General features: G+C 43.9%; 10 protein-coding genes and 2 long non-coding RNA genes across 30 annotated transcripts in view; 5 read left to right on the top strand and 7 right to left on the bottom strand.

The window, feature by feature from the left end:
* Positions 1–43,896, top strand: part of fat1a (FAT atypical cadherin 1a) — a 69,586-nt gene extending 25,690 nt beyond the window's left edge. The window contains exons 4-32 of one of the 9 annotated variants that reach the window (XR_007966000.1): positions 1,432–1,493; positions 6,884–7,219; positions 7,453–7,669; positions 8,088–8,156; positions 8,696–8,835; positions 16,193–16,468; positions 16,664–16,874; positions 17,745–21,818; positions 21,921–22,117; positions 22,194–22,347; positions 24,504–24,737; positions 24,828–25,214; positions 26,058–26,272; positions 26,416–26,553; positions 28,501–28,644; positions 29,435–29,632; positions 30,177–30,761; positions 31,551–31,773; positions 31,853–31,987; positions 32,098–32,255; positions 33,591–34,065; positions 34,833–34,986; positions 35,069–35,179; positions 36,355–37,001; positions 38,602–38,736; positions 38,940–39,006; positions 40,413–40,472; positions 40,755–40,790; positions 41,948–41,995. Coding sequence is in view for 6 of the 9 variants with exons in the window: in XM_052083732.1 (XP_051939692.1) it covers positions 1,432–1,493; positions 6,884–7,219; positions 7,453–7,669; positions 8,088–8,156; positions 8,696–8,835; positions 16,193–16,468; positions 16,664–16,874; positions 17,745–21,818; positions 21,921–22,117; positions 22,194–22,347; positions 24,504–24,737; positions 24,828–25,214; positions 26,058–26,272; positions 26,416–26,553; positions 28,501–28,644; positions 29,435–29,632; positions 30,177–30,761; positions 31,551–31,773; positions 31,853–31,987; positions 32,098–32,255; positions 33,591–34,065; positions 34,833–34,986; positions 35,069–35,179; positions 36,355–37,001; positions 38,602–38,736; positions 40,413–40,472; positions 40,755–40,790; positions 41,948–42,519 (10,343 nt within the window). In the remaining 3 variants the exon portion in view is untranslated. Of the gene's footprint in view, positions 1–1,431; positions 1,494–6,883; positions 7,220–7,452; positions 7,670–8,087; positions 8,157–8,695; positions 8,836–16,192; positions 16,469–16,663; positions 16,875–17,744; positions 21,819–21,920; positions 22,118–22,193; positions 22,348–24,503; positions 24,738–24,827; positions 25,215–26,057; positions 26,273–26,415; positions 26,554–28,500; positions 28,645–29,434; positions 29,633–30,176; positions 30,762–31,550; positions 31,774–31,852; positions 31,988–32,097; positions 32,256–33,590; positions 34,066–34,832; positions 34,987–35,068; positions 35,180–36,354; positions 37,002–38,601; positions 38,737–38,939; positions 40,315–40,412; positions 40,473–40,754; positions 40,791–41,947 lie in introns of those variants that run through there. The other 8 variants (XR_007966002.1, XR_007966001.1, XM_052083732.1 and 5 more) reach the window with 8 other exon arrangements.
* A 1,403-nt stretch (positions 43,897–45,299) lies between these two features.
* Positions 45,300–79,058, top strand: mtnr1aa (melatonin receptor 1A a). Its single transcript, XM_052083804.1, has 2 exons — positions 45,300–45,973; positions 76,510–79,058. Exons 1-2 carry the CDS (start codon positions 45,772–45,774, stop codon positions 77,388–77,390), a joined length of 1,083 nt encoding a protein of 360 aa, XP_051939764.1. The 5' UTR covers positions 45,300–45,771; the 3' UTR covers positions 77,391–79,058.
* A 51,524-nt stretch (positions 79,059–130,582) lies between these two features.
* Positions 130,583–138,261, bottom strand: LOC127612930 (cytochrome P450 4V2). Its single transcript, XM_052083789.1, has 11 exons — positions 137,948–138,261; positions 136,851–136,963; positions 136,134–136,219; positions 134,827–135,017; positions 134,527–134,596; positions 134,318–134,444; positions 133,633–133,791; positions 132,867–132,969; positions 132,026–132,160; positions 131,475–131,654; positions 130,583–131,189 (listed from the first exon to the last, which is right to left on the bottom strand). Exons 1-11 carry the CDS (start codon positions 138,135–138,137, stop codon positions 131,005–131,007), a joined length of 1,539 nt encoding a protein of 512 aa, XP_051939749.1. The 5' UTR covers positions 138,138–138,261; the 3' UTR covers positions 130,583–131,004.
* Positions 138,262–139,562: 1,301 nt separating this feature from the next.
* dtd1 (D-aminoacyl-tRNA deacylase 1) lies at positions 139,563–144,887 on the bottom strand. Its single transcript, XM_052083817.1, has 6 exons — positions 144,721–144,887; positions 143,502–143,592; positions 142,601–142,836; positions 140,898–140,995; positions 139,991–140,164; positions 139,563–139,893 (listed from the first exon to the last, which is right to left on the bottom strand). Exons 1-5 carry the CDS (start codon positions 144,761–144,763, stop codon positions 140,009–140,011), a joined length of 624 nt encoding a protein of 207 aa, XP_051939777.1. The 5' UTR covers positions 144,764–144,887; the 3' UTR covers positions 139,563–139,893; positions 139,991–140,008.
* A 780-nt stretch (positions 144,888–145,667) lies between these two features.
* On the bottom strand, positions 145,668–147,313 carry LOC127612963 (small integral membrane protein 26-like). The gene is made up of 2 exons (XM_052083828.1): positions 147,073–147,313; positions 145,668–146,797 (listed from the first exon to the last, which is right to left on the bottom strand). The coding sequence occupies exons 1-2, from the start codon at positions 147,194–147,196 to the stop codon at positions 146,619–146,621; spliced, it is 303 nt and encodes a 100-aa protein (XP_051939788.1). The 5' UTR covers positions 147,197–147,313; the 3' UTR covers positions 145,668–146,618.
* Positions 147,314–150,043: 2,730 nt separating this feature from the next.
* On the top strand, positions 150,044–175,460 carry LOC127612962 (collagen alpha-1(XVII) chain-like). Its single transcript, XM_052083827.1, has 51 exons — positions 150,044–150,199; positions 153,495–153,840; positions 153,948–153,995; positions 154,079–154,132; positions 154,753–154,800; positions 154,905–155,210; positions 155,410–155,526; positions 156,943–157,050; positions 157,154–157,240; positions 157,396–157,449; positions 157,883–158,053; positions 158,180–158,260; positions 158,345–158,389; positions 159,713–159,841; positions 159,919–160,182; positions 160,276–160,314; positions 160,393–160,419; positions 160,505–160,531; positions 160,698–160,760; positions 161,703–161,798; positions 161,874–161,927; positions 162,414–162,467; positions 162,620–162,682; positions 162,956–163,075; positions 163,164–163,211; positions 163,306–163,341; positions 164,746–164,781; positions 164,863–164,970; positions 165,110–165,211; positions 165,317–165,397; positions 167,070–167,120; positions 167,187–167,249; positions 167,329–167,388; positions 167,853–167,879; positions 167,968–168,012; positions 168,421–168,450; positions 168,900–169,019; positions 169,112–169,234; positions 170,097–170,192; positions 170,284–170,409; positions 170,546–170,590; positions 170,667–170,786; positions 170,874–171,011; positions 171,090–171,251; positions 171,349–171,495; positions 171,581–171,730; positions 171,896–172,045; positions 172,139–172,288; positions 172,378–172,458; positions 173,410–173,445; positions 174,451–175,460. The coding sequence occupies exons 2-51, from the start codon at positions 153,636–153,638 to the stop codon at positions 174,498–174,500; spliced, it is 4,641 nt and encodes a 1,546-aa protein (XP_051939787.1). The 5' UTR covers positions 150,044–150,199; positions 153,495–153,635; the 3' UTR covers positions 174,501–175,460.
* Positions 175,461–175,847: 387 nt separating this feature from the next.
* Positions 175,848–195,707, bottom strand: slkb (STE20-like kinase b). The gene is made up of 18 exons (XM_052083766.1): positions 195,522–195,707; positions 192,750–192,914; positions 190,470–190,518; positions 190,177–190,326; positions 188,892–188,964; positions 188,551–188,745; positions 187,153–187,234; positions 185,379–185,510; positions 184,475–185,161; positions 184,218–184,348; positions 183,968–184,091; positions 182,232–182,411; positions 180,649–180,778; positions 178,478–178,602; positions 178,181–178,372; positions 177,467–177,592; positions 177,266–177,379; positions 175,848–176,492 (listed from the first exon to the last, which is right to left on the bottom strand). Exons 1-18 carry the CDS (start codon positions 195,669–195,671, stop codon positions 176,346–176,348), a joined length of 2,952 nt encoding a protein of 983 aa, XP_051939726.1. The 5' UTR covers positions 195,672–195,707; the 3' UTR covers positions 175,848–176,345.
* Positions 195,708–196,213: 506 nt separating this feature from the next.
* stn1 (STN1 subunit of CST complex) lies at positions 196,214–200,109 on the top strand. 5 transcript variants are annotated; one of them, XM_052083802.1, is made up of 10 exons: positions 196,214–196,341; positions 196,623–196,835; positions 196,944–197,039; positions 197,155–197,223; positions 198,013–198,186; positions 198,631–198,742; positions 199,264–199,414; positions 199,517–199,639; positions 199,728–199,800; positions 199,895–200,109. In XM_052083802.1, the coding sequence occupies exons 2-10, from the start codon at positions 196,691–196,693 to the stop codon at positions 200,056–200,058; spliced, it is 1,107 nt and encodes a 368-aa protein (XP_051939762.1). In that variant the 5' UTR covers positions 196,214–196,341; positions 196,623–196,690; the 3' UTR covers positions 200,059–200,109. The 5 variants fall into 5 exon arrangements, with proteins under 5 accessions (XP_051939762.1, XP_051939760.1, XP_051939761.1 ...); XM_052083800.1 differs by having other exon boundaries at positions 197,155–197,229; XM_052083801.1 differs by having other exon boundaries at positions 197,152–197,223.
* Positions 200,110–202,050: 1,941 nt separating this feature from the next.
* Positions 202,051–250,217, top strand: sh3pxd2aa (SH3 and PX domains 2Aa). Of its 6 annotated transcripts, XM_052083758.1 has the most exons (15): positions 202,052–202,565; positions 209,356–209,436; positions 213,886–213,961; positions 215,176–215,252; positions 219,678–219,769; positions 228,148–228,173; positions 233,031–233,075; positions 236,852–236,980; positions 241,295–241,408; positions 242,789–242,872; positions 243,684–243,801; positions 244,450–244,856; positions 245,201–245,250; positions 247,137–247,256; positions 247,830–250,217. In XM_052083758.1, exons 1-15 carry the CDS (start codon positions 202,470–202,472, stop codon positions 249,837–249,839), a joined length of 3,525 nt encoding a protein of 1,174 aa, XP_051939718.1. In that variant the 5' UTR covers positions 202,052–202,469; the 3' UTR covers positions 249,840–250,217. The 6 variants fall into 6 exon arrangements, with proteins under 6 accessions (XP_051939720.1, XP_051939718.1, XP_051939719.1 ...); XM_052083760.1 differs by lacking the exon at positions 242,789–242,872 and having other exon boundaries at positions 202,051–202,565; XM_052083759.1 differs by lacking the exon at positions 233,031–233,075.
* Positions 250,218–252,373: 2,156 nt separating this feature from the next.
* Positions 252,374–254,509, bottom strand: LOC127612967 (uncharacterized). Its single transcript, XR_007966022.1, has 2 exons — positions 254,355–254,509; positions 252,374–253,713 (listed from the first exon to the last, which is right to left on the bottom strand). It is a non-coding gene; the product is annotated as an uncharacterized LOC127612967 (long non-coding RNA).
* A 711-nt stretch (positions 254,510–255,220) lies between these two features.
* Positions 255,221–272,642, bottom strand: neurl1aa (neuralized E3 ubiquitin protein ligase 1Aa). Of its 2 annotated transcripts, none has more exons than XM_052083784.1 (6): positions 272,341–272,642; positions 264,300–264,550; positions 263,370–263,691; positions 257,719–258,438; positions 256,199–256,349; positions 255,221–255,796 (listed from the first exon to the last, which is right to left on the bottom strand). In XM_052083784.1, exons 1-6 carry the CDS (start codon positions 272,372–272,374, stop codon positions 255,553–255,555), a joined length of 1,722 nt encoding a protein of 573 aa, XP_051939744.1. In that variant the 5' UTR covers positions 272,375–272,642; the 3' UTR covers positions 255,221–255,552. The 2 variants fall into 2 exon arrangements, with proteins under 2 accessions (XP_051939744.1, XP_051939743.1); XM_052083783.1 differs by having other exon boundaries at positions 255,221–255,794; positions 256,236–256,349; positions 272,341–272,640.
* LOC127612971 (uncharacterized) lies at positions 267,131–270,569 on the bottom strand. Its single transcript, XR_007966026.1, has 2 exons — positions 270,213–270,569; positions 267,131–269,722 (listed from the first exon to the last, which is right to left on the bottom strand). It is a non-coding gene; the product is annotated as an uncharacterized LOC127612971 (long non-coding RNA).
* Positions 272,643–288,358: the final 15,716 nt, after the last annotated feature.

Genomic DNA, 288,358 nt, shown 5'->3' with positions numbered 1-288,358 from the left:
CGAGCACGAGATGCCGCTGAGAACGTCGCCGCTCGCTCCCCCGTTGTCTGCGTGTTTGTGAATGGGTTAAGACTAGCTGGTTTTACTTATCATTTGCCAAAAGACGCCTTAAGAAGGCAACAGACAAGGCAAAGAAGTCACGTCCTGAAATCGGCGAGTGCTCTGACAAGAATGAAGCAGTATCTGGATTGTGAAGCCACGCACAATATTTCTTCTTCTCTCTGTTAGCTAGCAGGCTATTTTCAGATGCGTGGGCGTTAAGATTCAAATAAATGAAACGGATCGTCTTTGAGGGTTCCGTGATAAATCGATGGACTAAAAATATTCGTTTTGTCATAAATTGTTTGCTTTGTCTGGAATGGTTGTTGTTTGTCTATGTCAGGGGTCTCCAACGTGGTGCCCGCGAGCACCAGGTAGCCCGTGAGGACCACACCAGTAGCCCGCCAGTGCTAGGATTGTGATTTGCTCGTAGAAATTATGATTTAAAAATACAAACATGGGCAGTATTATAGATTCTATAGCTACCTATTTAGCTATCTAACTAGCTAGCTACAGTATATATCTAGCTAGCTAATGTTCTAATATTATTAAATGTAATTTGTACAAATGTTATTTCAGACGCGTATCAATTTGGTAGCCCTTCACACAATCAGGACACATGAAGTAGCTCTCACTCTCAAAAAGTTTGGTGACCCCTGGTCTATGTGTACCCCTGCAATTAGCCGGCAACCAGTCCAGGGTGTACCCCCGCCGTCTGCTTGAAGCAGACAGCTGGGATAGGCCCCAACACGCCCGCGATCCTTGTGAAGATAAGCGATTCGGATAATGGATGGATGTCTCTCTGTAAATTAGTTAACGGGTGACATTAATTGGTGACAAAATGCGCTAGCTGGTTTCGGAGAGAATCCATTTTGAATGGGACATGTTTTGGCGGGTTAAGATAAGATAAGATATCCTTTATTTGTCCCACACTGGGGAAATTTAGAGTCTAGTCAAAAAAGAGAAACTATCTGTCGAACAAATGTGGCGCTAAAAGTGACTCTTTTTGGGTCAAATGTTTTCAAACTAGAAGAACAGCATTGTTTTGCCTGCACATTTTGAATGCTAAGAGCGCAAAAAGACTCTTGCTAAGCTAAGAGCGCAAAAAGACTCTTGCTAAATTCGTCGTGTCCCTTCTCCGTTTTAGACGGTTTGAGTGTCATGTTTGTTCAGCTTGCGTGGGAATTAAACGTTACCCAGCTGAGCTATTTGAGCTGGTCTCCGCGGGTCTTTGCGACATTTCACACGTATCTGTCTGCCAGCTGCCAAACGTTAACCGCGAGAAATCTTTTCCTTCCTACACCTGTGCATATTTTGAATTTTGGGTGGCATTTGACATTATTTTGAAATGAAGTGTAGTAATGATGATTTTTTTTTTTCTTCTCCCTACAGGCCTAGTTATGACGACGTCAAGGAAGCTGGACAGGGAGCAGCAGGATGAGCACATTCTTGAGGTAAGGCATTGGGCAATTAAGTTTCATGTTGCTCAGGGAAACTGTCTAAAGGGGTTGATTTTCCCTCCCAAATTGTAGAGGACACTACAGATTCATGGCTTTATGTTTTTTGGAGGTTCTTTGGACTTTCTTTTCCGAAGAATAAATTTTTCTTGCTGTATAAAACTGTCTTTCGGGGCCAAATAAAAAAAAATAAAATCACCAATGTTGAATTGAATGTTACCAATCCAAACTTTGCGCTTCAAATAGAAATGTCAGTTACTGGTTTTTTGCTTGTTTTTTTTTAAATGGGTTCTTGCGACGTTTCGTGTGTGTGTGTTTTAAACCAAAATGGCAGATCAGATTTCCTGTCCCTTTTCGGCATTTTTGTGTGTGTATACTCATAATGGACATGGCTGTGTGAAACTGTCTTCATTGGGTGGATTTGAAAACAGTATCGTGAGGCTGCTCCCTAAACCAACATGGCAGGCTCGCTGTTTGTTTTTATTTTTTACACCGTGGGTCCTTGAGACTTTTTTGTGAGTCAGCTCATGAGAGACATGCCTACCCAAAATCATGTGAGATTAGATGCGAGGTGAAACTGACTTGGGGCGCAGATATCTTTTGTCAATTTCTGGAGAGGCCCTAGCTAGCTAGCTAGCTAGAGTTAGCTAAGAGTTAGCTAGCTAGCTAGCTAGCTAACTCTTGTCCAAGTTATAAAGTGTAAACATTTATAATTATGTGGTGAACACCAAAGAGTCTCTCCCTCATTTTAGGTTGGTGTCTTCTTTGGGTAGAGCGGCAGGGCCATAAATCATATAATCATATGTTTTTGGGTGGAGCAGTATCAGTGGTAGTAGGTTGCAAATCCCCAAATCGAACCCCCCACTCTTGTCTTCTACACTAAAGAGTCGATGTCCTACACCAGGGGTGCCCAAACTTTTTGGACCAAAGATCTACTTTTCGATCAACTAACCTCACGGGATCAACCCTTACCGACACACACGTGTACACGCACACACACACACACACACACACACACACACGCCATGATGAGAAACAGCCTGTTAACTGTCGTAGCTCACACGTACCATTTTAAAGTGCTTCCTTGGGCCTTCTAGATTCCTATTCTTTGCCCGTGCCCTCGGAGAATTGTACACGAAGCAAACTCTGAATGAGAATAATGTCGCTAAAAGATGGAGCGCAACAGCTCTGATCACAAGCTGCAATTGCAGACTGCTGAGCGCAAACATCTTCCGGCGACGTCATCGCGCGCCACCATAAATTCAATATTTACCTGCTTTATTTTATTTTTTTAATTATTTTAAAAATATTTTAATAATTATTTATTTAATGAAAAGTACACTCATAGGATGATTATGATACACAAAAAAAGATATTACTAACATGTACAAGGACAACAAATGGTTGTTTGTTTGTTTTCTCCTCGACACTCTTCGGATCTACTTGGGACCCGTTTTAGATCTATCGGTAGATCAGGATGGACGTAATGGGGCACCCCTGTTCTACACTCTAGGCTTTTAATTGACTTTGCTCGCCGCACAAACCACAGTTGCTAATGGAGGCATTTTAATTGCCACCCCCCGCCCCCAATTTCTTCTCGTTGGGCTTTTAATTACAGTCGAGAGCAGCGGCGTTCAGCTGCTCGTACATCTGCTGCCTGAGCTGCGTTATTTGGCATCCTCAGATTGGGTTACATTTTTCAATTATAGCTCTAAATTGGAGTTCAACAGCAATTTTCACAGACAATACTAAAAAAAAAAATTTTTTTTAAAGGAGTCTGTGAAAACAAAGGTACAAGAGGCCATAAACAATGCATAAAACACGGTAGATTAGACAGAAGACCTGTAAATAGACTCATACAGCGTGTCACTCCTAACTGTGAATATACACTTTAAAATCATTAATGTGACCAAACTATTTTATCTACAGTGGAGTTTTTGTGGAACTAATCAGTTCCAGGCGGCCCGGTAGCCCAGTGGTAAGCATGTCGGCTTCACAGTGCAGAGGTACCGGGTTCGATTCCAGCTCCGGCCTCCCTGTGTGGAGTTTGCATGTTCTCCCCGGGCCTGCGTGGGTTTTCTCCGGGTGCTCCGGTTTCCTCCCACATTCCAAAAATATGCATGGCAGGCTGATTGAACACTCTAAATTGTCCCTAGGTGTGAGTGTGAGTGCGAATGGTTGTTCGTTTCTGTGTGCCCTGCGATTGGCTGGCAACCGATTCAGGGTGTCCCCCGCCTACTGCCCGGAGACAGCTGTGATAGGCTCCAGCACCCCCCGCGACCCTAGTGAGGATCAAGCGGTTAGGAAGATGAATGAATGAATGAATGAATAATCAGTTCCAGGGTCTTATGATGGCTAGATGGTGGACATCTGTATATCAATGGACAGTCCATAGGCCCCAAGTGGCGGAAGCCATAGAGCAGCCATCTTGCGTTGCCACTTTAACTGACAAGTTCTTTTGTTTTTGTGCTGAAAACACTGTTATCTGTATTTTATACTGTCCCTGTCTGGACTTATGAGAGGCTCTCAAAGAACCAATATCATTGTTTGGATCCACCATCTTACAATAAAAGTAGATGTTGTTCTCCTCCCGGAACTGTTTATCAGTGGGTATAAATACCCCGAAAAAAGGGCGCTCACAAAACTGCACTGCACTCTTACAAAGTTTAGTGCTACTTTAAAGGCTCGCATTTGCCGAGAAATTTGGGTCGAATTCCGCATTGCAGAGTTCAAAGAGATGAAAGGAACACGTGTTTAGGTTCATGTACTACCATGGCGACCTAAGGCATGTGTTTGTGCCCGCCGGTATTTGTGTGTGTGTGTGTGTTGGAATCCGGAAGCCATTTTCTCACACTGCACTTTCACGACGCTTTAGAACCATATGCACACACACACACACACACACACACACACACACACAGAGTCTGGGGCGGGTAACTCTGGCCCAGGGTTATGACGGTAGTAGGGGGGCTTCTATCGCTTTTACAACCAGAGAGGCGATTGGTGGCGCATGGGGGGGTTGGTAGGTTCGTATGTCTGGGTGTAAAAAACAGAGAGCAGATCGCCCAGCTCGTGGGTCTGGATGGGGAGAGGCTGGGGGAAGGGGGTGAAGCAAAGTAGGACATGTCGGGGCATGCTAAGGAATCAGGTCCCTGGACCGGGAAGAGTGGAAAGAAGAAACAACAGAAGGAGGGTGCGGGGGGAGAGGGGGGGTGGGGGGGGCTGAACATCTGCTGTGAACGGTGGGTTTACACAGCATGCATTTAGCACAAAGTAGATCACTACCTGGGTGCTTCACACAGACACACAGTCTTACGTGATGCAATTACCTCATATGTATGACCAAAAGTTGCATGGAGAAAAAAAAACTCAACATAATTGTGAAATTAGAACATTGTCATCAAAGGGTGTGACTGCTTCAAAGGGTCGTTCAATTCTCATTTTAAAAATTATATTCAATTAACATCTCGTTTTCAATATCACGAGCCCAGGTTAATTCCCATCATTATCAGCGAACGTGCTAACGGCTAATAGCAGCTAGTCGGCCAATCCTTCTCTCTCGAGAGAGACATCGGGATTGTATCGATGGTGCATTTTGGCGGACATCTGCGAACGTCCCGAACAGCTACATTAGCAAGCTAATTGAAATGGCGCTAGTAAATGGTGTGTGGCGGGCAGATGCTTCTCTACCGCGACGGCATTTGTTGTGCCCTTGCGGCGTCTCTTGCCAGCAGTCCTGTGACAGCGTTCAATTGTCCTAAGACAATTTTTTTTTTCATTCCCCAAGTAAAAGCCTCGTTAATGACGCATAAAGCTGCATCTGTTCTTGGTGCGAAAGTCGGAATGTTCAACACTTTGGCATACCCCCGGAGCCAAAATACAACCAGCGCTCGCTGAACCAGGAAGTTAGCATGCGACCAAGAGGCGGACGTATTATTATTATTATTTTATAAATAATAAAGAACGAGATCCCGGATACAAGCGGCTGAAATGAGTTTTCTCCGCAGGGTGTCCGGGCTCTCCCTTAGAGATAAGGTGAGAAGCTCAGTCATCCGGGAGGGGCTTAGAGTCGAGCCGCTTCTCCTCCACATCGAGAGGAGACAGATGAGGTGGCTTGGGCATCTGATTCGGATGCCCCCTGAGCGCCTCCCCGGTGAGGTGTTCCGGTCATGTTCCACCGGGAGGAGACCCCGAGGAAGACCCAGGACACGCTGGAGAGACTATGTCACCCAGCTTCCCTGGGAACGACTCGGGATCCCCCGGGGAGAGCTGGAAGAAGTAGCTAGGGAGAGGGAAGTCTGGGCTTCCCTGCTAAAGCTGTTGCCCCCGCGACCCGGCCCCGGATAAGCGGTAGATAATGGATGGATGGATGGATGGATGGATATTATTATTATTATTATTATTATTAGCGAGGAAAAACCCATGCTATTTCCCTTTACATTGACGTATTTTGCGTCCACACAAGCGTCAATATTCAGCCGTCTATCCATGGATCAAGAACCAGGAAGTAATCAGCAACAAGGATTACATGACTGATTTTGGCAAAACATCGTTACAATTTTAAAGTTATTTGTGTTAATAAGTCATGACGGTATAAATGGTACAGTCCCATCCTAGAAAAAAACAAAACCATGCGTTTATATGTCATCTTAATACAACCAGGAAGTAGCCAGCTACTTATGCTGTGCAATCCCAATTTTTGCGAAATAACAGGCGGCCCGGTAGTCCAGTGGTTAGCACGCCGGCTTCGCAGTGCAGAGGTACCGGGTTCGATTCCAGCTCCGGCCTCCCTGTGTGGAGTTTGCATGTTCTCCCCGGGCCTGCGTGGGTTTTCTCCGGGTGCTCCGGTTTCCTCCCACATTCCAAAAACATGCGTGTCAGGCTGATTGAACACTCTAAATTGTCCCTCGGTGTGAGTGTGAGTGCGAATGGTTGTTCGTCTCTGTGTGCCCTGCGATTGGCTGGCAACCGATCCAGGGTGTCCCCCGCCTACTGCCCGGGGACGGCTGGGATGGGCTCCAGCACCCCCCGCGACCCTAGTGAGGATCAAGCGGCTCGGAAGATGAATGAATGAATGAATGAATCAGAAAACGTTGGCACACATTTTATTTACTTTTCCCGATTGAAGCACAAAGGTGGCAGGGTTAGTCTATCCCAGAACTCAAAATATCAAAAACAAAACCATCCATCCATATTTCCACATTTACCAGGAAGTAGTCAGTTACCAAAAGGGGATACATCCGGGAAGCATTCCAAGTAGTAGCCCTGTTTTCCCACAAAGTTGTCCAATTCCCATTGAAAAAAAATTTTTTTTTTAACATGATGTCTTCCGAAAGCATTACAGTTCTTCAAAATGGTTTTATATTCTGATTATTTCTCCTCCCCAGGTCACCATCACTGACCACGGCGTTCCGGCCAAATCCACCACGGTGCGTGTCATCGTGCGCGTGCTGGACGAGAACGACAACCGTCCTCTATTCCTGGAGAAGATCTACAAGATCAAGCTTCCGGAGCGCGAGCGTACCCCCGAGAAGGAGCGGCCCGCCGCCCGGAGGGACCCCGTGTACCGGGTGGTGGCGTCCGACCGCGACCACGGCGCCAACGCCGAGATCTCGTACAGCGTGGAGGACGGCGACGAGCACGGGAAGTTTTTCATCGAACCCAAGACGGGAGCCGTTTCATCCAAGAAGTTCTCCACGGCGGGGGAGTACGACATTCTCACGGTGAGTTTTTGAAAGTTGCAGACGGGCGCCCTCGCCGTGAGAGTCTCTCGGGGAGTTACGGCACGAGAAAGATTGTCTGAGCTGCCAATCTGCTTGAGTCTTTGCATCAGACTAAAAATCGATATGTAGATCACTACCCTGTGTGTCGCCCATACATATGAGATACAAGACTGACTTGCGTTATGGTGTCCCTCGACGACGCTAATGCTAATCGTTACCTGACGGGGGAACAGATCAAAGCGGTGGACAACGGCCGCCCTCAGAAGTCGTCGACGTGTCGACTCCACATCGAGTGGATCCCCAAACCGGAGATACCGGAGGACGCCGCCCCGCTGGTCTTCGAGGAGTCGCCGTTCTCCTTCTCGGTGATGGAGAGCGACCCCGTGGCGCACATGGTTGGCGTCGTGGCCACCGAGTCGTCGGACGTTCCCGTGTGGTTCGAGATCACAGGTAGCCGACGCCCTCAAGTGACGTTTGTGTCGTACTTTCTTAAAAAAGGAGAGAGATATCCAGCTTTTGTGTGAAATTTATTGGTCCGTTCTCGTGACCGGTGACATCAGCAGGTTGCAGCAGAGAGACTGGAAGAGTCACAGAAAGGCATGGATGAGGGCGTCCTGGGAATTTGTTTTTTTTTTTCATTTTAGGTTTATGTCAAAGTTGCACACTCCAACTCGCATGAGTCTTCGAGTGGCATCTGCTTTTGAAATACACGAAATAACTCGTAGATTTTGTTGACGGCAACACTAACAGAGTCCATTTTCTTCCCTCATAAACAAATTGACCTTTTCCTGATACATTTTCTTCTTCTCTTCAACCGCTATCCTTTGAATTCTTTCTTTCCTTCCCGGTCCGTTGTTGTGCTTTCAAGGCGGCATGGAGGACACTGAGATGTTTTACATCCTTCAGATGGCTTGCGACCACAACTGTACAGCAGAAGGTAGCTGCTGACAAACACGGTGTACACTGTATGCTCAGTCTCGTATATCGTATCTCATCTTGGCCCACCGCTTTGATTTTCATTCAAGCGTCATTTGTCTTTTGGTGTTTCATTTTCATGCTATCATTATGCCCTTATCCCCTTTTTCTATTGAGTTGAGTGTATTCTGTTGTCTTACCTTGGGCACGTTTACATGACGACAAAAACAGGAAAAAAGCACTGTAATGTGCATGCCAGGCCCATAGGGGGCAGTGTCAGTTTGTAATGACACACAGCACCACGACAAATGAATCGGTTGACATTTTTATTTGGATGGGGGAGAAACTTTGTCAGTTTTCTTTAGTCTTTTTCTTTGGAAAATGCAACAGCAATTGTTTGTCTCTTAATTAAAACAAAAACAAAAAAAAAACACGGTTGTCATATAAATGAATGTCCCAATCAGCCCCCGCCCTTTTTTTATCAGTATTTTTTTACATCCACAAGAGTCATCGCAAGATGTTTGATTGCCCCGTTTCACGCCGTCACCGGCCTTTGTCCAGGTGGAAACTACGACAGCCGCTTCGACGTGGGCAAGGCCAGCGGAACCCTTATTGTGGCGAGGCCGCTGGACGCCGAGCAGAAGTCCAACTACAACCTGACGGTGGAGGCCACAGACGGGAACAGGACGGTTAGCACGCAGGTAACGAAACTTAGCACGGGAGAGGAAACGGATTCAAGATCTGTATTTATGCTTCTGTACGTGACTTGACCATCAACAGTCATAGTCAGCCATCTCGGGTAATTCGATTAGCCTAGCGCATAGATAATTAGGTTTGTCTAGTTCCGAGATAATAACGTTTGCCTGCCAAGTAGTGAAAGGTAGGCTGAGGAGGGGCAGTGGTTAATCAATTTTCTGTTGATTATGACGCAAATCAATTCTGTACGAGACTTGCGGTAATGACAGCTGACGTGTTTAAACTGCGCTAATTAGCGCACAGCGTCAATTAAAAAGAGAGATTTTTTGTTTGTGAAATTTGAGGGATAATGGGAATGGAATTAATCTATCCTCGCAGTTGGAATTTCATAAGACTTCAGTTGTGTCACGGTCATGTTTAGCGCAACATTTCAGCATTAGCATATAAATTAGCATTCGTTTTTGATGATACAACATGACAAAAAAGTTCCTTGTTTTTGTTGAATGATTGTCATTTTTGTTACAGACTGTGGTGATAACTTTAAAAAAAAAATTGCGGTTGTATGTTTGTCCTTTTTCACAAAATTTGTGACGCAGATCCCAAAAGCTGAACAGCGTTTTGGCAGAAATGATGGCAGTTAGCATATGCAGCCATAGATCAAAATAGGAACTACAATTGCTAATTTCATTTTCAATGTCCAGTAACAAATGAAGATACATATCTTTGGACCAATATATTCATGACAACAAAAACAACTCATAAGAATTGAATGAAGTGCTGATCCAGACGAAAATCACTTCTCATTTTTTTTTGATAGCTCAAATATTGCTACAAATAATGCTTCTAGGCATTCCGTTGTTTCTATTGTGTCAGTTAATTCCTCGATACACATTTGGTGGCACCGGACATTAAAATGAAGAAATTGAAGAGCATATGATAGTTTGTAAGCGCAAAAATAAGCGGTACTAGTAGCTAAGTAGCTGTTGGTACTAGTAGCTAAGTAGCTGTTCTTAATTCTTAAACTTGGGGGGGAGAATACAGTAAATGTGATCTTTGAGTACGACTTTCTGTGATGTCAATGAATATGCAAATGTACATCTCGTCGCTGGCAGCGACGCGTCTGCGTTTTACTTCAGTTGCCCTTCTCACGGTCACGCCTTGTCGGCCAGATTTTGCACTGTAGCTACATGCTAGTTTGGTGGTGTCTTCCACGGTCCGCCTTTGCAGCCCTTTGTCCTCGGCTGCGAAAGAATCCGTTTGTTGTCGCCGGCCATGAATGCGGCCTTTCATCATCGCGCCGCCGCCGCCGCTGCTGCTTCTTGTTCTTCTTCTTCTGCTGCCTCTGTCGAAGCAGAGCCGAGCCGCCCTCGCTCATCCGCAGCGCGTCCTTTCATTTTTCGTGCGCCGCTTCTTTTTTTCTTTTTTTTTTGCTCGCTACTTTCTTAAAAGCCCCGGCGACAGTCCTCAACTGGTACTTCAATGAGTGCCGCTCATTGGAGAACTTTAGCATGAGTTCTTGTCATCGCCTGGACGAGTAAGAGGCAAACTGGTGATGTTTTCCAGTTTTATTTTCTTTTTCTATTTAATTTTTTTTAATTGACTCACCACAAACATAATTTGCTCCAAGTATCTTTTTTCCATTGAAATTCTAAAATCATTTTGTGGAAGGAATATTGTCAAAAAGCGAAAATGTACGATTTTTTTTTTTTACCCCCCATCGTTTATTGAAGTCCTAACGAGTAAATAATTCGTTTTAATTGGTGTACTCTTAAACTGTTGTCAGTTTTAAAACTGATCATTTCCTTGACGAATTTAAGGTGAGCTGGAAAACTGTGAACATTTCTAAATGATGCTATAGAAGTGAAAACACCCCTCGGAGACGAAAACGTCACACATAAATGAGTACAGTTTGAATCTACTGTACGTCTCGAACTTTAATTCAGATTATTTCCTTAAATATTTAAAGGCAATGTGTACGTATGAGACAAATTCCCTTTTCAAGTATCCTTTTGGAGACACCAAAAAAATCAAACCCTCATCTTTAATGTCGAGCTTTTCCTTGAAGAAAAAAAAAACAGTCAAACGCAGAGATGAATACATTTTCAAGCGATTGATCATTTTCTTCGCCGTGGAGCGAATTGACTTCAACTTTAATTTGGATCGTTTCCCGCGCACATTTAGTCATTGCGTGACCAAAAAACACACAATCCGTGGATATCTGTGGGAACCCATCAGCACACCTCAAAATCCCGAGTCGGTGATGCAAACTTGATTCTGCGCCGACAACATTTACGTTTTGTTTGCCGTTTTGGTCTCGCTGAGTTTGTCTCCAAATGAGTCGGGGTGGGTAGATCACACTCATTCCTCGTGAAGGCGCTCCGGTATCTCATCCTCAAATCAGTCATGTGGAAACTTTGCGAGACTCCTTGGCCTAGTTTCACTCGCTTTCCTCACTTTTTGTAGCAATCTGCTTTCACGCGTGTGCCGAGAGATCTTTTGGTTACGTGACGGGGAAGAGAGGGTATGTTAATCCTGTTTTGGGAAACATGTGTGCATGCCCTCTGCCAGTGCTCACAACCTGCCACCTGGCGGAGGGGGGTCTCTGTCGTTCCAAAACCAGGCCAAGTTTAGGGTGGACCAGCATAAAAAAAAAAACCTTCCTATTTTCCGTCTTCCTTCCTAAGACCGCTTTGACATGTTTCACGTTGAATCGAAGGCTGTTCACAAAAGGATTTGATTCTACTTCACAGCCATAGTAGCATTTTGAATGGCAAAATAACCAAACGCTAACATGCTAACCCTGTTCCCATTCCCGTGTTGTTGTTTTTTTTTCTCAATCCCTTTGTTTTTTTTCTCAACACCTTTCAAGCATGTGTTTTTCTAAATTTGACCTTTTTTTTTTTTTCTCGCCTCCATCTCATTTCATCCTCACACCTCCTCCAACCCCTACCCGTCCTTCACCGCGGCTCCATCTGTCATATGTACACACGGTCACAGTCACGCCTCCGCACAGCAGTCCCGAGAGGAGGCGACACGCGCATTCACACGCAACGTTAGCATTTCCGTTATTGTCGGCGATGTAGTCGTTTTTGTCGCGGAAGTCCTTTTGTCGATGATGTCTGGTTTGCGGTGAGTGAAGTGGTGATTCCGTACGGTAACATATTCCAACAAAGTGGTAATTGGGTCACTTGAAGCAGGTCTATGGCTGTGTGTGTGTGTGTGTGTGTGTGTGTGTGTGTGTGTGTGTGTGTGTTTGTGTGTTGTGAGACATCAGGGATCTGCTGCTTTATGATGTCTGGCAGGACATGAGAAGACATGCCTGGAATCGCTGCTTAAAGGCGCAGCCATGCAACGCAGGCCCCATTCCTGAGTGGCTCTTTTGAGCAAGAGAATGCGATGTGAAAGGCCCCCCCGAAGGAAGAGGCTCGGTAGCCCACCGTCCAGAGGTTTCACAAAATTCAGCCCCTGGGGCCGGTTTTCCTCAACAGCAGGCAGGATGTTTGGTTGGCAATAGGTAGACACACTGTAAAGTATCAAAATGCCCCAAAATCATTTAAAGGCTGTCATTTTGTTTTGCCGTCTCCATTCGGCGTGAAACATGAAACTCCAAAAAGTGGCCTCCCGGCGACTTGTTTCAATTAGCGAAATTTAGGAGAATGTCTGTCATGAGCATAGCCACAAAAATTGCATAATTCAACTCGCAAAGCCAGATTTGGTAGACATGTTTAATACGAATTGACCCACCAAAAACATTTAAAAAAAAGATGCAGGAATTCTGCTATTTTGGTCCAAAGCCGCAAGTCGACTTGATTCCGAGTTTGAAATATACTTCAGCCCTTCAACCCAGATTTACTCAGCAACATGACATTTTACGTGGATCTCTATCAAGAATAGACCCACCGAAAACATTACAAAAAAAATTAAATGATGCAGGAATTCTGCTATTTTGGTCCAAAGCCGCAAGTCGACTAGATCCGAGTTTGAAATATATTTCAGCCCTTCAACCCAGATTTACTCAGCAATATGACATTTTACGTGGATCTCTATCAAGAATAGACCCACCAAAAACATTACAAAAAAAAATTTAATAATGCAGGAATTCTGCTATTTTGGTCCAAAGCCGCAAGTCGACTTGATCCGAGTTTGAAATATATTTCAGCCCTTCAACCCAGATTTACTCAGCAACATGACATTTTACGTGGATATCTATCAAGAATAGACCCACCAAAAACATTACAAAAAAAAATTAAATGATGCAGGAATTCTGCTATTTTGGTCCAAGGCCGCAAGTCGACTAAATCCGAGTTTGAAATATACTTCAGCCCTTCAACCCAGATTTACTCAGCAACATGACATTTTACGTGGATCTCTATCAAGAATAGACCCACCAAAAACATTACAAAAAAAATTTTTATAATGCAGGAATTCTGCTATTTTGGTCCAAAGCCGCAAGTCGACTTGATCCGAGTTTGAAATATATTTCAGCCCTTCAACCCAGATTTACTCAGCAACATGACATTTTACGTGGATATCTATGAAGAATAGACCCACCAAAAACATTACCAAAAAAAATTTAATAATGCAGGAATTCTGCTATTTTGGTCCAAAGCCGCAAGTCGACTAGATCCGAGTTTGAAATATACTTCAGCCCTTCAACCCAGATTTACTCAGCAACATGACATTTTACATGGATCTCTATCAAGAACAGACCCACAAAAAACTCTCGTGATTCCAAGCCCGAAAAGGCTCAGAAATAAAGCCAGTGTGCCTTGAAGCAGATATTTTATCACACTTCTTTTTCATTTATGAAACTCCTTTAAAGACTTCGGCCGCTTGCAATTAAATTTGGACCAGATATACTCGACAGATGGGCAGCACGAAATTGCGAGGGACTCGAATTATCTTTCCTCGAGTGTGGGCAGAGTCGGTTTGATGACTTGCCAGCTTTCGCATTGCGTGGCACTTTTGTGATTAGCAGTAGCTGCTCTTGACTCAACACTTAACATCGCCACAACGCCCGATGCCTCCGCTGCGTCGCCGGCATCGCGCCGTGCTATCGCTCTTCTCAGCTTGCGCCCAGAAGTGCGTCGTGGCGCTCGGCAAACGAGATCACAACCAATTGCGGTCTGCTTTAAGGTGGCGCGGCACAGCTTTGTCACTTTTTTTTTTTTTATTTCGTCCCTACCTCCTTAAGGGATATCAACCCCTGGTGTCTGGTATGCAGGTGTCTAATCGGGCCTGATCCCTTTGTTCCTCATGTTTGGCAACGCTCGAAGCCCCCCCCCCCCCCCCCCCCCCCATCGCCGCTCACTGGGAAGCAGAGATGGCATTCCAGCAGCTCTTCGTAATCCTCTGTCGGAAGTCCAGCAGACGAGTGGCTGGTGTTGATAAAACACTCTCCCGGTGGAATTTTACAGCTTGGTGGATGATGTTTGGAGTACACAAAAGCAGCACCCCCCTTTTTTTTTTTCCTGATGATCAAAGGCGGAGAGGCACATGTATGGACATTTGAGTCGCAGGTTTTACTTTGGAGCGGGACTTGGGAATGAGTGGAGGCCTTTTATCCATTCAGATGCATCGTTGCCTGTCCGATGAAAAGCATTTTTGTGCTTTTTTTTTTTTAACCCGAAACACATTGTGAACACATGAAAGTTTTGCTTGTTCAGTGATTCACACCCTATCCATCATTTTGACGTGGTGAAACAGTCATGGAAGGGCCACATTTTAGTTACCGTTTCCCTTGGAGCATAGAACGGTTTATTCAATTATTGTTGAAGTTATAATGTGTAATGTAATGAGGTGTCTAGCAACAAGAAAATGCTTACAATATCTCTCTTATTTATTACATATAAGAATTTGACAATCTTTGTCCATATTTTTTGCAAGCATCAGGGAAGTTGCCATGTTCGATTTGCTTTTGCGGGCCACATAAAATGATGTGGCGGGCCAGATCTGGCCCTCGGGCCTTGACTTTGACACCCGTGATTTAAAACAAGACGCTTTCAGTAAATTGAAATGTTGCTATTTGCACATTTCATTGTAATGTTACAATTAAATGCTTGGATATTGATATATTTTGAACCCATTTGACATCCAAGTGTATTTTTATGTATGTAAGTTGCATGCTTTCATTTCATGTCAAAGTTGTAATCGCGTCTATTTGGGGCCAAATTCACAAAGAAAGGCGCGGACAGAACATGTCAACAGCAATATCGGAGTGTTCGTACTTGATTTGCCAGGAATGCCTCAGCCAAACGGCTGACTTGCGTGGCCTAAAATTACTTTGTCGACGTGAGTGGGTAATTTAGGACGACATCTCTCGTACATGTTGGAGCGTCGGCTCACGTTGGGCAGATGTCGGCGCGCTACTGCTACTGCTGCCAGGATCCGTAGCAGAGCCTCTGCTTCTCTCAAAACTATTAGCGCTGGTGTTAAGTGAAGTCGACGTTATCAAGAAGGTACATTTGCTTCGAGGTGGGCAATTTCTCCACCAAATATATTGCACATGACACCATTCAAATATAACGCCGGCGCAATAAGACCCGTTCTGTTTTTTTTTTTGCAAAAATGACGCCTTATGCCATCAATGCATGCTTTGTGAATTCGACTCAATCTGTTTGGCTCCATTTTTACCGGTCGGTGGCACGCGGAAGCCACGCAATCCTTGAGTGAATTCGGCTCATTGTTTTGAAATTATAAAAACTGTGGGAGGGGGGGGGGGAGATTATTTTCAAAGCTAAATGACACAAATGACATTTTTTTGGGAACACATCACGTTTCTGTTTGCATTATAGGGTATTTCTTGAGATATTCATATTTTTTTCATGTAATTTATAATTTATGTTGTTTTTTTTCTTCTTTCTACCTACATTCTTGCTGCTGGAGGCTGTAAATTTCCCCAGTGTGGGACAAATAAAGGATATCTTATCTTATCTAATAAAAGGCTATTAGTTCTCTTAAAAATATTTTAAATGGATTATTTTATGATGTCATTTGACATCCATCCATTTTCCCGATCTGCTTTATCCTCACAAGGGTGGGGGAGGGAGGGTTGCTGCAGCCTATCCCAGCCGTCTTCGGGCAGTTGGCTGGGGGCACCCTGAACCGGTTGCCAGCCAACTGCATAATAGTTAATTTCTTTTTCATATCGGTATACTGTATCTCAAAGGCCCTTTTTGAATCTTCAAATGAGATCTTAGATTACCGTTGTCAAGAGTGTGAAAGGATCGTCATTGAAACTGTTGCTCACCACTGCTATGTAGTTACATTCATTCTGTTGCATGGAATTCTGCCCTCAAGCTTTATGATTCATCTTGCAAACCCCCCCCCCCCAAAAAAAAAATCTCTGTCGTCCCCCGGCAGGTGCTCATCCGCGTCATCGATACCAACAACCACCGGCCTCAGTTCTCCCGCGCCAAGTATGAAGTGAGCGTGCCCGAGGATGTGCCGGTGGGCACCGAAGTGCTCCACGTGGATGCCACCGACCAGGACGAGAAGAACAAGTTGACCTTCACCCTTCTGAGCAGCACGGACCCATTCAGCCTGAAGAAGTTCAAGTTGGACCCGGGGACGGGGAGGCTGTACACCGCCGAACTGCTGGATCACGAGACCATGCACAGCCACGTTCTCACGGTTATGGTAAGTGTGTACATGATGACATTTGGAGGTATAAATAGGGTTGCTGGTATTTCCTAACCCCAAATCTAGACTACAGCCTTGGATCTCGATTTAAAAAAGGAGGGCATCATAGGATGACGATATCCCAACAACCCAATAGGTCATTCGGAATTTGGGATTTCAACATCATTCATTTAATTCCATGTTCATTCGCAGGTACGCGACCAGGATATCCCCGTGAAACGCAACCTGGTGCGCGTGATCGTCAACGTGGAGGATGCCAATGACAACGCGCCGTGGTTCGTCGGCACGCCCTACTCAGGCCGCGTGTTCGAATCCGCCGCCGTCGGCTCGGCCGTGCTGCAAGTCACGGCTCTGGACAAAGACAAAGGCCGCAATGCGGAAGTCGTCTACAGCATCGAGTCAGGTATGGATTCCCCGAAAATCACTCGGACGCGTAGTGTGCTGGTTAAAGTGAACTTCAAAGTGCGGAAAATCAAGAATAGGCTTTCCACTTAAAATCATAGTCTGCCTCGGACCATTAAAGCATGCATCGAGAAACAGGCTATCCTTGGATCACTGGTGACAGGCAAACTTGGTAGATTGCTGGAGACGCTAATGTACAAGTCTATATTTGTAGTTTTTCAAACATCAAAGCCGTAAGGGTTAGGGTTAGGAAAAGCTGCTTGCGAACTAATAAAGTAAAACTACGCTAAACGGACATTGTCAAGATCAAGCTAGTTACACCGATCTGCTGACTTTCAAACCTCAGAGATGGTTTGTCGTGAAAATGATGTTGCTAAACTACAAATTGTCCAACTCGTAAGGCATTTCGACAAAATGAAAGCTTTCATTGTAATCTCCCGATAATGAAGTCATGAGTCAGCCTACTGGATGTTTTTTTTTTTCATGAATGGAATACTCAGGACCACGTCAAGGGCTTTGTCTGGAGTTTCCAAATATGTCAGCCATTTGATCGACCCCCCCAGAATTGCCCGCATTTTTTCCTAATAAGCTTCTTAACACGTAGCTTTTGTTTGACTTTTGGTGGATTCGTGTCAAGAATGACCCCTACAAGTACAACGGTCCTTGACTTGGGAGTTTGATTAGTTCCTCGACCAAGCTCGTAACTCAATTCAGTTGAATATTAATCCAATGCCATTAATATGTTCTAGCCCCCCGCCCCCTTTTGCTCACAACACAAAATCCAAGTTTGGGGTACTTGTATGTTAAGCTATCATTGCGTCCTATCCGAAAAAGGACTCGTTCAAACGATCGTTTTCTTGATTTCTGGCAGGAAATGTGGCAAACTCCTTTGCCGTGGACCCCGTTTTAGGCACCGTCACAGTGGCCAAGGAGCTCAGTCGAAGTGGCAAGACCCGCTTCGAGCTCACTATCAAGGCGTCCGACCGCGGGGCCGCCCCGCTGTCCACCACCGCCGCCGTCTCCATCGCCGTCACCGTCTCGGACAATGCCGCCCCCAGGTTCTCGGAGAAGGTGTTCTCCGCCGACATCGGCGAGTCTGCCGCCCCCGGGAGCTTCGTGAGCTCGTTGGCGGCGGTCAGCCAATCGTCTGTGTTCTACCAAATCAAAAGCGGAAACACCGACAACACCTTTGACATCAACCCTTACTCCGGTGTGGTGGTCACGCAGAAAGAGCTGGACTACGAGGTGGCCCCGCAGTACAAGCTCGTCGTCCAGGGCACCAACATGGCCGGGCTCGCCAGTAACGCAACCCTGGTGATTCATCTGAAGGATGAAAATGACAACGCCCCCATTTTCCTCCAGCGGGAGTTTGAAGGTGTGGTCAGCGAGTCGGCTGCCATCAACAGCGTCGTCCTCACCCGAGAAAACGCGCCGTTTGTCATCCGGGCCTCGGATGCCGACAGCGACCGCAACGCCATGCTGGTTTATCAGATCGTGGAACCCTTTGCCCTCAACTACTTTGCCGTCGACTCTAGCACCGGAGCCGTCAGGATCACAACCGCCTTAGATCATGAGCAAAGGAGTGTTTACCGCTTTACGGTGCAGGTCCACGATCTTGGCGTGCCGCGTCTGTTTGCAGAGATGGCGGCCAACGTGACGATCAAGGTCATTGACGTCAACGACTGTCCGCCGGTTTTCAGCCAGGATGTCTACGAGGCAACTGTGGTGCTGCCGACATACAGAGGCGTGGAGGTTGTCAACGTTAACGCCACCGACTCGGACTCCGGACCCAATGCCAGGCTTCTGTTTTCCATCTCTGAGGGCAACATCGGCGACAAGTTTAAAATGGACGCAAACACCGGGGTGATCTTCATTCAGAACGTCACCCAGCTAAGAAGCAGGTACGAGCTGAAAGTCAGGGTTTCGGATGGAAGATTTGCCAACGTCGCCGCCGTCAAGATCCACTTGAAGGAGAACAAAGCGAGCAAGGTGAAGTTCACCAGAGACTCCTACAGAGCTTCTGTCCCGGAGAACTTGTCCGAGAGGAGGACGCTGGAAGTCATTGCTGCTGTCGGTAACCATGTAAACGAGCCTCTGTTCTACAAAATCTTAAATCCTGACAAGCGCTTTGAAATCGGGAGGACATCCGGGGTGGTTTCGACCACCGGAATAGCGTTTGATCGTGAAAAGGAGGACACGTTTGATGTCGTCGTGGAGGTCACGAAGGAGGACCCGTCCGAAGACACTGCCCACGTTGTTTTGACGGTGGCGGTGGAGGACGTCAATGACAACGCGCCCGTCTTCGTGAACCTCCCCTATCGCGCCCTGGTCCAGATGGATGCAGAGGAAGGCCAAGCGGTCCGGCAGGTCACGGCAGTGGACAAGGACCGTGGTCGCAATGCAGAAATCCGTTACGAGCTGAAGGAGTCTCATGAGCATTTTGACATCAACCCCTCTGGAGAAATCACCATCAAGAAGACGCTCGAGAAAGAATCGCTTGACATGGACTTTGTCGTGATTGTCGTGGCGAAGGACGGCGGCGATCCAGTACTGTCGTCAGAAGTGGAAGTCCCAATTACAGTGGTGAACCAAGCCGTCCCCATTTTTGAGAAACCCTTTTACAACATTGAAATCCCTGAAAATATCCAAGTGCACACGCCCGTTCTCCACGTGCAGGCCAGTGACTCCGAGGGACCTCGTATTGTCTACACCATCTCTGAGGGCGACCCCTTCAAGCAGTTCTCCATTGACTTCAACACGGGGGTCCTTCACGTGGCTCAGCCCCTGGACTTTGAGACGCACCCGGCCTATAAATTGAACATCCGGGCTACCGACTCCTTGACTGGGTCGCGCTCAGATGTATTCGTGGACATCATCCTGGAAGACATCAATGACAACTCCCCAGTGTTTCTGTCAAAGTCCTACTACGCCACGATCTCGGAGGCGTCTGTTATCGGTACTTCTGTCCTGCAAGTGGAGGCCAAAGATTTCGACACGGGCCGCAATCAGGAAATCTTCTACCAGTTGGTGGAGGAGAAGGGGAAGAGCTCAAATTACTTTGCCATTGACCGCGACACGGGTCTCATCTCGACGGCGCGAGCGCTCGATCACGAGGAGACCCCGCAGCACCATCTCAGGGTCCGCGCAGTGGACGGGGGGGTCCCTGCCCTCTTCGGTGACGTCCAGGTGACGGTGGACATCACAGACCTGAATGACAACGCGCCAATGTTCGCTGAGCCGGCCTACAAGGCAACCATCAGCGAGTTGGCTTCCCGCGGGCACTTTGTCACCCAAGTCCAAGCCTCGGACGCCGACAGCTCGGACTCGGACAAGCTCGAGTTCGCTATTGTCTCTGGGAACGACGACCAAAGTTTTGCCATCGATAAGCAGACCGGAGCTATCGTTATTTCCAACCACCGTCTCCCACAAATGCAGCCGCTCTACCACCTCAACGTGTCCGTGTCGGACGGCGTGTATCGGAGCTCAGCCCTCGTGGACGTCACCGTCATCGGTGCCAACTTCCACAACCCTGCATTCTCTCAGGTGGAATACGCCGTCGAGCTGGTGGAAAACTCCCCCGCCGGTACCATGGTAGCTGAAGCCAAAGCCACAGACGACGACGACGGCATATATGGGCAAATCACATATCGCATCGTCAACGACGTAGCCAAGGACAAGTTCACGGTCAATGAAAATGGTGATGTCTTCACCTTGGAGAGCCTGGATCGAGACAGCAGCATCGAGAAGGTCATTCCTATCTCTCTAGAGGCCAAAGACGGAGGTGGCAAGGTGGGCTTTTGTACGGTAAACGTGGTCCTCACTGACGTCAATGACAACGCGCCGCAGTTTAGGGCCGGCGAGTACAAAGTCACTATCGCCTCGGATGCCCCGCGGGGTACATCAGTGGTGAAGATCGCCGCCTCCGATGTGGACGAGGGAACCAACGCCGATGTCGAGTACTCATTTGAAGCTGACGTCGAGAATGTGGCGGAGAACTTTGAAATTCACCGCACATCTGGGGTCATCTTAACAAGAGAGAGTCTCATCGGTCTCGAGGGTGAGCTCTATGCCTTTTTCGTCCGGGCGAAGGACACCGGAAACCCGCCGAAGCAGTCGGTCGTGCAAGTATACATCCAAATAGTAGCGCCCGAGACTCCCATCCCCAAGTTCGCCGAGCCTCATTACCGCTACACAGTGCCTGAAGACCTACCAATCGGCACGGAGATCGACGTGCTCCCGGCTGAGAGCGAGCAGCAACTGACTTACACCCTCGTGAACGGCAACACTCCAGAAAGCAATGAGAATGAGGTCTTCGTCGTGGACCGAGACACCGGCGCCCTGAAACTCCAGAAGAGCCTGGACCACGAGACCACCAAGTGGTACCAGCTCACCTTGCGGGCACAGGCTCAGCGAGATGACTTTGACGTCGTCGCGTCCGTCAGCGTCAACATTCAAGTGAAAGATCTCAACGACAATGAGCCGGTCTTTGAGTCTGACCCTTACCGGGCAGTGGTGGTGGAAAACCTCCCAGGCGGGGCGCAGGTGGTTCAAGTCAAAGCCACTGACCTGGACTCAGGCACCAATGGTCTCGTTCTGTACAGCTTGGACGCCAAACTCAACTCGCAGGACATTGTCGAGCTCTTTGCCATCAACGCCGAAACCGGCTGGTTGACCACCCTAAAGGAGCTGGACCGCGAAAAGCGCAACAAGTACACCATTGCCGTCATCGCCACTGATCAGGGCGACAAAGTCCAGCACGCAACGGGCACGCGAGTGGAGGTGACGGTGGCCGACGTCAACGACAACCCACCCCGCTTCACGGCGGAAGTTTACAAGGGAACCGTCAGCGAGGACGACCCGCCGCCCAGCGGCGTCATTGCCATCCTGAGTACCACCGACGAAGACTCGGAGGACATCAACAGACAAGTCAACTACTTCATTACAGGTGAGTTACTGTTCGGTTTCGCTGGGGCTATCTGCTAATGCTAATGGTGATGATGATTCATGTAGCTCGTAAGCAACAGTGCATCGTATTTTCATCCAACAGCGGGAGATCCGCTGGGGCAGTTTGCCATTGAGCACATTCAGAATGAGTGGAAAGTGTCCGTCAGGAAGCCTCTGGACCGCGAGACCACGGACTATTATCTTCTCAACATCACGGCCAGCGACGGCATCTTTACGACCAAAGCCGTGGTGGAAGTCAAAGTGCTGGACGCCAATGACAACAGCCCCGTGTGTGAAAAGGTAAGGCGACGTTAACACCAAATCCCGTCATGCTGTCGTCCGGTCTGACAGTCTTTCCTTCGGTGTCCCCCTTAAGTCGCTCTACAGCGAAAGCGTTCCGGAGAACTCGCCAGCCAGCAGACTCATCCTGCAAGTCTCGGCCACCGACGCCGATATCCGATCAAACGCGCAAATCTCCTACGAGCTCAACGGGCCTGGTTCGGAGCTCTTCTTCATTGACTCCGAGACGGGTAGGTCTTCTTTATGACGATATGTAATTAGCTCCAGAGCAGCAGGTGACAAATGGTTTTCCTTTTCGGGGGGTGCGGGGGGTCGGGGGGGGGCTTCAAAATGCTCAGACCCAATCAGCCTTGGAAAGTTCAAGAAAATTAGCTACGCTGACACCAGTTTCACCAATCAACCTCAAAATGTGTGGACATGTCTATCATACGTGGGACAACTCAAAAGGTCTCAGGCACCCAGGTTTGAAATCGGACAGGTAGTCTGCCATTTTGGTTTCAAGTAACAAATTCAATGAAAAATGACCACTTTCTCCCTTCTGGTGCAGTGAACAGATTTTGTTCCCTTCCGCAGTCTCCGCGTGCCAAGATTATTAAGTAAATGATGCCGATTTCAAAACTTCAAATGGTTGTGTCTCTGGTTATCGTAACAATCCTCGTTGACTTGCTGTCCAGTCTACTTGTTGGACAAAATGCTGATTGTTCCGTTTCATTATCGTTAAAAGTAAGCCTTTGAAATGTTGCTAACTCTGCCGTAATATCTACTTGACACTTTGATAGTATGACTCGCGTAGCGATCATTAGCTATCGTAATAACTCACGTTTTCTTTCTGTCCGGAGTTCTCAGACCCCCCCCAAAAATCATTTGGTCATGGCAGCGTCAGCCTTTGAAATGTTGCCATTCTCGAAGTGGAAATATCGATGCGTCGCTTTGATAGCCTTGTGAAAAATTAGTCGTGTTTTGTGACTCATCCTTAGCTATTGTAACTAGCCTGGTCGATATTGCGGATTCCAAAAAGTGTCAACAAACAAAATTCACCAGACTGATGTCATAACACGGATCTAATTGTTGTTTCGATGCTTCTTTTGCTAACCTGGAGCATAAAAGGCAAATCTAAACATTAGCTCAGTGTATGTTTATATTGATTTCTAATTGTTGTTTCGATGCTACTTTTGCTAACCTTGTCAGGCTGGAGCATAAAAGGCAAATCTAAACATTAGCTCAGTGTATGTTTATATTGATTTCTAATTGTTGTTTCGATGCTACTTTTGCTAACCTTGTCAGGCTGGAGCATAAAAGGAAAATCTAAACATTAGCTCAGTGTATGTTTATATTGATTTGTCACCATAAAAATGCTGTGATCTATTTTATTGAATTGAATACAACTTTATTGTCAAATGTTTCTGTACGTAAGTGTATTGCTCGAACCGCAAAAGAATATTCTTTTAACTACCGGCCTCTTGTGAACTTCAATCTGTCGAGCATGAGGCCAAATGACGTGTCAATCGAAACACTGTTGTGCCCACTTATTTATTTGTTTGTTCATTTTGTGGTTTTTAAACCAGTCAGGACTATTTCCCTTCAAGGCAACAATTGGGGATCGAGGCAGCAGTAAAATCCCAGGTTGCATACTTAGGGTGAATTTATGCCTGTGATACCTGTTGCCTGCAAATAACGCCCCCTAAATCTCCTAAATGCCCCCTAAATCACACACTTTATCTGGCTCCTCTTTTATGTGCGTGTATTCTTTTTTCTTCTTTTTTTTTCCCTCTTCAAAATAAAGTTAAAAGCATGAAAGCACATTTCGACTATAAGACATCAAGCCCTCTCTACATTCAGCTCTGCCGACCAGGAGGGTCATCATAAAGTTGCCGTTAATGTATAAATCATAGCGTACGAGGCGGAGAAAATCTGCGATAAGAGGCACTAATGTTCCCTTTTAGTGTGTCAGCGCACTCTTTGGCATTGTGTACCCATCTGGCTTAATTACATGCTTTGGGTGCTTTTTGCATAGCAAGGTGCTGGAAAATGTACATTTAATTAGGTGGTGTTTTTTTTTTTTTTTTTTTTTTTTTTCTGAATTCATGCATAGATTAGATGACCTTTGTCCATACAGCATGAATAACCGGACTAACTCTGGCTCAGTCTAGTCAAGTTTAATTAACTAAAGCTTACAAGATGCTAGCAATCCAAAATCGCTAAATTTTAATGTTTATCTCCCTTGATTTGATTGTATTTCAAAAAGTCATGAGTACATAAGATACATTATTGACGATCTTTTTGATTTGTAAAACGTTTTAACACTACTTTAAAACATCGCTGGACGCGTTCTTTTTTTTTTGAGGACCAAAAGTGCGTCCTTAACGTATCCCGTTGTCACTTTCAGGTGAACTGAAGACACTGAAGCCCCTGGACCGCGAGGAGTGCGACGAGTACCGCTTCAAAGTGCGAGCGGTGGATGGCGGCGGGCGCTTCTGCGAGGCCAACGTGCACGTGTCGGTGCGTGACGTCAACGACAACGCACCCGCGTTCGCCGCCGACCCGTACGCCATCACCGTCTTCGAGAACACCGAGACGGGAACCTTCGTGGCGAAGCTGCAGGCCGACGACGCCGACAGCGGTGAGCGATTATTCCATTAAAATGTCACATTATTGTCAAAGTTGGCGGTGTGTTGAGTATGTCTTCTTTTGGGGGGGGCGGGGCTTCCAGGTCCAAATGGCGACGTGGTCTACTCGCTGCTGGATTCCGCCGACGGCTGGTTCGGCATCGACGAGCTGAGCGGCATCATCAGCCTAGAACGGCCGCTGGACCGCGAGGCGCGCTCCCTGTACGAGCTGGAGGCCCGCGCCGCCGACCGCGGCTCGCCGCGTTTGTGGGCGACGTGCCGCGTGCTGGTCTCCGTGCTGGACATCAACGACAACCCGCCCGTGTTCGAACGGCGCGAGTACGCCGCCGCTGTGCCCGAGGACGCGGCTGTGGGCGGACAGGTGCTCAGGGTCCAGGCCGCCAGCCGAGACGTGGAGGCCGGCGGGGAGATCGCATATAGCATCGTTAGCGGAAACGAGCACGGGGCATTCAGCGTGGATCCGAGCACGGGTATGGGACCAAACAAATTCTGGAGTCGTAGTCACACAATTTTACAAAATATTTTTTTCTATGATTTACACCTCTGTTAGTTTTGCCTCCTATTTATTTTGGGTGTAATTCCACTGTCAGCCACTACATGGCGGCATGTTTGAAAACCAATAATTCCTACCATTCATTCATTCATTCATTCATTTTCCGTACCGCTTGATCCTCACTAGGGTCGCGGGGGGTGCTGGAGCCCATCCCAGCCGTCCCCGGGCAGTAGGCGGGGGACACCCTGAATCGGTTGCCAGCCAATCGCAGGGCACATATAGACGAACAACCATTCGCACTCACACTCACACCTTGGGACAATTTAGAGTGTTCAATCAGCCTGCCACGCATGTTTTTGGAATGTGGGAGGAAACCGGAGCACCCGGAGAAAACCCACGCAGGCCCGGGGAGAACATGCAAACTCCACACAGGGAGGCCGGAGCTGGAATCGAACCCGGTACCTCTGCACTGTGAAGCCTACGTGCTAACCACTGGACTACCGGGCCGCCCTAATTCCTACCATTAAAAAGGAAATGTCCCATTTCAATGCAAATCTGGGAGAGCGGGGGTGGGGGGGGGGGGGGGTACAAAATTGAGAGAACATGTAAAAATATTCAAACATATGTCTCTAGAGAAAAAAAATCTGGAAATACTTTGTGGTCTTTGAGGTTTACATGAACTTGTACGCATTGTCTCTGACCCAAAACTCATACGTTATGTTCATTGGCGACTCTAAATTGTGTGAAAATGGTTACGAGGCGTGAAGGGCTGCCGTGATTGGCAGCTGATCGTCCAAAAATGTCATCCTGCGTTCCTCAGGCGACATCTTTGTGATCGCGTCGCTGGACTACGAGTTGTCTCATGAGTTCTACATCACTGTGGAGGCCACCGACGGGGGCTCGCCGCCCCTCAGCGACATGGCCACCGTCAACATCAACGTGACCGACGTCAACGACAACGCGCCCGTCTTCAGCCAGAGCGTCTACGCCGCCGTCGTCGGCGAAGACGCCGAGCTGGGCAAGACCGTGTTGACGGTGAGACCGGCTTCAAATAATGGACGATTCCCATTTCAAGGCTATTTGACAGGAAATGTTGCGATGTACAAATCCAATCAATCCATTTAGACCGAAGCAGCGGATGCCAGATATGAACGCTGCTCTTTTGTTTTGATTCTCAGGTGATGGCCGAGGATGCAGACGGGCCGTCGTACAACCGCGTGCGCTACGCCGTCATGGACGACAACGGCGGCAGCCCCTTCATCATCGACCCCATACGAGGCGAGCTCAAAGTGGCCCGGCAGCTGGACCGGGAACAGGTGAATATGACACCAATTTGTCTTTGAGGTTAAGAAACGGAGTTATCTGTTGTCTCTGATGTTTTGGAAATTGTACTCTACCAAGGTTCTCTTTGATATATACAAAACCACAATAGCTTGGCGTCGTCAGAGAGTAAATTGTCTTTGATGTTGACAAAAACATGCTAGCATCGTTGAAGACTCGAGAGTGATTGCGTTTGTTTACTGAACTGTGTAAAGCAATCACAGGCACTCAATTGTCTCTGATGTTTTGGAAATTGTACTCTACCAAGGTTCTCTTTGATATATACAAAACCACAATAGCTTGGCGTCGTCAGAGAGTAAATTGTCTTTGATGTTGACAAAAACATGCTAGCATCGTTGAAGACTAGAGAGTGATTGCGTTTGTTTACTGAATTGTGTAAAGCAATCTCAGGCACTCGATTGTCTTTGATGTTTTGGAAATTGTACTCTACGTTCTCTTTGATATAGCTTGGCGTCGTCAGAGAGTAAATTGTCTTTGATGTTGACAAAAACATGCTAGCATCGTTGAAGACTATAGAGTGATTGCGTTTGTTTACTGAACTGTGTAAAGCAATCTCAGGCACTCGATTGTCTCTGATGTTTTGGTAATTGTACTCTACCAAGGTTCTCTTTGATATATACAAAACCACGATAGCTTGGCGTCGTCAGAGAGTAAATTGTCTTTGATGTTGACAAAAACATGCTAGCATCGTTGAAGACTAGAGTGATTGCGTTTGTTTACTGAACTGTGTAAAGCAATCTCAGGCACTCGATTGTCTTTGATGTTTTGGAAATTGTACTCTACCAAGGTTCTCTTTGATATATACAAAACCACGATAGCTTGGCGTCGTCAGAGAGTAAATTGTCTTTGATGTTGACAAAAACATGCTAGCATCGTTGAAATAATAGAGTGATTGCGTTTGTTTACTGAACTGTGTAAAGCAATTTCAGGCACTCGATTGTCTTTGATGTTTTGGAAATTGTACTCTACCAAGGTTCTCTTTGATATATACAAAACCACGATAGCTTGGCGTTGTCAGAGAGTAAATTGTCTTTGATGTTGACAAAAACATGCTAGCATCGTTGAAGACTATAGAGTGATTGCGTTTGTGTTACTGAACTGTGTAAAGCAATCTCAGGCACTCGATTGTCTTTGATGTTTTGGAAATTGTACTCTACCAAGGTTCTCTTTGATATAAAGAAAACCACAATAGCTTGGCGGCGTCATAAATTATCTTTGATGTTGACAAAAACATGCTAGCATCGTTGAAGACTATAGAGTGATTGCGTTTGTTTACTGAACTGTGTAAAGCAATCTCAGGCACTCGATTGTCTTTGCTGTTGGATTTTGGAGGTGTATAATAACCAGACGGTCTTGCGTCCTAAAAATTGTTGAAGTCTTTGTCTTTGATGTCTCGTGTTTGTCATTTAAGACACTAAATTGTCTTTCATGTTTGTGAAAATGATTTCTTTGCTTACATTTATGTGAGGCTCATTTTTCCATGATGGACTTTGATGTTGACAAAAAAGTATCTCACGATTACTGAAGAATTTAAAATGTCTATGAAGTTTAGAGAAGTACTTATTTATGTTAGACAATTTATGAATGTCTTTGATGTTTAGGAAAACATGCCAATCGCATATATTAGGGTTATTGGGACTAGCGTGTCCTTGATGTTAACAAAAACATATTTTGGGGTCTTTAAAGATTCAAGATTTGTTTTTTATGTCTACAAACGGTTTTCTTTATTGCGCTGGCGAGATATGGCCTTTAAAATAAAATTATTACAATTTTTTTTCCTTCACAAAAATATGGTTTGCGATTTTAATGTTTTACTTTCCCCACCTATAAAAAGAAAAAGCAGCATGAAAAAATGTTGGACGCGCGCATGTGCTTTTTCACGTTTGGCATTTCAATCAACGCATGACAACGCTGTTCTCCAGACGTCGGGCTACACGCTGACGGTGCTGGCCGTGGACAGCGGGACGCCGCCGCTGTCGGGCAGCGCCGTGGTCAACGTGGACATCTCCGACGTCAACGACAACCCGCCGCTCTTCTCCCAGGCCAACTACAGTCTCATCATCCAGGTAAAATATACTTGAAGCCGATGCCAACGCTGGAGGCGTGAAAGAAGGAAACAGCCGTGTCTTGAGATTGAGTTTGATTCATTCCTTGACCATATTTGAGACTAAAAATACTTGCAGTTCAAATCCTCTGACCATAACAATGAATGGAAGTTATTAAACAGTTTCAGGGCTGACGAGTCTACGTTTTAATTTCCATACATATGTTCAAAAACAGGATTTTTTTTTCTAATTGACATTGCAGAAAATGCAAAACTTTTTTTAAAAAATTAATTGCTTCCTGGTTTGGGTCCGTTACTATAATTAAATACAATTCAAAGCAACGAAACCGTTTTTGTCACACTTTCTGCTTATTGCGCTGCTCATTTCACCTCGGCCACTTGGGGGCAGTACAAGAAATACATACGTTTTTGATAACATCAAGCAGCAGTAATATTCGTCCGTTTTTGCGGAGGATAAAGAATATATCACTGTGATGCGAATGGACCATCGCACATGGATTCCCTTATTTTTATTGTTTTAGTTTGACAGCAGTCTTCAGCTGAGTGTGGCAATAAACAACTGGTAGTCTCTCTCTGGAAGAATATTGACAAACTTTGTCTGCCAAACTCGCGCTTCTTGTAACGCGAGGTGAGCCGAGTTCACCGCCTCCAAAACAGTGCTGGGAAATGGCCGGCATGTGAAAGATGAATCGTGATAATGCGGGAATTGACTATATTAGCCCAAATTCCCGCTGATCCCCGTTCCGTCATTTGATTCCGACCTCAAGATGGCGTTGTTGTCTCTGCCGCAGGAGAACCAAGCTCAGGGCACCAGCGTTCTCCAGCTCCTGGTGTCGGACCGTGACGCCTCCCACAACGGGCCGCCCTTCGCCTTCTCCATCGCCGGCGGCGATGCGGCCCACGCGTTCCGTATTGACCAGCGCGGAACGCTGATCTTGGCGGGGCCTCTTAGCAAGAGAGCCAAGGAACACTACCTGCTTCAAGCTCAGGTCAGATTCGATTGATTCTGTCTTGATGCTAAGAAAAAGGAGACAACCGAACAGAACAAAAGAATTGAACCGACTTGCGATGAGGAAAAAATGTGACATGTAGCGAGCGATCGGTTGAACACGGAACGTCCATCTGTGATCGAGTTGCGAGCGTCCGCAGTAGAAGCGAGTGACTCGAGTGCTGCGCTAAAGGGCAGAATGAGAAGATGGAATGATGAAACGGAGGTGTGATGTCTTTTCGGACGTTGCTGTTTAATCAGCAGTTTTGCTTCCAACTGTGCTGTTTGACCATCTGTGTGTGTATCATGCATACGCGTGGCAGGATTTTAATGGGGTCCAATGCTTCACGAATGCCAACAGTGCCCTCTGCTGGTTGTGGATGGGACAACACCAAACAAATTCAGGATTTCTGCTGATCTTTAAGTCTTAAGAGACATTGAATGCGTCGTATAAAAGCACAATATAGTAGGAGAATGTCAAGAAATGGACTCGTTTGATCAATTTTATTCATTGATGTCCAGTGAATGCAACGTTTGGCTTCCAGGTGTCCGACAGCGGAAAACCGGCGCTCACCTCCAGCGCCTTCATCGGCGTCCGCGTCATCGAGGAGAGCGTCTACCCGCCCGCCATCCTCCCGCTGGACATTTTCGTGTCCACCGCTGACGACGAGTACGCGGGCGGCGTCCTGGGCAAAATCCACGCCACCGACCAGGACGTCTACGACACGCTGACGTACGGCCTGGCCCCGTCCTCCGCGGCGGCTTCGGCGTCCTTCTCGGTGTCGCCGTCGGACGGGAAAGTGATCGCCCTGCGGCCGCTGGACCCCGGTCACTACCCGCTCAACGTGACGGTGACGGACGGGCGCTTCACGGCGGCCGCCGACGTCAACGTGCACGTGCGGCAGGCGGCCCGCCAGGCCCTGGACAACTCCATCGCCGTGCGCTTCGCCAGTATCGCCCCCGAGGAGTTCATCGGAGACTACTGGCGGAACTTCCAGAGGGCGCTGAGGAACATCGCCGGCGTGAGGAGGAACGACGTGCAGCTGGTCAGCCTGCAGCCATCTGAGCAGGGAGACCTCGATGTGCTGCTGGCGCTGGAAAGATCCGGAAGTCCCTACCAGTCGCAGGAGGTGAGATAGCTTTCATTTTGATCGGGTCATTTGATAAGACGGCAGAGGAGAAATGACGAAAATATTTTTTTACTTGTGCTTCTAAAATTTTAGGTTTGAGGCCTCTCTCCTCCTTTAAAAAGTTAGTCTGGAGCTCAGTTCTCAGTTTGACAAGTCAACTTTTATTTTATTTAGAAGACATTTGTCATCTTTTTAACCTTAGAATTTTACAGCGAAAACTCATTTATTAGGTTTTTTTTTTTTTAGATAGGTTGTGATTTTGATGGCATTTTTCCAATTAAAATTTCGGGGGAATATTTTTTCCCTATTTTACAATAATAGACATTTTTTATAAATCCTATGATAAGAATCATATTTGGTGGTTGGGTGGCCATAAAAAGAATTCTATTTTGACTAATTTATGATTTCATCAAATAAAATAGTCTGAAATGATTTTTTTTTTTTTACAGTTTTTGCAATCGTTTTTTTTCTTACAGGATTGGGGATTTTATTTTGTGATTTTAGAGTCAATTTTTCTAAATAAAAGTATAATTTGATCTAATAAAATAAATAATAATAAATTAAAATACAAATATACATCTTGTAAAAAAAAAGATTCTTCATTTGACTATCAGAGTAAGATTTTTACTTTTTTATTTATTTATTTTTGTGTGTGTTGTTGTTTAAAAATATTATTTTATTATTTTATAAAATATTATAATATATATTATATATATAATATATAAATATTTTTATTATAATATATATTATAATTATAAATATATATTATAATATATTTGTTCCCCCCAGGTGGTCTTCCGTAAGCTGAACTCCTCAGCGGGCGTCATCGAGGAGATGACGGGGGTGCGTATCGTGCGCGTGGCTCAGAAGCTCTGCTCGGGCATGGACTGCCCGCTGCGCTTCTGCGACGAGGTGGTCTCGCTGGACAGGACGTCCATGTCCACCTACAGCACCGCACGCCTCAGCTTCGTCACGCCCAGACACCACAGACGTGCCAGCTGCCAGTGCCAAGGTCACGCACGCGCGCAGAATGGAAAATGGCACACGGAGCGCATGTATGACATCACCATTTGTCCTGGCGCCCCCCGCAGGTGGCGATTGTCCCATACTGAACAGCGTGTGTGACAACAGCCCTTGTCCGGAGGGCTTGGACTGTGCGGCCGACGCGCACAGAGACGCCAAGTACACCTGCGTGTGTCCTCAAGGGGCCACAAGCAAATGTACCGGTACGATAACGCTCTCAAAATCCCGACCGGGAAATCTAAAGGGAGAATCAAGTTTAGCTCTTGGCTGCCCCAATTGTAACTCTAACGCCCGCTCTTGTCATTCTGTTCAGACGGCCATTCGTTGACATTCAGCGGCAGCGGCTACGTGAAGTATCACCTGATGGAGAACGACAACAAGGAGCAGATGAAGCTGTCCATGCGCCTGCGCACCTTTTCTGGACACGCCACCGTCATGTTCGCCAAGGGCACCGACTACAGCATCCTCGAGGTGCGTTGGTGGCACCGCGCTTGGGAATCGCCAGGCCAACGCGCCAACGTCGACGTCGGTGGCCATCTTGCGGCTCAAAATGCCCGTCTAAAAATGGGCCGTTCGCACGGGGAACCATGGGAACGGGCTGGTGGGTTGGAAAAATAAAAAGTTATTTTCAGGCTGAGAGGGGAAGCGCAGAGCACTTTTCCACACATTCCAGGCCAGACGCCAGAGGGAACATGTTCCTTTCATTCATTCATTCATCTTCCGAGCCGCTTGATCCTCACTGGGGTCGCGGGGGGTGCTGGAACCTATCCCAGCTGTCTTCGGGCAGTAGGCGGGGGACACCCTGAATCGGTTGCCAGCCAATCGCAGGGCACACATAGACGAACAACCATCCACACTCACACTCACACCTAGGGACAATTTAGAGTGTTCAATCAGCCTGCCATGCATATTTTTGGAATGTGTGAGGAAACCGGAGCACCCGGAGAAAACCCACGCAGGCCCGGGGAGAACATGCAAACTCCACACAGGGAGGCCGGAGCTGGAATCGAACCCGGTACCTCTGCACTGTGAAGCCCACGTGCTAACCACTGGGCTACCGGGCCGCCGGAACATGTTCCATTTCAGGAAAAGCTTTGAAAGATGTCACAATGCCCCGCCCACGTATGACACTGGTGGACAATGTCTGCAAAATTATTGAGACACCTTCAGGAAGTTGGGGAAGGGGACACAATGGATGCAATCTCTTATTCTCTGGTTGGGGACTCTGATGTGCCGCAATCCATCGGAAAAACTTATTGTTGTAAGAAAAATCATGAGCAGGGCGGCCCGGTAGTCCAGTGGTTAGCACGTGGGCTTCACAGTGCAGAGGTACCGGGTTCGATTCCAGCTGCGGCCTCCCTGTGTGGAGTTTGCATGTTCTCCCCGGGCCTGTGTGGGTTTTCTCCGGGTGCTCCGGTTTCCTCCCACATTCCAAAAACATGCGTGATGATGAATGAATGAAATCATGAAGATATGACATGACGACGTTCTGCATCAAGTCATGATTAACTAAAAAAAAAAAAGAATAGGCTCTTTTTTTTCCTCCTTGTTTTTTTAACTGCTCAATAAGTACGGTTGAGTTGATTACATCAGCATGAAAGCTTGCATGCCAGACTTCAGGCCGAAAAGATTCAATTTAAGGAAAACCCTGAGACGACGTCACAATGCAAAATGGATGTTCTCAATGGAGTCGAGATTCACGCCGGGCAGTTGATTGGCACACTGTCGGCAAAAAAATGGGGACGATTGGCCACTTAGGAAGTGGAACATTTGACCTATGACCTCCTCTTGGTTTCTGTCCTACAGATCGTGAACGGTCGCCTGCAGTACAAGTTCGACTGCGGCAGCGGCTCCGGTCTGGTGTCGGTCCACAGCGCCACGGTCAACGACGGCGAATGGCACTCGGTCTCCTTGGAGGTGGACGGCAACTACGCCAAGCTGGTACTGGACCGCGTGCACGCCGCCTGGGGGACGGCGCCGGGCACCCTGCGCACCCTCAACCTGGACAACAGCGTCTACTTCGGCGGTCACGTCCGCCAGAACGCCGCCTCGGCCGCCCGCCTCGGACGCAACCTGCCCGTGGCCAATGGCTTCCGTGGTTGCATGGAGGCCATCGCGCTCAACGGCCAGGAGCTGCCTCTCAACACCAAGGCGCGCCGGGCGCACGCCGTCATGGAGGCCATCGAGGACGTGGCGCCGGGGTGCGCGCTCACCCCGCCGGAGAGTTGCTCCAGCAATCCCTGCAGCAACGGGGGCGTGTGCACCCCCAGGCCGAGTGGAGGTATGTTGAGCTAAACTCTCCCATTGACTTTTCAACAAAACAAACCCCCCCCCCCCAAAAAAAAGCACATTTTGTCAAACGGTGGACAAAAGGAGCTACAGCTTTTATGCGCCTTTTGTCTCACTGACATAAGGGAAATGTTGATTTTCAGGAAATTCTTGACAAAATATTCTTAATAGTAGGGACTGGGTGGGGGTCGGGGGGGGGCAGTCGACTAATTCGAACACAAAAATAAGTTAACGCGATGTTTCGCCCCAAAGCTTCACTCGCACCGTGATGGCAGAGAAACATTTAGTTTTTTTTAATAGTATATGAGCACCCTCTGTTGGTGGGAAGTTGATACTGCAGGCAAACAATGAACCACAGTGACAAAATCTTTTCAAGCCAGGTAGTTGATTGGCTCACCTATGCATTATCTGAGCCGCTTATCTTCACTTGGGACATCTGGCTGCTCAAGAAGTACAAATGAAATGAATCGAAGTTTTTTTTTGGGGGGGGGGGGGGATCTTTGAAATTGTGCATACCAGCCTCTATCCACTAATAGGAGTGTGTCGGGTTAATGTGCCGGATATGCACACTCAACATTTTAAAGGGGTCGTAATCCTTCGTCGGCCGCTTGAATCATCCGATGCTTTCGCCATCGGCCTAATTAAACAAAAAGCGCAAGCTAAGCAGCAGCGAACATTTGAGTGAGTGAATCGGCGCGTTCAAAAGAAGGGGGGAAAAGAAAAAAAAACGCTGATTGCGGTCTTATCGGACTTCCTCAGGCTACTTCTGCAAGTGTCCCACTTCTTTTATGGGCGCCCACTGCGAGATGGCCATCAGCCCATGCGCCTCCAACCCGTGTTTGTACGGGGGCACTTGCGTACCCCGGGGGGACGACTTCTACTGCCAGTGCAGAGGACAGTACTCCGGACAAAGGTAAAAAAAAAAAAAGAAGTGTGATATCTGGATCATATCCTCTTTTGCTGCAGAATTCATATGCGTTACATTTGGATCGCAGGTGCCAGATGGGTCCTTTCTGCACGGACAACCCGTGTAAGAACAACGGCAAGTGTATCGACAGTCTGGACGGACCGGTGTGCGAATGCGAAGCTGGTTTCCACGGAGACCGGTATGTAAAATATTCATTCATTCATCCATTCATCTTCCGTACCGCTTGATCCTCACTAGAGTCGCGGGGGGTGCTGGTCCCAGCTGTCTTCGGGCAGTAGGCGGGGGACACCCTGAATTGGTTGCCAGCCAATCGCAGGGCACACAGAAACGAACAACCATTCGCACTCACACTCACACCTAGGGACAATTTAGAGCAGGAATGTCCAAAGTCCGGCCCGGGGGCCAAATCCGGCCCGCGGTGGAATTTCATCCGGCCCTCGGCCCCTGTCATAAAATCAGTGCCGTCTGGCCCGCAGGTTGGGCGCAATGGAACACGTGTTGCATTGACTGAGGTCTCGTAGACTGGTGAGTGATGTTTCATAGAGTACTGCTTCCCTCTAGTGGCTAAATGAGTAATGGCATTCACTAAATGAGTAATAGCATTTAGACACTAGAGGGCAGTAGCACTCTACGAGACATCACTCACGACTTAACAAGACATCACTCCGTGTTTATATTGACTGATATGTCATACTAGCTGGCCCATTGCCGGCCCATAACTCGGCCCATGGGTTATTGTTGTTCAATGTAAAGAATGTCAGCCAAGGTCGGCCCCCCGACATTTTACCACATAAAATCTGGCCCCCTTGGCAAAAAGTTTGGACACCCCTGATTTAGAGTGTTCAATCAGCCTGCCATGCATATTTTTGGAATGTGGGAGGAAACCGGAGCACCCGGAGAAAACCCACGCAGGCCCGGGGAGAACATGCAAACTCCACACAGGGAGGCCGGAGCTGGAATCGAACCCGGTACCTCTGCACTGTGAAGCCCACGTGCTAACCACTGGTCTACCGGGCCGCCCTTATGTAAAATATGACGGCCAAAAAATATCAGAACATATCTCTTTATTATGGGGAACAAAAAATTGTCAGATTTTTGCGCATTTTGTTTTTCACATTATTACAACATAAGATAATCCCATTGAAATGCCCCGCCCCTCAATTTTAGTTATTTCTTTGGTTTTTGTGAATGATAATAAATAACCTTGCTCAGGGTCGACCCAAAAGGTCGCGAACGGCCGCGAGGTAATCCGTTCAATTCAAAGTAAGACTTTGTGACATTTTGCACGCGCTCGAAACGAATACGAGCGCGTGCTGACGTCCAAATGCCGACTCAAAAGTTTTTCCGGCGCAGGTGCCTGAGCGACGTGGACGAGTGCTCGCGGAGCCCGTGCTCCAACGGCGGCCGGTGCCTCAACACGTACGGCTCCTACAAGTGCAACTGCTCGCTGGGCTTCGGCGGTCCCACGTGCGAGCTCGCCGCCGACGTCCGCAATGACTTGGTGTCCACCTCTTGGAACATCGGCCTGGAGGAGGTGGTGGGCATCGTGATCTTCGTCTCCAGCATCTTCATCCTGGTGCTCTTCTTCGTCATCCTGCGCAAAAAGGCCTGCCGCCGCGCCAAGTCCAAGGCGGAGGACGACGACGATAAGCGAGGCGCTTCCGGCGTGCCGCACTCCTTCCTCCAGAGGCCTTACTTCGACGCCAAGTTCAACAAGAACGTCTACTCGGACATCCCGCCGCAGGTGCCCGTGCGGCCCATCTCTTACACGCCCAGCATCCCCAGCGACTCGCGCAACAACTTGGACCGCAACTCCTTCGAGGGCTCGGCCATCCCGGAGCACCCCGAGTTCAGCACCTTCAACCCGGACGCGGCGCACGGCCACCGCAAGACGGTGGCCGTGTGCAGCGTGGCACCCAATCTGCCGCCGCCGCCCCCTTCCAACTCCGTGTCGGACAGCGACTCCATCCAGAAGCCCAGCTGGGATTACGACTACGACGGTGAGTTTAGAGGCCACCGTTGTCATGCTGGATGCACGCATGTGTGGTTCCGTAACCGTACATCTCATCGAAAAAGAACAATAGTTGTATGAACTGTTGTAGATACATTTTATATCTCATATATAGGCCATGAACATTATTTGCGTTTCTTATATCTGTATTCAGAGGAGAAAATTTATGTCCAGGTAAAGGAATGAAAATCAATTTAATTTGTCAATATATTTTTGATTTGTGTTTCCTATGAAAAAAAAACACCAACAAACTCCAAAATTTGGGGCAAAATTTTTATTCATTCATTCATCTTCCTAACCGCTTAATCCTCACTCGGGTCGCGGGGGGTGCTGGAGCCTATCCCAGCTGTCTCCGGGCAGTAGGCGGGGGACACCCTGAATCGGTTGCCAGCCAATCGCAGGGCACACAGAGACGAACAACCATTCGCACTCACACTCACACCTAGGGACAATTTAGAGTGTTCAATCTGTTTTTGGAATGTGGGAGGAAACCGGAGCACCCGGAGAAAACCCACGCAGGCCCGGGGAGAACATGCAAACTCCACACAGGGAGGCCGGAGCTGGAATCGAACCCGGTACCTCTGCACTGTGAAGCCCACGTGCTAACCACTGGACTACCGGGCCACCCGGCAAAATTTTTAATTTTTTTTTATGACAAGTTACAGAATGGTGATGCATCCACTGTCCCCCAAAAAATATATTTTTTAAACCAGAACAAACATAATATTTTTGTATGAGCAAAAAAAAAAAAAAGAAATAAAACAACTAAAAACAAAATCACTCAATTTTGAGCTACTCGCGCTGTTTAAAAAAATTTACTTTGCGGAAAAATAAATATCTCTCTAGTGAAATATATACACATATTTACAAATTTTTAAAAAGTACCACTGAAAAGTATAAATTCAATTTTTAAAAATTCAGATTATTTTGATAAAATAAAATAAGTCTTGAGGAGCCGACGATGAGAAGAAAGGAGCGTTGGCGCCGATGCGGATTTGGAGCTGGGAGTCGCGGCTTGGAGTTTGAAGCGGATTACGTGGGACAGGAGAAGTAAACTAATCTCTTTTCGTCAATGGATGCTACAGCTTTGTGTTTGCTTTCAAAACTTGGCTTGCAGCAGACGTGTGCACATTTTCAGCATGACGTCTCTGATCCACTGGAGAAAGGACACTTTGATCCTCTCCTCTTTCATCTAGAACTGCTTCAGACAACAAAGTGTATGCAGAAAATTGGTGAAGATTGAACGACTGTCTGTGTCCTATGTGTTGTCTTGTGTTATTTTTGTTATTTTGACTTCAAAATGGCGCCGCGAGAGTGGCTGCCTTTCCAGCAGCTCCTATATTTTGTTGTTCTACTTCCTCCATTTCATAACTTTGCTGCTGTGAATTGGGAATTTCTCCATTGTGAGACTAATAAAGGTTTTTCTTTTTCTTATCTTATCTTAAAATGTTTCTAAACTTACATTAATTTTCTAAATTCACTTATTTCTGGAAAATTTGCCAGAAATAATAGTAAATATTCTTTTTTTTCCAAGGCCTAAAATACAATCTGCGTTTGAATATGACCCTTTGCATGTCTCGGCCCTGCAGCCAAAGTGGTCGATCTGGACTGCGTGACCAAGAAGCCTGTGGAGGAGAGCGCATGTCACCCTTTCAACACCAGGGGGAGCATGTCCGAAGTGCAGTCGCTCAGCTCCTTCCAGTCGGAGTCGTGTGACGACAACGGTAAGCCCCCCTACTCGACTTTCAACTCTTATAATCCAGTCGAAACTTGTTTTTCCTTTCATGCCTCGTTGTTCTTCTTCTCTTACGCTAACTTGCTTTCTGAACTTTCCAATGGTCGTGGCTTCCTGAGTCACATGTTGTGTTTTTTTTTTGTATTTATTTATTTTTGTTCACTCTTTCCTTCTTATTGCTGCGGGGCTCAGCTCCCATATGGATCAAATCTGTCCACAGGTCCAGAACACGCTTTTAGAATAAAAAAAAAAAAGGCCTGTAAGTTCCAAAGCTGTTGGAATTCTCGTGGGATGACACAAAAAAAAAAATCCTTTGCATGATGTCTTTTTTTTTCATAACCACGGCAGCCATGTTGTGTTTGAAAGTTCTGGCACGTTGATTATTTGATTTCAGCATGCCCCCCTTTTTTGTTTGTATTTGTTAAAGCAAACCTGAAGGAACATATCACAATGGTACTCAGTGTTCCGTCCTCCCATTCTTTCATCATGACACAAGGCTCCTATCAAAAAAATGTGCATTTTAAAAATTGTTCATATTACTCACTTTTTTGGAATCGATTACCCAAATTTTAATCATGCGAGCAGTCATTTGAGGTGCTGTGCAACTGTTCAGCACCACGACGAAATCCGTTTGTGATTTTTTTATGACATTATTGATCTAAGAAGAGGTTCATTTAAATTCAACAGTGAGCATTGTTGTTTTTAAAACACAATTTTTCATGCACATGCAGTACAAGACCCCCATAAAAAAAAATCTGGGTTTTTAATGTATTCAATAAAGCTCAATTTTGAAATATTGGATGACATATGGTAGTACTCAGTAGCAGTGATGTGCAGCTCTCGTTTTGAGAGCTGCATGCTATATTTTAGGGTATTATTAAGCTACAAAAAGGCCAAAGTGGAATTTAAACATTTTGACTGTTAAAAACAGCAGATTTTTGATACTAGTCTTGTATGCTTGTCGTCGGACTGAATTGTCATTGTTCATCGTCCAAAATGAAAATGGGCCCTAAAATTGAATTTACCGGTCATTAGTGTCTCATTTCCTCACATCCTTCCTCTCCTTTTCAGGGGGGTGGGGGGTGATCCATTTAAATATCTGGGGAATTTCACTCAAAACTATCTGGCTATCATGTAGCACTAGCACCTCGTTGTGAATCACAATGTCATGACATCCAAAAACCTCATCCCCTTTTAGATGGGTCACCAATACGGGTGGGCATTTCAACCAATTTTTCAAATGAAATTGAGGTAAACCAGAAGAGAATAATAATCAAAATAATATTTGAAAAAAGGTACATTTTAAAAATAAAATTGAAAAAAGGAACCCCCCCATCAAATATTCTATCAACACTATTATCATACCAACAATGCTAAGCGCCTCCACAATGGATTAGCTCTCCCGATCTGTACTATTATTATCTTGGTTGTTTCTATTAATATGAAGTACAATTTGTGTATTTGAGTAAAACACAACAACAACAAAAAAGACATTGAATATACTGTATCTTCATGCCCACCCTTAGCGGCCATCTGTCATTGTCTCCTTGTTCGAAGCACCGATATTCTGTGTTAGCATGAGAGTCACATTCCCTCCAAGTGTATTGTTCTTCGCATTTTTTGTCAGCATTTATGCTAATGCTAGATCATCTCTCCTCTCGCAAGCTTCCATAGTGACTGTCATCCACTTTGTCAACTCTGTGCTTGACACGGTGGAAGAAGAAGGTACCATTTTTCTCTTTGTTGCTGTTGTCCTGTGCCTAGCAGAGTCGCCATTTTCTTAGCTAGCTCGCTAACACGTACGATAATAAAATAATAAAAGAAAAGAAAAGAAAAACTCAAGCACTCATTAGGAAAATGGAAACACTGCCAAATTAGCCCTCCACGTGTTTTGCCGGCTTCACATAAGCTCTTGTTTCGTTAGCTTGGTTAGCATCCATTTTTTTTAATGTGTTTTCTCTTTCTCCTCCTCCTCCTCCTCCTCTTCTTCGTGGATTCTTATTAAAGAGTCTTTTGTGGCTCGTGAGCTCAAGAACACAAGAGGTGACTTTTTCTTTGGTGTCTGTGTTTTTGTGGGTGTGACGCTGCTAATCACTAACGCGACTCTAACACCGAGAGCTTGTTATGCTTGTTTTATTGTGGTGTGGAAGCCAAAGTGTGATTTATTAGCCTTCGTGCATGGTTTTGTGACCTTCAAAGAATTCTGTTTGGTAACTAATTGTTTGTTGGTTTGATTGTTATTTTTTTCGCCGCTAAACTTTACAGTTCGGGTCTCTACAAAAAAAAAAACAATTTGAAATGCGAGCTTGGCTGTTGGCGGGATACCAGTACTATTAGTTAAGAAACTATAATACCATCAAAATAGCATGGAAAAGAAACAAATTATGAACATGGGACATTGTTTAATGTAAAAAGAAATTTGTAATTGTTTTAAAAAATTGTTTTAAAAAAAACACGCTTTGTCGATAACTAGCTTGTGTTTTTTGTTTGTTTTGGTGCTGTATGATGAAATGTCATCACAGTTGCACTTAGGATGTCATCAAGTATTATTAATACACAAGTCAATTTGTATTAATCATGTTCATCATGTTTTCCAAAGTTAGCAAAAAGTAAACAAAACAAAAAAATCGCAAACCCAATGCTTTTTGATTTATTTTTTTCCGTTGTTTGCCACGTTTCCACCACTGGGGGCAGTAGTTCACTTTCAAAACTAAACAGCTGGCTTGTCCCGGCACAAAGGAATTAGCCGGCTCACATTTCAACAAAGCAGAAATATATGTGAAGAGTTCATGAAATTGTTTCTAAATGTTGTAAATCTTTTAAGGAGGCTGAATGTGCCCAAATCGAAAGCACGCTGGTACATTGATGTCATTTATTCCGCACATTTGCATCTTCTGACAATAGAAATGTAAAAATAAAACCTAGTGCACAAAGGAAAAAAAACAAATTATTTTCATTGTAGTTTGTCATTCGACATTTAAAAAAAAGGGGGGGGCAAACTGTGCGAATTACAGAATTATCAGAATCTTGTTTTTTTTTTTTTTTTTTTTTGTGTGGTGTGACCCGATGTCTTTATACTCGTGATGTCATCAAGTATTCATCAACAAGTGGTGTGCGGTTGCATGCTTTTCAACCTGAACGAAAAGTTGGCATCAGAACGTTCACGTATGTGTTCCCCCCCCCGTCTCCCTCCCATACAGGATACCACTGGGACACATCCGACTGGATGCCGAGCGTCCAGCTCCCGGGAATCAAGGAGTTCCCGCAGTACGAGCTGGTGGAGTCACCTCCCACCACTTTGTACAGCGACCCGAGCGCCATGGACACCGACTACTACCCGGGCGGCTACGACATCGAGAGCGACTTCCCGCCGCCGCCCGATGACTTCCCGTCCAGCGACGAGCTGCCGCTGCCGCTGCCGCCGCCGCCGCCGCCCGAGTACGGCGACACGCTGCGGTCCGCCACCACCGACGGGATCCGCCGCCGTCCCGCCCTCCCGGAACTGTACAGCCTGGGCCAATACTTGGCCCCGCGGGGCGACGGCGACTCCGCCCCGCCGTCCTCCACCGCGGCCACCGCCGACTTCCATCCGGGTCGGGACTTTGACGACATGTCGCTGTCGCTGTACGCGTCCACCGCCTCCTGCTCGGACATGTCGGCGTGCTGCGAGGAGTCCGAGGCTATGATCAGCGACTACGAGAGCGGCGACGACAGCCATTTTGACTGTCTGTCCATCCCGCCGCTGGGCTCCCAACAGCACACTGAAGTCTGACACTGGATCCCCGCAAAAAGTGCCTGAAGCCGCTCTCGTGTATTTTTTTTTTTTGTTGATGTTGTTGTTTGTTTGTTTTTTTTTGCTGGTACGATCTGAGTCCACAAGGGGATATTCGGACCGATGCATACTTGCCAATCTTTGCAGATTTTACTGCGCCTCTTTTCTCTTGTTAAAAGATTGCCAAATGTTTCGCTGTATTCGCTCGCTATTTGAGACCAGGTGTTCGCGATTTACAACCCTGCCGTATTCTATGACTTCCGACAAGTTTCACATTCCTCCTGATGGTTGCGATTGTAAAAAAAAAAAAAAGATAATAATATTAATATGCAAACGGAATTTGGGACTTCTTGCGAGCTTCTGTAACCCTCCCTTTTTTTTTCTTTTTCCAGGAAAACAGATATTTTCGCTAAATTGAAGTTTTGCAAACAGCCTGTGAGTTAATACCCGCGACATTAAGGAACATTCCGTCACCCTTCCGATTTGAGCACATATTCCGCATTTTCCATTTTTTTTGCGCTGCCAAAAATTTCACCCGAGACAGGTTTAGTTAGCGAATTTAGACCAGGGGTGTCAAGCTCGTTTTTGTTGTGGGCCATATCATAGTTACGATTTCCCTGCCTGTGACCCCATGAAGAATTATGATACGCGTAATTTCTACATGATATACACAACAAATTCACGGCTAGCTAATTTTGAAATTAGAAGCCAGTAAATAGTTGTCTCTTCAACTGTTTTGCCATTTATTGTGTTATCAAAAGTGACTTTTTTGTTGTTGTTTTTTTAATGGGGAAAATTGGCAAGTATGGTTTGCAAGTGGATAAAAAAGACTTAAGACCCGACTCACAGGAAGTGTAGTGTCCGTTTCAACAGTCGGAGAGGGAATGAAAAGAAAACGAGAATAATAAAGAGAAATCCGCAACAGTTTCTATCAATAGAACATTTTCTACAAGTGGTGATTTTCAGTGTAAATGTCATTGTACAGTTTTGATTTCAAAGTAGGTTTTGTAGATATTCGGTGCTTTTATTTTGAAGTAACGGTATGACATGATCGGCCTTACTGTGTTAACGTTCATAGGGCGGGAAAAGTGTTGTTAAAAGTACAAAAACGGGGTCTTCGGTGAACGACTGCATTAGTCATGATTTCCTTTTCTTTTTTAAAAAATGTTTGTACATGTTGACGTTGGAACCTCTTTTATTTTTCCATCAAGGAAACGGTACCCGATGATATTTATGGTCGTCATGGATACAGCCCATGTCTGTGTATATGTGTGTAAGTGTGTGCGTGAGCGACGCATCGTTCTTGTTTAGGTTTTTATTGAATTACTGCCACCAGCTCACGCTTTCCTACTGGCAATAAATTATTCCTAAAAAATAGATTTTGCCGTCTGTGTCTTTTTTTTATGTACATATATATTTTTTGGTGTGTGACTATTTCTGTCTTAATGCCTGTACATATTATCAGTAGTATATAAATGGAGATAAATCTTGTATTATTTTAACATGCGTTTTTATTATATTTCTGGATGTTTCAAAGTGTAAGCATTTGTACTCAAATATTTTTAAGACAAATAAATTGAAATATTTTCTTTAAATATTTAGTTTAACATTTTGAAATAATCACAATAAATCAAAAAGCTTTCCGATCTATTTTTTTCCATTCTCGATCATACCTCAAAATGTATTTTTCATTTATGATTTGGTTCCCTTCGTAGGTGACATGGAGTTGGTGGAGGCGTGATGACACGGTGACCTCCAAAGTTGAGAATTTAAAACAAAAATGCATTTGTATTCATGAGATGCGATGTTAATGGCTTCGTCATAACTTCTGGGCCATTCCTGAAAACACAGATGAAGCATTTGTTAAGCAAAATCTTGAAAAGGGCCTCCTGTCGAGGGGGTCACTGGTTCATATGCTGATTTTATTATTTAAGGTCCTGTTAAATAACCGCTTCATCTCAGTGGCTGTAAGAATGTAGTACTGCATCTAAACCACAGGATGGCGACACAATACACGGTATAAAAAGCGCACCGTAGAAAGCTTAACGTCGCTTGATGTCCACAAGCTACGATCAATCTGCACCAAAGTTTGTCTGCTTGTGTCCACTTCAACCGCTCTTCGCAAGCTCACTACAGAAGCTATGAAGTGATCTCACCTAATGATGAAAATGTTTAACTTCCGTAAAGTCCAAAGTATTGGGATCATTGTTCAAATAACCTCAGAAGAGGAAGTGGTAAGTACAGATGTCCACATATATTCGGTGATGGCTGATTGCGGTTTTCTGACATTAAGTTTTCTTCTCTGTAGTGAGCATCAAGAAAGGAAAAGGGCTAACATCCATTACATCCAAAATTGCGCCAATGGAGAGGAGAAAGCTTAACGTACATAAAATCCAAAATATTGGGGAAATTGGGACGATCGTTTTGATATCCTCAGAGATTTACGTGGGCCCGAGGAGAGATGTCTTCAAATTTTTGTGGTGATGACTGATCACACTTTTCAGGCATGACCGGAAAGCTTTTTTCTGCATTTCAATAAAGCATTTTAGTCACAGTCTGAAGTGCGTTTTTTCACGTTTGTGTTCATTCCCCTCGGGAAATAGTGCTCCAAAAATGTAAACAAACCAAGTTTGTGAGTTCGACTAGGATTAAAGTGTTTTTCTGTAGCCATTTTACAGAGCTGGGAGAGTTGAATGAGACATAGAATGTGTACAGCGTCCCATGATGTTGTGTTGACTGTTTTCATGACAGAGAAGGGGGAAAAAACTTGAATGAAGAAGGCGCCATCGTAGAAAACATGAATGGCTGAGCGACATGAATGAGGCCTGTAGTACCTCCACTCGGCCTTAGGGTGGGAGTATTTGGCCCGCAAATCCACCGCACCCCTTCGCCCCTCCCCACACCACCGTTGGAGAACCCCAACGTGGTGCTTCTGGCTTGTGGAAGTTGTCACACACAACACGCGTGGACTCCGGAGAGGAGAGACGCGTCGCGTGTGGCGAGAGATGAATTAGAACAATTGGGGATGGTGCAGGGAGGAAACACAAGTCGACTCGCCGTCACTCAAGCCGGGAAAGGGCGAGGAAGGAGACGGTGGAGGATGAGGACCGGAGCCGCGCCAGGCGACCGAGTCCCGGCGTTGGCAGCGGGGTCCCGCCGATAGCGCGCCGTGTCCCCCCCTCCCCACCCGCCGGCCGGCCCCTCGGCACGCTCGCTCACTTACGGGACAAACAAGTTCGTCCTCCCTGTACAATGGTCACAAATGGGTCTGAGCTTAACAGTACCGCGCCGGACCCCAACGACGACGACACCGCCACCGCCGCCGTTCTCAACCGCCCGCCGTGGGTCACCACAACTTTGGGCTGCTTTCTCATCTTCACCATCGTGGTGGACATCCTGGGCAACCTGCTCGTCATCTTCTCCGTCTATCGGAACAAAAAGCTCCGGAACGCAGGTGAGGCGCATTCCGGAACACCGCGCGCAATTTGGAGCCAAACACAAAAACTTTGTTACAGTCATTTGAACCCTTTTTTTTAAATGAATCGGTTCGTTTGCAAGAAGGTGACGACTCTTGACTCGCCGTCGCTGTCGTTTGAGATCCAGTTTAGGATTGTTGGGTTAAAGCATAAGTGTCAAACTCATGTTTTCCAAGTCACCTGATTCAAATGAACAGATAATCGGCAAGCTCTGCGGAAGCCTGACATTGAACCTGTTCATTTGAATCAAGTGTGTTGTAACAGGGAGACTTGGAAAACATGCAGGACAGCGGCCCCCCAGGACCTGAGTTTGACACCTATGGGTTAAAGGCTTCTCAGATGTTACCTTCAATTTGACTCATCACCAAGTAAATTGAGCGTAAGCCGAAAGGCATCATTTTTCCAATTAATTTTTGAATGTTCTCGAAAGACAGGAAAAAAAACGAAAGTGCATTGCTGCCAATGGTCGGCCGGGGGGGGGGGGGGGGGGGTCAACATCAAGTGAGAACGTGATACATTTCTTCATTTCACGTGATAGATTTCACGTTTGTCCATTTTATTGTGATAAATTAGACGTTTTAATGTGATCATTTTTATGTTCAAATGTGATACGTTTGACCACCAGTTCAGGTCAATGACGCGGTCCTTTTTGTGTGTTATAAATTAAAATTGGTAGTACGACTGTGCTGCTCTTTTATAATTCTATAAAAAAAAATTTTTTAAAACCATTTCCAATTTAAAAAGACATATTGACCTGAACGCCGTTGCGGTGAGCAGTTACTTGTGATTTGTTGCGATTTATCGCAAGCTGTAACGTTCTTTGCCACGAAGAGAGCCGTCAAAGCTCCCTATTCTACCGTAGTGTTTTATTCTCTTTGTTTATCCCCCCTCCGCCGCTTCAATCGTCACCTTCCAGTTGGAGACGTCACTGTTGTGGATATTTGGCCTTTTTGTGGCGAGCGTCTCGCGTGGACTGGCCGAAGCCTACTTTTTCAAGCGGCGGTAATTTCGATGACCCCAAAGCGAGCGAGTGAGCGAGCGAGCGCACAGGGCCAAGCAAAGAGCAACAACTGAAGCAATTATTGGCAGTCTGAAGCCCAAAGGGGGGAAGCCTGCCGCATCCGGGCATTAACGGCATCCGGGCATTAACGCTCCCCGTGACGTTCACCACCCGCCCGGACAGATCTGAGCTTTGGGATCTGATCTCATGACGTTGTTCCACATTCGTCGTCGTATTTTTCGAGGGACTGAATTGTCTTCTGAGTTGGTTTTGAGTGTTCAGTGAACAGCAACTGTTCTTTGATGGAATTTAGTGCGTCATCGGCTTATAATGACAGAAAAGGACATTTTCCCCACCTACGGCAACTAAGTCGCAACAGTTTTCTTTGGGAAGATTTGCCCTGCACCATTCATCGTCGAATGGCTAATTCTAAGTCATCAAGTTTCTGCCCAAAAAGCTCTTTGGTTGTCTCAGTTGTTAAAGATTGGAGTCCAAATTTTTCTCTTTGGTTATTTAGCGAGGTTCTCACAGAGAAGAGCCGCCGTGATTATTTTGTGAGTGTTCTTTTCAAAGATCTAAGGAGTCGCAATGCTAAAGCTAACAAAAGAAAAAATGTCACACAGATTCAATTGAAATTTCGAAAAACACAATTTGCAATTTTTTTTTTTGCTTTGAATCCCGAGAACAGTCTATTTATTATATGTCAACAGTGTGTCGATTTCCTTCGAAGTCCACATTGCTGGTCTCACCGTGAAACAACCACCCCCATGTTCTTTTTGCGTTAGTACTGCAGCATCGCGATATATGCGCTAGTCAGTTTTGAGTTTTAACCCAGCACTAAGGCATTGAAGTGTGCCGCAAGGGGGAAGATTGGCGGAGAGGGGGGGGGGGGGTACAAGAGGTACATAGAGGGAATAGCCTCTTTGAAGTAGTACCATTAATTACGGCTAATTACATGCAAGGGGGTCATAAATGCAGCCGCCTCCTCCGCCAGAGTTCAGCGGCGCACGCAGTTAACTTGGCAATAATGAAATGCCCCAGCATGGAAAAAGTTCCATCTCTCTCCAGCAAGCGATTGAGTAATTGTTTAATCGTGTTTCGCGGCCGGCCGCCGTCCCGCCATGCCGTGCCTCCGAGGCGCCGCTCTCCAATCGCGGATCGGGTGGGCGACACGCGTGCCTAACCGACGGCGAGCCCAGTTTTGTTTGATTTCTTTATTTATTTTGTCCGTTTGGGAATGGGGGGATTTGGATGCAAATTGGCAGACGGATAGATTGACAATAGTTTTCAGCCGCGCGTGCGTCATAGGTTGTTTCAGTGGATCCGCGGCGTCTTAAAGGAAAGAATAAGCGGGTGCGTTGATCTCCTTTCCATTGCAGGTGAGGCGAGTCAGACCAATTGTGTTTGGTGGAAAATTCCAACCGAGACGGATACAAGTATTTATTTATTTCTTCATTTCTTTATTTAGTTGTACATCTCCTTCGTGATTTACACATTTTAAGCATACTTTACTCAACAAACAAGCATGCCTTAGTCCCTGTTCTCACCCTGTTCGGCTTAACGTATGACATCACTATGAGGAAATGTAAAGACTTGCTCACACACTTTGCCAAATGAGAGGCCGAGCGCGCTTGCTTCAAGTTGTTGACTTGGCACTTCCAATTGAAGTTTGCTGTTTAAGTGAGCCATAAACCAAAAAAAATTCAACATTGTACAAAAAGTTAGTTTTTTTCCCCCCCAAGTACTCACTTTTTGAGTGCTTACCGATACCTTCAGTACTTATGATGAATAAAAATTTCATTGAACACAAAGACAAAGAAAAATGTGACTGAGCAGGTGACAATTCACCAATCTGATCTGATGTGTCACCGGACAGCGCCAACTACTGCCGAGGAGGACTTAATAATCCGATTTTTTTTTTCGCTTTAAGTATCGGTGGCTGGTATAATTGCCCTCCACGAGTACCCAGTGCCTTAATAAAAGGCCATATTGGCCCGATAACGCAGCCTGGCATCTGTAATTGCCCATCGCGAAAATTAAAACTTGATATTGAACCACCAAAATGCTCAACCAAACTATATCATTAGAAAGGTGTGCTAGCTTAATGCTAACACAGAGTGCAAAACGCCATTAAATGGCTCCCATAAATTAGCATAAATGTTAGCTGAATTTGAAGCTTTCAAACAACTGCTCCTTATGTAACACAGCCTCAAACACAACAAGAGAGAATTAACCACTGTATATTTAAACACCAAAATGTTCTACAAGAACATACCGTACCAAAATTCTGATTGGCACGGTACAACTGTAAACTTTCTGTCTCTTATTGAATACTTTTGTGGGTGCCTTCCCCAGCTACCTTATTGGCTGGCTAACTATTGCCAGAACATACCAATACTCTGAAACTATTGCTACACGGGTAAGCTTTTGCAAAATGAAATCTATTCTCAGATGGGGTTCTCTTCCTGGTGTAATACTGCCAATAGTATGCGTCACATCATTGTGCAGACGCTTTCAAAAAAGAACCCCTCCCCCCACACACACATAATTAGAAAGCCTTTTCTGTCACAGTTAGCAGACAGAGATAGCATCCAAATGACTGACATCTACGTTAATGTCACCAATCTGCACACGACATTCCCGGAAATAGGCTCAGCCTCTGCATCTTTTGTAGATTTTTCTACTCCCGTTTACACTCGGATCGGCAAAGTCCTTATCTGCTGCCTGACAGGTACATTGGGGGAGATTTAGCGGCGTGGAAACAAACTGCTGGCCAGCTGTATCCCCTTAACGATGGCAAAACATCTCATTCAGACAAACTGTTCTCATTTTGAGCGCAACCACCGCCGTCGGGCGGGACTTAAAGAAATGTTGCGAGGCTTCAAATCTTTCCTGGATGTTCAGAACAAAAATGCCGGGGAATTTACAAATAGCTTCGATGGGCTACTGATGTCACCTACAGCCGGGAGGGGGGGGGGGGGGGCTAGATTGCCGTCAGGATTGAGGTGAGACGCCATGGCAGCTAGCGATAGCAAGTTCAGCAACGAGCTTCGGCTGGTTATTACTGCCGACGAAACGTGTTGCGGTTTTGCTCAGCAGCTACATCAACCCCCCCCCCCCCTACACTCCTTACAAGTATTGTTCTTACGAAGAGATTACGAGGAGTGATTAACAGAGGGAAATCCAGAGAAGCTATGCTAACTGCTAAGCTAATGTAATGTCAACATGAAAGACTGGAATCAAAGGTTCTTGGGGGGGACTGAGTACACTTCACAGGAACCGCGTCAAAGCGCTACATATCAACCATTGATCAGCAAAACAGCAGGCAATTTCACAAGTGTTTTCCGGAGAGGAAATTATTACCAAAAAAAAAAAAAACGTCATAAACAGCAAATTTAATGCTTTGTCACTTCAAAATCGGGTAATGGTGTCAGTGTATTCTACATATTTTTAAAAATAAAATACCTGAAAATATATAGTGGTATATCATGATCGTGATATCAAGTGGCCAATCTGTCTGAAATGTCCTTTGACTGAATTTAACAATCAACTCAATGTACACATTTTTATCCGTTTGCGCTAATCATTCACAAAAGCCAGCCATTCAGAAGCGAAGACACAAAAATGATGTGTTCACGTGCTCGGCTTGCGCGTAGGAAAACACACAACCTTGGAGTTAGTTGTTGTTGTTCAGGCGTCGCCTTGGACTGTTTTGGATGTGACACGCAAGTTCAACCCTCTTAGCTATTGCGTGACTTGGCGGTGTGCCGGCTGAGATGTTATTTCCGGCTGTTTCCCATTCATTAAAAAAGAAAAAAAAAACTCAGACGTTCTCGTCGCTCTCAGCGTAATGAATATTTCACACATGCATACTCACAAAAAAAAAAAATGCAGAATTATGCGGCGTTTGACGACGTCTCCTATTGAAAATGGAACGTTCCAGGGTTTTCTAAATATCCAGTGGCTTTGTTTTGGGAAGATCCTCAACGGAAATGGGATCACGAAAGCGTAAATGGATGAGTGAAAGGAAAACAACTCCTCTTGTGTCCAACGCGAGCTTCCTACTTGAGGTATTTCCAAGGATGATTTTTATCACGTCAATCCATTTTGCACGCGTGTGAGTTTCGAGGATGGAACTGATTTTTTTTTTTTTCCTTGCTGAAGGATCTGGCTTTTTTTTTTCTTATTAATGCCTCCACCAAGGAGGTCACATTTTCCAAATATTTTATTTTATTCGATTAGCAGATTACAAAAAATATATACATGTCACTGTGAAAGAACACACAATTTAGATGCGTCGTATCGTGATACTGTTGTCATACCATCACTGCATCAAGTATCGGCGCATTGCGATGCTATTGTCAAATGATCGGAAGACAATCTACAAACATCAAACTATTGCTGTAGTGTGACACTGTTGCAAAACTATCACAGTACGGTTGGGCGATCAGTAAAATATCAGTATGTATCGCACTAGACGCATAATTGATATCAATAGAAAATGCCTCCAATAAAATATTTAACTGGGAAATAAATCAGGAAGCAGACGCCTGTTTCTAAGTTCGTCCCAGTCGCATAAACCTCGTTGTGGACAATATTAATTTGTGTTTGAACAGCCTGGCAGCCATTGTTCAGCTTAGCTGCACACCGGGCATGGTGCCAGCAGTAGTGGTATCAAGAGGGATGGGCGGGGGTGGGGTAGGGGGGTGGGGTGTCAGTGTGGGGCGCTTGTGCTGTGCTGACGAGGGCTGCCTCTTTTGTCAACCTGGCCGAGCCCCCCTTCAGTTTTTCCCCTGGATGTTCAAGAAAATACTGCCAACCTCCGATTGGCACGGAAGCATTTCAGAACAGTCCGATAGACTTTCGCACATTCTGTCAGCAATATTCTCAAACGTAACGATTGATTGAGTCATTGATTGTTAATTTAACACGGAGTTGATTTCGGGAATTGGGTTGCGTGAGTGGGCTAGCTATGAGGCTAAAACTCGCATTAACTAAACTAGAGCTACATTGTGATGTTAATGTCAAACTATTGCCTGATAAAACCTTTGCCGTAAATGTCAAACTACTGGCCAGCTATCGCTGTATGCCAATATCAAACTATCACCGTATCGCGCGCGATACGACTGGCCAACTGTCAGCGTATGCCAATATCAAACTGACACCGTATCGTGATACTGTGGGGCAACTATCGCTGTACGCTAATATCAAACTGACACCGTATCGTGATACTGTTGGGCAACTATCGCTGTATGCTAATATCAAACTGGCACCGTGTCATGATACTGTTGGGCAACTATCGCTGTACGCTAATACCAAACTGATACCGTATCGTGATACTGTTGGGCAACTATCGCTGTACGCTAATATCAAACTAGCACCGTGTCATGATACTGTTGGGCAACTATCGCTGTACGCTAATATCAAACTGACACCGTATCGTGATACTGTTGGGCAACTATCGCTGTATGCTAATATCAAACTTGCACTGTGTCAAGATACTACTGGACGAATATCACTCTGGTAATATCAAACTAACACCGTATTGCGCGTGATACGACTGGCCTACTGTCACTGTGTGCTAATATCAAACTGACACCGTATCGTGATACTGTTGGGCAACTATCGCTTTATGCTAATATCAAACTGACACCGTATCGTGATACTGTTGGGCAACTATCGCTGTATGCTTATATCAAACTAGCACTGTGTCATGATACTACTGGACGAATATCACTCTGGTAATATCAAACTAACACGGTATCATGAATCACTTTGCCACATTGTGACACTGTCGCCGTATAGCGATACGATTGTGAAACGATTGCTTTATTATGATATTCTTGCTGATCTGTCAGGGTCGCCTAATTGTGATTCTGTTGTGAATCGATCACGATATTGTGATAATATAGTCAATCCACAGTCGTATAAGGAAATTATCGTTAAGCTATACTTTTGTCAAAACATCATCAAATTGTCAAACTTGCCAGATTATTTTTATTTTTTATTTTTTACAAGGTCATTCAATCGCCATCTGGTATATTGCGCTGTGCTTTCAAAATGAAGCGCCAAAAGGTCATGAAAAACGCTCCAAAAGGTCATGAAAACTAAGTCCAGTATTTCAAGTATTTCCCATCAGCAAACCAAAGTACGCAGTTTGACGCTAACATTTGGACAAGTAGGAATGTATCCGCGCTACGTTCGCAGCACATTATCATGCCAGACTGGGCAAATAAGCACAACGGCGCGGCTGCAAATCCCGCAGTATCGGTCGGGAATATGATACCGCCGCGCGTCTTTATCCGCCAGCTCTCGGTAGGATAAACAGAAGGTACGCGGGTGTTATTTAATTAAAAGTGCATATTTGGCCACTTAGACCCGCTGTTCGCGAGGCCTGCTCGCTGGGTCGGCTTCACCGCGCTGCTGAATGTCACGATAAGCATCGGCGCGACGCCTCAGACGGGAGATGGCCCAACGACTGAACCCCCCCCCCCCCCCCAAAAAAACCCCCCCGAAACTCCAGACTAATTAGGGAGCCCACAAAGAGCCGCCGGTCATGACTTGACAATTAATTTATAGTTTGCCGGCAAGTGGGAGAGCCACGATAAGGAGCTCGGTCTTTCTTTACCCCCCCGCGCCCCCTCCCCGAGGGCCTTTAATTCCAAACGACAGATCTGCGAAGAGCCCCCCCCTGGCCGCTGATGGTTCTGAATGTCTTTGGACCTGATAACCTTCCCGCGGCATTCCCAAAAAACGCGCGAGCGGTTGGTCGCTAATTACGTCCGCCCGTGCCTAGCGACACCGTCTCAAGGATTTAAAAACGTTGTCGATAAGGCAAAAGATCTAATTAGGTAGCTGATCTCTGGCGGAACGGTTCCCCCCGCGTTGCTTGATGCTATCTTTTGTTTGGACAACCGCGCGCGCTGTCAAAGCGGAGAGGAGTTCAAATCAACACGGTGCAATCGAGGGGGATATTTTTTTTGGAGGTAAGTTTAGTAAGAGACAGCCGATCGGATATCATGTCCGGCGTTTCCCAACTTTTGAGCCCAGGAGCAGATTTTGCAGATGGGGGGGGCATAAACAATCAATCAAATTCCAACAATTTCAAAATTGCCTTCTAACCAGGCGGCCCAGTAGCCCAGTGGTTAGCACGTCGGCTTCACAGTGCAGAGGTACCGGGTTCGATTCCAGCTCCGGCCTCCCTGTGTGGAGTTTGCATGTTCTCCCCGGGCCTGCGTGGGTTTTCTCCGGGTGCTCCGGTTTCCTCCCACATTCCAAAAACATGCGTGGCAGGCTGATTGAACACTCTAAATTGTCCCTTGGTGTGATTGTGAGCGTGGATGGTTGTTCGTCTCTGTGTGCCCTGCGATTGGCTGGCAACCGATTCAGGGTGTCCCCCGCCTACTGCCCGGAGACAGCTGGGATAGGCTCCAGCACCCCCCGCGACCCTCGTGAGGATTAAGCGGTTCAGAAAATGGATGGATGGATGGCCTTCTAACCAGATCGCGAGGGGGCGGCCCGGTGGCCCAGTGGTTTGTGCGGCCACCTCACTGTGCAAAAGTGCAGGGTTCAATTCCCTAACTATGTGGAGTTTGCATTTTTCTCCCCTGTGCCTGAGTGGCTTTTCTCCGGGTACTCCGGTCCGATTGAACAATCTAAAATCGTCCCTGCGGTGTGAGCGCGGATGGTCGATCGGCAACCGGTTCAGGCCGGTTTCCCCCGCCGACTTCCCCGAAGACGGCTGGGATAGGCTCCAGCAACCCCCCCCCCCCCCCCCCCCGGGGACCCTCATGAGGATAAAGTGGATCGGAAAATTGATGGATGGATTGATAGATTTGCGATGCCAAATTCCATGAATCGTCCAGCCCGAATGAAAAGTAAATAGACGTATATTGGAAACGCATTAAAATGGAAAAGAATAGCACATGCCAAAGCACACATTTTGGCTAAATAAACGCGATGCCTTGAGCCTGCAAGACAAAAAAAAAATTGAGACGTGAGCTAAAGTGAGGAAACAAAAGCTGACTTGTCCCAGTGAGTCATGCATTTGTGTTCCTTGGGTGAGTTGAAAGCGAGTTGCGCTCTGGTGTTGCCGTAAATCGCAGGAAAGAAGATGTTCACCATAGGCAATGATTTTCTTTTGGGGGGGGGGTCGGGGGGGGGGGGTGTCGCAGCATCACACTTGAATGCTGAGGAATAGACTGTGACGTCACTGCTGGCTTTTCACCGTCTGACAGCACAGAATCCCGAACACGTTGCCCCCCGTCTACCCCCCGCCCCCCCCCGTCTCCCGTTTTTAATTTTCTTTTCTTTTTTTTATTTTATTTTTTAGGTCGACTCGGCAGGCAAAGCAAACGCTCCTCTCAGCTCTCGGACCATTTCATGATTTTTCTCATATTTTCAGGATTATCTGTACACACCGCGTGCCCGCGGTAATCCCTTTTTAAGATATGCTTTGCGCACCCGCCGCCATATTACGCGGGATGCGCTGCGCCCCCCCCCCCCCTCCAGATATCGGCAGTGAGAAAACGCCTCACTTTTCCCCCTGCTTTTATCTTTTTACGCTTTTACATTCATACTGAGAGTTTCACCCCGCCGCCCCTTCTCTTATTTTTTTTTTTCCCCAGCCTGCCGCCTTCCTTTTCCCTTTTGACCTCGCCGGCTTCATATTACATGACACGCTGTCTGTTTGCATCACGCTGTTCCAACCCCCCCCCCCCCCACCACCCCCGACCCCCCCATGATGACAATCGGTCATCATGTTTGAGTCGACTTGTGAGAATTTTGCCTTTCACAAGGGGCGAGACGGCCGTTTCCGACCAAACTGGCCGACTGTCTTCCCGGTTTTTTTTCGGGTGTGGCTTTCTTGAGACTTTTTGGTGAGGCGACACACCCGCCAGATTTTAGGGTGCGAGCTCATTGAAAGTGTCTTGGAGGATTCTATTTTCTGATAAGTGGCTGATGATGATTTCAAGAATGTTTAAATTTGTTTTTTAATATTTTGTATTTTGCTTGCGGTCGTTTGCAGTCCTGTTGTGACAACAGCCTCTTCAATGTAGCCAACCCCCCCAAACCCCGCCCCCACCCCATCAACTTTTTTTAGCCATTAGTCTCATTGTCTTTCACTCAAATCTTTTTTTTTTTAAATCACATTTTAAAAGCATACATAAAAGCGTGAACAGACACTTAACTCCTAACACCCCCCCCCCCCCCTCCCCACACCCCCACCCTCCACCATCCCTGTCCGCTGTGCTATTTTTATGCATTTACAATACTCTACAGTGTAAAGTTGTTTCTGCTTGACGGGAGCTCGGCGTGACGCACGTTGCCGATTGCTCAGGGGCAGTGAGATCAAGTAAGAAGCCGATGCTCATCCAAGGGGAATTCTGCATCACGCATGCATACCGCCGAGCGCTAGCTAACGACGCCATCGCGTGCGCGCGGAAGGGCCGCTAGCAAGCTAGCCTCGGGACGTGGCGAGAAGGCCGCCGGTTTGAATCCCCCGGCCCCTCCACTTCCCCCACGCCCCTTCCAGCAAACGGGCAACGCCACCCGGTACGTTATTTTCCCAAGGTGCCCTTGAACGAAGCACTTAGTCAATCGCCGGCAACTCGGCGGGCCGGCAGTGGAGAAAAGAAGAGTGCGTGCGCTCTTCAGCGGCTTCCAGCTGTGAATGCGTCACATTGCATAACCGTTAAAGCCGCGCGCTCATGGGGAAAAATATGCAGTCGCTTTTGCCGGCCGTAGAATGGTCGACACAATACTTCCACATGGCTACTAGTTAGCGTGTAGACGCGACAACGCTACATTTTCCGGAAAAATATGGACACGAGTGGATGTTGTTGTTTACATTTTGAGTGACCAAAAAACAAAAACCTACCATTCAAAACATTTTGCTGCCCGACTGACGTGCTAACAACCAATCGCGGCACGTGCGAAGTTCGCTAGCTAAGCCTCGATTGATCGTCGGCTGGGCTACTTGTGATGTCATTTCACAGCGCTGGCAAAATGTGCTTTTAAAACTGTTCATTCTACACGAAAAATAATGGCGTTCGTTTTCAGTGAGAGATTAAAGTTTTTACTCGTTTAAAGCCCGTCACTCGTTTTCGACTTATTTTGTAGCTATTAGCAGACCGTCGCGAGCGTGTCGGTCTGCAGTCGTAGCCCAAATCCGCGATTGATGTTTGTTTACCTTTTTAACCCAGTTCACGCGGATTACAACTTTTGCCGAAAAACATTTCATGGTCCAAAAAAATAAAATTAATCATCCGATCGTATCACAAGAGTAAATTAAAAATTAAATTAATTAATTAATTAAAATTAATTGAATTAAAAAAACAAACATATTTATAGTGCGAGAGTTTGAAGCGTCTTACTTAATGTTATTGTAATCTTGTGTTGAATTATTTATATTTGAGCATTTTTATGTTACGTTTACCTAAATTATATTCAGTTTCATAATTGCGTTGCTTGCGTCTGATTGGCTGAAGTGTTTTCGTTGCCGGAAAGAGGCGTGTTCTCGTTTTGGGACTTGCGGATGCCATCCAGGGCGGCCCGGTAGTCCAGTGGTTAGCACGTCGGCTTCACAGTGCAGAGGTACCGGGTTCGATTCCAGCTCCGGCCTCCCTGTGTGGAGTTTGCATGTTCTCCCCGGGCCTGCGTGGGTTTTCTCCGGGTGCTCCGGTTTCCTCCCACATTCCAAAAACATGCATGGCAGGCTGATTGAACACTCTAAATTGTCCCTAGGTGTGAGTGTGAGCGCGAATGGTCGTTCGTTTCTGTGTGCCCTGCGATTGGCTGGCAACCGATTCAGGGTGTCCCCCGCCTACTGCCCGAAGACAGCTGGGATAGGCTCCAGCACCCCCCGCGACCCTAGTGAGGATCAAGCGGCTCGGAAGATGAATGAATGAATGAATGGATGCCATCCATTCCAAAACTACGAACCCCTCAACTTACGTTATTGTGTGATAGTGTGACTTTTCTTTTCCATCCGTCCATCCAGTCCGGTGTGGCTAAGATTGCAACATGACCTCGTTTGTCACATAGCGCTGCAGTAAGTTGGAGTGCAGTTGTCAGCCGGCCCGAGAAGAGGGCGTGGCGAATCGGAACGGTGTGTAATGACGATTATTCTGGTCGACACGTGAACGTCATTTGATGCCATTCCCATGAATGGAGCTCCAGTTAGCCAGGCGGAGTGAGCGTCTCTGGCCTGGGCCTGGCTCGCACGGCATCGGAATTAGCTGACATTTAAACAAAAAAAGTCAGGCGGTCACTTCACTGGCTCCCCATTCATTTTAGAATTATTTTCAAGATCGTCCTCTTTGTTTTCAAATCTCTGAATGATCTCGCGCCACCTTACCTCTCTGAGCTCATCCGCCCCTACACACCTGCCCGGCGTCTCAGGTCTGTGGACCAGTCTTTGTTAGAGGTACCAAGAACTAAACTGAGGCTCAGAGGGGATCGAGCCTTTTCTGTTGCTGGTCCCTCTCTCTGGAATGACCTCGCACTGAACATTCGGCAAGCCTCCTCGCTGGCCATCTTCAAAACCCTCCTCAAAAACTCACTTGTATTCGTTGGCGTTCGACTCAGCCTGACTTAAGATTTGTTCTTGATTTTACTGTTTGGGGCTTTCTACCGTCTTTATTACCGATTTGTCTTACTGTTTATTGTGCACGTTAAATTGCTCCATGTGATTATTTCCGATGAAATCAAGACGCAACTGTTTGCAAAATATCCAGAACTTTCCCTAAATCTCCTCATCCGCTGTTGCATTTTTTAGTGACTTACCTCGAGGAAGCGGTGCACTACGATCACGGATGTGAAGAGCTCCCCCCCCCCGCTGAGTGTGAACAATGTCTGGCTGTGCCTCAATTTGTTGTGAAAGCAAAAATTACCCGGCACGTTCTGAAAATGAATTCAATTAGTCAACCAATGAACCCTCGCTGATTCTTTGCATAGGGAATTGGATCTTAAATGGGTTTACGCTTCTCAACCTTGTGTGTGTGTGGGGGGGGGGGGGGGGGGGAGGGGGGGCTTTGGGATATGATTACCAAGAATTTCATTTCCTGAAGTGCTAAATGACATGTCGCTGAAGTTGCTACAATCTCAGGACAAAGGCTGCAGCGACGAGAAAGACGGGACATATGCAAGGATCAGGGCACAAGTTTATTTTATTTTGTTGGGGTGTGGGGGGGATTCTGTTATGTGTCAGATTAAAATTCCAATAATTGAGTAATATGCCTATTAATTAAAAAAATATAGAAGTCAGCAAAGAACATTTGTTTTGGTCCCTTCTTCCTTCTGGTCATTACTTTTGTCAAACCCTTAAATCTGTAAAAAAAACAACAACAAAAAACACCCAAATAAACCAACAAAAACAATTCGGGGAAAAATAATAAAAATAAAATAAAGAAATCGTCCAATTTCTGCCGATTATAAATGAGCTAATGTCCGTCCATTAAATAGTCTGGCCAATTGATCGGTCAAGCCCGAGTAAGGAAAGCTCAAAAAACACGTTTCAAGTCAATAATGCTTAAGATATTTTCCGCACTGTAATGCATTCAATTACCTGAAAAGCCGACTTATAATCTGATGGGCCCTGGACACATGGATGAATATTCTGATTTCTCGGACGTAGTATTTTAAATGTTCTGTAAAGCATTTTCTTACAGCTGCAGCAGTCGCGAATATTAATAAAAGCTGTATTGTATTGCCTTTAGCATAGCTCCATCTTGTGGATGCATAACGCAATCGCAGCCGCTATTGTCGCTTCTATTCTATGCGCCTTATAATGCGCTGCGTGATATCTATGAAAACCGTTTTAAAATGGGCCATTCATTGAAAATGCGCCTTATACTCCGAAGCGCCTTATAGTGCGGAAAATACGGTAGTCCGAATACCATTATTGGTTGAAGGCACTCCGAGGTGCCACAAGTGTCCCCAAACCCTTCGGCTGTCAGTAACGAAGCCTCCCACCTTCTCCAAAAGTCTGTATCAAGGTTAATTGAAGACTATAGTTTACTTATAAAATGTTGACCGAGCAACTACGTCAAGATTTCAATTGCCGTTTTCGGCCGACATCATTTGCGACCGGTTGCGGAACAACTTCAAATGCCATAGACTCCAATTAAAGCCAACAAAAGCGCCCTTGGAGCGTAGCGGCGGCGTGCGAGTCCGCCGAGCAGCAGTTGGCCGTCGCGGCCGACGGATATTAACATCGTTTTAGGCTAGACGCAGATTGTCTGCGAGCGCCCGGGAGATTGACGTCTGTCTGCCAGCTGTTGCGTTGACACGCGATGCACTTTTGCGATGTGCGTCACACGTTTGATCTTGTTAGATTAACATAACAAAGGCATGATGCAGCTGATTCTAACATTTTTTTTCCCTCAATAAAAGGATTACGAACGCATAAGACATCGTCAGCCGTTCCTTCCCCCCCCGACTTTGAGCCGTAGCAGTTACCGCCCCAAAATAGGAAATTAGAGAGCGCGTCCAAAGCCGACGCTCCCGCTGACAAATAATGTGAGATTAAGCCCACGATAAGCGCCGCAATAACATGCGCCTCATCATGTTGGGGGCCTTTGCGACGCTACAGTATGTATGCCCTGAAAACAGAGTAAAAAGCATTTAAGTCCGCCGTATCCTAACTATAGCGTAAGAAGATTATATGCTGAGCCCTTTCCCAATCACTTGAGGTCAAAAGCGGCACACGGTAGACCTACACACCGCTTGACCTCCATTTTAACATCACATCGACATATAGGCCGCCGTTTTTTGAGGGCGGGGGGGATGGGTGGCCGATGATGCGACTCTTTAGCTTATAGCATGTACTCGAGTGAGAATTAGTGCCACGATCACTCAGATGCGTGCGGGTCAGGAAGTTTTATCTTGGGAAATAAAGACAGATATGGAGTATATAGGAGCTTGTTAGCACATGCCATGCACAGCCAGCGATTCCGCATTACGGCTTTGTTAAAATTTAGCGAAGGCTTGGGATGGGCCTTTGGTGAGCTAAATTGAGTCGAGTCGCGACAATACGGCGCCTCTTTGGTCGGGTTATGGTGTTGCATAGGCCACAGCCAATACTTGCCAGAAATCTTCCGGCTCATGTCACGTTTATCTTCACATCTTCACAGCCTTTCTGACCAGGTTCCCTTTTGTGATAGCTAACCCCACAGTCAAGACATCCTGTAAGATGAACTCAGGAGATTGCTGTCACATGTAGGACATTGCCAATACTTGCCAGAAATCTTCCAGCACATGCCGCGTTTATCTTCACATCCTTTCTTACCAGATTCGCTTTTGTGACAACCACCCCCACTGTCAAGACATCCTATAAGACAAATTCAGGAGATTGCTGTCACATGTAGGACATTGCCAATACTTGCCAATACTTGCCAGAAATCTTGCCAATACTTGCCAGAAATCCTATAAGATGAATTCAGGAGCTGTCACATGTAGGACATTGCCAATACTTGCCAATACTTGCCAGAAATCTCGCCAATACTTGCCAGAAATCCTATAAGACGAATTCAGGAGATTGCTGTCACATGTAGGACATTGCCAACACTTGCCAGAAATCTTCCAGCACATGCCGCGTTTATCTTCACATCTTCACAGCCTTTCTGACCAGATTCGCTTTTGTGACAACCACCCCCACTGTCAAGACATCCTATAAGACGAATTGAGGAGATTGCTGTCACATGTAGGACATTGCCAATACTTGCCAGAAATCTTCCAGCACATGCCGCGTTTATCTTCACATCCTTTCTGACCAGATTCGCTATTGTGACAACCACCCCCACTGTCAAGACATCCTATAAGACGAATTCAGGAGATTGCTATCACATGTAGGACAATGCCAATACTTGCCAGAAATCTTCCAGCACATGCCGCGTTTATCTTCACAGCCTTTCTGACTAGGTTCCCTTTTGTGACAGCTAACCCCACAGTCAAGACATCCTGTAAGACGAATTCAGGAGATTGCTGTCACATGTAGGACATTGCCAACACTTGCCAGAAATCTTCCAGCACATGCCGCGTTTATCTTCACATCTTCACAGCCTTTCTGACCAGGTTCCCTTTTGTGACAGCTAACCCCACAGTCAAGACATCCTGTAAGATGAATTCAGGAGATTGCTACCACATGTAGGACATTGCCAACACTTGCCAGAAATCTTCCAGCACATGCCGCGTTTATCTTCACATCCTTTCTGACCACATTCGCTTTTGTGACAACCACCCCCACTGTCAAGACATCCTATAAGATGAATTCAGGAGATTGCTGTCACATGTAGGACATTGCCAATACTTGCCAGAAATCTTCCAGCACATGCCGCGTTTATCTTCACATCCTTTCTGACCACATTCGCTTTTGTGACAACCACCCCCACTGTCAAGACATCCTATAAGACGAATTCAGGAGATTGCTATCACATATAGGACATTGCCAATACTTGTCAGAAATCTTCCAGCACATGCCGCGTTTATCTTCACATCTTCACAGCCTTTCTGACCAGATTCACTTTTGTGACAACCACCCCCACTGTCCCCCACAGTCAAGACATCCTATAAGACAAATTTAGGAGATTGCTGTCACATGTAGGACATTGCCAACACTTGCCAGAAATTCCCTCACCCGGCTTCTTCTTGTCCTTTTGTCACAGTTTGGTTCAGACCCTGGACTAAATAAAGAGGGGATACATGCACTCATCTACAATGAATCCTGTTCATTCTCGACATGCGTCATCAAACTTGACATATTTTGAGGGAGTGAGAGACAGATGGCAAGGGGGAAAAAAAAGGCCTGATTCATGTTTTGCTACGAGCGCTCACAAACATTTCACCTACAACGCGCAGCGGCCAAGTTGCCAACATCTGTCACACCAGAAAAGTGGGGCAAAACAAACAACACGTGCCGGGCATCAGCTGCGCCAGCGGTGCGGGGGTCCCGGCCCCATGAGCTGAACACGCCGCATTCAAGGCGACCCAGTCGGTTCACAATGTTCATTTTTTAAACAACACGGTGGATATTATGACGTGTGGCTGATGCTCAGTCGCACAATAAAAAATAAAATTAAATTTGATGAAGGCAAAGGGCCCCTGTTGGCTCCAAGTGTACTTTGGTCTTGTTTATCAGTCGCATACTGAACCTTATCACATTGATTGTTTGCTCTTGAAGTGGTCCCAGTTGGCCCATCAGACCTAAAATTCTAATCGGACAAGATCGCACTTGATTGATTTTTCTTACATTCACATAAATGTTGCCCTAGTTGTCCCATCCTCGAGGAAATCCTTTTGGTGACAATTACGGGATGTGGTCGCGCATGAGCTGCACACTAAATAAATACCAGCCGAACATAACGCAAAGAGTGGCATTTTCGTTGGATTTTTGCGACTCTTAAATGGCCAGCTTCAACGGTGAGTCACATTCAATTTCATACATCCCAATGTTGAATGAGCTCCAGAGACTTGTTGCTGCTAGCAATGCGAACGTCGCTACTGGTGGCTAACAAAAACCCGTTGACTTTAGAGCAGGGGTGTCCAAACTTTTTGCCAAGGGGGCCAGATTTTATGTGGTAAAATGTCGGGGGGCCGACCTTGGCTGACATTCTTTACATTGAACAACAATATTGTTCAACAAATTTTAGTAAGCCAGTCTGTTTCACATTTCCATTTTTATTTTCATTTCAACAATCTTAAGAATTTCTTTTGGTTCATTTGAAACAGGAATTTGAAATATGACATATCGGTCAATATAAACACGGAGTGATGTCTTGTTAACTCGTGAGTGATGCCCTCTAGCGTCTAAATGCTATTACTCATTTAGTGAATGCTATTACTCATTTAGCCACTAGAGGGAAGCAGTACTCTATGAAACATCACTCACCAGTCTACAAGACCTCAGTCAATGCAACACGTGTTCCATTGCGCCCAACCTGCGGGCCAGACGGCACTGATTTTATGACGGGGGCCGAGGGCCGGATGAAATTCGACCGCGGGCCAGATTTGGCCCGCGGGCCAGACTTTGGACATGCCTGCTTTAGAGGCTTCGAAGTGAGCTTCTGTTCATTCCCCCCACTTAACATTTCATGCGATGAAGCTCACCTTCCAGTTAGGCTAATGTTGCTAATGTTCGCTGACAGACACTTGTGGTTTTCAAGATCTCTGGTCTGTTTTTACTCTTTCCTGACTGTTTCCCTTCTTTATTTGCTAACTGACCCCAGTGGTTTTTGAGGCCTGTATTCATTTGTATTCATGTATTCATTCATTCACCATACCGAACGTCCAAGTTAGAATGGCTGCCTTCTTGTAATGCTAATGTTGCTAACGCTCTCAAACTGAAGGCTGTGGTTTTCGACGCCCCCTGGTCAGGTTCGGTTCATTCCCACGACTTAAAAGGGGCTAAATTTCATGTCCCGGGGGCTCCCGTGTTGGGACTCGCACCTTCCTTTTACAGGCACTTCTCCATTTGGCAGCCCTGCGTTCCAAAAATGAGTCGTAGGCTCGCTTTCGCTGCGCATTAACCTCCGTAACCTTGAAGCCCAACGAGTATGCGTGTGCTCGTTCTGTAATGAGCGCCAGTTGCTCCTCATTAGACTCTTGCCATCCTGGGACCCGAATGACATAAATGGGATGCTTCCAATCTTCTGACGGGATCAAACTGCTCGCTAATTGCAAAATGGGAGTCCAAGACAGTCGTTCATTGTGTGTGTGTGTGTGTGCATTATTTTTATTTTTTTTTGAGATTCGAGAATATAAATGAGATCTCTCAGATATGGCTGATTGGGTAGTCGTAAAGGGTAAAAATGAAAACTGGCTTCATTAGCGGAGTGTTCTTCTTCTTTCTATCGTCAATGAACTCCAAGCTGTTCAACAACGTCCATTTCATTCACACACTTAATTAATGATTGCGGCGTGGCGTCGCCACCGGGGGCATTGGTGCACCGCTCAAGGTTACGGGGTTACGAGAAACGGCGGCAGTCGCAGAGTCACTGGCGCGATGCGGCTGGATTGTGTCCGCATTGATTATTTTTGACAAGAATCATCCCCAAGACATTATGGTAGTGAGAAAAAAATATGTTTCTTGAATCATATGTTATCGTGTAACCCAAGGCAGAGGATTTAGGATTAGATTTAGTTATTTATTTAGTTTTATTTTTTTTTTTTGACTGAACTCTTTTCTGCATTTCTCTTTTTCTCTTGATGATTTATGGCTTGCATTAAAAAAAAATATCCAGCCTACTTTTTTTTTTTTTTGTGAACGTGTCTCACAAAAGCAGGAGCAAGTGACCGCTGCCACATTGTCTTGTATTGCATCTCTGAGCTTGGTGAGTTTTTTTTTTTTTTCTTAACCGACGTCTGGATTTTGTGGGAAATTTAAGAAGATGAGGAAAAGGTGTTGTTCAAATCACAGTCGGTCAACTCGGGGGGCTGTTGGCCGGCTGGTTAGCAGCACTTGTAATCAGCAAAAGATCACGGGGGGCGCTCAAGTAAAGCATCTGTGCATGATATTTCTCAAACTGTGTCTTGTACAACATGCTGTTTATGTAACAGTTGGAGAAACGCTCCCCTCGGGCTGATTTTCTTTTTCCATTCATTAAGCAGCAGTTGTCACAGGACCACAAAGCCTTCACTTGATTCCATTTTTCTTTTCTTCCCCGAGTCATCTGTATTCTTTTTCTGCACTGAGCGCGACGTAGTACTCACCTTTGTCCATATCGGCGGTGACTCGGCACGATTGCGAGTTAGTTAGGCGCGCCACACAAAGAACGAAAAAATAAAAATACATTTGGCTGCACTCTCTTGGTGGTGAATCAGTACCGTATTTTCCGCACTATAAGGCGTATAAGGCGTATTTTCCGGAGTATAAGGCGCGGCACCGTCAATGAATAGCATATTTTGAATCAGTTTTCATATATTGGTGCGGACCCAATTAAAATAGAAGCCACAGTGGTGGTTGCAGTTGCATTATGAATCCACTAGATGGAGCGACACTAAACGAAATACAATACAATACAGCTTTATTTATATAGCGCTTTCACTACCGCTGCAGCCGTAACAAAATGCTTACCTTGGATCGAATGCCCAGATTTGTAAAACAAACGTGAAAAAAAAATGTCCCAAAGAGGTTAAGAATCGCCTCATCGCACACGTATTGGATTTGCGATTTCTAAATATTGACGGAATCTTACGTCTCAGAATTTTTGGCCCCGTTTGTTGTCTGAGCAAATCGGGGGAGTGAAAATCACCCCTCGCACACAACTGGATAATCACTCAGGATGTTATTGTAAAGTGTCCTTGGGTGTCTTGAAAGGCCGAATCATTGGTCAACGGCAGAGTGAGCTCCTATAACTGGGTCAGCCCCTAAGCCCCTCCCCCTTCCCCTCCCCCGCCAGGCCTCGGCCTTTCAAGACAGGCCACGCTCCGACCTGGCCGTCAAATAGCGAGACGGTGTGCAAAACGGCAATGAAATGTTTTCCGTCGGGCCAGCCGGGGTGAGGACGAGCATGAAAAGTCTGTTTTCAGCAGATAATTTTTTTCTGCATTGTGTGTCGCCGTGCCTTATTCTGCTCTCTGCAACTCACCGCGGGGGCCAAAATCCTCAATTCCGTTCATCATGTTTGGCAATTTGGGTGTTTTTTTTTCCCCCCTCAAGTCGCCCTCACTCATGTTACGCATTCGAAGCGCAATGTGGCCATTTTTCACATTTAATTTTTTTTTGCCTTGCGCTCTACTGTTGCTTCTTGAGGGCTTTTTGATTGTTTCTCTACGCCGTCAATTTGTTTTTGGAACACTCAAAATCGGTCTTGCGCAATTTTGAAAGAAATGGTATCGTCTCTGGCTGGACTCGGTTCGCAACGGAGACACACAGAGAGATTGGAGGAGTCACAGAAAGGCACAGAAGTTTTATGTTAACTCTTCTTTGGATGGAGGCGCGGGCACCCGCAGCGGCTCCTCTCTCTCATGTGGTTGAGAGAAAATACATTTATCGTGACACCGGCAGATTGCGTCATTCGTTTTCATTTCACTGATGAGGGAATGACCTCGAGTCCCCTTGAGTGAGCCGACGTACAAGTTTATCAAGATATCCAGAGATCTTTGGGGAAAGATGATTGGAGCAAATTAAACTTAAATCTCGAGGCGCCGCTGGGTAGTAATTAGGGAGTGAGCAACCGGTTCCGCCTTGCTCTTTTCTCAAGTACGTTTACGAAAAGAGAGATCTTCTGCCAGCAACGGAAAAGTGACGGGTGTCCCTTTTTTATTTAAAAAAATATATATATATATATATAATATATATATATATAGGGCGGCCCGGTAGTCCAGTGGTTAGCACGTCGGCTTCACAGTGCAGAGGTACCGGGTTCGATTCCAGCTCCGGCCTCCCTGTGTGGAGTTTGCATGTTCTCCCGGGCCTGCGTGGGTTTTCTCCGGGTGCTCCGGTTTCCTCCCACATTCCAAAAACATGCATGGCAGGCTGATTGGACGCTCTAAATTGTCCCTCGGTGTGAGTGTGAGTGCGAATGGTTGTTCGTTTCTGTGTGCCCTGCGATTGGCTGGCAACCGATTCAGGGTGTCCCCCGCCTACTGCCCGAAGACAGCTGGGATAGGCTCCAGCACCCCCCGCGACCCTAGTGAGGATCAAGCGGCTCGAAAGATGAATGAATGAATAATTAGGGATGGGCAAGTATCCATACCATTTTGTGTGAAGTTTGCATGTTCTCCCGGGGCCCGCGTGGCTTTTCTCCGGGTGCTCCGGTTTCCTCCCACATTCCAAAAACATGCGTGGCAGGCTGATTGGACGCTCTAAATTGTCCCTAGGTGTGAGTGTGAGTGCGACTGGTTGTTCGTTTCTGTGTGCCCTGCGATTGGCTGGCAACCGATTCAGGGTGTCCCCCGCCTACTGCCCGAAGACAGCTGGGAATAGGCTCCAGCCCGAGTGAGGATCAAGCGGCTCGGAAGTTGAATGAATGTATATATATAATATATACATTTCCACGGTGTGACTTGCGTTTCACATTTCCGAATGAATTTGGTTTGAACACTCCGAGTTTCCATATCCATAAGCTAACAGCCCGCGGGGGTACAGTGAGAGGAGGTTGACAGGCCGGGGATGTGGCGGGTGCCGTCGCCCGAGGCTTCGCCTTCAAACAGGTCTCCCCCGGGGCAGGCGTCTTTTCCCCGTTCCGTTTACTTTGCCGCCGCCTTTCAAACCGAGGCCCCCGTCAAAACATCCCACAAGTGACAGAAGAAAATCTCAGCTTTGCATTTGGCAGCGAGCAAAGATTGAGGTGTTTTTCTTTGATTCCGACGACTAACAATGTGGCACGTTCTGTCTGGATCCACTGAAGCGGTGAGGGGGTGGTCTGTGACTGTCACGACCAAATCCCGGCGATTACTCGGATAAAAATACAATTATTTGGTAAGAATAGAAGCTCCTCTTCACTAAAAGTGAGAAATACGGGTTTTCGGTTCCGCACTTGAGCTGCGATGACTCTTCAATGACCATGACTGACACTCGTCGCAATCCAACCCTGACCAGCTGCAACCCCGAATCCTTAATGTTGGGTAGGAAAACAAGTCTCATTCGGGAGCTCCAAGCCCCTGGTGAAGGCCCGGAATTCCTGCCCCAGGAAAGTTTGCTTAATTTCTTGGACGGATCGAAGCGTAGCTCAGGATAATCCGACTTTTGGATTTTTCATTGTAGCTACTTTTGATTTCGTTTTGATTTTTTCTCTCAAATGGTTCGTTTCAGTTTAGATTTGATTAGTTTTAGTCTGAAGTATTATTTAGTAAGCTAGAATAAATGCGTTAAAATTGAACTGTTTATTAATATTAATTGACCAAAAAAAATGGTCATTTTTGCTGGAATTAGTTTTGGAGTTTTTGACTGTTTAGTTGAAAAAAAAAAGTTATGTGTTTTTCTTTTTTTTTTTTTTTTAGTTATGTATTTTTTTTTTTAACTAAACGGTCAAAAACTCCAAAACTAATTCCAGCGAAAATGACCATTTTTTTGTCAATTAATATTAATAAACTTTTACAAAATACAAAAAAAAGTTATGTATTTTCTTTTTCTTTTTTTTTCTTCTTTTTTTTAAGTTATGCATTTTTTTTAACTAAACGGTCAAAAACTCCAAAACTAATTCCAGCGAAAATGACCATTTTTTTGTCAATTAATATTAATAAACTTTTACAAAATACAAAAAAAAGTTATGGTTTTATTTATTTTTTTTGCGAACAAATTGTTTTCTTCCATTTCAATTTTCATTCAGTGCGCTAACCTTGGCGTAGCTGCAAGTCGTGGGTAATTGCGGGCAAATCTTCCAAAGTACCTTTCGCTCTCCCCGGCGAGGCCGCCGAGATGACAAACCACCACCGGTGGTGCCACGCCGGATTTCAGCCGGACCCCGACAGCCGGTGGTCTGACAGCCTGACAGGTCCAGTCACGTCTCGTAGAGGAAGCCCCCCCCCCCCCCCCCCAGCCCCCGGACAAACTTGTCCCATGTCATGTTGTCAATCTGATTCCACGCTTTCAGTGTGTCGACAAGCACCGGCCGAACAGGTTGTACAAAAAATAAATAAAAATTAAAAAATGATAATTGATCTCCCAAACACACCCCTTTTTATTTTATTCAACCTTTCAATTAATATTGTCATATTCTTTTAAAGAATATTGATTTTTTTTTCTAAATAAGATATGTGCTTTATCTGCTTTTACTTTGGAAAACACTCATCGACATTTTGCCAGCGGTTACAGACCAAAGGTGTAACGGAGTCATAATTCGTGCAGTTTTTGCACCGCCGATTTGAAACGATGATTCACCGGCAAAATAAGCCAGATAAGACAGAATAATCAATGACTAACAAGTAAAATCCTCATTAGTCACGGCTCTGTTTCATCGATACGATCAGATCAATTTGGTGCTTGGAAAAAGTGCATCTTCAATCGTATTCATCTGTAGCCGTCGGTAGGTCGCCGTATTTTTTGTCTTTAGCATGGCGCTATTGTCTCAGTGAGCAGAAGGTCACTGCGAGTGGGACACCGGACGGAACCCCCCCCCCCCCCCCCCGCCCCTTCGGCTGGGCCGAAGCATGCGAAACCGTGGCTGCAAACATTCTCCAGTCATCTCCAGCTGTTTCCCCGGTCACGCGAGTCATCTTCCGCCGTAGCGAGCGCAAAAGTCCGCCAGGCATCCTTTTTGTCCTTTTTGCTTAAGTAGGACAACATCGACGTGGCAATTCCCCGTCTGAAGGGGAGCGCCACGAAAGGCTTTTCTGCTGACGTGCGGCTCTGTCAAACTGTCGCTAATATGGCAGCGCTCGGCTTCTTTTGCTGACGCCGGCACCCGCGCTGGCTCTTCGCCTCGTGTGGGCCGTGAATTTTCAAAACATGTGACCGTCATCCCTCCTAAACCGCATCCATTTCCGTCGCCGTGATCGGGATTTCCCGATCTCGTGGGGCCATTTCAGTCAGGCGGCATGTGGAACGTTGCGGCTTATACCTAAAATCCACATCTCTTTACGTGCATCTCCCAAAAGAGTAATACAGCCGGTGACGGACAGACGTCTTTGATTATGAAGGCGCTTGACGTTCCAGCCCGTGCGGGCGCGTAGGCGCTTTGTGGCTTCTGTAAAGAGATTCGATCAGGTAGGCCAGGAGATGAAGACTGGCTTCATTCGTGAAAAGACAATATCCCTCAAATCCAATCATAAGTGCGGCGGAACGTACGTCGTGAAGTGTATTTCTGGCAGGATCCGAAAAGTTCCTCTGTTGCTGTTTTTTGGTGCAATCAAAGTATCTGGGCTGCGAGAGATATTTGGAGCGACTCGACCTCATGACCAAATTTGATTTCAAATTTTCGGTTTCAATACGAATTTATGTGAACGGACAGATAGGGACCTTTCACTTGCATATGCTTGTCGAGACCGAGGTTATTATAATTGACAAAAAAATAACACATTAACCGCAACAAAAAGTTCTCCCCGTGCCTGTGTGGGTTTTCTCCGGGTACTCCGGTTTCCTCCCACATTCCAAAAACATGGCAGGCTGATTAAACGATATAAATTGTCTCTCAGCATGAGTGTGAGCGCGGATGGTTGTTGGTCTCTGTGTGCCCCGAGATCGGCCGGCGACCGGTTCAGGGTGTCCCCCGCCTACTGCTTCGAAGACGGCTGGCATAGGCTCCAGCAGCCCCAACGACCCTTGTGAGGATACATTTTCAAGCAAGAAGACAATCAAGTCACTCAAAAGTGACGTTTTAGAGCACTGGTGTCAAACTCGAGGCCCGGGGGCCAGATCCGGCCCGCCACGTCATTTGATGTGGCCCGCGGAATCAGATCAAGCACGTCAACTTGATACTTGCTAAAATCTCTTCCATAATTTCAAATTTGCATATGTAATAAATAAGAGACATAATGTAAGCATTTTCTTGGAACCAAACCCCTCATTACAGTAACTAAATTTGATTTCAGTCCTAACGGCCCGCCAAGGGAATCGGTAACTAAAATGTGGCCCGCGACAAAAATGAGTTTGACGCCCCTGGTTTCGAGCCGTACATTTGCTCAGCCTTACTTTGGGTCAATGAGTCAAGACATTTTCTCAGCAGCTATTTATAAAGAAGTACGGTATTTTAAAAACACAATTAAATGCCTGCTTTGTAAAAGTCTCGCCTCCGCTCGACGACAATGACGACGGCTGCTTTCCTCAATCGCCGTCCCCCCCCACCCCCCATCTGAAGTTGCAAGCCACTCTAATCCGACGGATGTTCTTGTCAAATTGCGTTGGAATGACTCAAGGCCTCGCCCTGAATCCGGTCGACACCTTCCCCCCACCCCCACCCCCATCCCAGACGGTCGCGTCATATCAACCTCGTCAAGCTGCTCTTCGTTTCCAAATCCATTCAATTGCGTTCCAAGCGTGTATGCGTATGCATTCAAAGCTACGTCAGAAATCAAGTCGAAAAACGAGCAGCCAAAAGTTGAACTCGGGATGCTCCGGATGCGAACGCCGGCGAGTCACCGCGGCGGACAAAACCGCACGACTCCCGGCGGCGAGCGCCCCCCCCCCGCCTAACGATGTTATGATGAGGCGCGGTCCAGCGGAAGGAGACAGCTCGGCGGCGTTCGAAACAACATCCCCGCGGAGACGCGCCGAGGTGGCCGTCTCATACACTTTCTCAACACGATAAACTCAGCCGAGTGTGAACTTTATTTATCCCCCCCCCCATCCCCGACCCCCCCCCCCCCTCAGCTGTGCAGATCGACCGCTAATGAAACGAAAGCGGTCGGGATTAAGCTTAAAATGCCGTTTTTGGCTTACGCTTCGTTCGGAGCTAATGTCCAATTAGTCTCTTGGCTGGCGTTGGTCTCCTTGGGGGGGGGGAGGTCATAATGACAGCGGGGCCGCAGAGTAGCTGACCAAGGTAAATAAAACCCCCGCGCACGGATGGAGCAAATACTTCTCCGATTCCAGAGGTGTGGGCAGTTCCAACAATAGCCGGCGTGTCCTTGCAAAGTGGAATTTCGGACAGTGGCAAGCGATGGTTTTTGGTGGGGGCCATTGTTCCGTTTTGGGAGTCACTCTGAAAAAAATGTCGGCAGTCATCAAACGGAAGATTTGCCGCAGACTTTGAGATGCGAGATTTTGAGACGGTAGCGGTCACGTCCGGCGATGACTTTGGGAAGTGCTCAGGATGGGATTTTGAAAAATTGGGAAGTGGCCAAACAGGGATTTTGACAGCAGATGGTTTGGCTGTTTTTTTTTTTTGGTGGGGGGGTTGGTTCTGTTTCGACGCTGACAGTCCTGCCATGGCCTTGGGAGGCGCCTCGACTGGGGAACGGGGGAAGTGGTTCAACGTGCATTTGTTGGCTTAGGTTGCGCAACTCAATTTCATCCGAGGTACGTGCTGACGTGAGGACAGGACCTGCGCCGTTTTTGTGGATCAGAAAAGGAATCCTGCACATTTTTGGCAGGTTTTGGGCCGCATTTCTGTTTTACAAGGGAGCGTCTTCCGGATGTTCTTCTGTGTACCTCACCTGAACCCAAACTTTGGTTTTCAAGATGAGCAAATATTCAAATTTGGCCCTTTTGTGGGGTAAAATTCACTTTGAAAAGGAAATTTGGTCAAGAACCGAATGCGCTTGTGAGGATCTTTCTTTTTTTTGCCCGTTAGGGAGAACCCGGACTGCGGTTTTGGGCATCAGGAAGTAGCTGAACATGGATTGGACAAACCTTTAGGGGGTTTTGTTGGAGACGATGAAATGAAGGTTGCGGTAAAGCTCTCAAAAGTTTGCCGAGTGCATTTTGCAGTGTGAGCTTTCCAACAACACCAACTGTGTCCTTTTGTCCTTGGGGGGGGGGGGGAGTGCCTGAGCTGGGATTTGGAGGCTGAGGAAATGGCCCAACAGAGATTTGACAGGTGGCTGGAGATGTTTTGCTTTTGAAAGAACTCCTGAGCCAAGTCCAAAAGCACATTTGGGCACTGCTTCACGTGACGTGCGCTCGACATCGATAATAGCCACGATTTCTGATGATGCGCAGAAATTTTGTGGGGATGTTTTGCAGCGTCAAGTAGCCACAGACAGATTTGACAGCTTTTGGCAGAGTGTTCCATCAATTTATTATGCTTTTTTCATAATAAATTATCATAATAATCAACTATTTTCTTCTCTCGTTCGGGGAAATACACGACCGGGTATTTTGGAGGATCAGGTTTGTGCCAAATCGAAATTTATTGTGATTTTTTATTTTTTATTTATTTTTTGGGGGGGTGGGGAGTGGTTGTTCCATTCGAAATAAATCAATCAATAAATAGAATATTTACCAGGATATTTTTTATAAGGGTATGTACCGCATTGTGCTCTTGGGAAGTAGCTGAGTTGAGATTTGGAGGATCGGGAAGTTGCTAAAAACTGATTTGGTGTCTTTGGGTATTTTTTTGGGGGGGGGATTTATTTTTAACTATTCAACTGAAGTTTGTGCATATCTGAATCCAAATGTTGCCATTTTTTTTACTATGAGCTTTGTAGACAACAGCTTTCTATGTCCACAAGAAGTACCTCAACTGAGGTTTGGTGATTTTGGGGCCCCATGTTGGACACCATTTGAAATAACTTTGGAAAAGAAACCATGTTCCACCCCGACAGCAACAACTTTGTCCTTCATCGACCTTGGGATATTTATTATATTTTCTTTTTTAAAGGAAAGGCAGCCTAAATGACAACGCCACATGAAGTTTGCTGAGTTAGGTGACGTCGGAGTTGATCATTCGGGATATTTTTGTGCACGTCTTGGACAATGTCCTCTGTGTGTCTCTGATTCTTGGATTTCCATGAATGCCGCTGTCGCAAATAGATGGACCCGAGTCACAAGAACGCACGCAGGCGAAGATGTTCATGGCATTAGCTACGCTCATGGCATTAGCTACGCTCACGGGCTTGCGGGATTTTTGCACTTTTTCAAAGTTGGAAAAACAATCCATGGAATTGGCTCTTCAAATGCCAATGAAATGTTAGCGGAAATCCCTCCGGAAATTGATTAGAAACTATAGAAATGGCTTGAACATGAGCAAAGCTACACGTTAGCCGAATAAATATGGACAGCGTCGTTGTCGCTTATCGGTGCGGATATTTCTCGGCGACGGTCAAGCTATGTTGGAGGCCGTCGGCTCATCGGGGAGGGTTTGAGGGGGTGGGGGTGACAGCAGCCTTCGTGTGACTCAGTAAATCCCGGAGAGAACGGAGAAAAAAAATTTTTTGAAAGGCCACCGCGTTGCTGCCCGCTGTTGTCTCACGTGCTCGACAGAGCAAAAAAACAAAAGCGCCTCATTTCAATCTTTCACATGGGGGATCGGTAGACCACGGTTCATACGGGGATGCGAGTGACGAGCCTTAATGTTGTCATTCTTTTGGAGCGTGAACGGACACTTTGCGTGCGCTAGCAAACAAGCTAGCTTGAACACATTTTCTGAACGATTTGAAAAGTTGATTTGTCATTCCTCCCCCGCAGCTTCCAATATTATTTAATAAGCGATCTTTTTTTTCACGGTCTTCCTGACATACAGTATATTTATTTTCATTTTTTTATCAAACACAAGCAGATTAATCTTGATGACAATGTGAGATAAATGGTTTGGTTTTAGAGGTTAGCCTCGTGCTGAAGCTAAAAGCGCTAGCCGCTCGTATCCTTGCCAAGGTCAAGGCTGCTGGCGAACTGCAACAATCCAGTGTAGCGTTTCGATGCCGGGCCCGCCCCCGGGAAAAGACCGGTCGTGAAAGCAGATCGAGATCTTAGCTATTAGTGTGTCACCACAGATTAGCTGCCGGCTTGCTGACAGACGCATGGACAGTCAGCGTAAGTCGCTTCCAGCACTGATGCTGTCGCTGTCAAAGCGTCAGCATCCGAACTGGAACATTCTTCTGCGCGTGACCAAAACTTGGTTTTGTGTGTGTGTGTGTGTGAATGCTTAGACTGATTGATGTGAACATGCATTTATGTGAATGGACAGACATGTTGACAATACGAATATATGTGAACGGACAGATCGAGACCTTTCAATTGCGTATGCGTGTTATTATAAGTAAAAAAATAAATTAAAAAAAACATTAACCACGACAAAAATTGGGGGGGGGGGGTGAATGCATTTCATGACCAAAATAAAATAAAAACGAAAAATCGAAAACAAACTGAAATGGCAAAAATAAAAAAATAAAAAAATAAAAAAAATAATCGTCCTTCGTTTTCATCTTTATCGGCTAATATCACACGTGAGCTTCCAGGATTCATTTTAAACAAATTTATTTCAGTACTGCTGAATGTCTACAGAGAAGAAAGAAGTTCCAAAGGTCATTTCGGAATTCTTGTGGATTTAATTACATAATATTGACTGGCTTTTTTTTTTATTTTTAATCTTGCACTTGACAAACACGATGCAAAAATGAAAGACTAATATCAAAACTAATCCAAACAAAATTAAAAGAAGGAAATATGAAATGGCCTGCTCGCATCGTGCTTTTTTTTTTCCTGACGCTCTGGAGATAACGCTGGCCTGGGTGATATATATATATTCATTCATTCATTCATCTTCCAAGCCGCTTGATCCTCACTAGGGTTGCGGGGGGTGCTGGAGCCGATCCCAGCTGTCTTCGGGCAGTAGGCGGGGGACACCCCGAATCGGTTGCCAGCCAATCGCAGGGCACACAGAAACGAACAACCAATCGCGCTCACACTCACACCTAGTGACAATTTTGGAGTGTCCAATCGGCCTGCCACGCATGTTTTTGGAATATGGGAGGAAACCGGAGCACCCGGAGAAAACCCACGCAGGCCCGGGGATAACATGCAAACTCCACACAGGGAGGCCGGAGCCGGAATCGAACCCGGTACCTCTGCACTGTGAAGCACGTTTATTTTATTTTTTTCAACAAGTCTTATTTTGTGGACAGTGTGTCTGGGGAAAAAGTGTGTGAATTGCACAGCCGTCGCTCACCCGCGCTTTGTATCCGTGTGCGGCACAGGCAACATCTTCGTGGTGAGCCTGGCGGTGGCCGACCTGGTGGTGGCCATCTACCCGTATCCGCTGGTGCTGGCCTCCATCTTCCACAACGGCTGGAACCTGGGCTACGCCCACTGCCAGGTCAGCGGCTTCCTGACGGGCGTCAGCGTCATCGGCTCCATCTTCAACATCACCGGCATTGCCCTCAACCGCTACTGCTACATCTGCCACAGCCTCAAGTACGACAAGCTGTACAGCGACAAGAACTCGCTGTGCTACGTGGTGCTCATCTGGGCTCTGACGGTGGTGGCCATCGTGCCCAATTTGTTCGTGGGCTCGCTGCGCTACGACCCGCGCGTCTACTCGTGCACCTTCGAGCAGTCGGCCAGCTCGGCGTACACCATCGCCGTGGTCTTCTTCCACTTCATCCTGCCCATCATGATCGTCACCTATTGCTACCTGCGCATTTGGATCCTGGTGATCCAGGTACGACGCCGAGTCAAACCCGACAACCGGCCCAAGCTGACGCCTCACGACGTCCGCAACTTTGTCACCATGTTTGTGGTCTTCGTGCTCTTCGCCGTGTGCTGGGCGCCCCTCAACCTCATCGGCTTGGCGGTGGCCATCCGGCCCGAGGTGGCGCTGCCCCTGGTACCCGAGTGGCTGTTTGTGGCCAGCTACTTCATGGCCTACTTCAACAGCTGCCTTAACGCCATCGTTTACGGCGTGCTCAACCAGAACTTCCGCCGCGAGTACAAGCGCATTGTGGTGTCGCTTTGCACCGCCAGACTTTTCTTCCAGGACAGCTCCAACGACCAGGCCGGCGCTGGCGGCGACAGGCTCAAGAGCAAGCCCTCGCCGCTTACGACAAACAATAACCGCGTCAAGGTGGATTCGGTATGAAAAAAATGGACATGAGAAAAAATACAACCAAATATGAAATAATGGAAAAGCCTCAAGTGACTGTGACACGGTGCTAATCTGACCGCCACAATCATTACAACAGCGGTGCATATTATATTATCTTATTATCAGACACTTTGCTTTGAAGCTGGATGATTGCCGGACCCAATTTTCTGCTGGTCCGCCAGGAACTCCCAAGTGGTCAGCTTGTAGTCTCCAAACAACACTTGGAGTCCGGCAGCAACTCCGAGACGTCAGCTAGTAACTTCTGGTGGTCTGCTTTGGGACCTGGGTGGCGGCTAGTCGTCGGCTAGCAGCTTCTAGCGGGTCCGCTACTATTTCTTGGCCATGTAGAAGCTCCTGGTGGTCCGCTATCAACTTTGATTTGTTCACAAGCAACTCCTGGTATTGCGCTAGGTCCTTCTATCTGCTATTAGCCTGTGAACGACAGCCAGTAGTCTGCTAGCAATTTCTAGAAGTCAGCCAGTAAGCGCTGGTGCACCACTAGCGGTACGCTATACTCTGTAGACAAGTTCTGAAATTCCGAGCAACTCTGAGTGGTTGGAAGTCATCTAGTAACTACTCGTGGTCAACTAGCAAGCCTTAGTAATCTTTTTAGAAACTCCCAGTGGTCTACGCGGCCCGCTAGTAGTCCGCAAGCAACTCTTAGTAGGAGTTCACACTCGTTGTCATTGTATTGTAGTTTCTTGGACCTCCTGGTGGTCTGCTCGTAGTCTGCTAGCAACTCCTGATGTTGTTGCGACTCAAGCTAGTCCGTTAGTGACTGCTGGGGATCACTGCTATCATCCAGCTAGCTATTAGCAACGCTGAGAGTTGAAACGGCTCCTCCGCAAGTGGATTGCAAGCAACTCCTCGTGGTCTTGTAGCAACTCTTGGTGGTGTAGAAAGATCTGGTGGTGCACTAGCCACCACTGGTGATCACTAATATCTTCTAGTTGTCTGTTAGCAACTCTGAGTGTTGAAGCAGTTCCTGGCGGTCCACAAGAAACTCCTGACGGTCCACTCGCAACTTGTAGTTGTTTGCTAGCAATTCCTAGTGATCTTCTAGCAACTCTCGATGTTGGGGAAGGTCCGGGTGGCCCTCTAGAAACTTCCAGTGGCCTGCTTGCAACTACTAGAAGTCCATTAGTAGTCTGCACAAACTCCTGGTGGTGTAGCAACTCCAGGTGGTCCACTATCATAGCAGTTTCTAGAAGTCCGCTAGCAATTGCTATTAATCAGAAGCAACTTCTGATGCCCCGCCTCGGGTGGTACAACAGGGTTCACCTTTTTTGATCTTATCGGGCACCTTTTGCTTTGTAGATGTAGTCCGGTCAACATATGTCCAACATTTTGTTTACACTGATGGTATCATCATATTTATTTTCTATGTAGCTATATTAGTAATGCAGTATATATGAATATATCTATATACATCAGGTTCCACGCCAAGACAAAAACATTGAAGAATAAATTCATTTGTGACAGTGTAACACTTAATGAGGTGCTGTCTTATTCTTATTACGCCCCGCGATACAAGGCCCCCGCCCCCATTCATGATGTGGAACATATATTTTAGAAACCAGGCCATCCTGTGATCTCATTATACTGTATGCATGGATATCAGGAATTGTTCATAATATGCAAAATAAAGCGAGATATATTTCACGCCGCTCTGTGGCTTTTTTGTTGTGTGGCTTCGCTCATGGGCAGTTTCGGGCTGACATCCCAAAATGTGGAATATTATAAAATGATTCAACAGTTTTCAATGCGGGACGTTACAATTTTATGCAGACATTACCAGATGCAGAAAACGCAGAGATTCCACAAATGTAGGGAGGAGAGCCAAATTTTCCTCAGGCGGTGTGCCCCCCCCCCCACCACCCCCACCCACACACACACACACACAAATTAAAACGCCAATAATTTGCAGCCACACCGCATTACGCAGCTTTTGCAATACCCACATTTCGGGTGGAAAACTGCAAAGGGAGACAAGCCCCTTTTCCTCTTGATTGATTGCTTCACAAATTGATAATATTGCTGTGTCCTCACTTGGTCTGTGATTTTTACGTATTATTACCACATTACAAGTGGTGGAAATAGCTTGAGAACTAATCTATAAACGCACTTGAACGCTCCACCGGCTGAGAAGTGAAAACACCGCCTATTTCCCCCGTGCTTCTGCGGAAGCAAGCCCGGGTGGCCTCGTGTCACCTATATTGCTATATAGATTTTTTTTGGTTTGTTTGTTTGTTCATTTTTTTTTTTATGTTAAGTGAAAATAGTGAGGATCGAGACATTTTGAGTCGGCCCGTTTTGTTGCACTCGATTACTGTCATGTTTTGTTGCAGAAGGAAGGAAGCAGCCTAAAACGCCACAAGCCAATTCTGAAATGGGAGGAAATACTTTAAGCCGATCTTCAAGCCGACATTCTGAAACCTGGGAACGGATTTTAAAGACATGCGCAAATGTGGTAAAACGAGTTTCAGCCTTTTGCTAATTTCATGCCGATTTTCAGGCAGATTTTGCAATGTTGCACTGTTATGTTTGGCGCAAAAATTCAAAAACTGCTGGTCCTTTACCAATTCTTAGTACTCCAGGAGCAACTCAAAGTTCGACACAAATAACTACTTGTGGGTCGCAGGCAACTTTCAGAGGCATCGCAGTCCTCTAAAGTGTTGCTGTGTGTTGCGCTGCTTCGTGTGACACGCATGCACGGCACACAGCCTCACTCCAGGCTGATGTTGTGTTATGTAACACAAGCGCTGGCCGTCATCCTCAAAGCAAAAAGATTGGGGGTTGGGGGGGAAACGGAGCATAGGAGTCCCTCCCCCCATTAATCCCGCGTGTGTGTGTGTGTGTGTGTGTGTGTGTGTGTACAGTCATCTGTTGTTGCAGTCCTTTACAGGCCATCATGTTAGCAAATGAAAGTCAGGTATTAGAAGGAATATCTCGCTAGCTAGCTAGCTAGCAAGCTATCATATAAATCTTATTTACCTGCGTGAATGAACTTCCGAGTTAGGACGAGAAACTTTCTCAATTATCCTCATTTTTTCTTCTATTTTGGTCGGTTGATAACAATATTTGGTAGCGTTGTTTTGAAGAAAGAGTGTAAGTCCTCTTCTGCTGCCGCACCGTTAGCTCACGCAGACAAATAAGCTAGCGCTAACGAAAAAAGACGTTTCTCATTAGGACGAGAACATTTCCCGTCCAATAATAACAATAATAATAATACATTCATCAACAAACAAAATATTTTCTGTGGAAATATAGAAAAGGCCATCACATTAGCATTTGACATCAAAGAGGTCTATTGCCCCCGCCTGACTAAGCGAGAAGAACCAACCGAGGCCCCGAGTGACCAAAGCATGAGGGCGCCGACATGCTAAACTTGGATGACGTCGCTTGCCCTGGCTGTCGGCGCTCAAGTTTGAATGTAAACCAACAAGCAATGTTTTCTAACAGCTGTCAGTATGCACGTTGCCGAGCCACAGAAGGAACCTGACAAAACTCTCTCATTTTGCCCTCTCACTTGACTTTAATCCATCCAGCATGACGTCATCACTTCACTGCAACAGCAACACAATCAGGATTGTTTGCGGATTAGTTTCATCTCCAGCGTCAAGTACCAAACCACCATTACTACTGTGTGTGTGTGTGTGTGTGTGTGTGTGTTGCCGCCGCTAAAGGGCCTGACTCACGTTTCAATTTCCGTTGAAGTAGCCCTCCATTTTTTCCCTGCACACTTTTCACATTATGTGAGATCGTGACCGGCAGCCGTGGCAAATGGCGGCGGGGGCGTTGGCCACATAGGAAATGATAACGCCATCCCCATGGGCTATTGAGGGGAGTCCTTATTAGCATGATGAAACTTTGAATCGCTCTAATAAATGGCTTTTATTTCTACGACTCACACACTCACACACACACACCCCCATACACACACATAGACACGGTGGAGGAGTTTTCATTGCACGGAGCCTTGTGTCAAAAAAGACTAATAAAAAAAGTAAATACGATGATCTGAGAGCAGCCACTCTTATTTTCATTACATGAGGGGCAGTGCCCCACCACATGCTCACTACTTTAGCCCCCATAGGAAATAACGGGAATAGAAATAATCAGTTGCTAGGTCAAACTGTGGCCACTGTGAAAGGTTTATGAAGTGTGGAGCTTGTAGTTTGAAAACCACAAGCAGGATTTCAACGTACTGTAGCTTCACTTCACTAATCCGCCTCCCCACCAGCCCCACCCCACTCGAGTCAATGACGTGCACGAGCGCACGGCATTATCGCTTGTTTTTCGGAAAGTGTGTCATTGTGATCAATCATTACAGGGGAGGCTGTCCAGATTCGACACAGTAACAGCGTTAGCCATTATTTAGCTGGCATTTGCACTGTAAATAAGCTGAAGTTAGCCATGGAGGCACACCAAACACATTTGGATTAATTTAACAACGCTGTAGTAATAATCTAGAAAATTGAAGGCTTCTTTATCAGAAAAAAAACATACCCCCCCCCACCAAAACCCACCAGCCGTCTACTTCCTGCTCCATTGTGCAAGTTAAGAAATTTGCAATTTACAGCAGCAAAATTATGAAAGTGAGTAGCAGAAGAACAAAAAGAAAATATATATATAAATTATAAAATATACTTCAGATATAAGCATATTAAAAATGGGTGCGTGGGGCTGAGTCCAGGTTTTCAGGTCTGTCTATTCCATATCCTGACTTTCTTTCTTCGACTTTCTGTGTCGTTATAGATTTGTATAAAAGTGGAATTACAAATGCTACCGCACATAATTCATGTTCCATTCCATTCCTGGAACATGAATGGTGCCAGTGCAAATAAAAAAATATCTAATCATGAGAATAACGTGTCAGAGGAGTGAATATGTAATACAGTACATACAAGTAAAGCATTGGTTTTATTATTTAGCTAGCTGGCTAGATAGCCAGCTAGCTAAACAATAAGACTGCTATCTAGCTAGCTGCCTTAGCTAGCTAGCTAGCGAAGATTATATTTGTATGTTATATACAGTATATACAGAAAATAATTTAATGTTTCGTGTTTTTTTTAACTATTTGTTTTTCATGAATGTCCCTGTCATCTAAGTTGTTCACAAACATGAAACACTGATAACGGCAAATTCGCCCGCAAACCTTTGGTAGTGGACTGTTTTCAATAAAGATTTCTTGTGACGTTTTTTCTTTTTTTTCTCTGGAGGTAAACGAGAAAGCGAGTTTGGAAGAGTGACTTTGAAGCAGCTTGAGTATTTGGCAGCTGAGTGATTTCCTGCACATGGTCAGAGCAGCGCACCAACCAGCGTCCATATGGACTTGATCAAGTGTGCCGCGCAGGGACATATGTCTCCTCCACACGTCCTCCGGCTTGCACGTGCACTCGCAATTTTACACTCAAAAAAACAAAAAAATTATGAAATTCAAATAACTGTGCCCTAGGAACGGCCCGCCAGCTTAATGCTGACATATTGCTATCGATGCTAATGCTATCATTAGCATCGATAGACCTGGCTTTCAAAGCGATGGATGGATCCATGGAACGATGTACACATGCAGAGAGATAACATTTTTTTTAAACGCAGGCATGCGTTCTTTATCCTCCTTTTCCTATTCTATTATTCATGACATCCGCTTGACTGTTTTCAACGGTACTGCTTCCTTGTGGCCGAGGCGAGCACGTAAGAAGGAACAGCACAATAGATTGAACTACAGTCTGAAATTATGATGCACAAACTGTTGAATTCTTTACATTCCACTTTATTACATTATTGTGTTTTTATAGAGTACAATGCTGTGGAATGAAAGTTAGAAAAAATGAACACGTAACACATTTTTGTTGTATTTTGGGGGGAATTTTTTTTAGAATGTGTAATTTTTCTGGAATACATTTCAGACTTATTTATGTAAATGTTTTGGGAATACACTTTGTGATTTTTTTTCAATTTTTGGTATTATCCTTTGAATGTCTTTAATGTCAAAATATAAAGTATATTTTTTGTCAAGATCTGATTTTATATTTGTTATCACATCGTTACCTTTATTTTCTAAAATTTTTGCTGTGTTTTAGACTGTTTTGGTAACACAGACTTTAAAAAAATACTTTAAAATTCCCAATTGTTCTTCTAATAGTTGTATATTTATTTAGAACATGTTTAAATGATTGTACAATATTTTCATTACCGGTTTTTCTCAGATTTTTGGGGTTTTATCTCCAAATTTTCCCCACCCATTTTTTTTTCTCCAAACGATTTAAGATCTGGTGGGACCCGAGAGAGGACTTTTTGCCGCGTGGGCGCACATCAACCTCCAGGAAAATCCATGGAAACAAATGGGGGCACATGCGCCCGCTTGCCACGCATGCCAAGTGGCACGCGAGTACACAAAGACGGATGAAAGCGAAAGCAAACAAGAAAAGAGAACGACAACACAGCAGAACTAAAAATAGATGTCGGCTAGTGATGTGGGAAAGAGGACTGTGACATCACTGTCACTTCATTCCATTTCGACAGCTTTTTGGGTTCCTTGCATTTTTTTAAATCCATGGCGTAGTTATGTTCTATTCTCTTACAGTTATGTTCTATTTTCAAATGTTATTTTGCTTTCAGCACAGCCACCTTACGTTTTGAAGGAAACCGCTCTGAACTTGTTGACTGGGAGCTAAACGTGCTGCCTGTGCTAGCTTGAGCTACTCGTGAGCAAGTGTCGGCTACAAGCGTGTCGTCCTTTTGGGATTTTTGTCTTTTTTTTAAATTTTTATTTACGTTTTCTATGCTACTGCTATTTTTTTAGCATAGAAATTTTTAACAGAATTTTTTTAGCATATGCTAAATATGTTTTTTATATTTGCTAAATATTTTTTAAATATTTATTCTACAAATATATTGCTAATGCTATACTTTTCCGAAACATTTATTTTGTGCAATGAAATTTTTCCACTTTTTCGTAATATGGGACCTTGACACGAAGCTCATGTTACCTCATAATTGTACAACTGGAAGAACAAAGAAAATCATCCAAAAGGAAGGCAACTGACAGTGTTTGGCATGATGAAAAAGTGGCACGATGACATATCGCTGATGCGGACGCGGTTCGCCTCACCGACAACAACGCAACGGGAAGCTTGTAAAGCGAGCTTGTCAGTCAGCAGGCGGCTGCGCTCGACTCGTTAATCTCATGCATATTTAAGAAGGGGATATTAAAAAAAAAAAGAGAGAAAAAACACGCCGGCTCTATTTTTAGCGCAGCGGCTGGCGCTGTCGATGTGTTGCACGTGAGGCTGCACAATGTCAACACAACAACAAATGTCACGCAGCACATAAGCTGATGCGGGGGATGCCGTTTTCGGTCGTTTCGTGACACTAAACGCCACATGAAAAGACACTCCGGGGGCAAGCTAGCAGCCAAAAGTAAGCAGATAGTTGCTACTAGATAGGATTTGGTAGGATTAAAAAAATAATAATAAAGAAATTATATTTTTCATGCTATTAGCATTAAGTAGACATGATGTACTGTAGTTTTTTTAAAAAGTCAAATATCATGAAGGGGTGAGCAGACATAATTGCAATTTTTGAGTCATCTAATTTAGAAAGATTTAGGAGGATTTTATTCAAAAAGTAATAATGCATTTCACCTGCATTTTGTACTTTTGGTACTATTAAGTTGTCAAATTTTGAATCATTTGGTAGGATTTTGTACCAAAATACAACGCATGAGGAAGACCTTTTGTCCTTTCACCACTGAGGAGCTAAATTGATTTTGGTGTTGGATTTTATACAAAAAGTAACCTAATGAAATTAGATATTTTGTGATGTTGCTAGTATATTGCTGGCATATATATATATATATTTTTTTTTTTTGTCGCAATTTACTGGAAAGTTTTGAATCAGATTTCTTTTTCCTACTTTGTTTACTATTTACGAGACACTTTTTTGGGGTAGGATTTTGGATCAAAAGCCATGTAGAGAAACTAGCTTGTGTTTTGGAGTTTTTCAACTGTTTTTTGGCCATTTTTGTGTCCGCTATTCCTTTCCAATCACCCTGCTCTGGGAAATCAAGCAAGTGTTGATTCTGTGATTAGTGTGCTGCGTGTGTGTGTGAGAGAGAGAGTGAGAGAGCGGATAAGCTCGTCCTGTCAATCATCTTGCCATCGACGCCGCATAGAAAAGCAAGCCGAGGGCACAGCGCGATAAGATATATGAAAAAAAAAAATATCCAGAGGACATGAGGGGAAATGCGGCGCTGGCGGCTGCTGAGATTCCAACCAAATTTTCACGCAGAGAAGACGAATTTTCAGCAGTCAGTCAGTCAGAGCTATCACAAGACATTCGCCGGGATCCTTGCAATGTCTCGGTCCTCAGAGACGGAGGACAACCGCTGATGTCTGTCAGCGGGACACGCACACAACTTGCACTCAAGGGCACACGGACAGTGGCGCATCAGTTTTACCAGTTTTATCCTGATTTTATGGTACAATCCAATTTTTGGGGCTGCTCCTTCTGCTGTGCTCGTCTTGGCCACCGGGAGGCAGTACAGTATGATAGCGTCTTGCAGACACAAATGAAGAATAGTAGACTCATGATAGACAAAGATTTGTTGTAAGTGACTCTGTAAAAACTCTGCAATATTCGTCTTTTTTGGTGGGGGGGGGGGGGTAGAAGATAAAGAATATATGCTTGTGGGTACTGTTGTGTTATGTCTACACGTGTTGCTCCCTCATTTGTCTTCAAATATTTGTTGCTTTTGAAACCACAAATACAACGTTACCCTTAGCATTAGCATCTTTCTTCTTTCTACCCACAGTCTATATATATATATATATATATATATATATATATATATATATATATATATAATTAGTATGAAGAGCACACACAAAGACTGAAGCAGAAAACAGAGAAAATGCAAGTAAAACTCAAATCTCTGAAAGTCCTCCATGTTGGCTGGCACAGCCTGTGCGTTGGCACAGCAAGAAGCGGCAAGCGCTCGGCGTTACCTTTGCCAAGGAGATTTTTCATTTCAGCGTGGGTTTGTTGTTTTGTTCTTCTTCCAGGATGAAATCTGTCTCCAGTTTTCATATTCTAACCTGCTTATTTTTATTTTTTTATTTATATTTTGGGGGCTTGGGGGTGATCTTAATCATGTTTCACAGAAAAATTCACATTTCCAAGGTTCCAAGCATTTATAGCAGTAGTTCTCTACTTGGGTTCGATTGAACCACAGCGGTTCGGTGAATCGGTGTCACGGGTTCAACGGTGCCTCTGCCAAGGAGGTTAAGACACACCCAACTCAACATGTCAATTAGATGCAGATGATCACATGACATTGCTTGTCCAATCCGTGCTGCGGGAAATTATAAATATATTTATATGCGGTGTATATATACTTAGGCCATATAATTGTATTTACTTTTTTCTGTTTTTAATAAATATGTTTTTGAATGTCTTGAAATTGTTAAAAAAAAGTCACATTTTGATTTTTCACTAATGAAGGGTTCGGTGAACGTGCATATGAACTGGTTGAGTTCGGTACCACTGACAAGGTTAAGAACCACTGGTTTAGAGTGACATGATTATAAGGCAAAACTGCCTTGTAACAGTTGACCTAACTGGAGCCCCTTCTTGAAACTCAGCCAACCCTGATTTGAGACCCCTTAATCATGGAACGGAGACCCAAGCCCAGACTCTCAACCCTGTTAAAAAAAAAAGACTTGAAAGTATTCAGCGTCAAATTCTCGCGAGATTTTCCGATATTACAGATCTGTTTTTCTGTTACGATCAGAAATCCTAATAAAAATGCTTTACGCTTTATTTGTGGTCGCTAGCGTCGCCCCAGGACACGCAAAGAAAGTGTCGTTTGGATGTCATCGTATTTGTGTGTACACGTTACGCACGCACGGACGGTCCTGCACACACGAGGCGTTGATGAGGACAGGAAGTGACAGCGCGCCTCAACCTGACTGAGCAGCACAGGAGCGCTTCATGACACCCTGCAAACATTAAAGCAGCAACACAATGATTCAAAGCGGGAGGTGTCACGCTCAGTTAAAATGTGGAAGCAATGGGTGGACCAAGTCGATAGGTTGAGTGGGGGTGATGTGAAAGGCAGTAAAACAGACCAAAAACCAGTAGAGAAAAGTGACATGAACTGGTTTAAAAAAGATACATCGAATCCCGTTTAGCACAAGTGAGGAAGTCGAGTCACGTGACTTGAAATCGAGTCACTGATTCGATGAATTGCGAATTGCTTGCCAAAAATTGAAAGACTCGTCCTGACTCTGACTTGAGCTACACGAGTTGACAAGTTATTCTGTGTACATTTGAAATGTTATTTTGTATAATGTGCTTCTACTTGTTTTTTTTTCATTCAGGAACGTTTTTTTCTGTCATGCATATCATACACCTGTCACCAGCAGGGTACACCCTGAGACAAGGGCTGAGGGTGCCATGTTGAGTGAGTGTCACGGGGAAGTTTTAAAAAAATTGATACATTTGGACTGAAGATTTATCTTCTTGATGAAATGAGGGAAAAGGCAACAGCGACATGCAATGTTTGAAACTCGAAAGTGACACAACATCTACCACGTCGAGCTTCATTTGTCAGCTGCAGGTAAGCTAACTATGAACTGTCAAGATAGCTCGATTAGCTTGACAGGTTAGCTCACCAATGGCTGTTCAAATACAAACTAAACGTCATTTCGTTGATTGATGTAATTGATTCATACTTCCACTCCAATCGCAGGCAAAAATAGCCGTCTGTATTCCTCTACTGCTGGTCGAGTTATTACAAACATAGACGTAGGAAGCTTTTGCAAGCACTTGTTTCTCTAGTTTCCAGTCAGATGGGATCCTTTTCCGGACTTTAAACTCGACTCGTACTACACCGCCATATAAGTATTTCTCAAGATATTTGACTCCTTCGGTTTGACGTTAATTCACTACAGTTAACCACAAGGGCTTTTTTTTTTCGCACGATGCTGTTTCTCTAGAGCTTTCAACACTCTTTTTTTTTAAACACCAACTCTAGTCAATAACTACAAGCATTACAAAAATGCGTTGCGTTACAAATATAACTTAATTTCATTTTTGTCTTTATGTGGAACTAAAAATGAATGTAGCTGTCTCAGTGGTAATTGGGACAGTAACGAGTAATCCACTCCCAAAGCAGGTGAAAATAAGTTTGTAAAATTTCAGCTTGTTTGTGAGAGTTTTGGATGAAATAACCTGTACACATTGAAGCGATAAGAATGTCTGCTCTCTTCTAAAGTGATTTCTTTTTTTCAAGGTCTTCATCCAGTGTTGAGGGCCAGACTGTGTACAAATGTGCAAAGTGCAACATTCATCTTTGCATCAACAAGGACAACAACTGTTTTGGTGAATTCTACAAGTGAGTTGAAGTGGCATGTTCACTCTCCACACACAGTCATACTGAGTGTATATATATATATATATATATATATATATATATATATATATTAAGCATAACCTAAATTTATAATTATTTTATTTGCTATACTGAAATTAACAATTTCAATTTAATGTTGCATATACTTGAAAGCCCAAACCCAATTACTGGAAATAAATTCCGGTGTCAAGTGAGTATATGTTGTGAGATTGTTAAAAAAAAAAAAAACATCAAGTGAATGTTGAACATTCTAGTTGCGCTGAAATGTTGGAAAACATAATGGAGCAATTGACTGCACTTGTTTCGGTTTTCCTTTAATTTAAGACATACTGAGGTGCCTGGGAGCTCCTTTGACTTTTTGTTAGATAAAAGAAAAAAATTATATTCACTGTATGTCTAAAAAAAAAAAAAACATCTTGCAAGTTTCGAAAGGTTATTTTATCAAACACACTCAATGGCATTTCAACAAAGGTAAGAAGTTTCATTTATTTATTTAAGACACTCTTTTCCATTCCATTGGCTCCAAATTTTAATGTCTTTATTCTTAAAAGGGACGAAGTGTATGAATCAACAAACATCTCTTCTGAAAAGTAAATGCATCCAAATTAGGGAATATCAGTTTTTGGAAGAAAAAAAATTACTATCACTAATTGGTGAGTACCCAAGAGTGACTTCTCATCCTGGTATTATTGTTCAGTGCGACTGTATATAGATAAAGTGGAGTTGAAATTAAGTGATATCGAACATCCCATTCACTCCGTTTATCCTGTGAATTTCAACAGGGCAGAAAAATCCCTTTTCATGCATTACATTTGGTTCATCAGTTGAAAGTGTAAAAGGACTGCAAATGATTCTTATTCCGCGTACGGGAACACCGACTCAGAATCCCAACGTGCTTTAACCTTGCTGAAGCTTTGACTTTGGCCCTCGCTAATGATCTTCACTTCTCGAAATGCCTCCCCTTTGCCCCGCAAAGGGTAATCACGCACCACCAAACCATTCCGTATGCAGCGCGACACCTGCCCCGCATCCCTTTCTTCAGCCTCGTTCTTTGCGCTCGGCGGGGACTCCGCATGGGGGCTGGGAAAGGACTGGCGCCCGTGTGGGCGGAGTCATAGAAGCGGCGGGGTTAGATGATAAAGGGGATGAATTTGATCATTTGATTTGATTTTAAAAACAATTGTTTCAAATACTTTTCAGCGACCATTAAATACATGTAGATTTTTGTATGGAAGATACACTTTATATCATACAGCAAGACTTGACTGTATGCTTAAAAAAAGTACTGTATTTTTTACGTATTATTATTGTTCATTCATTCATTCATCTTCCGAGCCGCTTGATCCTCACTAGGGTCGCGGGGGGTGCTGGAGCCTATCCCAGCTGTCTTCGGGCAGTAGGCGGGGGACACCCTGAATCGGTTGCCAGCCAATCGCAGGGCACACAGAAACGAACAACCAGTCGCACTCACACTCACACCTGGGGACAATTTAGAGTGTTCAATCAGCCTGCCACGCATGTTTTTGGAATGTGGGAGGAAACCGGAGCACCCGGAGAAAACCCACGCAGGCCCGGGGAGAACATGCAAACTCCACACAGGGAGGCCGGAGCTGGAATCGAACCCGGTACCTCTGCACTGTGAAGCCGACGTGCTAACCACTGGACTACCGGGCCGCCCTTATTATTATTGTATTTTGTTTATTTATTTGAAAGGGTCGTTTGATCAGGCTGAAGTGGAAAACACACCCAGCCATTGATAAATTACTGCACTCACAAATATCTTAATCAGGGCTGGAGAAGATTTTTTTAATCTATTTTTTTAATTTTAATTTTTTTAATTAATTTAATTTAATTTTTTAAATTTAAAAATAAAAAAATAGCATTGATGAATTGAAAAACTCCATTTGTCATTGCGCGTCTCTTACAGTGTCCTCCGGCTCTATCGCTGAATATTGCATCACAGATGAGTCAATCGTGCATTCATCCGCCAACTGTTGAAGCCGCACACACGAAAGCATCCTGGCCATATGATAACCATCATAACAAATGAATGCGGTGAGCGTCTGTCAATGAATATTCAAAGTGGACACGGGCCAAGGCAAAGAGAGAGAGAGAGCGCAGTGTGCCTGGAAAAGACACCTTGCTGGCAAAATGCCTCATGAAATCACTTTCAAGGTTACTCCCCCCGCGCATTAATCACGTTAAGTGACGCTGTTCGTTGTTTGTCACTTGTTTTGTCGTTAAATTTGGGTATCGTAGAACATCTGGTGAAGATGGGGCCGGGCGAGGGTGCGGGAATGATCAAAACCTGAAAATTGAATTAGTTTCACTGGATTTAACAGCAAGGTCGCTTGTTGCTAGGGAGAACGTGTGGGGCATGATTAATTCTGCCCCCTAACCTATTGGTATGATTCCTACGAGTTCTACTATTGATAATAATAATTGCTCATTTGGATTAAAGAAAAATGGGACTTTTGACCCTTGCTTTTCCACATTTTGGTCTTGTAACAAACAGTCGAACTTTTTAAGTAAACAATAACCTTTTTTCTTCATTTTTTTTCCCCACATGACTATTTGACCATCTTTTTTAAATATTGTTTTATAATAGTAGAACCTTATATTAAGGAATTACAAAAAAAATATTAAGGAATTACTCTTCGTCCTTTTTTTTCACCCACATGACTTCTTTTTTTCATCACAACAGTCCAACTTTTTTTTTTTTTTTTAGTTTGTGCTCATTAAATTCCGGATTTAAACTTGTCTTCACATTTAAAGAATGTGGCAGCCCTGTTTCACGTCACTGCTGACTGAGCAATTTTTTTTTTCACCTGCTCTTTGCCATCATCCAACCCTTTTTCTATCCGGTAATTCCCACGTGCATGAATGGAAGAAAGCCTCTTTGTCAGTGGCGAGTAATCAGAGATGAATGGAGGAGCTTCCCTCGAGAGCCTGATGACGTCAGCTGCATCATCCGCGTCTTCGTCATTAGTCAAATTAACTTTTTTTTTTTTTCATAATTCTGCAGTCACCCTCATCTTTTTCGATGTGGATATTCATAACCGGCAACATCTTCAGCCTTACCCGCACAAGCGCACACAGCCACGCACACACAAGTGGGTCAGAATTAGAATATCATCGGCCCAGCGGACATTAGCGATGCACGCTCCAGCTGCAAAAACAGCACTTTTTTTCCCAAGTCGGTGATTGCAGCGCGATTGAAACAAATATAAATAAATAAGGAGTCTCGTTAAAAAAAAAAAAAAAACCTAATGAAGGCCAGAAAACGAGTCCCAGGCAGGGCGGAAAAAAAATTCCCATGCGAATCATGTTGCCGATGATGAAATGGAAGCAAAATATTCCAAATAACGCTGCAAGAAATGACGCGTTCATGGGATTGAGTTGCCAGGAAATCATTTTCCCCTATTGAAATGACCAACAAAAATGCCATTAATCGCTTACAGCTTTGCAACAAAACACCAACAATTGTTTTAATCTTTTTAATAAGAAAAATTGAAAAAAAATGTACATCATTATTTCATGGATTAATTCATTGGGCATCATTTATCGGCCACCAGATTGTAGTAAAACACAGACAGATATACGACACATAGATGAATAGAACATGGACCTGATGTCATTAAGTCCTTTCTTGGCAGAGGATAAAGAACATATGTCTTCGTAATGTGTTGCTACAGTTTGTGGCCTGTAACTTTTTTTGTTATGCACATTTTCCGAGCAATGAGCAAAAAACAAAAAATGCTTAGAAATAAACGTCGGGTCAGATGGTCACAAAGGTTTTCCACCGATTGCACTACTAAGTCACCCTGTGTATCCACACCTGGTGCGGTTTTATTTTTTTTTTGCTTTCAAAGACACGAATAAAAAGATGTCAACAATTAAAAATGTAAAAAAAAATCATTAGATCGTCAGAGCCTTCATCCGGCATCTTTGATCTTCATTCTTGAGCTAGAAGTATCAACACACTCAAAATAGAATCAGCCAGGCTTTGAGGTTTGATCGTGACTTTTTTCCGGAACAACATCAACACCCATTTTGGAAAATGTTCCTTGTTTTGCTCGAGCAAAGTTTAACCTGAGGAACAAGAAGAAAAAGAGAAAACGGTCACGGCAGGCTCGGTCTTCTCTTAAATGAAACCAACGTGCTTGTTTGTAAACATCAGAGACAGTTTCACCCTGCTTTTTGGACTCTTCAATGAAACATTTTTTTTTCTGTAAGCATCAAAAACACTTCATTGAATGAATGTTTTGTTTTTGTGTACATTCGACAAACTTCTTACACACACACACACACACACACACACAGAAGCGTAAAGTGTCTTCTCTGGTAACACTCGCTTGAACACGACTGCGTTCCGCTGGTGTAATTTCCGCGCTGGGCGGCTTTGCGAGTGTGGAGACAGGTGTCTGGTGGTCTCCCGGGGTTTGGATTTTGGAGGAGGGCAGGGTGGCAACGACATGATGGATCACCATTTCCTTCCCGCGCGTCGACTTTGGAATAGCAACTGGCAGCTGATGAGATGCCGGCCACTCCAATCTTTCCGCTGGTTTTCTCCGCTCGCAGTTGAGCTTCGTGTGCTTTGAGTATGTGCGGGTGTGTCCGTACCTTTTTTTTTTTGTTGTTTTTTGGTCACATCCAATGTACACCTTTTGGTATATGTCAAGTCAAGTCAAGAGTATTTCTAGAGCACTTTCAAACAGCCATCGCTGCATACAAAGTGCTGTACATGGAGCGATTTAACATACACAATAAACAGTAAGACGAATCGGCAATAAAGGCGGTAGAAAGCACCAAGCAGTAAAAACAAGAACAATTCTAAGTCATGTCAAAGAGGTACCTAATGTGCATCAATGAACCGAATCCATCAACAACAATTCAGTCTTCTTCTTCATGGGAACTCAACTTGTATATTTTTGGCAATAAAGGCGGTAGAAAGCACCAAGCAGTAAAATCAAGAACAAATCTAAGTCATGTCAAAGAGGTACCTAATGTGCATCAATGAACCAAATCCATCAACAACAATTCCGTCTTCTTCTTCTTGGGAACTCAACTTGTATATTTTTGCCGACATCAAAGACACTTCAACTGACCGAATGCTTTTTTTTTTTTTTTTGTAAACATCTAACATGTCAGCAGCAAAGCTAACATGTACACCGGAGAGACTTTTTCGCAAAAGCTAACCGCGTGGTTTGTAAACATCAGACACATTTATGTATATGTTTTGTGTAGCTCAAAGACACATTCTTCGGTTTGTGGTTTGGCTGAATATTCAGCGTAGGCCTCACTGAGTCGAACATTCATCCATTCATTCATTCATCTTCCGAGCCGCTTGATCCTCACTAGGGTCGCGGGGGGTGCTGGAGCCTATCCCAGCTGTCCTCGGGCAGTTGGCGGGGGACACCCTGAATCGGTTGTCAGCCAATCGCAGGGCACACAGAAACAAACAACCATTCGCACTCAAACTCACACCTAGGGACAATTTAGAGTGTTCAATCAGCCTGCCACGCATGTTTTTGGAATGTGGGAGGAAACCGGAGCACCCGGAGAAAACCCACGCAGGCCCGTGGAGAACATGCAAACTCCACACAGGGAGGCCGGAGCTGGATTCGAACCCGGTACCTCTGCACTGTGAAGCCGACGTGCTAACCACTGGACTACCGGGCCGCCCTCACTTTTCACAAACATGACAATTTAATATTCAAGAACATGCATTTTCAAAGACACACAGTTTTCCGACTCATCAAACACAACCTAAGGTGCACTTTTTGGAGCCATCACACAAAGCTTGAATTGATCTAATAGAATTTTTTTTTTTGGGGGGGGGGAATGTCAACACCAATGGCGTCTTTAACGGATATAACTTTAGATGCAAACATTAAAGACAGCCCTTGAAGGAACCTCCATTACATTTTTAGTATGTACTTCCTTCCTGAGACTGAAAAATAGTTCCCAGCATTAGTGACTTAGAATACTTGTTTTTGTTCACATCAAAGACAATTTTGGATTGGATTCCGTTAAACGTCTGTCGTAAAGCCGACAAGTGCTTTTTTTTTCGTCCGTCACGAACACGCCATTCATTTCCTCTGCATCGACTAAACGCGAAATCCACCTCGCGGCTCCGAAGACCTCGTTAGCGCTAACGAGGCCGACGGCAGATGCCGGATCCACTTTTTAGCCCCTTCTACCTGACTTCCCCGACCTTCGCCGCCTTCCCGCGCTCCCCCTCAGTCGCTTTTCAGCGTAATTGCGGCTTGCGGATGCTGTCGGCCTTCACTGTCCAATCTGACCATATAAGCCGGACAAAGGCTCCTGAGGGCCCTTCCACAAAGGAACAAAATGTGATGTGAAATGCTTTCATGAATTGCACTCGATGCCTTCCCTCTTCCCAGGTGTCCCTGGCCCACTTTTCCTCGCTAAAGTCGAGAATCTGGGCCTTGGGACTATTATCCTCCTTGTGGTTCTTTTGATTGCTGCCTGTTTATTGGCCTTGCTTGTTTGAAAAATGAATTCTCCATACTAAACAAGAGCCCTCATTGTGAAATGTCCTCGTATAAAAAAAAAAAACCGTGTGTTGAAAGTGGATTTTTTTTTTTTATTTGTTTGACCAATGGTGAAGTTACGCCCAAACATTTACCAAACCAAGAGACGGAATGTTAAGAACATGCTACCAATACATTTAAATTGCATAAATAATAATAATAATAATAGGGCGGCCCGGTAGTCCAGTGGTTAGCACGTGGGCTTCACAGTGCAGAGGTACCGGGTTCGATTCCAGCTCCGGCCTCCCTGTGTGGAGTTTGCATGTTCTCCCCGGGACTGCGTGGGTTTTCTCCGGGTGCTCCGGTTTCCTCCCACATTCCAAAAAACATGCATGGCAGGCTGATTGAACACTCTAAATTGTCCCTAGGTGTGAGTTGTTCGTCTCTGTGTGCCCTGCGATTGGCTGGCAACCGATTCAGGGAGTCCCCCGCCTACTGCCCGAAGACAGCTGGGATAGGCTCCAGCACCCCCCGCGACCCTAGTGAGGATCAAGCGGCTCGGAAGATGAATGAATGAATAATAATAATAATAATAAATCTCTCACGGTCTATACGTTGTCGCCATACATGTCGTCCCTTGCTCAATCTCGATTCACTTTTTTCTTTTTTTTTTCTTTTTTCATACTTATAGCTCTGATTACTCACTGTCATGTGATTATTTATCTATCCACTCGCGTAGCCATTTGTGCAAGCCGGCAGGAAAGAACGCGTACAAGACGGAGATGTCCATGTTCATCGATGTCCAAGTTACACAACTGCACACCGAATAAATAAATAAATAAATATGTCGCAATTACTCGCTAATTTAAGTTTTCCGTACTGTTAATATGGAATAATGTCCTGTCTTTCAAACGGGTGGACAATAAACCGTTTTTTTAAAAAAATCCTAACATCGATTAAATGACCAACCCATCAACAGATGAATCGATTATTAAAATAACCATTCGCTGCAGCGCAACAGTCTTAAGTTTTCCTCTGTTGGTGTTTGAAATGTAGTCGCTTCCTAAATAGTGTGCTATTACACCCACAATAATGCTATCCAAAAAAATCAATTTTTGGAGGTGTCGAGGGAGGGTTTAGTGTCCATCTCAAGCCACCGCTGTAAAAAGTACAATAGTAACCATCAAAAGTCAACATTTTTTTTTTTATTACAATGACAGAATTGTTCATTTTCATTTACGTTAAAATGAAGTTAACAAGCCTAAAGTCAAATATCAATTTAGAAAAATGTGACACCTCCTCCCGCAAAAAAATGACTGGCTGGGAGAAGAATATAAAATAGCTGAAAGAAAAATTTTACGCAGATCCTGCATGGGACCCAGAAGATAAATCCCAACGTTACTTGTGCCATATTGGACCGGAACATTTGGCAAAGGCACGGTATGAAAAGCGGGGATTATTTTCCAAAAGTGCGAGGAGTTAAAAGTCCACATTGTGTATCGTTACAGCAGATGGTTAAAAAAAAAGGAGAAGCTTTGATAGCATGGAGAATTAGGTCACTAAATCCTCAAGAGGACGACAAGAAAGAGTGAGAAATAGAAAAGACAGAACCAGGGAAAAGCAGGTGGAAGTGATTGGCTCGCAGGATATCCGTCGCATGTGATGGATGAGAAGGCCAACCGCGGGAAAAAAGTTGGGAGATTTTCCCCGCATTCCGGTCGGGCTATTTGTCAGCGATGCCCGCTCCCGCCGTGGATAAACAAGTCGAAGAACAAACAAGAAGAGACAAATTGGAAGCCGCTTCTCCTCACCCGCCTCCCCACCAAGAAGTGGAAATTGGAGGAATCCTGTTCACGGATGGATGGAAAATGTGATCTTTTTCTTTTTCTCAAGGCAGTCTGTCAGCTTTCGCTTCCGGGGGGAATGCATGACATCATGAAAAAGCGACCTGGAGATGAGATTCGGAGTTTGGTGAAAATTTGTGTCAGAAGTGGGATCCTCCTCTCAGATGGCGTTGGCAAAAAGTTTGAGAATAAAAAACTGGCGTTCAGAAAGTGGATCGTTAGTTGAGGTAGCACAACGGCAAATAAAAAGCAAATGTATTTTTGGCGGCCCGGTAGTCCAGTGGTTAGCACGTGGGCTTCACAGTGCAGAGGTACCGGGTTCGATTCCAGCTCCGGCCTCCCTGTGTGGAGTTTGCATGTTCTCCCCGGGCCTGCGTGGGTTTTCTCCGGGTGCTCCGGTTTCCTCCCACATTCCAAAAAAAACATGCATGGCAGGCTGATTGGATGCTCTAAATCAGGGGTGTCCAAACTTTTTGCCAAGGGGGCCAGATTTTATGTGGTAAAATGTCGGGGGGCCGACCTTGGCTGACATTCTTTACATTGAACAACAATATTGTTAAACACATTTTAATAAGCCAGTCTGTGTTTCACATTTCTATTTTTATTTTAATTTCAACAATCTTAGGAATTTCTTTTGGTTCATTCCAAACAGAACATTAAACAGAAGTCTCCTGAGCGCAAATTGCAACATTTGGAACAACATTGGAACAACAGGGAAATGAACAAACAATACACTTATCCAAAACTGCAGGGATTATTTGAAATATGACATCAGTCAATATAAATGTTGATTGAACTTTTTGAACTAAATTTTACTCTGGAATGAAACTTAGGACTGATGTAAATTTTAAACATTTATTCCGGGTACTTATTGCCAGCTGACAAATGATTTTAATGTGACGGGTGATATTGAGATCTGGATTGAAGCACAAAGGGCAGGTCTGGCTCAAAAGCAGTGGTATTGATGCGCAAAATGTCTCGCAGGTGATCGTCTGTTAGCCGTGTCCTCACACAGCTTTTATTTATGTTCATAACCGAGAATGTCTTCTCACACAAGTACGTCGACCCAAACAAGCTCAGCATTTTCTTAGCAAATGCTCGAATCTCTCGGAACTTGTCCTTATTCAGCTGTCGGTAAAAGTTGGCGAGAGAAAGTTGCTGGTGCCGACTCCGGCTCTCAGCATCACACTGCAACTCGATGAGCTCCAGCTGCAAGTGGTCTGGAGCATCATCTGTGTCCACGGAAAAAGGTGAAGAAAACAAAGCAATGTCCTTCTCGATAGCTGCAAAATCTTGAAAGCGTTGTCTGAACTCTTCAGCCAGAGATGAAATAGCTGACGCGTAGCTCCTTGTTTGCGCACTGACATTGCTCTGTGGGAATGTGGTCATGATTTCTTGCAGCGCTGGAAAGTGTGCAGTATTGGGTTGGGTCTGCGACAGATGTCTTTCAAACAATTTCAGCTTAATTCCAAAGGCTTTGATGTGTGAATATAATTGGCTTATGACTGCGTCTGGTCCCTGGAGACTGGTGTTGAGCATATTAAGGTGCTTTGTAATATCAACCAGAAAACCCAAATCAGACAGCCACATAGGATCACTTAGTTCTTGCATAGGTTGTCCCTTTTCAGCCAAAAACTCACTGATTTGCTGCCGAAGAGAATAGAAGCGTGACAGTGCAGAACCCCGACTAAGCCAGCGCACGTCAGTGTAATAGACAACATCTCCATATTCCGCATGAATCTCACTTAGAAATTGTTGAAACTGACGGTGGCATAGCGCTCTGGAGCGGATATAGTTAATAGTTTTTATCACTGGTTTCATAACATGTTCGTATCGGAGATGTTTGGCACACAGAACTTGCTGATGAATGATGCAATGAAGTTTTACAGCTTTACCTCCTTCTTCACTTACTTTGTTACTTATTAGTGTTGCTAGTCCACTTCGATCGCCGGTCATGGATGGTGCACCATCAGTAATAATCCCAGAAATTTTATTCCACGGGAGTTTCAAGTCATTCACGGCAGCGCAAACTGAAGAAAATATGTCCGTTCCTCTTGTTTGGGTTTTCAGGCTCTGGAGGTCCAGTAGTTCTTCAGTCACGTTCATTTCATTGTCCACTCCCCTCAGAAAAACAAGTAACTGAGCAGTGTCCGAGGCGTCTGTGCTTTCGTCGCAAGCCAGCGAAAAAAAATCAAACTCTTTTCCTCTATCTCCCAATTGTCGTTTGATATCCGCTGAGAGTTCTTCAATCCTGCGTGCCACAGTGTTACGTGCCAGGCAGACTTTGGCAAACTCTTGCTGCTTCTCAGGGCATATTTTCTTCACCATCGTCATTATGCAGTCTTTGATAAATTCACCTTCGTTGAAAGGTTTGGAACGTTTTGCGATTAGCGTTGCTACCGCGTAACTCGCCGCTGTGGTGTTCTCGTTTGACTCTCGAGCTCTCGCAAAATACTGCTGCTGTGAGATTAAACGAGCTTCAAACTGCTTCAATTTCTCGATGCGTTCCTTGCCTGTAATCATGTCGTACATGTCAGCGTGTCTTGTTTGGTAATGTCGCTTGACATTATAATCTTTAAAAACAGCCACTGTCTCTTGGCAAATGAGGCAGACACAGTTGTTGCGTATTTCAGTGAAGAAATAGTCCAATTTCCATCCATCCTTGAATCGTCGTCCCTCGCAGTCAACTTTCCTTTTTCTGTTGATTGTCGCCATTTCAGTAAACTGTGAGGTTAATATGAACACGGAGTGATGTCTTGTTAACTCGTGAGTGATGTCTCGTAGAGTGCTACTGCCCTCTAGTGTCTAAATGCTATTACTCATTTAGTGAATGCTATTACTCATTTAGCCACTAGAGGGAAGCAGTACTCTATGAAACATCAATAACCAGTCTACGAAACCTCAGTCAATGCAACACGTGTTCCATTGCGCCCAACCTGCGGGCCAGACGGCACTGATTTTAGGACAGGGGCCGAGGGCCGGATGAAATTCGGCCGCGGGCCGGATTTGGCCCGCGGGCCGGACTTTGGACATGCCTGCTCTAAATTGTCCCTAGGTGTGAGTGTGGGCGTGGATGGTTGTTCGTCTCTGTGTGCCCTGCGATTGGCTGACAACCGATTCAGGGTGTCCCCCGCCTACTGCCCGGAGACAGCTGGGATAGGCTCCAGCACCCCCCGCGACCCTAGTGAGGATCAAGCGGTTAGGAAGATGAATGAATGAATGTATTTTTTTTTATTTTTTGCAAATACATACAATCAGTATGTGTTGTATGAGTCTGATAAATCTGTGAAAAATATGTCAGAAGTGGGATCCTCGTCTTAGTTGGTATTGCCCAAAAATGTAAGACTTAGCAGGGTCATTATCTGTAGTTAGTTTTTATAAGATGAGTAATTGTGCATTCAGACAGCTGTGGCTAACGGTTAGCATTTCAATGGCATTTTGCATTGTTTGTTAGCATTCTGCTAACCAGACTGTCCTTAGGCATCAAGTCATTTTTATTCAATTTCTATGGAAAAGTCGGTGTCAGACCCGGCCGGGGGTCCTTTGGTCCAAGGGCAATCTTGACCATGTTCCAAGTCATCCACATGTCAACAAAAGTCCGTTTTGCGAAAATAAAAATAAAAATTCAATTAATCATCACCACCCCAAAAAAATCAATCAAAAAAATACCTCACATTAAACGGAGTTTTGAGAAAAGTCGGTGTCAGAAGTGGCAACGTCAATCCGAACCGCTCTTGTATTGGATCTCAGTATTTCGGTGTGCCTAATGTTGTGTCTGGCGGTTTCGTCAGACCACGCAGGCGTAGCAGCGATCGGCTTGTCGTTGATGTAGTTTGAAACCAAGCCCGGTCGGGCGAAGGAAGGTCCTCCAAACATTGTGACTTTGAGCGCGTGGGAGTTGATCGAAGGAGCCGAGTGGAGTTAGCCGGCCCTTTTGTTTCCCCGCTCATGTCATTTTCCTCCCTTTTTCCAAGCCGTTCCCACGCCTCGGCATTTCAAAGCGCTAATCCTCGTCTGACGGCGCTAAGGCGCAGTCGCTGTACCCGCCTGTGCGGGGGAGGAGGATGGTCCACCGGATGATGACCTACATGATGCTGCTGCTTCTTCTTCTTCTTCTTCTCTCTGGCAATCGCTAAAAAAAAAGACACCAAATACAATGAAAAATATCAACTGTTGTCAAAATTTACATTATAAAAATTTGGTCATACAGGTTTTGGTGGTCTTGAAAGTATCAATGATGGAAGGATTCCGAATTTTAAAGATACTTTCTAGAACGTGTCTTTATATGACATTTTCAAGTTACGAAACGCCTCAACAGAAAAATACTTACATTTTCTAGCCAAAAGGATTCTTTCAGAACCAATTAATTTCATAAAGAGAGGTACCATTGTATTTTAATTAGAAAAAAAAATACATATGTTTTTTTATTTGGCTTTTTTTCCTAATCATTAATATGCAGTAGATAAAATCACTCGTTTTCAGCATCAATCAGAGCACAATTTTACTTTAACAACAACCTTGGCTGTCCTGAAAGTGCGCACTTTTCTCACATTTCCATGGAATTATTAATAAACTGAGCAAGGTTCATTGTTTTTTTGTTTTTTTCCCCCTTTATCATTCATAATTCGTCATTTAACTCCCCATTCAAATTTATGTCCGTTCCTCCGATATTTTTGTCCCCTGTCCACTGAGCCAACGTTTTACTTTATGTGATTGTGGCGGAGGAAAAAAAAAAAAAGGTTGTTGCTTAAGTGCCAAGCACGCTGACCTCGCCAAATGGCGCCGTCCGCTTTTCACCGCGTGCAAACAATTCCATTAGTGTTTGGCGGATCTTAGTCGTTTTCCTTCCTTGAAATGTTGTTTTCCCTGCGGGTTATGCTAACGGAGAAGTTGATTACCTCTCTCCGCATTGACGCTACGTTAACAGAAGTGGGATCGATGGCTGAGACGTCATCTGTCAGAAGACAAAAAAATGTATACAGTATTCATTCATTCATTCATCTTCCTAACCGCTTGATCCTCACTAGGGTCGCGGGGGGTGCTGTAGCCTATCCCAGCTGTCTCCGGGCAGTAGACGGGGGACACCCTGAATGGGTTGCCAGCCAATCGCAGGGCACACAGAGACGAACAACCATCCACGCTCACACTCACACCTAGGGACAATTTAGAGTGTTCAATCAGCCTACCATGCATATTTTTGGAATGTGGGAGGAAACCGGAGCACCCGGAGAAAACCCACGCAGACCCGGGGAGAACATGCAAACTCCACACAGGGAGGCCGGAGCTGGACTCGAACCCGGTACCTCTGCACTGTGAAGCCCACGTGCTAACCACTGGACTACCGGGCCGCCCCTATGTATACAGTAGACAGTATTAATTAAAAATTCTTTTTAAAATATATATATTTATTATGTACAGTATAAATATTAAAATTGGTAAATTTAAACAAGATAAAAATATGGGGGGGGGAAACCTTCACTCGGCTAATATAGGCCGTTCCACATTTTGATAAAAACAATTCCGAAAAAATTGAATTTTGAACTAATTCTCTTTGGTAAAATGTATGACATTTCCCTAAAATTCAGATTAAAAAAAATAATAAAGTAACTATGTATGTATTTATTTATTTTTGCTGCATGTTTTCGGAATGTGGGAGGAAACTGGAGTACCCAGAGAAAACCTTTCCAAAAATTACTTTTCCTTTAGCTGAGATGACTCCCCCTCCCATGTAAAAATAGTCCTGAGTCGTGAATGCTTTTGAAAAAACCAGGAAGTTACGCCATCGCTGCTGCCCTTCCCAAATTATCTGTGGTTCCGTTTTCCCAGCAGCGAAAAGGGGGCGAACAAAAAAAACAACGTTAGGAATGAAGTCCGGTGTGTGTTAAATGGCATTTTTTGTTTTTATTCGCATGAAAGGACACTTTTGGGCTAATAGGAGTGGCCTTCTTGTGAAACAAACCAGTGCGGTCAAGAAGCAAAGGCGGACCGGAACATTCTGGGTCAGACAGTTGAGGAGTATTAATTTAATGCACTATAACTGGATAACAGCAGGGGATTCTGGGTAAAGACTTGCGGTGGGAGTTTGCGGGGGTCGTTTTGGAAAAAGAACGACGAGGAGACGGCGGCAGCTCATTAACACAAAGCTAATCCCATACAGGAAGTAGACATCGGTTAGCGTTGGTGCTTATGTCAAGGTCAAGCTGCGTTTTTTTTTTTCCTCCAAGAATGGTCACACCCCCCCTCCCCCCTCCCCGCCCGGTGGTGTCAATCAAGCCCAAAGGGAGGGCAAAGGCCTTAATGGCTCCATTAATAATTAATCCCCCACCTAATTACGCACACTGCACACAAATGAGAAGGCTGCCATCCATTTTATAATGAGTCACTACTAAATATAAAATGAAATTCCATAGCTTTGTGCCTTTGGGCCTCAAGCTTGATACTTACTCGAACATATATTAGGAAACAAATATAGCAACAGCAACCCATTTTAGACATTCAATATCATACGTGTCAGTCATATCTTCCTTATCCTCAGTGATGAGCTGAGATAAGCCAAGACATCCATTTTGTACCGACCTCCACATGCTTTACGTCCTGCTTTAGTTTATAATTGATGCGAAGTGCAACCGAAACTGTTCTTGTTCGTTTCATTTGATTACTAGCATTAGCACTGCATACAAGGTTAGCTGCTGCTGCTAGGTAGCGTTACTAAAGTTGATTTGAGTTACTAAACACTCAAATTTACGGTTTAAAGCACTATTTTTGGGTTATGTGTCATTTAAAAATCCAAGAGGTGATAAAAAATACTTGTTGGGCAAAAGTGTTGCTAATTCCCTGTCTTCTGTTTGCTAGTTTTATGCTAAATTGTGAGCAAACTGAATAAGCAAAGATTAGGGGAAGTAATGATTGACACATGGCCTGCCACGCCTTCTCTTTCTAATTGGTTGTTCTTCCTCGGGCGCGGCGGCTTGAAAACTTAACTCCGCCATTAAGTTTAGTTTTGTTTTGTGTTTTTAAATCCAGTTATGTGAGAACTATATATAGCGTGTAGTGTTCAGCTCACGCAGACAACATCTTTCTGGTACTCGTGTTTGTTTTCAGCATAACAAATGTGCCTCTTTCTCCTGGCACTGACTGCGATCATTGTACCACTTGCGAGCTCAACGTTATCACTGGAACTCAGCATGACCCCGTTAGGGAGGTTGAAACAACTCTCGGTTTTTCGCCGTCGTCTGAGAAAACATCCGTCACCTTGGAGATAAGTCGTCGTTGTAAAAGAGTGGAAGGGGGGGGGGGGAAACATCTGTCACCTTGGAGATAATGCACAAAGAGGTCTGAAAATCTGAGTGGTTTTAAGATTGGGGGTGAGCCTTGATATATTGTCAAGCCTATTAAAAATTGGGCTTGATAATATATCAGAATTAAAAATAAAGTGCAAGATTATGACAAAATATGTTGAAATTTTGTAAACTGTATAGTTTTATGGATAAAACCTATCGAATCAACTTGGACTGTATTCATCTGAAAAATAATCAACTGATTAATCCCAATGGAAATGATCGCTAGTCGCAGCATTATTTTTTTTCCTCAAAAAAATAAACATTTCTAATCAAAAAGAGAAAACATTGGATCTTTTTCTAAAAATAAAATTAACAAACCCCTTTTTTTCCAAAAAAACACAATCAACAGCAATTCAATGTTCAGCATTAGCATAAAGCTAGCGGACTAAAAACTAAGCTTATATGGAACGATTTTTCTCGATTGTAAAATTTAGCAAATACTAAATGACAAAATATGGTAAAATAGAATTTTCTACTTTTAATTCATATCTTTATTGCCTAAGTGTTAATGGACATGACTTTATTCAATATAGATATTTTTTCATTAATAGTCTAATTAATCGGGGCGGCCCGGTAGTCTAGTGGTTAGCACGTCGGCTTCACAGTGCAGTGGTACCGGGTTCGATTCCAGCTCCGGCCTCCCTGTGTGGAGTTTGCATGTTCTCCCCGGGCCTGCGTGGGTTTTCTCCGGGTGCTCCGGTTTCCTCCCACATTCCAAAAACATGCATGGCAGGCTGATTGAACACTCTAAATTGTCCCTAGGTGTGAGTGTGAGCGTGGATGGTTGTTCGTCTCTTTGTGCCCTGCGATTGGCTGACAACCGATTCAGGGTGTCCCCCGCCTACTGCCCGGAGACAGCTGGGATAGGCTCCAGCACCCCCCGCGACCCTAGTGAGGATCAAGCGGTTAGGAAGGTGAATGAATGAATGAATGAATGAATGAATGAATGAATGAGTCTAATTAATCGGTTATCGGAATTTCATTCTGCCCACCATCAGAATCGGCCTTAAAAAAAAAAAAAATCATATTGGTTCAAACAAAAATAAATAAATAAATAAAACGCCCTATAAAAAATGTATTCCAAATCCCAATCCCTGTTTTGTTTTGTATTTCCAACGTTAACAATAGCATTGGAGTGTGAGCGAAGACAAACAATGAACAATGGTCACGTGAGATTGGGCTTTGCGTCTTCTAATTCACGCGATGAGAGTCAAGGGCGGCCGCTGTTCATCCTCAGAGTGCCCCACTTCCACCCTCATGTCACACCCAACACGCTACGCCGCTCGTCACCAGCACTTATGTCCCGCAACGTTATTGATGTTGTGAGTCAGCAAAGCAATGTCAGTGTAGAAGGAGACACTGACACTCCGTAAGTGCATGCTAGCCATTTTTTATTTTTATTTTTTGCATGTGTGTCATTTTGTTTTTCTAAAGCATGATGAAGGATGAGTGGAGGTAAAAGGGGAAAGAAAAAAAAAAGTCAGTTAAGCATGTCAATCGCCATTACGTGTGCTTCGGCGCCGATGCTGACAGCGACTCTTTGGCATCTTGTATTTGTTCCCGCTAGCGCCACATAAAGGTCAGGAGCCTCGAAAAAAGGAAGACGTCACTTGGCTATTTGCTGTCAGTTTCACAAAAGTCTTCCGGTTGTGGTATTTGCGAGGGGAGGGTGTCATGCAGTCAAACAAACACACACACACACACAAAGTTTGTTTTTAAGTCTTATTTTCTCACATGCAGTTTCCCCCCCCCCCCTCAAGAAAGATGACACTGATTCAAAAGATTACATTTTCAAGATGTCATGATGTGAGGAAACAAAATGATGGCGAGAAAACATACATTCATCCAGGTAAAGAAAAATACTTTGTATGAATTCTCCAGACGCCTAACGTTTTTGCTCCAAAAGGTGACGTTTCTCTAGAAATGTCTTTTATCCTCAATACAATAGAATTTTTTTTACCGCGCTTTCAGCTGTACAAAAGGGCATTACAACTCAACTCAACTATACGCCAGCACCACATACACACACACACAAATTACTCCTACAACAATGAAGACACATTTTTTTTCTTCCAAAACCACTTTTGAAAAAAAAAAAAGGTCTTTGTCAGCCTATAGCATATAGTACAGTCGGGTACCAAACTTGCTAATAACTATGTGATGTGAAATGATATGAAGAAAAATTGTAAATAGTACTGCGATTTATCCATTTGTGTTCATATTGTATTTAATTGAAAGATGTTTGTTGTTGTTTTTTTTTTCTCTTCTTCTTTCTACATACATTCTTGCTGCTGGAGGCTGTAAATTTCCCCATTGTGGGACAAATAAAGGATATCTTATCTTATCTTATACTAACTCGCAGAAGCCATCACTGCAATACATCCCATTTTCACTTCATACTCTTAAGTGGGACACTGTTTTTGTTTACCTTCTGCTTAACTTAAGTGAGCCCATGCGAGGATAATTTGCACACTCTCATAAAATTGAGATGAGCCCAAAACAAACAAACCCAATGCTTGATACAGGCAAGCAAAAACGAAAAATTGTAGGCATGCCACATCTCATGGCTTAGAGGCTCTGGCGCACCACCTCGTGTGGATACACTTCATACAACACCGTGCCCTTCACATTAGTGTGTGTGTGTGTGTGTGTGTGTGTGTGTGCGCGCGCGGTTGGGCGTGCGTTTAGGTAGAGTGAGGTTGTGTTTATCCAGCGGCACACTTGGCTCGAATTTCGCCCCAGAGCAGCCGAGGATTTTTGGAATCATCTCCCGAGATCAACGTTGAGTTAAAGCGGCAGCGGTCCCATGATGCACTTGTAACGTTTACAGTTTGTGTATTTAATTTGTTTTCCAATCTCTGAATAATCTCGCGCCACCTTACCTCTCTGAGCTCATCCGCCCCTACACACCTGCCCGGCGCCTCAGGTCTGCGGACCAGACATTATTAGAAGTACCAAGAAATAAATTGAGGCTCAGAGGGGATCAAGCCTTTTCTGTTACTGGTCCCTCTCTCTGGAATGACCTCCCACTGAACATTCGGCAAGCCTCTTCGCTGCCCATCTTCAAAACCCTCCTCAAAACTCACTTGTATTCTTTGGCATTCGACTCAGCATGACTTAGAGTTGTTCTTGGTTTTACTGTTCGGTGCTTTCTACCGTCTTTATTACCGATTTGTCTTACTGTTTATTGTGCATGTTAAATTGCTCCATGTACAGCAATTTGTATGCAGCGATGGCTGTTTGAAAGTGCTCTATAAATACAGTTGACTTGACTTAATGAAGCGAAACGACTGCCAAAAAAAATGGGCCCTGCTAACTTAATGCTAATGAGCGTTCATGTCGCGGCCATTTAACCTTTAAGCGGTGGATTGAGCACAGACGATTCAGCAACATGTGTATAGACAATATAGCAGTCCTGATTGTTATCTACTGTTCAATCTCTGCGTCGAATGATATTAGCGCCGCACTGATGAGATCAGAGGAGTTGAGTCATGCCTTGTTGCAATATGTAAGGCCTGCTTAGGACTCAAGTGGCATTCATGATGCCTTCTGTTTTTCATAGTGCCCCCAAGTGGCCATGACAAGCACACCTGGTTTAATGATGCAATGTGCCAAAAACTGTTTAATTCTTTTTTTTTAAATGCTATTTAATTATATATAATGATTGTATGTTTCATAAAGTACGATATTCATAGTGTGCGATTTTACCTCGTTAAGATCTTCATTAGAATAATGTTTTTTCTTTTGGTTTTGCGGGAGCAAAGGCTGGAATGGATAAATGGCATTTCCATTCATGTCAATGGTAAAAGATGATTTGAACGTTTTGGATCAAAGCAATTATCACTTAGCGCTGCTTTGTACAATGAACCTGTCCAAAACAGCAAAAATAAAGTCATGTGGGAAAAAGTCAATCCATACCGTCACAGTCAAGGGTTCACTTTAGTTTGTCATTTTCCAAACTGGCCTTCCATTGTGGCTTGGGGGAGGGGGAGGGGGGGGGTGCGGGGGTACATGCAAATGAAGTGTGGCTGATGTTTGCTGCTCACAGATAGGCCGCTGACAATCTGCTCTCGGTGACTTTGTGACAGTGGGAAATGCCGCAGGAGAGAGAGAATAATTAAAAAAAATACCCCCACCCCTCCCCCCCTACAAAAAAAAAAAGGCAGAAGGCGGCGAGCTGTCATTGGGAGTGCAGCAAAGCTGACTGGCTGCCTAATCATAGCTGGACCAGATGCGAGCTTCACCAAAGCAACTTTGCAAACCTCCACACTGTGAACCCAGGCTCCGTTCACAAATGCAAAAAAAAAAGGGGGCATATAATTTGATTTTTAATCACATATACTCTAAAATTTATTATTGGAACCACTGAGAATGAAAGTGGGCTAACTCTGGACCAGCAATGCAGTAAGTGAAAGATTTACGTAACTAGTCCCAAGGCATCTTTTATAGCATTAATGGCATTTTAAATTTTTTTTAGTGTTGAAGCACGCTTCAGGTGAATGGATGCAAGTTAGAGTACATACATAAAATATATTGTGAGACAGCAAGAGCAATCGATGACGTCGAGTCTATGTCATGGATTCTCAAAGTGTGCTACGAGCACCACTAGTGGTACATGGGCTCCCTCTAGTGGCACTAAAAAGAATCACAGAATTAAATCTTGACACCGTACATAATGGCTTAAGATTGTTTTAAATTGTATATGTACGGTACATTTGTAAAGTACAGCTCAGTTGTTTTTAGCTTTGAACTCCCATAATTTTCATGTAATCTTTTAGAAATGTTTGTTTTTAAATATTCACTACGGCACATTTTTTATTCATTACTCGGTTTTTATTTTTACTATAATTAAGGGCAGTTCAAATTCTGTGTAATGTTACTGCGGCTTACAATGGTACTTTCATCGGCTTATTACGCTGCTTGGCCATTATTATATATATATTTTTTATGTGCGACAGTGGAATTACATCCAAAAATAAACAGAACAAGACACAACAAAATAATCTGATAATCTACGTCGTGTGATAGAGTGACGTTCACTGTATTTCGAGCTCTTCTATTGATTTGTATTGTTACATTCGCAAGTGCTCAGCTTCACAAGCTACAAAAGCAACGGCGGCAAAACTCAAAACTCCTCGCAGGGGTAACTGCCGCTTTTGGATTTCTAATTAACGTCAACAGAGAAAACACACAAACTGAAAAAGGCCACTTGCAATGAGAAAATGTGAATCACAACGTCTACTAATGAGTCTTCTGTCACTTTGCAATAATACCGCACAGCTGGAGACGTGGCAGAGGTAGCCCGCAGCTCTGGTGGGTGGGTTTCTTTTTTGACTTGGAACGAATCCACCTCGGAAAAGCACTTGCTTCCTCAGTGATTTTTTTTTAAATTAAAAAAGACAAAGGAAAGGCACTGCATTGGAGTGGTCCTCAAACTTTTGTCAACTCCCATCTCCTTCAAAAAAAAATGCTACTCTCTCCCAGAAACTCCATCATGATCAACATTTAAATACAGCCACTTTATCACATGATACAATTTATTCATCCAAAATGAGCTTTTTTCCGTGATATAAAAGTCCTGTTTCCCTGTTTACTGGCTGTCGTCACTTTTCCCCCCACCAACGCTATCGCTTGTAATAATAATAATAATAATAATAATTGTGTGTGTGAGTGAGTGTGCGCGCCCCCGACTGAAATTGACATCAGCTTCTCCAGAAGTCTATAGCGTCTTCTCCATCCGTGCTGCCCACCTTGCCTTTTTTTTTTTTCAATTAAATTTTTTAATGAAATGCATTGTATATATGTGGGCGTACGCTTCACCCTGAGAAAAAGTGAGCTCCCCTATTCATTTAATCATGAATTCTTTAATTAAATTGCAATAACGTAGAGTGTATCAGTGTCCATCGCAGCCGGGCCGACTTATAATTAAAATAACTGCCACATACCACCTGATATGGTAAGAGGTGTGTGCGTGCGCGCGTGTCATTTGCCCTCTCGCCATGACAATTATAGCTGCCTTAATGGAAATGGTGTTGAATAATATACAGTACATTGCATGGATTCCGATTAATGCCTCCCCAAGAGCGAAGACCAAGTGCGGGATGGCAGAGGGAAAATGTTCACTTCCTTTTCGGGATGAGAACTGCCATTTTTTTCCCCCAAATAAGGAAATAAATAAGAAAAATTTGGGCCGTGGCAAACATTGCTTTTGCCTCGTTCCTCAATTTTCACCCATGGGTGTTGATTAGATAACATGCAGAGGATCGCGTATTGATTTGAAAAGAGGCATCTACTTGAGAGGAGGCTTTTACACTTTGGATGGACACACGGTTGTGTCCAAAAGTCCGGTCACATTTTATTTACTCTTCATCTCAGTCTCAAAGGGCTTCACATGCCCACAGTTGACAAATATTAACAACATCCCCTGACCTTAACCTCCAGGAGGGCACGGGTGGAAAAAAAAGTGGGGGAAAATGTGAAACCTTGAGAAGGGGCCGCAGGTGGGCGAATCCCCCCTTCCAGAATGATCAGGGGTTGTTTATTTGCGCAACTGCAGCAACAATCAGGCGTTTATTTGAGCAATAAATATGACATACGTTGATGGAGAGGACATAAGTGGCTTCATAAAGAAAAAAGTTCAAATATTCTCACACATTGGATTTGCAACTCAACCCCATATAAACCAAAACGTCATGTCGTTTGTGTTTAAATCGAACTATGGATCAAATTTGGGTCACACGGGTCCCCATAAAAAAAAAAACAACAAAAAAAAACATCTCCTGTCTCCCACATCTTTTTTTTTTCCTGCCACCGCACCGATACTTCCATTAGCGTAGCGCAAGACGGCGAGAACAGAGCGGTAGCCTCATTTAGCGCCTCGTTGCCATTGCAGGGAAGAAAGCATCGAAGCTTCTCCGTGATAAAGGCGCAGCCAAGCGTTTCAAATGTGTACAACTGCGCCGTGGCGTGCGCTTTTTACCACTTAACACGATAAGTGGTGCTACAACGCCGCGCTGCGCGCAATCGCTCATGTGACGTGGGCTGAGGAAAAGTCACGACGCACTTCCACTCCGCTTCTGTAGGTGGCGGTAAGTGAATCAGCAAGTCATTGTAAAAATATCATTTCTTGCCTCGTACTTGTTTACGCTATAACTCAATTCCAATTTTTTTTCATTTTTTTTTGCGGGGGTGGGGGGGCAAGGTTTTTTTGGGGTGTGTGGCCGGTAGCACTTGGAAGAAAAAGTTGGAGAACTTTCTTTGGAGAACTATCTTTTATCTATCCAAAAACGCATACCTTTAGATTATTTTGAAGACTCAGCCCTCTTGATGTTTTTTCAACACGCACCTTGGAAACATCAAAGACTCCAGACTGGCTTTAATGTTGTCGGAAAAACGGAGCTTGCGCTGAGCTGACCTGCGCCTCCAGGGAAGCGAGATGGCCTTCTCAGCTTTTGAGTGGACCTCCTTCCCGTGTGGGTTTGCCCGTCTTTTCTGTTAGTGAATCATGAGCCGATCACCTCCCACACTGTTCTTTTTTTTTTCTACAAGATGAATATTTGGGTGAATTACCCCAGAGGGTTCACAGCTGAACGGCTCAGTACAAACAAGTACTGTTTATGATTAGAAAAGGTTCATAGAATGGTCCAAACTGGCAAAGGGATCATGTTTGGACCTTTTTGTTTACATGACAAGAGTACAAACAATCGCTGGGCCTGTGTGAAATGGTGAATGCCTTTCGACAGAGCCCACGTTTGTACGACAGTAATTCGAACCAGGGATGTACTTCACGCACTTCAAAGGTTCTTCTCCGAAGAAATTTTCAGTCCCCGGAATGGAGTGCGGCATGGTTATGCTGAAATTCCTCCTGTTGAAAGTAGCAGCCCCCGTCGTAATTTTCTTTCACGTTCAATTTAAATGACACGTTGTCAACACGAATCCTTGACTGTGGCTATTGTGCAAAACGCTAAGATTACGTTCCGTCTTCTTGAATGACTCTAAAATGCCACCAAATCAATCGTGGATGACAGCATCTCCTACTCAAATTGAGACGGGTGCTAAGTGATGTCTGCCATCTAGTGGTGAACCGTGTTAATCCAATTTAAAAGTAGGCGAAGCATTTTTTGTAACATTGCCCATCCCTGACCTAGAAAGTCAACTTTGTAAGAAACTATAATAAAAATAAAATAATAAAAATCTATGTAAATGTATGTACATAGGTTTTAAGGGTACAAAAGGTGCACCCTTGAGGGATCCTTAAACTGAATCCATATTTTAAACGACACTATGAAATAGTCAACGGTGGAGATTAGCGGCACCAGTGCCCTTGACCTTCACAATCACAGGACTGAATAAATGCGACTGCCGTTCATGAGCTACACGTGACTTGCGGGAAAACAAGGTGCACGAGCGATCCACCGCCTACCCCTTGTTTCCTCAACCTCCTCGCAGGTTATTTATAAACTTTTCAAAAATATTTTCATTCAACCAATCAGTGGGCCCCTCGGCGGCATCCCGTCGCTCACGTGAAAGTGGGGGCGGTTGCCTGGCAACTGTTAACCAACTCACTGGCTCACGACAAGCTTCCAGGAGAAATGTACTCGTGGGGTATAAATAGTTGCTCAAAAAAGTCGAGGCGCTCAAATGAACGGTAAACGGGTGAGCGCTGTTCCTAACATTTTGGTTGAAACGAAAGGCTCATTTTAAATCAAGGAACTCACGTTTGAGAGTTTTAAGAAAATACTTGCATTGTTGAAGGCGCCTGAGGGTCTTTGATGTTTGTCAAAACGTCAGAGTTAAAAAAAAATGCCATTGATGTTTAGGAAAACAGACGTTGGGTTCTCTTGGACTCTTAATTTTAATTCTTAAACCACAACGCCATGTAGTTTGTGTTAATCAAAGGTTTAATCCACGGTTCTGCAACCGATGGACGTCCGCTAACATTAGCATTAGCTGGAGCTAAATTGGCCTAGTGTATTCTGTCATTTGTGCCTGTTTACCTCAAGTTACTGTGCCCTTCTGTTTGTTTGGTGTATTTAAAAAGCACATGAGCATCCAAGTTGGATGAGGCGCTAGCCGTGATACAGCCACATTGACATTTCGTTTATTACGCGGGGGCAATAATGTGACGTCATCCCTAGTGACGTCTAAATGAAATGAGATCAAAAAGCCTCCCTTCATTCCCCCCCCCCCCCCCCCCTAATACCGTGTTTCTACCTCAATACCCAAGGCCAGCAATGTTTGAGGTCCCCGAGCAACTCCCGCTAGTCAGCTAACAATTCTTAGTGGGTTGCTAGCACCCCTCGATGTTCTGCTAGCCACTCTTGACGGTTCTGGCTTGAATGTCTGTCTTTTGTAAACCCGTCTGAGGTAAACCTGTCGACGCAGTTGACAAACGACTAACATTTCCAAGCTTTTTAAAAACAACTTTGCACACGCCGCGATTGAGTCATGAGCGCAGATGCTAACTTGCGCTTTGGCTAATTCCGCTACCATCTGCGCTCTCACCAGGCAAGAAGGACCTCTGAACTCCCCCCATTGCAACCCCCCCCCCCCCCCCCCCCCCCCCGAGTAGACGCGCGCTGGTTTGTGCAGGCGGCTCGCAGGCTGTTCTCGACAGACTGAGCTCAAGCATTGAAACAAAACCAGAACCATTTTACCTCATCTTGATGGCCAGGTACCTTGGTTCAATATGGTATTAAGATTAAGATAAGATAAGATAAGATAAGATATCCTTTATTCGTCCCACACTGGGGAAATTTACAGCCTCCAGCAGCAAGAATGTATGTAGAAAGAAGAAAGAGAAAAAAACAACAAACATCTTTCAATTAAATGCAATATGAACACAAAATGGATAAATCGCAGTACTATTTACAATTTTCCTTCACATCATTTAATTATTATTATTATTATGATTGTTATTTTTTATTCATCAGTCTGACAGCAGTCAGTAGGAACGAGCGTCGGTATCTCTCCTTCTTGCAGCGCGGGGGGTGTAACAGTCTCTGGCTTTTCATTGGACGATACATTGAACAGTTTGGTGTTTAAATGTTGAATACCTTTAAATGTTGAATACCTTTTTGTTTTCCAGTTAACTTGACCTGGTTCTGACAAACAGCGAGAAGCAAACAAGCTTTGTAACTTATTTGAGTTTAAATGTATATAAATCATGCGGAAAAGGTCAATCTATTTTTTTAAAATAGCAATTTTTTTAATATGGTCTCTTTATATTGCAGATATATCATAGGTGGAGAGGTTCAGTGTATTTATTATTTTTTTTAAGATTCATCCAATCCTGTGAATATTGAATAAATTGAATTCATGTTCAAATGTGTTTTTTTCCAGTTAGCTTCTGAAAATGTTGAATTAAGCCTAATTCATCCTATCACATTTTGTAAAATATGTTTACATGCATTTACATAGTTTTGAAACTGTATACATTTTTCCAATCAAATTCCAAAATGTAAATAAAACCAAACGAAAAAATGCTTTTGACTGAAATAGAATAATTTAATATACAATTCAAATAAAGTATTCCTCTAAAACACATTTATTAATAAAATGAAAAGGCAAGAATAAAATAATTTTAAAAAATGTAAATGGCATGAATGCATCACTAAACAAATCAAACTTTGCCCGGTTACGGCTGACAACGGTTTTGCAAAATGGCTGATTGTTCATATAGTTTGCCTTGAGGCAGCGGGGCACCAAAGCATCCCTAATCAAATTACACCCGAGCGTGGAGAAATTGCGCTGCAGCATCTTTGATTGCAACCATCGATCCTCATGTTAGCTTGCGTTTGATTTGAGTTTCCATGACCAACTTATACTGGCAGTTTACCAATAGTCAATGACCAATATGACTGACATCATTCCGCCTCACCTTGGGGATGTTTTCTGATGAAGGCTTCCGTTTTATAGACTGTATGTGCCGTCTCAAAAAAGTTATGATCCGATTCAATTTTTGTGCCAAGTTGAACCTTGGGTCAAGGACAGCATAATTGGATTTTGGGGGTATATCTAGTAGTGCATAAAATACACACTTTCTATTGTTATTCATGTCACAAAATACGCTTCTGGAGTCAAAACAGTACCGAGAATCGGCGTTTAAGAGACGGGGGAAAAATAGTGAGGTCGCTTATCGTTAGGCGGGGTTCAAATGGCACAATCCCGCACCGACCCATATGACAGGTACTCTCACAATTCAAATTGTCAAATTTGACAGAAAAAAATGTGCCTCTGATGTCAAAATAGCGCAAAACAGAGTCAGAGACGTCTTTAGTGGGAATTCCTAGGTCACTTGTCGCAAAGGAGGGTTCTTAGGAGACAACTCCCACATGGCACAGTAAATCCTCCAATTCTGAGTTCAAGTCACAAAAATCCACAAAAAAAACACGCCTCCAACATCAAAATAGTACAAAATTTCAGTTTTTTTCCCCGTTTTTTTCCGTTGCGAAAATTGCGAGGTTACTTGTTGTTCTTGGGGCACCATCACAACTGCCCCAAAACTCAATGAGTCTTACCATTGTGAATTAAACAACATCAAATACGAACACTGCAAAACGAAGCATGAGAGCTCTTTAGCAAGAATTACTAAAGAGCTGGATTGGCATCCTGTGGATGAAAGAAAATAAACCATTCCCCCCCCCCCAATCCCCAGAGTTGTTAGTTTGCTGTGAAGAGAAGTTTGCTTTCAGTGTTTTTTAACGTGTTCATACGGTAAGTGGTCACAAACTGACAACACGGAGGTAATGGAAAGTCTGTGTTGTTGACCGGCCGACAGCTGCCGGTAGAAGCCAAAACGGTTGCGAAGCGATGACACTGAACAAGCGGGACATTTTTTAAAATTTATTTATTTAAAGATGGACATATATTTTGCTGGCTTTCCCCACCTGGGATTCCTGGCTAAAAGCCATCTCTCGCCAAAGGCCATTTCGCCCCGCAACCATCCACACGGAAGCAATTCTAATAGTATCATGAAAAGGGTCCATGGAAAGGACCGAAGGACTTTCAGTCATCCTTTTTTTGACTCAAGTCTACAATCGTTTTAAAAGCAACAACTGCAAAGCAATGGTTTTTGTAACGTTTTCCAAATTGTCAATCACTGGGAGCATAGCACATAAATACGTTGCTCAGCGATAGCCCCAGGAAGTAAACAAAACAACCATTCATCCATCCATTTTCCGAACCGCTTGATCCTCATTAGGGTCGCGGGGGTTGCTGGAGCCTATCCCAGCTGTCTCCGGGCAGTAGGCGGGGGACACCCTGAATCGGTTGCCAGCCAATCGCAGGGCACACAGAGACGAACAACCATTCACACTCACACTCACACTTAGGGACAATTTAGAGTGTTCAATCAGCCTGCCACGCATGTTTTTGGAATGTGGGAGGAAACTGGAGCACCCGGAGAAAACCCACGCAGGCCCGGGGAGAACATGCAAACTCCACACAGGGAAGCCGGAGCTGGAATCGAACCCGGTACCTCTGCACTGTGAAGCCGACGTGCTAACCACTGGGCTACCGGGCCGCCCACAAAACAACCAAAAAAATAAAATAAAATTGTGCCCCCCCCCCGCCCCCCCCAAAAGCCAGTTAGTATAAAATTTGCTAGACATGTTTATCTTTGGAAGGCTCTCAAAAGAAGCCCTCTCTGAAAAAAGACACAGGAAGTCTTCTTTTCGGTCCCTCCAGAATATTTTTTTTCTCCATCCCTTTTGCTTTGAAAATGGCCATTTAAGTGTCTTTTTGGTCATAAAGAACCATAAAAACTCAATGTCATTGGATACAATACCCTTCACCGCATATTCCTACGGGAATAGGCCTTCATATGCTCGGTCCGTTTTATGTACGGTCCTGTATTCATTTATGAGCGCTTATCCAGCCAATATGAAGGATTGCCACGGAATAAAGCAGCAACGCAAACAGCTTATTGTCTACGACGCTGTGACAATATGGCGAGGAGCTGTTTGTTGAATGCCAAATGTATGAAGGCTTTAGCCCCCCCCCGTTCTGCCGGCTTTCATCTGGCTGCCAAACTGCATTAGAATAATCCCCGTTCATGAAAATGTTTCATCCTTTTTTGTCTGTCACTTCACCCCCCTCCACCCTTCACACACACCCAAAAAAATTTAAAACTACCGGTTATCCGTCCTGGGCTCAGATACAGCGCTTTTGCAATATGTGTTTTGTACTTAATACACAGTCTTCCCAAAAGTATAAAAGTGCAGAAAATTGAAAATAATCCCCATTTGTCCTTTTCCTGCCATGTAAACACCTGCCTGTCCATTCACATACATTCTTCATGTCAACATACGTTTATACCTTCACATGCTTCGTTTTTGGTTAGCTTTATGAGTTTTAGTTTTTTCTTAATACAGTATTTGGCGAGGTCCCGGTGCTCCAGTGGTTAGCACTTCACAGTGCAGGGGGTACCGGGTTCAAGTCCAGCTGCATCCTCTCTGTGTGGAGTTTGCATGTTCTTCCCGGGCCTGCGTGGGTTTTCTCTGGGTACTCCGGTTTCCTCCCACATTCCAAAACATGCATGGCAGGCTGATTGAGCACTCCAAATTGTCCTTAGGCGTGAGTGAGCGCAAGTGGTTGTTCGTCTCTGTGCGCCCTGCGATTGGCTGTTTCCCACCGACTGCCCGAAGACGGCTGGGATAGGCTCCAGACCCCCACCCCCCCCCCCCCCACCCCTCCTTGCGAGGATAAAGTCAAACATGGATGTATGGATGGATAATATATTAAGTATTTGTTGAATGCTTTAAAAAAAGAAAATGTTAAACCACAACCGACCTTCCTTCTTGTGTAGCTACAAAAATACTAAAATAATGAACCCCAAAAGGTCATGTAGGATATTAGTTGAAAAGGTGTTTTCAAAAAAGCACGTTTGTTTTTATTGTAAAGTGTCCTTGGGTGTCTTGAAAGGCGCTTATAAATAAAATGTATTATTATTGTTATTATTTGTGGCCGGAAACTGGAGAAAACCCCGTACAGGCACGGGGAGAACATGCAATTTCCACACAGCAAAGCCGGGACCGGATTCAAACCCACAACCTTCACTGTCATGCAAACCTCTGTACATCCATTCCCACACACTAATATCCTCTCTCCATTCACATATCCGTCCAACATACACCCAGCGGATGATAACCTCATTTAAAGGCCTCTATTACATGAGATTCCCGATAGGTCGCAAAGTAGCAAATACAGCCTGAACCGATCAATTTGACCGCGGGCGAGGCAAGAAGCAATAACTTGACGGCCGACTGGTGCATTTTAACAGTCGGACCGAAAAGCTCCTTCCCTTTCAAGTTGTTGGGTTTTGTTTTTTTTTTTTCTCCCCCCTCTCCCCAGCATGCATCCGTTTCTACTTGTGGATGGCCGGGACCACTCACCGCTCGGCGCTTTAGTGCACATGGCAGATAAGAGCTGCATGGATGTGGGGAAACCAAATTACATGTGCGGCAATCGTATTAGATTGTACAGCAGCCGTTGATGGAATTGACCACCGGCGACTGTTCTCCACTGCGATGACTTTAGTCCATCTGGATTTTTTTCCTTTTTTTTTTTTAAGAAGTGTCCGGGAGAGTAGGCAGTGCGGTGTACCTCAAGGAAGATATCCAGCCCCACTGTTATGTTCTGTTATGCATTAAACTAAATGTATATGGGTGGTTCTCAAAAAGTAGAGAGCCCGAAAAATAAATACGGCTTGAAATCAAACCGTCCTGCAGTGTGCTATGAAAAAAAAATAAAAAATTAAAGCCCTTTATTCACAAGAGCTTGTTGAATGTCACGGACTACTCTATTGTAACATATCGGAGCAATTATTACCTGGGCACCAAGCACTGAGCACTCAATTTTAACAAAAGAAATAAACAAATGAATTTTATTCTTTTTACACAGCAGAACCTGTCCTCGCCGTAATGAGCCATTGTTTGCGTCAGGAGAATGTAGAACAACACGCGGGAACGAAAAGGCGGTGGAGGATGGTGTTGAGGGAATGGTGGAGGTGGGATCGTCGAGGGGGCGGGGGGTTGGTGGGGGGGGGGATGCCGTTGCAACCGTAGAGGTGATAGACCCAAACGTGCACGGGAAACACCTCTATTAATAGCGCGCGGCTTCTTCATGTAGACGGGAAGGCGCGCGAGCTGAATGATTGTGGGCGGAGAAAGGAAGGAGGTGGAAAGTAAATAAATAAGTAAATGCTTCTACTTGTAGCTTGCCCACTTGCAGACTTTTATCAAATCATCAATCTGCATTGTGACACCACGACGGTACTGCGACGCTGGTCGCCATATCCCGGAGAATGAATGACATGCTAATGAGTCGCATCGCTCGTCGCCGTTTTAGAAATAGCAGTTATTTGAACACAAGTAGTGGGCATATATTCTTTATCCTCTACCAAAAAAAAAGACAAACCATCTTACTGAGTCGCTCGCGGTAGTTGAAGAAGTGGTCCATCCTTACAGGATTACTCGACAGAATGTTCAGTAAGATACTCAAACGCTGAGATAGTCAATATCTGCAGCCCTCCGTTCATCTCAAACGTCATCGCAGGTGTCAAATGCACGTCCGGAAAGTAAAAACCCCTGCCGCAGTTCGGCTTTGGCCACAGCTGCTTTGACTCAACCGGCTGTCGGTTGAGTAGAAGCACACCTGTGGCCAGAGGGTTTTTATGTTCTAGCCCCGCGTTTGGCACCTCTGCCCGTTATTTTGTCGTATTTTGTTTTCATGCGGCCCGGTAGTCCAGTGGTTAGCACGTCAGCTTCACAGTGCAGAGGTACCGGGTTCGATTCCAGCTCCGGCCTCCCTGTGTGGAGTTTGCATGTTCTCCCCGGGCCTGCGTGGGTTTTCTCCGGGTGCTCCGGTTTCCTCCCACATTCCAAAAATATGCATGGCAGGCTGATTGAACACTCTAAATTGTCCCTAGGTGTGAATGTGAGCGTGAATGGTTGTTCGTTTCTGTGTGCCCTGCGATTGGCTGGCAACCGATTCAGGGTGTCCCCCGCCTACTGCCCGGAGACAGCTGGGATGGGCTCCAGCACCCCCCGCGACCCTAGTGAGGATCAAGCGGTTAGGAAGATGAATGAATGAATGTTTCATAAAAACCTTTCTTCTTTGTGTCCCATGGCAAAAAAAAACTAAATGTTCCTTGAAATTTGTCATTTGCTCCTCAAATGAAGACACCGATTAGCCAAAATGCTCCTCAAAGAAAAGAAAACGAACGCATCGTGTAATCTTCTGCCCCCCCCCCCCCCCCATGGGTCTCTGTTCACGTGCTCCCACCTGTCTATCCATTCACATACACCCATCGCGCTACGATGTGTGAGGCGCACGTGCCAGTGTGTGTATGTGTGTGCCTGCATCTACGCCAGTGACAGGCTTGGTGTTGGCGTGCTGTGTGCTGTGAAATATCCTGAAATGGCTTGCCTGCGGGGCTCGGTGCAAGTCGGAAGCAAAAACGTGACTCAGTGAAGCCAGTCTGGGATCTTACATAGCGAGACAGAGCAAGAACTATTTGAATGAGAAGCTTTGGGGTGAAAAAGATATGCGTGTGTGTGGGAGGGGGGGGGGCGCAACTGGCGAGGAGGATGGGGGTGGCTGTTAGCCGCACGGGCTAAGCGTGTCACGTGCGGCTTTGAAATTGGTCAGTTTGTGTGCTGCTAAAAATAGCACGTGCTATAAATAGACGGGCGGCTTGGCTGAGCGAAGGACAAAATAAAACTTACAGTATGAGATCACACTCCGATCCAACCCCACACACACACACACAAAAAAAGAAATCTCATCACGACGACAAAAGTGAGGAGATTATTTTGAGATGATGTCCGACGCTCCAGCCAAGCACACAGTGTCACCTTTGAAGAAGTTCTTATTCGCAATGTCGATTTCTTCATTAAAATAATTGTGAAAATGTTTTAAAGTAGTATTGTGTTGGAATGGGGTTTTTCATTAATAGACAGTCCCCTTTGTAATTAAGATGGGGGGGGGGGAATAAATATCTTATTTGTGATCAGAATCGGTGATGTTTTTCAAACTGTTTATTTTATGTAATTAGAAAATAAAAGTCATCGACTTTTATAGTGAAGGAGCGCTTGTTTTTAAACATTTATAGGAGTGTGATTTTCATTCAACATTTGTGGTGCATTTCAACAGGCATCTTCATGTTTTTTCAGACCCGAGTACTCACCTCTTGAATAGTCACCGACACCAAGTACCGATACAGCGACTACTTTGGATACATAACCCCCCCCCCCCCCCCCAAAACAATTATAATTGCATTAATTGGTTCCATTACGGCGGCCCGGTAGTCCAGTGGTTAGCACGTCGGCTTCACAGTGCAGAGGTACCGGGTTCGATTCCAGCTCCGGCCTCCCTGTGTGGAGTTTGCATGTTCTCCCCGGGCCTGTGTGGGTTTTCTCCGGGTGCTCCGGTTTCCTCCCACATTCCAAAAATATGCGTGGCAGACACTCTAAATTGTCCCTAGGTGTGAGTGTGAGTGCGAATGGTTGTTCGTCTCTGTGTGCCCTGCGATTGGCTGGCAACCGATTCAGGGTGTCTCCCGCCTACTGCCCGAAGACAGCTGGGATAGGCTCCAGCACCGCCCCGCGACCCTCGTAAGGATCAAGCGGTACGGAAGATGAATGAATGAATGAATGAATATTGTATTAGTGGTTTCTCTTAAAATTGCCTGAAATAAATGGCCATGTTTTCTGATCCATTCCCATTTCTATACATCCAGTACACTTTCAGAAATTGCGCGACCTAACAGAAGGAGGCTTCATTCACCGCGCAGCACATAACCACAGGCGCCGTTGACGCCGGTTGCTACCACCCTTGCTGTTAATTACATTTAGGTGCTGCGCTGTCTTGACAACTTACCTTTAATTACTGACTAGATCTTTAATCGGGGCGATCAATAGTGTAAAAGAACACTGTGGTCAATACTCGGAGATGCGCATGCTTAAGTGTTAAGGCAAATACATTAGTCGTGAACGTGACGCGTGCCGATGTGACGATGGCAGTTTTGACTTTCGCGCAAACAGTGCGGGCAACCATCGGGTCAATGCGCCTTTCGGAAATCTCCTTGTGAGTGACGGGCTTTATTTAGCGTGAGTTTTATTCAGAGTGAGTTGAGTCACATAGCCGACGTTCGTACGAACTATCTGGAGTCCTTTCTAAGTTAATATTCACAATCGCCTTGGGATTTGCGATTGATTGGGGTGTTATCTGCCCGTCGTGAGGAACATAGCGGTTCACATAGCTGCCGTTGATTCAAACGCTGTGGTGACCATTCTTGATTAATGGTACATTCACAACAGCCTTGTGATGCCTGACATTAGCACAACAAAGCTACTGTATCGTTAGCCTCAAGCTAGCTAGCCGCCCATTTCTGCCTTCAACTTGGTATGAAATTGATCAAAAGCTGCAGAGTAGCATTCTAGGTATGAGAAGACTTGTTCCGAACATCGGCGTGGTGAGCGTCCATTTTGAACAACTCACCCGAGTCTCATCGTGTTTTAGTCATCAGAGAGCCACGTTTAGCTCGTCGCTGTCACATTACTGATACGAACCAAAGGGGATGTCAGTCAAATCGATTCACAATGCTGGTAAGTAGTGTGACTTGTATTTTTTTTAACGTAGCGGTTCACAAAAGAAGTACACGTTTAAGTGTGGAGGCAAATAAATGAGTAGTGAATGTCGACTCGCGCCGGGCGTGTAGTTGTGACGATTAGAGGAGGCAGCGCGGGCGCATCTACCGTGGCAAACCCTTGTCTCCACCGCCGATGTGTTGCGGCACAGAAAAGCGGAAGTGTTGGCGCGTGAACGATGTGCATTCCCGTGAGGAGTATGGAAAGCATCGTGCAAAAAAAAAGGGAATTCATAGTGTAGTCATTCACACAGCGGTATCCATCCCTTTCGTTTGTGTCACTCAAAAATGAAATGCTACAGATTGCATTTTTTGTTTGTTTTTTTCAGATGCAACCAGACAAAACAAAATCGGGTTATGGTTAAATCCCTTTGTGGCTAACAAAAGTGTGGAAGTGGAAATATAAGCAGTCTGTTTTCCTCTACACGGCTGCCAAGATCCCCGCAGGACTTGCCCCTGCGCGACCATTTGTTTAGCTAATGTGTGCCCAAGAGCATCTTAAAGAGATCTCTTAGTGGATCAGCATGCGATGTTTTGCATGAGAGGTAACTAAGAGCTTTTATTTTTTTATGTATCAGGCTCTGGATAAAACGGTTGTCTTCCACCAAATCAACTGATCCCACAAAAAAAAAAATCTATAAAAATGCTAATATGTTACTAACATGAGATATAACGCACCAAAACTTGACCGTTCAAAAAGAATTTTTTTGTCCTCGGACTTGTGAGGTCGCTTGTCACTAGGCAGAGTTCACAGGGCTGACTAAATAAATGTTTATTTAAGATAAGGAAATTGAGTTGGACCCAATCATCAGAATCGGAATCATCTTTATTGGCCAAGTATGTAGAACACACGAGGAATTTGTCTCCGGTATAACACGCTGCACTAGTATCATCGTAAACAACAAAATCCATCCATCCATTTTCCAAACCGCTTAATCCTCACTAGGGTCGCGGGGGGTGCTGGAGCCTATCCCAGCCGTCTTCGGGCAGTAGGCGGGGGACACCCTGAATCAGTCGCCAGCCAATCGTAGGGCACACATAGACGAACAACCATTTGCACTCACACTCACACCTAGGGACAATTTAGAGTGTTCAATCAGCCTGCCACGCATGTTTTTGGAATGTGGGAGGAAACCGGAGCACCCGGAGAAAACCCACGCAGGCCCGGGGAGAACATGCAAACTCCACACAGGGAGGCCGGAGCTGGAATCGAACCCGGTACCTCTGCACTGTGAAGCCGATGCGCTAACCACTGGACTACCGGGCCGCCCAACAACAAAATCATTGAACCATTTTAGAGTATACCAGTAGTTTTGTAGTACCATTTTGTGGTGCAAGAAGAGTGACTACGTCAGTGACTGTTTAAGGAGTTAATGGCTAGAGGGAAGAAGCTGTTTAAGTGTCTACTGGATTTGGTGCGCATGGATCTGTAGCGTCTGCCTGAGGGGAGTGGCTGGAAAAGGTGGTGGGCAGGGTGCGGGGGATCCAGGAGGATTTTCCGTGCCCTTGTCTTGATTCTTGCAGTGTGCAAGGTCCTCAAGAGTGGGTAGGGCGGTGCCAACGATTTTTTCCGCCGTCCTAACTGTCCGTTGAAGTCGGATTTTGTCCTTTTTTGTGGCGGCCCCAAACCAAACCGTGATGGAAGAACACAGGATTGATTCGATGACTGCCGTGTAGAACTGTCGTAGCACCTCCTGTGGCAGGCCATGCTTCCTCAGCAGCCTCAGGAAGTACATCCGCTGCCGGGCCCTTTTCAGGATGGAGATGGTCCTAGTCCTAATTATAGTCATTTAGTTCAATTATGCGTAATAAATTACGTTGACCCAACCGAAGTGCGTTAAGTCAGACCAAAGAATTTAACACTAAACTAAAACTAAAATTACTCTACAGAAATTTTTTTCATTGTTTTTTTTTTCCAAGATCGTGAAACGGCTCCCCCCGGCCCCCACATTGTATTCTACACTATACATACACTGCGTCAGTCATACCCACTAGTTTAGACTCCCTCGTCAGCGTCTTCACCAATGTAGACTCTTTTCTTGTTTTGACAGTGGTTACATTTTTACACTTGCTTAATTGAAAATGTTCAAACGTTCTTCAATACAAACACATTGGAACAGTTTGCAAATGCTGTAAGAAGAACCTTGATTGTCCGGTCGGGCAACCTACCCCAAGGACAACCGTGATTGTACTTTTTCTTTTTCTTTTCTTTTTTCCATTTTGGGCTCCAGCCGAGCAGAGAACAAGAGCGCAGTCCTCGTAACAAGCGACACCCTACCCGAGGCGCTTGTCGTTGCTAACAAATGGCGGCAATGCGGTGGAGCGCGTATTTGCTGAGGGATGGCCAAGGAGATGGAGCGGACGCTCCTTTGGGAGAGGGGGCGGGGGGGTTGGACAAGGAGAAACAGCGTTGAGCACAGCGGGGCAGCGCAAGCATCCGTCAGCGCCCCGTTCGCTTTGTCCTACGCTTGTGTGTCTGTCAGCAAGAGCTCCCCTATATGGCCATCAATCTACCTTGATGGTCTTCAGCAAGCGAATGTACAGAACAACCTCTCGGCGAGCTGCACTTTTATGGTCGTATGGGTTGAAGGCAAAGAAGAAGTTAAATTCCACTGAGTGAGTGAGAGTTTCCTCATGGGACCATCAATCTACCCTGATGGTATTCCGCAAATCTACTAGGAGGTTGAGTTGCAGTGCGTGAAAGTGTCCACATGACCAGCAATCTACTCTGTGATCTTTATTGAAGCGACTGTACACAAACATTAAACAGAATTTTCGTGGAGGTGCCACCCCCATCTGGATTGAAGGCAAAGAAAAGAGTCATTTTGTGGCAATGTGATCGCACCTGGCCATCAATCTGCCCTAAAATACTTGCCGCAAATCACCCAAGTTGAAGGAATAGAAAAAGTCCACTCGTTTTTCCTTCATCCTTTTTTGTGAACTTGCAAACAAAACCTCCAAAGACCTAAAACCCCTTCCCGAACTTTCACATCAAAACTTCGAAGACTCGAATGAATGATGGCAATTTAACGCGGATACGCGGAAATCCGCCGTTTTATTTCTTAAATTGATCATTTTTGTGAATCGTCTAAATCCCTTGAGAAAATTTTAGGGAAGGTCAGGTACCTCAGTCTTTCCGTCTTCCGATTGTAAACAGCCCTGCGATTGGACGTGTATGATGTCTTACTTGTTTTGATTGGTCGCCCGTCCAGGCCACGCCCCTTTCCCTTTTTCACTAGCCATTGCCATCCCTGAAATATTCCACCGCCAATTGACCTTGTTTCCGAGCATAGCTAGCCCGTATCACGTGACGGGTGGTCTTCACCCGCATGGCGCCCCCCCCCCAAACCCCCCCACATGACCCGCTAAAGCACGTACATGTGTGCCTTTTAAATATGTGATGGAATTATTCATTGTTTGCAGACATGCTGCTATTTTTGGTCATCACAAGTGTGCTAAAGGTAGCAGCGAGCGGCAGGTTGGTGAAATATTGATGCGCCGCACGCAAAGGATACGTTGGATCCTCCCCTCCGGCGACAAGACGCCGCCGCTGTGAAGGTATGTCACATGAATGATACAAGCGGCGTTCGTGGGCGGACGTCGCAAGTCATCCGCGGATACGATGACGGGCGCGTGGATGTTGTTACTCATTACACTTGACAGTCCCGTTTTACGCACTCCAAAAAAAAATGTTGGGTCAAAAAAGGGACCGACTCGCTACTTGCGTTTTTTTTTTCTTTTCAAACAATTTTCAGGGTTGTTTTGCACAAAACGACACAACTTTTAGGGGTTGCTTTGTGCAGAACGACTCACTTTTGGAAAGTTGGGTCAAATTGACCCAAATATGGTTATTGGTGTTAAAAACTGTGAGTCATTTTTGACTCAACATTTTTTAGAGTAGAAAAACAACAATCATGTTCATTCATTCACACGGCATGTTTGTCCATTCGTTTTTGTCTATTCACATTGCTCGTGACATAACATTCGTCCACTCGCAAGCCACGCGTCATGTAAACGCGTCTACCATTCACATGTCCACGTCATAGAAACATTCCTCGTTCCCATACATACTGTCCGTTTGCCAACACGTCGAGAGCCGTCAAAGTGAAACGTGGCTCACATTCGCCGAACGCCCGCGTTAATTAAGTTCACGCCACATTTGAAAGGTTAACATAACACGCGTGCTGTGTGTCGCCTGCTAACAGGTAACGACGACGACAACATAATGAACATAATAACGTGTTGGCAATCATCAAGAGACGATTTAAGAATAAAAAAATATTTTTTTTTGTTTTTTGTTTTTTTTTTCATTTTTCCGGCTGTGAAAAAAAAGGAAGAAAAATCCCGTCATGGAAGCGAAAATAAAAATTGCAATACCAAGATATAAAAGAGTGTATGTGTGTGTATAAATCTATATAATTAAATCAATAAATTAGCATATTCAAAATGGTATGTATCCGTCTACATAAGATTACAATTACAATATATTTTCTAAGATTGACCCCCCCCCCCCCCCAGTTCCAAAATCCCATCTACGCCCTTGGTGTGTGCCCACCAGCTGTCACGTCACCGGGGGCTCAGTGGTGAGCTGGAAAATGGAGGAAGCAGCTCAGTGCGCTATGAGATTTGCACACGTGCACTAACACGCACACACACACACACACACACACACACGTGGATGCACACACGCTTATTAATGAAACCTCACTCACCGTTGAGGGCACTGCTGCCTGGCGTGCCTCTACATGTCAACACTGCACACACGCGCACGTAGAATTTTAGGCACAATCTACATGTAAACATAATCTACACACACACACACACACACACAATGTATAGTATGTCAGTATCGACACAATCATGATACACGCACACGCACGCTCTCAATGCAGTTTCCACTAAATGCCTGCAGTCATAGCAAATGGATGCACACACATTTAATTGACATGCACACACCTCCTTCATATCAATACGTATAAGAGATTTTTTTTTCTGGGACGCCCCCTGATAGATTGCGCCCTGGGCTAACCGCCCACTTTGCACAGAGCAAGAAGCGGCTTTGCAAATCTCTCTCATCTTATCTCGGCAACAAACTTTCCTTTCTTCTATAATGCGTTGCTGCCTCCCTGTGGACATTGGGGTGAACTACAGCATGTTGGAAAAGTAGGCCAGTGCAGTCGTGCGCAAGTCACCACCACCAACATCATCATCATCTTGATGCAACTTCATCTGCTTCCTCGTCGCCACCATCCTCCATCTCCTTCCCATTCTTTGCATCTTCATCTTCAGCTTCCTCTTTGTCATCCTCCACCTCCTCATTTTCTTTATCCTCCTTTCCTTCCTCCCTTGCCTTTTGATCTTCATTCTTATCATCCTCTTCATCGTCCTTTTATCTTTCTTATGAATGTCGAATTGGTTCCTCTGACCTTCCCCATCCTCTCCATCACCTTTGCCTTTGTCATCTCCGTCTTCTTCCTCCTCTCGTCCATTTCAATATCTTCGTCCTCTTCATCTTCGTCCATATAGCCTCATGTTCTTCTTCATTTGCATCTTTCACAGCTCTACCGTCCTCTTTAACATCCCTTTCCTCATCTCCGACCCAATTCTCCTCATCATCTTCATTCGGACCGTCCACCTCTTCATGTTTTCCATCCAACGGTTCTTCATCCCATCCCCGAATTCATCGCGATTGTGTGCCTCGTCGTTCTTCGCCTCATATCCTCGCCGTCTTCTTTATCCTCCTCTTCCTCGTCTCCATCATTTCCTCTTTTTGATCGCCGCTCGCATCTTCCTCCTCCTGTTCTTCATCCTCCTCATTTTTTTCAACCATTCTTTGTCTACATTTTCTACTCTTCTTTTTTTGTCTTCTCGGACTACTTCTTGAATGCACTTTTGTTTCCATTCGCTAGTTTTCCAAACATTCACTCCATGCGACAATCATCAGTTGTAACGACCAGTAAAATCAATTGATTGTACGTGAAATGTTCATAATTATCGTAAGATGGGGGAGGAAAGAAAAAAAAATCAAGAACATTGCCCACGTGTGTATTGCAGTTGAGATTCCGGCATAATGGAACGGTTCCGGCTCTCTGAATATCTCGGCCGGCATTGATTAGGCGGCGCGTTAAATAATTGAAACAATCCTCTTCCATTCATCATCCGCTGACCTCTCTTGTGACGTAATGGATCGGGATCGTTTGTTATGCCGTCCTGCCATCAGGGCTACTGACCATTCATCCTCGTTGACCTCAATGGGCCACCGTGGTCACACTTAAACATCAAGATGAGCATGATGAAGTTGTTTTGATGATAAAAATGTATTTTGGGCAGAATTCTCGCGCTAAGCGTTACAGCGAGGGCCTCAAGAGTTTTTCTGTGGTGATAAAAACCGTCCGTCTCTTTTCGGCTTCCTCAGTCAACCGTGAAACAGAAAGTGTAGAGAAATCAAAGCTAGCCAAGCCAATTCAAAGTAGCTTTTATTACGATTCTGACTCAGGCTAGCCGGCATTAGCATTGCACCAAGCGTCTACGGAGGTCAGTTATGCTTCAACGCAACTTGAAAAGTCACTCGAATGTCCACCGGCGAGTTTTGTGCTGTTCGTGTATAAACGAGACAACATGCAGCAGACTTGGGCACAAATGTGCGTAGTTGTGCTCAAGATAGTGACTAATCTGCTCTTTTATGCCGCCTTTTGAACATGCAAGTGTTTTGTTAGCTTATCTTTACACATGCATTATCAGCATGGTCAAGAGAGAGAGGGAAAAAAAAATCCAACTCACAGATTGCCGTGAACGGGGGATTGCTACGATATGATGCAATCCAACGGGCGGCCCGGTAGTCCAGTGGTTAGCACGTCGGCTTCACAGTGCAGAGGTACCGGGTTCGATTCCAGCTCCGGCCTCCCTGTGTGGAGTTTGCATGTTCTCCCCGGGTCTGCGTGGGTTTTCTCCGGGTGCTCCGGTTTCCTCCCACATTTCAAAAACACGCTCTAAATTGTCCCTAGGTGTGAGTGTGAGCGTGAATGGTTGTTCGTCTCTGTGTGCCCTGCAATTGGCTGGCAACCGATTCAGGGTGTCCCCCGCCTACTGCCCGGAGACGGCTGGGATGGGCTCCAGCACCCCCCGCGACCCGAGTGAGGATCAAGCGGTTCGGAAGATGAATGAATGAATGATGCAATCCGTTTATATCAATTTGGGGACCTATTTTTCAACCTCGTTTTTGTCGAGCTCCAATTCTGCCGCGTTTTAACTTCAAAGGGAAAAAAAAAGAAAAGATTATGATATATATTATGATATCATTTTTTTAAAAAGCCGCCTTTGGTTTAACACTGTGTGTGTGTGTCAAATCAATAAATTAGCATATTCAAAATAGCAGTGGAAATCCCAAAAATAATAGTCAAATACTGTGTGCCGTCATAAGACAAAATGGGTCAGACATAAATTTCATTTTTTTTAATTGCAAAAAATATGCAGCATATATTTGTATACAATGCAATGACATAACTATTTATGTCTTGAAAAATCATTTTGTGTTTTTCTTTAATTCTTGGTTCATTTGAAAAAGGGGTTAAACTTAAAATGTTTAACCACAATTAAAAAAAAAATTCATTTGATTTTTAAAAATATGCAGTTTTAAAATTAAACAAGTCAAACATCAAAGGAAATCATATATCTAAATTTTAGTATGAATTGGAAAATGTTTTTCCACGTTTTAACTAGTATAGGATATTTGGAGTCACTAATTACGGGTACAAATATATCTGATTTGGCAAAAAAAAAACCAACGGAATTTTAATGCTTCTAATTCTATAAAAACAAACAATTTTAAGACAGATCACAAGTAAAAGTTCATTGATTTCTCAGAGGAGAAGCGTCGTCTGGGCTTTGTCCCGCTTTTCCAACTGGATCCAGACGCCACTTTCGGGCCGCAGGATGAGCCCAGCCGTTGGACACAGCTCCTCGCGGGACTGGCTGCATTTCACGTTAAATTTACGCAAAATGGACGATAAGACTACCTTTTCCTCCATGATAGCAAAGCGCTGACCTGCCGGAGTGGAAAACAATGAGGAAATAAAGCTTTAGCGGATTAAATTGTATCAACTTTAGCATGAGCATACGGAGAAGGATTAGCTTTAGCGTGAGAGGTGTTAGCTTTAGCGTGAGATGTATTAGCTTTAGCGTGATGAGAACCAGTGATATTAGCAAGAAGAGCATTAACGTTAGCATCGGTGTTGCCATTAACACAAGCATTAGCATGAAGATAATTACAAGTATGTGCGTTAGCTTTAGCATTCTCATGAGCGCACCGATCCACAACTTCCATTCTTACCGATGCAGTTGCGGAGTCCGGCAGAAAAGGGGATGTATGCGTAGGGTGGTCTCCCCGCCAAATTTTCCGGCAGGAAGCGTTCAGGCCGGAATTCCTCAGGCTCGGGGAAGTAGCGAGGATCTCGGTGGAGAGCGTAGGTGATGATGATGGCATTGGTGCCACTGGGCACTTTATAACCATCTGGTAAAAATATTTAAAAAAAAATTTAAGTTGTTTTTTTTTGTTTTGTCTTGTTTTTAGTCAGCCTCCTGAATAAGACCAGATTTGGCATCGTCTGGAATGAGTGAAACAATTTTATAAATGTTGGAAGGCAGCTTAAAATCAAATTGGTACATTTTGCCCTCGCTGGCCACCATACATGGCTACGTGTAGCGCCAAGCACGGCTAACAAAATAGAGAAAAACTAATCAGATATTTGGATTGTACATCTAGAACCGCCCTTAAAAAAAATATTGGCTACTTTGTTTACAATTTTATTTTAATGCAGACCATTACAAAAAAACCCACAATGGCCGCCGTACACAGATATGGTTCTAATCGCTCATACGTACTGATTTTCGTGTCTTCACGGAGGCTGCGTGCGAAGAAAGGTACGGAGGGAAAGAGGCGCAGGGCCTCTTTAATGACGCACTCCAAGTACTTGAGCTGCTTCAGGTCTTCCATGCTGGCCATGCGTTCCGACGCACCTTTTGGACACGGGGACAAAAAATAAACAAAAAAATGTTTGTTTATTTTTTGGGGGGGTGCAACAAACTTTTCCGAAGATTTTAAACAGTTTACCCCTATCCATGTCTCGCTATAGTAAGTTATTTTTGACAGTATGTCACATCACAGCATTTTTCGTGTCGGCTGTGTTGATTTGATCAGTTCCAGTATTGCCATTTAATGTACAGTTTCTAATTTCACAGAATTTCACTTATTGCTGGGGTAGTCTGAAAGGTAATCGGGGGATGGTTGGGGGGGGGCGGTTACAGCATTCCAACGATGACTTCCACGCACCCCTTTCGTTACCCCGCCAGAGGTTGCATTCATCTGAAGCCTTACAAGGCACATCAAAGCAGCTGAGAGCAGAACTGAATCATGTTTTGTGTGTGTGTTTTGGCTTTTTGGATTTTCACAGCTATCAGTTGCCCAAAGCTCCACAAAACAAACACATTAGAGGCTGTGAGTCAGAGAGAGAGAGAGTGTGTGTGTATGTGTGTGTGTGTGCGTGCATAAATTCTGATATTTAAAGGTGTTTATAGGCTAACACCACCACCTTGTGTATCCCTGATTTTTTGCAGAGCTGTATGTCATTTGGAAAGGGTGGTCCCCGAAAGTGATGAACTAAAAAGTGGTCCCCACAAATCACATAAACCGGTCGGTGTGTGTGTGTGTGTGTGTGTTTGTTACCAAACACTTCCTGAAGCTCGCGGTGAACTTTGTGGTGCACGTCGGGGTGAGAGCCCAAGAGATGAAGGGCCCAGTTCATTGCGGCTGCCGTCGTGTCGTGGCCCTGCGAAAAACAACACATTAGACTAATTCCGATTTCAATTTATTTTTTTTTTATATATAAAAGACGCATCTAAATGCAAACTATAGCGATGTTACCCGCGCTGCGACGCCGTTGGGCTCGCATATTCTCAGATTTTATCGATATATATTTATTTTATTCGTACTTTGCTTGCTGTCCAAAGACGACTGGGATGGGCTCCGCCCCACCCCGCCCCGCCCCCCCTCATGAAGCTAAGCGGCCACGAATGAATATGAAAGTAAATGAATATAAAGTGTAGTGTAGCAACCCTGGCGGCCCGGTAGTCCAGTGGTTAGCATGTCGGCTTCACAGTGCAGAGGTACCGGGTTCGATTCCAGCTCCGGCCTCCCTGTGTGGAGTTTGCATGTTCTTCCCGGGCCTGCGTGGGTTTTCACCGGGTGCTCCGGTTTCCTCCCACATTCCAAAAACATGGGTGGCAGGTTAGTGGAAAACTCTAAATTGTCCCGAGGTGTGAATGTGAGCGTGGCTGGTTTTTCGTCTGTGTGCCCTGTGATTGGCTGGCAACCGATTCAGGGTGTCCCCCGCCTACTGCCCGGAGACGGCTGGGATGGGCTCCAGCACCCCCCGCGACCCTAGTGAGGATCAAGCGGTACGGAAGATGAATGAATGAATGAATGTAGCAACCCTGAACATGAAGGTGTCCACTTCCTCCTGGATGTCCGGGTGGCTCATGGTGTTTCCGTCCTCGTCTTTGGTCTCGAGCAACATGTCCAGGAACGCCCGCCTCTTCCTGGTCTTCGATTTGTCCTCCAGTTTCAGACTCTCGGCTCGCTCCCGAATCACCTGACAGGAGTTCACTCGTTTCAGGCTGCGAGTTCAAATGGTCTACTAAAAACACACAATGTATGTGTGTGTGCGTGTATATCGTTCTCTCTATCTAGAGAAAGAGAGACACGCACTCCCTAGATCACCGGTGTCAAACTCGAGGCCCGGGGACCACATCTGACCCGGCCACGTCATTTTATATGGCCCGCAAAAGCGAATCACGTGTGTCAAATCTGTACTGAAATGTCAGATTGTCACGTCACAAATAATGTTGAGATTTTGCGGTCATTTTATGATGCTAGGAGCAGACCATTAGAGTGGACTTGACTGATTTCAAAACCAGTTGGTGTTGTGTAAAAGTAATAATGCGAGGAGAGTTTTGGTTTGTTTGTTTTTTGTTGTTGTTGTTTTTTTGTAGTTTCACCGTCATACGGCATAACTCCAAAGTGGCCAGTGACAAAAATGAATTTGACACCACTGCTCGAGACAGACCGACACACACACACACACACACACACACACACACACACACACACACACTTACCTCGTATGTGAACGAATGTAGCAATTTGAGCGTACTGTCGTGCATGTTCCCCTCGCCAAAGTATTTATACGTAAAGTCGGGCCAAAACCATGGCGCCCTCTGTCTGCGACTGATGATGTCACTCATTCTTGTTGAAGCAAACACAAAAGCATCGCATTATTTCCTTAAACTGTGCAATACTTTTTTTTTAATGCACATTTAAAACGTACTTGTAGACACTCTGGACATATTCGGACTCGGAATTGCTTTGGGCGTGGATTTTCTTTCCCATGGCAGTTTCTACAAAAGAGATGCAAAATTGTAAAATTATCTACTTCCGCGGGCATAAGAGGGTCACCTGCCCCCACGCGTCTTCAGCCACAAACGGACAAATGAGGGCAGAAATGTGGGAAAAAGTGGATACGTTAGGTATTTTTAAAAAAATGCTAAAGAGTGGAAGAAACCGATTCGGCCCCCGTAAATTCTACTGCGCGACCGTCGTTTGTTGCCAATTCCGATAGTACACCGACCGCAGATGATGTCCAGTGCGCACAGCGTGACATAGTTGAAGCAGTTGAAGGCGCCTCTGCCCGCTTGGGAGGCCAACTTAGTCACCAGGACCTCGGCCTGCTCGTTCATCACTTCCAGGAAGTCCTGCAGGATGGTGAAGTGGAACGTGGGTGTCAGCATCTTGCGCCGTTGGCGCCACTTTGGACCTGTGCTGTCAAAATTTCAAGCAAAGTTAGTTAATTCGGCCCTCGGGATCGTTTGGACGAAAGGTGACATTCCGGCGCCGGGAGTACACGCACGCCAAAAAAACAAACCAAAAAAAAAGATAGCAGAATAGAGACACGGGAAGTCCGCCATCTTGCGGAGCTGCGACAGTCGTATGCTGTGACATCATGTACAGCAGGCATGTCCAAAGTCCGTGCCGGGGGCCAAATCCGGCCCGCTGTCGAATTTCATCCGGCCCTCGGCCCCCGTCATAAAATCAGTGCCGTCTGGCCCGCAGGTTGGGCGCAATGGAATACGTGTTGCATTGACTGAGGTCTCGTCGACTGGTGAGTGATGTTTCATAGAGTACTGCTTCCCTCTAGTGGCTAAATGAGTAATAGCATTCACTAAATGAGTAATAGCATTTAGACACTAGAGGGCATCACATCACTCCGTGTTTATATTGACTGATATGTCATATTTCAAATTCCTGTTTCAAATGAACCAAAAGAAATTCTTAAGATTGTTGAAATTAAAATAAAAATGGAAATGTGAAACAGACTGGCTTCCTAAAATTTGTTGAACAATATTGTTGTTCAATGTAAAGAATGTCAGCCAAGGTCGACCCCCCGACATTTTACCACATAAAATCTGGTCCCCTTCGCAAAAAGTTTGGACACCCCTGATGTACAGTAAATGTGACCGGATTGATAATTTCGCAATCGCCGGTGTATAAAACGGCAAAGTTTCTGCGAAAAACGTTCGCACAGCCTGACGCCTCATCGGTTCATTCAATTGAATTGGGATCAAGCCTTGCCTTTCAATCGATCCACACTTCCCTCATGATTATCGCCCACGTCCTATTTTGGTAGCGGCGCAGCTACGATCGTCTTTTCATGGAATCCATCGTAAAATCGTTATCGAGATATGAAATTTTGGCCATAGATGCTTTGGCATAAGTGACCGTTTTTTGGGGGTGGAAATTCGCCCTTGACGCGATCGTCGCATATCGACATCACCGATCCACGGAAAAATTCCCGGGAAAACCAACAGGAAGTCGTCTTTTTTGGACGGAAGGAGGCATTTTGGATGAATTGCACGAAACTTTGTTGCATTTCCGTACCTGGTGAGCAGACCGGTTCCAAGCCAGGGATGGAGGAAGCTGTAAGTGATCGATTTCTCCATGTGGGCAGGGTTGCTCACAATTGGCTGGAGGGAAAAGGTGAATTCGACAAAACATAAGTAAACTGGCATCGAATATATGCGGTGCGTCTGGAAAGTGCTTCCGTCTTTTCGCCATTTTGTTATATTGCCTCTGTCAGAAATGGTGTATACGTATTTTATTGCTCCTAATGATACACTCCTGAACCACGTACAATAAATTGGGTTCAGGTTTGCTCTGACCCTCCTTGAAATGTTTCTCCTGCTTTTTTGTAGTCAAACCAAAAGACGTCGTCGAAGGTCCCTAAACCTCCAAGACGGTTTAGAGCGGGGTACGGAAAATTTGACATGAAGGGCAAAAAAAATTTTTTTTTTAATCCTATCTCGAAAAGCTCTCAAGTCAGGTCACTCTTATCTCAAGGCCCCACCGTATAGACTTTGATCCCTGTTGCATCACATTTAGATTCTTATTTTATATAATCATTCATTCGTTTATTTATTTGAGCACAAAATAATTGTTTAGATCCGTTTTTACTCCTTCCTCCCTTGCCTGCTCCTCTGTGGTTCCTTTTTACAAATACCACAAATACCCCCCCCCCCACCCCACCCCAAAACAAAATGTGGAATTGGTCTGTATACTTTCCTGACGCACCGCTGCTATGTTATGTGTATACTATACCTCGACAGTTTCTGCGTGATAAAGAAGCACAAAGGGCACAATCCCAAGCCAGAGTTTAACCAGCGGCGCATCGCGGAACTCTTCCACATAGCCCTGAATTTGCCCAAAGAACTCTGCAACACAAGATGAAGACACAAATTTTGGGGGTCTGCAAAATCATTGGCAACGAACAGTTGTATTGGTTACAAAAATTAACATTTCATCTTGGGAAGGGGTGGGGGGCGAAGTATTTTCGTAAGAGTGTGTGGCTTTCGCCCTGACAAAATTTGCCTTTTTTTTTTTTAGAAAAAAACCCCCGTTATTCTCATAATATTAAAAAATAAAATCTCAAAAATTATGAATTTGTCGCTGGAAAAATGTGACTTTTTTTTGCAATTGAACGCAGGCAACCTTTATGGCATGTGCATGTACACTTTTTTCTTAAAACAAAAAAAAACGTTATTCTCATAACATTAATAAATAAAAATCTCAAAAATTATTAATTTGTCGCTGGAAAAATGTGACTTTTTTTGCAATTGAAACGCAGGCAACCTTTATGGCATGCGCATGTACACTTTTTTCTTAAAACAAAAAACGTTATTCTCATAAATTTAAAAGATAAAAACTAATCTAAAAAATTATGAATTTGTTGCTGGAAAAAATTGACTTTTTTTTGCAATTGAACGCACGCAACTTTTATGGTATGCGCATGTACACTTTTTTCTTAAAACAAAAAAAAACCGTTATTCTCATAACATTTATAAATAAATACAAATCTCAAAAATTATGAATTTGTTGCTGGAAAAATGTGACTTTTTTTTGCAATTGAACGCAGGCAACCTTTATGGCATGTGCATGTACACTTTTTTCTTAAAACAAAAAAAAACGTTATTCTCATAACATTTATAAATAAATACAAATCTCAAAAATTATGAATTTGTTGCTGGAAAAATCTGACTTTTTTTTTTTTTTTTTTTTTGCAATCGAACACACACAACTTTTATGGCATGCGCGCGTACACGCGGTGGTGAAGTTTAAATTTAAAAAGCAGTCCGAGGGAACATTTCTCCCAAGAATTCCCTGCAAAGTGTGACAACCGGAGCACGGCGTCCACTCACCTACCGCGTCGGTCTTCAGGTCCAGCGCGTTACCGATGAATGGGTACGTGCGGCTGACGGCCGGGATCGGCTTCATGACCACCCATTTTTTCAGATATCCACTCAGCTGTTTGTAGGTGAGCGCCACCAGGGCGAGAAGCACGCCGACGCCCAGAAACGGCACCGACACGCTGGCGGGTATGATCGCCATGTTGTTCGACTGTCGTGAAGTGCACGATGGAAGCGGGCGGGGTTACATATAGTAGCAGGCGGGGTGAGCGGAGCTGACCTTCGCCGCACTTTGTGCTGTTTATCTTTGACTGTAGAGAGGTCAGAGTGCTTCAACTTGGACCTTATTATTATGTAATGATCAGAGTCGCCGTCACACGGGGAGGCGAACCAGCCAATCGCCATGGGGTCTGAGATCAAGACCCCCCCCCTCACCCCGACTAGCTGTTGTTGGCTGGTGACGTTTGTAGGTGACCCCAACATACGGCTTCCATTAGTCTATGTCAGTGACACAATTGCATACAGATCATAAAATAACACAAGCAGGTGTTATTGAAATAAAATTAAGTCAACAAAAAAAAGAGGATGAAAAGAAAATGTATCCTTTACATGAGCAAAATAGTGATGTCAGTTTGTCGCAGTCCCGTCAAGCGTCAGAAATGTTCATGAGGGATTATGAGCTAACTTTAGTTAAAAAGCTGACCAGCTCATAAAATCGTGGGAACATACAGTAACAATCCATATCTATTTGTTTTTTTTAATACTCAAGGGCAAATTTTCTGATTTGTGGTGACCCGTCTTTGTCTCTTAGATTGTATTATATTGCCACCCAGTGGCCAAGGCGGCAACTCCAGAAGGAGCGGCACGATGAAGAGTATTTGCGTAAGATCATGCTTCACAAAGTACGGTAATTCGCTCTGAACATTCCATTTCACCATTGATCTGCGTTTTTCTGAAGAAAAAAAAACAAAAAAAAAAAAAACAATGGAATTCGGGGTTGTTTGTTCGTAGGAGGGCTGGAACAGGTTCCAGCATTTCAATTCAATGAGGAAAGTCAGGTCACCCTAAGTAACCTTATATACTGATATTTAGCCTCAATTAATGTTGTGCATTCACGAACGCAACACATTAGTATCAGCAGCATTCCCAAGCTGAAAAGTATTTGCGTGGTTATAAATAATGAGAATACAAGCAAACAAATGTTGATGGTGTCAGTCCAAATCTTAGAAGTAGTTCAATGTGCTCCAGATGACTAGTTCTTAAACTGTGGCCAACTAGCATATAGAATCACATCAGTGCTTTAGAGTCCTGGAGGAAATTTGTGTCATTTACTCACATGGTAAGCCACTTATTTAGCTGTGGGACTTTGAGTCAAACATTCAGAGGATTTTTGCTGTTGTTTTTTTTTTCCTTCCCAGAATTGCAGGCCTTTATAATGGAAATTTTAGCACATTTGAATTGGCACCTTGTGGAAAACCCACATACTGTATCTCTGGGTTCCTTAAGTAGTGGCATAAGTGTCTAATGTGTCGAGCCTCAGATCTACAAAGAAGCTCATCCGATTCCGTAAAACTTTGCATCCTAATGGCAATTTCAGATAGATTTTTGATGTAATCAGGCAAAAGAAAACATTGAAGAAACACATTTATTCATGATATTGCGACATTAGTCATTTGGAAAAGCTCTTACATGAACCATGGTAATCATGTTCAAACATTCAAGCACATTAAAACACATTCAGTACCAGCCGATTCTAGATCCCTTTTGTATTTTTTTTTTTACCCTAAGTCTTGGAAAAATTGAAAAAAAAAATTAAGTATCATCCATTCATTCATTCATCTTCCGAACCGCTTGATCCTCACAAGGGTCGCGGGGGGTGCTGGAGCCTATCCCAGCTGTCTCCGGGCAGTAGGCGGGGGGACACCCTGAATCGGTTGCCAGCCAATCCTATTCAAATACTGATAAATATGCAAAGAACACAGACATCATGAAGAGGGCAAATACTTTTTCACAGTACAAAATACACTGATATGTTTTTTTTGTGTATTTTCCTACCACACTCAGTCTGGAGATCTAGGGCTCCCTTTCTGAAGACACGTCACCCTCTGCACCACTACTCGCATTAGTGTCCTGTCGGGAACGTAGGGCGCTCTTCTCCCGACTTGACTCGGAGGTTCCCTTGGAGCGTGCCTTTTCTTTCCTTTGCTGCTGCTTCTCCTGCTTGGACAACTGCGGGGGGGAGGGGAGGGGGAATAGGAGTGTTAAGTTAATTAAGTTCATTCATCTTCAAGGGTTCCTCCACACTTCACAAAAAAAAACTACTATCAAACTTTCATTCATTCATCTTCCGAGCCGCTTGATCCTCACCAGGGTCGCGGGGGGTGCTGGAGCCTATCCCAGCTGTCTCCGGGCAGTAGGCGGGGGACACCCTGAATCGGTTGCCAGCCAATCGCAGGGCACACATAGACGAACAACCATCCACGCTCACACTCACACCTCGGGACAATTTAGAGTGTTCAATCAGCCTGCCATGCATATTTTTGGAATGTGGGAGGAAACCGGAGCACCCGGAGAAAACCCACGCAGGCCCGGGGAGAACATGCAAACTCCACATAGGGAGGCCGGAGCTGGAATCGAACCCGGTACCTCTGCACTGTGAAGCCAACGTGCTAACCACTGTATACCGGGCCGCCCCACTATCAAACTTAAGTAACAAAATAATTATCAATCAAATGGAAGACATTTGTAAAAAGGCTCAGGTTCGACCTTATGCAACAGGGTTATCCATAGAGGACTTCCCAACATCAACGGTAACAAATAACACAATTCTGAGCACTATAAAGATTCAAATCGTTCAAATGTACAATTACCATGAAACATTTGTGAATAAATTCAACTTGTCAAGTGTTCAGTGTTTTGACGTATTAAAAACAGTACATGTGTAGCTTTCAACATTCAGTACCTGCCGGGGGTCTGAAGAAACAGGAGGTGACGTCAGTTCAATGGTTACGGGACCATCATTTTGAATTTGTAAACTCATGGAGGCCCCAAACTTTCCATCTAAAACACAAGGCAAATATGTAAGCATGTAGGTGACACAAACAGACATAAATAAATAAAATGTCGTTTGTAGGAATTTGCATGAGAAAAGGTAATACAGTCTTGGATGAACATTACATCTTGGTGGTCTTCCAGTCAGGTTTCAAGACGATGCATAGCGCGGAGTCAGCCCTGTTAGGCGTTTCTAATGACATCCTCCTGGCAAATGACTCTGGAGACCACGTGTGTCTGGTTTTATTGGACTTAACTGCAGCATTTGATACAGTGGATCGCAGTATTCTGCTGACTCGTTTGCAGCACTTGGTGGGCATTGGCGGCAGTGCTCTTGAGTGGTTTAGGTCCTATCTAGCTGACAGGACCTTTTGTGTCAGCCTTGGCTGCTCTGAGTCACGCACTGCTCCACTGTCATGTGGTGTTCCACAGGGCTCAATTCTGGGGCCTCTGCTGTTCTCGCTGTATCTGCTCCCATTGGGTTCCATTTTAAGGAAACATGGTATTCCCTTCCACTGCTATGCAGATGACTGCCAGATCTATGTCCCACTGAGCAAGAAAGACGCCTTCTCATTAAGGCCACTCCTATCCTGTCTGGAAGAAATCAGCACTTTATATGCAGCGATGGCTGTTTGAAAGTGCTCGAGAAATACTGTTGACTTGACTTGATCCCTCGCTATTGCGCGGTTCGTTTATCGGGGCTTCAGTGCGTCGCGGATTTTTTCAAACATTTATTTATTTATTTAAAGTCCACAAAAAGTCCGCAAAAGGTCGGCGAGAAACGGCGAAAATCACCAAAACAACAGTGAGTCACATAGGGCAAGATATACAGTACTGTACTACATGTATGTTAACTGTATTTTGTTATTCATAAACTAACCTAACTTCTACATGTTTAAATCTATTAGTATACAGCATTAAGTCATGTTAATTACTTCAAAATGTACTTCTACATGTATGTACACCATTAAATTTGGCCTTATAAATATTATGTACTTGGTGGGGGGGAGGGGGTCGCTACTGAATTCAAGTGCGACGAATTACTGTGTGCATTGCAAATATTGACTTATATTTCATTTATGAAGTGTCATTTGAGACATCCATCCAAAAATATTGTGTAAATATTATATGTAAATTGTAATGTAAAAAAATGTTTAAAAAATGCAAATATTATGTTATTCATTCATTCATTCATTCATCTTCCGAGCCGCTTGATCCTCACTAGGGTCGCGGGGGGTGCTGGAGCCTATCCCAGCTGTCTTCGGGCAGTAGGAGGGGGACACCCTGAATCGGTTGCCAGCCAATCGCAGGGCACACAGAAACGAACAACCATTCGCACTCACACTCACACCTAGGGACAATTTAGAGCGTCCAATCAGCCTGCCACGCATGTTTTTTGGAATGTGGGAGGAAACCGGAGCACCCGGAGAAAACCCACGCAGGCCCGGGGAGAACATGCAAACTCCACACAGGGAGGCCGCAGCTGGAATCGAACCCGGTACCTCTGCACTGTGAAGCCGACGTGCTAACCACTGGACTACCGGACTGCCCCATATTATGTTATGTCAAACTTTATTAGAACATACCAAGTGAAGGTGTCATTAGTTGACCCACCTTTAACCAGTTCAGGCTTGTAGGAACTCCTCATGTTCTCCAGGATGCTGGCATAGAAAGGTTGGGCCAATTCTGCGGGCATCGCCAAGTGGAAGTCCGGCTTGTTGCCCTTCAGTATGCACTGTAGTGTAAACTGGCTCACACACAGAACCTCATAGTCCTGGTCCATGACACTTTTGCTCCAAGCCCGACCATTCTCATCTTCAAACAGCCGCAGGTTCAAGATCTTGCGTATGCTGCGAGCAAAACATCAATGTAGACAAATCTGTGAAATGTAGGCCACAACAGACCCCACGATGCATCTCCCAAGCTTGAAAGGACACAACTCGAGTCGTCCATGGAAAATAAATTTATATTTATATTATAATTGATTGATTTCAGCAGTTAAATAAATACCTTTGATGCATTCAATAAATGGGAGGAGTTAGTCAAACGTGAGCTTGAATGTAACGACTTCAGTCTACCATGTGCACACTTAGCAACGTTTTCTCGGTTTTCCCTAATGAAGGATTTTTATTGTTTTGATTCATTTTTCGCACTTTCCGTAAATGTTTCATATTTTCTTTTATTCATCCAACATCGGTCATATTTCTTGCATTACAAAAAGTGTCAAAAAAAGGGATATTTTTTTATATGATGGTAAATGTCTTGGCCACATCTATGAGGTAAGGTTAGGCTGAGAAAGCATCGGATGAAGACAACACTTTGATTTCGTGATTCTAGCTGATAATGTGTGATATCGCCGATTTTTTTTTTCCCCTCAGCGTCACAACGTTGAATTGCAGTGACAAAACATTGCAACTGCTCACTTGATGCGAAAGGACTGTTCTTTATCCAACTATTTTCAAAGCTAAATATGTCGCTGTGAGAACTTTTCACTCGGGATACCTCAAACACTTACATGTACTCGGCATCTGTGTGGGTGTCCTCCGCAGATATCCCGAGCAGCACACACACACCCCGTCCTATTGAACTGATCGTATCATTTCCCACTGCAGGAAAAAGGAGAACAAGTTGATGAGTGGATCAAGTGCACGTCTGAGTGTGGACGCGAAAGCATGAAAGGGGGTATAGCAGCCATTCATGGTCAACTTTCGGCTATGATACATTTGTTCTGCGGTGGTATTAGCATGGCGGCCCGGTAGTCCAGTGGTTAGCACGTCGGCTTCACAGTGCAGAGGTACCGGGTTCGATTCCAGATCCGGCCTCCCTGTGTGGAGTTTGCATGTTCTCCCCGGGCCTGCGCGGGTTTTCTCCGGGTGCTCCGGTTTCCTCCCACGTTCCAAAAATATGCATGGCAGGCTGATTGAACACTCTAAATTGTCCCTAGGTGTGAGTGTGAGTGCGAATGGTTGTTCGTCTCTGTGTGTCCTGCGATTGGCTGGCAACCGATTCGGGGTGTCCCCCGCCTACTGCCCGAAGACAGCTGGGATAGGCTCCAGCACCCCCCGCGACCCTAGTGAGGATCAAGCGGCTCGGAAGATGAATGAATGAATGAATGGTATTAGCATTCAGTGCCCGACTCCGAGCGTTACATGTACCCCTTAACTTTAATATGTAGACATGATATTTGCTTTAAGTCAGGGGTGCCCAAACTTTTTGGATCGAAGATCTACTTTTAGATCAACTAACCTCCCCAGATCTACCCTTACCGGCACGCGCCCGCACACACACACACACATACACACACACACACGCGCATGCAATGATGAGAAACAGCTTGAAATTGAGGCATGCAATGCACTTTTGTAGCCTCTTAACTATCATTTTTTAAATATTTTTTGGTGAAAATGGGACTGATAGGATGATTAGGTTGCAGCGTACATTAACACCAAAAATATATGACTAACATGTACAAAAACACTCAAATTGTTGTTTTTTTTCTCCTCGACACTCCTCGGATCTACTTGGTACCTGTTTTAGATCTATTGGTAGAGCAGGATCCATGTAATGGGCACTCCTGCTTTAAGTACACAAGTATGAAGTCGCTCTAATGCTAACTATACTATACAGTACAATACATGCTAGGCTACTGTTAGCTTAAAGTGCATTCAAGACGCTATTGAAACGATCGGCAACCACAGCACAGCACATTCTTTCAAATCGAGGGAACCGTTTACCTGTCACAGACGCCCTGGTAACTCTTTGGATGATCGCTTTCATTGTTTTGATTCCCGGTATGTTTCTCAGCACACTGGCACATCTAGTACATTACACATACGGACACGAAGTGGAAGGGACTTTGTCCCCCTCTACGGGTTCTTTTCCGGAGTTTCACTTTCACTTACGTTGCATTACAGTACAGGACAGCAGTTATGGTTCCCCCCTCAGGTGGACTCTGAAGCCGTTTCAGCATTTGTTCTTTGTTAATGAGGCCACGTGCCTACTAGTTGGGCCTGAAAGTGTTACTAGTAGTAGTATATTGGCTTATTAAGGTTTAATTGCGACGTTGTTGCTTTACTGTTGTATATGTTAGTTGCTCCATGTACGGCACGTTGTATGCAGCGATGGCTGTTTGAAAGTGCTATATAAATAGAGTTGAGTTGTGAAGTGGGCGGCCCGGTAGTCCAGTGGTTAGCACATCGGCTTCACAGTGCAGAGGTACCGGGTTCGATTCCAGCTCCGGCCTCCCTGTGTGGAGTTTGCATGTTCTCCCCGGGCCTGCGTGGGTTTTCTCCGGGTGCTCCGGTTTCCTCCCACATTCCAAAAACATGCATGGCAGGCTGATTGAACACTCTAAATTGTCCCTGGGTGTGATTGTGAGCGTGGATGGTTGTTCGTCTCTGTGTGCCCTGCGATTGGCTGGCAACCGATTCAGGGTGTCCCCCGCCTACTGCCCGGAGACGGCTGGGATAGGCTCCAGCACCCCCCGCGACCCTAGTGAGGATTAAGCGGTTCAGAAAATGGATGGATGGATGGAGTTGTGAAGTAGCAGGCCAACGTGGCACTTAAGTCATTCTACTTGTGTGCCCTGGATATCAAATGCTCAAACTGCTTTTCATAGGATCACTTATAACAGTGGAAACACAGTCAATGTAACAAATGCATTTAGGAACGAATGCTCATCTTTTGTGTCAACAGAAATATTTATTCACATTTAATATGAAACAGCCATGACATCTGCTCGCCCAAAAGTTAAGTAATGCATTTACACACGTGGCTTGCAAAGCACCCGCGGCGTGGCAAAAGCTTATAATATTTGGGCGGGTCCATCTCACAGTGCAGAGGTCATGGGTTCGATTCTGGCCACCAGACCTCCTGGGTGTAGTTTACATGTTCCTGCTGCATGGGCTTTCTTCGGGTACTCTGGTTTCCTTCATAATCTAAAAACATGTACAGTTGGTTAACTGAACAGTCTAAATTGTCCTTTAATGAGATTGTGACTGTAATTGGTTCTTCTTTGTCTATGTGTGCCCTGCAATTGTCTGGGTGTACCCCACCTCATCCCCAAAATCAGCTTGGATAGGCTCCAGCACACCCGTCACCCTCCTGAGGATAAATCTGTTCACATAATGGATGGATGGATAGTTTTGAACAGAATTCAAGGAAAATACAGAGTATGCTAAATGTTCACAGACCACATAAAATGATAAGTTGGGATCATGACTGATATCTGTGTGGGAGAAAATTATGACTTTGAATATTGTCCACCAAATACTGACCATCTAATCGATGAATTTTTAATCAGTAGAAAATTAATTTTCAGTATGAATTTAAATGAACTATTTTCCCTCAACAGCAACATAAAAAATGTTTTGTCCATGTACAATAGAAGACACTGCCTTTTTTATTGATGCCATGTAATGTGTATTTGAGCACAATTTATTTCACAACTGTGAACCAAGGTATCGAGAATAATATTCCCTTTTTTTAGGAAATGACATGACAACCCAAAAGCAGATGGTAGCTTTCTTGGAGTTGTACTTAGTTGACTGGAGTTCACCCTCATACAAATGTATTGATTTGTACGGCATCATAGTGTGTCCTTAATACTCGTCCACATTGTCCATTTTTAATTTCATTTGTCTGCAGTCCCAGAACCACCGGTGAAGGACTGCACGAAATTGTAGATCCTTGTTGTGTATGGAACAAAGTCTTTTTTGTAGACGACGATAGTTTTGTTGTGAGGCGTCTGGTAGATAAATTCATTTGGATTCTTCGGTACTCTTGCTTTTGCCTCTTCATTTTGAGCCGAGTCTGATGGGACAAACGTTGAGGGAATTAGCAAGTGGAAAATAGGCTGACAAAACCACAGAGCACCTTCACAAAAAAAAGGCAATTTATCTCCATAGCATAGTCCAACGATCCACGATTACAACGTCAGACCCTCAGATTTTTAGCAAAATCGGAAAATTACCCCAGCAATTTAAATCTTAGCATATCAATTTTAATTTGCACGTACAAGTAAAAACATGTTAAAGCTTTGTTGCTCGACTCGGAGTAAAAGTTGAACCCTCATCACATCCACTTACCTGTGCTATTTTTGAAACGACCCGTGTAATACAAATATGCAACGGAGCCGAGCATCGTCCACACACCCAGGACGTAAACCGTAGATACACATCGGTTCCACTTCCTAGCATCTTTCAACGTCATTCCTGCACTCGAAAGAGCAGCGTTGTGGGAGGCAAATGTGTTCAGCTAGCTTGACCTAACGCGAACAGGGCGCAGCCATGACACCTCAAAACGGAAGTACACACTCGGCATGGGCAGATCGATACCAAAATGTCGATATTTCACGGCAGGCCGATATTTAGAGAATCGATCCCAAAAACTAAATTGTCAATATTTGCAATTAATATATTTTCTGAGCGTCTTTGCAAAAATGTTCTTAAGGCCAAAATACACTACATTCTGTTTATGTTCGCCTAAAATATGAACAGGTTCATGAACTTTTTCATTCAGTTACAACACATGGTGCTGTTGGTGTGCGCTATTTCTGCATTCTATAACCAACTTCGCAATTTGAAGTGAGGCTGGTTACTTATTGACATACTTCCCATCTCGCCCCCCCAGTCTTCAGGTGAGGGGCTACGTGCCGTATCGCTTAAACTCACTAAATCAACCGGTGAGCTACCAGCTGCTCAGGGATGCTCCAAAGCAATGTTCCCTCTCGATTGCACACATTCAAAATTGTGCACAGCTCGCACCTTCTTACCAACTGAGAAACAACTGAGCAACCGCAATAGGCTGCGATGAAAGTATAAATTATTACATCAAGGAAGAAGCCAACCTCTACTGACTTTCACAGGGGAGCATGGATGTTTAGCTGGGTTCATTAGATTCTGATGACAAAATAATAATAATAATAAATGAGACAAATATGATTTTTTTTTTTTGCTTCGTAAATGACTAAGCTTTGACAAAGAACCAAAATTCTAATCATTAGGTTCTTTGTCATAGCTTCGTCACTTACGAGGCAAAAATGTATTCATTCATTCATTCATCTTCCGAACCGCTTGATCCTCACTAGGGTCGCGGGTGGTGCTGGAGCCTATCCCAGCCGTCTCCGGGCAGTAGGCGGGGGACACCCTGAATCGGTTGCCAGCCAATCACAGGGCACACAGAAACAAACAACCATTCGGGCTCAAACTTAAACCTACTGACAATTTAGAGCGTCCAATCAGCCTGCCACGCATGTTTTTGGAATGTGGGAGGAAACCGGAGCACCCGGAGAAAACCCACGCAGGCCCGGGGAGAACATGCAAACTCCACACAGGGAGGCCGGAGCTGGAATCGAACCCGGTACCTCTGCACTGTGAAGCCGACGTGCTAGCCACTGGACTACCGGGCCGGCCGCAAAAATTTATATTTATCTCTTTTTTTTTTTTTAAGGGTAACTATTGGCTATGTAATACCTAAACAGTCAACACCTGTAGAAACTGAAATTCTAAGGGTTTTGTCTAGCAAATTAAGGAGTGGCCACACACCAAGCGACTAAAACCCACGGGCGTTGTCTATCAAGACACGTGAGTGAATCAACACCATCTCTAATACATGTTAGTCATCTGAAGTGGACTGGAATTGCTGTGCAGGCACAATGAGGAAGGGCACGGCAGGCAGGACAACACCTGTGCCAGCCCCCATCAAAGCACAGGACACAGGTGCCACACTGCTGCCACCCCCACAGCCAAGCAAAGGGCCCCACCCACCGATGAGCCGGCCCCGCCGCAGATTAATTCCTCATAGAAGGTGAGTCGATGATATCACGAAGAGGAAAAGCTTTTGTGGGACACAGATGGGAGCCCCCCCCCCCCCCCCCCAAAAAAAATACATGTAATCAGCGTATGAGAACACAGCTTGGCAATAAATCAAACCGATCTGTCACATTTTAATAAGCTTTTGGAGTCAAATTCATGGTGCCACCTTCTAATTCAGGGATGGGCAATTTAAATTAAAGAGGTGGCCACAATTTTTCTTAAGTACTTCTGGGGCGGAGGTGAGGTCACAGAAAGAAACGGGGAAAAAAAAATCAGCTACCCGTTGAAAAACAATGCTGAGAAGTCTTAAATCCCTGGATCGAGTGTTTAGGATTAAGAATTCATTTGTGATGGTCTTAACTACCTTCAGACAGCAGTGATGGATCATACGTTTCTCAACTCTATGCATATCGGAGTACGGATCTATATTGACTCACACGTTATTTACTTGGGAGAATTTGAATGAACGTAATGGTTTAGAGATGACATGTTCTGGCAACGATGGGTGACGCGTCTGTTGTACTTTGTTTAAAGCACTGATCCCGATTTGGGAAAATGTAAACAAGAAGCGCAGTCGTCTTTGTTAGGTGGCGCTGTGTCACGCCTCACTACCATTAGGTGGCCCAAATAAACAAACCAAATCCTCCAATGTTGTAAAGTTTCACAAAGTGTAACATTTGGACACGCTGCAAAATCCACTTTTGGAAAGTGATCTGCGCCTCAGTTTGTTGTAATGATGTCGCTGTCTATGATGTAATAAGATAAGATAAGATAAGATATCCTTTATTCGTCCCACACTGGGGAAATTTACAGCCTCCAGCAGCAAGAATGTATGTAGAAAGGAGAAAGAGAAAAAAAAAAACAACAAACATCTTTCAATTAAATACAAATGGATAAATCGCAGTACTATTTACAATTTTCCTTCACATCATTTAGAAATTTAAACGTGCACGTACAGTGGTGAAAGTTTAATCAAACGGTCTTTACAATTCACACCAGCAAAGCACATTTTTGTTGATTCCACACACCTCTTCCCCTTTGCGTATTTTCCCCACCTTTGCACTTAAAAACAACATATTTGCCTTGATTGAATCTTCATCTAAATTTGTTTTTAAATCTCAGTCATATCATCACAGAACAACAATGTTTACTCACTTTCACATGCTTAAAACTAGCATTTTGCTCTCAGTATTTGGGCCCGGGGCTATTTTTCCTGTGCGAGTGAAATAACCGCCCCCTCTGCCTACCTTTGTTCCAACTTGTCAGCTGAAGTTATGAGTCACACAACTTATACATAAAATCACCAGACATTTGCAAGGAAGAGCACAGCATATTCTTTAGCACCTGCACTTAATACCTGAAAGGAAATATCATTTGTTGGAAAAAAATTATCTGAGTGGTAAGACTGGAGTTACTTTTATGTATTTATTTGTTTTTGCCTGCAAGCCATTAGGATTGCTTAAGATTCATTCTGATACATGTAGATACATGTGAATGCACTTTATTGTCTGCACGTCTGTTGTTTCTGAGGTTGGAAAAAAAAAATATATATATATATATATATATATATATATATATATATATATATATATATATATATATATATATATATATATATTAAGAATTGCAACTTAAGTTCAAAATGTAAGCAATCTCTTTGACCCATTGCTTATATTTAGATATTTTCTGGGTCGCGGGGATTTATGCATGTGAGTGACTTGACTGTGGACTGTTTAGTGGAAAAAAAAAATTGTAATCAAAAGGACAAACATGCCCATGTGTACAGATGTTGAAAAGATGCAATTTTTGGCATATTTAAATTATGGCGCAGCAACAATAACCGTATTTCATTGTGTCCGTTCCATGTGGTGCGTGTCTAGTCCGGCAAGTTTGGACTTTTACTGTGAGATATTCACTGTAGCACAAATGAAGATATAAAACACCAGAATATGAAGGAAAAATAATTTTGTTCTTGTTGGATATATGTGCATGCAAAGCCTCTTATGCATATGGCATTAACTTCAGCATCAGCACTTTTGGAAAAAAATTAAAACCGGATGAAACAACATAGTGTATTGCATCGTCACGTTTCTTGGTCATACGGTGTCAGAGATTTTCTCGGACAAAGTCAAAGAAACGACTCGGCACGCAGGAAAATTGTCTTCAATATCGGCGGAAGCGGACCTCTGAGAGCGAACGACGGGCGTTTAGATGTGCGCGGATTAAATGAAACTTTAAACACGATACAATTTAGCTCATAGATTCTTCTAACATACGGAAACTTAAAACATCAGACAAGTTTCAACACTCGTTACCAAATAGTGTTGGACCACGTTGGAACTGAAGCACTTTTCTGAAGTGAACAAAAAGCCGCACCCTTTTCCAGCTTGTGGTGAACACTTTTAATGAGGAGCGTGTTCCCTTCTGAAAAACCTTTGCCTGGAGTCACATATGCAGAAGAAGTATCGTGACATCAGTCTGGGAATGATTCAAAAAGTCAAAGAGTTAAGCATTTCCCTCAACTAATGGTATTATTCAGTGATGTTTTTACATTTATATGATGCTATGTTTCAAATATGAATTAACCGTTTTTCCTTACTACTGCGAATGATATTTTGTCCACCCGGTAGCGTGTAATGGTTCACTCATCTGATTTTCAACCAGGGAAAGTGAGATGCAACTGTGCATGCCTATTTGTCTTCCAATGTGCCTCATGTCATTGAATGGTGGACAAGAGGTCTAAAAGAGTTGGAGGGATGCTTGTGAAATATGATCACAGTGTTTCTCTTAGCTCACACGACAACAGGAGTGAACTGAATAATTCCCAGACCAAAACAATGTAACGTATGGGGAGAGGCTTTTCTAAAATCATGTCTATGTGTAACTTTATGGACTTTCGTAGCAGATACCTTGTGATCAGGATTTTAGGAACAAACGTTAGACCAGAATTCTAATTATAAGAATTATAATTACCGTATTTTCCACACGGTAAGGCGCTTCAGAGTATAAGGCACACCTTCAATGAATGGCCTATTTTAAAGTGGTTTTCCGATATAGGGTGCGCCGCACTTATAAGGCGCATAGAATAGAAGCCAAAATAGTGGCTGCGGTTTCATTATGTCCCCACTAGATGGCGCTACACTAAAGTGAATACAATACAATGCAGCTTTATTTATGTGGAGCCCTGGCTGTGGTTGCATTATGCATCCTCTAGGTGAAGCTACACTAAAGGTAATACAATACAATACAGCTTTATTTATTTTTTACGAAAACCTTTATTCGTCTCGCAATGGAGACATTCCCAAGTCACAGCAGCAAAGTCAAGTCAAGTCAAGTCAACAGTATTTCTAGAGCACTTTCAAACAGCCATCGCTGCATACAAAGTGCTGTACATGGAGCGATTTAACATACACAATAAACAGTAAGACGAATCGGTAATAAAGGCGGTGGAAAGCACCAAGCCGTAAAATCAAGGACAAATCATGCTGAGTCGAACGCCAAAGAATACAAGTGAGTTTTGAGGAGGGCTTTGAAGATGGGCAGCGAGGAGGCTTGCCGAATGTTCAGTGGGAGGTCATTCCAGAGAGAGGGACCCGCAACAGAAAAGGCTCGATCCCCTCTGAGCCTCAGTTTAGCTCTTGGTACCTCTAACAAAGACTGGTCCACAGACCTGAGACGCCGGGCAGGTGTGTAGGGGCGGATGAGCTCAGAGAGGTAAGGTGGCGCGAGATCATTCAGAGATTTGAAAACAAAGAGGACGATCTTGAAAATAACTCTAAAATGAATGGGGAGCCAGTGAAGGGATGCCAGAGTAGGAGTTACATGCTCCCTCTTACGAGTACCGGTACCAGTCAAGAGGCGAGCAGCGGCATTGTGGACCAGCTGAAGGCGCTTAATGGAGGACTGGCTGACTCCAAAGTACAGGGCATTACAGTAATCGAGCCGGGATGCGACAATGGCATGAATTACTGTCTCAAAGTGTTCATGTGAGAGGAGAGGTTTTATTTTGGCCAGCTGTCTAAGGTGAAAGAAGCTTGATTTAACAACGGCACCAATTTGCCGATCGAGTTTGAAGTCACTGTCCAGTTTAAGGGCCAAGTTTGAGACCGTTGATTTCAGATAAGGAGACAGGGGGCCCATGTACAAGGGCCACTGGGACCAAACAATATCACCTCTGTCTTCTTTTCGTTGAATTTCAAGAAATTTTGTGCCATCCAGGTTTTGATTTCTTCCAGACAGGATAGGAGTGGCCTTAAATGAGAAGGCGTCTTTCTTGCTCAGTGGGACATAGATCTGGCAGTCATCTGCGTAGCAGTGGAAGGGAATACCATGTTTCCTTAAGATGGAACCCAATGGGAACAGATACAGCGAGAACAGCAGAGGGCCCAGAATGAATGTAGTTCTTAACCTTGGCAGTAATCGGGGTTTTGATATATTTGTGTTTGCACTTATGCTTATGATTCTGGTGACTTTATATCCTTTGAACAAGCCCAACACGTTTCGGGCACACCGGACAAAAATGGTAAAACAAAGAAAAGTGTGTTGTTTTAAAACATGGCTATTAACCGGTTTGAACTTGAAATTGGCAAATAATTACAGTATCAGTCATGCTAAGCCCTGGGCTGTGTCTTGTCAATGGTTGGAATCAAAATCTAAGAACATGATGGAACATTGTATCCTCTTTTTCCCTCTAGGTGATTGTTCCTACTCTGCTGCAGCAAAACCAGTTCTGTTTGGATCAGCAAAGGCACCAGAGGCGAATTCATCACCACCCAACGGACCTTTTGTTGGCCGTCTCATCGGGCGGAGGGAATCCAGTAGCCTCAAACGCCACAATGAGTTCAGTGGCGGGGTTACGCTCCGGATTTGGGTCCTCCGGCACGTCGTCTGGGTTTGTGACCCTTGAAGAGAAGAGAGAAGGGAGTCCAGGTGCGGTCACCTTTACAAAGGTGTCCAAAACCTACACAGCATCATCTCCTATTTTGAAGGATCGGAAGCTCATGGTAACCATGGCAGGAAATAACGCTGATGTTTTTGACGGTTAGTCATATTTGGCATTCTCTTCACGATTTATCGCTTCATCCATCAGTTATTTAATTGAAGAAGAGATGATGAACAGACACATTTGATGTGTGGACATGTTTCAGGGAGTTCAGGCACAGACTCATCTCCTGAGTATTCCAGGAAGGAGTACGGTGAGTCACAGTGAATCACTTAATTAAAACTCTGAGGTGGCTCCGAATGTAATCCAACTGCCAATCTTTCTCCTTTATCTTAGGCTCCTTAAAGGTGCCGTCAAGTTCCACCACACGAGGGAGATCTCAGAGTCGAGGTACGCATGCGCTTCTGAAAGCAGCAAAATGGTAGTATGTGGAGAAAAAAAAAAGAAAAATAAATTGAATGGTTTAGATTTTATATTTAAAAGGGTGGCCATCAACTAATGAGGTTGACCTCAGACCAGTAAAACGTAGGCTTTACGTGGCCAGGATTTTGGGAGCCAATCTGCAATCAGCGAGTTTGAAAAAAAAAGCAATACTCTACTCGATCACTGATTTCAACAGAAGATGGAGCAGTACATCTATATATTAAAAATGTCTATATTTAATCTACAGGCGATCTCTCCGCCAGAGCGAAAATGCATTGGGAAAAAAAATCATTTCAAGCCCAAAAGTTGTTTCCAAAAATGATAAATCAATGAAATGTAGACACAGCAATGCAATACTTTTTTGGGGGCTGGTGGTTGAGCCTCCCTTGCAGTCGGCAAGAAATCCCACTGGTTCAAAGACAATTCTTGGATATTTTCAGCTTTTAGTTTTGGGCAACCAAAACAGGTGTGACACGCGTGTCACTCCTGTGAGCTTTGACAGAGTTAACATATCTTTACACTCGGCTTTAAGAAACTGTGAAAGTTGGTGATAACATTCAAACAATGTTGGATGTTTTCACTTTCAGAGAGTGAGATTCGAGCCAGGCTTCAGAGCGCTTCTAATTCAGCAAGTTGTGAGTACCGCGGTTCATGTGAAGATGATGACCACAGATCGGTCACTTTTGTGCTCTTTTTGTATTTGTTGATTGAACGTCAACTGTTGACATGCACTTGGCAGGGACTGAACTGGATGATGTGAAGCGTCTGCTGAAAGGAAGTCAGTCTGAGAGCACCAGCACCGTTCAGTCTCCGAACAACTCTTTGCCCATTCCCAAGAAGGCCACTGTAGAAACTCGAACCTTGTCTGAGAGCACCAGCACCATTCAGTCTCCTAACAACTCACTCCTCCTCCCCAAGAAGTCCAGTGTGGACACTAGGATTGTATCTGAGAGCACCAGCACTATTCCGTCGACCAACAACTCGTTGATTATTCCCAAGATCACCAGTCTGGACACCAGGATCGGGACAGACATCTCAAAACCAGGTTGAGTTTTCTGTGACCAAGAAAGGTTGCATTCATTTCAGAAGTCAGACTTTTTTTTCTGAGATTCAGGGGAGGACACTCAATAAGATTGTTTGCTCCTTCATCTTGTTATTGTTTTTAAATAAAAAAAAAAATATTGCCCACCTCAAGAAGAAATATCAAGAGTTCTTACGCTTACGAATTGTCATGTCCACGTTAGGTCTGTCCACAGCTCCGGATCCCTATGGCGGTGTTTGGCCTGGAAGTATTAACAGTAGCTACAGCTACAATACAAACCCCAACAACTTAACCACCACATCTACCATTTACCACTCAGGTCAGTCAAATAACACATCCGTCTGGCTATCCCACTCTTGAAATAGAATCTTAACACGTTGAGAGTCTTCCCATGTGATAAATATGCGGTTGGTTTATAACAAGCACCTCTGCACGTTGATATTCTCACTTCACACTGGGTACCCCTTAACTGGCATGTATTTGGTGCCTAATTTTTAATAGAATACTTTTTTTAATTGGGTCTAGAAAACAATCCATGTCCAGCACAGGTGTCAAAGTCAAGACCCGGGGGCCTGATATGGCCCGCCACATCATTTTATGTGGTCCGCGAAAGCAAATCAAATGTGTCAAATTCCATGAACCTTGCTGAAATCTGTATCAAAATTTCAAATTGTCATCTGTAATGAATAACTGTGACATTTTGCAATAACTTTGTGACCCGGTTTACGCTCACTTGAACAATAATATCAGGGTTTTGTGTGTGTGTGTGTTTGTGTACAGGTAATAATATGATATGATGATTAAACATTTATTCGGTTTAATCAGCCCTCCGAGGGAAGACGTAATTCTAAAGTGGCCCGTGACAAAAATTAGTTTGACATCCCTGATGTACTGTGCGTATTAAGTACGTACAGTACAAATTATTGCTGTACTTTTTAAGACATAATATAATGCACCTCGGATGAATGACCCTTGCGTGTTTTGATATTTTACGTTAACCCTTGTGTGCTCCAAATTAAAAAGGCCTTAAGTTACGCATTTTACAATTTTTGTAATGATGTATTTTGTGTTATAAAAACATTCTTTTTTTTTTTCAAACACTCAAAATGTTCAGAGGCATCTGTGCTATCCATACATATATAGTTTTTATTAGTTCTTAGGGATTTTTTATTCTTTATTTTTTGCAAAAGGGAAAAAAAATTGTGTCTGGAGGTCCCAACCAAGCCCTACTAAGAATCCCGACCGGACGTGTTCATGTAAAATGCATTGGTTTGAAGCCTCCTGCAAAAAGGCAAACTCATTTGCGATCCTCTGACGCCACCTAAAGTTGCAAAATTGGAATGACCTCAACCCAACAATGTGGCATGCTTACGTCTGTCCAAGCGAAAACCAAGCGATTGATGTAAAAATCGCGTGAAATGCATGTATACACATTAGGTTTACGATGCATTCAAAAATATGAATTATAATGGGTCTCTATGGTGCAAAATATGTAAATTGTGAAGATTAAGGTATCAAAACGTTTTTTTATTATTGCTGCAATGCCTGAGAATTATCAGCCGGTGACGTCATGATATTTAGGCCATTTTAGAACCCCTCCATAAGTTTCAGCTCTCTCGTGTTTTTCTGAATGCCTTTGCCTTTGATTCAAAGACATCATTTTACATTTATCGCAAGCGGTGCACTACGAGGGTTAAACAGGATCTGATCTGTTGTTTGATGTTGCTACATCTAGGAGGTGGGCGAGGAGGAAGAGGAGTAGCAGGAGGCGGAGGAGGTGTTCAGAAGAATATGGCCTTTAGCTCTCCCCCTGTACACAGTGGACTATCTGTCAGCAGCACTGGTCAGTCTTTCTGCTCAAAATTCTGCCATGATGCATCCTAGACCAAGGACTTCAAGTATAAGACCAAGTGCTTGATTTTGTTATTTTTTTTTCGGTCCATCAGTGCCAGTGTATGGTGTTCAGAATAACCTCATCAGTACCACCAGCCCTCCTGCCACCATCTCTCCGGCTGGAACAAACACTGAAATAGGTAAAGCAATTGAGTCTGATGTATTATCACAATTTTACCATATGTAATACCAACACATGTATATTAATGATGTGAGAAACATTGTTTTTTTTTAAATGACATCTTTACTACTTCCCTTATCGCACAATTCAATCATTCCCGCCCCCCCCCTCCAGTTTATGGCGTACAGAAAAATGTCTCCAGCCCTGCAATCAGCACAACAACCACAGGTAAAAACATTTCTTATAGCAATTAGATACGCAGTTTGTGTTAAATTGTAAATTTGACTCAGTTTACTTTCCAGGGAAGTTAGCCATTTGATTTCTTTTTGTGAAAAAGTACTTAAACTTAAAGGAGACACCAGAACCATGACCAGGGCCCAGTCTGAATGGGAGCACATGAAATGCATGGGAGGGCACAATTATTGTTAATATGAGACAGACAGCATTTACTTCCATCCATCCATCCATCCAATTTCAATACCGCTTATTCTGAACAGGGTCGCGGGCAAGCTGGAGCCTATCCCAGCTGACTTGGGGCAGTAGGCGGCGGGGGACACCCTGAACACATTCATTCATCACATTCACATTCATCAAGAATGTGTTAAATGACGACAGTGTATATACGTCCTGCAAATTTGACTTGCATCCTTCTTTTATGCAGTGCGCCCCAGCAGTCCTTCTATTGATGAACCTTTGGGCAAAGATTATAAGTTTACGATGATAGAAAAGGACAACACGCCTGTCAAGAAGGAAACAGAGCGACTTGTTATGACCAAAGACACAGGCAAACAATTCGTGTCTGCTGCTCCTGCGACTTCTTCAATGTCTGCGGGTACCACTTGAGACTTACTTACTGCAAGCAGTACAAAACAACAAATATGTAGATGGCAAACTCCAATATAAAATACAATTATTTTAGCAACATCTAGAATGATGAGTACTGTGTGTTTTCTTACAGCTACCTACTCTGATGACTCACTGATGAGAGAGAAACATAAGTTTTCAATGAGCGCAATGAATGACGAAAGGGATGCTAAAGGTACATCGAGCTTTTGCACTACAGGGCATCGAGACTGTGTATTTATTTTTCTTGACGGTAATTCATTTGTTTTATTTACCACAGCTGCACTCCTGAAATATGGCTCAAAAGATGAGGTTGGCTGTGCAGGTAAAGTAAATTGTCCCACTGTTACTTAATAGTGTACTTTGGTTTAAAATCTCATATACGTACAGTATATGTGTAAATTAATTTTCTATATCATTACAGATAACCCCACTGATTATCCTTAGTTTTGAGTCCTTTCAAATGAAAAACAAATTGGATATTGTTCAGTTAATTCCGTTTTTCACGGCCCTCTGAAAAGGGATCGTCGGCCAGCATGGAAGGATCACTCTTTCTGTACTTTCTTGATACATTTATTTGGACATTTTGCAGCAAAAGTAGATGTAGATGAAATGAAAGTAGTTGCAGTAGCAGTATCAGAAGCAGGTAATAACCTAAAGCACACAAATGCAGAATATATCTTTCTTTCTGCATTACGGTATAAATAAGTATAGAATTTACATTAATACTTTTATTTTAACAATACATTTAATAAATACTTTAATCAACCGTGATCTCACTATGTAAAATTATTTTAAACGTAAGAAACCATATATCACCATCATATCAAGTCGACCCAAACAAAAGAACTACAACTCCCATCGGTCCAAACCGGAAGTGGAGCGCCGGCATGATTAAGACCAGCTGCAACGCAATGTACTTCGTTCAAAATCAAGTTACGGCTGGACAAACATGAAAACTACGCATAATGAGTTAAATAAAGACACCACTGTTTTAACAACACTTTAGCCCAAGCTGTTTAGCGTTTAGCCTGTCAGCGGCAGCCCCGCCCCTCTTAAAGCGCCAGGTGAATCCAACAGAGTATATTGGCAACCACGTAGAAGATAACTGGCTCATGACAATCGTAAAAACACAACTTTCTTTTTTCACTAACAAGCGAAAACATATTTCTAAAAAGAAATGGAGGTGCAGGTTGTCAAATTTGGTCACAGCTTGTCTGCTGATGTGAACTGTAGATCTGTTTATTATTTTGTATAACGTCCCATTTACTTTCTTAGCCATTCTAACCCGCTGTTATGCCACCCGTCCACAAGGTGTCGCGGGAGCTCGGTTGTTGATTAGCAAACAAGGGGAAGCCTGTAACACGTTCTTGGTGCTGCTGAGTAAAAACCACTTTCTAGCTCATCAGGACTGGTCTCTTCATATCAAAACTACATGAACCGAGTTTCACTCACAGTACAGTGAGGCTTATCACTCTTCGAGTTGTTGGCAAACATGAACCCAAACTAATTAACCTGTAAAAAGGGCAAGTCTAAGTTTGGAAAAGTTGTGGAAGATGATTGGAAAAAAAGATTTTGGAAGTAAAGTCATCCGTAATGATATATTGATCATTTACAAAATGGACTTCTTGTAATTTGTACTCATCAGATGTGTGCAACGACGGCTCATGCTTCGGCTTGAGCCGCTGCTGCCGCTGCAGTTGGTGGAAGTGGCTGCTAGGCCTCCTGCTCAGTCTCCTCCTTCTTCTCGGTCTCCTCTTTGGACTCATCGCTTTGAGTGAGAGAAGATTTGCATCTTATTTTTCATCAGAGAAACAATCCAGTCATGTCTCATTTATGACTCTGGCCTCCCAGGTGAGGAAGTGAAACGGCTCAAGAAGCGAGTCGAAGCCGTAGAAGCCATCACCGGCACCGCGTCATCGAGGACTAGTCGTCTCTCCGGCATCAACATTGCCGATCCGCTGGATTCCAAATACACGGACAGGAGTTATTCTGGTTCCACACTGACTCACTCCGATAATGGAATCGGTTTAGGGACTGCAAGAGGTTCAGGGGGGGACTTGCAGAGAACTGTCCAGCAGCTGGTGAGAAGCGAACTACGCTCTGATGCCTTTAGAGGTCAGAAAATTATCATTAAAAAAATATTCAGCTACAACTAAGTGGTAATGATGCTCTGCGGGCTGATGCGAATTAAACGTCTTCTATTTGTAGACTCGTTGAAAGGAGCTAAAGGAGACCCTGGGATGAAAGGTGTGTGTCAACTCAAGAAAACAATTATGAGCAAAATGATTTTTGTATGCTTCACCAGTCACGTTGTTTCATCCGCAGGTGATCCGGGGGTTCTTGGGCTTCAAGGTGAAACTCCAATCAGTCTGAAACGTTTATGTGGTTAAGACTGTTTTTGAAAGAACCACATATATTAACGTCTCATTTCTTGTAGGTGATGCTGGATTTCCTGGCCTACCGGGTAAGATTTGGAGACGGCTTCCGTCCTAAAATGAAACCGCAGAATAAATTAGTCACACCCCTCTCGGTCTTTTGTCATCTAGTGCGCGTGTTAGAATATCAGCATGCTGAGGGAGCGCTCATAGAATGACGGGTGAGCATGCAGTAAACACGCTATTCTTTCTCAGGTCCTCCTGGACTGGTGGGCAACCCAGGAACAGAAGGACCCAGAGGTCCAAAGGGAAGCACAGGTAATTTTGGTCATATGTGATAAGATAAGATAAGATAAGATAAGATAAGATAAGATAAGATAAGATAAGATAAGATAAGATATCCTTTATTCGTCCCACACTGGGGAAATTTACAGCCTCCAGCAGCAAGAATGTATGTAGAAAGAAGGAAGGAGACAGAGAAAAAAAAACAACAAACATCTTTCAATTAAATACAATATGAACACAAATGGATAAATCGCAGTACTATTTACAATTTTCCTTCACATCATTTAATTATTATTATTATTATGATTGTTATTTTTTATTCATCAGCCTGACAGCAGTCATAATTGGCATCAGAAATTCACCGCATGTATTTTCCTTCTCGTCGAACCTTGTTTCAACCCACCCCCATTGACGTTTTCACCGCGATAATGTTATAACGCATTAAAAACTCCCGATTTCACATTATTCACTTTCCATTTTGCCGATTTTGCTTACAATGAACGCCTTTATGACGTAAACGTCATTATAACAACCAGATTTTTGCCACAAAATAATGAAAAGGTCTTCATACAACGAACCATGGGAAGCTAACTGCCGTCGCTGTCATGTTCCGTATTTGACAGCAGGGGGCAGGCTTTCTTGCTTTGCAAGTTTGCGTTTTCTGTTGCCTCGTTACAATGATTTCCTGGTTGTCTTTTTGACCAGCGTTTTCTGTTGTCCGTTTAGACGGGGACTTTGTGTTGTAATAAATCTCATTTTTGGCGACAAAGTTCCTTTCTGTGTCTGCTATTTCGGTTGATCCACTTATCTCCAGTTTGTTGCGCACGAAGCGATTACTCTGGTACGTTGTAACACGGTTTAACTGTATTTAAGTTTACAGAGTGAAAGGAAAATTACAACATGCCGTTCATACTTTGGATGGGAACAGCAATTTGGTTTCCCCTAGAAAATATAGAAAATGTTGTGTGTGAATAGGTGATCCAGGTCTTCAGGGATTACCGGGTCCAAAGGGTTTGGATGGGCCTTCAGGAGTACCTGGACTACCTGGTTTTGGACAGAAAGGAGAGAAAGGTAAAACAGGGCGGAATCTTCATCCTGTTTAATGTTTTGTTGTTCGCTCTTTAATACTGAAACCCATATGGACAGGATCTCATGGCGATCCGGGACCAGTTGGGGCTCCTGGACAAGTGGGGCTGAAAGGTAAGCGGAAGTGTAAATATCTGTGATTGACCTCAAGTAATACATTAGCTCACTAATCATGGGGGGGGGGAATGTACGATAATGGAAATGTAAATAAACACTTTCATTACGAGTTGAAGCACATCGTTTGTTCTTCAGCAATAATTTTGACTTCACAGAAACTATGTGCAGAAGCAGCGATGATGGGCAGGAAGGCCTTCGATCAGTTTACGAGTCATACTCGATTGATTTTTGCGTTTAGTTCAGTTGTCTTCTTTTTTTTGCATGACTTAGATTTGTTCTTGATTTTACTGCTTGGTGCTTTCTACCACCTTTATTACCGATTCGTCTTGCTGTTTATTGTGTATGTTGGATCGCTCCATGTACAGCATTTTGTGTGCAGCGATGGCTGTTTGAAAGTGCTCGAGAAATACTCTTGACTTGACTTGAGTTGTATAGAACATACGATTTCGACCGAATATTCATCAGAATAATATTTGTCTCCAGGTGCTCCTGGTTCAAAGGGTTCCCAGGGTGTCAACGGATATCCAGGACAAAAAGGTTTGCTCCAAGCACATTATATTGCATTCATATTCCTTTTCGGGACTCGTATATGAACCGACTGAATCTGTGTTTACTGTCAACAATATTTGATGAGCCAAGTGTAGTATTAAACTAAAGACAACTTTGTATGATGTGAACTGACACATCAGGAACACCGGGCTTGCCAGGAATCAAAGGGGCCTTGGGAGAGAGGGGACCTCGTGGCCCAGCAGGTACGGAACGTCTCTGCGAACCTCAGTAGCTGAATATACCGCAAGCACGTGGACACTTGTGTTACTCAAGCGATTGTTTTTTTAAAAGTATGAAGAACACCTTTTAATGTCCTTTTTCAGTTTGTATGGCTAAGGAAGGCAGTTATGGCAATTTATTCATGAACTCAAATCTTTTGATACCCGAGATTATGCTAATGTCAACGATCACACGGACCGACACTTTTTGGGCCTCAAGAAAAAGGGACTTTTGTTTGACTTGATGTGTTTTTAAAGGTGAACCTGGAAGAGAGGGACAAAAGGGCTCCAAGGGAAATGCAGGTGAGCAAAAAATAAAAATAAAAATAAAAACCCAAATTATCTTTAAAAGTATTGCGAGGGGATCATCTGGGCTTCAGGTGCTCACACCGTCAAATCTATTCTAAACGCATCTTGTTCCTTTTTGCCCCACAATTGCAATTTTATTCCATTGCCTTGACAAATACAAAATACTTACATTTTTCAGGTCCTCCAGGAAATCAAGGCCCGCCAGGTGTGAAAACTATCCCAATACGAATCTATAACGCCTCTGAACAATTCCAAAGGATATAATTTTTGAAATGATTCCTAACAATCCATTTCTGCAGGTGTTCCTGGAATCCCAGGACAACCTGGTTCAAAAGGTAAAAGACAAAAGCAATCACTCCCTCTCCCGTATCATGAAAGTGCGATTGAGGGGGTGTTTTTCTTTCTATTAAAAAATACGGACAATGTTCATATTGTAATTGTGTGAACGTTTCAGCGAGGCGACACGACAAAACGTAGGGTAGAATGGCTTCATAAATGCAAGTTGTGCATTCTTTTTCTCATATCCACATCTGCAATATAATACAATACAATACAATACATGCGGCCCGGTAGTCCAGTGGTTAGCACGTGGGCTTCACAGTGCAGAGGTACCGGGTTCGATTCCAGCTCCGGCCTCCCTGTGTGGAGTTTGCATGTTCTCCCCGGGCCTGCGTGGGTTTTCTCCGGGTGCTCCGGTTTCCTCCCACATTCCAAAAATATGCATGGCAGGCTGATTGAACACTCTAAATTGTCCCTAGGTGTGAGTGTGAGTGCGAATGGTTGTTCGTCTCTGTGTGCCCTGCGATTGGTTGTCAACCGATTCAGGGTGTCCCCCGCCTACTGCCCGGAGACAGCTGGGATAGGCTCCAGCACCCCCCGCGACCCTAGTGAGGATCAAGCGGTTAGGAAGATGAATGAATGAATGAATACAATACATGCTGATTTATATAGCACTTTCACAACAGCGGCAGCTGTAACAAAGCGCTTAACAAAACAGTTAACATAAAGCAAAATAATATAATATAATATACCAATATATATAATATAATATATAATATAATATAATATAATAATAATATATGGCTCCTTGGATTACAACGTGCACCTTCAATGAATGGCCTATTTGAAAACAGTTTTCGTATATAGAGAGCGCCGCATGGTAAGGCGCATAGAATAGAAGCGACAATAGTGGCGGTGGTTGCGCGATGCATCAGTAGATGGCGCTACACTAAAGGAAATACAATACAATACAGTTTTATTTATATAGAGCCTTCACAACCTCTGCAGCTGTAACAACGAGAACCGGTCACAACCACGGACATGAAATATATAAATAGAAATGGCATATATCCTTAAATATCCTTAAAAGGCTTGCTTATGTCCGTCTTCCTTTGTTCCGCCAGTAATTAACTATGCATTTGGTATTATCTTCATTTCATAATGGTTGTGCAGAGCTCACAAAGTAGTTTTCTGTTTGAGTGTGTTTTGGCATTTGTCAGTTCGGATCGGGCAGTACGGGTACCCTTTTAGGTTACAATTGGTTCCTGCTAATAATCGCCACTAGATGGTATCGGAACACGACAGGGAAACAAGTCAATGGGAATATAAAGAGAGTTACAGGCTCTTTCTATCGGCTTTTGAGAAAATGGAATGCTTTTACGTGCGCTTTATAGTGCGAAAAAGACGGTGTATAATTCTACACATACTTTTGATAAAGACGTGTAAAATCGTTCTTTCAGGTGAAATGGGTCCAGCTGGTCAAGTCATTTCTGCAGGTAAGACTTTTATGATGCCGCAAACAGCAAGAGGAAGCAATTCAAAGTGTAAATATTGTTTGTCTCTGAATTGGTTTCAAGCTGGCTCAGACACGGTCGCCATCCCCGGACCACCAGGACCGACTGGACCTCCGGGTCCTGCTGGAGTTCCTGGTTTGTCTGGTCCCATCGGTCCAACTGGAAACCCTGGTAGAACACAATACGTCTTTGGAATCTTAAGCATGCTAAGGGGTTTTTAAAATGATGACAGAGAACGGCAAGATGGAGTCATTTCTGTGCAGTTATACCCTTGTCATTCTTGTAAGAGTTCTATGATATAATTGTTAAGGTCTAAAAGGAGACCGAGGAGAGAAAGGGGATAGAGGTGAGAGAGGAGAAGCTGGCATCAGCGTCACACGTTCAGAAACTGTCAGTTCAACACGAACTGGTAGTAAGTACTGCACCCGTTTCCTTGGTTCTAGTACCACCCAAAGCCTTCATCGATATTAAAAACGTTACATTTGTAGAACTGAGCTTCACGAGACTTTACAAACAGGTCTGTCTTCATCGGCTGGGGTGACGGGCCCTCCAGGACCGCCAGGCCCACCGGGAGCTCCAGGTCTTCAAGGTCCTCCTGGTAGGTCCAGAACCTCAAAAGTCGAGTGTCTCAATAAGTGTAGTTACAATTTGGAGTTCCGCAAAACCATTTTCCTTCCATCTATCCATTTGACTGGTTTTCGGATCATGTGTGAGCTGGCAAGGTGCAAGATTATAATCATTTTGGACTTTTCATCAGAGTTTGTTTTTCATTTCATTTTGAGTTGTTTTGTAACTTCGGTGAGTTATAATTATTTTTTTTGGAGTGGATTTATTAGTTTAGATTTTTTGGAAAATGCTTTGTTTTAGTTTATGTTTTATGACTTATAACTTTGTATTAATTTTATTGGCGTTTTTTATATGGCATATTTGTCGAGTCTAAGATGAAAAAAAAAGGGTCTCTAAGTATTGTATAATAACTTAAGTGCAATTACCCAAGGAAAATAAATATGTTTTAAAATGAACTCAAAAATGCTCAATAACAAAAACAAAGGACATTTACAGTACATATAATTTTAGTTTCAGTGATCCTTTTTCAAAAGCACATTTTTCTTTTGGTTTTTTTGGGGGGTGGGCGTGGGGGTTCTGTTGTTATGGGTCCTGTTGTTACATGTTTTTTGGGGGGGGGGGGTTAATTTTAGTTTTAATTATTTTGTTAGTTATGGTTAACTATTATAACCTTGGTGTGTTAAACGCTTGACTGGTCGCCATTCAACCGCAACACAAATACAGATATACATTTGCACTTTTGGACAATTTGGGGTCTTCAATTAAAGGGCCATGTTTTTGAGATACGGAAAGAAAAGCCAGAAAGGAAACATGGCGAGAACATACCCACCTCCACACACCGAGCTGAAATTCCAACCCTAAACCTGTGAGACGGACAGATTTAACAATACCTCGCTGATCTGATGCCCTTGTGAAAAATATGCTTCAAAAACTTGAAAAATGAAACAAAATGTGGAGTTCAAACCATCATGGGGCAGGACTTATGTTTAACCTTAGCAACTCAATCAATGACCATTAAAGCACAGGTGTCAGACATAAGGCCTGGGGGCCAGATCTGGCCTGCCAGATCATTTTATGTGGCCCGCAAAAGCAAATCGCATGTGCCAACTTGCTAAAATCTGTACTGAAATTGTCAAATTGTCATGTGTAATCAATAACGTTGAGATTTTGCAATGATTTTGTTACCCGATTTCCACTAACTTGATCAATAATCGAACAAACTATTAGAATTGACTTGACTGATTTAAAAACTAGTAAGCTATTCATTGGTTGTGTACATGTAATCGTTTTGTGGTTTCAATGTCACAACGGCCCGCCGAGGGAAGACACAACTCCAAATTTCCTGTTCCCTCTCCATTCTGCATGTCAAGCTTTTACTTCTTGGTGTTAATTGTTTGGTTGATTTATTGATTGATCGACTGATTGATTGAAATGAATTTATTTGGTCATTGCACAGAAGACAGTAAAATAAAACTATACCATAGAAACTTTTTACAGTGATGATTTTATTTGCTTAAATCATCACTGAAATTTATTTTTTTTCAAAATTATATGAGGTCGGGACCAAGTAATTCATTTTACATTATTTTCCACTACCATGGTCTGACTTTGGATGCTCGATTACGTTCACAGGATGCGATGAGTGTTTGCAAGCGACGTAGAAGATATATTGATGATGATTCCTTTTTTTGTTGTCACCGCAGGTGAGTCAAGACAAGGTCTACCTGGGCGTAGAGGTCCGCCTGGAGAGCCAGGTACGGAAACATGGACTTTTTTTTTTTTATTTTAGATTCGTTCTTGACCTGGAATCGGTTTGACAGGTATTGGAGCACCTGGACCCGCAGGGCCAAAAGGAGAGGCTGGCAACTTTGTCCCTTCATCAGGTTGGAAGAAAACTTTTTATGTTATTTTTTAAAAACAAGAATAATCACACACATACACACACACTTTTTTTTTTTTTAGGAACCTTCTTTGCTGGACCACCAGGGCCACCTGGACCTCCTGGACCCCAGGGCCCACAGGGTACATTTATATTTTTAAATTAAGCCATGATCCAAACATGCACTGCAGTTTAGTTAACTGTGTTCTGATGTAATTCATTATCATTTTTAAATGGTCATATTTTGGGTTCTTCCTGTTTCAATTTAATTCTTATAAGGAAAGGAAAAGTCACTGGCAACTGATTAGCGGATAACATCAGAAACTAGCTCCATCCTGCCATTGCTGTTGTGTAATGGGAAAGTCAGTGGAACAGTGATGGTACATTCCGGTTGCCTTTTTTAAAAAAAATTTTAGACACCAAACCAAGCAGTAATGCTGAGGGCAAAATGACTTTTTGAGTCATCTGAAATTTTTTTCCAAAGTTTGTGCATTGAACTATTCATGGATGACAGCTCTATGTGCAATGGATGAATGGCTATTTAATTTAAGGAGGACAGGAGGATACTTTGATTCCTATGTAACATGTTTCTCATCATCACGATTAGGTGAGCGAGGACTCCGAGGTTACCAAGGTATGAAATCGATGGACCGACATGACGAGTATACTTTTTAAAATGTGCTCAAATAATACAGCTTGCATCCCATTATGACTCGTTACAGGAGAAGCAGGTCAGCCAGGTTTGCCAGGAACTCCAGGAGAACCAGGTAATAGCAATCAGGTTTGTACAGTGGTGCCTTGATATATGAGTGAATCGACTTTCAAGTTTTTCCAAGATATGAGCCATCGTTCGGCCATTTTATATGCTTTGATTCGATAACTTGAGACGGGCCGCTGTATGTTGGCAGTGAACTCAGCTCTGAGTACCAGTTGTGGTTATGCAGGCTCCCTCTTGTGGTATACGAAAAAACAGCCCATTTGTTCACAACAATTCTGTTGTATTTAATTTTAAAATAAATACTGTTATAGAAATGGAATTTTGGGACTATTGGACTATTTTTTTGAGGAGGTACTCAGGGTAAAAAAAAGCTTGCTAACCGCTGCTACGCTGTATGAAGGTTTCAAAGCACACCAAAGAGATCATCAAAACGACAACTTTTGTGCATTTCTCACAGGTGATTCCGGATTCTCTGGAGTCTCTCTCGGTAAGATGATTCAAATACATAATTGATATGCAAAGTATACCACAGTTCATATCCATATCAAAACCTTTCCTAACCATGCCATCAACTAAATCACATGTAAGGATTGATGATGTTGATTATTACACATTATACTCGTGTGTTGAACTGTCTTACTAGTATGTGGGCAATTCAGCCCACAAGTTGGGATGTCGAAGAAATTCTTGCCATAAACTAGCAATTAATATGAAAGTAACACACTTGTGTTGTGAAGTGTTAAATTTAAGATTGGCGCTCTTGGCAACAAGTTTTCCCGGAGTTTGATGGTGGCAAAAGGTGTCGGACAATGCCAGGCTTCCCATAAGGAGTCGGAGTTTGTACCCATCTAAAAACGTCTGCACCTGAGCTGAAGAACAGCTGCGGTATACTCGGAGCATTTTTCTGCATTCTAGCAAAATCTTTGTTTATACAAGGGGGCACATCAAGACGAGGATTACCCGGACCTCCTGGACCGCCAGGTCCACCTGGAAGAGGTTGGAGTGCTGCGTCAGGTTCAAGTGAAATGGGCCAGTACATTGCAGAGTACATCCAGAGTGAGGACATGTTTTTTGTTTCCGATGGTCCGTTGTCTCTATTACTACATTGTGCTTAGTGACTAATCCCATCAAACTGTTTTGACATATAGGTGGGAATTTGAAGCAGTACCTGACGGGTCCTCCGGGGCCTCCGGGACCTCCAGGGGTCTCAGCGGCCTCAGGTGCCGAGATGGTGGATGATGTCGCAACCCGAGTCATTGCCTACATTCAGAGTATGGATAACACTCTTGTCTTGTTATTTCTTGAATTATTATATTTGATGCGAAAGAATACGGTAGGGCGGCCCGGTAGTCCCAGTGGTTAGCACGTCGGCTTCACAGTGCAGAGGTACCGGGTCCGATTCCAGCTCCGGCCTCCCTGTGTGGAGTTTGCATGTTCTCCTGCGTGGGTTTTCTCCGGGTGCTGCGGTTTCCTCCCACATTCCAAAAACATGCGTGGCAGGCTGATTGAACACTCTAAATTGTCCCTAGTTGTGAGTGTGAGTGCGAATGGTTGTTCGTTTCTGTGTGCCCTGTGATTGGCTGGCAACCGATTCAGGGTGTCCCCCGCCTACTGCCCGGCGACAGCTGGGATAGGCTCCAGCACCCCCCGCGACCCTCGTGAGGATCAAGCGGCTCGGAAGATGAATGAATGAGAATACGGTATTTTCACAACCATATGGCGCACCGTATTATAAGGCGTATAAGGCGCGCCGCGTCCATTTTGGAGAAAATGTAAGACTTTTAAGTGTGCCTTGTGGTTGTGAAAATACGATATCTCTCTGAATGTTCTGAACTTCTGCTTCATTGCCAAGCACTGTTGTGAGCAACGCTACCTACCAAATGAAGAAACTATAGCAGAGGTTTACTTCGTTGTACTGTAACTCGGTTCCGCATAAGATGAATAACTCTTGTACTAAATACAATACAATACAATACAATACATGCTGATTTATACAAAGATAAAGATAAAAACTAAACTAAAGATAACAAAGTGGTGGACATTATCAACAGCACGTGTGTTAATTGCGGTCATTTCAATACTGACCATGTGAACCGGGGTTAAGTTCGGACAAATATGTATTCAATGATCCAGGTCAAGGCAGAGGAAATAGTGGGACCTCCGGTTCTCTTGGTCTGACTCTTCAGAGCGGCTCCATTTCTGTTGATGACCTCATCGCCATTTTACAGCGTAGGTCTTACGAAACGGTTCTATTGTGAAAAATGCCTTCAAAGCATGTTTGACAGCAACATATGCGTATAATTGTTTGGTTGCATTGCAGGAGATGACGTGAGAAGGTATGTTGCTGGTCCTCCTGGCCCACCAGGGCCCCCTGGAGCACCAGGTCATGGAAGCTATAGATTTGGCATGCAGGAGGTAGCTGAACGTGCCCTCAGTCTGATGAAAGGTACAATCAAAATCTTGTCAGCTGTCATCACGTAAAAAACACAAATGAATTTGAGAACACCTCCTTCGTTTAACATTTAAGAGTTATTGCGTGATAACATCATTTTTGTCGAACGGTGACTCATTTCTGCCATTAGAAAGGGGCTTGGTGGGTGTATCTGGACAAGGATATGGCTTCTCATGTAAGACAAAACATTTATTCCATCACGTGGTCTTTTTTTTTCTACTAACAAAGATTTATTTTTAATGCCCAATCAGCTGAGTATCATACTGCTGTTGGACCCCAGGGGCCACCCGGTGTACCCGGTCCACCCGGACCACCTGGAGCACCAGGAAGTGGAAACTTCTTGAGCTCAGATGTTCGTGAATACTTGCAAAGTGAGTGTGAGAATACAAAAAAACAGCATCACTCACTTAGATAAATACTTCACCGACACGTGTTATCCAACATTGTGCTTCCAAAAGGTATTGCCGGCCGAGGTCTTCCAGGTCCACCTGGTCCCCCTGGACCTATGGGTCCACCTGGTACCAGCACCGAACTTACCTACATTGAAGGTGTCACCGGCGAGACGATCAGAGCAGATAGGCGGGAATATGTCAGCAGTGAGTACAAGCCTTTTTGTTTTTTTTGTGAAGCATGGCTTTGTATAGAATGTTATACAATTTGGGAACTGTCCTAAGGTGACAGGACAAGAGGAGGTATGTTTGGCATTCCCGGTCCACCCGGCCCACCTGGACCCCCGGGAGAAAAGGGAGATTCAGGCGTATCCGGTGGTAGAAACTGGAACCTGGACACCGGAGACTACTCCAGTATGGCTGTCCGAGTAACAGATTATATCAAATGTAGGTGACAAACAAGAACGACATCACGTCACGTACGATACAATGGAATGGAATTATTTTCACGTCTATTGGTCTCGTCAACTCCGTCCGCATGCAGCCCAGGGCCTGCTCCGGGATGTTGTGAGGGAATCTGGTGGTGCTGTCCAAGGGCCTCCGGGACCTCCTGGTCCTCCGGGAACTCCTGGATACAGCCAATGGTTTAGTTCTCAAGATAATGTTGTGGATGTGGTGGCGTACCTCAAATGTGAGTCGACAGATGTCCCCCCTCCCATGAACCCCACCTCCAATTTTGATGCAAAATAACAAGGCTCTTGACATGTAATCCACAGCCCAAGGTCTGCTCTATGACTCTGGGAGAGATCAGTATGGCCATGCTGGGCAGGGAGTCAGAGGACCACCTGGGCCTCCTGGACCTCCAGGGTCCATGCTTTGGCTTGGCACTCATGGGAACGCAACAGATCTGGTGGAATACATAAGATGTAAGTGGATTGTTGACTGATCAACCAACCATCTCGTTACCTCTGCGTCCCGCGTCCTAGACGCATAATTTTCGCGCGAGGACGCACATTTCCAAATAATGTGCGTTTTGGGGACGCAAGGAAATTTCTCAGTCATACACCAAAACCACTTTCTCTCTCTTTCAGCTAACGGTGTGTTACACGACATCATCAGGGACTACAGCAATCACATCTTCCAAGGACCCCAAGGCCCACCTGGTCCTCCAGGTGCGCCGGGCCACGGTCAAGGCTTTGGTTCCAGTGGGAATTACACACATCTGGTGGAATACCTCCAATGTAAGTAATCCCATGCCGACCATTGGCAAATGATGTGGAAAACAATGGATGCCAAACTTTGACATTTTCCACGGCAATCAACTGTTTTTGTAGCACATGGTCTGATTGGTGACAGTCGATGGAGCAGCTATGACCGCACTGCTCAAGGGCCACCAGGACTGCCCGGGCCTCCAGGAGCTCCCGGATACAGCCGAGTGTTCGGCTCCCAAGAAAATGTCACCGATTTAGTGGAATTCATCAGAGGTAAATGATTTCTTTTCTTCAATGCAAAAGCTGAATGATATTCAAGCGCAAAACTTGCGGTAGCTGACACTTGCACGTTTCTCCTACAGTACACGGTGCCATTGTCGGAGCACCGGGGAGACCAGGACAAAAAGGGGAAATAGGATTTCCAGGCCCTAAAGGAGACAGAGGTACACATTTGATTCCAAAATAATGATGCACACTTTCTCCGTAGTTACCATGAAGAATTTTGTTTTTATAGTAAGATTAAATATGTTCTGGGATTGACTGCTGACCAGGCCTGGGCACCAAAGTCAGCTGGGAAAACTCCAGCTCTGCCCATTTTTCAGGGTCTTCCTCATCCCCGAAAATCATTATGGCCTAGCGGTCCTTCTCAAATAGTGGGGGTGCAATGCTGCGGGCTTTTTGCCATATGAAAATAAATTGCAATTACACATCCACTCCAGTAGGTGGCATTAGTGCGCTCATTGTTGGCGTGTGCGCAGGGAGCATTGTAGCGAAGGGTTTTGTTTGTCTTTCGCGTATTGTGCATGCGCCACACAGCATGGAACAGGAGATTTGTGGAGCATTCGGAAAAATCAGAGCATCAGGCAGGAACGAATGGAAACTGAACAAGCAAGATGCAGGTGTGGTGGGCTGACGGGGGATTTAAACTAACTCATTCATCATTTTTGTACAGCATTCACAACTCGGGTTGCCAAGTTATTAGGTTTTTCTGACGTTGGTGGATGTTTAGTGGTGTTACGGAAAGAGCCACTGTAGCTACCGGTAATATTTACAGTGGTGTCGCTACTCACAACAACGACAAAAAATCATTCATGGAACAGTCCCACTCTCATTCGTGTTGTGTCGTGAAAGAAGTGAATTTCCCAATCTACCCATGAAGTGCAGTGAACAAATCTGAGACACCATGGAAAAAATAGTTCAATGAAAACAAAGGTGGCGAGAGATGGAGACAGAGAGACAAATGAACACAATCAAATGGTTCAATGACTCGGGTCCAAAAAATGAGTTGGCGGGGGAGGGGGCATGAACTGCACTGGAAGTCCTGTTGGGACACCAAATGACTATTAACGGTCTGAATTGTCACCTCTAATGACTGGATTTGTATATGGGTACAGGTGACCGTGGTTATCCAGGACCCAAGGGAGAAAAAGGTGAGTGATTCGCATTTGTGACATACAATTGTCATATCCTTCCAACTATTATTATGGCTGAGTTTTGACTTCAGTGAACCTCATACACCAATACATACTACATACTACATACATACTGTACAACATACAACTCCAATATTTAAGTGTCGATATACCGTGGTTGCATGCCCCCATGGGTGTAGGCCCGGCCACCAGGCGCTTGCCAACAAGCCCCACCTCCAGGCCTGGCTCCAAAGGGGGGCCCCGGTGACCCGCGTCCGGGCAAGGGAAACCTTGGTCCATATACTTTACTCATCATAAGGGGTCTTTGGGCCGTGCTTTGTCTGGCCCCTCACCTAGAAAATGTTTGCCATGGGTGACCCTGCCAGGGGCATAAAGCCCCAGACAACTTAGCTCTTAGGATCATTGGGGGACACACAAACCCCCCCTCCACCATGGTAAGGTGACGACTCACGGAGGGGAATGAAAACATTTATTCATTCATTCATTCATTCATCTTCCGTACCGCTTGATCCTCACTAGGGTCGCGGGGGGTGCTGGAGCCCATCCCAGCCGTCTCCGGGCAGTAGGCGGGGGACACCCTGAATCCAGCCAATCGCAGGGCACACAGAGACGAACAACCATCCACGCTCACACTCACACCTAGGGACAATTTAGAGTGTTCAATCAGCCTGCCACGCATGTTTTTGGAATGTGGGAGGAAACCGGAGCACCCGGAGAAAACCCACGCAGGCCCGGGGAGAACATGCAAACTCCACACAGGGAGGCCGGAGCTGGAATCGAACCCGGTACCTCTGCACTGTGAAGCCCACGTGCTAACCACTGGACTACCGGGCCGCCCTGAAAACATTTAATTTGGTGAAATGTACACAGCACAGTTGCAGTATAAGAGGACGTTGATGATCAATGTGCTCTTTCTCATCTTTCTGGCTTTCTTGATTCAAAGTGAAGACATTTTCACATCCGACTGCAAACTTGATCTGAAATGAAGTCTTGCTTTTTCAGGCGACAGCTCAGTGATTTCAAGGAGAGCAAAGAGGCACGTTGTGGTCTGAGTCACATGACTATGGGGATGAAAGTGCACCATTGTTTTCATGTACCGGTACGTTTGTTTGTTTTGCCACAGCAAATGTATGCTCCATTTTCTTTTTTTTTGTTTTGTTCCATTACTGTATCCGCTTTGCTGTAGGAATTGTACCGAATATGACTTTGAAACCAAAAGCTTTTTAATGTGACTTTACATGTGACAATTTAGACACAGCGATGCAATGAAACAAACTGCTGTTATCATTTTCAGAGTGTGTATAAATGTTGTACTTATGTCCAGTTGAATGTAGCTTTTGATTACATCATTTAGTGGACCAACTTTACAAAGCTGGGGTTTACGTAAGGTTATTGACTTTCACATATTCAGTAGTAGGTGAAACTATATTGTCGTTCTTTTTCCAAGGAACACATTCAAAGCAAGACTAAGCAGAGCTGTATTCCAGTGGAAACTTTATTTACAGAAAAAAGGGAAATCTACATGATTCAGGCCAAATGAAAACTGAACAATTTTTTTTTTAAATGAATTATTTTGGTAGGAATAATTAAATTGACATTACAACAAAATGAATTTACCGACTCAAGAATTGATTTCACAATGACAGTTTTAGGTTGTTCTGAAATGCTCAGCGGCAGCAAAATGAGCAAAATAAGCATGTGGCAGGATTTATTGAATAGCAATACTACCGAGTTGTAATCTTGTAAAAAAGGTGCACAGCACTCCACTTTTATTTTGGTGCCTTACTATTAAATACCTTCAGTAACGCTTCATAGAAAGATAACAAGAAATGAGCTGATAAATCAAGAAAGCCTAAACCAGTCAGGCCCACATTTTCCTTGAACTTCATTCGATATGAATGTCATAGCATAGTTACCAAAAAGCAAACAAACATGAAAAGAGCTCAGCTTTTGTTTTTTTTTTTAATCCAAAGACAATTTATGCATTTAGGATGCATAACGACCCCCCCCCCCCCCAAAAAAATCCAAAGTCTAAGCAGACGGTGACTCACTAACACCTGATAATGACACGTTTTATTTGGAGACCGATTCTTTGACAAACTAAGTAAACTCATGGGCGAATGCCGTTGCTGCTGAACATGTACATATAATAAATTGACGCATTTTTGTCTTTGATAATTTGAATGATAATTTTTAGCCATAACTGAATAATGGGAAAATGCTGACTGACTTACTGGTGAATAAATGCTGGTTTATTGCTAAAATACAGGAGTGCCATCATTTATTGTCTCCCTCCGCTGTCTCTACTGTTTTGCAAAACTAAAAAGAATGGCACCACCCATTTACTGCTCAATTCTCATACCTTGAGACAGAAAGGCATTCGGGGGTGGGGGGGGTGCATTTTGAGCAAAGCGCTCAATTGGTAGAACTAGATACCCCAAATAAGATTTTAAAATAGGGATACAGTATGTAATAGAATTTAGTGTATCATCATTGATTCAAGACAAACAGAAATCTTATGATTTCGTCCAAATTTTTTAACAATTAACGTTGCAGGAATCTGTTTGAGTGATTTCCAAATTGTATAAGTGTGTTTGTGCAAAAGTCGAAACCATTAAAAAAAAAAAAAAAAAGCAGCAGCCCAACATACCATAACGCCTGCAAATTCCAAATTTACAGGCTCAGGACTGTTTGTGAAAATAATTTCAACCCAAGAATGTCCAGCCAATAAGTTACCGCGCCTGAAGGACTCTGAGTTGGCAGATGGGGAAATAAAATGTGATATAAATAGCTGCAGGAAAAGAGTGGTGTTCTGGGAGGGAAAAACTTCTGCCGGTGGAAGGCACAGGCCCACCTGCATCAGTCCATCTGCTGTGTGGACAGCGGCGGAGTCGGCCTTAGAATCCAGTGGACTGGACGCTGGGGATTGGGTAGAACTTGGAAATGCGACTCTGTGCGGAGGGGTTAAGGCACTCGGACTCTCCGCTCATCTTAAAAAACATTTCCTGTTCCTGCAACTTCCTGGCAAACTCTTCTTCCAAGGCCTGTGGGCCGCAAGAGGAAAAACAACAACGGAAAGTCATTCTTGTGCATGTCAATAGATGTTGCATAAGGTCTACATTTTGGGGGGCGGCATCTTATAATTCATCATCATATCGATGTACCGGTAATATCACGATGAAATTCATATTTCTCAATTTCACACTCACTGTATAAATATTACTAGAGCCTAATTAGGCTGAAATTTATAACTGGAGTGTCAACATTTCTTTGGATTTTCATTTTTTTAACTTCTCCTTGCTGTTCTTTGGATTTTGTTTGTTTTTTGTTACTCGTTGAACGGGTATTAGTGTATACGTCTGAATACTGCATATATATTGAATATATCTAGCGACTTAATTTCCCTCGCAGGATTCATAGTTTGTCTCTACCTACTCTATCGTTACCTCCACGTGTGGTACAACTCAAACCTCGGTTTTCAAACGTATCGGTTCTCAACCAATTCGGTTTTCAACCAAATTTTTAAAAAAGTTTTTTTATGCCTCCGATGACAAACAAATTTTGGTTCTCGAACAAACTGAGCGCACTTGAATGCACCATTTGACTTCCTCTCGCCTTCCTTACACAAGGAACTGATGCTTCCTCGTGTTGCTTTCCATCGGCGTGGTTTCGGTTTTCGAACAGCCTTCTGGAACGGATTATGGCCGAAAACCGAGGTTTGACTGCATTTCCAATTTCCCGATTTGAATGCATTACGCGTAGCATTCAGGGCATCCATTTTTTTTTAAGTAAAATGATCACCAGGGGCAAACGTCACCTTCTTTCTGGGCCGTAGCTTCTCTCTCCATTCTTTCAGCTCCACGATATGCTCCTCATCCAGCTCCTTCAGCTTCTGCGTCTCGTGTTCGATCAGCAGATGACACTTCTCGTTCTGTGAACACAGAAGGCGTCGATGTATAATTGTGTCAATATTTGCACAAGGAAAAAAAAAAAAAATCCAAACATGTACAATCCATACTTGCAACTGCTGTAGCTCTCGGATGTTGGCATCACACTGCAGCTGTAAGTCTCGCATCTGGTTTTCATGTTTCTGATGCTGGTGGAGTCGCTCGTTCTTTTGTCTCCTTTCTTCTTGAACTGCAAACTGAAAATGTGACACGGCACTTTATTGCAGGAGTCGGGAACTTATGGCTCGCGAGCCGGGTGTACGTCTTTTAATGATTGCATCCGGCTCGCAGAAAATACAAAATATTCTCGCCGGTTTAATCCATCCATCGATTCTTCACCGCTCACGTCCTGTTCAGGGAGGGCTGCAGTTGGCGGCGGGAGCAATTTTCATTGGAAACCTTTGCGAAAGGTGACTTAAAGGTCGTGTCAAGTTACCTTTCCAAAGTATTTAAAGAATTCGAACAACCTGCCAAGTGCTTCCGGGTCATCTCACTCAGATAGGAGAGGAAAAGTTCCTTGGCCAAAACAAGAATCCAAAGAGGGGTCTAAGGCTCAGGGGCTCAGCCCCTGGTTGTCACGGTAACAAGAGCCATGACAACCAATTGGACAAGCAGTACATGAGGGCAGCGTGTACAGTTGCTCACTAATTTCAGCAGGACAAAAAAAAATCATTTCGATCTTTCCAAATCACGTCCCAGATGGGCAAGTCAAGCCTCCACCTGCAAACTGTTTTTTTTTTTTTTTTTTTTTTGAGTGACTATAATACTGTCAAAATGGTTGTTACCTGTTTGACCTTCTCTCTCTCCTGCTCCAGGGTGAGAGCGGCCGCAGTAATGCGAAGACTTTTCTTGAACATGGCCATACGCGTCTTCGCCTCACTGCGCTGTATCTTCGGCAGCCTGGCTCTTTCCTGAGTCTGCTTGTTCTTCATCTCTTCAACCAGTCGCTGGTTATAACGCTGCATTTGCTCCATCTCCTGGCAAGGCAAGAAATAAAGTGGTGTCAGGGCTCCGCTGTAGAACAAACATTACAAGCCGTTACTCGGAAAAAAAACAACTGCGAGCGGGACGACGAGGCACACTTTTTCATGTCTTTTCAGCAGCTGGTGACGTTGCATGAAGTATTGGTCTTTTAGCTGCTGCTTGAACAGCTGGTGTTTCTCCTGCAGGTGGCGCTCTTCCAGCTCCCACATGGCAGCCTCCCTCGCTGCGTGCAGAAAGACACAAAAGTGCAAAGGTTTGAGCAAAATAAAATGTGCGTAGAAGACCCACATCCGATTTCAGGTGGCATGCGGTGGAGCAGCGAGAGTGAACGGCAGTAAAGTTGAGCGGTTCACACCGACCGCTGCCTTTCACGCAGCTCATTTCCTAGTCAACACCCTATTCACAATTGCCCAGTGAATGATTGATGGTCAGTCCAAAACCGCACCTCTTAGACCAAGTCAACCGGGAGAGACTCCAGCTTTGGTACTCTGAAGTCACCTTTTCTCCCTGTGAAAGTGGCATGGAATCGCTCTTAACCGTCTTCAGGCAGTAGGCGGGGGACACCCTGAACCGGTTGCCGGCCAATCGCAGGGCACACACAGGCGAACCACCATCCACGCTCACACTCACACCTAGGGACAATTTAGAGCGTCCAATCAGCCTGCCATGCATGTTTTTGGAATGTGGGAGGAAACCGGAGCACCCGGAGAAAACCCACGCAGGCCCAGGGGAGAACATGAAAACTCTTCACAGCTGGAATTGAACCTCTGCAGTGTGAAAAAAAATTAGGGCGGTCCGGTAGTCCAGTGGTTAGCACGTCGGCTTCACAGTGCAGAGGTACCGGGTTTGATTCCAGCTGCGGCCTCCCTGTGTGGAGTTTGCATGTTCTCCCCGGGCCGGCGTGGGTTTTCTCCGGGTACTCCGGTTTCCTCCCACATTCCAAAAACATGCATGGCAGGCTGATTGGACGCTCTAAATTGTCCCTAGGTGTGAGTGTGAGCGTGGATGGTTGTTCGTCTCTGTGTGCCCTGTGATTGGCTGGCAACCGATTCAGGGTGCCCCCCGCCTAATGCCCGGAGACGGCTGGGATAGGCTCCAGCACCCCCCGCGACCCTCGTGAGGATCAAGCGGCTCTGAAGATGAATGAATGTTCACAAAATTGAAGCGCAAAGGAGGGGTGGCACCCGGTTAGCAAGAACGTGGTCAGACTACTGTGGTCCTCCTCCACTAAGAGAGCGATTACCGCTTATCTAACTTGAAGAAAATGTCACAGAAAATGCCAGAAATCACAGTGAATGCCGGTGAGGAGGCTTCTCCAAGTTTAATTCTCTATTTTGAGCTCATTTGTTGAAATGTAATTCTGATGGAAAAACGTGTTGATGGATTTTGTTTCTAAAATTAGAAACAAATGACACCCGTAGTTCGACAATGAATTTCTGTCTTGTGTGGTGATCGCGGGGAGGTCAAGTTTGAGACTGAGTGAATGGAAAGAAAGCCACCAGCACGCCTGTACCAGCACAGATTGGGATTGGGAGGAATGTCGGCGCCATTGACTGTCGGTGCTGGACAGACCTGGGGCGCTTGTGTTTTTTGCGCCTGTAATGGGCAGCATTTTTTCACAACCCCGTTTTGTTCAGTGGAGATGTCGGCGCTGTTAGACAGTCGGCGTTGGTGCGGCTGGATGGATGGCTGCGGAAGTTGCGGATGAGGAGAGAGGAAGGAGCATTGGGACAGAGTGCCGATGCGTATTTGGAACCGAGAGTCGCCGCTTGGAATTGAAGTGGATTTCCATGGGACAGGAGAAGTGAACCAATCTCTTTTTTCGTCAATGGATGCTACAGCTTCTTGTTGACTTTGAAACTTAGCTTGTAGCCGACGTGTGCACATTTTGAGCATGACGTCTCTGATCCACGGGTTAAAGGACACTTTGATTCTCTCCTCTTTAATTTCAAACTGCCTCAAACAACAAAGCGTGTGACGGAAAAGTGGTTAGGACTGCACGACTGTCCGTGTTTTATGTTATGTGTTGTGTTTATTATTTTACTTTATGTTTTGTAAAGCGCTTTGTTACAGCTGCCGCTGTTGTGAAAGCGCTATATAAATCAGCATGTATTGTATTGTATTGTATTGTATCTTTTCCTGGATGTTGGCATGGAGCAACTATGGGGGGGGGGGGGGGGGGGGGGGGGGGGGGAATCACAATCTCCCTTCTCCTTGGATCCGGCATGAAAACCACCACAATCAGACAGAAGTTGACACTTCTCATTACCTCTTAGAAGCTGCTGCTTGTGGTTGAGGCAGTCTCTCTCGATGGTGGCCAGCTCACGTTTGTGCTGCTGGATAATTTTCTTCAGAGCGCCGTCAAGATCCTGCTGCTGCTTCTGAAGAAACTCTTGCTCCTATGTGAAGGTATGAAATGAACTAAATATTGTTCATGATGCTGCCAACGTGCCTCATGTAACCCCTTGAGTTGAAAATGCCAACCATTCTTAAAAAAGATAGAGGTGAAAGGTGAAAAAGGAACGGAAATGTGAAAGTAAACCGAGTTTTGAATGAGACAGATCATACTGTTACTGTTACTGTTTTTTGGGGGGATATACCTGTATTGCAGTTTTTGTTATATAAATATTTGGACAGTAAATTTTTGTATTTTATTGATTGTGTTGTTACACGTGCATTTTGTCAACATACTTGCAGGTTCATAAAGGACATGCACCATGCTCATTTCCCAAATGAGGAATTTCTGTGATCAGGACAAATTGGACAGCGCAAACACGAGTCCGTACTAGAGAATATTTACTGTATAGCGACCAATCACAACAAGTAAGACATTGGTTCTAGCCCGTATCGGAAGTAACGACAAACTAATGCTTCGCGATAAAAACGGGATTCAAAATGGATGCTTGCAAACGTTACTTGTAAACATTACGAGCCCCGAATCTGTCGAAGACAAGTCCGGACCCCGCCCCCGGTCCCCCAGATTTTTTTAACGGATTTGGAACAATATAAAATCGGTCCGTTTTGACTGTGAAAAAAAAGTGGAATTCCGCCAAAACGCGGAAAAATCTCATCCCTGACCAAGTGATGGCGTAGAGCAGGCATGTCCAAAGTCCGGCCCGGGGGCCAAATCCGGCCCGCGGTCGAATATCATCCGGCCCTCGGCCCCCCGTCATAAAATCAGTGCCGTCTGGCCCGCAGGTTGGGCGCAATGGAACACGTGTTGCATTGACTGAGGTCTCGTAGACTGGTGAGTGATGTTTCATAGAGTACTGCTTCCCTCTAGTGGCTAAATGAGTAATAGCATTCACTAAATGAGTAATAGCATTTAGACGCTAGAGGGCATCACTCACGAGTTAACAAGACATCACTCCGTGTTTATATTGACTGATATGTCATATTTCAAATGATCCTTGCAGTTGTGGATATGTGTATTGCTTGTTCATTTCCCCGTTATTCGAGTTAAAGGTTTTGTGACTATTGAAAAGTCATGGTGATACATTTTATGTTTCAAATCAATCAATTTGCACTCAGGAGACTTCTGTTTAAGAAAAAGTCAAGTGAATAAGCAGTTGCATGAGATATACCCGTTTCAAATGAACCAAAAGAAATTCTTAAGATTGTTGAAATTAAAATAAAAATGGAAATTTGTTGAACAATATTGTTGTTCAATGTAAAGAATGTCAGCCAAGGTCGGCCCCCAGACATTTTACCACATAAAATCTGGCCCCCTTGGCAAAAAGTTTGGACACCCCTGGCGTAGAGTGACTTAACACCTGCAAATCATGCCGTGGATATGTCCAATAAAAACTACACACAAGAACTGCAGCACGGTGACCCAGACAAGACACTGACCTCCTTTTTGCGGTTTTTCAGCACGCTCTGATACTTGGACAACTCTTTGTCCTGCTCAGATTTGATGCGTTTGGCCTCATCCCTCAGTCGGTTGGTGTGTTCCTGTTCCAACCTCTCTATGGTCTGCTTCTGCTGCCGCTCTAGGTTCTCTACTTCCTGGTCATACTGACGCTTTTTACTCTGGAAGCGCACAAGACAAAAAGAAAAAAAAATTGAATCAAATGAAGGAAGCATGCAAAATACAGCGGAGTGAGTACGTCAGTACGGTCCGTACCTCGGTTTTGGGGAGACAATTCGGTGCATTGGTGAGTGTGTTTTGAATGTGTGTTTTTGAATAAAAACATCATGGTTTTTTTAATCTCTTAAAATGATCTTTTTATTTTAATTTCAATCAAGTTAACCATTATTTAAATTAAAGCTCAATCATTTTTTTCTTAAAATTTGCGATTGCGATGTAATATGTGATTCTTTTTTTCTCCCCAAGACTCTTTTCAATTAATTTTGTAACAAACAATTCATTCGTCTTTATTATGGATTTTTTGAAGCTGGTACCAATTTGTGGTTCCTAAAAAAAAAAAAATTAACAATTGCCAAAAGCATGGTCAAGACAAAACTAAGAAAAAGGCGACAAGCGCGACTTCTAAGGATATTTCGCCCCAGTGTCGATGAGCCGACGTGTGTACGTTTTGTTGAATCAACCGTCTTCATCACTTTAGTTTTTCACTTATTGTTTTGTAATGCCATTTGTATTTACGTCAAGGAATAACCCAGTATTTTTTCTATGGACTTCTTGTCGTGCTTAATGCGACATCCTGGGGAGCTACATATGGATTAATATTCTGATTTCTTGGACGTAGTATTTGAAAGGTGTCTGTAAAGCTGAAGCAGTTGTGAAGGCTCTATAGAAATAAGGCTGTATTGTATAGTATTCACTTTTGTGTAGCTCCATCTAGTGGATGCAAAACACAACTGTAGCCCGGGCTTTATATAAATAAAGCTGTATTGTATTGTATTGTATAATACAAGCTCCATCTAGTGGATCCAACCACCAATACAGGAGGGGAATTATAAATGCTGCTGCAATACAGCAGAGGGTTACCCCCCCCCCCCCCCCCCCCATTCATCCTCCCCCTTATACATGTTATGTCTTGTGACTTGTTGTAACTGTCATATGCTTATTCATGTGCTAGGGTCTTTTTTTTTATCCTGGACTTAAATTATCCTCAGAGGAGGATCAGTTTGAGCGTGCCCCCCCCCCCCCCCCGCCTCTCCCTACCCAGCGTTTTTCCTTTCTGAATTCTGATTGTCATTTTCCCCATTGCGGGACAAATAAAGGATATCTTAATCTTGAATAGGGCAGCCCGGTAGTCCAGTGGTTAGCACGTCGACTTCACAGTGCAGAGGTACCGGGTTCGATTCCAGCTCCGGCCTCCCTGTGTGGAGTTTGCATGTTCTCCCCGGGCCTGTGTGGGTTTTCTACGGGTGCTCCGGTTTCCTCCCACATTCCAAAAACATGCGTAGCAGGCTGATTGAACACTCTAAATTGTCCCTAGGTGTGAGTGTGAGTGCGAATGGTCGTTCGTTTCTGTGTGCCCTGCGATTGGCTGGCAACCGATTCAGGGTGTCCCCCGCCTACTGCCCGAAGACAGCTGGGATAGGCTCCAGCACCCCCCGCGACCCTAGTGAGGATCAAGCGGCTCGGAAGATGAATAATCTTGAATACTGTAGTAACTCACCGTGGTCTCCTGCTCAAAGCGGCGATAAATCTGCTCTTTCTGCTGGTGTAGCTTATTGCTGAGTTGCTGCTGGGCCCTCTGCTCCTCCTTCTGCAGGAGACGCAACTCCCTTAGTTCCTGGCGCCTGGCAAAGTGGAGGAAGAGAAGATATTACTATTGTTTGGTTCAGTGGGGGAAGGCTTTGCTTTCTGTGAAGCACATTTGACTTCTAACAGTATGTGAATAATAGCCGAAGGCGGGTGGTTTATACCTCAGGAATCTCATTTCCTCATTCTTTGTGTCATTGTCGGTTATGATCTTTGATGTCGTCACACTAACTTCCACCCCATCCACGATGAATTTGCGGGTCTTTTTCAATGTCTTCTTCTGGCGCTTTGTCTCCTGGGAAATCATGACGGGGAAACATTGTGACTTCACTCGTCAGTTGGCAACTTTTGGGACACAAGTTTGATCGTTCAAGAGTCTTAAAAACAAATAACCTTTGTGCATATAAGTGCTGTGTGGTACCTGGATGGAAACTGATCCAGGCTCTTTTGTTTTGGACAGGAAGCTTGAGATGGACAGATTCAGCTCCAGGCTGCTATTATCCGCAGTTGAGCTCCTACCAGAGTCTGAACTGTCATCTTTAGCCTTGTCTGGAAGAATCTTCTCATCTTCTGTATTCGGTTTTACCGCAGGCTTCTCATCGTCTCGCTCTTTTGAAAAAGAGTCATCCGGACTTGGTAAAGACACCTTAAAATGTTTGTATGGGTCCTCTTCCGCTGGTGTGATGGATTCCTCTACAGTAATCAGTCTTTTTTCTGGAGACGCTGCATCTTTTGGAATCTCTGTCGGAGCGTCCGAATTGGCCGGCACTTGTGCCGTTTCATCATCCTTTTCGTTTTCAGAAGCTATCGCAAACTGCTCCATGTCGTTCGCAGGTGGGATTGACAAGGCCCTGCCAGATTCAACCTCCTCTGGCACCAGTTGCTTTCCGCTAACTGGAGTTTTTTCTGCATGCTCCGCAGCTGCCGGGATAGTGGACTCTTCCACCAAGCTAGTGACGTGGTTCGCTACAGGGATCTCATTGGGTGCAGCGATGGGCGATCGTGGTTCACCCTTTTCGGGGACGGATTCCAAAATGGTAGGGGAGAGTGGAATCTTCTCATCTTCAGAGCTTGCAACGCTGACATCAGAGGGAGCACGTTTATGGCCCTGCAGCGGAGGTAGATTGACAGATTGTTTACACAGCGTTGAAGTGAGCAGCAACGATCGCTTATTTTAGGAGCCACTAGACGTGAAATATTCTGGTTTATTGATCATGTAATAGCACAAAATGTCTTTGGAGAAGATTGGCAATTGGTACAAATGCTTATTATTATGTTCAGCTCATAATTGTGCAAAACAACAAAAATGATTGCAGTTTACGTACCATATTGGGTTCAATTTCTTCCTCTTCCTCTTCCTCTTTGTGCTCTTCAATCTCCTCAGTTACCTCAGCTTTAGCTTCAGCGATTATTTCCCTCAGAGGCTTGCTGTCCGTCACACTGGACACAAATGAATGCTGCATACGAGACAGAAAAAAAACTAACAAATTAAAAGCAAAAACGCATGGGCAAAGCCATCTCCTATGAAAGTTTTTAAATTGAACAATATAGATATTATTAAACAGTAGTTGCAATGCGGTAGACCGGCGTAGTATGTACTGTAAAGTGTTGTGAACAGTTTGCTTGGTTGAGTAAAGTTACTGTAGCTACAGGACAGTGGTATAATTCTTGAAACCAGTCAGTACGGTGCGGTGCTGCACTCCATTGTAATAAACATATCATTACATCTTTGACAGTGCCAATCAAAATAGAGCTTTTCTTTGCAAAAGCATAATTTTGTCAGGGCTTTTTAAAACCGGAGACGAATTACGGTACTTGGTTTATAAGTAAGTAAGATATCCTTTATTTGTCCCACACTGGGGAAATTTACAGCCTCCAGTAGCAAGAATGAGGGTAGAAAGAAGAAAGAAGAAAAAACAAACAAACACCGTTCAATTAAGTGCAATATAAATACAAAATGGATACATCGCAATGCTATTTACAATTGTTTTTCACATCACATTTTTCACATTTCAAATGAGTTTACCATAATTTTAGCTTGGTGTTTGATTGGTCTTGTGCCAAAAACAATTAACTTCGATTTTTTTTTCAGGTTAAGTGACAATTTATTTCTGTCAAACCAGTTTTTTAATTTGTTTAATTCGTTTTCTACGGTTGTCAGGAGCTGTTTCAGAAAGTTGTATCATCAGCAAATAGGACACATTTAAATTGTTTTGAAACCTTGCAGATATCATTTATATATAAGATGAATAGTTTTGGACCAAGCACTGACCCCTGAGGAACTCCGTGAGTGATTTTCAGTTGATTCGTTTTTTTATTGTCGAGTTGCACAACTGATATCCGCTTTCTAAATAACTTTTTATCCATTTATAAGCTACACCTCTAATGCCATATCTTTCTAGTTTTTTCAATAATATACTGTGATCTATTATGTCAAAAGCTTTTTTTAGATCTAGGAAAACCCCAACGGTAAATTATTTGTTGTCTATATTAGTGGCTATTGCTTCCACAAACACCATAACTGCCATTGAGGTGGTCCGTTTTTCCCTATCAAGTCAAATATATCAAAATAGTTTTTCTAATATTTTTGAAAATTGTGGTAGTAGTGATATTGGTCTATAATTTGTAAAAAGATGTCTTTCTAGAGATGTCTTTGCAAATATTGTCAACCAATGGAAAAAGAAAAGCACTCCCTGCTGATGTCTGCTCAAACACAAAGGAAGAAGTGACTTTGCAGCTGACTTTCCTGGACCGGACCTGAACATGGGGAGATCAACAGACGGCCCCTCGGACTTTTTGCTTATCGTTGAATTGCATGTTGTCGGCCATACAGCATAATTGCCTCAGTCATCTTTCAATGTTTTTAGAAAACAAGAAAAACACACATTGGTTGGTATTCTCCCCCTACAACTCATAACTCAAAATACCAAATAAAAAGAAATGTGTTTTTTTTTCTTGATGTCAACAAATATTGAAATATGAAAAAAAAATAAGAATGGAATTAGTGTTCATGTGCAAGGATTGTCAATGCATTTTCTGAGAAAGTTTTAACTGGGAGGAAAGGAAGCAAGTTCTGAGAGCGTTCATTATGGGGGGCACCTGCAAAAGTTGTGCTGCACTCCATCGGTTGTCCACATTTTTATCCAGACATCGCTTTAGGAAATCATTGAATTCTGGGGACCTGAAAGGGTTAAGATAAAATAGACAATTATTAGTCCCCTTAAAAGTTCAACTGAAAAAAGGAAAGATGGAAACCCAGTAACAATCAAAGTATAACACCAAAGGCCTGTTTTTGTGATATCTCCAATGCACGGGTGCTAAATTGCATGTTCCTTCCAACAGAAGGTGCACATTGTTGGTAGGAGTCTTGCGTGGTATTTACGAAGACTGCCTTTTTCTTTTTTCTTTTTTTTTTTTACTGTGACCGCAAACAGCACGTGCTAATTTGCATGTTCGCTAACTAACATGTTGTGATTTTAAAAGAGGGCTTTATGTTGTACTGCTCGTTTTCATCATGGAACATTTGGGAGAAGACTAACTCCATTTTGTTTATAGAGCACTTAAAAAAAAAAAAAGAAGATCCACAGCTGAAATCAAGTGCAGCACATAAATCGAATCGAACATAAAACATAAAATAATAAAACTAAGGGCGGCCCGGTAGTCCAGTGGTTAGCACGTCGGCTTCACAGTGCAGAGGTACCGGGTTCGATTCCAGCTCCGGCCTCCCTGTGTGGAGTTTGCATGTTCTCCCCGGGCCTGCGTGGGTTTTCTCCGGGTGCTCCGGTTTCCTCCCACATTCCAAAAATATGCATGGCAGGCTGATTGAACACTCTAAATTGTCCCTAGGTGTGATTGTGAGCGTGGATGGTTGTTCGTCTATGTGTGCCCTGCGATTGGCTGGCAACCGATTCAGGGTGTCCCCCGCCTACTGCCCGGAGACGGCTGGGATGGGCTCCAGCACCCCCCGCGACCCTAGTGAGGATCAAGCGGTACAGAAGATGAATGAATGAATAATAAAACTAAGGTATTGCCTCAAGAAATGCAGGTTCACCCAACGCTGAGAAAGCCGAGGCAGGCAGGAGGAGCATCTGTGCCGAAGTCTCTCAGGGGAGCCGAAAAACGCAAGGGACCAATGAATTGAGGGATATATCCATGTCATGTTTGTGGAAGCAGCCAAGTCTCAGTGGAAGGAGAGTTTACAATGCCTACTTGCCAGCTGTTTGTTTGTCAGATGTGTTCATGAGCAGGCTTAACAACCATTATGATCAAAGGAAGGAACGGTTTAAATCTCTTTCTCTCACTCACTCTCCATATTGAATCCAGCAATGGGCAGAGTGGACAAGAATATTTGAAGCCGAGTAATTCCTCGCAAGCTATAGTTGAGCATCAAAAACAAATGAATGGTCGGCGCACTAACCACTATTTCGAATAATTTAATCATTATGATTAATCAATTGACAGAATTTATGAACATGAGAGTTTTATGCTGTGACTCACCAACGTGATGGCTGCATCAGCGTAGGAGGTTCCGACTTGGCAATTTTCAGGAGGACTCTCATGGGGTTCATCTCGTGATTGGGTGGCTCGATCTGTGCAAGCTCAATCAGGGTGACCCCGAGTGACCAGATATCGGCTTTGTAGTCGTACGGGCGGTCCTTGGATGTCTCACACATGACTACTTCAGGGGCCATCCTGCAATGTAACGAGTAACATTAAGAAAGAAGTTGTGAAAAAATAATGTTTTGGGAGTAACACATAAGAGGATTTTTGCTACTCAGAATGTTGCAGAACTGTCTGGAAAAAAGATGCATGGATAGATTTTTTTCTTTTATACTCACCAATATGGTGTCCCAATGAATGAGTCTCTCCTTTGAAGAGTTTTGGTGTTTCGAGCAGAAACACCAAAGTCAGCTGGAATACATGTAATTAAAAATCAATCAATCAAAACTGATGTTAGCCACAGGAAAGCTAAATTAATCACACAAATAAAAATGCAGTCATACATTTGACAATCTCGTGACAAAAACGTCATCTTTTGTTTGCATAACTGAGTTCATTGGTCAAGTTTGTATTGGTCAAAAGAAAATAGACTTGCTGAGTGAGTTGTCAGATCTTTTTGTAGCTAGCCCTGGGAAACCCGATGAGTTGATTGAATTGCCACCGATTATTCGGGTGCCTCCAGCTAAAGAGTTGATTTGTATTTCCGTGGTAGTTTTTGAAACGTACCATTTTGAAAAGTGTTTTATGTTCAATAAACAATAAACAACAACAACAACAACAAAAGGCAGAAGCTCATCCGACTATTCCATTTGATTCAAATTAACATTTCCTATTCTTACCTTTCATTACAGTATTTATAAAAGGGTAGGAATAATGGCTACAAATATCTGGGAACCATCTTTATGAGAAGAATAGTGACTTTGGTCAGGCACACAACTCGTAAAAAGACCGGAATAGTAAAACGACCCGGGAGGAGTCATGTGAACACATAATCTCATTAAAAGATAAGAAGCATACGTCACTCAGTAGAATGCAGAATTATAATCCAGAATTATAATCTCATACGCTGAGAAAAATGCCTGGAGATTACTGCCAAGTGCCCATAAAACACTGGTGTCAAACTCAAGGCCGGGTGCCAGATCTGGCCCGCCACATTATTTTATGTGGCCCGCGAAAGCAAATCAAACATGTTAACTTTCATGATTGAAGCTGGCTAAAATCTTGCAACATTTCAAATTGTCATATGTAATAAAAAAACATATACAGTCAAACCTTGGTTTTCGAACGGTCTCGACCAAATCGGTTTTCGACCCCAAATTTTGAGTTTTTTTTTATGCCTCGGATTACGACGGAAAATCAGTTCTCGACCAAACTGAGCGCACTTGAATGCGCTACTCGACTCCTCTCGCTTTCCTTACACAAGTGACGCTTCCTCGAGTAGACGAAGAAGTGACACTTCCTCGTGCAGTGTTCCATTGTGAGCAGACGTGTTCAATAAAGATTTTTTTTTTTAAATGCGCGGTTTCGGTTTTTGAACAAATCGGTTTTCCAACAGCCTTCTGGAATGGATTGTGGTTGAAAACCGAGGTATGACTGTATTGTAAGCATTTGCTTGTTCCGTACCCAATTTAACATCACCATCTAGAGTGAGTAGGATGTTGCCAGCCTTCAGGTCTCTGTGGATGATTTTAATATCATGGAGGTAGACGAGGGCCTGAAGAGTCTGCCGGCACACCACCTTAATCTGTGGCTCCGTCAGGGGTCTCTCCAGTTCTGCGAGAGTGAAACACACACCCGCAGCAACATTAACTCATTCAGTACCAGCCAATTCTAGACCAAGTCTGAAAAGACGTTTAAAAACGTCTTTGGGAGTAAATGAGTTAAGGGACAAAGTGGAGTGGGACAAGTGGACTCACCTAACATGACAGCATCGACAGCCCCGCCTGCACAAAACTCAATGAGAATCTATGAGCATCGGTGAGGGGTGGGGGGGGGGGGGAAGAAAAGACAATTTTTTTTTAGAGACTCATCGATGACTTGTTATCATTATCATAAACTAAGGCTGAGATGTTCAAACATGTAAACAAGCAAGATGAAGTTGAGCATTCATGTTATAAATCCCTTCAGTGGGCAGATCCTGCAAATTGAACCACGAGCTTTTCCAGTTCTGATGTATGGCACTGGATGATTCTCATAGCAGGGACACATTGCGACACAGGTGGAGGGAACACTGAATGGAATTAACCAGAATGTAAACTATCAATTTGTCTGGGAGAATCTCAGCATAAATTTTGCGTACATGAAGACGAAATAATGAAGGACTCGGAGCTCTTAAAAGCCATTTCGAATGTTTCAATAGGGCCGTTGCCGTAAGAGGATTGGCCCCGTTGGTGCAACATTGTGGAAAGAGTTTCACACAGCTACTAGTTAGACCTCTTATGATAGGCCTTTGGCCTTCTGCTGCAAATAGGATTACAGTTTCTATGGATACAGGGCCTAAAGTAGTGGGAATGTGGTGAGGTGGAGATTCCAGAGCATATTTTCTATTGAGCATCAACAAGGCTAGTCTTTCTGCATACTTCTATTCTAAAGTCCACATGCAAATCTATTACTTGGTACGTGAAATATTGGACACACTTTACACACATCACTCTCCTCTTTCTGCTTCAAACAACAAAGAGTAGGCAGAAAAGTGGTTACGATAGAATAACTGTCTGTGTCTCATGTGTTGTGTTGTATTATTTTATTATGTTATTTTGACTTCAAGATCGCGCCGCGAGAGTGGCTGCCTTTACAGCAGCTCCTACACTTTTTGTTCTTCTACTTTCTTCCTTTCATAACTTTGCTGCTGTAAATCGGGAATTCCTCCATTGTGAGATGAATAAAGGGTTTCTTGCTATGAAATGGAAAAAAAGGCAATGCTTTGGTTTCACCACTGAGGAAAAAAAAAAAGTTTTATTTGATGTGCCCACTGAGGACCGAGTTAGTTTTAATTTAACTCCTCTGTATTCAAAATCAATAGTTTTAGCCCATGTAAGAATAATCATTCATCTTCCGAACCGCTTGATGCTCACTAGGGTCGCGGGGGGTGCTGGAGCCTATCCCAGCTGTCTTCGGGCAGTAGGCGGGGGACACCCTGAATCGGTTGCCAGCCAATCGCAGGGCACACAGAAACGAACAACCATTCACACTCACAATCACACCTAGGGACAATTTAGAGTGTTCAGTCAGCCTGCCACGCATGTTTTTTGGAATGTGGGAGGAAACCGGAGCACCCGTAGAAAACCCACGCAGGCCCGGGGAGAACATGCAAACTCCACACAGGGAGGCCGGAGCTGGAATCGAACCCGGTACCTCTGCACTGTGAAGCCGACGTGCTAACCACTGGGCTACCGGGCCGCCCGTTTGACAGCTCTAATATATATATATATATATATATATACATACACACACACGGTCCTTGGGGTGGGGGGGGCAATCTGGTTGGTGACATTAATTGCGTTCCCCAAATGTATAAATAGTGCACGCACACACACACACACACACACACACACACGCACACGCACACACACAAACACACAATTCATGAACATGATCACCGTCTTCACATAAATTAATATTATTCATTCAAGTAATTTAAGCACATTTGTGTGTCATACTGCTAGCCTTTTGCATTAATCAGTGCCCAAGAAGCTCTCAGTTTTCAAAACAGCTGGTGAGCTCAGATCAAAGGTATTCCTGGACTGGATGTTGTTTGGTTGTAATCCAAATCAGCACATATGATATTTGCCTCATATATTAACTTACACCAGAGGGTAGCAATGTAAACTATAGCAGTTTTTTTTTAAAGTTCAATATTCACAGAGATATAATAAAACTGTATGATGATTAACAGCTAAAAGCTATTTAAATCCTGTGAACTTTGGCCCTGCCTTTTGATAAGCATAGGGCATACAATATAAGAGATTGACTTAGGCTGTGAATGCCTTAGCACATCTTGCAATATCCAAGCAGTGGGAACTGCTGTATTGAAAATAAAAACAAACGCTAAAGCATGACAACAGGTGCACTGGTTAACAAACATGTTTTTTTTTAACATCTTGCAAAGCAACTATAAACCCATTCAGGAAATGTTAGTTTTACGTGTTGCTTTCTAATTGGAATTCACTTTTAGGGATCGGCGTGCAGTTACTTACCCAGAGTTTGCCCTCAAAATAGAAAGCATCAAGCAGCTTGACAATATTTTGGTGATCACATGAGGCCAGGATGTCAATCTCGACCATGTAGTCCTCCAACTCTTCCTCAGTCTTTGTGTCGATTACTTTGGCCGCGGCGAGGACACCTGTTTGTTTGTTCTGAGCCTGTAGAATGCAAATGGATGGTTATGAAAATGCAATATTATGGATTTTGATAAAATACTGTCAGATTCATCTTTTGGTACCGAGCTCGAACGGGTGTCTTCAAATGGTGGGCCACGGTCCATTTCTGGACGGTGGATCCCTTGTGTGGATCCAGGGTCAATTGTTATTGGATAAAGATGAAGTATGTGTACCGCACAGCGTTTTTAATCTCACAGGCCGCTATAACAGACCATGTACTGTATGCGGCTGTATTTAGCATCACGGTAGTGTTCGGATTATGTGACCAAAATGAGCCAATCAAACATTTTGTTTACGCTTTTCAGGAGAAGGAATGGCCAGCATGACCTTTTTCAAAATTAGCAAATTTAAGTTGACTCACAAAAAATCCTCTATTAAGCCTTCTTGGGCCATGTTGGGGTGGACCTCCCACAACTGGCACTACACAAATGAAAACTTTTTGAGTTCGGGACCTTTGCTCTGAAAAATCCTTTGCAATGGGACCCCTCTGAATTTTGATGGAAGATTTCTGATCTGGGCGGCCCGGTAGTCCAGTGGTTAGCACTTCGGCTTCACAGTGCAGGGGTACCGGGTTCGATTCCAGCTCCGGCCTCCCTGTGTGGAGTTTGCATGTTCTCCCCGGGTCTGCGTGGGTTTTCTCCGGGTGCTCCGGTTTCCTCCCACATTCCAAAAACATGCATGGTAGGCTGATTGGACGCTCTAAATTGTCTCTAGGTGTGATTGTGAGCGTGGATGGTTGTTCATCTCTGTGTGCCCTGCGATTGGCTGGCAACTGATCCAGGGTGTCCCCCGCCTACTGCCCGAAGACGGCTGGGATAGGCTCCAGCACCCCCCGCGACCCTAGTGAGGATTAAGCGGTTCAGAAAATGGATTTCTGATCTAGGTGTTCATTGTTCTTTTTCTTCTATTTAGACTGATTTAACGTTCAATACACTCATTATAATTTTCTGAGTTTATATAGCTCCATAATAATAATTAATCATTTCATCCAAATGCAATCTCATGTTGTAAATAAATCAGTGAATTTCCCCGAGTCAAGTTCTTGTGGAAATGTATTCCATTTGTCTTGACTCTTCTGCAAGCAGGATGAGTTAAATTAAGTTACCATAGTGAGAAGTAATACGATTCGGCCATTTCCTGGAGACCTGCCCTGGTTAAGTGATTGCCTCTGGAAAACGGATAAAATATCAGTGGTCTCTTTAACTCGGAATCTTAACTGTGTTCAATTTACCATGTGGTGTGGGCCATTTGAGATTCGCAATCCTGCCTTGCAATATATTATCAATAAAATAACTATGATCACAAACGGCAACTAATCCCAATAAAGGATTACTGTAGCACAGGTGTGTCAAATTAATAAATAGCCTAACTAAACTAACTAACTAAGCATTGCACATACAGTCAGAAAATCTTTGCATTTAATGGACTATCCTTTTACAAAGCAGAAGAACAACCTCATATTTCTTCAGAATAAAATTGCAATTTGCTTCCCTTTAGCAATGTGTGCATTACAGGCGATCACAGGGATTGTACAAAACTACACGGGCAGAATGTTGACAGCCCTGCAGGAGAGTAACATGTATTTTGATTCATTCTTTCATTTTCAACCATTTATTCTGTTTCGGATAGAGGGGGGGAGTAGAAGCATATCCCAGAGCCAGCTGACTTGTAGGTGAAAGGGAGTCCCTGCATTTGACTCCAATCAGTCACAAGGCACACAGAGACAGACAACCATTCATAATCACAGTCACACTTACAGTCATGGAGCAGGACTCAGTCCATGCTGGCTGCACGAAAGTCAGTTTCACTACAGTCATGATAATGCTGAACTATGCTTTCTGCTGGTCTGGGATGAAGCACGTTTGGCCACTTGTGGCAAAGTTATTGTGCAATAATATAGTGTAGAAATGGCACAACATGGAACAAGGTAAAAAAAATCTTGGCTAAGAAAGACTATTTCTGGTGATACATTGGATTGATGGTTTGACAAACACATTTTCTTGATTCCCACAAAAACTGTGTTACATAAAGATGCACAATGCTTCTACTTGCGGAATAAAACAGACTCTTGAGAAGTGGTAGCTGGCATGTAATCACAATTGATAAAACGTATTTCAAATTTTTGCTGGTTCAGTGATTTCTTTGTTAAATCTTCTTTAGCTATCTCCACATGAAGAAAAAAAATTAAGTAGCTACTGAATACTTGAAAGGAAATGTTAGACTCAGTCATTCATTTGCAACACACAAGTTCCGACATCAATAGAACTGTAGCTTTATACATTGGCCGTGTAAATTCTAAAACCAATTAATACCTGACAAAAAATAATGTACAAGATAAAACATATCCAATGTTTGAAACTTTAGTTGATTTGCTGCTTTTCGCAGTGTGAGAACAGTTCAACCAAATATGTGGAATGAGAAGGTCCTCGGCAATCAGAATTGACACAGTTCGATCACAAGGTTGGAACAACAACAACAAAAACCAAACAAAAAAAATCAACAATCTGAGCTGGCACTTGCTAGTCGCCTCCTGGGTGCAGTTACAAAAACTCATCTACATTTTAAAAAGTACAGTTTGTCATTACATACCTTGAACACTTTTCCAAAGGCTCCGTCTCCCAATTCACCGACAATGGTCCATATTTCCTCCGGGTTTTCATCTCTTCGGACATGCTCATATTGTTTCTTCTTCTTCTCAGACCCCAATTTAAATATTTTACGCAAGTTAAAGAATGACATATTGAAGCATAGGTAATTGACTTTGAAATTGCTGAAACGAGTCGAAATTTGAATCTCTTTTGTTGCACCATGTAGTATACAGCGGAGAAGGGATTCCAGATTCTTACAGCAGTTTTGATTACAGTCCAAAACCTAGCTTAGCCTCTGACACTCGACAAACCAGTCCAGAAAACTCTGTGTTCTTTTGTACATCGAAAGTCATCCAAAAGGCATAGACTTTCCAGGACTCGTCCTGGCGTCAGAAATTCAGAACAAGGCTATTCAATTTCTGCAAAGGTGTACGTTGATCTGGTACGTACTCTGGGTGACCAATGGCTCCGTAGGTTTCCTTCCTCAACCAATATCTGAAAGAAGTAAAGCGAATATCTTTACAAGTAGTTCCGAAGAGTAAAAAATGTTAAAAACTCTTAACCATAAATCCGTTTATATTACAGATACGCGTACTTCGACATGAGCTAAAACATCAATCCCTCCCTACTAGAAATGGGTTTGGTAATCTAGCGGATTTAGAATCAATGCGCGTCCACGCGTGCGCGCGACCTCGTGTTTCATTTACTTCACGCTGAGTTTGTGCGGATAAAAGTCGTTTGCTGTCCTTTTCTACAAAAGAAGACCGACGAAACAGGACGTTTTAGAAGGAAATGATTGTTTACGGAGGACTTGGAAGAGAGTTGAGTGACATCGTCGTGTTCGGCATGTGGCATTGTTTCCTTTGTACTATTGTGTGTAAACTGAACTACAAGTCCCAAGAACCATCAGTATTCTTCGGCGCGCTGTTTTAACTGTATTTTTAAAATGAAACTGTAAGAATTCAGTCCACCTATTAAAGTGTCGTAATACATATTATCGCATACTTAGCGCCATTAACTAAACATCAAATACGATACAAGAAAAAAAGTAAAACAAAAATAACAGCTATGTCACGTGACCGTTTTTTTTTTTAACAAAAAGCTACACTCGCAGCTAGCTTGCTTCCTTGCTATGGCACCGCAGAAAACGCATCTGATGTACCTGTCGAAATGATTTATCGGCATCAGCCGAGTACAATGGATCTTCCAGAAGAGCTTCCGTCCATATTGTGGGGATTGGACCCGATATTTTCTGCATTCGCCAGGCTACATGTGACAGACATCCTCCAGATGAGAGAGTCCTGTCAAGTGCCAGGTAAATTGTTGTTTGCATGTCTTGAATATTGCTTTGGTCAACATGCAGTCAATCCTAAAAGCTATCACGCTAAGAGTACGACGCTAATCTGCCCGTTTTCTGGATCAGATATTTATTTCTACAAGTCACATCCGATCCACAAGGTTGATGTACTTGGGACAGTCGTTTATAAGAGGGAAAGAGAGGACTTCTTCTGTTATGGAGGTAATTTTGCCCTAAATATCACGTGTTGTTTCCCAGCATCTACTGTCACAAATTGTATGCTAGGAATCGTTTTTAAACTATTTTGTCACCCTCATCCCCTCTTTATTTACAGTAGACGATGGCACTGGTGTCATAAACTGCTTGTGTTGGAAGAATGACTCGATGAAAGAGGAGCTGGATTCTGGTAAATGTGAGACTGTGTTTATAATGTGCTATCAGGATAAGAAAAATAAGTAGCAAACCAAATTAAATGTACAATATAAAATGCCATTCAGTGCAATGTCTAACACGGGTTACCAACTGCAGTCCTCAAAGGTCCCTATGTTAACATGTTTTAGATGTTTCTCTCCTTCAACACGCGTGGTTCAAATGGCCAGCTCAGCTCCTGATAAGGATCCTGATCATTTGAATCAGGTGGCTTGGAGGAGGGAAAAATCTAAAACATGCAAGATAGAGGCCCTCGAGGACCAAAGTTGGTGACCCCTATCAAAATGATTTTCCCCCCCTCAACATTGACGAAGGACAAGCCTTCTTTGTTTTTATTACTGGAATCACATCTCTTTTAACTTTATGATTACTGAAAAAGGGGAAAATCACTGTGCAAGCAAGGCAAGTAGTGCAGCTTTAAAATGCTTTTGACGAATTATTTTTCAGCATGATTTTGCACAACATGCCAGTTCAATAGCCATCTGACACTGTTCTCTCACAGCAAGACAGGTTTTGGTTTAATGCTGGGCATATGGACTTATTTGCACATGTTTTCACCACACTTGCCAAGGTTGTCATTGCATCTTGTTCCCACAATCCTAAAAGCAGCATGCCTATAGGTGAGTTTGAATGGTTGGTGATCAATCCAGGGTATCATCTGCCTCTTGTTCTTTGCCAGCAGAAGTAATTGATTATTGCGAAATTCAAATCCAAGTCATCCTAAATATAACTATATTGTATAATATATTATTTTTTTTAACTCCAGACAGGGGAAAACCAAGCGATGACCTTCCGCACAGCTTTAATCTAGCTGTGGAGGTGAAAAATCTGAAACGGGCCCAGCAGACCCGCATCCGCCTTGAGATTGGAGAGCTTCTGCGTGTCAGAGGACAAGTGAAGACATCAAGGCAAAAAAGGGAGATTATGGCCTCCATCTACTGTGAGTGAAGGGGTTCTGAAGTCTTTTGGGGGAATTTTATTTGCTCAAATTCAGCCAAATGCTTCAGAACTCATTGAACAGTGCTTTACCATGCAGACGGACGAGTTTTATGAGGCAAAAAAGTGGAATGCTATATGGCTGAACGATTTCCTTGTCCTGGGAAACCAAGACAATGAAAGTTCAACAATGAGATTTATTTTAGCTACAATTGATGGAGACACATCATTTACAGATCTATGATGGGGGGCATCTCCCCAGTCAGTCATTTTCTTCTTCTTGGGAGTGGTTAAAGCCAGACTTACAGGAAAATGACAACCGAGCATAGCAACGATACACGTTCACATACGATACAAGTTAGCACTGTTAAATGTCAAATTCCCACTACGGAGGATTCATACAATCTCCATCCTGTGGCCATCACGTTTGTACTGTGTGTTTCCCCAGATAAAGTGAATGACCCAGTGATGGCAGTCCAGATTGAATGGATGATTGATGTTTTACAGCTGTACAGAGAGTTCTATGACAAACCACTCCACCTACAAAATATCTCCGCACGGTAAAGATGCTGTCCCAAAAGAACGCCACACTGACACATACATGTTAAAGCATACAGTCTCTGGCGAAAGCTGTCATGTTGAAGTCATATTACATATCACATAAGTATTTCCGGTTTTTTTTCCCGCCTATTTTTTGGTCATGTCATTCCATGTTTCGAACACAGGGTGGCGCATAACCCCGCAAAGGGTTAAATACGTATCGTCTTGAGTGACAGTTGTGTGAATCTAATGGACGCGTCTCATTTCTTGACCGAGTTGCATGTTGTCTTACGTTGTGTGTTGTTTTTGAGTCGGGGAAAATTTGGGAAAAAAACGGAAAATGGAACTACTAAGATTTCGAATCACAGTTACCGGAGGAAATGAACCATTTTCTAAATGAAAAGCGTGATCATTTGTTTGTGCCAGAAAGAGTTTTAGCCCATTTCTCTCCCCTCAATACCCAAATATAGGACTATAGTTCTTATCGGAAGGACTCTGAAAGCAATTCTAAGTGTCTTCCCCCCCCCCCTCTGGATTTCAGTGAGTCTCCCATCAGCTCCCTCAGTAAGGCAACGCAAATCATCAAAGATTTCTTGGAGCAGAGGGCTGTGAGCAAGTTCAGACTATATGATATTGAGGACATCCTGCAGCCTCTCTTCCCGAGCTGCCCTGAAATAGCACCTGCAGGCCAGGTGCGTCACACTGTCGACTCTCACTGCCACATTCATTGGATGTTGATAAAAGAACATTTACTGAGAATTATTGAGTATTCTAATTCTGTGCTGTTGTTTTAGGAGCCTGCGGCGGGGCCGTCTACATGTCAGCAACTACGTGTGCTCCTTAAAGAGGCCTTGCAGCTTTTACAGGATGAGGGCGTTGTGTACTGCAAGGTTAAATCCCAGGATGAAGTCTATTGTGTAGGAAACAGAAGAGATGATTTCCATTAACTCAAGGTCAGTCTGAAGTATCGTGGTGGATAATTTTGACTTTTGTGTTCCTTGCTAGGTGTCTGCACAGGATAAAGATCTACTTATGGCAGTCAAAGACATAATCAGAGAAGATTCCAAAAGAGAGAAGTGTACGTGACTCCATTTTATATCAACATTACCGCCTCCTTACAGGTTGAACACCACTTTACCAATGTTCTTACGGCAGTTTCCTTGTCTCTTTAGATCAGGAGAAGGGTTGCCACATCTTGCACATCCTGTCTTCAGTCAGACGGCGCCACAGCGTGAATGTGAGCAAAGCAGCGCTTGAGCTGGTTCTCAATTCACTGGAGTGCAACGGTGACATTATCAGCACCAGAGAAAACTATTTTACTTATTTTATAATTTAGGCTGGGGTTAGTGATCAAACTGACTTTGTTTCTTAATTATTTAAATAAAAATGACAAAGATTCATTAAGTCATGCCGTAGCTTTTTCTTCCAAAGTTGCACAATGCATATTATCCAGCCAACCAGCCATCCATTTTCTGATTCGTTTATCCTCACATGGGTCACTTCGTGCTGGAGCCTATCCCAGCTGTCTTTGAGCAGTCGGCGGGGTACACCCTGAACTGGTTACCATCCAATCGCAGGGCACACATGGATGAACAACCATCCATGCCCACACTCACACCTAGTGGCAATTTTGGAGTGTCCAATCAGCCTGCCATGCATGTTTTTTGAATGTGGGAGGAAACTGGAGAACACGCACGCAGGCTGGGGGAGAACATGCAAGCTCCACACAGGAAAGGCCGGAGCCGGAATTGAACCCTGCACCTCTGCAGTGTGAGGTCGATGTGCGAACCAGTCGCCCACTGGGCCACCCGCATGCATATTAAGTAATAATATTAATTATTATTAATTAAAATAAAATTAAGTAAAGCTGATGAATAAAAAATAACAATCATAATAATAATAATAATTAAATGATGTGAACAAAAATTGTAAATAGTACTGCGATTTATCCATTTTGTGTTCATATTGCATTTAATTGAAAGATGTTTGTTGTTTTTTTTCCTCTTTCTTCTTTCTACATACATTCTTGCTGCTGGAGGCTGTAAATGTCCCCAGTGTGGGACGAATAAAGGATATCTTATCTTATCTTATCTTATCTTAATGCAACATGTATTGCATTGTTTTTTCATGACCATACTGCATAATGTATATTTTTGTGGCAAATACTGTACATTTTAAAGACACTGTCTGGTAAATTCAGAGATTTATTTTTTTAAATACATAAATGTTTGATAACAATCTGCAAAGGCTGAAAGCGAAATCTTTGTTTCACTCCCGTATGTGTATGTGTGTGTGCCTCCTAGTACAAGCCCACTGAGTTTGAGGTGACAGAATACAAATTCATGATGCACAGGCTAACGAGAGGGCCTGAATGATTCATTCATTCATTCATCTTCCGAGCCGCTTGAACCTCACTAAGGTCGCGGGGGGTGCTGGAGCCTAGTAGGCGGGGGACACCCTGAATCGGTTGCCAGCCAATCGCAGGGCACACAGAGACGAACAACCATTCGCACTCACACTCACACCTAGGGACAATTTAGAGCGTCCAATCAGCCTGCCACGCATGTTTTTGGAATGTGGGAGGAAACCGGAGCACCCGGAGAAAACCCACACAGGGAGGCCGGAGCTGGAATCGAACCCGGTACCTCTGCACTGTGAAGCCGACGTGCTAACCACTGGACTACCGGGCCGCCCGGCCTGAATGATGATACAGTATATTAATCGGACTTCATCAACAATTACTATTGGCACTCTTGTTCCTGCATTGCCGTCTAATCTTCTGAGTTTTATTATCGTCAAATGAACGCTCTATAAACGTGTGCATGCGTATCAAATAGTGTACAGGGGGTGGGGGGGGGGGGGGGGCAGCATTAAGTCATTGAGTGGGCGCGTTCAAGTTGAAAATGCTTGCATCGGATTGGTCGCGGGTGGGAACATCTGTAGCCACACTCGCGGCTTGCTCATGTCTCCGGCCAGAAAGCAGCTCATGACTCAGTGCCTGCAGTGGTTCAGCTGAACCGATCCGACGCGGCCTTGTTAACAACTCAATGAATCAGCAACGTGTTTGTTTTGAGGACCCTCCCTCGTCTTATTTCGACGTAACAATCTCCCATTAAGCCTGGGAAGAAAAGTTGTCTTAGAGACCCCAAGTCGGTTTCTCGGTATTGTTTACGATACGTTGCCAAATGGCTCCTCTTCCCGAGGATTTTATTCCCAAGTAGCCTCGTGGACGTATGAGAAGCACGTCCCACTCTTTCCCCGAAATCCACGCGCGGCAACTGGAATACGGGAGGCGTTTTGGCGCCGTTGGACTCACCAGCTAGCTTTTCTGGACTCACTAGCTAGCTTTTCATCCAAGCAGACTGTGACGTCCAGGTATGCAGAGGATTTCGTGGCCGCCGAAATAGACACAAAGGGGGACTCTCTTCAATTTCACCCGAATTTCAAGTGATTGTCGCCTTCTTTCTCCCCTCGTGCTTTGTGGGCAGCGGAGGAGTAAACGTCCCCCCCCTCTTGACGGCGTATGTCAACGAGGCTTGGCGCAGAGCTTTGTTTTAAACGGACGGAGTCGATAAGTTTCTAATCGGATTGATGGTGTGTTGGACGAAGGCAGAGAGGACTACCAAATTGGCCGGGCGAGGAGCTGATGGTTTATTCGGAACTGTCTGGGAATCGGGCGATGAATGCTGGGGGGGGATTTATTCGGCGTGATTTGAGCTGCAAGCAGCTGTCTGCCTAGGCGCGTTTATGTATAGCTTTTGCAGGGTCAAGATGCAGGTTCGGACCGTGCTGGACGTCAAAGTGGTGGACGTGGAGAAAAGGCGCAGTCCATCGAAACACTACGTGAGTTGCCTTGCTCATCTTTGATTTAATGCTCAACCTTCTGCAGCAAGCATCCTTACAACTAAAGCTGTTTTTTTTTAAATCCACGAATGGAGCCTGGCTACTGTGACAAAACAAAAAAAAAATTAGGTGGAATCACCTTCTCGTCAAAGATAATTTATGCTCATCGCTCACAACCATGCCCCATCAAATGACAGTACTCGTTGCGATCTGCTCATAGGCATTACTATGATCGCAAATTGTTTTAGATGGCTTTAGGAGAGATTTAAACAATTCTGGAAGTCAGTGATGCAATCTGTCTGGTAGGTTTTCGTGTCCTGGACGATCAGGGAAAACAATTGTCTATGTCTGAACGATTCATCACAATGCATTTTCAATTACTCTTAAAAAAACAAAACAAATATATAATACAGGACACAGTGTGACTGCTGATCTTTTCTAGGTTTATTTTGAAATGACAGAGAGATAAGATAAGATATCCTTTATTCGTCCCACACTGGTGAAATTTACAGCCTCCAGCAGCAAGAATGTATGTAGAAAGAAGAAAGAGAAAAAAAAACAGCAAACATCTTTCAATTAAATGCAATATGAACACAAAATGGTTCACACACAAATAGACTTGTGTCAAATGAGAAATGTATCCAGTAAGCGCTGCTATATAAAATTATCACATGCAAACAGAAGCACAGTAGCCTACATATTTTTGCACGCATAGATCTCGATCTAAATAAGAGGCAAAAAATGATGTTTGACAGCAATTAAGTACAAATAATAAAAAAGCTGCGTTCAAACGAAGTCCATCTCTCCTTTTTGCCCATTCTTGACGTAGAGCCATTCATTCCAAATCTACAAAACCCCTCAATTTACACAAATACAGTTTAATAAATAAAATGACACGGTCTAGTGGAATGTCATTTCTTGTGCAGATCTCAAAAGTCAAAATCAAAACTCAGTCCTTTATGGTGAAAACAAATCACACGACTAATATTATGTGTTCAATATCCATTCAGGCGGCCCGGTAGTCCAGTGGTTAGCACGTCGGCTTCACAGTGCAGAGGTACCGGGTTCGATTCCAGCTCCGGCCTCCCTGTGTGGAGTTTGCATGTTCTCCCCGTGGGTTTTCTCCGGGTGCTCCGGTTTCCTCCCACATTCCAAAAACATGCATGGCAGCCTGATTGAACGCTCTAAATTGTCCCTAGGTGTGAGTGTGAGTGCAACTGGTTGTTCGTCTCTGTGTGCCCTGCGATTGGCTGGCAACCGATTCAGGGTGTCCCCCGCCTGCTGCCCGAAGACAGCTGGGATAGGCTCCAGCACCCCCCGCGTCCCTAGTGAGGATCAAGCGGCTCGGAAGATGAATGAATGTATTTCAAGAGCGGGCGGCCCGGTAGTCCAGTGGTTAGCACGTCGGGTTCACAGTGCAGAGGTACCGGGTTCGATTCCAGCTCCGGCCTCCCTGTGTTGAGTTTGCATGTTCTCCCTGGGCCTGCGTGGGTTTTCTCCGGGTGCTCCGGTTTCCTCCCACATTCCAAAAAACATGCGTGGCAGGCTGTTTAAACACTCTAAATTGTCCCTAGGTGTGAGTGTGAGCGTGGATGGTTGTTCGTCTCTCTGTGCCCTGTGATTGGCTGGCAACCAATTCGGGGTGTCCCCCGCCTGCTGCCCGAATAGCTGGGAATAGGCTCCAGCAACCCCCGCGACCCTAGTGAGGATCAAGCGGCTCGGAAGATGAATGAATGAATGAATAAATCAATAGTGGCGTTTCTCGATGAGAGAAGTCACGCCTGTACCCAACAACTACGTAGCTACGTGGACTTGTCATTTTAACACACACAAGCTTATAAATAACACTCTCATTGTATTGTTTACTACAAGATGAATGAAATAGAGGAAATCTATGGTAATGCTTGCATGGGTCATTGGCAAAGAGGGGGTCGGGGGTAGGGTCTTTGTATGTATTGGTAATATATATGTGTACACTGTAAAATACGTCTATGTATATCTGCACAAGGATAAATGAAAATCGAAAGTGACATGTTTGTTTTTTTTCATTTTGTTGAGTGGAATTTGGATTCCCCATCCATTTGTGATGTGACATACACATTATGTTGGTAATACTGCCACTTTTTTTGCGTACACAAGAGGTTGTTAAATCATAGTCAAAGCATGTGTAACGTAGCTTGGGAGAGCTGAGCCTCGCCGATTTACGCATAACACTCGGAGCACACGCCGATCCGTGGCCTAGTTTCCCAGGCTACCATTTCTCCTGAGACGAGGCTGTTCAATATGCAAAAATAGAAAGAAGGAAGAGGGGTTGTGGGGAGGGGGGGGGGGGGGACCTGGCACAATCTGTGGTGTCCATTCAATCTCATTTGCAATATTTGAGAAACCAGCTGGAAATGCTTATCCTGTGAGAGGAGGGGGGCTTTGTTCAGAGGGGAGCATTTGTTGGACCCGAGAATCTCTGAAGTCGCAAAACGGACTTGTGCAGTTTCTCTTTCTGTGAATGTTTGATATGTGAGCCTTTTTTTTTTTTTTAACCCTTTGGGGTGCAAGCCAGGTGATGAAATAAGAAGGTTTGGTCATCAAAAAATGTTTAATCTCACTTTCTGGTTCCTTTACAACTCCCGGTCCCATGATAATTTTCAAGAGTGCCATACGAAAAGGCCCCGCTTGGAAGAGAGTTGTTAGTTTGCACCTTAAACATCTCTTGAGATGGCTGTTCCCAACTAAAATATTTATTGGCCTGTCAAAAAGTGAGCCGTATCTAAGTTGAAAAGGTTCCCTGTTTTCAGACGCTTACCTTGATAGACGTATGCAAGAAGTGTGGTTTTAATGAGACCTTTTCCCTGGTTGGTTGTTTTTGGGAGATGACTGTGTGGAAGTGCTCAAGAGCTTGATTTGTTCAGGTGAAACGGGGGAGAGGAGAGAATTACAGGCTTTGCTGACCCCCCCTTTTTTTTAGTAAGTTAGCATGTTCTCCCTGTGCTTGCATGACTTTTCTCTTAGCATTCAGCCTTCCTCTCAACATTTTAGATTCCTTAGTGGGAATGCCGAGTGTGAATAATTTGTACATATTACCTGGAGGTGTCCACTGATTGAGGCAACCATTCAAAAAGAAACCCAGTAATGTAATGTTGGAGAGGAATACTGGCTTATGTTCTCATTTACAGTTAAGTGATTCTCGAAGCAGGTGTCCAATGTTGTTATTATTATGTTATTGTTGTTATTATTTGTTAAATCCAGCCTCCATCCATCCATCATCTACCTCAAAACACATCTGTTTAGACAAGCCTATTCACTCGGACCATAAAGCCATTATTTTAGTTAGTTAGTTAGTTAGTTAGTTAGTTAGTTTTTTATTTATTTATTTATTTTTCTTATCTTATTTGATGTTGTTTTTAACATTGTACTCGTGATTTTAACTGCTTGTTGTAAGGTGTCCTTGAGTTTCTAGAAAGGCGCCCACAAATAAAATGTATTATTCATTCATCTTCCGTACCGCTTGATCCTCACTAGGGTCGCGGGGGGGTGCTGGAGCCCATCCCAGCCGTCTCCGGGCAGTGGGCGGGGGACACCCTGAACCAGTTGCCAGCCAATCGCAGGGCACACATAGACGAACAACCATCCACGCTCACACTCACACCTAGGGACAATTTAGAGTGTTCAATCAGCCTGCCACGCATATTTTTGGAATGTGGGAGGAAACCGGAGCACCCGGAGAAAACCCACGCAGGCCCGGGGAGAACATGCAAACTCCACACAGGGAGGCCGGAGCTGGAATCGAACCCGGTACCTCTGCACAGACAGACAGTCAGGTTTATGTGGAATATTTGGTTTATAAGGATAGTTGTGAAAACTGATAAACAGACAAAAAGAAAAAAGCTCATGAATTGAACTGCTGTATATTTAATTTTATTCTGTTCAAATTTTGTGGTCTGGGGGGTGTGGTGCTCAGAAAATTTTGTCAAAACCTTTTCATTTTTGTTTTTTTTAATTGTTCAGCCTAACCCACGTCAACAAGTGAATATTTACTTATTTACTTATCTTGATGTAGTTCCATGTGAAAATATTTCATTTAAATACCAAATAAAAATTTCCAAACAGAACTCTTGGAATAAAACCATTCATGCTTTCATAGCCAGAGAATATTATGGGTTTCTTTTTTTTTTTAATGCTATTTTAAATATAGCAGTTTAGGCGGGGTTCACTGCATTTAGTGGCTTGCCCACATTCTCTGCTCCACCAAGTCCTGTGTCTTGTTCTTCTTTTTCTTTACTTGAAAACGGAATCACTGCTACCTGTTGTGTTTTTTCCCTTCAAAACTGTAAGTTATATCTGTTGTCTGTGTTCGCTTTCTATTTATATATATATGGTCATTGTATCAAAGACAGGTTGACGTCTTGTATGGAAGAAGAACAGTAATATTCATTGCCTATGGAACAAAAGCAAAATTAACATTTTCCTTTGAGTAGAATTCCAACTGTTTCTTGTAAATATGGAACGCTGAAGACAAAATGTCTTTGTCTCTCTTTTCCCTTTTTTTCGTGTGAGCAGTCAGTTTCCATTTTACACTCGTTTGTGCTTTTGTCATACAAGAAATACTTTTTTGACTCCTTTCATGAGAAATTCGTCACATAAGAGGCTTTTTTGCCAAACTAAGAACCCTCTGCACATGTTAAAGATAAAACTACTGTTAAGTTTTTAGCCCCTAGTTTAATCAGTGGCACTGATACAGTTAACCAATAAAACACAGTCAATTCTCTGATTTGCTTTATAAGCTTTTTTGAATTGAGAGTGATTTGAGAATGTGTGTTTTATTTGTGCCCTGTGATTGGCGAACAGATCTGGATGTATCTTGCCTCTTGTTCAAAGTCAGCTTGGATAGGACGCATCACAACTGCGACCTTAGTGAGGATAATAGAAGAGAATAGAAGCTGACCATATGAATTTTATAGTGCCACGTCATGCTTTTTTTAAACATCTATGTGCAATTTTGCTGCCTGTGCTATCTAGTACATATCTAAGAAGATGAGTAACTATTGCAACTTCTCATAGCAGCTCTTGAACAACGTAAGGGTTCATTTGAGCAAGGCACCAAACCATGAAACAGTTAATTTGACCTCTGAAAGCCAACTAACAAGTCACACTACGCGGGAGAAGACAAAAATAGACTCCAGCACACATGAACAGCACATAGTTTGTCAAAGACTGAGCAATAAAAGGGAACTTTAATAACGTCAGACAATTTACACTGGTGGGATATTTCGGAGCAGGCAGGGAGTTGCTGGAGGAGCACTGCGGGAATATGGCCAGGCTGAATAGGAAATTAAACGGCTACATCGCTAAAGTGAAACAAAAAAAAACGAATAATAACGTTGTGATAATACACACGATGGGGTAAAACATCATACGGGTATTAAGGATGGCAAAATGAGTCGACGAGTCACGCCGACTGGAGTCGTTTTAGTGATCAGAATCAGAATCAGAATCATCTTTATTGGCCAAGTATGTAGAACACACAAGGAATTTGTCTCCGGTATAACACGCTGCACTAGTATCATCGTAAACAACAAAATCATTGAACCATTTTAGAGTATACCAGTAGTTTTGTAGTACCATTTTGTGGTGCAAGAAGAGTGACTATGTCAGTGACTGTTTAAGGAGTTAATGGCTAGAGGGAAGAAGCTGTTTAAGTGTCTACTGGATTTGGTGCGCATGGATCTGTAGCGTCTGCCTGAGGGGAGTGGCTGGAAAAGGTGGTGGGCAGGGTGCGGGGGATCCAGGAGGATTTTCCGTGCCCTTGTCTTGATTGTTGCAGTGTGCAAGTCCTCAAGAGTGGGTAGGGCAGTGCCAACGATTTTCTCCGCCGTCCTAACTGTCCGTTGAAGTCGGATTTTGTCCTTTTTTGTGGCGGCCCCAAACCAAACCGTGATGGAAGAACACAGGATTGATTCGATGGCTGCCGTGTAGAACTGTCGTAGCACCTCCTGTGGCAGGCCATGCTTCCTCAGCAGCCTCAGGAAGTACATCCGCTGCCGGGCCCTTTTCAGGATGGAGATGGTGTTGAATTCCCACTTCATGTCCTGGGAGACTGTGATTCCCAGGAACTTGAAGGTCTCGACGGTTGACACAGGGCAGTTGGATAGTGTGAGGGGCAACTGAGGAGAAGAATGTTTCCTGAAGTCCATGATCATCTCTACAGTCTTGAGCGTGTTCAGCCCGAGGTTGTGTCGGCCGCACCAGAGCTCCAGCTACGATGTGTTCGTATAATATATTTGCCACTTTTTTCTCTTGACATTGCCTTCGTCTCCGCGCTTCTCCTGCTCGTCGTATGCCTCGTCCATGACTCGCATGCTCAGTCGCGGTCATCCGTGATGTTAACGGAAGCATTGCGGGGTCCTGTACTGTAATGGCTAACCAGATTTAAAGTCTGAAAGTTCGGATGTATTTCACCAAAAAAACTGGATAGGATCCAAACCTCCCTTTCATGGCAGCACGGCGGTGATGCTCCATCATCTGAAAAGCAAGCACGTTGTGCCTGATACCTGATTTCATTTCTGACATAAGACAAGAAAAGTTAAGAAACCTTTATTTGTCTCACAACGGAGAAATTCCCAATTTATTTTTTCATTCATTCATCTTCCTAACCGCTTGATCTGCTGTTGGTCATTCGTCAACGAGCAGAAGAAACACTTTTGGCAGCCCTAACTGAAACAAAAGTGTAGTACCAGAATCCTCAGATGTTGCGTCTCTTTTTTTTAATGGTGCCCTTCTCTTCTTTTCTTGACAGGTGTATCTCATCAATGTCACCTACTCAGACAATACCTCCCACATCATTTACAGAAGATACAGCAAGTTCTTTGACCTTCAGGTAATCTCTCTTCCAAAGTACATAATATACCAAATTGAAGTCATTTCGGGGCGGCCCGGTAGTCCAGTGGTTAGCACTAGGGTCGCGGGGGGTGCTGGAGCCGATCCCAGCTGTCTCCGGGCAGTAGGCAGGGGGACACCCTGAATCGGTTGCCAGCCAATCACAGGGCACACAGAGACGAACAACCATCCACGCTCACACTCACACCTCGGGACAATTTAGAGTGTTCAATCAGCCTGCCACGCATGTTTTTGGAATGTGGGAGGAAACCGGAGCACCCGGAGAAAACCCACGCAGGCCGGGGGAGAACATGCAAACTCCACACAGGGAGGCCGGAGCTGGAATCGAACCCGGTACCTCTGCACTGTGAAGCTGACGTGCTAACCACTGGACTACCGGGCCGCCGTTTCTATATTTATGTCCCTGTAAATTAAAGCTTTCCTTAAATAACGGCTCGGATTAAAGGCCTTGATCTTGAAGTGGAACAACACCCGTTATCATTAACTGTGTAACGTTTCTGCCAGAGAAATAACTTCCTCATGCCACGCCCCGCCCAGCGACCACGGGTGTGCGGCTGCCCTCTTTTTGAATGACTGAAGGTCACATGGGGGAGGGGGGGGGGGCGTGTCCCGCCGGTCATGAGTTGTTCCGGAGTTTGAACACTCGTGTTTTTATTTCCATTCGAGTTTGCCCTGCTACTGCTAAGTCTGGGGTAAACCCTTGCGGTCACATGACCATCAGGAGGGAAGTCAAGGAATCAATGTGTGCTGCCCAAGGACTGCGCGGCATCCCTGAGTTGATGCCAACAGACGTTCACAGCTCCTTATAAGGCCGCTCTATTCTTAGCGCATGGGATGAACAAGGAGCTGCTGTTTGTGTTCCTCTGAAAAGACTCCAGTAATTTGTGCTCAGGTCTATACGGTTGAATTTCACTCCCGAATCATGCCGTTTACTTCATCTATGCTACATTTGTAGTTCACTCTTAATTACATAATTTAAAGCGCTACGATAGTTTCATCGGATGAATGTGTTGCAAGGGTGAATGGTGTTTGTTTTAATAATTGTGAGAGGAATGTTTTGATGACCAATGGATACTTTTTAGATGATGATTGCCAAAGTGTTGTGAAACCAAATATGCGGTCTGCTAGTTTAATGTAGCCTCCTCCCACAGGGCATTAAATGTCAGCCCCCTTCAAAATAAAAGCTCATTGTCATACATAGCATTCGTGTCGAGACCAATTAAAACTGCTCTTTTGTTTTTGATTAAAAAAACAGTTTTTTGATTAAAAAACAAATCTTTTGTTTTTTCTTTTGGTTTTTTTTTGTTTTTTTTGCCTCCTTTGTTTTTTTCATTAAAAAAACAAAAGAGGATAAACAGGATTAAACAAACAGCGGCACATGCCATTGCGCCAGATAAAATCTTGTCTCATTGAAAGGAGATAATTCTTATTCCTCTTGTTTGTTGTTGTCTTTCTTTTCCTTTTTTTTTTTTTTTAACGGCCTGACTCGCAACATTTATATCAGTGGTCCAGAGCTCTGCAGGATCGTCCAATCACATGGCTTCGCAACTCTTCCTCACATCCTCACTAGGCTGGTTACCAAGGAGACAGTGAAGTTAGGTTCTTAGAAGTAGAGCAACCATTTGGCAGGAGTGTCTTTTTTTTTTTTTTTTCAAATTTTGGATTGCTGATGGGATAATACAAAATTAATCGCCATTTGTAGTAATGCTTTTGGTAATAGAATATTCACGGTGTGTTTGCTGTTCAGGGAAAAACTTTGTGGTTGAGCACATCGAAGGGCTGTCCTACTAGTTTGTCCCCTGATCAAATAGGCCCACCTGTTCTTTTCTGTGATTCATATGATGCCTGGCTGGATGCAGACATCTGTCGACTGTGACGAGATACTGCATAGAGGACAAGCTTGAACATGCTGGCTGAGACTGTTTTGAATAATTCGCTGACGATTTTAAGTAAGAGAGGAAAGGAGGAGGTGGTGTGTCTAATGTGACTTTGTCAAAATAAGAGGTGGATTAAAAATATTCATTTGATAGGAGCTGATGTGGGCCAAAAGCTGACCTGTCAAGCCTTATGAAGAGTGAGGGGGGTAATCAATACATGACGGAGAAAATCAAAACACCTGCCTACCAGCATTCCCATCAAAACGATACAATACATGCCGGAGATGATTCAAATTAGCAGCTCGTTTAGTCATTTATTTGTTGAGGCCTATTCATTAGTGTCAAGGATCTATTGTCTCGTGGTACCTTTGGTAGTGATTCCCCACAGGGAGTGCTGTGATACAAGCCAGGGCTGAGATGATAGTATTTCATATTGGATTTTTTTTTTATATATAGATTATTATTTTTTTTTAACGATTGAAAATAAGGACCTGGAGAAAAAAAGTCTGAAAGTACATTAATTTTATTTTAACTTATAATATTCATCTTCCGAGCCGCTTGATCCTCACTAGGGTCGCGGGGGGTGCTGGAGCCAATCCCAGCCGTCTTCGGGCAGTAGGCGGGGGACACCCTGAATCGGTTGCCAGCCAATCACAGGGCACACAGAAACGAACAAACCATTCGCACTCACACTCACACCTAGGGACAATTTAGAGTGTTCAATCAGCCTGCCACGCATGTTTTTGGAATGTGGGAGGAAACCGGAGCACCCGGAGAAAACCCACGCAGGCCCGGGGAGAACATGCAAACTCCACACAAGGAGGCCGGAGCTGGAATTGAACCCGGTACCTCTGCACTGTGAAGCCGACGTGCTAACCACTGGACTACCGGGCCGCCCTAACTTATAATACTTAATAATAAATAAGAAGTCAACACAACAATGAACATGTCAAATAAACTCTTCAATTTAACGATTTACCAAACACCTTTTTAAACACAATGCACTGAGTAGGGGTGGTCTGGTGGAGACTGGTTAGCATGTTTGCCTCGCAGTGCAGATTCCAGCGGCGGCCTTGTGTAGTTTTCATGTTCTCCCCGTGCCTGCATGAGTTTTCTCCGGGTACTCCCACGTTTCAAAAACATGCATGGCAGGTTAATGAATCACTCGAAATTGTCCCTCGGTGTGAGCGTGAATGTTTTTATTTTGTTCCTGTGTGTATAATGCCCATTGGCTGGCAACCCGTTCAGAGTGTCTCCCGCCGACTGCCTGAAGACAGCTGGGAAAGGCTCCAACACCCCCCGCGGACCCTTGTGAGGACAAGCGGCTCGTATAATGTATGGGGGGGGGACGTCTAGCCTAGTTCAAACTATCAAATGCTATAAAAATTTCACACAAACATGTACAAGGCACATCCATTTATTTAGTTTTTTAAAAATTATTATACACATTATTTACCCTCTGTGTTGCTGTTTTTTTGGGGGGGGGGGTGCGGGGGGTTGCCCAGCGGTCTAGTGGTAAGCACATTGACCTCACAGTGCAGAGGCACCGGATTCAATTCCAGCTCCGGCCTCCTTGTGTGGAGTTTGCATGTTCACCCCGTGCCTGCGTGGGTTTTCTCCGGGTACTCCACTTTCCAAAATGTTTCCAAAAACATGCATGGCAGGCTTTATTGATCACTCTAAATTGACCCTAGGTGTGAGTGTGAGCGTGGATGGTTGTTTGTCTGTGTATACCCTGCAAATGGCTGGCAACCGGTTCAAGGTGTCCCACGCCTACTGCCCGGAGACGGCTGGGATATGCTCTAGCACCCCCCCTGCACCCCTTGTGACGATAAGCGGATCGGAAAATGGATGGATGGATGGATGGATGCTAATCATGTCTCCTTTAAATGATTTATCGAAGCGGTGAAACGGTGTAAACACAATAAGGCGTGATTCACTCATTTGCACCCACTGACCTCTGCAGCATTTTTTTTTTTGTCACTCATCACTCGCCATCCTCCAACTTCAGCGTCAGCACTTCTCCCAAATTGTTCGTGTCGCTGAGCCTTTTGATTAAATGACAGCTTGTTTAACTCCCACAAACTTCTGTTACTTTTCCTTTTTGCCAATGCTGCTCTAATTACGTGGAAGAACGAAGACATGTGCAGTTCAAATGAATCTGTGTATGTTCCACGGTTGATTAAAATCTACATTTTTTTGTCAAGGTCATCTCCCCCCCCAAAAAAAACATGATTTTTTTTTTCTTTTTTGTAAAAGCTACATTTTAAAAATACACTACCTTATAATGAAGAACCATTACTGGGAATCATGAGGAATCGTGACATTGCTCTCTTGAGTTTGTAAGCTTGCTTTCGTAGACGTATTTGGAATAGGATATTCCTCTAATTTCGGTTATTTTATGATCAATGGTCATAATCCTTCATGCAATAACACATGTCGGTGAAGTTTGCACTGGTTTATGCTAAACTTAATTCATCTTTTCCAGAACTTGATCTTCTGCCATGGACCCTTGCAAAAATATCTCTTTTGCTTTTTTTTTTTCTTCACAGATGCAAATACTTGACAAGTTTCCAATTGAGGGTGGACAAAAAGATCCAAAGAAGAGGATTATTCCATTTCTGCCAGGTAATAGGCCTGCTCTCTGAACAGCCTCCCATATTAATAATGCATGCGCAATGCGTCAATATGGACGGCCCGGTAGGCCAGTGGTTAGCGCGTCGGCTTCACAGTGCAGAGGTACCGGGTTCGATTCCGGCTCCGGCCTTCCCTGTGTGGAGTTTGCATGTTCTCCCCGGGCCTGCGTGGGTTTTCTCCGGGTGCTCCGGTTTCCTCCCACATTCCAAAAACATGCGTGGCAGGCTGATTGAACACTCCAAATTGTCCCTAGATGTGAGTGTGAGCGTGGATGGTTGTTCGTCTCTGTGTGCCCTGTGATTGGCTGGCAACCGATTCAGGGTGTCCCCCGCCTACTGCCCGAAGACGGCTGGGATTGGCTCCAGCACCCCCCGCGACCCTAGTGAGGATCAAGCGGTTCGGAAAATGGATGGATGGATGGAATGCGTCAATATGAGCCCCGTACCGATGCTTGTTTGATCTGCACATGTGTACGTTCGAATCACCGCTAACAGGATGCTGACCACGCATGACTTTTCTCATCTTGAGTGATTTTGTCGCTCTGCCATATTCATCTGTTTGAGGCTCACTTACCAAACGTCTGGTTATGTATGCATGGGTCATTGAATCGCATGGATTTGTGTGTCTGTGTACACTTCCTTGCATTGATCCAAGGCACGCCGCACATGCTTGTCTCCTCTCTCGTAAGTCGTCTCCCGACATTCAAGCTCATGCCAACCCACATGGAGGAGTGATCAATATTGCGCTTGTGGTGGTTTAGTTGTCGAGGGCATTTCGCCACCTCTGCTTATTACACTGACGTAAGCAAATACAGTGGTAGAAATGTCACCATAATCTGTTCCATGATAAATTATTGTTAGATAAATTATATGGTGTTTGGAATAAAGTGTTCCAAAGCCCAAACTTCCGCGATCATAAAACCTTGATGAACCGTACAGGCAATTGTTTAACTTCATTTTGCATTCACGCGGGAGTAAATATTGTTGTGAGCATATGGGCTCAGAACCAAACCTTGCTGACATCTCCGGGAGGGCCTGAGTTTTACATGCACTTCAAAACATCCTCTCAGCCAAACCTGATTTAATTTGCTCAATTTTTTTGGGGGGGGCAAGTGGTTTATTCATCTTAACATTTCTCTTTCCTTGGTTAAAATGCCAACTGTCTACTGATCTGCCGTGATTTTCCTCCCTTTTGCTTTCATGCAGGCAAAATTCTCTTCCGAAGGAGTCATGTGCGAGACGTGGCTATGAAGCGACTGCGTTTCATTGACGACTACTGCAGGGTAAAGGAACCTTTTTTGTAAACATCCTTCGGTTTCCCCCCCTTTGGCTCTGGGGAGTATCAACAGTCTATGCGAGGTCAAAGGTCATGGCGGTCTTGTCCTTTCACATGCTTCAGACATAGGACATGTGGTTTGGACAAAGTTCTAGTCATGGGACTCTAGCAGCAATTATTACGGAGTTTTCAAGGTGCTCGGACTTTTTACACAGCTTTAACATTTGACGCTATTCTGAGAACGTATAATCAAGATTCATCTGCAGTATGTTCACACCTGTACACAAGTACGTGCTTAAAACATTTAGGCTGGCTTGACAATGGGGGTCCAACTGTCTACTTGGTGAACAAATCCTATTTTTGTCTGTCGTGGTGAAGAAGGAGCTGAGCCAAAGGGCAAAGCTCTCAATTTACCGGTCGATCTACATTCCAACCCTCATCTATGGTCACGAGCTATGGGTCGTGACCGAAAGAACGAGATCCCGGATACAAGCGGCCGAAATGAGTTTTCTCCGCAGGGTGTCCGGGCTCTCCCTTAGAGATAAGGTGAGAAGCTCGGTCATCCGGGAGGGGCTCAGAGTCGAGCCGCTTCTCCTCCACATCGAGAGGAGCCAGATGAGGTGGCTTGGGCATCTGATTCGGATGCCTCCTGAGCGCCTCCCTGGTGAGGTGTTCCGGGCATGTCCCACCGGGAGGAGACCCCGAGGAAGACCCAGGACACGCTGGAGAGACTATGTCACCCAGCTGGCCTGGGAACGCCTCGGGATCCCCCGGGGAGAGCTGGAAGAAGTAGCTAGGGAGAGGGAAGTCTGGGCTTCCCTGCTAAAGCTGTTGCCCCCGCGACCCGGCCCCGGATAAGCGGTAGAAGAAGATCCTATTTTTTTTAACCATGTGCATTTCAAGCGACACATAACCAATATGGCTGTGTTTACACTGATAGACTGCACAAGTGTCAACAATAGGCAGTTGCAAAACAGAATTCATCAATAAAGCAGCAATAATGCAAATATTGTATAATGCACTGTTTAGTTTTCCAAGGCTGACTTTATACGTATGTAAGCGCATCGCCAGAAAAGGTCAACTCACGTTCGGCACGACCACAGCATATTTTATTTCCTTGTTGAGCAAAACTTTAGTGTGTCTCCGTGTTCAACAATGGAGCTCTTTCCGTGTTTGTTCACACGAGCAACACGTCTGCCTGCTGGCATCTGTAATTGCCTGAATGTGTGTTCACCCATGTGCGCTGAGAAATGAAAGCAATTTTGAAATTAAAGAGATGACAAAATTTAATAAATAACACACATAGTTCTTTTTTTGGGGCCGGGGCGGGGGGTGGCGGTAAATAAAGAGGTTTGGGGACTTTTTATCGAATCAAAAAGAAAAATTACACGAATGCTGTGACCTTGTGATTGGAAGGTTGAGGGCACGGAGGCAGACCTTACGCCTCCCAGTGCACGTTTTTTCCGCTCCCATGACATGAGAGGCTGAAAATAGTACATTAGCTTATCGGACTCACATACACAATGTTAGCACAGAACGACCCCTGAAATGAACTAGGTTCCTTTTGCTATTACGGCTTATTTGGCAACGTCATTGACAGGTCATGGAAATTATGACGTTACAGTCCATCACCGATTTTGCATAAATTACAATCGATGGACTGATTTTGATACAAGATCATATCGGTCTAAAATCTCAGAACAACTTGGTGAATGTGATGTGTAATGATTGCAAAATAAATAATACTGAAAAACAATCGGTTGCATTTGAAATAAAAATAAAAAAAAGTAATCTGCTCAACTTTGGTTTTATTAGGAGAGAGACCCCCTTATTCATACGCAAATAACCCGAAGCACTGTAATGTTTACAGTTGCTATCGCGAGCCATTTTTTTTTTGTGTATGTTTTTTTTTCTCACTCAGTATCGGCGTGTCACGCTGTTTACTTCTTATATCCTGTTGACGAGGCAAACCACAGAGAGGAAGAATAATTACCCAGTGTTCTCCAAGCATCTGCTCTCTGGAGATTGTGGGGATGCTGAGCTCATCCAGCCTTAACTTACATCGGGACATACTCGCTCTTCAATCAAAACCACAAGGCTCTTTCAATAACATAACATGCCATGAATGCAGTAGGAATGTTGCTCAGATATGAACAAAGAATTCTACATTCTTCATTCACATTAGCTTATCTTAGCTTCAATGTAAAACACCACATTCATGTCCGATATCTTTTGTGAGAAGCGCCAGACCATGAGTGTTACTGGGAAATGGGATCTTCTATTGTGGTTTGGCTTTACCAGTGAATATGTGCTGATATTCGTGGTAAACGAGTACGTTGAGTCAGTATTATGGACAAGGTTTCTTTTTTTTTGGTCTGTGAATGAAGGAGTTCATGGGAACTAAATCCAGGGGTAGGGCGGGGGCAGGTAGAGTGAGGTGATTTGAATTAAGATATCCTTTATTTGTCCTCCAATGGGGAAATTTACAGTCGGAGTTCAGAAAGGAAAACACTGGGTAGGGAGTTGCGGACGTTGTATCGGTCTGTCGTGGTGAAAAAGGAGCTGAGCCAAAGGGCGAAGCTCTCAATTTACCGGTCAATCTACGTTCCAACCCTCATCTATGGTCACGAGCTATGGGTCGTGACCGAAAGAACGAGATCCCGGTTACAAACGGACGAAATGAGTTTTCTCCGCAGGGTGTCCGGGCTCTCCCTTAGAGATAAGGTGAGAAGCTCGGTCATCTGGGAGGGGCTCCGAGTCGAGCCGCTTCTCCTCCACATTGAGAGGAGCCAGATGAGGTGGCTTGGGCATCTTATTCGGATGCCTCATGAGCGCCTCCCCGGTGAGGTGTTCCGGTCATGCCCCACTGGGAGGAGACCCCGAGGAAGACCCAGGACACGCTGGAGAGACTATGTCACCCAGCTTGCCTGGGAACGACTCTGGATCCCCCGGGGAGAGCTGGACGAAGTAGCTAGGGAGAGGGAAGTCTGGGCTTCCCTGCTAAAGCTGTTGCCCCCGCGACCCGGCCGCGGATAAGCGGTAGATGATGGATGGATGGATGGATGGATGGATGGATGGATGGATGGATGGATGGATGGATGGATGGATGGGTAGGGAGAGGGGAAAAAAAACCCCACGCTCGAACTATCCTCTTCTGAGGATAATTTAAGTCCAGGATAAAAAAAAAGACCCTAGCACATAGATAAGCATATGACAGTTACAACAAGTCACAAGACATAACATGTATAAGGGGGAGGATGAATGGGAAGGCTACCCGGGACGCGGCCGAAAATGACCAGCTGCACGGTCACCGTTGCGCTCCGCATTATCGAATCACGTCGCGGGGGGGAAAAGAATGAAGCGATGAAGACAGTGATGATAAGGATGTGCATGCGCGTGTGATTGTCTGGTACAGTCCCGGCTTATCAGTCCATGGCCGAGAAGGAGGGGGGTGGTGGTGGGGGCCCTAGACTCCATGCGTATTTCCATCCAGGGAAAATTTTGGAGGGACGGCCGCCAACAATTTCAGGTGGCCTTGAGTCCGTGGCTGTATCCCTTCACTGGCGCCGATCAGCCAAATCCTTCAATTCCTTTTCGAAGCGAGAATTCCAACTTCTCCATGTTGTTGTCGATCGTACGGAGACGCTCCAGAACCGCAATTGCGGTTGAGCTCAGTCACCGCTTGAGTCTGAGTGTTGGACCATCGAGAATGACCGGCAGCTTCTTCACTTCCAATAATTCTGCTCCCGTCGGTTGGATTTTGCGATAGAACAGGAAACTGCTAACACCAAAGAGCAGCATACCTGTTTTCAAAAGGCCAATAATGTAGGTGTCTTCCACATCCTCCACGGACAGTATTGCCAGGCATACCGGTCTCCACTTTCTCCATGGATCCAGGGCGTATCCGGCAGCAAGTGTCCCCCCGGAGGGCAAGCAGGCTCCCCACTGCCCGCTCTTTCCGTCGAAAAAATTTTGTCGATAGCATCGAGAGACCAGCCAACCAATTCCATGGTTTGTTTTTCTGGGCAATAGTTTGAACACCCCGAAGAAAATCAAAACGAAGAATCGTTTGGAACCGGGATCGGAACCAGAATCGTTCAAATTCAAACGATGCTCAACCCTAAGCTATTTTTTTAAAATTCTCGGTCATTTGTACATCCGGCTGATGGGAGACTGATCACAGCGGCTGTTTTCACCGCGCTCAAGTTGGTGTCTCATCTTATATTGACGGCGGTCAAGCCAGCCTTCAGCCAAAAACACAAAAGTTAAGTCAGCCCACCACAAAAGGACCTCACGATTAGCCTGTGGGCCCGTTCTCAAAATAGCTCACCGATGATGGGACATTTTCCAGCAATGTTGTAAAGGTGATACTTGAATTGTAATGACTCTGTTGACTAAACTACGTTGTTTACTGTCATCCTTCTCTGTTTAGGCCCTCGTGCGACTCCCCCCTCAAATTTCACAGAGTGATGAAGTGCTACGCTTCTTTGAGACAAAAGCTGAGGACCTCAACCCCCCCGTGGAGTGAGTGTTGCTTCCTGTGCATATTATACACAAACATGGCACACATTTGATTATGTCAGTCGGCGTAGCTGCACCGAACGTTATCCCAACTGGACACGCTTCATCTGTGACGTTGAGGCTTGGCGTCAGGACAGTCACTTTCTTGGTCGTTGACATAAAAGAAATGCGTGCCCTCGTCGCTGGAATCACTGGCAGTTGAAGTGCGGAGAGTTTAGTGGTAAAATTCATTTTAACCATAGCAAAGATTTTTTTTTTCACCTAAATGCAAAATTTTGATGAGAGCATTTTTGTTTCTCATGACGCGAGCGGCTCCGGGAGTGGGGGCGGTGGGGGGGATGAAATAATTGTCAAGATAACAATATGATGCCACACTAATAATAAATCAGCATGTATTGTATTGTATTGCATTGTAATACAAGAGCATATTCCCCCCCCCCGTGATATATTTTGTTTGGATATAGCTCTTTGACTGTTTTTCATCAGATTGTGCAGCTTTACCTTTCGTTTTTTTGGACGAAAGTCTCAACATTAAAAATCTTAAATATGACTTTATTTGAGGGATTATGTTAAACATGTTCTGCCCGGGCCTGCGTGGGTTTTCTCCAGGTGCTCCGGTTTCCTCCCACATTCCAAAAACATGCATGGCAGGCTTATTGGACGCTCTAAATTGTCCCTAGGTGTGATTGTGAGCGTGGATGGTTGTTCGTCTCTGTGTGCCCTGCGATTGGCTGGCAACTGATCCAGGGTGTCCCCCGCCTACTGCCCGAAGACGGCTGGGATAGGCTCCAGCACCCCCCGCGACCCTAGTGAGGATTAAGCGGTTCAGAAAATGGATGGATGGATGTTTCATTAAAGTGACCTTCTACACTCATTCAAGTCTTTTTGAATGCATACATACTGTACATATCCACAACTAGTTAGTCACAGTAAATACACGCGCAGCATACCTACAGTACAATGTCAGCTGATGGATTCGGCTAGAATTTCACCTTTAGTCCATTAGAGCGTCATGTCTGACTTCACAGATTTGTTACAAGGCCATTTAATGAAGTGTAAGGGTGAGGAGGGGAGGGGTTGAGGAATATGATAATGTAAGACACTTGCAACAGCAGGAGATATGCCCTTTGGGTATTTTTTAAATTGGTCACTCTCTTCTCCCAACTCGAGCGCAGGCATCAGACTGTTAATTTATGCACTCCAGCCAAGTATTCTTGTTCAACCTTAGCCTGTCCTCTTGGCCTTTTGATTTCCATCCCCTGCTTTCCTTCAAAGCAGAATAGACATTCTTTAATTATCTGTAATTACAGTCCTGAACTAATTAATTACGGCCCCAATCCTAAAAACAGAGGGCGGGGTGGGGGCCGGGGGGTATGTACCCCCCCCCCCCAAAAAAAACTTAAACTTCAAATTTCAGTCTGTGATTTAAAAGGAATGCCAACTGTAATGGCATGTTTGCCCTCTATGATTTGTTTGTTAGTATCAATACATTTTTAAGCTAACATTTTCTAAAATAATTTCGAGTTTAATACATTTTGAAAAAACATTATTTATGTTTTTTGTTTTTGTTTTCTTTGTTCCTCCATCATTTCGTGATTTCATGTCAGGGTTAGTGAGAGATGAAGACTCATATTTGGAGCATCAATAATGCGTTCATGCGCTCACCTCACAATGTAATTTATCTGACAGACACGTAGTGTGTTCATTCAAGACGCTAAAATTTTTATTTAAAGGAAATTGAATATACCGTAAATTCCGGATTGCAAGCCGCTAATTTTTTTTAAACACTGCGGCGTGTAATATGAAGCAGCTTTTAAAAAATTTTTTCCATCGCGGGAAAAACATGGACCAATAAAATGAATGAGTCTTTCACTGAGGTCCAATGAGATTGTATGACTAATCACAACTTCCGCTCTTTTTGCCGTAGCGGGGGGGAAAAATGTGTTACCCGGCAACAGTCGACCAATAAAATGAATGATTAGTACACAGGGGTCCAAAGAAATTGTACGATTACCGGTAATTTATTTTGATCAGCCTCATGTTGATAAGATAAAAAAAAAATATGTGCCAGCACGTTCTAATTAGCAAACAGGAGAGTCACATTCAATTCTTGAGATTTTCAGTTAATGAAGCGAAACAGAACGTGAAAAGTGTGGGGATGCGCGAGTGCTAGTAACTACACAACTGTGGCAACGCATCAACAATTTCTGGAGTGGTTGTCTTATTGTTGGCATCAACAGTAAAAAAAAAATATTGCTGATTAATTAAACGTGAATGAGACATTTTGTTCCACATTGACAATTTTCTTCCGTGCTCATCTTCTTTTCATTATATCTCTCAGCCTCCGACATTTCTCTTCCTCTTTTTCACTCCCCTACCTTCATCTCCTCGTTCTTCATCTGTCTGTTGCTCTCCACCTGCTGTAAGTAGCCGAGAGGCGACAGACCGACTGAACCTTAATGGATAAGCTGTTTCATTCCCCCGACTGGGAGGGATCAATAGCACTCACTTAAGGGAGAGACTGTAGCACAACATATGAGGAGTATCCAGCATGGCACTGATGGGGTTAAACACTTACAGCATGTGGTCAGCAGAGCTTGAGGCCAGTGGGAGGTGTGTATGTGAGTGTATGTTTGTATGTGAGTGCGCTCACGTGAAAGCATTTATTGACCCATCTTCAGTCAGAGCAGGTGAAGGCCAATGCTGTGATGATAATTTAGTTTTGGGTGATCCCCAACTAGAAAGAGATTTGAACTGGTGGAGGAGCTGCAGCTTGTTTGTTATGGTTATGTTTTTTTTTTTTCCGTGCAAATTACACTTCCAATCTGTCTCTGTCTGCAATCTCAATTCTACAATGCATTGTAAAAATATTCACAGGCTTGGTTTTCAAGTTGTCTTTGTTTTTTAATCTATTTTATTACATTTAAACTTCTGATTTAAATGCTTTTTTAAAAAATCTGAAATGTATTTGATGGCTCCGCACAAAATAGTCAGTTGCATGTATATATATATATTCATTCATTCATTCATCTTCCAAGCCGCTTGATCCTCACGAGGGTCGCGGGGGGTGTTGGAGCCTATCCCAGCTGTCTTCGGGCAGTAGGCGGGGGACACCCTGAATCGGTTGCGAGCCAATCGCAGGCCACATAAAGACGAACAACCATCCACACTCGCACCTAGGGACAATTTAGAGTGTTCAATCAGCCTGCCATGCATATTTTTGGAATGTGGGAGGAAACCGGAGCACCCGGAGAAAACCCACGCAGGCCCGGGGAGAACATGCAAACTCCACACAGGGAGGCCGGAGCTGGAATCGAACCCGGTACCTGTGCACTGTGAAGCAGAAATAAGCAATACATTCATTCGGGGATATTAAAGAGGCCATTAAAGTCTTGGTAGTATAAAATGTAATTTTCATGACAAAATATTTGCAAAAAGGGCTCGTCCAGAATCAGGCAGGAAGCAATTTAAAACCATTCGCAGCTTGTTACAGACCACCTATTCTCAGCTCTCTGTCTGTGTTGAGCAGGAGCGCCCCCTGCCAGCACAGAAAAATACAACAGCTTGCTTACTGAGCCAAACTGACGTCACTCCAATGCAATCGCTTGGGAAGCGAATGCTCCGTCTGAAAATGTTGTGGCCATGTTACAGGAACACAAGATCTTGGCTGATATAACATTTCGTCATGTCTCATTTTGGCCAAAAATAATAAGACATTTTAGCAGCATTCTTATTCTGTAAAGCACATTTAGTTTAGTTTTTATTTGTCAACAATACGACATATTTCATCATCATGATCAAGGTTCTTTGGCATGAATTTTTTTTCATCATTTTTATTGACAAAACAAGTCTTATTATCAAATCCTAGTTCATCTGAAATCAGTTTCCTATTTTCAATAATACATATTTGTTGGTGTATTCATCTCAGCAACCTTTAGTGACACGCAGAACAATGGAATGCTTTTGCACTCTATAACAAAAAAGTTTTTTGTTTGGTGGTGCGGCATGCGCTTTTTATGATACAAATCAAATAGGTGCATGCAGTGTGCATCCTGAGATACAGATGGCCACTGCTCATGCTCCATTCTTTTTTTTACTAAACCACAAAATTATTTTCGGGGTTTTTTTTCATACAGTGTAACCTTTTAATCTGGGTGTTCTAATTTAACAATGCCTGTCCATCTTGATTCAGTGTCACTAGGACAAAATGTTTGGACGGATCCATTGATCATTGTACACTCTGAACAGAAATCACTTTGGCTCGTTTCTTGTCATGAGCAAAACTTTGTGGAAGTGATCATGTTGTCTGTTTGTTCACGAGAATTAAACTCACTCATGTTTTTTCAAATATTATGGCTCAGAATAGTCACAAAATACTGTCACTGAATCGCTAAGATGGCAACACTGATTGCTTTGTGTACAGTGAACAAGCTCCTCTTTATCTGTGGCCTTGTCAATGTAAGAAGCGTACGTCGGCTGAGAAGTGCTTTGAACTCCAGAATCTGCCCCCAAAAATCAATTAAAATAAAGGAACTCAAATGAAGTGATTTACGTGATGACGCTCACAGCTTTACTGTAAATTTGTTCCAGTCTATCTCCCACCCGGTATTGCAGATGCTTCTATTTGCATAACATGGAAAAATCAAGACAATTGACGATTAATTTTCTTAGGCCTAGATTAAATGAAATGTTAATCATCTAGTGGTTTCTTGCCTAGCCATTGTGGTTTACATTTTTTATTTGGTCAACTAACCCCAATCAACAAAATTAGCAAACATGGCCTCTGTATGAAGCTGACTCGCTGTAGGAAATATGCCTTGGGAGGTTCCTTTGTGTTCTATCAAAATGAAACATTTTCTTTTACTGGTGATGGTGGTGGTGGTGGTGATCATTTACTGGTGTTGCACGTTTTCGCCCATTTTCTGCCAAGGTATGGAGTGAATCATCCATCCATCCATTTTCTGAACCGCTTAATCCTCACTAGGGTCGCGGGGGGTGCTGGAGCCTATCCCAGCCGTCTTCGGGCAGTATGCGGGGGACACCCTGGATCAGTTGCCAGCCAATCGCAGGGCACACAGAGACGAACAACCATCCACGCTCACAATCACACCTAGGGACAATTTAGAGCGTCCAATAAGCACCCGTAGAAAACCCATGCAGGCCCGGGGGAGAACATGCAAACTCCACACAGGGAGGCCGGAGCTGGAATCGAACCCGGTACCTCTGCACTGTGAAGCCGACGTGCTAACCACTGGACTACCGGGCCGCCTGTTGTAAATCAATTAAAAAATACTGTAATTTGTGTGTGCATTTTCTGCACCTTCAAATTGTCAACCTGTCCTGTTTTTGAATGAGAGGATGTAAATTAAAACTTTTTTTTTTCTTAAAGTGATTCATTTACAGATTCAACTATTAATGAAATGACTGTTAGTTGCAGCTCTAATGCATTATAGCACATTGTAATATTATAATAATCCAGTCAGTAACATGAAGTAAAGTATAAAATGCCTCATAAATACGATGAATAGTCTAAAATGCAAACCATATGAACAACAACTAAATGACCATTCAAAAAAACATAATTTACTAATCTGTAGTTAGAATACATCCACCAATTTCTGATATGCTGTATGAGGATCTGGAGACTATCCTTGCTGACTTCAGGTGGAGGGTGCTCAATGCTCTGGATTGGTCACCAGTCAATCAATCAGAGGGCACTTTTTGAGACAGCCAACCGTTCACTGTCACTTGGTGTCACTGGACGGGTACCGAAGCCCCTCTGCCAAGCACACAAGTCAGGAGATTGAACCACAACACAACAGCAGCGGTGTAACAGTCCAAAAAATAAAATGTCACTATTTTATGTAAAAGACCTTCACAGTGAAATTTACATACAAACTCTCTTTGCAGTGTAATGCGCTTACATTATAGGTTGTTGCACTTTACACAAATACTGTCTCTTCCCCTTCTGTTTGAGGTCACATGTCTACTGTGGCTTGAGATGGATGGGGTGAGGCAAGGAGTCACGTCCTGATCCCTATTTGTCCCACTTTTCTGACAATGAAGCATATTCTTGTGGCAAGCACACAGGGCTGGGAGGAGAGGTCACGATAAAGGGTTTATTCTTCTGCTGGACAGATGCATCAGATCATAGGGTGATGGATGAAGACAGATGGTGATTGAGGCAGCCAGATACAGGAATAGTCCAAAATCAGTGGCGGGCATTTCAACCTTAGGCCTTCAGTGACGTCACATACATTAACATAAGACGGTATAGGCTCGTCAAGCAGCACTTCATTTCAGGAGCATTTAAAACCATCAAGTATGCATTCACAATTAAGAGCAGGAAACTAAATTTATAGATATTGTCAAAAATATAAAGATGATTGAAAAATACTAAATAAAATGCCACCCAAATTTGATTATTGGTAATAATCAATTTCAATATTTTGAGTTTCTGTAATGACACTTCTAGAATAACTGTGTATCATATGTCCTAGAGTAGAATATGATGGCTGAACAAAAGTGGACCAAGAACTGACCCTTGATGGACCCCAAATGTCATAGCCATTCGATCAGATCCAAAACTTGCAATAACCATGAAATAACTCCTTCCCACCATGCTGGCCCACGAAAAGCGAAAATCCACATCTAACTGACACCCATTTAGATGCATTTTTTGTTTTAAAACCAGAAAAATTCTTCCAAAAATGTTGAGAAACCTCCATCCAGTATCTGTTTACCATGCAGTACGAGGATTGGCTCCCCACAAAAACATTCTACAATGATATTCTGCAGTAATATTTCACGAAGAAGACATTTAAATTATGCCATTCTATTTTAGAGGTTTTCATTGATTGTGAGTATTTATGTCAAGAAACGTCTCCTATTACTCCATAATGACAGATCACATTTTATGCCGCAGCAAGTACTGGTCTACCACAGCAATTCGAATGAAAATCTCTTTTTTGATGGAAGATGATTTGTGCCACATATATATGGGTGGCATATCTAAATCTGTAATTTGTAGACAGTCACACAGGCAGTCAGAGAAATACAGCTGATAGCGCCGTGAATTGAAAATAAAGGCAGGTGTGGTCTTTTACACATGATTTCTAAGGTCCTGTCGCTACAGTATGAAGACTTTGTCCTCCTTTGACGTCTACGCTAATTCAGCATTGATGATTTTATCACTTTTTCCTACATTTGCAGCCAATCAATTGATGTGAACGGGGATGTTTTAGAGACAGTACAAAAATTTATATGCACATTCATAAAACATTTTATATATATTATATATATATATATTCATTCATTCATTCATCTTCCGAGCCGCTTGATCCTCACTAGGGCCGCGGGGGGGTGCTGGAGCCTATCCCAGCTGTCTTCGGGCAGTAGGCGGGGGACATCCTGAATCGGTTGCCAGCCAATCGCAGGGCACACAGAAACGAACAACCATTCGCACTCACACCCAGGGACAATTTAGAGTGTTCAATCAGCCTGCCACGCAATGTTTTTGGAATGTGGGAGGAAACCGGAGCACCCGGAGAAAACCCACACTGGCCAGGGGAGAACATGCAAACTCCACACAGGGAGGCCAGAGCTGGAATCGAACCCGGTACCTCTGCACTGTGAAGCCAACGTGCTAACCACTGGACAACCGGGCCGCCCTTATATATATATATATATATATATATATATATATATATTATATATATATATATATATATACACACACACACACACACACACAGTTTCACAAATTCAGCTGTACTGCAGTGGGGTGTCATGGCTTCATTGGAGGTGAGATGATGGTTTTTGATTGGTCTCTGGGGGATAGAGGAAATGTACTCCCAGTAAATGGGGAGTGACAATGGATAGATTGCAGGGTCTTTGCTTCTATAAATAGAACCTCGCTTCCTCCATCCCTTAACTCAATTATGCAGCCTGAGTCCAAAAGTTGGCGTTGAGCAAAGCAAAGCAAAGCAAAAGCCACACATTTGCGCCTGTCGTTTATCCATGTGCTGTAATCCCATTAAGCAAGGCAGTTTAAACGGATCCTGCTGGTTGCAAATATGGGGAAAGGTTGTCTTCTTTGACTCGGCAACGGTAGAAGAAAGAGAGGAAGAAGTTGATGGAGCCCTTTGATGTCACGTGACTGCGTACGTTGCGAAGGGTCCGGGCGGGTGGCGAAAGTCAACCCTCCCTCCCCATCATTAGCCAGTCTTTTCCTTGAACACATGCAGGGAGACTTCATGGCAACTTAGTGACCAATATTTGTGTTTACGGGCTGTTAGAAACAAGTGAAAGCAGAGATTGTTGTTGACCAAGTGGCATCTCCGATCACTAACCATGTCGCTTTTGTGCTGCTATCCCTTCAGGGACTATGGCTCCAAGCGCAAGTCGGGTAAGTCACCTGTTTTTCTTCACACTTCCTTTCCTTATGTCACTTTCGTGATCTCTTTCTCAAAAATTCTGTAGATAAAAAACATGTGACATTAAGCTTCAAGATTCACGAATCTCAATCCGCTCTTTTATGCATGCCACGGGCAATTATTGCTTGCGTATGTATATTTTTATTTCTTCCACGGTGAGACATTGGGTTTGTGTTTTTGCTTTTTTTCTGCTGCTCGTTTACCTGCGTATTTTGCTACTTGCACCTGTAATGTGCAGAATATGATTTTTTTTCTTCCGTTCCATTTTTCTTCAGCCCTTCTCAATTGTTTTATATTCAGTACCGGTCGTATTATTTTAAGTTACCGCCAATGTTGAAATCATCAACACATTCCTACAGTGCCCTCTTGCGGTTTCATGTGAAAACAACACGTGAAATAATACAATAATGTGTTAATAATTTCACACATAAATCGCTCCAGAGTAAACTATGAAAAAAACTGAGAGTTATATTTGGGAAAATACAGTAATTTTTTTTTCATAACATTTTATTTACATCCTTAAAGCTGCTTTTTTTTCTCTTCGGTTCCATTTTTCTTCAGCCCTTCTCAATTGTTTTATATTCAGTACCGGTCGTATTATTTTAAGTTACCCCCAATGTTGAAATCATCAACGCAGTCCTACAGCGCCCTCTTGCGGTTTCATGTGAAAACAACACGTGAAAGGATACAATAATGTGTTAATAATTTCACACATAAATCGCTCCAGAGTAAACTATGAAAAAAACTGAGAGTTATATTTCGGTAAGTACAGTAATTGTTTTTTCATAACATTTTATTTACATCCTTAAAGCTGCTGGGTCAGGGTAGGTGTAACGTGCAGAATGTGGTTGGGCATGATCTTGCTGAAATAAGCAGTGGCGTCCATGACAAAGACATAGCGAGGATGGCAGCAGAAGTTTCTTCAAAAGCTGTGTGTACCTGTCAGCATTAATGGTGCCTTCACAGAGTTTTAATTAGCAATGCCACTGGCACTAACACAACCCCATACCATCACGGCCTTTGATCTTGAACTTTGATCTGGGCCCATAAGAGTCCGAATGCTTCTTTTCCTCTTTGGTCCGGAGGACACGGCATCCCACAATTTCCAAAAACAATTTGACATTTGAACTACCGTATTTTCACAACTATAAAGCGCCATTAAAAGTCTTAAATTTTCTCCAAAATGGACAGGACGCCTTATAATGCGGAGTGTCTTGTGTATGCGCTGAGTTCCAAAACCTGACTGACAGCCGACACGCTGTTTATATACAGAAAAGGCGGAAGTGACTGTGGACAGGCATGCGGCAAAGAAGTCGGCCAATCAGTGGGCGTGTATATATACATATATGGAGAGAGATAGAGAGAGAGAAGGCAGACGTGAGAGAGGACAGGCATGCGGGGGAGAAGTCCGCCAATGAGTGAAGGGTGAGCGTGTAAGTGGACGATAAAGGGACGCCCCAAGCATGTACCAACACCTGTATACAGTGTGGCTAGGTGCATTATTGCCAAAACAACTTCGGTTTTGGTTTCTAAGAACCACCAAAAATAAATTCGACAAAGAGGCACGCCTACGAAGCTCAGTTCAAACTTCAAGCCATCGGTTATGCTTTTGGCATGCGTGCCCATCTCACAGCAGCGGTGAAAAACCAAGTCAAGCAAATGAACTCTGAGGCTTGACTAGAGAACTCCAACCGCTGGACATCGGCACCAACCGGGCGTTCAAAGTAAAGTTGCCAACGGCATGGGAACAATGGATGATCGATGGCAAACACAACTTTACAAAGAGTGAGAGGCAGCGCTGGGCGGTTTACGCCACAATTTGCGAATGGATTGTGGCTGCTTGGACGAGCGTGTCTGCTTGCACTGTTGTTCGAATTTTTGGCAAAGCCGGCATCATTTTTGTGGAGCCGCATGGCAATGAGAGTGACTCTGACAACGAGAGGGAAAACGGCGTTTTTGATGGATTACCGGTACTCGATTCTGATACAGAGGATGAGGACTTTGGATTTCTGGGTGATGATTGATCGAAAAACGTGAGTACATTGTACGATGGCTAAATAAAATACAACGGAACTCAGTTTTGCTTCCGTTGCCTTTTTTAAAAACGTGTTTTTAGCTTGTATCTGTATGTCTTGGCATGCTACCGTATGCTTCAAGCTAACGTGTTTTTAGCGTGCGCGCATGCATGCCGTACGTTTATAAGCTGGCGTATGTTTTACCACTTTAAAACTGCGCCCAATCATACAGTGCGTTTTGTCTATGTGTCAAATACAGAAATGGCACCCAATAATGAGACTGCGCCGAATGGTCGTGAAAATACGGTACATCTCGGGCCCGGGGAAGCTGGCGGCTTTTCTGAGTATTGTTGATGAAATCGGTTTTCTGAAGTGTTCCTTTAGCTCATTATATCTTTTACACATTGATGTCAGTTTTTGATGCTGCCTGAGGGTTCGAAGGTGACGAGCATTCAATGTTATTTATTTTGGCCTTGCCACATACATGCAAATCAATATTCTGTTTTTATCTCTGTTTTACACAACGTCCCAAACTTAATTGGCATCGGGTTTGTACATCTGTGCAAGATAGGACCGCTCAAACACATTTCCATTATGGTAGAACAGTGGTGTCAAACTCATTTTCACCGAGGGCCACATCAGCAAAATAGCTGCCTTCAAAGCCAGGTGTAATTTATAATTAATATATATAATATAATATATATATATATATATTAATTATATTAATATTTATAATTATAATTATAATAATATTTATATATAATTAATATATATTATATTAATATATATTAATTATATATATTAATATATAAATAATATAACAATATAAAATCTACTCCTACTCCTTTTCCTATTGCTCTATTATAACAAATACTTTTAATTTGTCATCTGTCATCAAAAATCCTCATACAAATCTACATACAAAACATGCAAATTGCAAATAATTGCAGCAGAAGCTGCAAATTAACAATATGTAATCGAATATAAATAACAAAATAAAGGTTGACTCGGGTGACAAATGGTCAAGTTCTTAGTTCAGGGGTGTCCAAACTTTTTGCCAAGGGGGCCAGATTTTATGTGGTAAAATGTCGGGGGGCCCACCTTGGCTGACATTCTTTACATTGAACAACAATATTGTTCAACAAATTTTAGTAAGCCAGTCTGTTTCACATTTCCATTTTTATTTTAATTTCAACAATCGTAAGAATTTCTTTTGGTTCATTTGAAACCGGTATATCACATGCAACTGCTTATTCACTTGACTTTTTCTTAAACAGAAGTCTCCTGAGTGCAAATTGATTGATTTGAAACATAAAATGTATCACCATGACTTTTCAATAGTCACAAAATCTTTGACTCGAACAACGGGGAAATGAACAAGCAATACACATATCCACAACTGCAAGGATCAATTGAAATATGACATATCAGTCAATATAAACACGTGAGTGATGCCCTCTAGTGTCTAAATGCTATTACTCATTTAGTGAATGCTATTACTCATTTAGCCACTAGAGGGAAGCAGTACTCTATGAAACATCACTCACCAGTCTACGAGACCTCAGTCAATGCAACACGTGTTCCATTGCGCCCAACCTGCGGGCCAGACGGCACTGATTTTATGACAGGGGCCGAGGGCCGGATGAAATTCGACCGCGGGCCGGACTTTGGACATGCCTGTCTTAGGTTTTTGAAAGAGGGGATGCCGCCCATCCTTAAACACAACACTCGGATCCTCTGTGTTATCTGTGCGTTCACCAACAGCTAATGAAAAAGCTGTGTAGCAGCGTGTCTCATCGGCAAGCCGTGTTGCAAGATTTTCTGCTCGTTCCTTAACTCAGTCCGAGATGGTGTTTCTTGATAAACTCACGTTTTTAAAAGTCTGTAAGTGTTCAGGACACACCTGCTCACAGATCTTTAACATGCACTGCTCCAAAAATTCTCTTTCTGAAAGAGACTTGGAAGTGTGAGCATTTTTTTTTCAGTCACAATAAAGCTCGCTTTCAGTGCTGCTTTGCTTTTGGCTGTGGATTTTGTAAATTCATTTTGCCGCAGCCGCAGTTTGTTGCTTTTCTTCAAGGCTAGCTTTAGCGTACTTAGCGCCGTGTTTTGTGTCGAAATGCCAACCTGTTTACATACATTCTTGCTCCTGGAGGCTGTAAATTTCCCCAGTGTGGGACGAATAAAGGATATCTGATCTTATCTTATCTTATCTTATCTTATCTTATCTTATCTTATCTTATCTTATCTTATCTTATCTTAGTCTTTGACAACTGAAACCGTCAACGTAAAAAACATGCCGTTTTTTTCTCCTTGAAGCACAAACAAGTCTACTCCCTCCCATCTTTCTTGAAATAGTCTTTCGTCTACTTTCAAAAATAATTTCCTGTATGGGGGGGCTTCAATGTCACTTTAGGAAAAAAAAAGAAAGAGAGAAGGGAAAGTAAGGCAGTAGAGAATAAGGAGCAATTACTTTAGAAGTGGCTAACCCAAGCAAAGGGACATGAGAATAAGAGAAGAGTACTCAAATTCATGAGGCGAGAGGGAATTGTGTAATTTGAGCCTGAACAAAGGATAAGAATGTGAGTGTAGTTTGTCATCTTTCTAGTGACGATGTTAGTCTTCTACATCTTTTATGTACAGTATCGTGATCTGCCCTCATTGAGTGCATCACTTCATTTAAAGCAGTGGATGTAGGAACCTATCCCCTTTTTTTGTGCTTAGCTTTTTCTTGACCATTCTGTGGCCATTTTCTTTTTCGTCAGACTGAATAATATTTCTCTGCTTTTTTTCCGTTCTCTTTTACATCTGCAGTATGGATGTACGGCATTACCGACGGCCCGAGGAAAGAGGCGTCAGGTAGCTTTGTGTGTCTTTGTCAAATCAGTACGTTTGCATGATCCAAGTAAGCATTTAATGCCCATATTATTCCAATACTTTAAAAAAAAAAAACAACTCGCTGGTCTGATTTTAATTGCCACATTTTTGTGTCCAATATTTAATACTTTTGCACAATGTGATCTGAACATATTTTCATTGTTTGGTTTTAGTTGCATGACAGTAGAGCAACAATTTTCTGCATATTCTCCAGGCTCTACCGCTAGATTTTCCTTAAATGTTAATGAATACTATTATTACAAGTAATACAGCAGAGAACGGAGCCAGAAAGTCCGTGACTTAGGATACATTCCCAGGTACTGTCACGTTCTGCCCGAAGCGATAACAGATCGCTCCGTGCAGAACAAGGAAGTAAAGGGTTGGATCCCCGGAAAGCAGACAACGAAAAAATCTTGTCAAACAAAAGGGTGTCTTTAATGACAAAAAACAGAAAGAGCCCGACAGGGAAAAACGGTAACACAAAACGCTAATCAAATAAGGACCAGGAATAACAAAGAAAGAAATAACAACTGAGAACGCTCGCGGAAAACAAAAAAACGCAAGGGGGGCCTGATTTGGCGGAAATACGATAAGTACAAAATCTTAAAGGCAAAACGCGAATCACAAGAGTATCGGCCGTAGGGCAAAAAGGCAACGAGTCAAATAACAAATAGCGAAATTGAGCACGAGAGCAATATGGCACGGCGTGGAATTCTCCGGCAGTGAGTAAACTGCCGGAGTCTCCTAATAAAGGAAGCATAATCATCCCGAATGAGTAACAGGTGTGCAGTCGGCGGGGAGAAAGCCCGCCCCCTGCAGGCAGGCACGGAACGTGACAGGTACTAAACTTTGGGTGCTCGTTGAGTTCATGCTGCAGCAGTTTGGAGGCTCAGGAGTAGAATCTTAAAGTACACGAATGGCGGAAAAAAACAACATTGGTGACCTATTTAGCGACTGTACCAACCACCAAATGGAAAAGTCACATTGCTAAACAATCTGAAAGTGGGGATCCCTACACATTTAATCATTTCATTTACCCTAATGCATTTGAAACGGGTCAAGGAAAGAAATCAAATTATGCGGGTATCTCCACGAATGTACGCATGTGAACGTACTGACCGTTGAACGCATGCTCAACTGTGTTTATGTGTGTGTGCCCTGTCAGCTGCAGCCTTTTTCTTTTTTTCTTTTCACACTTCACCCCTTCTCAAGGCATCCAATTAACATGCACTGTCATCAGCCTCTCCTTTCACCCATCTGGTTAAATTAAACATGCCCGTGCAATGTTATCTACTCTAGCATGCACATTGGTTGATTAAAAAGGGTCGGAAGTTAATTTTCCAAAAGGGCCACATGAGAAACTGGAATGATTGAGGCTCATGGCAGCATGCTAATCTCAGCTGTGTGCAATATAAATTATTTTCATTTACATAGTCATTAAATTGCCTTGCTTTATGAAACTGATATTGTTCTAAGTGAAAAGTATTTTTTTCTAAGATTCGACACATATATATACATAGTGTATATATATATGTCGATATATATATATATATATATACATATACATATATATAGGGCGGCCCGGTAGTCCAGTGGTTAGCACGTCGGCTTCACAGTGCAGAGGTACCGGGTTCGATTCCAGCTCCGGCCACTGGGACCAAACAATATCACCTCCGTCTTCTTTTCGTTGAATTTCAAGAAATTTTGTGCCATCCATCCATCCATCCATCCATCCATCATCTACCGCTTATCCGGGGCCGGGTCGCGGGGGCAACAGCTTTAGCAGGGAAGCCCAGACTTCCCTCTCCCTAGCTACTTCGTCCAGCTCTCCCCGGGGGATCCCGAGTCATTCCCAGGCAAGCTGGGTGACATAGTCTCTCCAGCGTGTCCTGGGTCTTCCTCGGGGTCTCCTCCCGGTGGGGCATGACCGGAACACCTTACCGGGGAGGCGCTCAGGAGGCATCCGAATCAGATGCCCAAGCCTCCTCATCTGGCTCCTCTCGATATGGAGGAGAAGCGGCTCGACTCTGAGCCCCTCCCGGATGACCGAGCTTCTCACCGTGGAGGCGCTCAGGAGGCATCCGAATCAGATGCCCAAGCCACCTCATCTGGCTCCTCTCGATGTGGAGGAGAAGCGGCTCGACTCTGAGCCCCTCCCGGATGACTGAGCTTCTCACCTTATCTCTAAGGGAGAGCCCGGACACCCCGCGGAGAAAACTCATTTCGGCCGCTTGTAACCGGGATCTCGTTCTTTCGGTCACGACCCATCGCTCGTGACCATAGATGAGGCTTGGGACGTAGATCGACCGGTAAATTGAGAGCTTCGCCCTTTGGCTCAGCTCCTTCTTCACCACGACAGACCGATACAACGTCCGCAACAATGAAGAAAACATTCGGTCAGCAAATGAAAAGCGCCTCTTCTCCTATTCAGGATGTGCCGCCCCCCCCCCCCCCCCCCCCCGAAATCGTTTACGATCATCTTTCAGTCTGTTGGCCTCGAACTCTGCTATGATTTTGTTGCCATTAAGGATGAATGTCGAAATCATTGACTTTGCCGATTCGTAGTCCCCGGCTGGGCTCTGTCTGGGAGACTCCTTTTCAAAATGTGAGAGACAATTTCAGTCTTCAGAGACAGCAGTGACATTTGTTTCCGTTGACCAGAGATGTTTTCACACCGTGTGCTCCATGTTTCCTGAAGTACAACGATGGATGGATGAGTCGGTCAGTAGCGTTGCTAAGCAACGGGGGGGAATCCCACGCTGTACCATTTTGTTCATAAGCAAGGTCGCGGTGGCAGTTAGCTTCCCATGGTTCATTGTGACGAGGGCATTTTCACTGCTGGTCGTTGTAAGCAAAATCGGCAAATGGAAAATGAATGACGTGAAATCGGGACTTGTGATGTGAACGTTATCGGGGTGAAAACGTTATAAACGGGGTTTGTTTATAAGAGGGTTGACTGTAGTCTGCTGTGCATGAATCTAACAGGTTACTTCCTCGTATCAATACAATTGATTGATTACCTATTAAAACAATTTTAAATTGATGTCTTCTGTACCGAACAGATTGATGTCGTCGGATATACACACACTTTCAGTGAAAAGGTCAGAAATCAAAGTAGAAGAAAAAAAAAAACTCAAAGCGTTTCTTTTTATTGACAAACTCCTACCCAGTCTCTTTCCTTGTCCCTCTCCCTCCCCTGCAGTCCTCTCATATGTTTCTATTTAAGGCCAGCATTGTCGAGTGTCATGATTGGTGTGCTTCTCCCCCCCCCCCCCCCCCCCCCCCTCTGTCCGCGACTGGTTCCCGATGGCAGGAGTGGAGGGGAGGCCTTTTCTCTTAGCCACACTGTTGCTTTTCCATTCACGAGCCAGTGTTCTCCACAAAACAATGTGTCCTACTTATTTTTAGTGTAGATCTTACATCTTTGGTTCTGATCATAAGTCCACTTTAGGTCCTAGATGCAACTCCTACAAACAACCTCGCCGCGTTCGTTTTTGTGGTTTTGTTCCCTTCTTATGCACCTCAAGTGCATCGCGGTCAGGCAAGGTCAGCCATATGGCTGAAGTTTTGGAACTATGCCTTCTAATCGACAGTTTGTCTCGCACTCGGCTATTGAGGATACGCGGTGACAGAGTGCAGGGGTCGTCTGATGGCAGCATACCGGGTCCACAGAGGCAGGAATGCAGTTGGAAGCAGCGGCGGGTGTTTGCCATCTGTCAAAGCGGGCAGGTGGTTGACGGAGTGTTTCTTCCGCCCAGGGATTGACAGCTTGGAGCCTATGGTACTGGAGCAGTATGTGGCTGTGGCCAACTACGAAAGACAGGAGAACTCTGAGATCAACCTCAAAGCCGGCGAGACAGTGGACGTGATTGAGAAGAGCGAAAGTGGTGAGTACCCTCATGTGAATGTATTTACACAATCCCATGTTTAGCTAAGTTTATGTGTGGTGTTGCAACTTTTCATGTAGAGTTGTACAATTTTGTAATATAGTTTGCTTTTTTTTTGTTGAACCAACAACCCTGCTATTATGGAATTGCTTGGTTATTCATTTTGTCCATATACCTTATACCAGGCGTGTGCAAAGTCCGGCCCGCGGGCCAAATCCGGCCCGCGGTCGAATTTCATCCGGCCCTCGGCCCCTGTCATAAAATCAGTGCCGTCTGGCCCGCAGGTTGGGCGCAATGGAACACGTGTTGCATTGACTGAGGTCTCGTAGACTGGTGAGTGATGTTTCATAGAGTACTGCTTCCCTCTAGTGGCTAAATGAGTAATAGCATTCACTAAATGAGTAATAGCATTTAGACACTAGAGGGCATCACTGACGAGTTAACAAGACATCACTCCGTGTTTATATTGACTGATGTGTCATATTTCAAATTCCTGTTTCAAATGAACCAAAAGAAATTCTTAAGATTGTTGAAATTAAAATTAAAATGGAAATGTGAAACAGACTGGCTTACTAAAATTTGTTGAACAATATTGTTGTTCAATGTAAAGAATGTCAGCCAAGGTCGGCCCCCCGACATTTTACCACATAAAATCTGGCCCCCTTGGCAAAAAGTTTGGACACCCCTGCCTTATACTTATGTCCTCCTTATACCGGTTACCGTCTTTTTTTCTCATTATATTGGAATTAAACAACCAAAATAACCAAAACATTGTTCATGGAGTTAGTTTTTACACATTATTAACACATTATTGGGCCAAAAGAGGCGGCCCGGTAGTCCAGTGGTTAGCACATCGGCTTCACACTGCAGAGGTACCGGGTTCGATTCCAGCTCCGGCCTCCCTGTGTGGAGTTTGCATGTTCTCCCCGGGCCTTCGTGGGTTTTCTCCGGGTGCTCCGGTTTCCTCCCACATTCCAAAAACATGCATGGCAGGCTGATTGAACACTCTAAAAATTGTCCCTAGGTGTGAGTGTGAGCGTGGATGGTTGTTCGTCTCTGTGTGCCCTGCGATTGGCTGGCAACCGATTCAGGGTGTCCCCCGCCTACTGCCCGAAGACAGCTGGGATAGGCTCCAGCACCCCCCGCGACCCTAGTGAGGATCAAGCGGCTCGGAAGATGAATGAATGAATGGGCCAAAAGAAATGTGTTCCTTCCATTGTAGAGGTCAATATTTCTAACATGCCTTCGTAACTCGATTTTCAAATGGTACAGAAGTCAACCAAGAATACTCGTCAGTGTAAACAATGAGCTTCTGCAGATGATTTTCAAGGGAACGGCTTCCGATACTTCCCTTTGCCCGAGTATTGCAGTGTAGTCGGCTTTCGTTTGAGATTCCACAGGTGAATTTGCTCTCACGTTGACTGTACCAGTCAACAAAAATGCGTCTTGCTGTATATACATGCTAGCTCCTTGCTTGCGTCTTTAATTGACTCCAATTCAGTCCACTGCTATACGACTGCTGCTGTTTTATTTTCCTCCCAAGAATGTTCTAAATCGACCAAGTTGGTCCTGCAAAAAATAACACATTCAACAGACAATCTATGCCTGTTTAAGATGCGTAGCTCGTATACCGTAGCAACTTGCTAGCCGAAATTTAGAGCTTGTCAGAGATGTTTTCACATAGTTTGATTGTGTATTCTTGTTGGTTGGTTCACTGACAGCGATCGTACCCGACACAGCGAGACGACACTGTGTGATATCGGTTGTTGTTTCGTCATATGGTGTTTGTTGTGCTTCTTGTGGACCCGTTGTGGACAGTTTTCGTTTTGGCCATGGCAGTCGTCAAACGAGAAGATTCTATACTTGGTGGTTGCGCCTTCTCGGCAGCACGCGCATATCAGCTTTGGGAACGTCGGCACTATTTGATGTTGCTGCTGGATTTATGTTTTTTTGCACCTGTAATGGGGCAGCATTTTTCTCTGCCTCGTTTTGTTCAGCGGAGATGTCGGCGCTTTTAGACAGTCTGCATTGGTGCGCTGGATGGAGAGCCGGTGGGGCTGAGGCAAGAGGAGCATCGGCGTGGAGCGCCGATGCGTACTTGGAACTGAGAGTCGCTGCTTGTAATTGAAGCGGATTTACATGGGACAGGAAAAGTGAACCAATCTCTTTATTCATCAATAGATGCTCCATCTTATTAACTATTTAACTATATAACTATTCTGTAAAGCGCTTTGTTACAGCTGCGGCTGTGGTAAACGCGCCGTGTAAATAAATACGTATTGTGTTGTATAAGGTGTATACACAGTTTATGAAAAGTGAGTCTGTTCATTTCAGTATTTTACGAGTGTCACAACAGCTATACAAAAATCTGAATCAGAAGACGAGTCGTTTAGTTCTCATGGCTACAGTAAGAGGCTATAGAAAATATCTTGGCTGAAAGATAACCTACTTAGCTATAGGCTATTGTATACATGGTTCAGAGTCTCCTTTTCTTTCTTTTAAAGAACGCCGAACCAGTCTCCAATGTTTCTATCCTGTCACATGAGAGGATGGAAGCATGACACAGTTTAAAGCAGCTGCACAGAAATGGCTGCAGTGGTGTGGCTTTGGTGGAGAAGTTAATGTATTCTCAAGAATGACTTCAACAATGTAGGCATCGTATTTCTTTCTCTGCTTTAGTTTCCTTCGGTCAGAGTTTTTTTTTAAATGGGAAGTTGTTGTTGTGGGTCTGATCTCTGGCAAGCGTAATATTTTGTTGCTCAAGAAGTCTGGAACTGTGTGCTTTGGAGAGTTTCTGGGAATTGAAGTAACATTGACAATGACGAGTCGACGATAATGTGAAAACAAACAAATTAAAGCACTTGCATAAGAGGCGCTTCCCTCGTTCAAGGCCAGCAGTGTCCTCGTGCGTACGCGCCAGCTTCCTTTTGGCAGTTTCTGCCTGCATGCTGACAGTCTTACTTTCTCAAAAACATGTTATGTGCAGGAGTAACACATTGTCATTGAAGCAGCTCTAGGCAATGCTTAAATGCATGTACCATATTTTCCGCGCTATTAGGCGCACCGAAAAGTCATCCATTTTCTTAAAAGCTCCCAGTTGTCCCAGTTGTTTTTTAAAATGCACACTTTATTAATGGTTTTCACAGTCTCAACAAATACAGGTACGTCTTTGTCCATCTCCGTGCCTTCTCTTTTTCCGTTTAACTCGAGAGGCGTTCATGACCGCCTCCGAAAAATGTAAATTAATGATTCCTTCAATGAAACTATGAAAATTGAAAATAATGCATCCAAACAGAAAATCAAGCGAGGAAATCTAAAGTCAAGTACAACTTTATTGTCAAATGTGATGGTACAGCACAGATGAAATTTTCTCCCTCTTAAATAGACAACAAGACAACGTTCTGTTGGAACTATGCTCAAGGAAATCCCAAAATAAATTCTGTAGGGGAGCTACAGAATTTATTTTGTGATTTCCTCGCTTGATTTTCTGTTTTGACGCATTATTTTGAAATTTCGTAGTTTCATTAACGTAATCGTTCATTTACGTTTTTCGGAGGCGGTCATGAACACCTCTCGAGGCAAACAGAAGGAGCATACCTCCATCTAGTGGATGCATTGTAAATTGCACCTTATAATCCAGTGCGTCCAATATATGAAAAAAAATTACAAAATAGGCCATTCATTGAAGGTGCGTCTCATAATCCAGTGCACCTTTTCGGGCAGAAAATACGATATATTTATTTTTTTTAATCCAAATCTATATATTTACTTCTCGGTTTCATGGAAATTGGGATCTATTGTCTCGGGTCAGCAGGATGAACAACTTCATCTTTTGGGACAAAGAGTCCTAACTACTTCATTCCACAGTGTCAACAAGTACTTGCAACATAGTCAAAGAATGAACCTGAAGCTGTGGCTGAGAAAATAAAGTCTGCTCATGTGGCTCCTCCTGAGTGTATTGTACAGTTTATGAGCTGCTGTTCAAAAAAAAGCAGCGATTTATGAATCATCCCGAGCGTGAGCTTTTGGCTCACTAGACATGTCCTAGAGAGAGGTTGTCCCACTTTCGCCTTTCTTGGTGATAGAAATAGAGAAAGATGTCTGGAAGGACGAATGTACTTGCATCCTATATGAGCTGAATGGGTAATGCAGCCAATGTTGGCTCATTAAAAAAAAAGAAAGAAAAATAATATTAATCAGCATTATGGTTCAACAAAGAAACAATGATTTGTCATGTATGCCTCATACGTCCCAAGTTTGAACGATATACAAACTCGGATGCTCATTTCTGATTTGTCTTCCATCTCTTTCAAGGTTGGTGGTTTGTCAGTACAGCAGAGGAGCAGGGCTGGGTGCCTGCCACATATCTCGACTCTCAAAGTGGAACCAGAGACGATTTGGATTTAGGCACCTCCAGGACAGGGGAGGGTATGTGCAAAGAAATAAACACATTATATATATTTATGTACATACTATAATGTAGCGGCACGTGTTCCGATGTTCATTCGTGTCACCCAAAATAAATAATACATAAATAAATTTTTAAAATACATTAAGGATTTAAGTTCTGTCTTGATAGCAAACGTTTTGCTGTTGACCAAAAAAAAAAGGAAAAAAAAAATCAAGGTCCAGTTTTTGAATAAGAAAGGCACAGAAATGTAACACGTTTTAATCTCATTTCTCGATTCATTTAAAAACTGAATTGATTATTTAAGAAATATTGGTTGTTGTAGGGGCGACCCGGTAGTCCAGTGGTTAGCACGTCGGCTTCACAGTGCAGAGGTACCGGGTTCGATTCCAGCTCCGGCCTCCCTGTGTGGAGTTTGCATGTTCTCCCCAGGCCTGCGTGGGTTTTCTCCGGGTGCTCCGGTTTCCTCCCACATTCCAAAAACATGCGTGGCAGGCTGATTGAGCACTCTAAATTGTCCCTCGGTGTGAGTGTGAGTGCGAATGGTTGTTCGTCTCTGTGTGCCCTGTGATTGGCTGGCAACCAATTCAGGGTGTCCCCCGCCTACTGCCCCAAGACAGCTGGGATAGGCTCCAGCACCCCCCGCGACCCTAGTGAGGATCAAGCGGTCCGGAAGATGAATGAATGAATGAATGAATGGTTGTTGTAGCTCTAAAATGGAAACCTTAACACAGATGCACTATGCTGGTCCAATATTCTGGTATTGACGCTCGAAAATTGAAGTATCTTAGATGTAATTTTTTTTGTTTTTGTTTAGACACATTTATTTTTATTTTGTGTGGAGTGAATTTTCTTATATCGTTACCTCGTGAAACAATTTGACCATTAACACTTCAGGCTTCGTTGGACCCGTCATGGATGAGGAAAGACAACCTCAGAAACCCTCTCAGATGACGTGTTTATGAGCTCGGGTTGGGTCAGGCACTACGGAAAAGCGTCTTTGTACGTTTTATTGTACAACCAAGAATGACATATGGTCCAAACCAGCTAAATTGGACCCACTCTTTATCCTGTGAAAGAGATCCGAGTGGATAACAGGGTCCAATGCGGTATTTTTGATTTGATGACCTACCTTGACTACCTTTTATTAATCCCACCATGTTGCACCTCATAGCCCGATTTAATGAGGAACTTTGTGTCTGCCGATATTGGTCAATGTTAACTGTTCTGTTGATAACCTCATAATTGACTGACAATTGTTAATTTGCCATTGAAATAGATCAACTGCCTTCATTTTTGACTTAGATAAATTGTTTATTTGTCCTCCTGCAAAGTACTAACAACCCATTTTTGTTGCTCCTCCTCCTGCTCCTCCTAATCATCATCATCATCATTGTCAGTGACTAAAAGACGCAAGGCCCATCTGAAGAGGCTCGACCGTCGATGGACACTTGGGGGTATTGTGAACCGCCAACAGAGCAGAGGTGAATCTTCCGACACAGCTGACCAACCGCATCGACACTCATTCACACCAGTACACAATGTAGAGTCTTGCCTGAGAATTACATGCATGTACGGTGAGATCATGCAAACATCATACAACCAGAACTCGAGGCAGACATGCTAATTTACTTTTAATTTAGAGAAGATGCACATTTAGTGAGGTTGAGCTTCAGGTGGCAAGGCAAGGCGGCTTTATTGATCTTGCACTTTTCATACAGAAGGCAACTCTGTGTGCTTCACACAACCAAAAAGGCACAACAACTAGAAGAATTTACAAATAAAACAGCTCGAGATTTACTAAAAGACCGTAGAGTGAAATTAATTCAAAAAAATGCTTAAAAGTCCTTAAGAAAAGCATAGTTTTGAATCACGATTTAAAAGCATTTACACTTGGCGCCGGCTTCACTTCTGTTGGCAGTTTATTCTGTTTGCATGCAGCAGAACAGCAAAATGATGTGATTTGAGATTATTTTTCTGACGAATTTCCTCAACTCATTGCGTCGTTTATGGAGAAAAATACAGCCTATTCTAACACAATAATCCAACAGATGGGGGGAAAAACACTAACTGAACAAACAAACAAAAAGTCAATGATCATAAATAATCTCTGGATGTTTAATTTGTCCTCGCGGGCCACACAAAATCATATATCGGGCCAGATCTGGCCACCGGGCCTTGAGTTTGACACCTGTAATCTAACCAATGAAATACTGTTAAATACTACATTTAATGTCATTTTCTCCCCCCCCCCCCCCCCCCCCCCCTTCTTCCTCAACACTTACCTGCCTACAGAGGAGAAATATGTAACAATACAGCCATATACCAGTCAAGGGAAGGATGAAGTCAGCTTTGAGAAAGGGGTCACCGTGGAAGTTATTCAAAAGAATCTAGAAGGCTGGTGGTACATCAGGTGAGTGACACCTTGCAATTTAAGTCAAATGTCAAATGTTACGCATTTCCATTAAGAATTTGTGTGCTTATGTTCAGTACAGTCGAACCTCATTACAACGAGGGACGATAACAAATCTGTACGTTATAACGGTAGTTCGTTGTAAAACCATTTCCAATAAAATGGCCGCGTACTACGATGTCTAATACAAAATGAACATTTATAGATGTAAAAAACATGAATATGTAATACAGTCTAAACATGTCAATTACAAGTATGTGTATACAGTATGAAAAAAAAAAAAACATTCAGTCAGCAAATGAAAAGTACCTTCTTCAGTTCCGGGTGTGAGTTCAAGTTAGCTTTGAACGCTGCCATTACGTTGCCAATACGGACGATTGTGGAAATTATTGATTTTGCCAATTCGTAGTCTCGGCTGAGCTTCGTCTGGGAGACTCCTTTTCAAAAAAAGAGACGATTTTCAAAATGTTTGTAACTGTCAGTCGAGATTTTGGCACAGACAATTGTTTTCATAAGTCTTTGAGCGGGTAGATGAATTTATGGGCAACAAATCGTGAACAGGAGAGTGATGAATGAAGGGGTTTTTTTTTGTGTCTTTATTGCTACGTGGCCCTTTTTCTCACACTGACGTTCTCCCTCTGCCCTCAGATATTTGGGGAAAGAAGGCTGGGCCCCTGCTTCCTACTTGAAAAAGTTAAAAGAAGACTTCTCCCCTCGTAAGAAGACACTGTCGGGACCCGTGGAAATCATTGGCAACATCATGGAGATCAGCAGTCTTTTACAAAAGAAATCAGTCAGCGAAAAGGACATCCAGACGGACGGCGATGGTAGCACCACACCGGAGCGCCACATCTCCAAGAGCGAGATCAGCTTGCCTATGCCCTTTAGCTCGGAGATCAATGCCGAGACAGGCAGGAGGTTGAGCGCAGGCCGTGATACTAACAGTCCTTGCCTGGGAATAGCGGCGGCGAGCTCCGCCCGGAATGAAGCCAAAGTGAGAGGCGAACCGAGTTCCCCGGCCGTTGCCAGAGTAGCACCGCACAGAGTTGAAATTGGTGAGTTTGCGGGATGGCATTTTCACCAACAAACCCTCGGATGTGTGGCAATTCATGGAGTGTAGATTGTAATTGTGAATATGAGCATTTATCTTAAATGAAGCATTTTTTCCTTCTCTGTAGGCTTTGATTCCATTGGTAAGCTACATTGGTTCTCTACAGAATGAAAACCTAACATATGAAGAATATAACCTGCTTTGCTGTTTAGATTTCCATTGTGCTCGCCTACTAAAAAAACAAAACAAAAACCATTCCTGTTAATTGTTTGCATCTCAAGTGAATGTTGTTTTCAACTTGTCATCATTTTGATAGTTATGACTGTTCTTTTTTTCTTTTTTGTTTAGGGTCTCCTAATCTGAGACAAAAACCTCCTCCGAGAAGAGAGACCAATTTGGTAAGACATTTCACAAACTCCCGCGGCCCGGTAGCCAAGTGGTTAGCACGTCGGCTTCACAGTGCAGAGGTACCGGGTTCGATTCCAGCTCCGGCCTCCCTGTGTGGAGTTTGCATGTTCTCCCCGGGCCGGCGTGGGTTTTCTCCGGGTGCTCCGGATTCCTCCCACATTCCAAAAACATGCGTGGCAGGCTGATTGAACACTCTAAATTGTCCCTAGGTGTGAGTGTGAGTGCGAATGGTTGTTCGTTTCTGTGTGCCCTGCGATTGGCTGGCAACCAATTCAGGGTGTCCCCCGCCTACTGCCCGATGACAGCTGGGATAGGCTCCAGCACCCCCAGCGACCCAAGTAGGGATCAAGCGGCTCGGAAGATGAATGAATGAATTTCACAAACTCACTTTTCTGCAAGGTAGCATTGAAATTGCATGTACTGTACTCGCTATCATGTCCGCCTCACAGTCTGCGTTCCAATTTTGGTTTGGTCCTTGTGGTGTGGAGTTTTTATATTTATCCCAAGTTTACAGTTTGTGCTGTAGGGTTGCTTTAACTCATTCAATCCCCATGATTGATACGTCTTGGAAACGTACTACTTTTTTTTGTGCCATAGTGTGCAGAAGGGTCTGATGCAGCTTCTGACGAAAGATTAGAGGTGTCTGCATTATAAATCATTCAAAATCTGCCCAGCAGGTGGCAGTGTGTGTAAAGGGATCAGCCAGGATCGCGATACAGGACAAGTACAAGTAAAAGTGGAGGGATGGATGCATGGGAGGAGTTGTGGAGTAGCATAGTTAGTAGGGAGCGCATTTGAACCAGTAGCAATGGAGAAATCAAAAGAATTAACCCGTGAGGATTGCTTTTGGGGAAGAAAATCTTTGAACCATGACTAGGCAGAGGAGTTTCGCAAATATTTTTTGTCTGCTCAAAAATAAGAAGCAGCCATCGAAAGAGGCTCCCGTGTGCATGAACAACATTTGCCTCAAAAGCCCTTTTGTGGTGTTGTAGAAGGAAAGTATGTATGCTTATGTATGCGATTGGCTGAAAACCAATTCGGGGTGTCCCCCGCCTACTGCCCGAAAACAGCTGGGATAGGCTCCAGCACCCCCGCGACCCTAGTGAGGATGAAGCGGTTTGGAAGATGAATGAATGAATGAAAGTCTTATGTAGATGTTTGAGATTAATTAATTAGTTAATTATTAATTAACTAAACTAATTAGTTTGAGATTAAAAATTGTGGTGCCATAATTGATATGTATGCTTGAAATGCATGTTTTTATAAAAAGGTATTTTTCTGCATTTTTTTCCCCTCAAAAAATGGAAATCAGATAACATTTAGCTATTTTCTAATGCTGATTGCTAAAGAATGGAAAACAATCTTGTTCTTCCATCTGAAAGAAGAAAATCTCATCTATCTTTTCATAGGATGAATGAATGACTGTATTGCAATAGAACACAATAATCTGGGGGCCAAATCAGTCAAAATCCAGTCAAACTGCTGGGTGGGTTTGAGGCCTTTGCTCCAGTGAAAATGGCTGTGATTGAATGAGTTAAGTACACCACCATATAGAAATACAAATGGTTTAGTTTAATTGAAGGGCAGTACTCACAGGTGTGTACCCACAGGTGTGAATCTGAATATGAACAATCTTTTGTCTATATATGCTAATATATATATTAGCATATATGATGTTGTAAAGCATCAGAATATTGATCCGTGGGCTCTCAGCTGTACAATGGCTACAACAATTGCATCAATTCTTTCTTAATCTAAATATTTAAATGTTTTTGAATTGCTTATCTTCTTTTTTGTCATTTGATTCCCTCTGAATGCATGATCAAACAAGATGCACTGTATAATGTTATGTTATCTCTGCCTTCTTTGTTTTAAGGGTTTGCAGTTGCCTAAGCCACCAGAGCCACCTGCTGTGGAAGCAGAATATTACACCATTGCCGATTTCCAGTCCTCCATTTCCGATGGCATCAGCTTCCGTGGAGGACAAAAGGCTGATGTGAGAAGCCATAAACACATCACTTATCACGGAAATGTTCGGCCAGTGCTCACTGATTACGGATGATTACTCGACGTCACACTGATGGACAGAGTAGTTGAATTAATAGCAATGCCACCTTTGTGTGTGTGTGTGTGTTTTCTTTTGGAGTGAGGGGGTTGGGGGTTGTGTTGCAGCAGATATAAATTCATATCCGGGGACTTGTCTTAAGAGATGATTACTTCAAGTCAGCCAAGGTGTCTAAAAACTGATAAATGTGAACGCATTTAACTAATTTAAACAAACACAACTATTTTAAGTGGGAAACTGCCTCTTATTTTTACACGCATACAACATAATACAGAAGTATTTCAAATATGTAAAACGAGTCAAAACAGCAAAATGTAGCGTCGGTCAAGTGCTCATGCTTGCACGCCACTCTTCGGGCATGACCAATCAACAAAAGAAGCTTGACGCAAGTTGAGTTGAGCGGTTTCATTAAGTGACCATAGAAAAGAGCTGGAAATATTCCGTAACAGAAGAGAGAAAGAATCAAAGTCCTCAGTTTTAAAGAGTATTTTCTTTGTCGCGCAGGTAATAGAGAAGAACCCCGGAGGTTGGTGGTATGTGCAGATTGGAGAGATGGAGGGATGGGCACCATGCTCCTACATCGACAAACGCAAGAAGCCCAACCTCAGCCGTCGAACCAGCACCCTGACCAGGCCCAAAGTCCCACCCCCGGCCCCACCTGTGAAAAAGCATGATTCTGAGGAAACTCCTCCTCCGAGCACGTCCACTCCTAAAGTAACAGATTCTGTCAAAAGATCCGTGTATGAGGAACCTGAATATGATGTTCCAGCAGTTGGCTGTGAAGGTGAATCGGATACAGATTCTTTCAAAGATGAACGTTCCTTGGACGTTAAAATTAGTAATGTAGTCAGCAACAAGTATCGCAGTTCCCCTCCCTCAAGTAAAACGTCCCCTCTTGTGTGCCAAAAATCACCAGTTTTCACCCATCGAAGGGCCTCCTTCCGATCTGTCGAAGAAGTTGCTAAAGAGGAACGAATCTATGAAAATGATCGCTTTCAATCTAGTGGTGGTACAGAAGAAAAAACGGCACAAGTGGCCACCGAGCCTGACTTTCCAAGGACGTACCATTCCTCTACAGTTCCACGCAAACCCTCTGGATCTTCACCGTTGCCCGGTCACCCCAGAAAAACAATGACCCCAGAGATGAATAGAAGAAGCCAGACTCTTGGTAGACAAACAGACATTCACTTCCAGCCCCAGGAGAACAGTCCCCATTCCTCGGCAGATGGATTGAATCGAAGTTCCAAGAAATGCGCGAGAATTAGCCGGGATGTGGAACAGAGAATAGGTCAGAGCCCGTCTACCAGACCGAAGCCTTCTGTCAGACCTAAACCACTCCTTACGAAATCAGAGCCTCAGAGTCCTGAGAGGATGGATGTCAGTTCCTTGAGATGCCAATTGAAGCCCACAAGTCAGTTACGACATGGACACAAGACTTCTCGAGGAGAAGACTCGGATGCCGCCTCTGTAAAATCATCAGGGGAATCTCTGTGTTCACGCAGTACCGCAGATGTTTCATCTGTTTACTCCAAAGGTAGCTACGGAGACTCTGACGTAGAAGGATCCTGCCTGTACCGCTCCCTGGATGCATACAAGAAAGTCCAAGAATCAGAGATCAGCTTTCCAGCTGGGGTGGAAGTCGAGGTTCAGGAGAAGCAAGAGAGTGGCTGGTGGTATGTGCGCTGGGGTTCTGAGGAGGGTTGGGCACCCTCATACTTTCTGGAACCTGTCAAGCGAGTGGGTGACGCTGTGAGGCGAGAATCAGATGGACACGGTAGTAAGTCCGATAGCCTGGAGAAAAACGAAAAGCACGTCACGGATCTAAATGACGTCAATCTTCAGGGTCTGACCCAGCAGCATCAAGGCTTGAGAAGGAACACACCACCAATTCCTTCAAAGCCTCCTGGTGGCTTCACCAAGCCATCCGGGATGGTCAATGGAAGTGTGCGGATGAGGAATGGGGTACGCCAAGTGGCAGTGAGGCCCCAGTCCGTATTTGTAACGTCGACGCAGCCGGCAAAGGATACACATTACATGACGGGTTCTCTGAGACGGAATGACTCTCTTGGCAGGAGTGATCGCTATAGCTCAGGTTCTGCCACACTCGGTGTCCACCGAAATGCCTCCTTTAGCACAGTGCGCCCCCACGTGGTTGTTGAAAGTCAGACGCGACCCGCCGAGCGCTCCAACCTCGGCTCCTCGGTGAGCGGATTCAGTTCAAGCAATGTCCCGGATCCCCTTGGCAGATTTACCCAGCGGAACGGTATCCCCGTGTCCACAGTCCGTCCCAAACCCGTGGAGAAGAGCCAGATGATCAAAAATAACCTCGGCAGGGATGTGTACGTGTCCATCGCCGATTACCGTGGTGACGAAGAGACAATGGGCTTCACCGAGGGCACATGTCTGGAGGTCTTGGAGAGAAACCCCAACGGTTGGTGGTACTGCCAGGTGCAGGACAGCCTCCTTCCCCGTAAAGGCTGGGTCCCGTCTAACTATCTAGAGCGCAGGAAATAACGGCCACCCATATTCACTTCACTAACACCTTTTTGATGTCCCTGAGGGAAGTGGGTGATGTCACCCCTCAAGAATGTTACCCACCGTCTCCTGCAAGCAATACGTCCTTGACGATGGCCACTTACAGAGAAAAGACTGTGTGATCTGAGATGGAAGGACACATCAAGTGCTGGCTTACTAAAATATATACAAAGAGGATTGTGAAGTATTTATCCGGAAGCGACGGATTGGTCATATTTATAAGGACCACCTTAACTAGATGGTAGGAAAAGGGGGTTTTCTATATTTCCATCACAGGCTGTGATGGTTAAGTGCCTTTTGTATTTCGCCTGAATGGAAATATTAAATGGTGGATGGCAAACTGTAACACCAACCAAATATTTGAAATGTGCCATACTTCTTTGAACAGCACCACTTAGTGGCTCCGACATCAAGTTGAAACAGCCGTTTTGGATCTGGGGGGCTCGTATGGAAGACGGACACGTTTGATTGGCTGAGAATTATGTCACTTCAAATTCTACTAATCAAGCAAAGAGGATTCTCTTATTTGTTGGTGTTATTTTGTGTTTGTGTTGAATGTCTCTTGGGTTGATGTCTTCTTTAGATCATTATTTCTGCTCTCTTGTAACATCTTTGAACCGCCAAATGCTTTATGGTACAAAAGTAAAAGCTCTTTTAATGTTCTACCATTTGAAGTGACACTTACAAAACACACAGCAGTTGAATTAGTGGCAAAGTGTTGTCAATAATCAGTTGCATTTTTATGGCAAAGGTCGCGCCAGGTAAAACAAAACATCCAATACATAACAGTTCAAATGAGTTATAAATTGTTTCCAAAGTGATTAATAGTTTGTTTCACTGCACTGTAGTTGTCATTTTTCACAAGATTGTACTGCCGTTGTGCGAATGGATTACTTAAGGACCGGAAAGGCCGGGAAATAATTACTTTCCAGGAACATACAGTATATATGCCCTTGCACTGCGTTTAGCCCAAACATGTGAGCACACCACATTTTCTGTATTTATGGTACGACTAATCCAAAGCATTCCAGAAAGTACATAGAATAAAGTTACTGAACTGAAAAACAATGACAACTGGGAACACCTAGATCAGGGGTGGCCAACCAGTCAGAGACGAAGAGCCATTTTTAAATTTTTTTTTTACTGTTACTGCAAAGAGCCGCATCATACTCTTCCCCGCGCCCACATTCACGCACACACACACGTACATAAACACACACGCACTCACGCGGGTGCCCACCAGTACACTCGCGTGTGCACATATGCACGCACACTATGATGAGCAACAGTCGGAACGGAGCTAAAATGAACGAACGCTCAAGATACAAACAAACAAATATTTTTTTTTCCCCACACCCATTTTCTCCTCCCACTCTTTGCGGTCGACTTGGGACCAGTTCGCTGGCTCCCGGTCGATTCTGATGGACGTATTAGGCACCCCTGCCTTAAAATCAGAGGTGATTTGCTTGACGAGTTTAGCGCCGTTGTTTGCACATGAGCAGTGATGCAGCCGTCTGATTGGTTGCCCTCTATGTCAATCAAGTAACGGGATTGATGATAGGCTGACGTAGTACGTACTGTGTACTCAGCGCCTTGTTTGAATGGCATCGCTACTTCCGGGGCGTTTTCGACGCTTGTCGTGTGAAAGCCCGGGAGCCACATTGAACCAGCCAAAGGCGCGGATTGGCCACCCCTGAACTCGATAATGGCGGTACAAGGTGAAGTCGTCAGCGATGGAGGCAAGACTTGACATCACTGACGACCCTAAACACGACACCTGACACATCTAGTTGACGTTACTTGCCTCAGAGTGCTTTAATGCAGGCTCTTTCATTTTCAGTGAGTGTGTGACGTCGCCCCCATCCCCGCCGCATATTGAACAGGTACAGTATGTAGAGCTTAAACTGAATTCAAAGGAGTGTAACATACGGGGACTGAGGATGATTATTTTACGAATAAGGATGGAGGGCCGATGACGGAAAGGGTACCCAGGTCGCAGGTGGGAGGACGGACCGGCACAATAGGGTCAAGTGCCCATCTCTTTCCTCTCACAAACACAAAAACATTTTGCGCAACCACATGGAAGGTTTATTAAACACAACCACCGAATCACTGCTTACGTTTGCTTAATGTTTGAAATAAAGTGAAAGAAAATCGAGGTTCACCAAATACTTGAGAACGCTGCTGCGCCACAATGGCAAAACTGAGACGGATAAAGAAGCAAACTCATGAGTGCTCGTCTACAGTTGGTCCTGAACTTTACATGAGGTAAACCGATCAGTCATACATGACACAAAATCGATTATGTAAATCTAATTGCAGAGTTGTAATATAAAGCGCGCGCGACACAGGCGCACACACACAGCATGGTCAAAGTCAAACAGTGGCAATGTAAAATATTGCAAACACACAAAACAGAATCAAGAAAAACAAATTGACGATTTAGTTCTCCCATCGGTGATGGATAATAACCACATTACAAGGTCAGTAACATTCAAGGAGCTGTTTGAATATTTTGAATGCAAAAGTAAGAGTTGATAACCATAATGACAAGTCGGCTAAAACGGTAGCACAACATATGAGGATGTTTCAACGCATTGATTTAAAAAAAAAAAAAAGAAAGAAAAGAAAATGCAATGCAAATGGATTACCGCTAAGTATATATTTGGTCAGAGTGCACAATACAAAACATGCCAGGACTTCAACACGGGCCTGAATATTTCCAAATGTACAATCAATTGCTTAAGAGACATTTATTACCACCAAATGAGTGATACGTACACAGTGATGGGTTTTAAACAATATTATAAGAGCTTTATGTTGGATGGACTCAAATTTGAACAGTTTTTCCACAATATAGCCCCCACAAAAAAAAAAAAAAACAGGGATTGTAATAAACCTAATACCGTAGTTAATATCCTGCAACTTTGTGTACGACAATGCTGCAATGTAAAACAAATCATTTGCACACAAACCAGAATACATTTCAATTTTCATGTTGCGCTCAAGAAAGCATAGACTCAAAACTATTAATACAACCAAGGATAGGGGGGGGGGGCAATCCTATGAAAATAACAGACTATAATAACTCAACACAATAATAAAAAATACCCCACAATAATTTATTCTAAAAGCATAAATTAACATTCAAATGTGATTCAACACTTCAAGCATTAGCATTAAAAAAATGTGGAGGGATGTGTGGACCATGCTAACCACTGTCAGCATTTACCGGAAAAGGACAGCTGGCAAATGCAATAGCAGCAAAACTTTGAGCCCCATGTAGATGATTTGACGAGGAGAAATTGGAATGAAAGTGTGGGAGAGGCAGCATTCAAATATTTGAAATGAGCTTTTTTTTATGACTCTTGTAACTTCGTTTCTATAAAGGCTCTTTTGCTGCTGGTTTAGATTAGAAGACATGTTCATATCATATGGGAACTTCTATTTAGAAAAATAATTAACATTTTGTGTGCTTTTTTTCCCCCCCTTTCTTCCACTGAGTGAAACATGTGACCGCTTTGTGTTAGACGGCAGTATTTTTGGTAGTTTACCTTCTTGTAGGTACATCTGCTTGTAACAAATGCTGGTTAAGGCTGTTGTGTCGTAACCGTACTGCCTCTTCTGATACCACGGCAACAATCACCTGAATTCTTACGGAGTTATTTTTGAGGCAATGTTGAATGTCAGGATTACTCCCAGTGCATCAGGCGCGGTAGGACTAGGAAGTTTGGGAAAAAAAGAGAAAAATCTTTAAAATAAAACCATAAAAGTACTGGCCCTGAGAATGTGTCACATTCTTTCTGAATTGTGAGCTGCTCGAGTCTTCCAATTGTTGAAACCCATGAATGTACTTCAATGGTTTTGTTATTGGGGCATTTCCACGAGGATTCCGATTTCAGTGCAACATAGCACATTATAGAGCAAGCAGCTAGCTAGCTAGCTAGCACAACAACATATCTACCACCATTTGAAGTAACATTGTATGGTTTTGTCATTGGGGAATTTCCACGAGGATTCCGATTTCAGTGCAACATAGCACATTGTAGAGCAAGCAGCTAGCTAGCTAGCTAGCTAGCTAGCTAGCACAACATATCTACCACCATTTGAAGTAACATTGTATGGTTTTGTCATTGGGGAATTTCCAACGAGGATTCCGATTTCAGTGCAACATAGCACATTGTAGAGCAAGCAGCTAGCTAGCTGCTTGCACAACATATCTACCACCATTTGAAGTAACATTGTATGGTTTTGTCATTGGGGCATTTCCACGAGGATTCCGATTTCAGTGCAACATAGCACATTGTAGAGCAAGCAGCTAGCTAGCTAGCACAACAACATATCTACCACCATTTAAAGTAACATTGTATGGTTTTGTCATTGGGGAATTTCCACGAGGATTCCGATTTAAGTGCAACATAGCACATTGTAGAGCAAGCAGCTAGCTAACTAGCTAGCTAGCACAACAACATATCTACCACCATTTGAAGTAACATTGTATGGTTTTGTCATTGGGGCATTTCCACGAGGATTCCGATTTCAGTGCAACGTAGCACATTGTAGAGCAAGCAGCTAGCTAGCTAGCTAGCTAGCACAACAACATATCTACCACCATTTGAAGTAACATTGTATGGTTTTGTCATTGGGGCATTTCCACGAGGATTCAGATTTCAGTGCAACATAGCACATTGTAGAGCAAGCAGCTAGCTAGCTAGCTAGCACAACAACATATCTACCACCATTTGAAGTAACATTGTATGGTTTTGTCATTGGGGCATTTCCACGAGGATTCCGATTTCAGTGCAACATAGCACATTGTAGAGCAAGCAGCTAGCAAGCTAGCTAGCTAGCACAACAACATATCTACCACCATTTGAAGTAACATTGTATGGTTTTGTCATTGGGGCATTTCCACGAGGATTCCGATTTCAGTGCAACATAGCACATTGTAGAGCAAGCAGCTAGCTAGCTAGCTAGCACAACAACATATCTACCACCATTTGAAGTAGCATTGTATGGTTTTGTCATTGGGGCATTTCCACGAGGATTCCGATTTCAGTGCAACATAGCACATTGTAGAGCAAGCAGCTAGCTAGCTAGCTAGCACAACAACATATCTACCACCATTTGAAGTAGAACTAGCATAAAGATAACAGTAAATAAAACGAGTACAAGCGTCAACTCGGCACCGTTTCTAAAACACGTCACTACCGATTACCAGCACAATGTCAATGATTCATCTGTTCATTGATGCGTCGCTGGAGCCTGACTCGTTTCTTTCCAGGTGGACCTCAGCAGCGCATACACAAGGTGTGACATAGTGAGATGACTTACATGATGTGTGTGTATTTGTGCGTGTGTTCACCGGTTGACTAAATTCCACGCCGTGTTGAGAAAGAAACATTCAGACCATTTGAGCGCAGTCCCCGCTTTGGGGCGGGGCATGGCTCAACAAATGAAATATTTGATCAAGTTGTTTTTTGTGGTTCCCCTCCAGAATTCAGAGTGTTGAGGTGGGAACACTTGTGGCGTGTATTGTGTTTTGTTTCCCTTCAAGTGCTGCCTCTGTGCGAGAGCACATACGAGCAGTACTGTACCCCAATTGGAGTTCGGATTCAGATTCGACCAACAAACGGTTCAAAATGAAACAATTCCCTACTCTGGGGAGTTTGCGGTCCTCAATCGTGTGCTCTTAGGTACTTCGGTAGGTTTTGATGATGTCTTTAATCTGCCTTCTGCAGATGGGACAGCAGGCGTTGGACATTTTCTTGAGCTTCAGGCCACAGCTATAGCAGAGACACATGTGTCCGCACGCATAGATGACCGTGTCCACTGTGTTCTCGTAACAGATGGAGCACTCATCGGAGCGAGGCCCGCGATCCGTTGGAAATGTGGGTGACTTGGGCAGGCTGACTGGAGAATTCAGAGTTGTTCCTGGACAAAAGGCAGAAATATGATGTTAAGATGCACACAAAGCTCTATTCCTAGCATGCTCTAGTTGTCGACGTCATGCTCGCAAAATGCTGCCAAAGCAAAAAAAAACAACAACCCCAAAACAAAACGCCAGAGCGCCCTAGGCTCAATAATTTAAAAATCACAGGCACCTATGCTCCTTTTCAGGGGTTCAAATGTACAGTATGTACGATCTCACTGGAGGTTCCCACACGTAAGCTTTACAAGAACACACACACACACACACACACATATTCTGTTGCTTCAGGTTGCTGATGAAGCGAGTGCAGGCCATTGTTTCGAGACTACTACAGGATGTCATCCGCTGACAATTTCAGAATCTATCAGGTCTCCCGAGGGCCGACTGAGCCCCCCCCCCCCCCCCCCCCCCGCTTCTGTTTACGTAAGCTGCCAAGCACATGCCTCGGTTGAGAACGGTATCCGAGCTGCTGCTGCCCAGGGCACTTGGAGTTTGTGGTGACGAGGAGGGCGAACTGGGGTTCGACCCGGCCCGTGAGTCGCCAACATGAGTGGAGCCTACAGAAGATAAAAAAAAAGAACAGGAAAAGATGGCATCACTGTCAAGCAAAGTGTCCACTTCCTGGTAGAATGATTCAAGCAGATGTCATCTCGCTTCCGTTTGGGGCCGAGACAGAGTTTGTGTCATGTACAAATTCACCCAGGGCACGAGGAAAGAAACAAGATGCATCAGCGGAGACAGCATTTATCTGCTATACAGAACATGGTTTGACTTGATACATTTGTCACGAAGGCTTAATCTGGCCCCTCTTGTGCAGTAGAATGTCGAGCAACATTCAACGTGGCTTCTATTCACCTTCATTGAAATTCAAATTGCTCTTCTGTCAACAAAAGGCAATACATCAGCATCGAACGAGAGAAGTTACGTATCGGAACGTCAAGAATGTTGGAAAATTACACTTGCGGATTCCACACTGAAAGCTGCTCAGAAGACACAGTGTTTCTGATTTGGTGTTGTGCCAAGTTTTTTTTTTTTGGTGGTTTGCTCCTTTGGTTAGTTGTCAAGCCAAAATGTAATTTAACGGTGGAGGGAGCATGTTGTCTGTGAGGGATTACTCCATGGACTAATATACATTGTGATATTTGTGTACTTGTATTCTTTGGCGTTCGACTCAGCACGACTTAGATTTGTTCTTGATTTTACTGCTTGGTGTTTTCTACCGCCTTTATTACCGATTCGTCTTACTGTTTATTGTGTATGTTAAATCGCTCCATGTACAGCACTTTGTATGCAGCGATGGCTGTTTGAAAGTGCTCGAGAAATACTCTTGACTTGACTTGACTTTTTTTTTCGCTCAAGTTTTCACTGAACCCACAGTAGCATCATTAAAGAAATCGTTAGACATCTGGCGAAAAAAAATTTGCAATATTAAATTTTAGCCAGATCACACAATCCTAGTGGCGACCGACACCATTCCAAAAATCATATCGCAACGCTAATGTAGGACGCTAAGAGACCGCCAGTTAATTATGCCGTCAGTGGAGTTTCAGAGTCAAAAGTGGGGTGCAAAAAATGCTGCCAAATCTTTGGAGCTAGACGATGCGGCTGCGGATGCTGTCTCGCTCAAGGGGACAATTTAGAGCTTCCTATCAGCCTGCCATGTTTTTTGGAATGTGGGAGGAAACCGGAGCACCCGGAGAAAACCCACGCAAGCCCGGGGAGAACATGCAAACTCCACACAGGGAGGCCGGAGCTGGAATCGAACCCGGTACCTCCGCACTGTGAAGCCGACGTGCTAACCACTGGACTACCAGGCCGCCCAGCGTTGTAATAATCCTTTTTTTATTTTAGCACGCTGAACAAACATTATAATCCCCGTCTAACCCGTGTTTGTGTTAAATGTGATTGCATGACGCTCATGCTTACCCAGAATTCTCAACTGAGTGACGGCACCATGTAGGCCGAAGAACATCCAGAGTGGGCGCGAGTTGTCCACGCAGACTTGCATGCCAACGTTGGTGCCGTTGTGGCTTAATATGACCTCCCCTTCTTGGTTGACCAAGAAGCCAAGGATGTCACTGCTCTGTAGAGGGGTGGGCACCCGACACACCGCCCAAAACTCCTTCCTATCCACGAGAGCCTCCGGATTATATGGCAGATCACTGGGGCGAAGCACAGCCGGGTCGCACGATGTCACACCGTAGGACAAGGAACCTGAGCGGGCCGGACTGGATTTGGTGACTTTGATGTACACACACTCTCCGGTTTGTAGAGGGCGGTTGGTAAAGACGAGCGTGCGCTCCTCCCGCGAATGCTCGGATCTCGCCACGGTCTGTTCATCGAGCGTCTTGATATGGGCGCCGCGCAACTGGTGGAAGTGGAGATCGCTCTCGATGACGGACGGCAACAAAGATGATTGCTGCGAGTTGAGCGAGTTCTGGGGGATCGGACAGCTGGAGGAGGTTGAGGCCAGGTGGAGGGTGTGATGGTGCGCGTGGGAGTTGCCTCCTTCCTCCTGCCGAACGTTGAGGTCGCACAGGCTAACGGAGAGACGGGAGTCGTCCGCCCCTCGGCAGAGAGAGGAGGAGGAGCGCACCGTTGTGAAAGAACGAGGGCGCAAACAGTCGAGAGGAACGATCTCACTGTCTGAAAAGAGAGGTGGAAAAAGCAATTTAGATCAATAACATTCATTCATTCATCTTCCTAACCGCTTGATCCTCACACTAGGGTCACGGGGGGTGCTGGAGCCTATCCCAGCTGTCTCCGGGCAGTAGGCGGGGGACACCCTGAATCGGTTGCCAGCCAATCGCAGGGCACACAGAGACGAACAACCATCCACGCTCACACTCACACCTAGGGACAATTTAGAGTGTTCAATCAGCCTGCCACGCATATTTTTGGAATGTGGGAGGAAACCGGAGCACCCGGAGAAAACCCACGCAGGCCCGGGGAGAACATGCAAACTCCACACAGGTAGGCCGGAGCTGGAATCGAACCCGGCACCTCTGCACTGTGAAGCCGACGTGCTAACCACTGGACTACTGGGCCGCTGTTTAGTATATACGATACACATATTGTGTTTTCGAACAATACCATGACCAGATTTATAATTTCACCATTACCGGTGGATTAAATGGTGAAGCTTTGAAAAATGTACAAGCAGCCTGCGCCACGCCGGCCCATTCAATTGAATGAGCCTCGCCTTTCAATATACCCACACATTGCTCATGATTATCACCCACATTCTATTTCTGTTGGAAGGCACGTCTTCGTTGACTACCATCGTTGAAAAAAAGTTGTATGTGAAGCTTCAAAACGCGATTCAGTTCAAAACTGCTTCAAAACAGTTTCAAAACTGCTATAGTTCGTATTGCGCAGAGTGCACGCAGCACATTGCCATGTAATGCATCAGTGCAAACATAAACTTCGTCCATGTGCTGAGGTGAGAGGTTAACTGACTTTTTTTTTTTCAAGCCACACAACACATCCATCAATTTTCTGGCCGAGAACACAGGAGCACACACTGGCACTACTCCAGCAGAGATAAAATGGCTCATCTAAGAACGTGACATGATTGCTCAAAATAACAACTCTGCTTGCGCTCTCTTCAGTGTCCTGCTCAGTGGTGGTTAAAATTAGGCTGGTAGACAGAGTAAGGAAACGAGCCAAGACTTCTTGCACCCCCCACCCCACACACACACACACACACTGCAGAAAGTAGATAGAATCAGGGATCCATTTTGAGAGCAACTGGGGCAAGAGGCCTGTCTGTCTCTGAAGAGCCTCTCATTACTGGTCGAGTCTGGGTGCCTCTATCAGATCCGGACGTAAGAGTCTGACTCCAGATAAAGCTCTTGGCTTCAATGACCAGGATTGTGGGTCACGCCACTGAACGGGACATTGTTGTTTTAAAGGAGTTAAGCCCAATAAATTTCAAAACTATGCTAAAAAAAATGTGCTTTAAAAAAAATCATCAAATCCAAAATCAAGCCAAAGTCTCTACACTTGAGCGATGCAGACTTCAGGCAGTAATTGGACTGGAAAAGATATGCCAAGGTCTGTGCTGAACGATATTACTGAGCCCCTGAAAAAACTACTCTGCTAGAAATGGCTGTAAATCCTGAATAAAGGTGCGAGAAAGATGTAAAACTCATAACTCATGTGCAAGTATTAAAACATCACAAACCACTTGTTTTGACTTGTTGCTGGACAGTCCTGGGGCGCTTGTGTCTTGCGCCTGTAATGGGCAGCATTTTTCACAGCCCCGCTTTGTTCAGCGGAGAGATCGGTGCTGTTGAACGGTCTGCGGCTGGATGGATGGAGGTCTTGAGGAGCCGACGATGAGAAGAAAGGAGCGTTGGCGCGGAGTGCCGATGCGGATTTGGAGCTGGGAGTCGCGGCTTGGAGTTTGAAGCGGATTACGTGGGACAGGAGAAGTGAACTAATCTCTTTTCGTCAATGGATGCTACAGCTTTGTGTTTGCTTTCAAAACTCAGCTTGTAGCAGACGTGTGCACATTTTCAGCATGACGTCTCTGATCCACTGGAGAAAGGACACTTTGATCCTCTCCTCTTTCATCTAGAACTGCTTCAGACAACAAAGTGTATGCAGAAAATTGGTGAAGATTGAACGACTGTGTGTCCTATGTGTTGTCTTGTGTTATTTTTGTTATTTTGACTTCAAAATGGCGCCGTGAGAGTGGCTGCCTTTCCAGCAGCTCCTATATTTTGTTGTTCTACTTCTTACTTTCATAACTTTGCTGCTGTGAATTGGGAATTTCTCCATTGTGAGACTAATAAAGGTTTTTTCTTCTTCTTCTTCTTCTTGAAAATGTATGCACGTGTGCGTGTGTGTGTGTGTGTGTTTTGTTCTTTTGTGGCTTCACCAGCTGCTGCCCATCAATGATGGTGCACCTGCGTTTTTTAGGGTACAATCCCTTTGTCCTATTGGCCCGTGGGTCCTTTTTAATCGTCCAATCTCACAGTGCCTATTGGTATTCATGCCACATTTGTGCAACTTGTCAGTACCACGACAGTGTGTGTTCAGTTACACGTGAACCAAGGAAGGATGGAAGGTACAACAAGTAAACCCTTTCATTGAAATAAGAATTAAAACCAATTTGGCTTGCGATTCCCGCCCGCCCGCCCCCAGCACAGCCATTTTGATTGGAAGAATAAACCACCTGGCAGGCTAATCCACTGTAAGCACGACACATAAGACACAGCGCCAGGGTTGATGGGAGGAGAAATGCAGCATGTCTATTTTGGCCCTAACGGACTTTGGCTCACACAGTAAATGCTTTTGATTAGGGAATGGCAAGCTAATGCTGTACATGGGGACATGGGGGAGAGGGATGTTGGCTTAGTAAGATCTTTTCGCCAGGGCAGATGAAACATGTCAGGAGTGTGAGCCAGTGTTGGAAGTGTGGGTGGGAGAGGGGATTTACTATGTCACGCACACACACACACATAGATGTGCGCATGCGCAACGGGGTTATCTTTGTCCAGATTCTCGGGAGGGTATTGTCTGATGTCAGCAAATGTGAAGACAGAAAAAAATGAAATGGAAGATATTAGGAGATTTACACTAGGTCAGGTTATACAACAACAGAGAGCAAATACAAAGGAAATGGCCCAGATATCTTCAGCTAAGAAAGCCGACGGGCAATATAGATCAAAATAGAAGTTTTGGGCTCTCAGTAGTAATTCATGGGAAGACAACATCAAATATAAGTTAAAAAACAGCAACATTTCCTCCATTTCCCAGGCCAGGCAATTAGGTCATACATGTGTGAGGTGAAATAAAATGACAGTGGAGGAGGGGTAGTCATAGAAAAGGGATAAAGTCAAAGGGGGAATTTGTTCTAGATCAGGGGTGTCCAAACTTTTTGCCAAGGGGGCCAGATTTTATGTGGTAAAATGTCGGGGGGGCCGACCTTGGCTGACATTCTTTACATTGAACAACAATATTGTTCAACAAATTTTAGTAAGCCAGTCTGTTTCACGTTTCCATTTTTATTTTATTTTCAACAATCTTAAGAATTTCTTTTGGTTCATTTGAAACAGGAATTTGAAATATGACATATCAGTCAATATAAACACGGAGTGATGTCTCGTTAACTCGTGAGTGATGCCCTCTAGTGTCTAAATGCTATTACTCATTTAGTGAATGCTATTACTCATTTAGCCACTAGAGGGAAGCAGTACTCTATGAAACATCACTCACCAGTCTACGAGACCTCAGTCAATGCAACACGTGTTCCATTGCGCCCAACCTGCGGGCCAGACGGCACTGATTTTATGACGGGGGCCGAGGGCCGAATGAAATTCGACCGGCCCGCGGGCCGGACTTTGGACATGCCTGTTCTAGATGCTTGCGATGTTCTTTATTCTTGGCAAAGGCTAAGTTCACATTCCCTCATCAGGCCAGATGGCTTTGAACAGTCGGCTTTTGAGCGTCAGTTCTTCTGACACATGGCCATATCAAAGATCACGATTAAAAATCACATCATACCCAATACAAGTTCTTTCCTTTCTGTTGAATGCATATCCGATTCTAAAATTAAAACGGTTGTGGACTTCCATTGTTAGAGCTGTCAGTTTAGCGTGTTTTTATTGGCATTAATTTAAATGAATTTTAACGGGATGACATTTTTTCTCACGAGTTTAACGCGGCACACGTCACAGAGGATGTGACGTTGCTCTCTAAATAAATTGATGGCCAAGCACACAGCTGACGTGAGTACCCCGCGGCCTTAAGTTACGCATTTTACAATTTTTGTAAGGATGTATTTTGTGTTATAAAAACATTCTTTTTTTTTTTTTAAACACTCAAAATGTTCAGAGGCATCTGTGCTATCCATACATATATAGTCTTCATTAGTTCTTTGGGATTTTTTATTCTTTATTTTTTGCAAAAGGGAAAAAAAAATTGTGTCTGGAGGTCCCAAGCAAGCCCGACTAACAATCCCGACCGGACGTGTTCATGTAAAATGCATTGGTTTGAAGCCTCCTGCAAAAAGGCAAACTCGTTTGCGATCCTCTGACGCCACCTAAAGTTGCACAATTGGAATGACCTCAACCCAACAATGTGGTATGCTTACATCTGTCCAAGCGAAAACAAAGCGATTGACGTAAAAATCGCGTGAAATGCATGTATACACATTAGGTTTACGATGCATTCAAAAATATGAATTATAATGGGTCTCTATGGTGCAAAATATGTAAATTGTGAAGATTAAGGTATCAAAACGTTTTTTTATTATTGCTGCAATGCCTGAGAATTATCAGCCGGTGACGTCATGATATTTAGGCCATTTTAGAACCCCTCCATAAGTTTCAGCTCTCTCGTGTTTTTCTGAATGCCTATCAGAATCAGGTGTGTTGCATCAGGGAGACTTGGAAAACATGCAGGACAACGGCCCTCCAGGATCTGAGTTTGACACCTATGACCTATGGGACGGTCGCATTTACGTAAAAACCATCGGAAAACACCTTTGAATGATTAAAAACAAGTAAAAATATAGCCTCTTGGCAGCGAGATTTTAGTTAGTTGCTAACCCAGATAAACCAGCTTACCTAGCAGCTGCACTCCACGGGTCAGACCGTAAACATCAATTAGAGCCCAGAGGGGTTCGCTGGTTCGGACGCCGCTGAAAAATAGCAAGGGGCTGGACTCGTTGATGCGGTAGAACACACGGCCCTTCTTGTCAACCCAAAAGGCGATAACATTCCCCTCATTAGAAAACTCTTCAGGTAGAGCCTTCGCCCAGAAGCCGCTTTGGGACACCAAGTCTGGGCAGGCGTACTTTGGCAAGCTGTCTGGGTTGATCCTGCAGGGATCTTTGGAGGTGAACCCCAGACGCAGAGCTCCACTCCAACAACACTGCTTTTTAGTAATCTGACAGGGAGGGGAAAAAAAAGCGTTTTATGAAGTCAGTGATTTGAAAGTGCACCAAAAAGTTAATTCAGTCAGTACGAAGATAATCCAAGACAAATTGAACTTTAAGCAGTTTGAGATGACTTTGCCCACGAAGAAAACAGATTTGCGACAGCATTATAAGGTGATGTTGGAATAGAAATAAACACAAAATGTGTGACGCGTAAAATACGACAACGTTGACGCCAGAATGTTGAACAGCTGAAGCTTCATCAAGCAAGAATGGGAACGCGTCAAAGCTTCAAAGATTTGTGGAACTGAGGAATTTCACAAATGTTAATTCAATGCTGTTAAAATAAAACGTAACTCAGTGGTAAACATGATCGTGTCTCAGCTTTTTGGGTTTTTGTTGCAGCCACAAAATTCTATGTTTGTGATTATTTGCTTAAAACAGTAAAGTTCATCACTTTTAATACTTAATATCTCGTCTTTGTAGTGAATTCAGTTGCATAGCGGTTGAACATGATTTTGAAAGTTCCTGTCTTCTGTGTTTCCTTGTTGCACTTCATTCAAATAGTTTAGTTTTTTTCAAACAGATTTATCATCCAGCCAAATATTAAATGGATTACCTTGAGTCGGACTTGCTCGTACAGGGCTATGGGCCTGTTGCTGAAAGTGATGGCATTGCAGAAACTCCCCTGCCTCTTGACTATCTTCTGGGCAAGGTCCATGACAATTTGGGAACCCTTCGCATTGGGGTGAAAGAGAAGTGGACTGGCTGGAAGGGGACCACAAACACTTCCACACTGGATAGGCAGACATCTTTTGTGTTTGTGATGACAGCGGTGGGATGTGGATGGGAAAGGGCCACCGAGGGAGTCTGGAGGAAAAGACAAGTCACTCAAATCAATGTGTATAACAAAAAAATTAAATTACATGTAGTGCTGTCAAGCGATTAAAAAAAGTGTGATTAATTAATTAGGGTCTGTCATTAATTAATCTACATTTTAAGCTCATTTAAAAATTACCGAGAAAGTACCTATTTTCATTTAAAATTTGTTACATTATTGAGGCAAATCAAAAGATCAAAGAAAAAGTGGCATTATAAAGTATTTTATGGGTTTTCAACAGACTTGGACAGATGCAGTACTAGCCATTTACTTTCTGCTGTATTTGAGACAGGGGTGGCCCGGTAGTCCAGTGGTTAGCACGCCGGCTTCACAGTGCAGAGGTACCGGGTTCGATTCCAGCTCCGGCCTCCCTGTGTGGAGTTTGCATGTTCTCCCCGGGTCTGCGTGGGTTTTCTCCGGATGCTCCGGTTAACTCCCACATTCCAAAAACATGCATGGCAGGCTGATTGGACGCTCTAAATTGTCCCGAGGTGTGAGTGTGAGCGTGGATGGTTGTTCGTCTCTGTGTGCCCTGCGATTGGCTGGCAACTGATTCAGGGTGCCTACTGCCCGAAGACAGCTGGGATAGGCTCCAGCACCCCCCGCGACCCTAGTGAGGAGCAAGCGGCTCGGAACATGAATGAATGAATGAATGAATGAATTAAAATTTAGATGAACGCAATCCAAAAAAAATTACACGTCAAATGTACTGTAATTAATTAATCGCAATTAACGCGATCATTTGACACCTCTTTATAGTGCATATTAGAAATATGCCACTTTTCTTATGGACACATCATAGTATATCTGAATGTGAGCAACACAGCAAATGCACACTAAAAATAGTATAAATCTAAATAAGTGCATGGTGTTTAGTTTGACTGTCATGCTATGTTGTAACTGTACTGACTATTTTAAGACAAGGCTTTGTTTGTAAGTCTCCCTGGTATGTGCTGCTTAAGATCCACCCCACTCACTGCATTGGCACTCTTTTGTGTTCCATAAAGAAAAATGGGGCATCCATGCATTGGAGAAATTAGTGCAGTATTTTTGACTTGCATGATTTTTATGGGCGGCCCGGTAGTCCAGTGGTTAGCACGTCGGCTTCACAGTGCGGAGGTACCGGGTTCGATTCCAGCTCCGACCTCCCTGTGTGGAGTTTGCATGTTCTCCCCGGGCCTGCGTGGGTTTTCTCCGGGTGCTCCGGTTTCCTCCCACATTCCAAAAATATGCATGGCAGGCTGGTTGAACACTCTAAATTGTCCCTAGGTGTGAGCGTGAGCGTGGATGGTCGTTCGTCTATGTGTGCCCTGCGATTGGCTGGCAACCGATTCAGGGTGTCCCCCGCCTACTGCCCGGAGACAGCTGGGATAGGCTCCAGCACCCCCTGCGACCCTCGTAGGGATCAAGCGGTACGGAAAATGAATGAATGAATGAATGATTCTTATGGACACCGCTGGCTACAAAAGCCTTATGTGTCACATTGGGCATTTATCAAAATAAAAGCCACAAAACTCAAAACAAATTGTGCAATTTGTTATGGCGATAGAAAAAAAAAAGACACTGATAAGAAAAAGGAGACTAAATATTTATTGCTGCCTCCGTTGCTAATTGTTCTGGAACAGAATATGAAAATGAGAAAACTGGGGCATCGGTGTCGGTAAATCCCAAAACGCTTGGGAAATTGACTGCTAAAGTGAAAGGGTAAACACATTGAACACAGTTACTGTTGGTGCTTCATAGGCAAAGATCATCATTGAACTTCAACAGATCCTACATAGATTTGTGTGGATTGAAAAACCGTTGAAATGGCAGTGACAGATATCGGAGACAGACCGATGACCGTCGGATTACGTGGCACTCTTTCTCCTTCTTTGATTCAGATTTTCTCCTGCCATTTGTATTTATTCAGGAAATTTCATCCTGCACGGGTATCCACTAAAAGCCTTTTGTCTTGGCACAGCCACAGGAGAGCAAATGAATTTGGGGCACATGGTGCAGGGCAAATTGAGCTGAATGCATTACCGAGTTCTAAAGAGGCACAGCTGCTATGTGTGAATTCATGTTCCTTAGCAACCCCTTGCATCTGTGCCGTTGTCTTGCGCCGCTTTTCGACAGCAAATCCAGTCAAAACATGCTTTACAGGACACAAACAGGATCCTATTTCAACCTCTTCAAATGAAAAAAAAAAAACATCTTTGTTTTAACGTTGCTATTTTTATTTTTAGCGAGTCAAAATGGATTTTTACATCACATTTCAGATCTAAATAAATACTGAATTAGAACTGGCATTTTTGAATATACGATAGATGAAAGCCGCATCATCTTAAATGGATTGGTCATGTCAATATTTCAGCAATCTTTCACAGTCTAAAACCACCCATTGACAGACTGCAAGACTGATAACGAAATTGCCCTTATCATCCTGTTTCTTCCCTATCAAGGAACGACCAGATCTCTCCATTTCTTTCATGACCTGCTTTGTTAGCTCTAGACTGCTCCAAATCGCACTGCTCGTAGGTATATTTATCAGTGACGGGCGGTGAGTTATCTTCACGCATGTACTACCGTATTGGCCCGAATATAAAATGGCCCTGATTATAAGACGACCCCCTCTTTTTCAAGACTCAAGTTTGAAAAAATACTTTTTAAACACCAAATTAATTTTTATACAGAAAATAATTCCAGTACATCAGAAACAAATGATAACAATATATTTGAGAGAAAAAGCATGTTATTTTGCCTCATTCAAATCATAATATCCGAACATTTAAATATGTAAACTAAAGTGCAATCATATTCGTAAATGAATAGCTTCTGGTTTTTGAAATTTAAATTACATCATAACTTCTCCTCAGGTGCCAGTTAACCTGGCCGATCTTCGACCCACTTTTCTCCAGATTGTCGCTACGTCTCTCCATTTTCTGTTATCTCTTCTATTATTTTCTTCTCTTTTCTTTCTTACCGCTATTTTTTATTTTTCTTCTTCATGACAGGGGTTCACTTTGGCCTGGCGAGTCAAGTTCAGCATTCGCTTCAATGATATCTGGCGCCACCTAGCGGCGTGAACGGGTATAATGTCTAGACCCTGAATATAAGACTGGGGTCGTCTTATATTCAGGGTCTAGACTAGTCTTATATTTGGGCCAATACGGTATATCAGACTACTCCTACGAGGACAAGGTGGTCACAGCAGGAGGTAGGCATATTAATATTTTTTATTGCTATTATATTACATATTTTAACATAGTAGTATTATACTTTGTAGTCATTTATTTTGTGCTTGTTCTTTTAAGTGAGTTTTGAAGTCAATGAATAATTGTGTTTATTCGTCATCAATTTCAATATCAAAATCGTTGATTGATGATTATTCTCCTGCTTCTTAATAAGTGTTTACAGTACATCGTGAATGTAGTTGATTTCAAATAGAATATTGACACTCTCAGTAGCCTCAGACGCTGGCCCACATTCAGGCAAAACGGCAGGAGAGAAGCACAGCTCCCACACACACTGGCAGACACAATTATGTAACCCACCCATCAAAGATTGCGTTCTGCTACCTTAAACCAGATACACCACCTGCAGTGGTGCAAATTTTGCAAATAAAAACCAGTCCTACACACATCAACATTCGGCTGTACATATACTGTATGTTGCATATTGATACACTTCATACATCTAATTGAAAATACAACCTGTTAACACTGGAGACAAGCTAGAGACGAGCTCGCCTCAAGGCAGATCGGTAAATGTTGCAATGTGAATCTTCACAAAGAGCAGATGGGACGAAAATAATAATAAAATCAGTCACAGAATCTCCAAACTTCACAAAGTCATTTGTGAAGAAATGTCTGCCACCCGATTGATTCCAATGTTCAAATTTTACTTTTTCTCTTCTTTGAGTGGCGCAACTTTGCTGGATTTCCTCCACGAACAATCACATTCAAGCCACGCGGAAAGAACTCTTTTCGGATTTGATGCAACAGTAAACAATTTCGCGTTCATATTTTTTTTTAAAAATCAGCTCTTCTACATGTTGTCTGGCAGGAAGACACTCCTCTGCGTTGCTCTCAATGAGCCTCAGTCAGTAAATGCTGATTTTGTCTCGTGATTTTTATTTTATTTTTTTTACTGGATCATAAAAAAAAAAAAGCATTTCTTCAGGTACATGGTAAATATCGCAATAAATGTTATCGCTGTATTCTACTTCCATATTGCATGGTTTTGCAATATCATACAGATTGTCATATTGAATCACTATTATTAAAATCATTTCATTATTTCAACTACACAGACACACACATTGATATACATATTTATTAGGTGTGTAACAATACGTCCATTTCATCAACGTATCGATGTGCCTACCCCGCAATCCAGCTACATCGATCGACACTAGCCACACATCGACACAACCTCATTTTTATGTTACTGATTGATTGATGGATATCATGAACAAAATCAAGCTATACTCAAAATTCCCAATGACCTTTCATGTTTTATTCAGGCTCGAATGTTATTTATAATAAACTTGTACAGTCAAACCTCGGTTTTCGAACGCCTCTGTTCTCGACCAGATCGGTTTTGGACCAGAAAATTCTAGATTTTTATGCCTCGGATTATGACCGAAAACCAGTTTTTCCACCGAACTGCGCAAACCCGAATAAGCGACTTGACTCCTCTTGGCTTCCTTACACGATGAAGTGACGCTTCCTTGTCTTGCGTTCATTGTGAGCAAATGTGTTTGTTGTGATTTACGCAAATCTAACTGTTTTTGTGTCATTTCTGCATAGTGTGTTCGCCCTAATCATGGGCTAATAAAATAGTTTCGGATTTTGAACAAATCACTCACATGTAACTCTGACTATATTTAAATAGACAATTTTCAGTTTTGGGACATCTGCGCTGCAGCTGATAACAAGTCCCACGTAAGCAATTAAGAAGAAACTAACTTTTACTCATTTTTGAACAAAGGCCTGAAGTTACATTCTGCTCTGAAACAAACTGAAAATTTGTTTACACCATAATCAAGTCATTCAGGACTGACATACTATGCTGACGTTTCACTCAGATGCTTGACCTTGATGCATCCCAGTGAGAAGGCGCTAAATCTCCCTCTGTCTTAGTCTGTCCTTCTTTAACTAATTGGATTCATGCTGGGGCTTTAATGTCACGTTGTGCCCGAAGCGACAGAATAATCGCGTCGTGCGCAACTAACTGGAGATAAGTGGATCCCCGAAATAGCAGACACAGAAAGGAATTTTGTCACAAAAGATGAGATTTATTTTAACACAAAAATTCCCGTCTAAACGGACAACTGAAAACGCTGGTCAAAAAGAAGACCAGGAAATAATAACGAGGCAGCAGAAAACGCTTGCGAAAAAAACGCCAAGGAGAAAGTTCTTAAGCAAAATACTATAATCACTCACGAGCGGAATATCAAGGAACGCAATAATAGACAATAGTCATTTAAGGTAATATCTAAGCGAGAATGAATAGGCGATAGCAATGGCACGGCATGGAATACTCCGGCAGTGAGTCGACTGCCGGAGCGCCAAAATATAACAGGTGCAATCACCAACAAATGGGTGGCAGGTGTGCAGGCGGCAAAGTAAGAACGCCTGCCCCCTGCTGTCAAATACGGAACGTGACATTTAATTAGAGTGACCAGGTGGTGTAAATGTATAAAAGCTGCAAGAGGCTTTATCAAGGCTCACTAAAATGGAGCCGTTGATTGTTCCAAGATTATTTCAAAAAATTTGAAGCATGGTTACCATCGTGTGTTGCCTTTGTGGAATTAACTCATTCAGTACCAGCCAATTCTAGACCAAGTCTGAAAAGACGTTTCAAAACGTCTTTGGGAGTGAATGAGTTAATGTTGTTTCTTTTGATAGGTTTATGGTCAAGTAAAAAGGGGGAGGTGATGGATGGGAGGTTATTTTTTTTCGTTTTGAACATATATAACCATCCATCCATCCATCCATTTTCTGAACCGCTTGATCCTCACCAGGGTCGCGGGCAGTAGGCGGGGGACACCCTGAATCAGTTGCCAGCCAATCGCAGGGCACACAGAGACGAACAACCATCCACACCCACACTCACACCTAGGGACAATTTAGAGTGTTCAATCAGCCTGCCACGCATATTTTTGTGGGGGGAAACCAGAGCACCCGGAGAAAACCCACGCAGGCCCGGGGAGAACATGCAAACTCCACACAGGGAGGCCGGAGCTGGAATCGAACCCGGTACCTCTGCACTGTGAAGCCGACGTGCTAACCACTGGACTACCGGGCCGCCCACCATATATAACCAAACACAGTAAATAATTTTCATCTAAATAAAAACACTCGTGAAGGTCAAAATACACAACAAACATACAACTGAAACACAACGAAATCACCACGAGAAAGTTGAGCAGTCAGCCCAGTCTTTAGGTAATGAATTAAGCTCGGGGTGTCAAAATCATTTTGGAAAGCCATATTGTCATTACTGCTTTCCCAAGTCCCGTTAAACCAAATAAATCCATAATCATTTCATTATATTATGACATACAGTCTCCACAACAAAACGATGGGTTTTGAAATCAAAAGTCAAGGATAATAGTTTGTTCAACTATTCATTTTCTGTAAAAAGCGCAACTAAAAATGATTGCAAAGTCCCAACGACACACAAGAATTTGAAATGTCTGATCACCATTGCAAGACTAATAACGTTTTCTTATCTTATCTTATATTTTAAAGGGATCATCGAAGTTGCCAAACATTATTTGCTTTTGCGAGCCACATAAGAGGACTCGAGTTTTGACACCTGTAAATTGAGCGCTTACACATACAGGTTCAAAAAAGGAAAATAAAGAAGTAGCAACCTATCAATTCCTCCCCCTTTTACTCACAACGTCTCCTATTATTGCAATACGAAACAAATGTTCTTGCTTTACCAAACACATTGGTCGATAAGGGGCCAATAATGACTTCCACAATGAAAGTGAAGTGTACTTTGGGGAGAGTGGTCCTTAAAAACGATACTGGGCCAAACATAAGATTATGACATATTCTCAAAAAGATAAATAAATAACGACTTCTGCTATTACAGCTTTGGAACTCACTCCCAGCTGACCTTCGTAATTCAGACTCACTAACACATTTCAAATCCAGCCTCAAAACACATCTGTTTCGACAAGCCTATTCACTCAGACCATAAATTTTATTTATTTATTTAGTTATTTTTGTTGTATTTTTTTCTTATCTTATTTGATGTTGTTTTTAACATTGTACTCGTGATTTTAACTGCTTATTGTAAGGTGTCCTTGAGTTTCTAGAAAGGCGCCCACAAATAAAATGTATTATTATTATTATTATTATTATTATTATTATTATTATTATGCCCACCAAGTGTTTTGTAATAGGCTCAGTTCATCAGTCATATGATAAAGACGGATGTTCCCACCTCACTGTTAGCCCTGAATAGTGTCCAAAAAATTATTGACGTTTGTCTCAAAGCACAGTCGCCCTTTGTTTATTAATGAGGGGGAAACCCACCACTCATTTCCAAGGCAATGGGAAACACCAAAACATGCCTCAGGACCGACTCGACAAACACTTTTACAGTTTAAACCACCTTCAATGTCACCATTAATAGAGTAATCTTCAGTTACAGGAGCCACATCTCGCGCGGTATCGGCACTGTATCGGCGCGCTACCTGACAACACCCTTTTGTAATACCGCTTCATATGGCAACGCGTTTATCACGAAACCTGCAATGAAACAGTCGATTCCTTACCGTACAAAGCATTTCGCGTGATCTGACCACCCATTTCTTGTATGCCTCGCAGACGCCTATCGCCGCCGTGTATTTACGCTGATGCCGTCTTCGCAAGGCCGGGACGCTCGTGACATGATTCCATCCAAAAGGGGGGGAACGAACAGATGAAAATACACGACAGGAGAGCGCGACCCACACACCTCCTTCCTTCCTCTTCTTGTGAGCGTGGCTACACGTCCATGACGACCACCCCCCCTCGCCACCTACCGCCTCATTCAACGAGACCTCTCCCCGCCTTGAGCCGCATCTGCCACGCGTATTTTACATAAAAGGTGGAGACTCCAGCTTTTAACGCTGTCGCTGCCGCAACAGTGACGTTTGGCAAAAACGGAGCTCTCAGTGTACGGTCGTCAGTGCAAGGAGGTTCGTTCTGTGCCCAATGCTTTTGTCCTAAGCGCCCCTTTAACTGAAATTGCGCGTGATGTCTTGTATCTTTTTTTCCCCCATAAATTTTAATAACACCAGGGTCGACTTCTGTACAGTTCTGTTCTACTATGGAATAATCTCGAAACGGACCTAAAAATGAGTAAATCACTTGCTGAGTTCAAAAACAAATTCAAAAAAATAGTACAAACAACCTACATCAGGGGTGTCCAAACTTTTTGCCAAGGGGGCCAGATTTTATGTGGTAAAATGTCGGGGGGCCGACCTTGGCTGACATTCTTTACATTGAACAACAATATTGTTCAACAAATTTTAGTAAGCCAGTCTGTTTCACATTTCCATTTTTATTTTAATTTCAACAATCTTAAGAATTTCTTTTGGTTCATTTGAAACAGGAATTTGAAATATGACGTATCAGTCAATATAAACACGGAGTGATGTGATGCCCTCTAGTGTCTAAATGCTATTACTCATTTAGTGAATGCTATTACTCGTTTAGCCACTAGAGGGAAGCAGTACTCTATGAAACATCACTCGCCAGTCTACGAGACCTCAGTCAATGCAACACGTGTTCCATTGCGCCCAACCTGCGGGCCAGACGGCACTGATTTTATGACGGGGGCCGAGGGCCGGATGAAATTCCACCGCGGGCCGGATTTGGCCCCTGGTTCGGACTTTGGACATGCCTGCTCTATGTCGTTGCAAAATAACCCAACTGCCAACTGACACAATAATAATAATAATGCATAAAAGCCAAATAATTTAACTGCCAAATGGATTAATGAAAACGAAAATTAAATCGAACATTAATCATTCTATTTCATCACATATTTTCTTATTTTTGTTCAAGCCAAGGTGGCCCGGTGGTTAGTGCATTGAATTCTGTAGTCACTGAAAATTTGTCTTTGCCCTTACATGATCCTGGGCCTTTTCCAAGCCACGTTTGCATATTCGCAAGTCTTGTTTATTCCACCCAAGTAGTTCCGTTTTCTCTCTCTCTCTCTCTGTCTGTCTGTAAATTCGATTCTTTTGCAAGTTTGTATCTGTCTCCTTGTTTGTTTGACTGTCACTTTCCAAATGTGTAGTCATTGTTATTTGTTTTCTACAGCGTCTTTGGTCCCAAGGACCACATGACTAGCATGCGGGCCTGTTCCAAAAAGGACAGTACACAATACAGCCAGGACTGGGAAAATATGGCTTTTTATTTACAGTACAAGGCGGCCCGGTAGTCCAGTGGTTAGCACGTGGGCTTCACAGTGCAGAGGTACCGGGTTCGATTCCAGCTCCGGCCTCCCTGTGTGGAGTTTGCATGTTCTCCCCGGACCTGCGTGGGTTTTCTCCGGGTGCTCCGGTTTCCTCCCACGTTCCAAAAACATGCGTGGCAGGCTGATTGAACACTCTAAATTGTCCCTAGGTGTGAGTGTGAGCGTGATTGGTTGTTCGTTTCTGTGTGCCCTGCGATTGGCTGGCAACCGAATCAGGGTGTCCCCCGCCTACCTCCCGAAGACAGCTGGGATAGGCTCCAGCACCCCCCGCGACCCTAGTGAGGCTCAAGCGGTTCGGAAGATGAATGAATGAATGAATTTACAGTACATGAGCATTCTATGCAATGTACTGCATTTTTTTTGTACCGAAGAGCTTCTCTTTTGAAATACCCAAAGCTACCCTTCCCCTTGAGAAAACCTCAGCCCAGTAAGATACAACCGTTTTTTTGACAGCACCCATACAATTTTGGAGGAAAAAAAAAAATCAATGTTTGTTTACTGCATGTCATTTAGCCTTATGAAGCATTATGGAGAAAAGGCCTGAAGTGAATTGTGCTTCCTGCTGTTGTCAGGCTCAATGTGTACACCATTAGTCACTTCAACGTCCTTCCTTTTTTACAGTACCTTTTGCTTCCTGTTTTGGAACTGATTTTTTTTTTTCGCCTTAACCTTTTAAGAGCTCTCTTTGTTTGCCTGAAGCCCCCCCCACCCCCACCCCGCAACAGAATGAGACTCATCCCTCAGGGAATTGTACGTACAGTTGTGTTACATAACATAAAGTGCTTTGAAGCTCACGATTCATTGCACTTTAAATGAATGTATCAGGACTTTCAAACAGATTTGTTTGATTTTCACCAGAATGTCCATGTTTTTTTTTTTTTTTCTGCAAGTGTCAAATGGGATCTGGCCCTGTTCAGACTGCGCCACGTTATTTGAGCCATCTGACAGTTTGCTGTAGCGACCTCATCCGAATGGAGGTGTCATCCAGCAGCTGTAGTGTTTTACATCACTGCTCTGCACTTTGACCACCGCTGTACACAGTCCCACCCCTGCCCCAAAAAACCATCTATAAATACTGTTATGACCAGCCTGGTTCAAAAGCTAGCACAACAACAATGGGAGATCACCCAGATGGACCAATTCAAAATGCTTCAGATAACTGAGGCCAAAAATATAGTATTAGTTTACATGTAACTTATATTATGTGTTTTGTTGTATGTGCTGTGTGCTGAAAAAAGGCAAGAAGACAACCATGGCAAGAAAAAAAAATGGTGGCTGCAGCTGCTGGTCCAAAAAGGAAGAAGACTGATCCAGAACCTTTTGAATGTGGTGGACACCCTTTAGTCAAATCTGCCACATGTGGTCTCAAGTACTGTATTCTGTGGGGAAAATAGGCAGAGGATCAGTAGAGCAGGAGAGGGTCCCGAAGTGCAGACACCATACAAGGTCTCCGTAGCAAAAAGGGTTTAATATACAAAATTAGCACCGACAAAGTAGTAACATAAAGTGCTGGTCAAACCAGGACCAGAGGGCACAAAAACGAATAACAAAAAGCGCTTGCACAAAAGGCAAGGGGGGGAAATAAGAACCGTAAAGTTCAAACAAAAAACAATGTAACAACTACACGCAAGCAAAAGCCAAATCACAAACTAAAAAACATATCTTACAAAATACTTGGTACCGAGAGTTCAAAAAACGAAACACGACGAGGTCTATAGCAAAAGCAGTCTATGAGCAAGGAAGCAGCAAGGCAAAGCAAGGCTCCAGCGACATGTGCATAGCAAAGGGCTCCTTAAATACAGAGTGAACTAATCATGGATTGCAGCAGGTGTACACAGATGTCCGCTCATGCCACCTGCTGGCCAGACTGAAACATAACCGTGACATCAGATATCATGAATTTTTTCAATGCAGAAGACAGAAGCGAAATGAGATGAGTAAAATCAGGAAAATAACTATGCTAAAGTAAGCTAAAATAAAATTTTGTATTGGTTTTTATTGACTTTTTATTAGAGCGGTCAAACGATTAAAATATTTAATCTAATTAAAAATGCAACTGTCATAATTAACTCAAATGAACTAAAAAATTAATCGTGATTACTCACACATTTTTAATCGTTTCTGAAGTTCCTTTTACATTTTTTTGTCCTATTTTTCCCCATTTTAATGCTCTCATCAACTTGGAATCATGAATCAGTTTTCTATGTGCCAAATGCAAATATTTACTGAAATAACAATTTCAATTTTCAATTTTACATGAACATTTTTCACTTGGAGCAGTTGTTCACACATAATCTCTCACACAATATTACTGTCCATCAACAACAGTGAAAAAAATATTTTGTCACACAACAGCTGCTTTAACGGCTTTTTTTTTAATGAAATCAAAACAGAGTAATATGACATTATAAAGTGCACATCTAGGTACTAGGTACATGTAGGTTTACATCAAGGTAAACTAGTACTCAGCCTAAAGTGGATTCAAACCATGGTTGCAGACGTTTTTCTCAAGTTTGCTTTGAACACAGCAGTCTGTATCTGTATGTTTGTTGGAGAATAACGAGACACCAGTGTTCATTATGTGCCGCTGTATTCAAAACTGCCTGCTGTACAAACAAGCGCATGCGCTTCTCCCGTGCTGCTGGGGCAAACCATTCTGAAAGGGTGAAAGGCAGTCAGGCTATGTTGATTGTGTCACTTGGGACTGATACATCCACTACATCTACATATACTATATATATATACACATATACTATATATATATATATACATAGTTAAAGGGGACCGAAACCACCTGCGATCCGCGAAGTAGTGAACCATAGGTATATGTACATGTGTACGAGTAAATATAAAAGGCCAAAATGGTATACATGCATGTTTGTAGTAATAAACATTACTTAATGCTATATACTAATATATTTAAACATGTATAAGTTAGGTTAAGTTAGTGTATGAAAAACAAAATACAGTAAACCTATGTATGTAGTACTGTATATATTGCTTTTGTGACTTGCTGTTGTTTTGCTGACTTTCACCGCCTCTCACGGACCTTTTGCGGCATTTTCGCTTTTTAAAATTTTTGTATGAATATGTTTTTTAAAAAATCCACGATGCACAGAGGCTGCGATAAACGAACCGTGAAATAGCGAAGGATCACTGTATATACAGTACCGTTAGGGGAAGAGTGGCCTCCTCTTTCCCCGCGTGTTCGTTGAATTTCGGATGAGGAGAATGTTGGTAAACCAAATAAAGGCTGGAGGCGATTAACAGTTCCTTCGAAGGGTTTACGTTATTTTTCTGCATTTTACGAATCGATTCGGGCTCTTGAGGGGTCCAGATTTGAATCAGGAAGCGTAAAAGAAACACATTCATGAGATTATATAGAGACAATATGATAATGAGAGGCGGCACCAGTGGTTAGCACGTCGGCTTCACAGTGCAGAGGTACCGGGTTCGATTCCAGCTCCGGCCTCCCTGTGTGGAGTTTGCATGTTCTCCCCGGGCCTGCGTGGGTTTTCTCCGGGTGCTCCGGTTTCCTCCCACATTCCAAAAACATGCATGGCAGGCTGATTGGACGCTCTAAATTGTCCCTAGGTGTGAGTGTGAGTGCGAATGGTTGTTCGTCTCTGTGTGCCCTGCGATTGGCTGGCAACCGATTCAGGGTGTCCCCCGCCTACTGCCCGGAGACGGCTGGGATGGGCTCCAGCACCCCCGCGACCCTAGTGAGGATCAAGCGGTTAGGAAGATGAATGAATGTGTTGCAACAGGGAGACTTGGAAAACATGCAGGACAGCGGCCCCCCAGGTAATGAGTTTGACACCTATGCCTTTGGCCCACCCTGACATCTGATATTCCCCGTGTGCAAGTGCATCCATGTCCTGACTGTACTGTTTTCTATGCAGTACCGCGTGCCTACAATGTGTGCACATACCAGGGAGAGTCAGATGAGTAGGAATCACAGATCTGACACTTGGTTCACATCATAGATAAAAAAAAAAAAGTACTTTTCTGTCATCTCACAAGTGTGTGTAGCTGAGAAAGGAACCCCCCGCCCCCCACGTAAAAAAAACTCAGTGAGCCCATTGCAGATATAGGTGCTGCCGCTTCTTCAGCCCCCAGCTAGACAGGAAATGAATGATATTTGACCTTTCCAGAATAGTGAAGTGCCTTCTACTGTTATTCCTCTTCGGAAAAAACACACTTCGATCAAAAGACTGCCTTTGGCTGATGCCAACACTGCATGCAAAGTATCAAGAGTACATGCGACATGAGAGATTTGATGCTTTTTCTTTTCCCACATCTGTTATTGTAGTTGTAAATCATGTATGGTGATAAAATAGATCCGTATTTATGAAACGATTGATGATTTGTTGGATTTGGACTGTCCTCGACAATGCCTGGATGTCTTTCTTATTGCGCCATAATATCCTGCTTCATCTGTCCTTTGTTGCGTCTGTCTCCATTTGATCACACTCACTTTGGATTAATAGTCTCCCGAGTCCCGTTGTAACACAAGACGTAATACATTCCATTGAAATAAAACTATTTTCTCCCTTTTGTTGAAAGGCTAAAATAAATCATTTGTCACAGGCAGGCAAAGTTTCTTTCCCGAGTACAACCACACGAGGGCACTCTTTGGACACAGTTCAAGACATTTTTTTGAGCTACATCAGCTGAGATCATTTCCAAACCACCAAGAGATTAGCCAGTTGGGATTGGGTATGCCTTTATGCATGAAAATTATCTTAGTTTCATTTATCATATCAAAAAGATGCATCCGTGATTGGAAGGTTTAATGAGCAAATAACAATTAGAGCCCCTTATGAAACCCAGCTCATTAGATTTGGTGGATGTTTTGATTTTCTTGAATGCACACTGACATCATGCTGTTATGGAATTGTTCCCCATTTCCTGAGATGTGAATGTGAATAATTTTTTTCAAGGTTAAATGGGAGGGGGGGGGCAGCGGGGGGAGTAGGACAAAGATACACACATACAATATCAATGAACACCGTTAAATTACCAACATGACCAAAAGCTAAAAAGAACTGTTGATGTGATATTGCCAATAAGAGTTCATCTTTATCATCTCCATCTTTACAACAATGTGACAGTGACGGAAAAAGACTGCAACAATTGGAAATAGTTGCTCTTCTCCACATGTTCTCAAACTTAAACCATGCCACGAAAACTAGTTTCATCAATGTCACAATTTTGAATGTACTGGAAATGTACTTTGTATGCAGCGATGGCTGTTTGAAAGTGGTCTATAAATACTGTTGACTTGACTTGACTTGACTTAAAATGTCATTTTCCATGTGTGCTAAATAATACATTTTACACCATGTTATTGTCAGTCGGATTATATTAATGTGAATGAAAGAAAGTCTGCAGACAGGATGTTAGATGTCAGACCACATTTCAGATACTCACAAACTAATGCGTCAACATGACAGTGACAAATTTGGTTCCATTAGATTAGTCATCTTTGCAATGAAACCATTCGTCAAAATGTTATGAAGGAGCCAAGTTGGTGGACATTGACCACAACCGTTGCTGGAAGTAGAGATAAAGAATTTATTTATATAAATTGACAACTTTAAAAAAAATGAAAACGGGAGAGAGAGAAAAAAAATAGTTCAATAAAGTTAGCTTAGATCAGAGCTTGCTGTAAAGAAACTAAGAAACAAGGCATGTCTTTCCTTTGTACATTGTGACAGTCGATCATTATATTATCTATTTATATTGTCAGAAAAAAAAATCACCCATCATTACTTGTAAAAAGTTTATAATTCAAGCAGCTAACTTAAAGGGAAACAGGACTTTTGGAGGAAAATGCATATGAAAAAAGGTGTTGCAAAATTAGAGACAGATCACCGGTAGATACAGTTATAAGCTGCAAGTAATTCAAATACATGACCATTAGACAGCATCATAGATTTGAACTATTATAACTATATTATTGGGTTTTGTTTATTTACTTTGTAAAGCAAAGTGTCTGAGCCTGGCATGCTTTTGTGCTATCAATGAATCAATGTCCAATGTGAAACCAGCAGGGCAAAGCGGGAGTACCTGGACGGACTAGAAAGAAAAAAATAATAGAAAAGAGAGCAAATAAAGAGCAAGTACAATGCTTCTGTATGCACCTGCAGTGAAAGATATTCACGTGAGAATGTTTTGTTACGTGAAATGGTCGAAAATAATTGAGACACTGATTCTTTTTGACAGCTTGACCATTATCTGAAGTGTATGTGTGTGTGTGTTTAATAAAAGCATTATATTCACGAAGCCTGTAGCCTTTATTTGAACTCCCAGAGAGATAGTGGAATCACACAGCAGCATTGTGTTTCCAAGCAAAAAAGTTCGTGCACATCCCTCACCACATGCAAGCTAACCCATCATCTCTCTCTCTGTCTCTCTCTCAGCTCTGACCAGTTCCATTAGTGGAGTCAAGAGAGCCATTGCACAACATACCATATGCTGCCCCCAGCAATGGTCTCATTAGATGGATGCCGACTTTGTTCCTGCATGAATAGAAACATGAAACATCACCGACTGCCAAATGCAGGTACCATACATTGTGTACTGTACTGTACAACTGAACATGTGCAAATGTACATTCAGCTGGATTTCGGACATTTGATCAGTTTGATCCATGTGTGGGTAAATTAGAACATATAAAGTTTTGACTACAAAGGCATACTGTTAGTGTAAGATTGATTCGTTACCTTTATAAAGCCACAGGGTTAATAGATGCCCCTCCATAAACTCTGCTGCATCAGTGCATAATAATACTCTTCTTCTTCTTATTATTATTATTATTAATAATACAGTATTATTATCAGTATGGCGGCCCGGTAGTCCAGTGGTTAGCGCGTTGACTTCACAGTGCAGAGGTACTGGGTTCAATTCCAGCTCCGGCCTCCCAGTGTGGAGTTTGCAGGTTTTGCCCGGGCCTGCGTGGGTTTTCTCTGGGTGCTCCGGGAGATGATGCTCGGTAATCCAATGGCAGAGCAGCTATGTGTATGTTGCGTTCAGGAAACTCTGAGCTGTGTAAACCAGTGTGGTGGTTGCTGTTGCCGTTTCCGAATGAAGCAGTAGAGGTCGCTGTTGTAGCAGACCTCGTTGTCGTAAATCTCTTCGTGAGGCTACAGCAGAGAAAATGATTTTGTATAACGCAACAGGGTTTTTATTTCGTCGTATGGGGGGCAGGAGAATGGGAATGGTGTTAATGCATGAATATTTTTTTCACATTTTGTTCTAGAGGAGTTTCACTGTAGTAACCATGAGCCTCATCTTCGAGAAGAAAACAAAACTGTGTGACAACATGTTTCATTTATCATGACAAACTAATAATGAAGTACTGAAAGCCTCCAAAAGACAGCTAATATCATCCCCTGTGCAGCATTGCAGGTTTTAGGCCAAGGGCTGTCCAAAGTCGGTCCTCTCGGGCCCTGTCTTTGGGCAATGGATGGGGAAGAGATTTTTTTTTTTTTAGCTTTCAATCTTTCGGCAATGTCTTCTGTTATGTGTCACTGTCAAAGTATAACAAAACTGTCCTTTGGAATGAAATTATTATGATTATTTTTTGCATTAATTATTCTGTGGCGGCCCTTTAGTCGAGTGGTTGGCGCATCGACCTCACAGTGCAGAGGTACCGGGTTCGAATCCAACTCCGGCCTCCCTGTGTGGAGTTTGCATGTTCTCCCCGGGCCTGCGTGGGTTTTCTCCGGGTGCTCCGGTTTCCTCCCACATTCCAAAAAACATGCGTGGCAGGCTGATTGAACACTCTAAATTGTCCCCAGGTGTGAGTGCGAATGGTTGTTCGTTTCTGTGTGCCCTGCGACTGGCTGGCAACCGGTTCAGGGTGTCCCCCACCTACTGCCCGAAGACAGCTGGGATATAGGCTCCCTTGACCTCCCGCAACTCTTGTGAGGATTAAGTGGATAGCATATGTCAATGGCCTATTTTTTTTCTGCACATGCGCATTGTCTCTGTGCATCTCTAATCAGATAAAGAGCAACTATGAAAATTATGCACAAATTCTGTATGCAGATCATCCTAATTTATTAAAACGCCTTGTGCAAAATCCACAGAGAATAATCCAACGGCCCTACCGTAACGCTTCCCTTTAAGAGAAGTATAATCTTGTTATCCAAATTGAGAGCAATCTAACTCCTGTTATGGAGAGCTGATCCCAATATTGATACAAGGAGATGATGTTTGAAGTTAAGTAGTGAGTGAGTGTTTGGGTCAGAGGTCGTTTTCTGCTCTTAATTAGTTTCTGTTTCTGCTTTGATCGTGATCTGTTGCCAGTGTTGATTTACTCGCTGTTTTGAATTTGTCGGACTAAGGAAATGTACAGTATATGCTGTATGTTGACGTCAGTCTTTGACAATAAATACAGCACTGCTCATAATTTGCCCTCATGGAGTGCAAAGATATGATATGTGATGATTTTTCATTTTCTTTCTGAAAATGACACCTCTTTCTCTCGAGTCACATCTGTGCAATGTTCCCACCTTATTGCACCCCCCTCACACACATCCTCGCCGAAGACGTGCCTTCAAAGAGGGTCAGCTGGCTCATCTGCATTTCATTAAAATCCCACTAAGCTCTAATTGCATCGTGTATTAAAATGCAGATGATGAAATACGCTCACATTGTGATCTGGCGCTGAACCACCACGATACATCCTGTCGGAAAAGGATGAAATTCCCGAAAAGAGGTGTGAAAAAGTTTTTTTGGGGGTGGTGGGCGGGGTGGCAGAGAGCAAGTGGAGGATCATTTAGAAAGGCAGAGGCCAACACTTGAGCAGAATGAAGATTAGCCAAAGTAAATTAGAATGCATGTGCGTAAATGGAGAATGGTGGAGTGTGTGAGGAGAAGCGAGAAGCGATTGTATGGGTAAAGGACTTTAAATACTTAAATTCAACAGACCAGAGCAAAGGTGAGTGTGGAAACGGAAACGTTAGGCAGAAGGATGCGAGTCTGTGAAGTAACCCTGCTAACACGCTGACCGACGTGAACAGTCTTCGCACCTCGTCTCTGTACAGCTTGCCAAATTTACCTTTGCAAATTTGGGGGTCTTTGGTTTCATTGTATCAGTGGCCGATGCTGGTCTGTCAAAGAGGGGAAGCTCAATTTCGGCCTACATCATAAAATGTGTCCATTTATTTATATGTGAATTCTACTTTGTGTTCCTTTTCGAAAAAAATGGAAAGGAAAAGGATGCCTTTACCTTAAGATCACTGGCTCATTTCGCTGTCAATCAAAATGAGATTCAGCCTCAGCAAGATCATCCAATCACCGTGAAGAAAAGGAGAACTTCTGCACGCCTACTGTCCATAGACTCCCAGAGACGCTGAGCGTCCAATGGGCGGGACAAAACCAGCATTTATCCAATGACTCATCTCATTTCAAGATGCCCAGCGTCCGCGTGATTGAAAAATATTCAGGAGAAAAACGGATTCTAAATCCAAAAACATTTGAAGTCAACCTGCATGCAGTAACATAGTATGTTTTCCCATTGATGTGCCACTGTCCGAGATTCATGGCCAGGGAGTTTTTTTTTTGAATGACAGCCAACTGAGGTGACCAGATTGATGCAGGCAAGGCTTGATCTAGTGCCTTAACCAGATAGGACTTTTTATCTGTGCAAAGCATGTACAAAGGAACCATGCTGAAACCGAAGCGCTGGCCTTTACTACGCTATTTATTTGTCGTGACAGTTTGGCTCTCCTTCGCTACTACCCTGCAGAAGGAGAGGTCAACCATGATGCACAGCTCTGTCTTTCCTGTGTGGAAAAAAATAAATAATAAATCTCTCTTTACATAATATTCGGTTATAAAGCAGCTGGCCGTCGACTGTGATTACACACCTAAGGCTGTGCATAATTCATGTCGCCGTTTAAAGTCCATTACAAGTAATTTACTCCCTTCAAAAACATTCCATTATCAATCATCTTAACTGTCAGTGCTGCTTCATGACCTCAAAGATTTCCTGCAGGGTGATTACTGATGCAAGTACATCAGCGTGGGTGGATCACAAAACATTAGGTGTGAAACTCATAATGGAAAATCCACCTTGTCGTCAGCAGTCAAGACAGTTCGGGTCTCTGATTATTATTACGTCAATATACTGTTTTATGAAAACAGTTTAGGAAAATGCGACTGCCACTTCCAATGATCGATTCTTATTTGTTATACATGAAATTGGCAATGAAGCCGTGTTGTGCACATGTGTGGAAATACAACAACATTACCAGGCTAACCTCTCCCTGTAATTTGGCCGCCACTTCATTTCGTTTCCCAACCTTTTTTGAGCCAAGGCACATATTTCATATCAGAAAAAAAAAAAAATCACAAGCAACAAAAAGTGGATAAACAAGTCAATTATGAATTTCTGTCATCTAGCGGAAAAGCATTTGATTGCACTGCCTGTTATGATATGTGATTCGCACCTCGGCATAGATCAATTAACAAAACACTTTTTTAATACAGACACAAATTTTTAGTCCAAATAATACAATTACCATTCATAATTTCATGTGGGGTTTTCCAATTGGATTTTTTTTAAAGGCATAGAATTTAGCGAAATGATTCATAAAAAGTGAGGACACAAGTAAATTATGTATCTTCTGTCCTTAGTGGAGGAGCATTTTATTGTTCTGCCTATTACCGTATGTGGTTGGCGTAGATCAATTAACCAAACTATTTTTTTTAATCTAAAGTAATTTTGAGTGAAACTAATACAATCGACGTGGTACAATTTACTACGGCATCCCTGATGATCTCTTATGGCACACAAATGTGCCACGTCACACCTGACCACACCGCCGGGCACAGGCGTCATCATCTTGCATCCCACCTGAATAACATTATTAATCCAGTGAGTGTGCCCCTACATCAGGGGTCGGGAACCTTTGGCTCTCGAGTCAATTATGGCTCTTTTGATGATTGAATTTGGCTTGCAGATAAAAAAAAAAACTATGTTGATAAATAGAGAAAGGTATTGAAATTTGATTTCATAATGGATATGAATACAAGAGAAAATTGACACAAGAGTGCCAGGGTGTGGGTATATATAATCCCGATACAAACCAAAAGTTGTATAAATACCACGGTTAAGGGTAAAGTATGAGCCTTAATGGAGACTTCTTTCTTCTTACTTTTTTCTTTTCTGATTGATATAAAAATGATTTATTAGATATAAACACATAACGGGGTAGGACTAGATACGTTTTTTACTTCTTCCTACTCACTTGAACATAGTAACTGTGTTGAATAACGACTGATTTCTTTCTTTTAACTATTTTATCTACCTTATTTTCTGTCAAATTATTACTGTATATGTTTTATGTTCAATAAACAAAAAACTACGCGGCGTGACGCAAGCTAGCTTAGCACCTAGCATTTGCGATCCACCGGGAAAGGGAAAAAGCAAGGAATATAGGACTATGGGTAACACGTAATGTAGACTAGAGGGTGATCTTTTCTGAAAATTCACGGTCATGGAAATTCCATGAGCTTGGGGGTCAACTTTACTCATTAATCCGGTGATTGGCACAGTCATTTTTTTTACGTGGCTGACCTCCAAAAGGAGAGCGGTAGTGGGGAGTCATTCTGGAATGGGAACAAGACAGCAGTGCGAGTCATTTTCACTGGGAGTAGGAAGGAAATGTTTTTTGCTGTGGTCCGGAACTGGGACAGGACGAAATATTTTCTGTGGAAGTAGGATGAGAGGGGATTAAATATCCACTCCTGCGTCAGCCTCAAACATAGACACGATGCTTCTGATTGATGATCTGAAGTATGCTGTAGCTGCCATAATTCTCTCTTGCTGAGCTCTTAATTAGGGGATACTGGTAGGAGGAAGTGTTCGTAGTCTCATCATTTATTTAAGAGAACTGCCCTGAACTCACATCTCATCTGTGAGTGAGCAGATGATTAATGGGAGTCTAAAAAGCCCTCTGCTGGTTTGAGGACAGAGCTCAAAGGATACAAGGGCTGATGGACATGCTGAGATAGAAGGTGAAATGATAATAGAGGACAACAATCAGATACCTTTGCACTGATTGAATTGTTAAAGATTTTAACATGCGCTGCAGTGCCGTAATTGGTCAAAGTATGATGCAGCTTAAAAACAAAATGCCAATGGGGAAAAGATATGGAAACTGCAGAACAGAGAGCGGAAGTGTCAACCATAAAAAGATAAGAGAGCCATGTAGAAGGGTGGAACATTAAATGACAGAGAGTGCAATTTATTGGATTGCAAGTGAAACCTTGATATGTTAAAGGGCAGATAAGCAAATACAAAGCGTATGCATGTCAGAATGAAAAGTAAGACTGAAAACAGAAAGACTGAAATGGATGAAATAATAAAGACCTGTGGAGACTCTGGTAAAGTAATAAATAAGAATTATTTTTAGGCAGCTTTTAAGCCACCCAAGGTCAGTGTGACCTTACACAAGATAAAAGCATGAAAAGAGCTAATTAAACAGAATATTAACATAAGTGAAATTCACCGTTTCCAGTTAGAAGGCCAGTTTGAACAGGTCAAGTTTGAGTCAGGATTTCAATGCTGCCTTTGAGTCTGATTGTCTTATATGTAGAGCCAGAGAATTCCAGAGACTCTATGTTGAGCATCTGAAGACTCGGGCACCCATGTTCATAAAATGTGACAATCAATGATCTCATATTGTTGTTCATATGTGTTCTCATCATTCATTCATTCATTCATCTTCCGTACCGCTTGATCCTCACTAGGGTCACGGGGGGTGCTGGAGCCCATCCCAGCCGTCTCCGGGCAGTAGGCGGGGGACACCCTGAATCGGTTGCCAGCCAATCGCAGGGCACACCGAGACTAACAACCATGCACGCCCTCACTCACACCTAGGGACAATTTAGTGTGATCAATCAGCCTGCCATGCATGTTTTTGGAATGTGGGAGGAAACCGGAGCACCCGGAGAAAACCCACGCAGGCCCGGGGAGAACATGCAAACTCCACACAGGGAGGCCGGAGCTGGAATTGAACCCGGTACCTCTGCACTATGAAGCCGACGTGCTAACCACTGGACTACCGGGCCGCCCGTGTTCTCATTGATTAAACATTTTATCTGATAAGAAACTTGTTTGTTGTTTACTTTAAACCACTTGCATTTAATGTCCCCTAATGGCAGTGATTGCTTCTTTTTTACTCTTAAAAGTAGCCGCCAGTATGAGAGGATGCTTATGACATCTACATGATTTGTAGAACAGCGAACAGTCAGACATGCATTATGTGCGGTTACGTTGTGACTTTCAGTTGGTGCTTATAGCGTGAGCATGTTTTCTAATCATCAACTTGCTTATTGGGCCACATTATCATGTCACTTTCAAAATTAGAGTAATGATTGTGTTGGCAATATACTATTTAGTGTATATGTTTTTTAGAGAAGTTAAATGAGACGAGCGGGTTAAACTGTGGTGAGCACATTTGGTTCACAGTCAAGAGGTTCTGGGTTCAAATCTCAACTCCAGACCTTCTATGAAGTCACTCTACGCTCCCTGTATTTGATCGGGTTTTTTTCCAATTCTCTGGCTTCCTCCCATATCAAGTCAAGTCAAGTACAACTTTATTGTCAAATTCTTCCCTCTCAACCAGACAAAAAGACAACAAGAGGAGCCGCTGCGGGTGCCCGCGCCGCCATCAACGCAACACAAGATACAGGCAGTCGTGCAATCTGAACCACTTTCCTGCATACACTTTGTTGTCTGAAGTAGTTCTAGATGAAAGAGGAGCGAATCAAAGTGTCCTTTTTACCGGTGGATCAAAGACATCATGTTGAAAATGTGCACACGTCGGCTACAAGCTAAGTTTTGAAAGCAAACACGAAGCTGTAGCCTCCATTGACGAAAACAGATTGGCTCTCATATCGTGTCTCCCTGCTTCAATTCCAAGCCGCGGCTCCCGGTTCCACATTACGCATCGGCGCTGTGGGCTGACGCTCCTTTCTTCTCATCGTCTGCTCCTCAAGCCATGGGTCCATCCAGCTGCAGACTGTCCAACAGCACCGCCCTTTCCGCTGAACAAAGCTGGGCTATGAAAATGCTGCCTATTACAGGCGCAAAACACAATCGCCCCTGGGGCTGTCCAACAACGACAGTCAAATGGCGCCGACATTCTCCCACTCCAAATCTGTGCTGGTACACGTATCGGAGATGTGTTCCTCGAGGCGGTCCTAGGCCTCGAGGACCGGCTGCGTTCCACCCATGTAAAATTATGTCAAATCTTCACTGTTTGTTTGTTTATTTATTGTTTATTGACTATAAAAACATATACAGC

The sequence above is a fragment of the Hippocampus zosterae genome, chromosome 13 (assembly GCF_025434085.1).
Source record: "Hippocampus zosterae strain Florida chromosome 13, ASM2543408v3, whole genome shotgun sequence".
Taxonomy (NCBI): domain Eukaryota; kingdom Metazoa; phylum Chordata; class Actinopteri; order Syngnathiformes; family Syngnathidae; genus Hippocampus; species Hippocampus zosterae.
The sequence above is the reverse complement of the archived record's forward strand: the minus strand, read 5'-3'. Positions and strand labels throughout refer to the sequence as shown.

Coding starts and splice junctions, on each gene's coding strand:
- mtnr1aa (XM_052083804.1), top strand. CDS start 45,772: ATGGTCACAAATGGGTCTGAGCTTAACAGTACCGCGCCGGACCCCAAC. Junction 45,974..76,509: donor CAAAAAGCTCCGGAACGCAG/GTGAGGCGCATT, acceptor TGTGCGGCACAG/GCAACATCTTCGTGGTGAGC.
- LOC127612930 (XM_052083789.1), bottom strand. CDS start 138,137: ATGGCGATCATACCCGCCAGCGTGTCGGTGCCGTTTCTGGGCGTCGGC. Junction 136,220..136,850: donor ATCACGCAGAAACTGTCGAG/GTATAGTATACA, acceptor TTTTCCCTCCAG/CCAATTGTGAGCAACCCTGC. Junction 134,597..134,826: donor CGCACTGGACATCATCTGCG/GTCGGTGTACTA, acceptor TCTCTTTTGTAG/AAACTGCCATGGGAAAGAAA.
- dtd1 (XM_052083817.1), bottom strand. CDS start 144,763: ATGAAAGCGATCATCCAAAGAGTTACCAGGGCGTCTGTGACAG. Junction 143,593..144,720: donor TACCAGGGCGTCTGTGACAG/GTAAACGGTTCC, acceptor TTTTTCCTGCAG/TGGGAAATGATACGATCAGT. Junction 142,837..143,501: donor CACACAGATGCCGAGTACAT/GTAAGTGTTTGA, acceptor TTTTGCTCGCAG/CATACGCAAGATCTTGAACC.
- LOC127612963 (XM_052083828.1), bottom strand. CDS start 147,196: ATGACGTTGAAAGATGCTAGGAAGTGGAACCGATGTGTATCTACGGTT. Junction 146,798..147,072: donor TCGTTTCAAAAATAGCACAG/GTAAGTGGATGT, acceptor TTGTCCCATCAG/ACTCGGCTCAAAATGAAGAG.
- LOC127612962 (XM_052083827.1), top strand. CDS start 153,636: ATGAGTTCAGTGGCGGGGTTACGCTCCGGATTTGGGTCCTCCGGCACG. Junction 154,801..154,904: donor CGCTTCTAATTCAGCAAGTT/GTGAGTACCGCG, acceptor TGCACTTGGCAG/GGACTGAACTGGATGATGTG. Junction 169,235..170,096: donor AGTCATTGCCTACATTCAGA/GTATGGATAACA, acceptor TCAATGATCCAG/GTCAAGGCAGAGGAAATAGT.
- slkb (XM_052083766.1), bottom strand. CDS start 195,671: ATGTCATTCTTTAACTTGCGTAAAATATTTAAATTGGGGTCTGAGAAG. Junction 190,327..190,469: donor TGTCGATGCTGTCATGTTAG/GTGAGTCCACTT, acceptor TCACTCTCGCAG/AACTGGAGAGACCCCTGACG. Junction 188,746..188,891: donor TTCATTGGGACACCATATTG/GTGAGTATAAAA, acceptor GTTACATTGCAG/GATGGCCCCTGAAGTAGTCA.
- stn1 (XM_052083799.1), top strand. CDS start 196,691: ATGATTTATCGGCATCAGCCGAGTACAATGGATCTTCCAGAAGAGCTT. Junction 197,040..197,151: donor GGACTTCTTCTGTTATGGAG/GTAATTTTGCCC, acceptor CTTTATTTACAG/TAGACGATGGCACTGGTGTC. Junction 198,187..198,630: donor GATTATGGCCTCCATCTACT/GTGAGTGAAGGG, acceptor GTGTTTCCCCAG/ATAAAGTGAATGACCCAGTG.
- sh3pxd2aa (XM_052083758.1), top strand. CDS start 202,470: ATGTATAGCTTTTGCAGGGTCAAGATGCAGGTTCGGACCGTGCTGGAC. Junction 233,076..236,851: donor CCCGAGGAAAGAGGCGTCAG/GTAGCTTTGTGT, acceptor TCTTCCGCCCAG/GGATTGACAGCTTGGAGCCT. Junction 242,873..243,683: donor GAACCGCCAACAGAGCAGAG/GTGAATCTTCCG, acceptor ACCTGCCTACAG/AGGAGAAATATGTAACAATA.
- neurl1aa (XM_052083784.1), bottom strand. CDS start 272,374: ATGGGTGGTCAGATCACGCGAAATGCTTTGTACG. Junction 256,350..257,718: donor CACTCAGTTGAGAATTCTGG/GTAAGCATGAGC, acceptor TATCTTCTGTAG/GCTCCACTCATGTTGGCGAC. Junction 255,797..256,198: donor TACGTAAACAGAAGCGGGGG/GGGGGGGGGGGG, acceptor TGCCTTTTGTCC/AGGAACAACTCTGAATTCTC.